The following is a 224,909-nucleotide window of genomic DNA, read 5'->3' as shown; positions in this document are numbered from 1 at the left end:
ATTTTTATACCTGTAATTGTTGCTTTGTTTCTCTTTTTTTTGCAACCTGGCAGCTAATAGTTTGGATCCCTTATGCCCATATTAAGAATATTTTTGTTTTAAATATAGTAATTGCTCCATCGTTTCCTCTATTTATATTCATCATTTTATCTATTTCTATTGCTTCTAGTTCTTTTTGCTTAATTTGCAGCTGTTTGCAAATTTGTTTTGAACTTCTTGGTGTGTACTCTTATTTATTTATTTTTAATACATATGCGTCTAAACACTGCCTTGTTTCCCACAGCAATCCTGAATTTATTCCTTCTACGGTTGTAGCTCGGGTTACATACGCTTCAGGTTAGAGACTCCACTAACCCAGAAATATTACCTCGGGTTAAGAACTTTGCTTCAGGATGAGAACAGAAATCACGCAGCAGCGGTGCGGCGGCAGCAGGAGGCCCCATTAGCTAAAGTGGTACTTCAGGTTAAGAACAGTTTCAGGTTAAGAACAGACCTCCAGAAGGAATTAAGTATTTAACCCGAGATACCACTGTATATTGGGACGCGGGTGGTGCTGTGGGTTAAACCACAGAGCCTAGGACTTGCTGATCAGAAGGTTGGCAGTTCGAATTCCCGTGATGGGGTGTGCTCCCATTGCTCGGTCCCAGCTCCTGCCAACCTAGCAGTTTGAAAGCATGTCAAAGTGCAAGTACATAAATAGGTACCACCCTGGCGGGAAGGTAAATGGTGTTTCCATGCGCTGCTCTGGTTCGTCAGAAGCGGCTTAGTCATGCTGGCCACATGACCCAGAAGCTGTCTGCGGACAAACACCGGCTCCCTCGACCTATAGAGCGAGATGAGCGTTGCAACCCCAGAGTCAGTCACGACTGGACCTAATGGTCAGGGGTCCCTTTACCTTTACCTTTGTATATTATTTTTCTTTATTTCCCCCCACCCATGATGTCTTAAATTTTTCATTTACCATTTGATTGATTACAAGGACAGGACTGAAATACCAAATATGGTTCCAACTAATTTTTCTGACATTGGATTCACTCCATGTTTCTGTTATCCTTTCTTTAATGAGAATACATTGAGCACTGCATAGTATCTATTTCCGCTGTACCTTCTGCAGTCTTAATTGGACTAGATGCCATCTTATCTCTGTGCTGGCTCATTGCCCTGGCTTCTCCCCAATGTTGCGGCGGCTTGAGAAAGTTTGTTATACTACCTTGTTTTGATCTCAGCATATCTGCTGACATTCCCCTTCCGAGTGGGGGTAAAAGCTTTCAAATATTCCCAGTTAATGAGTTGTTTTGAAGAGAAATTATGTACCGGTACCTGAGCGCAGGAGCTCTGAGTTGTACAGCCTTCTTGATTGTGAGGTGACCATATTCCCCTCCAGGCACCTTGTTCCAATAGCTTAGCACTATCAAAACAGATTCATTGTTTTATGTTTGAGGGTTGTTTTTTTGTTTTTGTTATGTTGTTTTTTTAAAAATAAAATGGAAAAACAGTATCAAAAGACTTCCATGGAAGGATTTTTTGTTGGATTATTCAAACATTCAGTAATTTTCTGAGGTGTGATGTCCAGTACATATCTTGATCAGAATGGGTCAGTTTTGATTTTAGTTGGTTTGGATTCAACTATCCAGACCCACTAGCAGAAGCCAGTGCAAGGAACACCCCATTTTCTCTCCTCTGGGATCCCCAATCTGCTCTGGAGGTTAAGAAGAACCGCCAAAACAGTGCAGGTGGGGGGGAGTTAACATGTTCTCCTCATTTTAAAAGTGCGTTTACTCAGCTTTATAGACAAAATTGGCTCCCCATTTCCTTCAAACCTCCCTGTGATGATTGGTCTTCTATATTTATATTTTCCTCCCACTGTAAACTGTTTTCATCTTGCACAACATTTCAAAAACATATCACAAGCCACCCACGTTGTATATTTAGTTTCTTACAGTGATCTCTGAAGATTTCGAAGACAAGCTCTACAAAAAGCATGTGAAAGATTTTAAACACAAATATTCCCATGCATTCCCCATTTTCACATGTTTATGTGACATAACCAAATGAACTGAAGTTCAAACTATTTCACGTACAAAGATCATCAAAATGTTTCCCTGAAACATTAGAAAAAGCACCAACAGGGGATTTTAACTATGCTAAACCAAGCATTTGCAGGTAAGTGTGCTGTAGATCCTTTATTTTTTGTCTCCAATTGATCTTATAGCTGTGATTTAAATGTGTATTTGGAAGAAATCCCTACAAAATTCAACAAAATATAAGAGCTGCCATTCTATAACAGGAAAATGTTGTGGGTCAAAATGTATTTTGAAATGCTATTTGCAATAATTACTGACCTATTTAGAAAAAATATATATCAAAGCTTTTCTCAAGAAACAGGCTGCAATGGCTAGATAGGAAGATTTGGATCACAGAAACCCAGGTTCTCCTCTTCACCTAGCCATAAAAGTCTGCTGAGTGGCCTTGGGCCAGTAAACTTTGAGCCTAAGGTACCTTACAGGGTTAACGTGAGGATAAAATAGCAGGGGGGTGGCAGGAAAAACATACATATAAGGCTACCTGAAGTCCCTTAGATGGCAGGGGAAGGAAAAATCTGCTTGTACAACATTGGGCATTATCTAACAGTTTAATACAAATACAAAAGCCCAAGCATTTTTATTCATGGCAATATCCACTCTGTATAAAATGGAATACAGTGGTACCTCTGGTTACAGATGCTTCAGGTTACAGACTCCGCTAACCCAGAAATAGTACCTCAGGTTAAGAACAGTTTCAGACTAAGAACGGACCTCCAGAACGAATTAAGTTCTTAACCCGAGGTACCACTGTACTTTAAGGATGGAAGTCTCAGAAATATTAAAATTCGTGTGTGTGTGTACTGCAGTGCAGTTGAATTGGGTTTGGGTTTTTTGGTTTGCTTGATTTTTGCATCAGTGGGCAAACATAGTTGGAGAATTTAACAATTTTCAAAGTACCTTTGCTATTTCATTATTTCTTGGTACTTATTTTTGGATGAAACCAGTCCAGCCTATTCCAGTGTCCGGAGGTTCCTCAGGATTTTCCTTTCCTTTTGTTCTAGTTGGAGGATCGTTGGGATTAGATATACTACCGCTAGAGGAATGCTATATTAATACAAAGGGCTTAAAGTTATTCATGCATTCTCCATAATCCCTTGCACAATGACTGTTACTATGCTACTATTCCTGTAGCATAGTATTCTAGATGGGCATGTGAGATAGGAAGGCTCCTGCTGTATCAGTAATTCAGCATCCTGCTTCTCATAGTGGCCAAACAGATTCTTCCAGAAAGTCCACAAGTAGAGCATAAAAGGAAAGGCGCCAGGCAAGCATCCCGGGGGAGAGCACTCGGCAAATGTGGAGTCACCACAGAAAAGGCCTGCCTCTGAACTGCTTGTGGAGGAGCCACACAAAGAAGGGCCTCAGGTGATGACTCCAGTGTCCAGGTCAGTTCATATGGAGAGAGGCGGACCTTGAGATATTGCAGTCCTGAGCAATTTAAGGCTTTATAGGTCAAAACTTTGAAATGAGCTGACACCTTACCAGACCATACATGACAGACGCTACACTATCCCTGTCCAGATAGGGGCACAGCTGGGCCACAAACCAAAGCTGATGGAAGATATGTACTCCAAAACTCTAGATAACCCCATTCAGTGGTTTCATGTAAATGTTAAAAAGCATGGAGGATAAAGTCAGACCCTGAAAAACCCTCCATTGAAGGCTCCATGGATCCCAAAGAGCACTCCTCAAGCATCACATCCTGGAAACAACCATCCAAATAGGACCAGAACTATTGCAAAGAAGTGCCACACACTGCTAACTCAGACAGCTGCTCCAGAAGGCTACCATGGTCCAGTGGCGTAGCGTGGGGGGTGCAGGGGGGGCTGGCCGCACCGGGCGCAACATCTGGGGTTAGGGTTAGGGGGCGCAAATCCACGGGTTAGGGGGCGCAAATCCACGGGTTAGGGGGCGCAAATCCATGGGTTAGGGGGCGCAAATCCACGGGTTAGGGGGCGCAAATTACTTGCCTTGCACCGGGTGCTGACAACCCACGCTACGCCACTGCCATGGTCAATAGTATCGAAAGCTGCTGAGAGGTTGAGGAGAATTAACAGGGACACACTTCTCCCAACAGGGCAACCAAAGCAGTTTCTGTGCCAAAATTGGGCCTAAATCCCAACTGAAATGGATCTAGATAGAAAGTCAAGTTTCCAAGAACACCTGGATCTGGTCCACAACCACCTGCTCAAGAACCTTGTCCAAGAAGGGGAGACTGGCAACTGACTGGTAATTACTTAGATTTTCTGAATCCAGGGAGGGTTTTTTAAAGGAGTGGTTTTACCACTGTCTCCTCTCATAAGGAGGCATTAATCACCTCCAGGGACAATGATTCACTGTAAGAAAAGTTATATTTGTATTTCTTACTGCTGAGGAATATTATCCTTCATATGGGAAGCTGGGGCTTGGGCATGTCTTAGAAAAACTCTGCGCAACTGTTCCCTAAAGAAGCAGGAAAAGCACTTTTGTGGGCATCCCTGATTATTTAAAGGGGAGCAGGTTGAAGAAGAGTTTGGATTTGATATTCCGTTTTATCACTACCCAAAGGAGTCTCAAAGCGGCTAACATTCTCCTTTCCCTTCCTCCCCCACAACAAACACTCTGTGAGGTGAGTGGGGTTGAGAGACTTCAAAGAAGTGTGACTAGCCCAAGGTCACCCAGCAGCTGCATGTGGAGGAGCGGGGACGCAAACCTGGTTCACCAGATTACGAGTCTACCGCTCTTAACCACTACACCACACTGGCTAACGTTTAACCAAGCTCAGGCTGTACTGAGCTAGTGGAATGGAAGTAGAACACAAGCGAGGTAGAGGATAAGGACACTGCCTTGGTTTTGTAGTCAAACCCTTTCCCCTCTGAACCATTTCAAATTTAGAGAACGACACTCATCTTTAGAAATGGAATCGTTTCTTTAGACAACTTCTGAGGTTTCCACACTTGCAAAGGCAGACACAGTAGTACTACAACAGTTACTAACCACACACAAACATACACACAAGTTATAAAAACAATACAACAATACTGAAAGAGAGCATTTATAAGACCAACTACGTGCTGATTTATTGCATTTTATTTGTGGATTTTTTTCCTTTTCTTACAAAAAAGACAGGCACAATTTATTTCTTTAAAATACCTCAAGTACATTGCAAAAAATTGATCACTATTCAAATTGCCCCTTTACACATAAATTAAAAGGATGTGTATATAAGATTTCAATGAGGCAGTAGTGCATTTTAGTAGGAATGAATTGCAAAATATATATTTTATACAGTAAATGTTAAATTTATAATTACCTATAAAAACTTTGAATTGCACAATAATTCACTTTACAATTGACAGATCTCTGGAAAAGAGCCATAGGCTTTAAAGAAACATTTGCCAAAAGTATTCTGTAGAGACACAAATTAGCATTTATTTCCCCTATGAATAATTGTCTAAAATAGAATTGTATTTGGTAATTGGGGTATATAATTTTTAGTGGGAAAGTAATTCTATATATGCTGTCCAAATATATGTCCTGCATATTTAAAGAGATCAGAGACACAGTGTTTCAATGCCACTAAATCATATCCATTTTAATTGAGTACCTACACCACAGAAATCTGGAAGTGTTTCAGTTGATTCATATTTTTGTATGCTACTACTGTTTTATCAAAGGATGAAAAAGGCACATAAGTACATTCTTCTGGACTTTCTTGAAGAAACACCTGCTGTATAATAGCAAATAGTTAAAACACAAAGACCCATAACTGCAGATTATTTGAAGCAGAGTCCAATAAGATTAGGCTTCATTTTCCATAGAATTTCTTGTTCAGCAGGAATATGAGGAGGTTTACATTTACTTTAGCTTTATCGAACATTTTCATTACAGAGACACCTTCATACTGCATTTGAAGCAAATCCTGCAATAAATAAAAACTGATTTTAAAACCATAAATTTTATTTAAATGTTGCATTCAAATGCATATCACATACTAAAAATAAAAATAAAAATGCACAGACAAAATCTCTAGCAACCCTCTTCTCAAGCATAGCTCATAATTTGCCATCTAGCGAACAAAAAAGCCTCAATACCATAAATTGTTGTACAGCAAGAACAGACAGACAAGTGCTTAATTAAGGAATGCATAGGACAAGCATTTTTTCAGCCCTCTGTCTGGTAAGGCCAGTGATACAATGATGGAGCTAACTCCACCAGTTTGTGTCTGATAATGATACAGACTTTTGCATATATATTTATTTTTGGGGGGGAGTTGGACACTTTCAGGTTTGTCTCAAAAGTAAAACAAACAGTTTGAAACAGGCACAATCCACTAAAATGACTGGAAATTAGGCAAGAAATGATGCAGTATAGCAGTGAGAGTGTGAGCTGAAGTCCCCTCACATCAACCACAAACTCAAGGCCATTCGATCTTGTGCATGTACAGTGATCCCCTCCTTACGTGGGGGTTATGTTCCAGGCCCCCATGCGCATAACTGCAATCATGTAAAGTGGGGAGCATGCCACTTTAAAATAGGGAGAGCAAGTGAGAGAGAAAGAGAGAGAGAGAGAGAGAGAGAGAGAGAGAGAGAGAGAGAGAGATGCACGTGCATTCAGATAATTAAAAGCAAGATTTACCTGAAAATGGAGCTGTACCTTTTCCATCTCCACACCCAAGAATTTAGCTTTGATATCAAAGTCACCCACTTCTTCACCAGGTGTAATTTCAAACATCACATTCTTAAACCTTAGAAGAGAAAAAAATAATTCAAAAATGTAAATAAAGTTATAAGATAGTCAATTAAATGTGTAATAGTCAAAGAGCAGAGCAGATGTTCTGAAAATACTGGGCGCAAAACCTACTGGTTAGGCTGAAGTTCATCAATGCCTAGTATAACCCCCTTTTCATGCAGGCGAGCTGCTGTATACTTCAGGGAAATGTTCTTGAGTTTGTTTCCTTTCTCCTCTTGTTTCCCATTCAATTTGATTGATCTACGCGAATTTCTGTAAAGTGTGAAAGATGTAAGCAGGTGTTAGTCCCCATACAACATTACCCCGTTCCCTAATAAAGGCAGCTGTTTTTAGAACAATTAATCAAGTTAATATTCTTCCTACCTGCTATCTGTTTTTAGAACAAAGGCAACCATAACTTGCCACATGATAAGGGTTTGTTGGAACATGTTTTGGAACATTATCTTCATGAGTAAAAGCAGTAATATTTTAGGACTGGGCAATCAATTGTTTCCACCCCATTACTTTTCATCACTCACCTCTGCTGCTGGGAAGAGTCAGGTGATACTGAATGTCCAGTTGCCACCACTTAGGTAAGAGGTAGGGAATGTGGCCCTCCATACCTCTCTAATTGGCTCTCAGAACATGCATACATTGTCCCACCCTCTTTTGCCTCTGTTCCCACTCACCACTGGCACCTCAGAACATAACTCAGGAGGGATCAAGTAACCATGGCTGTACCACTATGCAGATAAGTTAGCACTGCCAAACCTTAATTCTGTTTTGGGTGGTGGGATGGATGGAAGAGCCAATATGATGAGTAGGTGAGGGACTTTATCAATTATATTTTATCCCTCCACAGACACACATGTGTGAGTTAAAAAAAAAAAAAAGAACAGTATGTCCGGGCAAACTTTTTTATAACAAGAATACAAAGCTGAAAATGAATGAACTGCAGCTAAAATATTATGTTCATTTTTTCACATGGTCTAGTCCTTCCCCTGCCCATCCTCCTAATATTCTTAAGTCTTCTTGAGTCTTCAGAGAGTAGCTGGAAGTGGAGATGCAAAAAAAGGGTCCTCCTTTCCTTCCACTCTGCAGTTTTAAACAGAACTCTTAGGCGCAATACTGCACCCAGAGCTCACAAATAGCTCACCCTAATGAAATTTCCTGTCACAAAATGCATCTAGAACAATGGCAGTTTCGAACACTGACATAAAGTCTTACATTAAAGCATGGGTCAGTGTTTGTTTTAGTAAATTTCAAGGGATTTCTAGTGATTCAACTACCCAGGCCCGTCAGCAGAAGCCAGAGCTAGGACTCCTGCTAGCACACACCCCCCCAACCTGCGACCCTCCAGATGCTTTGGCCTACAACTCCCATGATCCCTAGCTAATAGGACCAGTGGTCAGGGATGATGGGAATTGTAGTCCAAAACATCTGGAGGGCCGAAGGTTGGGGATGCCTGTGCTAGCATAACAAGGCTTCCACCACCCTCTCCTCCCTCCCCTGATCTGTTCTGGAGGGTTGGGTGAACTCCCAAAACGGATGCAGGGAGAACAGAATAAAGATCATTACGTGGAGCAAGCAGAAATGCTTCTGTTGATGGAACAACATTTTTAGTGCTACATTTAATTCCATCCTGTAACATGGTAATATTGAAGCTTTCTACCTATGATGCTAAAGTGCTGAATTTTCTTTAAAAAAAGTATTTCACTTACTTTCTTGTCAAGTTATCTAAACAGGTTTTGATATAAGTGTTGTAATAATTTATTTGATCTTCATAAAAAGCTTTCTTGGAATTGAGTGCATTTAGTGTCTGCTGGAGTTTCACCAGTTCTGCTTTTCGATGCTGTCTGTATCTTCGTTGATTTCTGATATCCTAAAGAAAGTTTTCACATATTAGTTGATTTATTTTACATGGCAAACATGCATTATTTTTTTTACTTCTACAGAGGTGTCAGGCTTCTCATTTAGTTGATGAGGAATGCTTTTATAAGCAAACTACCTGTTCTTGAGTACTTCCATTGAGTAATGAATGATTCCAGCTAAACTGTTATGGAAAAGCTGATGGATATAGGAGTCATACAGATATGTATCCAATGTTGTGAAAGTGGAAAGCAGCTTGTGAAACCATGTCTACTCTTCTCTTCCTCCCCCTCCCCAAGAACCCTTTACAGACAGTGAGAGTGGCTACTAAACATTACAGGCTGCAGTGAAAGGATGGAATTGCCCAAAATTTAGTGGAGGAGAACTAGCACCATGCTTACAAGGAAACTGTGTGTGTGTGTGTGTGTGTGTGTGTGTGTGTGTGTGTGTGTTGCAGTACGGTTTTTAGTATCAATGGGCAAACATAGTTGGAGAAATTTAACAATATTCAAAGTACCTTTGCTATTTCATTGATTATTTCCTGGTACTTATTTTCAGATGAAACCAGTCCAGCCTGTTCCAGTGTCCGGAGGTTCCTCTGGATTTTCCTTTTCTTTTGCTCTAGTGGTAGCTGCCCTTCTTCAAGAATAGACTGACTGTGTTTCATTTTTTCTGGAGTTTTAGAATCCAAGATTGCACGTTTTTCAATTATTTTCAAGTGCTCAGCTTCCTAAGAGAAAGAGCAGTTTACACCTTTATACAAACAATGAAGCCTATTAACTATGCATGCATTAACTTCATGGCTGTTAATAACTTTCCCACATGGATTAGTTAGCTTTTGGATTACTCCAGCTTTCCAGACAGAATTGGACCCCCAGCTCCTTCAACCTTTCCTGTAATGGCTACTCTTCTAGATGTATTTTCCTATCCCTAATAATTCTTTCCAGCTTGTATGACATCTCAAAAATATATCACAATTAGACAAACTGTATATTTAGTTTCTTACAGTGATATCTGAAGATTCTGAAGAAGAACTTTACATAAAGTGTGTAGAGGTTTTAAACACCAGTGTTCCCAAGAAATTTCCTAGCTTCCCCATAAAGTTTATGTTCATGTGGCAAGCCAAATAAACTCACGTTCAAACTACTTCATTTCATATACAAAGCCCATATTTTTCTTCTTCCTGGAAAACTAGTGAAGCATCAACAGAACATTTTAAGCAAGTTAAAACAAACACCTGCAGGTAACTGTGCTGTAGATCCCATAAAGTCTGATGCTAAGTTTGAGCTGTAAAATCAAATGTGCATTTGGAAGGAATTCCTACAGAAATCACCATAATACAAGAGTATTCTACAATGAGAAAATGCTGGGATACCAATGTATTTTAAAATGCTATATGCAATTATTACTGACCTATACCTATTTAGAAGTAATGTATCAAAGCTTTAATCAAGAGCCAGCATGCAATGGCTAGATCTGGTTCACAAAAACCCAGGTCCACCTCTTCACCTAGGCATAAGTTATCTTAGTGCAGGGGTAGGCAACCTAAGGCCTGTGGGGTGGATGCGGCCCAATCACCTTCTCAATCTGGCCCGCAGATGGTCCGGGAATCAGCGTGTTTTTACATGAGTAGAATGTGTCCTTTTATTTAAAATGCATCTCTGGGTTATTTGTGGGGCCTGCCTGGTGTTTTGACATGAGCAGAATGTGTACTTTTATTTAAAATGCATCTTTGGGTTATGTGTGGGGCATAGAAATTCGTTCATATTTTTTTTCAAAATATAGTCTGGCCCACCACATGGTCTGAGGGATGGTGGACCAGCCCACGGCTGGAAAATGTTGCTGACTGCTGCCTTATTGGGTTGTTGAGAGGATAAAACAGCAGGGGAGTGGAGGATAAAGGACATATACACTGCCAAAAGTCTCTTAGAGATGGGACAGGGGGGAAATATTATTTGTTTGGTTGTTTAATTTCTATACCACCCTTCATCCAAAGATCCCAGAAAAATACAAAATGAGAATACAAAATAGATAATGAAACAAAAACAAACGCATAACCTCCCTTCCACAAACACATTTGAAAAGCAATAGAACCAAACGCCTACTTGAGAAAACATTTTCCCCTGGTGCCTAAAAATATGTAATGAAGACACCAGGCAAGCCTCCCTGGGGAGAGCATTCCACAAATGGGGAACCACCACAGAAAAGGCCCATTCTCATGTTGTCACCTTCTGGACCTCTCATGGAGGCGGCACACAAATGAGGGCCTTGAATGATAATTACACGTTGAAGGCTGATTCATACCGGGAGAGGTGGTCCTTGAGATATTGAGGTCCTGAGCCTTTTAAGACTTTATAGGGCAAAACCAGCACTTTGAATTGGGTCTGGAAACTAATGGGCAGCCAGTTCAGTCAGGCCAGGATGGGTGTAGTATGCTCAAACCGTCTTTTTCTGGTGAGCAACCTGGCTGCTGAATTCTGCACCGGCTGAAGTTTCTCAACTGTTTTCAGAGGCAGCCCTCAATATAACACATTGCAGTAATATGACAGAGGTTACCTGAGCATAAACAACAGAAGTTAGGCAATCCCTGTCCAGATAGGGGCACTAGCCGAAGCTGATGGAAAGCACTACACCACTGAGGCCACATGAGCCTCATGTGATCTAGAAGTACTCCAGAGCTCCCAAGTGTAATCCCATCCCAAGTGTAATCCCATCAAAAGCAGGAAACCTTCCATCCATCTGGTCTAGGGAACCGCCCACTAACAGTGCCTTAGTCATATCTGATGAAATAATCTCTTCTCTTCTTTCCACCATATGCTGTTTTGGGGTTTCTCCAGACCTCCCACAGTCAATTGGGGAGAGGCTGTTCAGGGAGAGAAGAGGGAGCAGGGAGCCCTGTTACACTAGTCGAATCTACCCTACATTGTCTTCAGATTCGAAACATTTTGCAAAGATGCCAAAACAGAAGAGTACATTTTGTTTTAAGGCCTGGTTACCAACAGTACAACCAAAGTTATTCTACTCAGACAGAAGGAGGATTAGATTCAGGTAGGTAGGCATGTTGGTCTGATGCAGTCGAAAACAAGAAGGGGAAAAAAAGAAGGATTAGTTACCTGAATTTCAGTTGCTGGTGTTTCCAGGATTTTTACAAGTGTCTCTCCTGGCTGAGTTCGTATCACATCAATAATAAGCCTTTTTGTCCTTAATGAGGGGAAAAGTTGGAAAATTCTGAATAATTACGATTTTTACAGAAAGGCATTTCGGTATCAAACAACATCATCCAATGGTGTCCACCCAACTGCACAATTGATTTCCACTTGCAAGCAGAGTCTTTTTCTCACCCTCTACCTTCCTGCTTCGCCACAAATCCCAAGGTTCCCTCAACCCCTCAGAGACGATGGCAGGGGAAGGAAAAGTCTGCTTGTACAACACTGGACATTATCTAACAGTTTAATACAAATACCAGAACTTACAACATTCTTCTTCTTGGCAATAGTCACCGTAAATGGAATATTTTAAGGCTGGAAGTGTCGGAAATATTAAAATTCTAAAACCAGGCAAGAATATTTTTATTCACTCAGACATTCAATCACACAGCATGAACTGGTTTTAACTGTGGTTTTACTCACTTGGCTGTATTTTTGGACTGGATGTATGTTTTTTATCAATTTGTTTAATTCTGATTTTATATCAATATTTTTGCTGAATGTCACAGGAAAATGCGTGCATAAATAGTTAAAAATATAAACCCGGTGGGGTGGGGAGGAGGGAAGGATTCTAGATGTCTGAAAGTGGGGAAAAGTTGTGCCATTTTACTCTCTCTGCATCAGCATTAGCAGGTTTCCTGCTTGGCAGGGGGTTGGACTCGATGGCCCTTGTGGTCTCTTCCAACTCTTTGATTCTATGATTCTAGGTAAAATGGCAGGCAGCAGAGGGTAAAAGTACAAGTTAATTTTGACCACATTTGTACTCAGCATATATGTGCCTTTTTTATTTAAAGAAGTTCTTCCAGTGTATCTTTCCTTCTAACAGTGACAAATTCAAGACAGCTGTTTCCTATGGTTCTCTGTGAAGTCTTATCTGTATCCTGTTCTTCAAACATCCTCTTTTTCACAAAACCTTATTAGGGAACAGTTCCTGTGTCTTCTTTCTATAGGCTTTCCAAGAGTATCCCATTGTAAAGTTGCCTCCAAATACCAACATACAAACCGAACATTTACATTTTGAGGTGTCCATATACAGCATAATTCTGTTTGATTAAAAGGAGCAGACTTTGCTTCAGAATATGTAACAGGGCTTGGGACAACGCTCAATTATTTGCTTATTCGTTTGCCATCTATCTAGTGAATCCCTTTTGCTGAGCACACTTTCATGGGAGCACTGCTGATTTCGTTGTGTGCCGCTGTGATTAGGTCTTGAACCAAGGATTTAAAAATAATTTAAAGAATGACACTTTATCATACAACTGCTTGCATGGCTTCAAATACTAAATCTTCCTTAGCATAAATTTTATATATTGTCCTTAAATGTCTGCTCGTCTATTTAAGGCTCACATAGAATGGAAGGTTTTCTTTGGCACAAGGCAATAAATTGTACAATTAGTAGCAAATTACAGTAGTAAAATTCAGCAAAAGCATTATTTAAAAAACATACTTCATCATCAGGCCCTTAAGATCTTGTTCTTCACCTTCCCGTAAGTCATACTTCCTGGTCAGTGAAAGAGAGATTTCTGTCTTCACAAGCTGACCTAAAGTGTTTTCCTTGTTTGGGTCATTGGGATCTACAGCACCTTCCCCTATAGAGGGGAGGGAAAAAGTGTAATTTAGGATTGTAAAGAGAGATTAAAGTTGGAACAAACTAAAAACAGAGTAAGATATTATATAGCCATGGGTTTGTGTACCCTACACATAATAATAATAATAATAATAATAATAATAATAATAATAATAATTCTACACCAAAGCAAGCAATATTTAGAATCTTTTATGTACAGTTCAGAATATGTATTCAAAGTTGACAGATCCTTCCATCCCTTATTGGGAAGAGCAAGGCTGTCTGATACTTCCCACATAGATATGCTATTATAATAGCACTACATTATTTATCAGCATGTAAAAGCTATAAATAAAAAATTGATTACCCTTATAGTTATTTGATAGCTAATTTCTAGAAATAGAACAGGTATTTCTAGAAGATGTGCAAAAACCAAACCATCATCTAGTTCAAGGCCTACTTTTATTTTACATCCGTATACAAGTTAGGTATCTTTCCAGTATATATTTGTTTTGTTGGCTTACCAAGGAATGTCTCCACATCAGGAACTTCCCCCAGCCCTTCCAGAAGCTCATTTAAGACATCGTTTTTGTCAGGAGCAATGGCATCCTGATGCTCTAGTAAAAGCTGTAAAGAAAATTGCCCTTGTTGAAACTTTTGCAAAAGAACAACAACAACAATAACAATAATTTTTTTATACCCCGCCCTTCCTGGTTCAGAAAACCGGGCTCAGGGCGGCTAACAACAAATTTAAAACAAAAAACAGCATAAAACGTGAATAACAATAAATTCAGAATTAAAAAATCAAAAATCAGTTTAGGGGGAAAATCCATCCAATAAACATTAGATCATCACCAGGGCTAGCTTAGTCCTATTTCGGCCAGCGAGGAGACCCAGGGAAGAATTAGCTGTGGGATCCCAGAGTGGGTAATCTTCATAAAAAGGGGGAGGGGAGGAAGGAAGGGGAATAAAATATCAGTCTAAGTTCAAATTGAAAGCCAGGCAGAATAGCTCTGTCTTACAGGCCCTGCGGAAAGAAGTTAAATCCTGACATGTTACTGTATGCTATTATTAACTCATATATCTATTTTGACAGAAGTCCATTTTTTTGGTTGGGCTATTCAGTACTCCTAAATACAGGTAGCAGATTAGAAGCTACAAATTTAATAGGTAATAATAATAACAAAACTTCACCAACACTAACACATATTTATGCAAATCCCATAAGTTTTAGGAGGTGTTTACTTCCACTTACATGTGCTATTATCAATCTGTTTGCAAAACTATACTCAAATTATCTCATTTTGCAAATTTTATTCCCATATTCCAGAAACTCCATAACCCAAATTTAATAGGTACTATTTCAGTGCTTTCTAATTCTCCTTGGCACACACTTACTGAATGTGTGTTGATAATTTCTTCAATAGAAATGTAAATAACTGGCTTGCTTAGTGTCACCATATCAGAGTATTCATCAATATTGAATTTTTCTTCAGGTTCAGGAACGCCACATGCAGCTTGGAAAAAATTCCTAAGGAGGAAAGGAAATTGTAATTTCACTAAAAAAGATTGGAGTTAAGTCTTTCCACACACAAATATACTCTTGCCCCTGGTCCCAAGCTTTATTCATTTTAACAGTAGAATTTAGGGCAGGAAAAATTGTTGTTGTTGTCATTGTTAAACAATTCGCAGCCGGAAACCCTTGCGGATCTACTTCAAGTCACTCACAGATAAATCAGTTCATTCTGCCTAGCCCTGATCGATACTAAAACCACCTTGAGGCCATACAGCCAAAAGACAGAATTTGTTTTAAATTTTAACAAAACCCCTCACCACTTAAGGCAGGCTTCCTCAAAGTCAGCCCTCCAGATGTTTTGAGACTACAATTCCCATCATCCCTGACCACTGAGTCGTGCTAGCTAGGGATCATGGGAGTTGTAGGCCAAAAAACATCTGGAGGGCCGAATTTGAGGAAGCTTGACTTAAGGTTTCAAGCAAGATTGCCACATGCACTGAAATAACAACCAAAGAAAAAGCCTATTGGATCAGGCCAATGTCCCATCTAGGACCAGCATCCTGCTCCCACAGTGGCCAACCAGATGCCTGTGGCAAGCCTGCAAGCTGGACATGGGCACAAAACCACTCTGTCCACTTGTGATTCCCAGCATCTGGTACTCACGAGGCACAATGCCTCTGACATTGGAGGTAGAACACAATCCAAGCACTATTTCCTACCATTGTCTTGCAAAATAACAAACACACTGCTCTTCTTGGCTGGAAAATTATTTCCCTTAATAATAATATGGTGTGGTCATTATGGCCAAGTAAAGTATAACTTGTGCAATGTAATGACAATTACCAATTAGACTGGAAAGTTTGCATTAAAACGTCAGTGTGCATGAACTCGCATGACAAGCTGATATAGTAAGAAATCTATTTTCAAAACACCAAGAAAAGTATTTAGGTTATCTACAGAATACCAAAGTGAGTACCAAAGTCTATGAGAAGCCTAAAACAACTGGCTACTGACATCTAAAAGAGGTAAATCTCACAACAAAGTTTACTGTTCACACCCCTACTTTGCACAGACCTGAATTTCTCATATGTCTGAGAGAGGTAACTGTTCATCGATGAGAGATGTGCATTTTCCCCTTCAAAGAGGTTGTTTGAGGCAGCATGTTGAAGGACTTTGGCCACACAACCCAAATTTCTCCTCTGATCAGAATGGATCTGGCCTCCAGCTGTCATGTCTATGATGTCAAACCCATCAGGTGCAACAATGGCTGGATTCATAAATCGATAGTACAGGAGATTTCCAATGATCTATGGGAGGGAAACATTTTCAGATAGACTTCTCCTTAACATGTTTATACAGTCCTTAATATGTTTATTTCTTAAAACAGAATTTATTAAAAATACTTTTTATTTGTTATGAACACAAGTCAAAGATTTGGGTGGGTTGGTGGGGTTGGGGAAAATGTTTGACACAGTAAAAACCCTACTGGGTCTTTTTGCTTCATATCTTGTTTGAGAGCAGTATTTATACTTTAGGGTCTTATTCACCCATATGAACTTGCCCACATTTTCAGATCAGCTTCTGAGCTCCTACTCATGTGGCCACATTTAAGATCTGTTAGGCTGGAGGATACTTCCCAGTGGTGGTTCCTTCCCTCTGGAATTCCATTCCAAAAGTTATACAGCTGGCTCCAGCAGTTCAGGTTTCGAAATATGTTTTCCCTGGCTGCTGATGGGAGCTTTTAAACACCATCTCAAAACTTCTTTACTGGCATTGCTGGCACCATCATTACCTATCCTTAGGCACCAGGCAAAAACATTCCCTTTTCACCAGGCTTTTGTGCTTTTAATTATCTACGACCTTGTTGTGTGGGGTGGAATGTTTTGAAAAGTAGAATTTTCTTTTAGAATTTTTAAAAATGCTGGTTTTAGTGTATGTATGGGTTTGGTTTTTTGCTTTAAGAACTGCAAGTTGCTTTGAGTTGCTGTGGCAAAAATATGACTAAATAATAATAATAATAATAATAATAATAATAATAATAATACTCTGCACACAGGCTGGTTTACAGACTGTTGCTCAAAGACCTTTTAGCCTCTCTCTTAGCCACTGCTAGAATGACAGTGGTTAGTAGTCATAAAACTTCATCGTACTTTTCTCTTGCTTCCTGGTACAATTGGATCTGGCAGATTGCCCTTCCTGAAAGGTTAACTCATAATACCAGGGTTTTGAAAGATCAAGCCAAGACAGGTTAAGAGGTTGGAGTAACTTGGTTTCCTTTCATATCCTTCATCAGTCATTCTGGAGGGACATCTTTAGTGATATTGAGGAATGCTAAACTCTCCCCCAGCTCCTTCCATTCATTCAGAAAATGTAATGGTATAGTGAACAATCTGTACAATTAACTTTGTTCTTCTTCTGGTTCATTGTTGCAAATGATGTTTGTTTTATCCTACACTTTGTAACATTGTTTGAGGGACTCTCCAGACTGTTCCTTTCACTGTGGTTGTATTTTGCAACATGTATATGACACAATAATACTGCACGCATGAGAGGTGGATTTTATTCTGCTTTAGTTTGATCCGAGACGCTTGCCCAATGTTACATTAAAGGTAAAGGGACCCCTGACCATTAGGTCCAGTCGTGACCGACTCTGGGGTTGCGGCACTCATCTTGCTTTATTGGCCGAGGGAGCTGGCATACAGCTTCTGGGTCATGTGGCCAGCATGACTAAGCCGCTTCTTGCAAACCAGAGCAGTGCACGGAAACGCTGTTTACCTTCCTGCCGGAGCGGTACGTATTTATCTACTTGCACTTCGTGCTTTCAAACTGCTAGGTTGGCAGGAGCAGGGACCGAGCAACGGGAGCTCACCCCGTCACGGGGATTCAAACCGCCGACCTTCTGATCGCAAGTCCTAGGCTCTGTGGTTTAACCCACAGCGCCACCCGCATCCCGGCTGTCCAAATGGGCAATAGCATAACAAAAGTGGGGCAAAAGTAAACTGGAACATTTGAGGTATAAAAAGTTATAGTAATTCAGCATATAAAAAGTTACAGGAATTGTCTGCCCTACCAGGAGTCACCAAGCATTGAGCCTGTCCCCTTCTGTATGCTAGGTAACTGATCTACTACTGAGCTATGGTCTTCCCCCCACTGCAAGCTGGCAAGTAAGGGCTGTCATCCTAAGAGGCAAAGTTCAATTTATGATATGATTATGGGGGGAAATATGATACACTATGATGAAGTACTATAACAAAAGCCTTTTGGGGGGGGTAAGTATACCCAAGATAATGGATGTTTTGCTTACTGCAATTTATGGAAACAGTTTCACCTACCTTCAACTAGTGCAATCTCTCCCCCAAATCCTGAAAAGAGGATCTATTTAGACCTCCCCTTAACAGTCTAGATCTTCCTATCAGTCACAGAAATGGCTGCTGCACAGTGTAGATTTCAGCACTCTGGGGGTGCAAGCTTCAAGCTTTTCTGCACCAGCACACTAAGCAAGATGCTTGGCTGTGAAGCAGCTCATCACCTACTTTGAGGAAGGGGAACAAGGTGTTCCTGTCTACTTCACTCCCCTCCAAACTGAATTATGAGTCAAGTCAATACTTCTAGCCATTTGTTGGATGTGACAAGGATATTCCTACTATAATTGTAGAGACGTTTCTGGATTGGATTGAGGCCACTGTTGTCTTGAAGTTTTAGAAAATAGGTCTTAATTAATACTTTAAAAAATTATATTCACTGCATTAAAAAGATCAATACGGGCCATCTTTACCCTAATGCAATTATTTTTGAGTTAAGGCAGGTTTAACCATCCTTGGATCATTCAATCTTTGTGACTACACCTAAAGAAGAGCAGCTATGCCCAGTTTATGGAAGTACACTTTCTGCCAGGTCTCCTAAGAGTATTGTATGCCAGTCAAAAGCTTCAGCTTGGATAAATGCCACATTCCAACATGTTCTACAAACTTCTTCAGAACAAGAACAGTGGAAAATTATTACTATGTATTACCTTTACTCTAAGGTCACAGGAAAATTTATTTGTCCTAATGTTATGATAACTGAAGTCACAACTGAAGTTTTTTCTTCTTTTTTTGTAAGTATTATTTTAGGGGAAATAGGCTCACCCCAAAGCACTTATGAATAATCAAGATCTAAAAGCTGCTATGCAATGACAGCAGCTTATAGAATTAAGCATTAGTGTGCTAGAATAACAATAATTAATCACCATATTTTTCGCTCTATAAGACGCACCAGACCACAAGACACACCTAGTTTTTGGAGGAGGAAAACAAGAAAAAAAATATTCTGAATCTCAGAAGCCAGAACAGCAAGAGGGATCGCTGCGCAGTGAAAGCAGCAATCTCTCTTGCTGTTCTGGCTTCTGAGATAGCTGTGCAGCCTGCATTCACTCCATAAGACGCACACACATTTCCCCTTACTTTTTAGGAGGGAAAAAGTGAGTCTTATAGAGCAAAAATACCGTAATTATGAATTGCTTCCCAAGAGGCATCCTGAAACTATTTAGCATAATGAAAACAGATACAAAAACGGATACATATATAAAAACAGTTAAAACAATTGCTTATCAATGCCACTGCTGCTTTCCACACACTACCACTAGGTATGAAAACAGCTGTTAATGATCCCATACAACCTGCTACTCTGGAGCCATTTGATATTGAGCAGGGCAGAGATGTGCCTCCTTGGAGATATGGGAGATGGGTGCACAAAAGCAAAAATGTGAAAAGCTAGGAAGTGACAACTTAATTAAAATAGAAAACCTTGCAGCCTTAGAGATTCAACAGCTTGTGTAGAACCATCTCTGAGAAAGAGTCTATATAAGCAGTAAAGTCTAACAGCAATGATGAGAATCTTTTAGACTCCTTTTCCCTACCCCTCTGAGTTATGCTGCTTCCCCAGGTGGAAAGAAATTTGCCTGTTGGCATAATCAGAAAGCACAAAGATGCTGACAAACCACCCTCACAAATCTACCTTCAATAGCTCATCTTCTGTGGCCTCTGGAAATTTCTCATGGAGCGAGTTCTTCAGAACTTTGGCTATATATCTCATTCCATAACTACATGCAAAGAAACAGATGAAAAAGGAAAATAATGGAAAGATACTTAGGATGAAAAATAACTAATTCAAGTTAACAAAAAACAAAACAAAACAATACATTTTGCTTTAGAACCAACTAAACAAGGTGACACAAAAGAAAATTTACATCATGAGTGCTTATTAGATATAAAGTATGCCAGTTTGATGATGGAGAGAGAATACTCCCCTCTGCTGGTGAAGTGTCCTTATGAATCAAAGCATATATTTAAACTAGTATTTTGCAAAAATGAGAGATGGCTTTTAAAAACAACTTGCTTATGGCTTTTCACTTACGGCATTAAGTTCAGAGAGGAGAATATGGAAGCAAGGACGTTATCAGTTACTGCTCTGAGGCTCTGAATTGAGGACTCCAGTCGATTCACTACTTCCGGATGCGCCAATGCTTGTTCTGTTGTTACATCATAAGGTAATTTGCTGGGGAAACAGAGAGGAGATGCTATACACAGCAAGAGAATCGTGTTTTGAATAGTACACCCCCCGAAAAAGTTACAATAAAATAATTTTATATGTCTAATTATTGAATTTGTTCAAATAGTTTTAATTACTTGCTCAGTTGAGAACTTTGGTCAAGCAGTGAATTATAAACCCGTAACAAATAATTCAAGGTGGGAAGGAAATCATATTATTAGGGCCTTCTTGGTAGTGGCGCCTGCCCTGTGGAGCGCCCTCCCGTAAAGGAAATAAACAACTACCTGACTTTTAGAAGGCATCTGAAGGCAGCCCTGTTTAGGGAAGTTTTTAATGTTTGATGTTTTATTCTGTTTTTAATGCTCTGTTGAAAACTACCCAGAGTGGCTGGGGAAGCCCAGCCAGATGGGCGGGGTAGAAACAATAAATTTATTATTATTATTATTATTATTATTATTATTATTATTAGCCCCACTCATGTTCCCCCCTCTCTCTCTGTCTCTCACACATAGGGAGAACAGGGAACTATCTTCCATGTGATCAAGGTAATTTCTGAATTAGGCTCCAAAGTGAAAAAAATCCCCTAGAGCAACATTAACACAGCACAAATAGCTAAGACTGGGAAACAGTAAATTAATATGTTACATGATTGCTATTGAATAAGTATTTGAGTTACTTATACAACTTTACTTACATCTTTCATTTGAAGATCATACAATTTGTTTTAACACTTCATATTCATTTTAATGTCTACTGATTAATCATTTCATTGTCCTAAAGGAGTTCTATGGTTAAAAAGCATTGGATGTTCTTCATAAATAAATACAGTTTATTCATGTTGCACACTTACCTGGCCTCTCCAGTTTGCATTTCTAATTGGTTCACCCATGCCTTGTAGACCTCCACGGGACTTGTGTTGATGACTAGAGATTTATCATCCATGATGTCCTTCACCACTGGTGCCAACAACTGACGTAGAGTATTCTGCCCTCGAGCGCCTCGATTAAAGCTAACAACCATTTTGATGACTGTAGGATTTCCCGTGACGATGTCTTGAATCTGGTCGACTTTGGAACTGCAGTAAAAATAACCAGCACTTACATTACACTTTAAGATTTAAAACCTATGTCTGTGATTTTTGAATGGGCACAGTGAAGCACAATGGCTCATTCCATTTTGTCCATTCACTAATAACTGTTCAAGAACAAACATGCTCACAGAATTTGGCAACAAACAATTCTGTTCAATGTAAAGATAAGTAAAATGAAGGATGGTTCTGATACAGAAGTACAGAATATGGCTTGCATATAAACCATTACTGATATGATTTATGGTTTGATCCCTTAAATTCTGCTTCAGTTAATATGATGCAAACACCCTACGTTTGGCAAATCTGCCTGCGATGAAAAACCCACTATATGCACAAGAGACAACAGAAGGGAATTTAACAGTTTAAACAGGCAAGACATAGATGTCTTATGATTCAAAAATGGAGATAAAATGTAGGGCCACTGTGTCCTTTAATATACGCACTTTATTTCTTCTTCTAGAGCAGTTTTAAACAACTTCAGAAGCAAGTATTCTTCTCGCTGATTAGAAGCATAGTTGTACAAAGTAAAGATAACTGTATCCATAAACTTGGTGGATTTATTCTGGGGCATCTGGAAGATCAGCTTTGCCAGGTAAGTTGGATTAGTCTATGGAAGAAATATTAGAATGACTGAAAAAACATATTAATCAAAATGGTGAAGTTTTCCACTGCCTGCTTTATTAGCACTGAGTCCTCAGTGCACTTTCATTTGTATCAACACTAATCCAAGCTTGCCAATGACTGAAAGCACCATGGTAGAAAATGGTAAGTACTACACCACTTCCTAGTATCAAGTTTATTACTCTTGAAAACTATGGCACAGCTCAATCCCTCTGGTTATCTACACAGGCCAGCCATCTGACAGCCTTTTTAAAAGATATCATGACTATAAATAAAGTTTCTCATTGCGGTTTCAACAATGGCTGCGAAGTGAATGAGTGAATAACCTTCAGGACAGCAGGAAGGAAGAGATAAGGTTGTTGACGCAGGCCTCTGTATAAAGTGAAACACTTTATTAAAGCTAAGCAATATAACTGTATGGATAAACTTATTTAGAAATCCTATTTGCCACCCTACTTTTGTGTTTTTATTGAAGAGGCAATAACCAACAGCTTCTAAATAATCTACATTGCAACAATATATGTTGCAAGTGAACAGGAATGCAGGAAATTTGTTCAATCTCTCCTGCTTTCTGATTTGTCTGATCTCTCCTCCCTTATCCTCTCCATGGTCTCTGCCCTAAAATGGCTGCTGCTGACCATCAAAGCACAAACAAGCAAGAAAGTAAAGAAGTGGGCAAACTCTGGATGTATGGATATCAGAATCTGTGGTGTGCATAGAAAGGTTTGGATAAATTAATTTTTGCATAATGAGTGGGTAGATAGTGGGACCTATGTGTATATGCTTGAAGTCAGAATGTGATATTTACCAAAGGTTCTCCCCACCCCCCATGATGAAAGTGGGAATTAATTATTCAAGCAGACATGTATTATGAAACTACTTAACATGAATCCTCAACCACCACACAGCTCACCTGTAGAAGGTAAAACAAGTGTTGATAGGCCTCCAGCTTTTTCCGCCTTTCTTTGCTCAAGCCTTTGATGCCCTGCTTATCTCCAGACACCATCTCTTCTGCCTGATTTTTGCTTTTTTTGTTCAGCTTCTTGCTGTGCGATACAACATCCTGGAAAAACAAACAAATGCAGAACTCAATTGTTAAGGCGAAGTAAAGCTGCAGTTCTGTAAGTAACCTAGAAAGAATACCAACATTAGAAGTAGAACGTGGGCAACTGCAGTCTGTTACAACCAAATAAAACAGATATAAGAAGGCTAAATATTAAGTCAGCAAGAAAAAAGGTGCATACCATATTTCTGAATGTCAAAAAATGACATCTAAGCAACAGGCAGAGGGTCAATGGATGAAGCCCAGCTAGACAGTTGTCAACAGATTCAACCACTTATTAGTTCCATGTAGCAGGAGACAACACTGCTTGACTAGGGGCAATAATCCCTTAGGATATTGTAATTGTAATGGAAGGTACTTTAAGGAACTAGATTAAAAAGTTTGGCTTGATTTAGAAGATAAAAACTTTAGGCCATGTAAACCTTACTGGCTTAAAATGCATCTAGGGTCATTCTTTTTCTCAGTTCAGATTGAAGCTGGTTCAAGGGGAAATGCAATATTTCATCAGAAATGACAGGGTAGATATGGACTGTGACTAATGTTGTGTGAACATTGCCTCCCAACAAGTGTGTGTGTGTGTGTATAGGAAAGCTGCAATTATTCATTTAAGAAAACACAAAGATCTTAGATAAATTTATTTTGGTACTCTTTCAGTTATCAAGCAGCTGAGCTACCAAAGTAAGGAAATGGGATAGGACTCTCCAAAAGACCCCTTGGCTGGGATCTCACAACCACTGTCACCCGTTTAACCAACCTGCAGAGTTATTCTGTTTTTAACCAGCAATCCTATCTTGATATCCATCAGGTTCAGATCTTTCTCCAGCTGTTGACTAGATCGGATATTTGTGACCACCTCCTCTCTTAACCTTGTTACTTCTAGTTCTTCTTGGAAGTCTAAATCACTCTGATCCATGAGATAAGCAAATTTGCGAAGGACATTCAAAGGAGGATTTTCAGAACCAGCTGCAAGTTAAGTAAACAAATCATAATTTAAGCTCATTCTAATCAAAATTCCTCAAACCAGTTGCAACATGTGTGCTGGTGTTTGTTAGGCATTTATCTGCCCACTTAATTTATGGCCAAAAAATATTATCCAGCACTTACTCAGTGTCCTGTAGTCTTCCCTAGCTTTATTTGCTTTAAGGAAGGCTTGGATTTTCACAATTTCTTCATTCTGAAAGAGACACAGATTATGCATTTATGGACATCATCACACAGGAAACAGTCAGGCTGTAATAATTATCTACCTGGATATAATGCACACTCAAGCATGCCTTTTATCTCTTTTCCTCTGGCACCGAAGCCATGCCATCCCATGGTAGGGGGCAAATGTCTGATCTATTATAAATTTGTTTTTGTCCAGTCAAATTGAAGGCAGCAGGACCCAGAAGATCTACCCAGTACAGAATAGGAGGGAAGGTGGGGAACCTTACATGATCTTTGAAATATTGCATCCGTTTCCTGTATGTTCTTCTTGCTAACCACATTTTGACCCACGATTGAATCTGAAAGTCAAAGAAGAATGAACCAATTGGTAAAATATTTATTTAGTTTTTATTTATTCAATTCATATTCCACCCTTCCTCCTGAAGGAGCACATGGCAGCAAACACAGCAATAATAAAACTGATTTTAAGAAAAACATTAAAAAAGCAGTAACCATTAAAAACATTTTTTTTTTAAATCAATTGCAGCTGCAATAAAACAATGAACAACTTTTTAAAAATTCTGTTTTTGAAAACTTCTATGTTTAAAAACAATTTATTCACAAACTACACGATGGCATTCTGGTCTTTTGTATAATGCATATAGATTGGAGCACATACAGTACATATCACACCTGAAGTTAAAAAACTAAACATAACACTTATCCACTGAAAGTTCTCCATATTAAGATGGAGCAAATTCCTCTGTTTCAGTTCATCAGCCTACAATCCCAGAGTGACATGGACAGACACTGCTTCTTTCAAGTGATAATTTCAGGGTTCTTCTTGACTATACAATTATGCACATTCCTAAATATCTCTACAACAAGAAGCAATCAGATAACTGCTATTACTTAGCTCTCAAGAACTAGGTCTGCAGACACCATAAATCATGGATTTTTCTGTTACACCTAACCTTTGCCATTTCACCGAGCTACTCAAGGTTCACGTGCATGATTAAGGTGCACATGCTGAGCACCAGCTTTCAGAAACAGACATAGTTTGCATATAACACTAATCTAAACTATGGCTTAGTGTGAACGAGCAAATGTGTACGAACATTATACTGATAATGCAGCTCCCCTGGTTCTGCCTGGGGCTAAGATGTGGTTTGACTTTCTGTCAAAACCCAGGTTTGTGGTTTGTCTCCCCCAGATCAATCAAGAACAAACCTTGACAACTCCTGATTGTTTATCTGGAGCAGGACAAACCACAAACCTCGATCTGGATGTAATGTAAAGTATTAACTATAGTTTTGTGCTGTGTAACAAGACTGGGGAAGGAGTGCTCAATTTTTGCTCTAGGAATCCACACATATATTTGTTCATGCTAAGCCATGGTTTAGCTTATCCTTATGTGGGAATCAGGTCAATGACCAAACACCATAAAATAGCTACTGGTCCACAATAGCAGCCCCTTTCAGAGAAGAATCATTGTGTCTAAACCAGGAAGATAATAACAATCAAGACACATAGTATATGAAGTTAGCACTGGTGGTCTCCAAATAGAGGAATACAATTTTTTGGGGAATAATTTTTATTAGTTTTCCAATTTTACGCAATAACAACCCAATTATAACAATATCAATTAATATAGGAATACTTACCTTGATAACAGAAGTAACATTTCTTTGCAACATTTGAAGTCTTTCAGAGTAGGTTTTCCTTTGCTTATAACCTTTCCAGGATGCCTATTTATTCGGATTAAAAACAACAACAAAGGAACAGATTATTAGGACTAAGAACAATTCTAGATATTATTTTATCTTACCCTTTGGAGCATTTTCTAGAAGAAAAGAACGATGACATTTTTAAAGAGAAACCACCATTTTCTTTAGCTCATTCCTCTTGGATTGGTCAACAAACTTCTCAATACACATCTCAGCCCTCGTTTAAGGCTTCCTATTCTGTGGCTCATGCTCAAATTCAGAATAGACAGAAACTATTCTACTGTAACTTCAAGGTTTTGAAATGAAAACATAGAAGAGATGAGTGGAAATTGCCTTTTTCAACAAACAGTGATCTGTTTATGCAAACTGCGGCTATGACATAACTAATTTTACTTGTGGTTCTCAATCCCATCATTTGAAAGTGGTCTGTTGAAAATGTTTGCAAAAGACAGCACTATATATCATCTGTAACCATTATTAATCTGTTGCACAAGACTCAGGATAAAAAATGTCACGTTGGAACACAGAGGTCTATCTGGGTCCAGGCAGATGACTGTTAGGCTGACTGAGATAGGGGCACTACAGCCAGCAGCTAGCCAGCCATAAACAGAGAACTATATTATCATCCTAGGCTATACTAGTGCAACATTTGTCTAATCTCACTATTGGGTTGTTCAGTTAACAGCCAGAAGCAGCCATGGAGCTGTACTGGGTGATCATACCTGTAACTTTATCACTGATGGCTCCTGCTTTTGGAGATACGCTTTTCGTTCTTTATATTTTTTCCTGACAAGGAATCCCCTTGCTTTAGCTTGTAGCTGAATGATCAAGTCCTCCTTTGCAAACCACAGCTGTTCTCTGTTGTAATCTGATGTAATTTGGGCAACAATATTCTAAGGAAAGAAAAACATGATGCTGGATATCAGGCATAACTTAAGTAGCCAAGCAAAAGCCAAAAAGTTTGTGCAGCTAACTGCATTCTAATTTCCATTTGAGCCCCTTACACTGTTTTCCTCCCATTTAGTTTTAATATTTGTTCTATAATTCATGTTGCTACACTGTGAACTGGTACAAGGTCTTCATAAAAACTGCATCCATCAAGTGAATTCCACAAGGGTTATTATACTAGGATGTTCTTATCTTTAAAATGCTGCCAGATTGATTAGCAGTTCACTGTGCAACTCCCTGCATCTCCAGTGTGCAAAATGTCTCTTTCATAATTTTCTTCTTTGTAGTTCAGAACATTTAAAAAAATGCCTAGCTGAGACCAGAGTCTATGGTTCTCAGGGCAATCTTTGCTTAGTTCAGAAGATAGTAATCCTTTCGGGGCATAATGAAACATACCATAATAATATATTTTGCAGAAAAAAGCCCATATGTGACATCAGGTGTGTGGTAGATAAAGTCATAGCTAGGGCAAAAAGGGGGTCAGTTGATTGATGGCCCCTTAAAAAGCTTTTGCAAGGTGCTTTGAAGCCCTGTCCAACAGCTGGTTGTTGGGGCTTTAAAGTGCAGTGCAGAATTTTCTGCAAGCAGCAAGGATCAGCTTGTTTGTTTGTGCTGAAAGAGAGTCTTGCAAAGCTGAAGCCCAGACAATCCGCTGGCATCAGCATTCTACTGAAATCAATTATGCTTCCGGAACTTCCTAATGCTGCCATGGGCTGCTGCAAGAAGTGGCTCATATCTGAGCACTTTAAGAACAAACAGCTTTCTAAGGAAAGAGAAAAGTGCTCATTTTCAAACACAGCGTCTTTTATATCTTTTCTTTCAAAAGGAAGCAATTTTCATTCAAAGCACCAGAGGAAGCACTAAGAATATAAACTGCTTCCTCTGCAGAAAAAAGAATGCTTCATTTTTAGATGAATCTTTCCCCCTGTAGAGACTTCAAAGAAGCTTTCTGTAACCAATCAGCTGTTTTCAAATGACTTTGACAGGTGTCAACCACCTGACATCATTCTGACATCATGCAATTTACAGGTGGGTGGTTCTGCCCACCTGCTAAATTTGGGCTGTTGGGGGCAGGCGGAGAAGAGATAAGCCCTAAACGATGAGCCTTGGAAATATCTGATGCATCGGTTTTGTGATCTGAACCACGACAAAATGAATTTATAGTGCATCTTTGAACTCCCCATCTGTAATAGGTTTTAAAATAAATATTTAAGAAAATTAAACGTGGAATGCTAAATATGCAGAAGACATTACTACCTTGAAAAATATTTGCAACTCTTAACATGCATAATTAAGGCTAAATATAAAGAAACAGATATTCCAGAGTGGTTCAGGTCTGAGAAATAGCACTGCAACCTTTCCATTTAAAATGAAAGGCTGTCTTCTTTGCCACTGAGTTTCATGCCTTGCTCCATTGCCATCTTAACTATATTCTTGATGCCCAGCAGCATCTTCCTCATCATTCATCATCATTTTATGTGCACGCTGCCTATTGATAGTTAAAGCCATGCTCAAAGCAGCTTCATTTTACACTCTCCTCAAAAAAATCCAAAATTAACACAGAAACGAATCACAGCAATTATTTTGTTCTACCTGAATCTCTTCACCAGTCAGCCAAGATGTTTTGGGTATAATTCCTTCAGGTGGTACACAAGTTCCCTTTCCAGTTTCCACATTATAGTAATAATCATAGATGCCTTGCATTAAGAATTTGATCCATGGGCCTTCATCAGGATCTGAAAGAATTTAAAGGCAATAATTTTATTGTTTAGACATTGCCAAAATAACATAAATGTGCTTCCACCCTCCCATTTCTAATCCTTCAGCGCCAATACAGACTTGTGGTTGCAAGGAGAAAAAGGACATGGTGCTGAGACAAGGATTCAACCTTCATGTAACCTTCACTCTACTCCGGGGGTTTTAGAACACCACAACTTCACTTCAGTTATAAATATTTGCATGATCTAGAGCAGTGCTTCCTAGTCTCCACACCCCAGGGGGTCCACTGGACCATTCACATAACAAAAACTACCACAGAGATACCAAAATTTTCAAAAGTGGGGGGGGGGGTCCATGGTTTTGCTTTTGAAAAACAGGGGGCCTGCAGTACTTAGCTAATTGGGAATCACTGGTCTAGGGAAACTGACATCCTCAGAAGGTGGTGGACTCTCTTTCATTTGAGGTTTTTAAGCAGAGTTTGGATGGTCATCTGTCATGGATGCCTTAGTTGAGATTGCTGCATTGCAGGGGGTTCAACTTGATGACTAGTTCCTTCCCTGGCACCTCCTCCCTAGACCTTAATTAGGTCAGCTTACTCTACAACAGTTTAGGGTTAAATTGCACATGAACAAACACAATTTGAAGGCTGCTTAAAACCATCGCTACTGCAGCCTCCACAATGCAAGCTCTGCAACTACATTGATCGGCCAAGTAGAAGAGACTTCTGCCTCTGCAGCTACCATAAATCTACATTGCATTCACAAAGGCTCCAAAGCCACTTAGGGCATTGAACCCAAAACGACTCATGCCCCAAATACCTGAAAGACCACCTCCTTCACTACAGACCCTCTCAGGTGCTAAGATCCGGCCTGGGTGCGGGTGGCCTAGGAGAGGTCATTCTTTATGGCAGCAACTCCCTCTACGCAGAGATACATCTGGCAACTTCATTACTGTATACAGTATTTTCTGTGAATGCCAAAGATTCACCTCTTTAGCCTGGCCTTTGATAATGGAGATGTATTTCTTCAGGACCAACCCTACTTTTTGTTATTACATTTTTTAAATTTTAAGTTTTTGAACTGTTTTAAACTGTATTTTAAAGTGTTGAACCTGCCCTGGGACTTTAGGGTGAAAGGCAGGTGACAAATTAAGGTTTCTACTACTACTACTACTACTACTACTACTACTACTACTACTACTACAACAAACAACAATATATCATGTTGAGGACTCTCAGTAGCTTCCCACCCGGATTACTGAACAGACCCATACCAGCTCAGCTTCAGCAATGCTGCAGCGACAAATGTTTGAGACTATACATTCACTAGGGAAGTAGTAGACTTAACAGAGGCAACAGAGCCACTCCAAGAGTTCTGAAGCTTTGATTCACAACCTCCTAAGTCTGCTTTAAACAGAGAACTGTCCAGAATCTTGTGAGGTGCATCATTAGAAGAGGTAGCTAGCAGAACCATATTTACCCATAGTACCATCAGAGGCCCACAAAACATTTTCTTTGTGGTTGGGGGTGGGGAGAGGGATAATAACACTGCAATATGCAGGATTCTTTTTTTTAATAAGCTTTAATCATTCAGTACCAGAAGGGAATAGGCATGAAGTAGCCAACACTATGTGATTTGAATAATGAGGAAAGAAGAGGCAGGTCTCTCTACCCTGGTGCAAAACAAAATGAAACTTTTGTCTCACGGCTGCTGCTTACATCTTTATTGGATGTCACACCTCATGCACACTTTGAGAGAAACAGATTGGAAGTAAAGGCTGGTAGAAAACAGAAGTTAATTAGTGGCAGGAGCCTTGTACCAGATGTTTGTCACAGGAAGCAAACTAGCTAGTCATTGAGAGAAACAGGATGCTGCAGTGAGTGAGTCATTGGTTTGATCCAATAATATAGTTCCTATGCTTTTAAACAATCAGATCTATGCCTCTGCTGTGGAGGGTCATCATGTTTTTATAGTCTTCATATGGTGCACATGCACAAAGCCACAGTCATAAGCAATGCTATACGGTTGAATCTGGGCAGGAACACACAGTTATAGAACTACAAAATGCAGGAATTCTGGAATGCCAAGCCTTCTCCAGAGGCAGCTTGTCAGAAGAAACTCAGCAGCAACTTCTGAGGCAGCAGGAAGTTCTGTGGAGGACTGCTCTCGTTTGCAACAGAGATCAGAATTGTGAAAGCACAACTGCTTCAAGCTCAGCTCCTTCTGTGTTTAATTAGCAATTGACATTCCCCTAACTAAAACATCTAAGAAGACCTTTGTCAGAGTATTTCAAGTATTGCTAATCAAAACATTTCTTTCAAGGGCAAGCAAGAACAAGACACATCTAAAATGGTTCTTAACTGGCATATGTTAAGAATAGCAATGCTTTTAACAATAGGAGTAGACAAACAGCTTGTGAAACATGCAAAACATTTATAAAAACTTCGTATTTAACTAGGTCCAATTTGTTGTGCTGGATGTGACGGGTTAGGGTATTACCTTTGGTTTTTAGATTCTTGGCTTCCAACAGACTGTTGTAGTATGTTTCTGCACACTCTGGGACAGCTCTTAAATTGAAGTTAGGAGGCTGCAGGATGGTGACTATCTGTGCAGAATCACCATTTTCTAAACACTGGTTTATCATTGTTGTCCCAATGGCCACTAAAGGACAGAATAAAGTGAAAGGTTATCAATTATGCATTTCCAGCAATCCATACATTATGGGCCCTTAAGCAGGTTTGTGGCACAGGGTGAAACCACCGTTTTCTAGTCCAGTTCATGGTAACTGACAAAGGGAACTCATGGATTGGGGATTCATCTCATGCACAGGACATATGCTTTACATCAGATTATCGTGGGGAAAATAATCTGAACAATCCAACAATAATCTGAATGTGGGAGATATTGATGACTCTGGCTTTATTAAACATTTGCACAGCCATTCAAGAGTTAATTAAACATTGCTGAAATTTAATGCAATACGAATGCTGAGAGAGGAAGTTGTGTGCTACAATGAAATGTCCTTAAAAGAGATCTGATTTTGACATATTTCAGAGTGGCTGGGTAATCCAAAGAATGCAATTGGTTATGCTAGTCATGTATTGCTTAATTTTTGAGAGAGTAATTAGGAATGATTTTTTTGTTAAGTGGGAGATGGGCTTGTGTGTTACACTGCCACCGGGGGAGGAAAGCCTTCAAGAAACTAAGCAGAGTTAAGCTACCATGTTCCGAGAAGTGGCTTATTTGAACTCCATCAGCGTATAGATATAGAAACAGATATAGATATCAGTGGTAAACTTGCTTTGGGTTCAGAGGCTTCACTGAGTTTGGAGACTTATCCCCCAGAAGCTGTGCTTGGTGTCAGGTCTAAGCTTCGGAATATGTTACAAATAACTAAGTATCTGAAAACATCCAGAGTGCTTTTTCCCATAACCAGCCTTTGAATGTCATCAGAGCAGGGACACAACATCACACAAGCCTTAAGATATATATTTAATGTTCTTATAAATGAATAACACTTCTGAATCATATCATATGTATCATATGTATGCTTTCTATTCTTTTAATCCCCCCCAACTGCCCCTCCTCTTCCATACTGCCTTTAACAGTTAAGCTTGAACTTCAGAGTCTCTTAATTCACAGAAGAACTTCGTTCCAGTGCAGATGCAGAACTGCTCAAGACTGGGCACGGCAAGTTTTAAGCAAAAGTGGCATAGCAGCTAGAGTTCCAGACTAGGACTGGGAAGACATGGGAACAAATCCTCACTCAGCTGGAGAAATAAAGACCCACATATGCCATCTTGAGCTCAGAGAAGGAAAGCCCTTTTAAGTAGTGATCTTTCCAAGTCTGCATCTGCATTGGTATTATTTTCAGATGTTTTAAGTGTTTTATTTTTTGTGCATTTGCTGCCCTGGGTTTAGTTGGGAGGAAGGGTGGGATATAAATTTTAAAATAAAACAACAACAGAAAGAAAGAAAGAAAGAAAGAAAGAAAGAAAGAAAGAAAGAATTGAACACTGCTTCCCACAATGCTCTCACTTTTTTTTTGTTACATTCTTCCCCTCTGGTCAAATAGGTTTAGCAAATTTTAGTAAAGATATTAACCCTATAAAACTTGCTTATGAGGTTCAGAGCACATAAACGGCATGAAAACATTCATATTGTAAACAAGGAAATAAGGAGTAGTTTTTAATGAATTTTATGTGGGTTTTAGATTGTATTAGCCGCCTTGAGTATGGGAGGAAGCGATGTAAAAAGTAAAGGGACCCCTGACTGTTAGGTCCAGTTGCGGATGACTCTGTGGTTGCGGTGTTCATCTCGCTTTACTGGCCGAGGGAGCCGGCATACAACTTCTGGGTCATGTGGCCAGCATGACTAAGCCGCTTCTGGCAAACCAGAGCAGTGCACAGAAACACCGTTTACCTTCCCGCCGGAGCGGTACCTATTTATCTACTTGCACTGTGTGCTTTCGAACTGCTTGGTTGGCAGGAGTAGGGACTGAGCAACGGGAGCTCACCCCATCACAGGGATTCATTCATATTGTAAACAAGCAAATAAGGAGTAGTTTTTAATGAATTTTATGTGGGTTTTAGATTGTATTAGCCACCTTGAGTGTGGGATGAAGTGATGTACCGATGTTTAAAATGAAGAAAAACCCAAACAAGTTTGCAGCTCATTTTGGGTCACATCTTCTCTCCAATACTTGTCTGCTTTACAAATAACTTTATCACTCAGGTGGAAAATGGCATAATTACTCTTTCTCCTCTGGCATTAAAATGGGGGGAGGGTTCTAATATGTAAGTCTAGCTAGCCAGGGAGGAGGGTTCTACTTTAGGCCAACTTTCTCCGATATTTGCTGGTTTTCTAAGCAAAGGAATGCAGGTTTATTCCTAATTTGGGTAGCAAACATATAATACCCACTTTCAGGCTGAAATGGTACAGTCGCTAGAAGGATTATATCACACACTACAAAGCAGAGAAGGCAAACCAATGAATCTAGTAAATCAGCAACAATATCCAAAATTCAACAGCTTGTCATTTTTAGTGTTTACTAAATCTTTGGTCTTTTTTGAGGGAGGGGGAGTTTCATCCTTGGACAATCAGCAAACAATTCAAGCAAAAGCAAACTTAAGTTAAATGATGTCATTTTCTTTACATAAAATAGTTGACAGTCAAAGTAAACAGACTTGGGTCCATATAGATTGTATATTTCAGACTGTGACTTGCTAGGTGTATATTTGACTTGTGGAGGGGGACAAAGTTCCAGGTAAACAGGTGTCAATACTTGGTTTCAAAGTTCATGTCTACCTTTTCAGGAAGGGAACAGCAAGTACTTTTGACAACAAAAGTAGCGTTCAACATACTGAAGTACTAAGCTTTAACAACCTCTACCATCCACAAGTCAACATGGCTTTATTCTAGTTGGTTATTCCATACCAACAGCAGCTTGGCTCTTTTAACTTGTCAAGTACTTTATAAGGTTTACTGCATTCACCTTCACAACAATCATATGTGATTTAATGGATGGGAAATTGAGGGTCTAGGAGTAAAGTTATGACAGAGGTAGAAAAAATAGGAAATTGCCTTATAATGAGTCAGACCATTGGTCCATCTGTCCCATTGTTGTTTACAATGACTGACAGCAGCTCTTTAGGATTTCAGACAGGAGTCTCTACTAGACTACTTGGCAATGCCAAGGTTTGAACCTGGGAACTTCTACATGCAAAGCAGATACTCTACCACTGAACAAAGGCCTATCCATAGATGAGATAGTGAGATTTATAATGCTATATCACCAAGGTAGGAAATGAGTCAATATCTTGGTCACTTAGTTGAAATTCACAAGATTATTCAAGGGAAGTTGTGATTTTTTTTGGTAAGCTTACATCTCCCGCTATCAGTTGCATCTCTATACTAACGAAGTTCTATCCTTGAAAGCCATTGCACACAATCATGCAAGTATGAATTCCCAAGGTAAATTGGTCGTGTGAAATGGAATTTAAATGGCCTTGTTGAAATAGAGAGTGAGCCTTTTACTGCTATTGCAAAATAACGATTAACAGTTCATAGAATGGATTCAGGTGGGTACTTACATTTTGATGCATCTTCTATGTTCGTGTTGGCATCATCAATTCCTTTCTGTATCTCATCCAACCAAAGGACTGAAGAATCATCATGAGATTCCTGGAGAAGGGAGAAAAGGGCACTAAAATTAATACAGTTTCTTGGATCTTACCGGTAATTTGTCCAATGAAAAACCATGTTTACTCATCCTTTCTGAAATATTGCGACAAGGTATGAGTTTGCGAGTTCTGAAAGCTATGATGCCAGATGGGATGAAATGCCATGAAAAATGAAATGTTTTGTTTTGTTTTCCTGGGTGTACACACACTTAATATATCTTATTTTGAACATCATTATCCCATTTACTCTGCAGAGACAGCAGCACAGTATGTGTGCTCTTTGCTTGTGATGCATTGTAGTCAGGATAATATCAGGTGGTATAGGGGAGTTTGCAGTGTTAAATACTTGGTTCTTGAAACTGGGAAACAGCTTCACATTTTCTAATTCTATTGCTAGACTGGAAACTTCACAAACTCTGGGTTGTTTGGTATGTTAATAATGTTCATTAACAGAGATGTGGGTTTAAAGTTTATTCCCAGAGAAAAACATTGAATGTATTAGACTTGCACAGGAAGATGACTCATTGCCCATGAAAGAAAGCTGGGTTGCAATCTCAAGATCTTTGCAATATGAAGGATGTGTGCGTGCAAACAAGTAAAAAGCCACATCATCCAACTATACCACTATGAACTTTAACACACACACACACCACACACAAAATTTCAGCTTAGGGTTTAAAATACAATTAGATTCCTATTGCATTTGGAAAATGAGGTTAACACATTTTTTAAAACTAGATAACTTTTTGCATTTACATAAAACAAAGTTCATTTCACCAAAATTCGGCTTCAGGAATTTGGTAAAAACAACTGATATACAGGTCTGTCACCATCAAGTCTAGTTGGGTCTTCAGAGGCTTATGCACAACTGAACTGGTAGTACTCATGGTGATTTTAATTATTATTATGATGGCTTAATCTGAAATGTAAACCAGGCCATAGTTTATCAATAAACCAAATTATTTGTTTCAGCTAAAGTCTTGATTCTGTGGTCTTTTATCACTGGTTATGCTTTATTCCCAGGCCTACTGGGTTGCTAAAATGCAAATTCAAGCCCAGATTAGGCTAGCAAGTTAACACCAAGTTTTCCTCCTCTTAAATCATTGTTTTGGAAGTCCTAGAGACTGAACACCCCATTCTTCTCTCTACTTATGGTAGTTCAAGAGTTAACTTCACTCTTGTTAAATGAAGCTAATCTCTGTGTCAGCTCAAAGCTTAAGCAGCTTCGCCTGTTTCCACATTCTGGTGTGTCACACCCTTCTCCAAAGAACGAAACAGCGTTTCCTCAAAATTGCTAGTACATACAGGATGAGTTCAGTTCACAGATCTGACACTCTAAGCATTTCTTTCCCTATAAGGAGGATTAAGCAACAACGGAGAAGCTAAAATGCATATTTTTAAAAACTGAGTTTTGATTACTGCTACAATGACATCTATACTCTTATTAATAAGTGGACTGCTCTTCATATCCTCCTGCTTATCCCAGAAAGGTAAGAAGTTCACATTTGTGTTGTGTCTTAGTTCTTTTGACAGAAATTGACCAAGTCAAAGCCATATCTGTATCTATCTTTTAATGGAGTATTACAATCTCAAATGAGGCAGATTTCTATTTCAGTGATGGTATCTTCATGGGTAAAAAGAAGTATTTAATGCTCAAGTATCTTGATGGGAGAAAACAACATATTTAATGCTTAATTTTCATTAGTAGTACTTGGTTGTAATGTGTCACTGCCTTTGGTAATATTCCCTATTATACATAGGCAATGGCAATCCATTGTGGAAACTTAACTTTTCATTATATGTTCTTTGGTTATTTGAAAATATATTAATGCATTTTCAAATACACAAACAAATACCCCTTTTGAGGACTTTACAAAATACTAAATCTAATAGCATTCCTAAAACACATTGCTAATAAAAATAACATCATCCCAAAGTTGTCTGAGTATTAACATAACTTCTATAAACAATGAAGTTCTATATATATACAGTGGAAAACAAGTTTAGCATAACATAACGGGGATTAAGAACAAACAAAATACTTGATTACTACTTTATTTTGTCTGTTTCAAGTCTCTTCGTAGTCCTGTCTTCATATCTGAATAATTTCTCTATTGATAGGATGATAAATGAAGGCTGCCTGCACAGTAAATGTTTTATTGGGAACTAGAATCATTTGTTTACTCAGTTATGAGAATCCAGAAAACAGCCCTGCAGTATTTCCTGTGTTGTCTAAGTCTTTAAAGACCTGCTTTATTGTAATTTCCCCAACTTTAAACATACACTGCAGTGTTGGGCTTTTCCAGCCTTGACAGGCAAAGTTCTTCTCACCTAACACAAAGGTTCCTACTCACCTAATACAAAGAAAGATGTGACGTGGTTTCAAAGTTACTGCAGGAAAGATAGTGAAACTTGCCGGCCTCACATTAATTGGCACTCAGGCAGTTTAAGGTTGCAATCCCAAATTTTATTTACCAGGGGGGAATAACTTACCTCTGGGATAGTAATTTAACTGTGGGATACAAAGCTCACCCCCAAGCACAGAAGTTAAAGTAAGAAGCAGACTATGAAAGTTAATTTTGCAGGTGAAGTTTGTGTGTGTGTGTGTGTGTGTGTGTGTGTGTGTGTGTGTGAGATACCAATCCTTAGATGGCAAAGAAAAAGTTTTTTGCTTCCCTAGCTGATTTCTGAGAGCCCTTCCCCCCCCCCCAAAAAATCAGCAACATATTTGTATCATGTATTGCATTTATATACCACCTTTTTCTCCAGGGAGCTTAAGATGATGCAAATGGTTCCCCCCTTCATTTAATCCCCACAACAACCCTGTGAGGTAGGTTAGGGCTGAGAGGCAATGACTGACCCAAGGACATACTTGTTGGCTAACTGGCAATTTGAGCCCTGGACTCCCAGGTCCTAGTCTGACACCCATTGTATACCGTATTTTTTGCTCTACAAGACTCACTTTTTCCCTCCTAAAAAGTAAGGGGAAATGTGTGTGCGTCTTATGGAGCGAATGCAGGCTGCACAGCTATCCCAGAAGCCAGAACAGCAAGAGGGATTGCTGCTTTCACTGCGCAGTGATCCCTCTTGCTCTTCTGGCTTCTGAGATTCGGAATATTTTTTTCTCTTGTTTTCCTCCTCCAAAAACTAGGTGTGTCTTGTGGTCTGGTGCGTCTTATAGAGCGAAAAATACAGTATATCATATTCAGGGAAACATTGTTCATTCCACACACACACACAATTTGAGTATAAATTACTGCAACTACCCATTTTTCTTTTTAACTTTTAGACAGAGAATGTAACAACAGCAGCCTGGAATGTCAAGGTAACATGACATTCCCCATCAGGACTTTCCATGGGGCTCCACAAGGTGCTTATGAAAAGATACCTCATTCTGCCATGGAAGGCGCAACAAGGACCAATCACAACAAAGAAAACAACTGTTCTGTGAAGAGGTCCCACGTTTCAGTACTGAAAGTACGCAACACCACGTTGGAGTACCTTACCAGCCCTCTGAGTGTAAAGCTGATTCCAGCACTATACATAGCTGTTGTTTTAATAGGAGTGCCCGCAAATGCCTTTGTACTATGGACACTGTTTTTCAGAATCAGGTCGGCCCGGATTGCTATATTCTACACTAACTTAGCCATTTCGGATTTTCTCTTCTGTATCATGCTGCCGTTCAAAATTTCCTATCACCTCAGAGGCAACAACTGGATATTTGGAGAACCAATGTGTCGAATCATGACTGCCATCTTCTATGGCAATATGTATTGTTCCACACTCCTCCTCACCTGCATCAGTATCAGCCGTTATGTGGCCATTGTTTATCCATTTACTTACAGGAGTCTGCCCAAGCAGCCCTTAGCAACAGTGGCATGTGGAGCAGTATGGACAGTTGTTTTCTTATACATGCTGCCTCTGATCATAGCGAAGCAAAGCTATAATCTGGATCAACTGAATATCTTTACCTGCCATGATGTCAGCAATACCTGCGAAACTCCATCATCCTTCCAATACTATTACTTCATCTCGCTGGCAGTATTTGGATTTGTGATTCCGTTCTGTATTGTTATTTTTTGTTATGTTTCAATTATCCGAACACTCAAATCTTATGATCAGAAGTGGCTGTGGTACATCAAAATCAGTCTTCTCATCCTCAGCATTTTCGCTGTCTGCTACACACCCAGCAATGTCATACTGATCGTTCATCATGTGAATTACCATCGCAATTCTACAGACAATTTGTATTTCTTTTACCTTATTGCTCTATGTCTAAGCAGCCTGAACAGTTGCCTCGATCCGTTCCTTTACTTCATGATGTCCAAAACCAAAGATAACACCAGCGTTTCTCTCACCATGGTTAAAATACCCCGGGATGAAAAGACGTGACACACTTCTGCTGTGATACTTGATGAAGTTGTATATACATCATTTGTTCATAAATTTACTATTTAAGATATCTATTTTTATAATGGCAAAACTGAATAAATTCAAACTATTTTAGGGTTGCAAGGTTTAACTGATATTGCTGAGGACAAAATTTAACTGTTGGGGATATACATTAAAGTCACACATCTGTTTACTTTTTAAACCTATTTTGGTTTTATTACATTAACATAATTGGGAATGAAAAAGATATCTATGGGCTTTTCCTCTAGCAATGAGCACTAATTTAAATGTAGATTACTTTATAGTTCATTCACCATCTCAAAGAGACACCTATATGGAGGTTCTGGTATTATGTCATCTTATTCCAATTTAGCTAATTAAACATTAATCTGCTGGTGCACAGATTAATCAAACAAAATTATCCAACTTGTTGATCATCCCAATGTTTCTCTTTCTAAAACTGAAAAGGCTAGCAATGGAACACAAACACATTACTTTTCCTTAATCTCAAAATATGCCTTAATTTACATGCTACATTTTAGTTGTGTCGTTGCTACTCCCCTGTGGTCATTTCCTGCACTGCATTGCTAAACCTGAACATTAAATTTATTGCCTAGAATACTATGTTTATATAAAGCAAGTCCCACTGTACTCGGTACAACTTAAATTTTGAATAAATGTTTAGTTTTTATTCATTGGCATTTGATATTGGTTCCGTTAGTTTTTTAAGGCTTACAACTCACAAATGCATCTTTTTTTTGTAATACCGATATTATTATTTTTAAAGCAACTTTAAAAAGCTTGTAAACATGACAACAGATAACAGAGCTGCCCTCTTTTTCCTACATTGGAAAGTGGCTTCAGAACATTATGCAACTAGCAACACTGTTTCTTGCTCAACACTGCAGAGACAGTTTCTTCAGGAAATTCATCTTCTGGCTAAATAATAACCTTCGTACACAGAACAAAACTATGTTTATATTAAGTCTACACATACTTAATATCATTCTAGGTATTCTGCTACATGGCTACAAAAGACATTTTGTGTGTGTGTGTGTGTAAGAGAGTGTTATACAATTCTGAAAAAACTATACACAGTTATCCTGTACTTCAGTCTTACAATGAAGGGTGAATAGTGTTAGATTAGTCTAGTTTGCTGTGAAATATGGAGATGACTTGTGCTTGTGACACAATCACTTCCAAAGGCCCTCTCCCTATGACTGACTGGTGAGCTATGGACAATGAAGCAAGAAGGGCGGTGGCCAGTATGCAAGTAGCAGGAAACTCACTGTCAGCCAGACAGAACATGAATAAGAGCATGTTATTAAACCTAATCTCTGCAAGTGAAGATCATGAAGAATGAACTATTTTCCACCTTCATTGCATCTCGCAGTAGTGCCTGGCAAGTTGTTTAGAGCCTGCCTGTCACAAGCTAGCCCGCCTGGGGATGTGAAGGGAGATCTGAAGGCACACAAAAGCGTCTAAAATTCACTGTTATGGTTGCAACAATTGGATGGCAGTTTATGAAGGTGGCCCACAGACCCAACTGATTCAGCATTGATGGATGAGTTTCAGTTACTGAGGCCCAAAACTTAATTTCTCTTTTCAGCTTATTCAGGTAATGCAAAATAAGTGGATGAAGACCAACAAACTGAGGCTCAATCCAAAATGGAGGTGTCATTAGTTGGTGCCTTATTCTGAACAGGGTTCCACACCCTCTGAATGAACACATTGACAGTTTGGGTACTCCTTGAGCTCTCTCTGCCAGGAATTACAGGAAGCTTTGACATTTGCAAAATATGAAAGACTTTGGAGTAAAAACTACCTGGCATTTGAGGGTTTTTGCATCCTTCAGAACATCCTGGTAATGCTGTGCATTTGCTTCTTTCACACCATGAAGTTTTGCTGTAGGGAGTAGCAGTGCTTCTACTGTTTTTGTAGGATCTCCCTGATCAATGGCTTCATTAATGTGTCCAATTGCTACAATCCCTACACAAGAACAAATGAAAAGTGTACAGAATGTGCAACAACTAAGATCATACAAAAGGATTTGGCTTTTAACATGATTTTCTGAAAACCCTTATGTTTCAGAACAACCTATTGAAAAAAGCAACTGGCAACTAGCTGAGCATGCTGAAGCAGCTTTTCCTATGCTACTGAGCAGTAATATAGGAGTAGAGGTAGGTAGCCTACATTGAGGAAGGCCAGTTAGAGCCCCCTGCTTCTCCATATGTTCACAGAGCATTCTATTAACTGTCTGACTTCTGCAACTTGGTAATGGCCTTGGTAACAGACAAGGCACACTGAGGCTGCACAGAGGCGTTGGATACTACTGTAGTTCATATAGCCACTGGTCAGCATAGATGTTCAAGGCCTTTGTAAAGGCTTAGTATAGGCTGTTGTTGATTAAGAGAAAGAGACCTATTATATCCCACTGGAAGTGCTCCTAGTCTGGTACAATTTCTTTTTGGGTATATGGAAGTCATGCTTGCTCTCTAATCTCATGCAATCTGTCTGTTCCTTTCAGAATGCAGTTATCCAAAGAGGCTTGGGAGGAGGGATGAAGATGGATGTTTCTGATTTCAGTGGTTAATGTGGCTTACTCCAAAAGCCTTAAACTGAAAAATCTCTAATGGGCAACTCTTTGTTGATCAACCGTGCTGAAAGTTAGGCATCTCTCAGCAACCCAGAATTGTTTTGAAATGGTGGAATGAATGAATGAATGCCATTCAAGAAAGATTATTTATAGATAACTAGTACTAAACTGCACTGGATTAAATTTGTAGGCCAAACCTAGAGGGAACAAAACACTTACTGTCATTTTCTTCTTGAATTTGTGAATTAACCATATCAATAGCATTCTGAATATCATTCCAGCTTAAATATTCTTGTCCTTGAGATGACGCTTCTACTTTAATAGACATCAAGGTATCAGCATAACTGTAGGAAGAAAATTAGAATCTTATGCAATTAAAATCTTATGCATTGTAAGAGTTGTTCTGGGCCTAATGCTATATACAGTGGTACCTCGGGTTAAGTACTTAATTCGTTCCGGAGGTCCGTACTTAACCTGAAACCGGAAACCTGAAGGCACCACTTTAGCTAATGGGGCCTCCTGCTGCTGCCGCGCCGCCGGAGCACAATTTCTGTTCTCATCCTGAAGAAAAGTTCTTAACCTGAAGCACTATTTCTGGGTTAGCGGAGTCTGTAACCTGAAGCGTATGTAACCTGAAGCGTATGTAACCCGAGGTACCACTGTATATACTTTACTATAGTTAAAAGACTACTCTAGCTGACTACATAGTTTTACATACCTATCAACAGGTGGAAGCACACAGAACATGCACCTCTCCTCACACATACATGCAGCAGTTTGCAATCAGCTAGCATTCTTGTAATTTCCTACCCAGTAAGCATTCAGTAATATGAAAGCAGTCCTATCTAGAATGGAAGCTTTTACCGCTGCAAGTTCTCTTCTTCCAGGTTATTAAAGCCAACACATGGGTTGCTGAGATGAGTCTTTGCTGCCACTACGTCCTTGCTTTCCAAAGCCTGGTTTAGCAGCACCACCGCTGATAGCATTTCAACAGCAATAGATAGTTCATCATGAGCCAAGTATTTCTGAAAAGAATATATTCTGATCAGCAAAGAAATAAAGCAGCTAGCAACAAGTTTAAAAGGACCTATAGCTTAAATTCAGTTTTTTAAGATTTTCAAAATGTTAGAAAAGTCTACTCTTAAGTAACTGTTGAAGGAAGGATTATTAACTAGCACATGACCTCATTGCAACTCAGTCACATTAAGTCATGGGAGAATTTTATTGATCTACATCAATAAGACACTAAGGAAAACCAATGCTTTGCCAGCCATATTCCACGCACTACTGCTTTCTTTTTCTTCTTTGCTTTTGTCATTTTCTCCTTCAGTTCTTCCCCCTCTTCTACTTCCCTTTTCCTATTAAGATATTAAAGTACGCAGTCAACTGATTCCGTCTTACCGCAGCATTCTGTTGCTGAAGATTGAAGAGTTCAGTCTGATAGACATTAGCAGCAGATGGGTAAACATCGCACAACTGAGCCTCGGGTTTCATTAGAGCAGCAATTGTCTTACTGGGGTCACAGTTACGAATTGCAGCGTTGATACTGTCAACTGCTATAAGTTCTAGGGGCAAGAGGAAAAAACGACATCAGAAGTCCCCACACATCTGCTTTGTTTAATACTGTGTACCTTATATTCCTAGTGATACCACTGCCCAAGAAACCCTGCTCAGACCAGTTTTGCAACTCAAGGAGAACTTCACTCCAGACCACGAGTAGAAATGTCAAGTTACTGAGGAGAAAAAACCTGCAAAGAAAGTGTGCTCAGAATAGTGCAAATGTTTAATTTATGCTTGATATTTAATTTACATGCCTTGTTTGAATTACTTTTTTTGGGGGGGGGGCTTTTAATTTAAAAAAGATTACAGTGACTGGTAAAAGCACAGCACTTTGAGTGAATGGGTAGATATGATTACAAAGCAAGGGGAGAAATGCCCACACTGAACCGAGACATATTTCTTTCCACCTTTCTTTCAAATGAAAGAAAAGAAAATCTTATTATGATTTTGCCAGGTATTAAGGCCAGACTAGAAATCCCTGATACTACAAAACTGTTCAGATGCACCTATGTACACATGCCTGTTGTTGAAAGAAAATGGAAAGCAATTTAGAGGCTGAGGTTCTACCTGTGTACAGGCTTTCCCATGCGCACAAGGATAGGCTGGAACAGGGCTCCTGCCCTTAAGTCTAATGGACAGCAGTAAGTCTAATACTGCAATGAAGTACATGACATATGCATAACTTTTCAGGGCCTTTTCAGTGGTGCGTTCCCAACTCTTCAATATTTTCCCAAGAAGGTACAATTGATGCCAACAGGACATGTTTTCAGCACCAGGCTCCAGCATTTTTATTTTCCCCGGCATTTTTCAAGGGTTGTGTAAAAGGTTTTGAATTATTTGGGGCAAGAATTATCTATCGGCAAGATATCTGGGTTCGGTGTTAACTTCGCCAAATCCGAGCTGTTGTCTATGTATGCCTTGCCAAACCTGCAGCTACAATGGCACATAATGACTGGTCTGGAACTCTGTAATGCCTGTTGTAAATACCTGGAAGTGAATATACCCAAGAATCTATCTAAACTAGAATAATTGAACTTTACTACCTTGATAAAAGATTTAACAACTAAGCTCAAGAAATAGTCAAAACTAACATTCTTAAAGTTGGGCAGAGTTTCTAAAACAAGTATGGTAATATTACTGTGCCTTCTTTACTTATTCAGAGTTTTACTTATTCAAAGCATACCCATCTCTTTCATGTTAATAATCTACTAAACTGTATTCATGCAAACAAGAGGCATTGGCTACCTCAAGAAAGAAGGGGGTATAGTGATAACTAACCTAAAATGGTATAAAGACTCTGCTCACTTACACAACATATTTTTGATTTTACAAGGCTTAGACCAGGTCCCATAGTTAACATTGGAAGATGATAGAGGTCAAGACTTTATGAGTTCACTCCCTTATCAAAATGGACAACAAGGCATTAGAAGACATCATGTGCCCAGCTAGATTATATTGAATTACCCCCTATATTCAATTAATAGAATAATTACCTTTTGAATGAACACTTTATGAAGAATGGAAGTACTCCACATAGTGAAGCAATACACTTAAAAAAATTGCCCAAGTTGGAAGAAACCCCAAACAGAGATCCCTATACATATCCCAACTGAAATAAAAAATGCACTGTCCCATTTTCTGTGAATGCATAGCAAGCAAAGGACGATTAGTCTGTTGAATTAAAATGAAATGATACAGAGCAAAAAGAAGACTTAAGCCACAGAAAGCATGAGATGAAAGTGAATTTCAAGCTTAATACTCCCAAAGATGAAGGAGAATTCTAAAACTTCAGGAATACAAGAAAAGCAACAGATAGAAATGCACCTGCAAATTTAGAACCCCCTTAACTTAAGAACCAATTGTGAGTGTGTGAGGTTTAAAAATTCTTGTTCGTGCATACAAAATATGTGAGCCGGGCATAAGCAACCTCCATTCGAAAGACCAGACAGTGTACTTAATACATTGACTGAATAACTGTGAAAAGAGTAAGAATGCCATCTTAGAAGAGAATATTAATGACTCAGTAATGCTGACACCTCCAAACAAGTGACAAAATAAACCTTGAAGAAACCATGATTCTAGTAATTGCTGCAGTTGTCCAGCCTTAAGGTTAACCATGTGATGAAGATACAAGAGAAAATTAATAACAATTTACTCACTAAATTTATGAAAGTCTGCTTCCTCATTGGCAACACTAACTTCGTTCTGTATCTCACTTTTGTCGAACATAATTGGAACCCCCGCTATCTAACGTATTAGGGGAAAAAAGATTTTCATTATATATTTCTAAATCAAAAGAAAAATGAGTAATCTGTACAATGACTCATTTTGAACTGGTGTGTTAGTTTTCTATGGAATGGGAAGTTTTACCTCCTCCAAGTGCTTTCATTAAGCAACAGTTCACAAGTATTTATTAGAAAAGTCAGCTCTGTGGGCTTCCAAAGACTTGTTGTTTTTTCAAATTAAGATTGACTTCCCCCCCTGTTATAGCTGAAAAAGCACATGGTGCGTTGCCATTGTGTGTTTGTGTGAGTGTGTGTGTATTTGAAAGCTTCTCTCTGCTATTCATAAGAGAGCCACAGGTAATGTTGAAATTGTATTTTAAAATTAAAGAGGTTAAGGCAAACTCAGGTGTCACACTTAGGTGTTACATTCAGTTACCTGCATCCTCTGCTCTTTAGAGTCAATTAACTGTGCTAGATACCATGAGGAATTTTGCGGCAGAACTTCAAGCAGGCTCAGTGCAGAGTTCGTCAAGCCTGCCATCAGTGCCCCTTCATCTTGCCTGTCAATAGCCTTGTTCACTTGGGTTAAAGCCACGTGAACTGAAAGGAAAACAATGCTTACAGACAGCAGAATATTTTGAACGAGTTTCATTCTCAAAGCCCTCTCTCACATCATTTCCCAATGAAACACACATCAAAGTGTGCCGGATGCTTCAGAACTAAAACTTTCTTAATTCTAAGGACCAGGGGCTAAAATGCAGCTTGTAAGAGGGGGTCAAAATTTACAGTATTTTGCAGCTAGCAGAATAGAGAGGAAAGCAGATAAAAGTAGTTATGCATCAATTATCAAGTCTGCTGTTATTAAGAATGCAAAGGCCAAGGAAGAGTATCCTCACTCAAGTTTGTAATACAATAGCAAGCCGTGTTCCAGAGAATTGCATATTACTGCAGATGCACTAATATATGTAAGGTTTAAAAATGAAAGGAACTGTGAAATAAAATTAAATATTCTGATATTTCCCACTGGAATAAAAGCCAAATACACAACTCTTAAAGTTTTGGGACTCTGGGAAGATTACTCACTGTTGACCTTATTGATGTTTCCCTGTATCTCAGCTTGTGTTAGCAACTCTTCATACACATCTCTTTCCTCCTCCAAAATTGAGCCATTCTGAAAGCAACAATACCGTTACTGAACAAAGGACAATGTCCACTCCTGATTTCACAGTGGGTGGTGTTTGTGTAAACACACAGAAATTTCACTATGGAAAGTAAATTTCAGTGTGGGTTGGGGGACTTGTAAGGGCCATTACTGATACAAAATGAAACTGTGCAAAGGCAGCTAAATTAGAAATCCCTCTTTAAAATATAGCAATATCACCAACATGAGAAAAATGAGTATGCCTTTACTTTCTAACAATTTACAAGCTTTAGTATGCTTACCCACCAATTGTTTATAAACAGTAGTCACTCAGAATGCAAGTAGGAATTGTATGTGGGTTGAACAAAGACCTAAGGAGGAAGAATACATCACCCCAAACCTGGTACAACTGTTTCTTTTTTAAATTCCAGGCTCTAGATGCTTAAATAAACTGAAGGAGAAGGAGAAACATGAGTCACAGTCCAGCTCCCTTGCCAGAACTAGGAATTCTATTCCAAAGTCATCCATGTCTAATTACTTCCTAATGACCTGGATATGACCTCAAAAGGTCACTCAACCATTCCCCCTCTTGCATTCTCAATGTTTATTAACCTTCATTTGTTAGGAATTTCAATGGCATTATTGTCACAAGATGACATGAATTGAAGAGGAGCACTGCATGAACAAATGCTTTGCTAGTAACAAGCCAATTTGTCACTGCAAGGTTTTACAAGCCTGGAGTTTTAGTACTGTCATATAAATGCATAAGGGTCCTTTAACTGTTCCGTAGTAACTCACATTCCATTGAAACAAGTATAATAAAACTCTGCATTCTAAGTGGCTTATATATTGGTTTTTAGAACCAGAACATTTTGACACATATTCTGAAATGATGTTCTGTCAATCACGGAGGGTCCAAATAAATATTGTATTTCCTAGATTGTCATGAGCAGATGGAACATACACAACTCATTACGGTGGTATCTTGGGTTACATACGCTTCAGGTTACATACGCTTCAGGTTACAGACTCTGCTAACCCAGAAATACTACCTCAGGTTAAGTACTTTGCTTCAGGATGAGAACAGAAATCGTGCTCCAGTGGTGCGGCAGCAGCAGGAGGCTCCATTAGCTAAAGTGGTGTTTCAGGTTAAGAACAGTTTCAGGTTAAGAATGGACCTCCGGAACGAATTAAGTACTTAACCCAGGTACCGCTGTATTACATGGCCATGAGTAACTTCAAGGTATCTGCCATTGTGTGCTATTTGGTTTGATTTATGGAGTATTGGCGCTTAATCATGCACCATGCTATTTTATGTAAATAAAACTAACTGAAATTGAATTCATATCCAGTTTTAAAAGAGTATTAGAATATTCCATTAGAGTACCTTCAGTCTTGCATTCTCTTCTTTTCTCTTTTTAGCTTCTGATAGTTCCTTCTGATACGCATGGGCAAGATTATCGTCCACGTTAACTAACATAGCATTGGGATTTTTCAGTGTTTTGATAGTTTGATCTGCTACTCCTTTCTCAATAGCTTCATTAATTGCAATTACTGCAGCATGCACTGAAAAGAATAAGAGTCCAGCACTTAAAAATAGGAAATGATTGCCAGAGTTAAAATTAAATCTGAGTTTGCCTAATCTTCAGGAATCCCCAATGCTTTTAAGCCAAGGGCACATCTGGAAATCTAAGAAATTGACATGGCATCACAAAATATCCATTTCATCAGAGGAAAACTGGTGATACTAAGAAGACCCCTTGCAGGCAAAACACCTATAGGTACAGCAGCACCCCAAAGAGCTAGCAAACCAGATAGCTTCTGCCAAATAACCTCACTTACAAACAAACAAACAAACATTATTGGGGCATGGAGCCATAGAGCACTGTAGCATCCAAGGGAGTCACACTGGTGACCCCAGGCAATTAGAATGAATCATCATTAAATGTTTTTTTTTAAAGCATTGTCATTATCACTTTTTTTTACACACCTACGTACAACTGCAAATATACATGGTACAGCTGTCTACAAGAGAGCCACTGAGCAGAAAGTAAAGCACTGTAAAAACCAGTGCTCTATTATTGGCAACATCCTTAATTTCAATTTAGCATACCTTCAGCTAAGGCTAGGTACACATTAGTGGCTTAAAACACAGTGAAGTTGTGAACTTGCATTTGCATGTTGCTGCTCACACTAGAAAGAGCGCAGGGGGATCTTTTCACCCCTGCACATTACCTGTTTGGTTTCCCCATACCTGAAACCACCTCCCCAACTCCTATTCATGAAGCTGTCATCTGCAAATGCACACACAAAGGCTGTCACAATGTACACACCTCACTTTAAATGTGAAGTTTTCAAAACAGCTGGAAGCTGGTTTGAGGGAAAACCAATAAAACAGCAGTATTTCTCAAGATACTCCAGGACAGATATGGGTTATGGCTAACGTCATCTGCACACAGCTTCAAAACCGCACTGAATGATAACATGTACACATAGCTTAAGTCTACTTTGGATTCTGGCCAAAATACAATCCTACACTTATCTACTCAGGAGCATATCTAATTATATATAGGACTGCTGTCTCAGTGTACAAGAATCTACTAAATAGTCAAAGCAAAGGCACAGTTCTCCAGATGTTGTTTTTCAGCTTCCATAAGGTTTAGGCAGCATAGGCAACTGGTCAGGGATGATGAGAGTTGCATCCCAGCAACATCTGTAGCCACAGTTAGCCACCTGGCTGCAGCTGAAGATCTAAAGATTATGTTAGCGGAAATACACACCAATCCAACACCAAAACAGATTCATACATGTCTGTCTAGTGCAGGGATGGAAACTTGTAGCCCTTCAGATGAAGTTGACCTACAACTGCCATGACCTTTGGTCACTGGGCCATGCTGGTTTGGGCTGATGGAAGGTAGGTCCAACATCTAGTGGGCTACTGGTTCCCCACCCCACACTTAGAGACTAACATAATTTTAAAAATAAAATATAAGGACAACAAACTTGTAAAATAAAAACGTAGTGCTAACTTATTTTAGAGGACATAAAAGTTATTTTCAGCATTATGAAGTCAAATTGGCCATTTGAAGCTGTAGTAGGCCAATCACCAATTCAGACGAGCTGTCCATAAATGCCTCGTGTTTACGAATATTGATTCCTAGAAGGGTTTTTAGCTGGCCCTTGGACTTGCAGAAGGGGCTGTATGTATTTGCTATGTATCTAAACTCTTACATGGATAGTTTGTTTTTAATCACAAACTGACAGTGTGGGGCCCAGTGAATTGGATTATGCTCCTAACCTCTCTCTCTCTCTCTCTCTCTCTCTCTCTCTCTCTCTCTCTCTCTGTGTGTGTGTTAACCCTTTGCCTCCAGCAATTCTCTTGATCCAAATCAGAGAGCCTTGATCCAAATCAGAGAACCATTCACCACCCCACCTTGATTTGGATCAGGACAGCGGAGGTCAAGGTTAAAAACCTTTCCATCCCCTGCTAACAACAGGGACAAACTAGGCAACGCCTTCACTACATGAAAGATGTCTGTGTACTCGATACTGTATTTTTTTCTTTAAAGTACAAGGCAAGAGGAATTGATTTTAAAATACCTTACACCATAGAATTTGTTTTAAAAAAGATTTCTTTACTAATTAGTTTCCAAATGATATCTGAAGTTAAAGCAACTTTAAAACATGTTACCATATCTGAGATTATATGTCAGCATGTTCTTACATAACACTTTGATTAGGGCTCACTTACACGCAGCTTCATCCACTGAAAGCTCACTGGCCAGGATGCCTCCAATTTTACTAAATGACGGCATCTGTATACCATATTTCTCCAATTCCTTCCGCATGTTATTGATTTCTTCCTCTAATTACGAAGGGAGAAAAATGGGAGAAGGCATCAACAAACTTAATTAGGCTTTCTTAGATGATAAAACTTACACAATAATAATGCTTGGGGTAGGGTGGGCTGTGGCTTTTAACATCATTATGCTTCCAATTCTGCTTAGCCTTTTCCTCCTGCCTGAGAAAAATCACAGGCTGGGAGAAAATAAATACAAGGATTTTGTTAACCAGCATCTTTTAACAAAGTAGAAGCACATTTTTCACATAGCTACTCTACACCCACTTCAGCATAAAAACATGGAGAATGCTGGGGGAGTAGAGCATGGGGTTTGAATACAATAAAATATTTTCAAAGATTAAAGTACCTGTAAAGTCTACTTTCCCCAGCAAATCTTGGATCTGTGGAGCAACTCCTAGTTTAAACAGGTAAAGGCTGCAAAAGAAAAAGGGAAATTATGTGTTATATCACAAGACTTTTTTTTATTTATTTAGGGTTGACACATGTCTGGAATTTCCTGGACATGTCTGGGATTCAAATGGCTAAATTAGCATCCGGGACAGAATTTTGAAAAAAAATGGCAAAATGTCCAGGTTTTTGACAACAGAACCAGAAAGTGTGTGTTTGAGTATTACAACTTTGAGGTTGATATCCCCCCCAAAAAACTCAACAACAAAGCTCTGGATTTTTACTTCTTGAAATATGGCAACCCTAATTTATTTCATAAAATTTATATACTGATTGGTTGTAAGAACTCAAAGCGGTTCAATTTTATTATGAGCATTATTATTACTATTAGGATCTGATGAAGTACATTCAGCCTACAAAAGTTCATGCCATAGGACTCTCTGTTGCTTCTGTTACGACAGGCATGACTATTCTCCTTTGTAGTAAATGTAACCTGTTTTCCTCTGAAAACAGTATTTTAATTAACACTTTTGCCAACTTTGGGATTCCCATCCTCAAGCAAATACTGAATAAAACACCAGGTTAGTAATCAAAGAAACACATTTTGGTTTTCCCCAAGAACTTAAATATATGTTTTGTTTTTTAACAAGAAAGGGTCCTTACATATTTCCACCTTTAAAATCAACTTACCTATCATTAAATACTCAAATGTTCTTAAGTATCTGAAAGGAAGTAAAAAAAATACACAAAGACAATCCTAGAACCCCTATTTTTGTTTCAGCGTTGTTTGAAATGTCTGTATTAATACCATTCCAAAATGTGTATAGTGAAACCATCTGGACAACAGCTGAACAAATTCACATCTTTATTCATGTCTTCCTGCCATGTGAAATTAACAACTGTTAAGGATTTGGGGAATTTATTAAGATTACACAAGGGACTAATCAAAGTTGTTATTAGAAGTCATAGTCAAAGCAGCTCAAACCTATTTAGACAGAATAATCAGTGGTCTGGGCACTTTTTAGATCTAAAAAGAATGGTGAGATCCCACTTGGGGAAGCTTAACATTTCAAAACTTGGGCTAGCATGATTCAGCAAAGAAAAGGCAAGAATTAAAAGACTGTGAGCTAATACAGTCTCACACACTGAACTTGATTTAGACTTTAGGTGCTAGATGTCAGAAAGGCAACAGGGGAAAATGCTAGAAGTTTGTAAAAGTTGACATTTTAACAAATGGCTTGAAAATATGTTATAATAAAAAAGTTTATTCCAAGGGTGAGAGTTCCCAGAACTGATATCAGACCAGCAGAATTACAAGCTAGTGGTACAGTGGTACCTTGGGTTACAGAGGCTTCAGGTTACAGATGTTTCAGGTTACAGACTCCGCTATCCCAGAAAAGTACCTCGGGTTAAGAACTTTGCTTCAGGATGAGAACAAAAATCGCACGGTGGTGGCGCGGCAGCAGCAGGAGGCCCCATTAGCTAAAGTGGTACCTCAGGTTAAGAACAGTTTCAGGTTAAGAACAGACCTCCAGAACGAATTAAGTTCTTAACCAGAGGTACCACTGTATAGGCAAGTTTCCTAAGTTTTACTGCCTTCTTCTGACAACAAATCCGCACCTTACCCTACTTGGTTTAGATTTTTTTAAAAGCAGCATTAGACCTTCAATAACTATTTCCCTTTATTAGATGTTGTTCCAAGATTTCTGTAAAAACTCCATTTAAACTTCGTAGGATTAAGAAGAAGCCTGCAAACTGTTTTCAAGTTGGCACTAATGCAATGTTTCATTGGCACAACTGGTCACTAATACACCAATGATACCTTGACATGACAACTACAATTTCCCTGGAGTGGCATATTCCCCACTGCCCAGAGATCATTTGTGAGAATACTGTTTACCACTAGATGGCAATAGAATTTTGTTTTTAAGTTTACAAGGAACATGTTCATCTTAATATTACTACAAATGCTTTGAGGTTATAATGACTACACCAAGAAACTGAATTTAACACGCTCCTTTCCTCAGTGTTTAATATGAGGAGTTATTAACATGGATTGCTGTATTTGATGTTGTGCTAACAAGCATATTTTAAACACCTGTACCTAAGCTGAGAATTTTAAGAACACACCCAAAATTGATATGGGCAAAATCAAACTGCTTAAAAAACAAATATTAACTGTGAAGCCATAGAAATAAGAATTAAATTAAATCTAATTACAAGTCAAGAACATGGAACAAAGAACTATTAGAAGGCATTTGGATTTTAAGGGAAAATATATTTCAGTGTACAGTGCACAGGGTATACATGTGAAAGGAAGACTAAAATATCATATTTATTTGAGTCTAATGTGTCATCAAATGTAATGCACACCTATTTTTTTGCAGCATAATTTGGCAAAAAAGGTGCATATTAGACTCTAGTAAATACGGTATGCTTTCGGCAAACAACTCAATTCTGATTATGAAAGGTGTTCTACATTATATATGACGACGACAAAGAAGTACTTAAAATCCACAGACAGACAAGCTATCAACTGAAGCCAGAAAAGTTAAATACAACATCTTCTTCTAAAGATTTTCATTGACCAGCAAGAGGCAGATTTAGAGAAGTGCAACCAGTTTGCCTGGACTACTGAGCTAAGAGGTAGCCACAGGGGCCACTGCAACAATGCCAAACAACTGAAGGTGAGAGGTGGAGGGACAAATCTTGGTGTCGCACAAAACACAGCTGAAATTTTAAAGCCCCAAATCAGACTCTGAGACCAGAACATTGTGGCAGTCAAGATAGGAGCTTCCTGTTAAGTTCCACATTATATGACATTATAATTAAATAGTAGCATCAGACGTTCAAATCTGAATGCAAGTCACTCTCTTATTCACAGTAGCATAATGCTACAGGAATTCACATATGAAGCGATGAGCTACTGTTCTAACCCTGCGGAAAGCCATCTAATTAGACTTTAATTTGATTTTGACCTGTTTTTAGGAGGTAATCTAATTATTGTTTGATTTTGTACTAATGTTTACATATCTGATGTTAGCCGCCCTGAGCCCAACTTCAGCCGGGGAGGGCGGGATATAAACAAAAGTTTATTATTATTATTAGCAATAATACAATGGGGAATATCCAGTGCTGTGTGTCTGTGAGTGGGATGGACTTCTCACAAGTGGAATGGGCCTGCAGTTCACCATATACCCTCCCCATCTGCTCCAGAGGTTGGGGGAGGGGAATGCAGACAACTGCAGTGAGAAGTCCTGTTGTACAAGTGGAAGTCTGCTTGAATAGCATTAAGATATTGCCCAGTATTTCTGCTGTTGGCAAGGAAACCAGATCTGGAAGAAACTGGGGCCTTGCGTATTTATCTCCTTGTAAGTGTAACAGCAAATGACCCCTCACATGTGCAACAAGCAACAACAGACAACACTGCAGAGTTTTCACATGATTTCAAAATGCAACCATCTTCCTGAGGAGAAAGTCCATTCATTCAACTGACATTCAGCTACCTACACAACTGCATAAACTGCACGTTAAACAAACTGAACCTAAGCACATGTACCTGGGACTGGGTGCCTTTGATATTTAAACTTCTTTCTTTCAAGTATTAGGGTAGTATCATAAAGCTAAATCACATTTTCTGCTGCACTTGATGGCTCAGATTGCATCCTAAATAAGGCACAGCTAATTAGGCAAGGTAAAAACCCCAAAGGCCATAATACTGCACAACAGAGTTAATATATATATAATATATGGGTATGCACTGCTGAATGTGAAAGACTCTGTGCAGATGTTTATTATAGCAGTCAAACCATTGATTAAGCCATCTTCAGTACTCCAGCAGATATAAACATCTGAAAGCTTTGCTCTGTTCAGTATTCAGCAGAACATCTGAACAATTGTGACATCATTGGAATGGAACTCAGCAAACCATTCCTTCATAAGCTACTTAACATTAAGAGTCCCATGTGTGACCACTTCAGGAAACAGTTTCAAACTCGAATCTAAACACACTAACAACATCACTTTAAAATAGTATCACCCTCACAGCTTGTATATATATATAATACTCGTTTGGCATTGTAAAAAGGTCCTTCATTTAAGAAACATTTAAAAATACTTCTTATTTGTTTATTGTGTGGAGCACCATGGCTTACATGAGTAAGCAAGACAATGAACAAAAACTAGAAAACATTTAGAGTTCATCCAAAATTGAATTTCCAGTGCTTTTCAAGAAAACAGGTTCACTATTTACTTTTCTCTTTTAAATCAGGCCATTAAAATAATGTACCCCCAAGCCACCTTTATAATTCTGAAATTGTAAAAAAAATGGGGAGGCTTCCATAATAGCGAGCCAAGAGTGAAAATATGAAGATTAACATTCTGCTTGAGAATGGGATGCTAGAGGCATTACTGGAGAAAATTAGAAAAAGTTACAATTAGGTTTTTGAGTTTCTAAAGGCTGGACACCACTTGCTTTCCAATATTTGTGGCCTGTAAATAATTATCACACAGAGATACTTCCTAACACATGAACATAAGAGCACTGAAGGACCAGGCCAAGGGCCCATCTAGTCAAGCATTCTGTTCTCATAGTGCCTTCCCAGTGGCCTGTGGGAAAGCTGAAAGCAGGACAAGAGTACACTCGTCCCTCTTGCAGCTTCCAGCAACTGGTATTCAGAAGCATTACTGCCTCTGACCATGGAGACAGACCATAGTCGTCATGGCTCATAGCCATTAATAGCCTTATAAAAGCAGCAAAGTGATTTTCTGTTGAGACACCCTGACTGAACAACTGTATTCTGCGGAATGTTAACTGCACAGATTAGGTATTATGCCTAAAGACAATACAGCCTCTCAGATCAGGGATGGAGAAGTGGATCCGGTTAGCAGGCCAGAATCTTAACTCCTCCGTCCCCCCATAGGCAGGTAGGTAGGTGGGGCTCCTCACCTGTCACCCGACATGACAATGACGTCAGGTGACTAATTTGCCTTTGAAATCAAACCACATGGGCAAAGACACAGTGCTTTGGAAGCACAGATAATCAGATGAGCTTGCAGAGGCATAAAGCTTTTTAGCTCTGCTGTGTCTTTACCTTTCCTACACTTGACATCCTATGAGATAGGTGGGAGTGACTTGGCCAAGACAGCCTTGCAGGCCAAATGGGGGCGGCTAGTTAGGTCTGTGCACAGGAGTTTCCCCACGGATGCCTTACAGGATCCATTGCTCTGCCATGCATACAAGGAAATCTGCACAGGATGCTGTTGTGCGCAGGTAAGAAAAGGAATGATGCATGCATTAGCAGAACAGACCTACCAATCTATTTCCACATTCAGAAAACACAATGTGATGTAGAACAGTTCAATAAGTTTGTCACCCTGAGCTTGTTACTCAAACATTAATGCTGCAGTGAACATGTCCCCCAACCTAAATAGAACTACTGCACATGGTACTTGCAAAGCTCTCTTCTATAGAAACAGGAATGAGGCATTTTTCTGCTTCTGCATCCTGAATGTCTAAGGTAACAAGTTGTATGTGGACTTTAGAGCCATATTGAAATGACAGTAAACATTAAAACAGGACAATGAAGAATAAGTAGAAAAGACCACAAACAGTGTCCAAGGTAAAGAGTCTCTCTTATTTGTTTTTTTTTTTAATAGAAAAAGGTTAGACATAGCTCAGAGTGGTGATCCTTTTATCTTTTCAAATGCTATTTCTATTTTTCTAATTCAAAATTGTTTTTCACACATTCTTTAAAGAAAGTGTATTCACAGAAGGTTGTGTACATACATTTCAGAGATTCTTACAAGTTTTACTTCTCTTATGGAATATGCCATCACTTTTCCATATCTATGTTGCCTTCAAAACCTGTAAAACTCTCAACATTGTAAACCCAGTAAGGTTTCACTGCAAACTTCTAAAAAGATAGCAAGCATTTTAAAAATGTAGAACTTAAGACAAATTGTTAGCATAAATCTGGCTTACCTTAGTGCATGGATGCAATATATCATTCGAGGTATGTTCTTCCTATCATAGACATCTGTGGTTTCTGGATAGAAGATCTAAAGAGAAAAAAAGACCCACCCACCCCAAAACATTAAGAGTTATTTCAATGACAACATATTTTACACCCAGCCAGTCCCTGACACAGATGAATGATGAGGGAAGCACTAGCTGGGGAACCCCCATAGGAAATCCCAGAGGTTGAAGGCTCCGAGTCTGGGGATTGGTGGTAGGACACTGAGGAGAGGTCAGAGGGGGAAGATTGGGAGGAGGTGCTGAATACTGAAGGGACAACAGGGTTTAGTGAGCAGGAGGAACCTATGACAGGGAGCTGTTCAGACTCTGAGGCTGAAGCAGAGCAGGGAGGTCCAAGAAGCTGCTGAAGAATCCAGGGAATCTCCCTCTCCTGCTGTGACAAGTTCCCCTTCCCCCGGTCTCTAAGAACGCACAGGGTAAACGAGGACAGCAGAACAGAGATGGGCAGACACTTGAACTGGGAAGTGCTGTTAATTCCCTCTTTAGAGACTCTGGCTTTATCCATTGTTCCCATCCCTAATGCCAGGTCTCCTAAACTCATATGAGCTGTTTGACCCAACAGCACCTACTGAATCCAGCTGGAATGTAAGCAAGCCTGTTCATGCTCTGCATGATACCAGCTGCCTTGGCAAAGGAGGGGGAGCACATGAATTCCACCTCCTTCACTTAGATGTCCCCCCCACCCCAGTTTTTTAATAAGTTAATAATTCCCAAAGTGCCAGCTTTAGTTTCACTCTGCTTTAATTGATATGCTCCTGGAATATGTCTTTACTTTAGCAAACACTTTAAAATTTGGACATAACATACAGTCAAGGTTCAAATGCTTACTTTAGGCAGGCCGATGGACTCCATTGCCCTTAACCATTGCACAGTATTATCTGTGTGTCGGAAATGAAGACCTGATTTCTAATGAAAAGAGAAAGAGAAGAGAAAGGATTAATCTGTTATTTCTATTACATGACATCTAGTCCAAGTCTTCCCTGCACATGAAATTTGAAACACTGTCAAAATCAGTGAAAAGACAATCTATAGACAGTTGTTATAGGACAGCGTGAGCTACAAATATTTAATCTACTTACTCTAGAGTAATGCTGCTGAACATAAAGTCAAGAGCATTGTTCAAAATTGTTTGAGGGTTGTAGCGTTAATCAAACAGAATTTCTGACTCTATATTATTTGTTGAAAGAGAATGGAAAGCTTATTTCTGGCTGGCATGCCCCTATTTTTCTCTTTTTCAATATTTGAACACAAGGTAAAAGCCTAACATTCTACAAATATATTTAATAGTTCAGAATGCTGGGTTGTTGTTTCAAGACATAGATTTGCCTAGATCAATTTAGGGTCAGTGGTGGTGCTCAGGTCAGTGTAGTGAAGAAAAGTTGCTGCAGCCTTGCCTGGTACTTCTGCCACTATTTCTGCAGAAAGCCTGGGGAAAATCAGGGCCCACAGGCATTCTGGGAAAATGAAGATGGCAGCTGCTCACCCCCTCCATGTGGTAAGCTCACCCCCTCTACATCAGGGGTGGGGGGAGGAACCAGTGTGTTGGTGGAGGGCACCTTCCTTAGGGCTCCCTCAGATCTGATGCTGTTCTGAGGGGTCATGCTCTTATACAGTGGTACCTCGGGTTACAAATGCTTCGGGTTACAAATGCTTCAGGTTACAGACTCCGCTAACCCGGAAGTAGTACCTCGGGTTAAGAACTTTGCTTCAGGACGAGAACAGAAATCATGCCATGGCGGCACGGCAACAGCAGCGGGAGGGCCCATTAGCTACAGTGGTGCTTTAGGTTAAGAACAATTTCAGGTTAAGAACGGACCTCCGGAACGAATTAAGTTCTTAACCAGAGGTACCACTGTACTATAATTCTGAGGAAACAGTGACAGATAAAGCAGCTGCTGAACTACTACAAGAAGGAAGCATATCGTAAGTATGCCCTTTACCTTATAACGTGCTTGTTCCACATCATAGATCTTCTTGTCAGAAACTAGCTTAGGTGCAAAAAACTTTGCCAATTTGGCAAGGTAAACACCATTCCTTAATCCTTCTTCCAGTTCAGTAGTTGGTGGCAGCTCTTCATTAAGACAGACTTCCATCCACCTGCAAATGTGCAATATAAAACATTCCAGTTTTAACCAGTAGCTTTAATATGGTAAATATGTTATATTCATGATGCAACTCAGCACAACACTAAACCACAAGTATCGTATTTATTTTATTTTAATCCTTTGTAAGCAGCATCTTTTTAGTTACAGTTCGTTCCTTACAAGGGGGAAATAAATGTTTATCATATCAGCATCTCATGAATACCAAGTATACTTATTCTATTAAAAAAACTCCCACTAGCGTAGTCATGTAGGTCTATAAGAAAAAACTCCAAATTCCACAGCTGGTCAATAAGGAACCATCCAAAAGGTTGCAACATTTGGCAAACTTTCAAGTTCTTCTGAACTCCTCCAATAAAGTTCTATGCAAAGCACGATATGGTGGAGCAGGGAAACATTTAAACTTACTCCTGGATACTGCATAGTACATGAAAATTGTTTCATGGAGGCACATACTCTCTAGAAAACTCCTCAGGAAGCTACAAAACAATTAATCATCTTAGACAATTTCCGCCAGAAACAGCGCTGGATGAGATGTATCAACACCTACAAATATAAAAGTCTATTATGCTAGCACAAAAGCTATTGCAATGGTTACTCTTTGCCAGTTCAGCCCACAATGTTTATGCTTAATGAATGGATATATTCCAGAGTGTTTAAGTCATAACATTTCATTAATATGGAAAAATACACACACAATAGACATGACAATTTATCTTGCAGAAGAGGAACAGGGAGGGATTAAATATGTCCCGACACCTGTGAAAATGAAATTTTCTTTCTGCGGAACAGTTTTACTTTTTTTATACACAGCTGTAAAGAAGGCAGATGGAGCAGGACTTTGTGTGCTGCAAACTTAATCATAGCCATTCAAACATGACTGTCACCAGCTCTTAGAATTCTATCTACTATAAATATCAGCAAAACAGTTCTTCATTTATGACATCATACCCATAATTTGGCAGAACTTATAATGGAGGATGCTGCTTGACCACCCTTCCAATAAACACTCTAAACACTGTATCTTTTAATTATTCTGACATTTCAGCATCTCTTAATTCAACTTTTAGCCTTGTGCCAGAGTATTAGGAAGGACTGGGGGGGGGGGGAGTCAGACCATTTTGGAAGATAGAATTGTTTTCACTGCTTGCCTGCAAAAAAAGAGATGGGTTCCTCTATCAGAACAAATGGTTGCTTTAGAAACATCAGTTTTACCTATAAGGTTCACACTGCTGTAGGGTGGACTGCAGGTGATGCAAAACTGTCCAGCACTTCTGTTTCACATCTATTGCATGGCTCAAGTATATTAAATGCTTTTAGTCCCTATCAAAAGCCAAACACACATCTAGGCCAAATAAAATGGGATGCAATTCTTTATGTGCACACAGGCAAACAAGGACAAGCAGAAACTGAACACTACTTTTTCAATTTTAGTAGGGGAAACTAGTGCCTGTCACTCCACCACCACATTCTAGACTAACATCTTAGCTGGCATCAAGCTACTTAGCCCTCTTCAGTAATAGTAAAGAAGTAATGATAAACAGATGCAAAATTCAAAAATGACAAGTCTAGCAAACCACTGTAAAATTGTGGTTCCCTGAAAGTCTGTCCCCAATGCTTGAACCCATCCCATGTTAAAGATTGGAGCGTCTCACACAACCTTGTTAAGGGGTTGTGCAAATTTCTTCACTAGTTTTTATTAAGTTCAATTGGTTGCAGCACTCTCGACAAGAGCTAAATGCAGTTATTAAAGTGAAGGTGTGCATCAGTTGTATTCAGAAAGCATCTACTATCATGTGAATAGATTGCTCTAATAGTCAGCATTGTCAGAATTTTTTCAGCTGGCACTATGGCTCATTTGTTTAAAATGGATGCACTGCACATTTATTACCAAGTGATAGAAATACACTCGACAGATGCCTGGTTCTATATTTTGCCTCTAAGTCAAGCCACAAACCCCAACATTTCTACAACTACTGCATCTGCAACATGAGCATATGCATAATATCTGCAGAATGCTAAACAGATCCCTTATCTCTATTTGTCTGTAATAGCTTTGCAGCTAATCCCATTACAAAAGTAGGTTCAGATGACAAGTGTTGTTTTCCTGTACTTCACATGACCTGTTTCCAAGTGGCTGCTTGATCAACTTTGGAGTCCTCAAATTCCTAATAAGCATTATCTTCATGTACACAGAGACCACAATCTACCTTAAATATGTATAATAAATAAATTCATTTAGATGAAGTTGGGAGCCCCAGTTCCTACTTGAAAACAAGCAAGTAAGCCATTATTCCCAGCAAAATGTTTGCACAGACACCTTTACTTTAGAGAACATGAGACATAATTGTAGCCATGATAACTGATATATGAGATTTTCATATTCTTGAGACATTTTTTTCAACATGTTAGAACATAAATTTATTTTTCCAGAGTCTCAGCCACATTTGTTGGTTTTGCTGCAACCGACTAAAAATCCTGTGGTATCCTAAAGATTAATAAATTGATTATGGCGTGACCTTTCATGGAATACTGTACTACACGGGGCCTTATGCCATAATAAATTTGTTAGTCTTTAAAGTACTGCATGACTCTCTGTTATAATTATCTAGATCACGAAATGGGAGGTATAAGACCACATTTCACACCCTTGTCCCAAACTAAACTCTGCATCCATCAAGGCTGTACACACCTTTTCAGAAGGAAAGCTAATGTGATTAAGCATTTAACTGAAGCTTGCAAGCTACTCAGGGTCACTTCACCCACAATACTCTGTGCTTCAGATCCTAAAGGGGAAGTAAGAGAAGTCCTTTTAAAAACGTCAGCCCCAAATTCTCTGGCTCATTCAAATTCTCCAGTGACCACACCAATGCAAAACAAGAAAGTTACGTAGTCTGAGTGCCAAAGGAAATGCAACAGTCATGAAGCAGGAAATCTGAAACCACCGATATCTAACTAAACCCCAAAACAAGAAATCGGCTTTGGAAGAGATTTAGCAGTTAGCCACATGAGAATCCAAGATGAACCAATTATCTCTAGAGCTGTCTAAAGCCTCAAAGTAGAAGGTGGCGCTCTGGAACCAGGAAGCCAAAATTAATCCCCAAGAGCAATTACAATTGGCATAAATTGCAGTATAAACTGTCAATTACAGCCTAATTTACGGTACTGCAGGGAGCAGACAGGAGGGGGGAAATAGTGAGATAAAAATTAGAAAATGTTTGCCCATTTCAATTTTCTGTTACGAAGAAGTGGTTGCAGGGGAAACATTATACCACCCCCCCCAAAAAAAAACCCCGTCTGCTGCCATTGTTTTGTAGAGTGATTTCAAGCCAGCTATAGGATTTTCCAGGCAGCAATTTAGCTCGATTCGGCTATACCAGGCAAGGGCAAACTCGGTCCTCCAGATGTTTTGGGACTACAACTCCCATCATCCCTAGCTAACAGGACCAGTGGTCAGGGATGATGGGAGTTGTAGTCCCAAAACATCTGGCGGACCGAGTTTGCCTATGCCTGGGCTATACTTAGGGCAAATGAAGCCTAATCAGAGTGAGGGCAATGTATTTTGAATTGGCACACACTTTAATGCTATTCCACATATGCAAATTGTATTCATGATAACCAACATACTCCCTTTCAGCTCAGTCTTAATAATCAGAGATCACCTTTACACTCTTTCTTCCAATATTGGTCCCCAGGAGCAGGGGCTCACTGCACAACTGCCAAGAAAACCCCACCCCCTTCTCCAAGGCTGCAATTAGTCAGGCACGCCAAATAGTATCTGTGTGTTCGCTACTTCGAGCAAAAATGGGGAAACCTAGCCCTGAATACCATTGAAGCGCAACCACATAGTTCTCATAATGTGAATATTATGATCCCCTGTCATATAGTTCACACTATCCAATTTACAGTGCAATCAGAACCATGTCTGCTCACAAGTACGTACTATTTAATTCAATGGAGCCAACTCTCAGATAAGTGGGGTTAGGATTGCAGCCTTAGGCTTTAGTTTAGTAACGAAACTAACTAAAATTGGAGCCAGATTCTCTAAAAAATTGTCACCTCTCACATGATTGAACCTGGTCACTCAGGTCCTCAATGGAGGGCATGTTCTATGTTCCAGCACCATAAGTAGTAGCAGGTGGGCATATAAGAGATAGGTTCTTATCTGTGGTGGTGCCACAGAGGTTGTTAAATCCCCTCTTACCTGGTATTCAAATGCAAACTGGAAAACATTGACATTTCTGCCTGGAATACTCTTTCCTTGCTAGGCTCTGCCTCCTGCTGTTTCATCTGCTGTTCTGCATTTGTTCTTTAATTTATTGACATGTTCTTAATTAACTAAATATTAGCTGTTGTGGTGGGGGCCAGGTCTCTAAGTATGAAAGAAAGGCAGGGTATGGATATTTTTAACTTAAATACTGCTTTCTTCAATTGTACTTTGCAAATAGAGTTCTGCCTGGGACACAATTTCACCATTTCAAGCAAGTCCAATTGTCTGTTTTAGCAGATGCTTTGTTTATGAACATTCATTGTGGGGGAAAATATATACAAGCAAAAATATCCACAGAATGTGTTTAGTTTTAGAAAACAAAATAAAAATGATTAAATCATCACCCCTAGAATATGTGTATTAAAAACCCCCACCAGTGCCTTTATATACAATATTTGCAATTATTTATTAACAACTAGCAACTAAACATCTAGATACATTAAGAGAACTTTCACCAAGAGAGGAACTGGACTGCTGCCAAACTCCAAGGTAAAGTTCAGACCAGCTCTTCCAAAACAGGATGCTGAACTCTGTAAGGAAGCATATGGAGGCATGTTGGAGAAATTGCTGCCACCATTATTCTCCTAGACAGTTAGAAAGTTTACTGAAACTATATAAGCAGACAGTTATAGCTTTAGAGAGGGAAGGCTTAGAACCTGCTGAAGGTACCCCAGCTACAAAGAATGGGGGTGGGGTTTTGCAAAGTGGAGCAACAAGTATTCCATAAGAAGAGTGGAATGTAGCATAACTGATAACTGTTCCCACAGACGGGACTGTTGGTGCTCTCCACATTAGTTCACTAGGGAATTTTCATTCAGAAAATAATTCATGCAGAAAGTGCCCCACCTGTACCCTAAAGTGTGCTATTGAAAGGGGAGCCCTGCACCTGAATCCCCCTTTACAACTGTTCTAAATAGCCTATGGAGAAGCCAAAACCAGATATTCATGTGCATATCCAATACTCTGCAGACACAGGATATTTGCCAAACCTAATCAAATGAGCCTTCACCTAGCATATTTAACCCCTCTGCCTGCTAAAAACGTGTTCTGTGAGCTATCAACACAATTACTTCAAGCCAGAAATGTTATTCAGAGTTTTAGCAAATCACTTGCGTTGTTCAAATATTTACCTTACTCCAAAAGGTTAAAAATGACAGTACACTTTTGAAGCAGCACAATTGCCTATTTCTTCTTTGTCATGCAGCCAAATCCACCATCTCTTACTAAAAGACTTTCATGAGCAGGATGTAACAGACAATCAAAATGGGTTGCTTCCTTATTCTGTAACAGCTCTGTTTAGATCATGCTTTTTAGGTTCTCACTGAGAAGTAAGAAAGTACTTTATTCTCGGATTAAATACTAAGAACTAAAGAATCACCAAAGTATTTTACATTTACTTTAAATCAAGTTTAAATAGAGAAGCAATGAAGAAATATTAACATTTGCACTTGTAGGCTGTGGTTAGCGAGTTAACCATGATCACTTTACTATTGCTCCAATCCCCAAGTCCAAAACTACTAGTCTGAAGAATCACTTAAAAAAAAATCAACATTATACACCCTTATTTTGACCTATAATACTCTAGGAGGGGGCTCTTCTCCCAATTATTATTATTTTTAATCTTTTCGCAAAGCTGTCTTATACCATGTTGGACATAGGAGAACAGAAAGATGATGAGATGCCTCTTCTAATGTTCTGCCAGGCATTTTCCAAACATCTTCCTATTTTTTTTCCATCCTTTCCAGGCTGCTTCCCCTGATCTATCCCTGAGAGCATGCTGCTCTTTACCTCTGCTGGAACTAGAGCTCCCCTTTGACATCAGTAAGGCAAAAGCTACGGAGATTTTTGTGGCCGCAGGCCTTTCTTGAAGGTAAAGGTAAAGGGACCCCTGACCATTAGGTCCAGTCGTGACCAACTCTGGGGTTGTGGTGCTCATCTTGCTTTATTGGCTGAGGGAGCCGGCGTAAAGCTTCCGGGTCATGTGGCCAGCATGACTAAGCCGCTTCTGGCGAACCAGAGCAGCGCACAGAAACACCGTTTACCTTCCCGCCGGAGCGGTACCTATTTATCTACTTGCACTTTGCTGTGCTTTTGAACTGCTAGGTTGGCAGGAGCATGGACCGAGCAACGGGAGCTCACCCCATCACGGGGATTCGAACCGCCAGCCTTCTGATTGGCAAGTCCTAGGCTCTGTGGTTTAACCCACAGCGCCACCCACATCCTCTTCGTGAAGAGGGACACCCAAATATGGCCACTGGCATGCTCTCCCTAGTCCCACAGCAATAAAGCCTCACAAGTTAAAATAATTTTAAAGAGCAATCAAATTTTCACCACACTGCAGATTACAAACAACATTTAATACACAACTTCACAAATCTTTTCTCCTTTCCATGTAACACGATAACGAACTTCACTGAAATCAGTGTTAGAAACTAGGATAGAAAAACTAGGAGCCGGGTGGCTTCTGGGACCTGGGTTGTGGACACCAAAACAGAATGCCTAGTCACCATTTGGGGGGGGGGAGGGGTCGCTAACACTTTCTATTTATTATTTTGATAAGCATGAACTAATACACAATTCACATAAGTGATATATTGTTAATATCACATTTTTAGCTGAAATTGTTAATGCATGTTTAATTTGGTGTTTACAATAAAAAACATTGGTACCATACTTCAGTTTTCAAAGCACTCTACTCTTTATTGTTAAACTCCTTAACATATTGTGTATCCTTAACATATACTTTGAGGCTTCAAAGCACATACATTTCAGTAATCCTTGAGTGTCATCCAGGTGCAAAAAAATGGTACCCAGACTTTTTAAGGTGCTTGCAAATAGAGAATCTTTAGGCACAAAATGCGTCTGGCAGCCTGCTAATTTTGAACCCTTTCTGAAATATCAAGTTTTTTGAAAGAATGAAGTTTATTATTATTATTATTATTATTATTATTATTATTATTATTATACCCTGCCCATCTGGCTGGGTTTCCCCAGCCACTCTGGGTGGCTTCCGACAAAGTATTAAAAATCCAATAAAACATCAAACATTAAAAACTTCCCTAAACAGATGTCTTCTAAAAGTCAGACAGTTGTTTATTTCCTTGACATCTGATGAGAGGGTGTTCCACAGGGTGGGCGCCACCACTGAGAAGGCCCTCTGCCTGGTTCCCTGTAACCTCACTTCTTGCAGTGAGCCAGAAGGCCATATTCCGCAGAGAGGGCACGTTCTGAAATGCAGACTCTCCTTTAAGAGTCAAGGAGAGAACTATGATGACCAATTATTTCACACATAGAAAGTGATACCCATCTACTTATTTCAGGGGCTCTCAGACAATGGCCTGGTTTGCACATAATACTAAGCTCGACCATAGCCTAGTTTCCAGAGTGAAGATCGTGGTTACCTTACTCCTCTCCTGGAATACTAAGCCAAGCCATGACTTGGTCTGCATAACGTAGAAACAGAAGAACTGGGAGAGCAGTGCTACAGTTGTAGTCTTCTCTCTGGGAAGCAGTGTGTTTGGCTTAGTATTAGGTACGAACCAGGACCACGTACAAGCACATGTCACATTGGACAAAGTAGCATTTATTTTTTGAAAGCCTATTGTTATATGCTCCTCATTTCCAGGGCAGCCTTCCCCAAGCTCGTGTCCAGATGTTTTGGGCTACAATTTCCATCAGCCCCATCCAGTCCATCAGCCCTATCCAAGTATGTTGGCAAAGGCTGTTCTAAAAAGGTAGTGCTGCAGGACTGAGTTTTCTTTGGATGGTAGTGCACACTGAAGACTCATGTTTGCACTATGTGACCTATTTACAAATACAGAAGCATAGTCCGGTGGAAACAAAAGACATTCTTACAGCAGTTAGCACAACCTCTGATTGCGAATCAAAATCCCTGACAGTCACAGTGGCAGCTGTTGCTTGTTTGCTCCAAGTTTCAGCTAACTCCTGTTTCAACTGTTTACTTTCTGCCTTAGTAAGTCCAAATTGAAAGTTGGAACATCAGGAGCTGCTTTAGACAAGTGGCCAGGTTTGCATGCCACGGTAAGCCAACTAAGAGCTGTACAAACTTTCTGGCTTCCCAAGAGAAGCTCACAGTTGCTTTGCCCCTCCTCAGTCCTTTTAGCAGGTCTCTCCTCCTGAATCATAGTCTCCAGATCATTTGGCTCCAGATCATAGTTAAGAAGACCTTAACCGTGAACCTCAGTCCAGACAACATGATAATCCAATCCTTGGCATAGGTGCTAAGGTGAAATAATCACAGAGGTGCAAAGCCTGTGCAAGATCCTCTCCAGGGCCTAGAATGTCTGCTTAGTCTCAGCAAGCCATAGTTCTGTGAAACTGGCCAGTATATCCTGCTCATGTTGTTTATACTGACTGGCTGCAGCTGCCCAGGGTTCCAGACAGGATTCTTCCCCTTAAACATAAGAAGGGCCTTCTGGATCAAGCCTATCTAGTCCAGGACCCTGTTCTCATAGAGGCCCACCCAGATGCCTGTGGGAAATCTATAAGCAGGACCCAGGTATAACAGCGCTCCCCACTCCCCTCCAGCAACTGCTATACTGTACTGCCTCTGACTGTGGTATACTGCTGCCATGTTCCATCTCATGATCAGCCAGGCTACAAGGTACCCAACTTTGACTCCTATTTATTGGAGCTGGAGGAACTGACATTTTTATGTACTGAAGTTCTCACCCTGGGCCAGCAGGGGGATACTGTAGATAGTTATGCAAATGAAGGATCAAAAGTGACGTTCAGTGATTGGATAGTTTGTATGCAAATGAAGGATCGAAAGTGACATTCAGTGATTGGATAGTTTTAGAAAGTTGTTACAGTAACAAGGTACTGGAGCTCTATATAAGCAGGCTGACTGAGCCCTTCAGTTCAGTTCTGGTCCAGCTTACAAATAAAGAGCTGCTTTGGAGAAATCGCTGTGTCGTCTGCTATGTCTACCCACAACTTAACAGACATATTTTTTAATCTTATTTTATTTATTAAATTTGTACACCGCCCCTTATCTGAAGATCACAGTGTGGTTCACAACATAAAATACAAAACGAGAACACAAAATACATAATCAGAAATCAGAAACAAATCAATAACCTCTCACTCTGCAATTTTGACATCTGTTGGGACAAAAGAATAGTCTGCTTTGAGGTTTGGCTCTACAACCAAGAGGTATATAAATCTTACAAAATAAATAAAGAACAGTCTGCAACCTTTTATGAGCAAAACATGTGTTCTGTCACTGAGCAAAAAGACTTCCTTTCGGCTTCCCAAGTAAGTTAAAGATTATTGCCTTCTGAAAGCTGGAGTCACACCCCAGGATATCACAAAATTATAACCCAACCCTGACCCCTAATCAGGCAAAACTTTAGGAAAAACTAATGATAGACCCATTCATGGTAATCAAAGGAATCCAAACTCATGACACAACAGCAAAACAAGCCTGTAGCTCCTTGGTATTTTAATTCTAAAGCCATTTACTTATTTTAGTTTAGTCTAAACTTAACTGGATGTTTGCCCTAAATTTGATGGGGAATGCGAATTGCCAGTTTATCCAAGCTACAATTAATCCAAGATGTAAGAGACAAATGCAGACCACACCTATTCTCCAATGTCTATTTCTCAAGGAAAAAATGCACACTCTCCAATGGGATAGTCAGAGCCAGCTTTCACTTTAGTTCCTCTGTGACCCAGTAAATGCGTGTCTGAGGCTCCCATTTCATAGTCAGAAGTGCTTTTGTTTTGTTTTCATCCATGTTTCTAAGTTTTTGCTGTAGTTTGATATGCATGAACTTGTCTATCTCGAGCAAGGCAGATGTTGGTGTTTAATGGCATTTCGGTCTGCTAAGCTTTTATTCTCCATTCACATATCTTCAACAAGCTTCAGCCTATTTCTTTCAGCACTATCGAAAAGGAGAGAAACCACGGCTTATTTGCACAAATGACAACTTTACACAGGTATGCTCTCTCAAGGGAACAATAGAGCTGAAATTATCCATTTCTAGGTCTGTCCCCCCCAAATGCAACTGTGGCGCAGCAGTGCTTTCACACAGTTTAAGGTGGCAAGCCAGCAACAACAGTTAGTTCCTGGAGAAGATGGACCTGGCTGAGGTCACACATGCCTTGGTTACATCATGGTTGGCCTATTAGAGATTGATTTCCTGGGGCTGCCTTTGAAAAATGTTTGGAAATTTCAGTTAGAGCAACGTAAGTCGTAAGTTTCAACCTTTTTTTATAGCAACATTTAAAAAACATCACCAGCTTCACTGTCTTCAGTTGAAAGTGCTGATTATTACCTTTAAAGTCCTAAATGGTTTAGCACAAACTCTGTATGCAGAAGGTCCCAAATTCAATTCACAGCATCTCCCAAGTAGAGCTGAGAAAGACACAAGCCCCAAAATCCAGACTGCCACTGCCTGTCAGTGCAGGACAATGCTGAGCTAGATAAACCAATGGTCTGACTCTGTATAAGGCAGCTTCCTGTGGTTACAAAGGTTGTGCACCACCCCAATTGCTTGCTACTCCTTCCCAGAAAAACCCTTGCCAAGCAACTCCTCCCCTCAACCCCTTTAATAGGTGAAAAATTCCTGTGTGACACCATGCCCACGTTGCCCTGGCAACCTACTGTGGGGTATTTTGCCTTGTAGATGGCTTAATAGCAGGGCCATCATCTCCCCCTGTCCCTCTGTTTGGCAGAAAAACAATCTCAGCCTGTCAGCTCTGATTAAATCGCAGCAACCAAGAATCCAGAGGGGGAAACCTGGCACCCAGGGATCTGGGGGATCCCTGTCCCCCCACAAACTCATAACACTATATTCCCCAGATATGGGGGTTGTGAGGGAGTACAGTGGCGTAGCGTGGGGGTGCAGGGGGGGGCGGCCGCACCGGGCGCAACATCTGGGGGGCGCGCGCTCGCACTCGCAGCTCTCTGCCCCCTGCTAAAATCCACGGGTTAGGGGGCGCAAATTACTTGCCTTGCCCCGGGTGCTGACAACCCACGCTACGCCACTGAGGGAGTATGATACTTTCTGGGCAGTATCTTCCCATGTGAATCTACCCATTCACTTAAATTGTCAGAAAAATATTGGCTTCATGCCTCATCACCATAGAGGTATGGCTGGTGGCAGTGGAGGCTGGTCTTCTGGAGCGAATGGGAGACTGCCCCACCAATCTCAGTCTGCCCTCTGCCAGCCCTTTACCTGCCTGCATTCTTACAACCATTCTTCCTGTCATTCACTCTGGATCCACCAACTGTTGAGTTTCCCTCTCTTCTGCCCTAACCATGCCAACTGGCACCAGCCACCACTGGCTGGTGGGAACATGGAAGACATACTGTCATAGTGCCCAGGCTTTGGAACATCTCTGTCCTGGAGATTTTCTGGTCCCATCCTTTACATCTAAATGCATTAAGGATAACTGAAAAAGTATTAGTTCCAGCAGGCTTGTGAGTTGTATTCATTTTTTTAAAAGGTTTTTTTTTTAATGTTTTGTTTAGCTGTTTTAATATTAGACTCTCCCCCCTAAAAAAAGAATTGTGATATTAGCTGCCTTAGATGTTTCCCCCTCCCTCCCCACCCCTAAAAGAAGATATAGAAAAGCAGGACATTTTAAAATACATAAATAAATATCCTCAATTTTGCTGTGAGCTTTTAAATATCACAGTGGTGCAAGCTACATAGCGTTCTGGCAACCAGCAATGGCCGTCATTTCCCAAAACCAAGGAGAAAATCATGCTGAGGAATGTGTGATTCAAAGATTTTTATTGTTCCAAGAGAAAGTGTGCCATTTTAGCTCAAGTTTTATGCTCTCTGTACAGAAGACCACAAGTTATAAAGGTGCTAATGGTTCAGTCACAGAAAGACCATCCCTGTCCACAGCAAGCTAAAAGCCTAATGGTTCAGAATATTTGGGATGGGGGAAGAGAGAACAGGTACAGAGGCTGTTTCAGCCAGATGCTGCTTGATTTACCACCCATCCTGTAAAAGCAGAGATGGGGAAGCTGTGGTCCTCCAGATGTTACTGGACTACAACTCCCATCATCCTTAGCCACTGGCCATACTGGCTGGAAATGAAGGTAGCTGGAGTCCAACAACATTTGGAGGACCACAGGTTTCCTACTCCCTCCCATTCTCCCTATGCTGAACCAAGAGATAATGTGTAAGAGCTGGATGAGTGTAAGGAGACAATGATGTGGGAGCAACAAGCTGAAGTTGAATCCCAGTAAGACAGAGGTCCTATGGATGGGTGGTTCCCAGGTCCGAAAATTAGGTAGACAGCCTTTTTTGGATGGGGTGGCATTCTCCCTGAAAAGGTTATGGAGTTATGGAGTCCTCCTAGATTCAAAGCTGTCACTCAAGGTCTCAGTGATAAGATCTCAGTGGCAAGTGGTCTCAGCTGCGAGGAGTGACTATAGCCAGCTATGGCTATTTCGGGACAGGGATAATAACTAGCTACAGTGAGCCAGGCTCCCATAACCTCCTGGATCTGCCAACTGTGATGCACTCTACATGGGGCTTCTCTTGAAGGTTGTCTGATGCAGCATGCTGCAACTCAGCTGTTATCTGGGGAAGCAAGGTTGGACCCTGAGAGCACTGAAGTGGCCTCTGGTGAGCTACTAGGCTTAACTCAAGGTGTTAGTATTAACAAGCAAAATTCTGAACTGCTCAGGATCCAAGTATTTAAAGGAGCTTCTCCATATATCAGGCTGAGTTATGAGATCAGCCAGCCCACGTTTTGAGATCAGTATGGGAGATTCTTTATGGGGCTGCTAAATATGGCACCGCTTCCTCAATGACAGCAACTCAGTTGTGGAACGCCTTTCCTATGGTGATTCAGTTATCCGTCTACTATAGTTGTTCAGGTGACAACTGAAAACTTTGGCATACAGTCAAGGAAATCTGTTAATATTCTATCCAATGCTGTATTTTTACAATCACAGTCTTGCAAAGTTATGTTGCATAAAAGTTGTATTTCAAATCCATTCTATTTCAACATTTATCACCATCATTAATTTATCATAAACACCAGCATTACCATAATCTATTACAACTCTGCCACAATTTCTAGTTCTGCCATTATTTACTGCAACAAGTAAAAATCTCCAAGTTCTGTATAGACAACAACAGCAACAAACCTCACAATCAGGTTAAGCGATAAGCGTTAATGCAGCATAGAATGTTTTCATGTGGTAAGTTTGTCCCATGGCAGGAACAAAGTCTGCATAATAATCTTCCTCCAACAGCTACTGAGAAGTTGGGTGACATGAAAACACCCCCTTGCCTGAAAGACTCTGTGCTTCACAGAAAAGCAAATCACTGCAGAAAGAAGAGCATTACCCACTTCTTGATAAAACCAAGCCGGCTTCTGATCTGTTAGCATAAGTGCTACCCAGCTTCCCACTGAAGACATGTCATCACCACCAATGCTCCAATGTGTTATCAAAGCAGTAGAACCAGTTCTTCTTCAATATTCCCCATACCTGCCCAAATACCGTGTAATTCTTTCCAAATTAAGCTTTGGCAATTTCATCACAAATAAATCCAAGTTTCGAACACAACTAGTTTATTTAAGAGATGTTGCATATTAAGGATTTTCAATGATTTCATATGTTATGTTGCTTACATGCCACTATATCTTTCTGTCATTTGGCAGAAACAAGGCAAAAGTGCTCTCCTCTGGCCTTTCAATTTCAGGACACTGCACAGCATGTTAAAGTGCTTTGGCCTCCTGCCACACAACATCTGGACTCCTTCCAAAGAGAAAGTCTCCCAAGCACACATGGTATCAGGTTAGAATTAATCTGTCCTAAAATGCAGGGGCCAGATTCCCCAAACCAATTGAATTTCACTGAAAGCAGGACTGGAAAGGAACAAAGCAGGCTTTAAAGCTCCTTTCCAACTTGACAACTGTCCAGTCCACCTCAGACTTAATTCAGAACAGCCAAAAGGGCACTTGCAATCTGGAGGGCTAACCACTGCTGGGAAATAATCACACCAGAGCACAGCAACAACAACAGAAGCAGCAACTGCTCCTGGGTTTGGAGATTTACAGCTCTCAGGTATGCATTTTACAAGAAGGGAGATTCTTCTATGCCCAGATTCATTGCACTATTGACAGCTCTCATGCAGGGGAATTAACTTACATTAACTACACTGCTCTTCTCCGATGTGCTTATAGAGTATTCCTTCTGACAGGACAGTGGCAGCCTTTTGCTAAAGACAGCATTATTAAAAAATTACTTAAGACTGAACACCTCTCAGGGTGAAGAAAAGTATTTTCATACCAGTCTGCCTTGTGTAAAAAATAAAATAAAATACCATGCACATCAAAGATGTGAGATTTGCATGTGCGATGAAGCATGATGAAAAATCAAGCTTTTCTTTTTAGATATATTAGGGATGTGAATATTGAATTTACACTAGTAGCAGCAGCAGATTGTTATTTACACTCCTATTTCCTTTTAGCCTCAGTGAGACTTGCATGTGGTTCCCAGACAGTCTTTCATCAAAGCAGTGTTCAGTGCCAGATTTGCTTAGCTTCAGCAACAGAACAGTACCACATGTCTTCAGACCATTCCGTGACCTAAAGCATAGCTAACAATTGTCCTCTGATTTGTGCATGTGGGGCAATTGCTATATCCTACTCTGGGGACACCACAAATTAATACAAGATTTACTCATCCCAAAGAGCATAGCCTCAGAACAAGAAAGGTTCACATATTAGACTCAATTTTATAACACATTTCACAAGCCAAATAAAAGGCTTATTTTGGGTTGAGAGTAAGTTACGGTACAGTGATCAAAGCAGAATAGTTCAAAGGTGAGTGATCTGTTTTAGTACTTCACCTTCTTCAAGCAGTAAGCATATGTAAAAATTACAGAACTATTTACCTACATGGAATTACTGCTAGGAGGAACATTCTTAACTGCTGCTACACATATGTCATACATTGTCTTCACTACTATAGCAGTCACTCCTGAAACTCTGCCTTTCAATGACCATTAAATGATCTACCATCCTTAAATCTAAAATTACTGCTGGGCAAGGGAAACTGCAAGGAAGTGTTCAAGTAGTGTAATGGACAGGCAGTTGGACATGGACCAGAAAAACCTGAACTCAAATCCCTTCTCAGCAATGAAGTTAACCATTACTTTAGGCAAGTCACTTTTTCCACCCACCTTACCTCACAGGTATGCTGTCCTGAAATCCTTGGAGAAAGGCCAGATTACCAATGGGGGGGGGAGAAGAGATGTGTTGCACAGATGTGTGACACTTTCTAGGCTGGGAGATCAGATGCACAGATGAACTACGCTGAACCAACACTTGCTTTCAAAGCCATTAATGAACAACTCTGAAGTAATAAAGGTACAGGAGGAAAGCACAAAAGGAATGTAACCACGGCATGTCTCCTCACACACACCCCCCCATGCATCTACCATAACAATTAAAACCTGAAAAGAAGTATACCTCCCACACAGTGGTGGCCAACATGCTTCATGGGGTCAGTCAAACTCAGAAACTGCATATCATTTCATCATAAAGTATAATAATTTTTGTTCATTTTTTTATTTTTTCTCTTGACAGCAATGCATGAGGTCTGAAGCTTGCCCACTGCTACCGGAGTGGCCTGTTGTGGGAATTTACCAAGACCCTACCTTCCTGTGCCCTGTCTTGCCTAAATGGTGCAAGCTCTAGTTATCTCCCACTTGGACCACAGTAATGTGCTTTACATGGGGATACCTTTGAAGAAGACTCAGAAACTACAACTAATCCAGAAAGTGGCTGCCAGACTGGTGACTGGGAGCAGCCGCCATCACCATATAACACTGGTCCTAAAAGATCTGCTTTGGTTCCCAGTACATTTCCAAGCACAATTCAAAGTTTAATCATTAAAGCCCTAAACAGCCTTGGCCCTGTCTACCTGAAGGAGCATCTCCACCCCCATCATTCATCCCAGACACTGAGATCAAGCTCCGTGGGCCTTCTAGTGGTTCCCTGATTGAGAGTAGTGAGATTACAGGGAACCAGGCAGAAGGCCTTCTCGGTAGTTGTGACCACCCTGTAGAAAACCCTCCCGTTAGATGTCGAGGAAATAAACAAGGATTTGACTTTTTAGAAGGCATCTGAAGGCAGCCCCATATAGGGAAGTTTTCAATGTTTAATGTTCTACTGTGGTTTTATAATTTGTTGGAAGCCGCCCAGAGTGGCTGGGGCAACCCAGTCAGATGGGTGGCATATAAATAATAAATTACAATATTGTTGTTACTAGCTGAGCTAATGCACTGACATAGTGATATCAGTGTGCACAACTTATGCCATCCAACTTTCTGCTAATATATTCTAATTTGCCATGTTAACAAGTTATATAAACTCTGAATATATGTACTTCATATTTAATGAATCTGCTTCTTGTAATATTTTTTCATCTCTGAAGGAATGTAATTAAAAGCTGATGTATAATAAAAACTAGCTAAGAGGGGCTCCCAAAATGTACTTCACGCAAGAGCCCACAACAGCATATGGCCACCACTGACCTCCCAATTCCATAAGGACACACAAAGTCAGGATACTTGACAATGGACTAGACACTAAAGAGCAGAACGACAGCAGGTTCATTTCGACAGGACGTGGAGTCTAGTAATTTGGCAAGATCGACCAGAGGGTGAAGATCCTCTTGTAGCCCTGAGAAATATTTATGACTAACATGTTGACAATTAGTCACAAGATAAGTTCCTCCACAAGATGGCTCTTATAATCGGGGTTTTATTTCCATGTTACTACTCCAAGGTACTTCTCTGTACTTTTCCAAGACTAAGGCTATGTGCTGAACAAATTCTGAGGCCTGAGCAAGGAAAACAGTTTGGCATAGCAGAAAGATCAAACCATTGTACAAGTCCTGGAAAGTTTTCTCCTATGAGTTTGTGCATGAATCTCATGAACACATTATAAAGGCATTTCACATCTTCCACTGAAGGCGTTTACCACTATTTACTGTTCCAACACCAGCTGTCCTTACAACTTTTACTCTGGTTCTTTAGCTGAATGAATCTGTGCTCTTACTGCTTACATGTTGCTACACTTCCATTTCACCTGTTTAAAAGTGAGGTAGTGCTGGGAAGGAGTGCAATGCCTGTACTAAACATTAGTTTAGAAATTCTTCTTAATTCACATACACTTCCAAACTGAACTATTATCTGATTTACTGCCAGCACAAGATCTGTGGTAACTGTGTTAAACACTCTGTGGTAAAGATGGTTATAGGAATAAAGACATCAGTTTCTAAGAGTATCAAGGCAGTAACAGTGACAAAAACCTATAGATTTAACTACAGAGGTTGTCAGTGTGGCACCCATGGGTGCTCCTGAAGTTTTCCCTTGGTGCCCATGAAGACTCTGAGCCCCACCCCCTTACTGCCCTCTTGGTTATGAGGTGCTGAGGGTGGTTACTTTTCCCCTCCCTTGGAAAGCACCATCAAGCTGAAGGAGAAAGTTAGAAGAGGGACACCATTTCCCACTTTGTCTTTCAGCTCTATGTGTTTTTCAAGGCTCAGATCAATTCTACTCTCTCCAGCTTTTACCCAGAACCCTTAGAAAAGTGAAGTATGTGTGCATGTGCTTTTTCTGTGCCTTGGGTGGGTGGGTGATCCAAGGATTGGGTGAGATAAGTGGCCAGAAGGTCTGGTACCCACTTCACTCACTCTAAAATCCACATGTGGATTGGCAATCCTGACTTAATTTTAGCGTATTTCCCTAGGTCTTGTTGCTGAACTACAACTCCCATTTGCCCCAGAAAGCCTGGCTAGTGCCAGGGATTATAGAAGTTGTAGCTCAGAAACAGCTGCAGGGTCAAAGGTTCCCCACATCTGCAATAAATTACTAACAGAAGGGCTTTTTTTAAAAAAAATCAACAAGTGTTTCACAGTGAGAGAATTATAAACATAGTTCCTGGACAGGGTGTAATCATGGACACATATTCATTAATACTGGAGATACTATATAGCCAGTGCTGCTATTTTCTTACCACCAATTAATATGTGAGGTGAAATGCAATTCCCTTATCTCCGGCAATATAATAGCAACTTTAGTCAAGGAAACACGATCACATGGTGGCATGACTAATGACATAATATTTTAAGGTTTCAGGATGCACTTTAAAATGTCTGAAACATTAAAACATAAAAACACACTTATTTTAATACAGAAAATTTGGCTGCATTAGTCACTGCTCTTGCTTCAACTGCAAAGCAGGAATGCCAAGCAGATTGCAACAGCATCCAAATTTGTGAATAAAAAAAGACACTCATTGTTTCAAGGCTTGGAAAATGTTGTTCATCATTAATGATCATCCCACATTTGGCTGCTACCAAGTTACCATGTAAGAAATCACAGCTAAGCATTAAAATAAGCACTGATCTCAGTATGCCTCATTTCTCCAGTAATCTGAAGTCCACTCTCAGCAATTCATATTTCATAAAGGTAACAATCACTGATGTTGATCTTGAAATACTAGCCCATTATGAATAATGTTGGCTTTAAACCTTTAACTATTGAGAAGAATCTGGTAAAGAGAAAGTGGGGGGAAATGCCTATGGCTCAGACATTCCAAGGTCATTTCTTGGAGAAGGACCAGCCATTTGAGGTCAGCTCTTTCACACATTCCAGAAAACCAAGATGTGAAATACACTGTATTGGGGGGAGGGGGGGGAGTCAAGTTTTTCTGCAAGCAGCTCCGGTATAGGTGGGACTTTTAGACAAAAGGAGGGGGGCTAGTGACTATTCACTCCACTATCCCTAAAGTGCCAGCCATGTGGGTCAGTGACTATTTTGTTCCAGCACACTCAGGGGAACCCCTTATAAAATCCTCTCATTTTGACACATTTTGCGATTAGGAACTGCCAGGTTGTTAAACTCTCATCCTATTAAGAGATTGAAAACATGAGAAGGGAGGGACACAAGGGTTTATATCCAGCACTGCCATTGCATTCCTTCAACCGATTTCTGCTTGTTCAACAAAACCTCCCTTTTCATTCCCCTGCACACCCTCAAAATCTGCTCCAGAGGGTTGGAACAAATTTTTGGAGCCCATGGGGTCAGGAGGGGGAGGGGAAGTTCTGTGCTATAAACAGAACTCTGTTCGCACAAGGTAGATTCAGATTTGCATCCTATTGTGTGTCATGAACAAGTGAAAATATTCCCTTCCTATTAAAAGCTGCTGTTATATTACACACAGACACATGCACGCACACTTCACTTTTTTATTGAAAAGCTTGTTGACCAACAAAAATAAATGTAGCCAAAGACCCCCCAGCCATTTCAGAGATGTTGTGCTAGATCAGCCACATCTCTACCTGGCTGCACATATGACATCAGGTGTGGGGCAGGTGGCTACAGAAAACAACCTCATGGGCTAAACTGGGACCCACACAGTGCCAAATTTGGTGGGCAGGCTGAAGGTTCCCTGTCCCTGAGCTAAAGTAAGATGTGCCAACAACACACATTTAGGGCTTGTGTGCCATATAGTAAGAACATATCTGTCTACTGCAAAGAAAATCTGCAGGCATTGTAGCTGTTTATTTCAATATTTTCTTGCTTGTAGCAACTCAGTGCCATAGCAACATGCTCCACACAATTCTAGCAACAGCTGTAAAAAAGCAAAATTGTCCCCTTCATTTCAAGAGCTAACATTCTCAATCTGATTTGGTACTGTAGTTGTGATGTAGTGCTGACCATGCCGACCAATTAATTTTGCAAGATATGGTAATTCAAAAGTTTTGGGTTGGGGTAAGATGGTTCTCCTTCTTGTGAGCATAAGAGACCATACTTCTGAAAAAGGGGGAAATGTTTACAGTAATTTCCATACTTGTGAAACACCAAATTACAGCACACATTGAGATTTTGATTAAAAGCGCCAACATTAATGTTCATTCACTATTTTAATGGAACACATCTACAAATGATGTGGAGGTTAACTATTAGGGATCAGGCAAGTTAGAAATCAAGTGAGATACAAATGATGGATTTTAGGTCTTTCTGCCCAGTATTGGAAATATCACTGCTCTGGCAAAGTAGTCACAGTATATTCAATTGCATATGAAATTGCATATAGACCCCAAATTTGGCTGAACAAAACCAGTCCATTTTGACTTTCACCTCTGGAGTGCACAAGCAATCGTTCTCTGGTGTCATTATGGAAATAAAACTGCTATCAAGGATTATTGGTCTCATCACATGTAATCAAAATGTATGACTAAAACAATGCAGAGGTATTTGGTAAGAGACTGTTCTGTTCAGGAAGGAGCCACAGCTTTGCTAGCAAGTGCTGCTATTTAGTAGGAAACGCAGGTATAGAAGAAACCCACTGCTTTTGTACTCTCACACTGGTGACACAGCCCAGTAAAATACATGATATGACCTGGATTTACTCTGCCTTACAGATGTTTGCCTCTTCCTGGTGTGCTGCCTCCTCCTGATGTGCTTCTAAGACGACAAAGACAGGTTTAAAAAAAGAAAAACCCAATCCAATCACCTCTCTCTCATATCTCTTTCCTCCTCCCCTCTGCGGCAGTCTTCAATTATTCACCTTGACCTTTATGTTGCTTTATGTAATCTGTAACTCGCTCTGCTACCTAGATCAAAGTTTCTTACATTGCCCATGGTGTGCTACTGAATATCATAGGATGTATTGGCTAACAGGCAAGTTCTACCACACTGCCAGAAGCTTGCTCTAACAACAGGAACAGAAACGTGCTGCTGCCAAAGCCTCCCTGATATGCGCTGGGGGGCAACAGCTGCAAAGCAACAGCAACAATAAAGGTTTCCAGTAAGATCACACTAGAAGCCAGCACCACTGCCAGCATCGCTTTTCCGTCAGCAGCAGAGGCAGCAGGGCAGATGGGACACTGCCACTTCAGTTTCCACTGCCCAAGGTGGCTGCTTCGTCCCACCACATGGGTGGGACAGCTGGAAAGATTCTCCCAAAACTAGTCATAATGCCACAAAGGGTTTTCTTCTCAGAATATGGAAAAGCAGGTTTCAAACATGATAACCCTACATTCTAAGTGTGACAGCCAATCAGGACTGCAATACCTCAAGCACTACCTCTCTCCAAATGAACATACCCATAACCCTGAGATCATCATCTGAGGCCCTTCTTCATTGGTTTCCTCCATCAACATCATCATAATTTATTATTTATACCCCACCCATCTGGCTGGGCCTTTTCGCCCATTTGTGGAATGCTCTCCCCAGGGAGATTTGGCTAGCGCCTTCATTATACACCTTTAGGTACCAGACATTCCTCTTCAACCAGGCCTTTGGCTGATGCCCTTTTAAATGTGTTGTAGGAGGGGGGATTATTGGTTACTTTTGTTCTTCTTTTTTATGTACTTTGTGTTTTTTATATTGCAATTTTATGTTGCGAACCACCCTGAGATCTCTAGATGAAGAGCAGAATAGAAATTTAATAAATAATACAGTAATCATCCTAGTCTCTATTTAGTCCCAAATTGATGGTGTTCAACAGAGACTTGCAGGTATAACAGGGCACAAATGTGGGTCCCTAACTGAAGGAACTCACATCTGTAGCTTGCATTCCACATTTGCAAGTTGTTGCTTTTGCCAATTTCAGTCCCCAGGTGGGCTGATCAGCAGAAGGATTTGCGTCATTTACAAAGGCTCCTCTTAAAGAACAAAACATGGAATGATCTACATCCCCCATTGCTTTCCAATAAGGAAAAAAAAAGTGATACAAGCATCTATGGAATGGTCTTTTGAAGTGATCAGAACAAGTAATCCCTTTATACTCTGAAGTAAGTATCCATTGCTTACTTTACTTAGCAAAAAAGATCACAAAGTACAATGCCCACTATCTAAGCTCAGAGATGCATGGTGTTTCAAAGACACTGTGATGGAAGCTTGGGGAAATGGGATAAATGTTGGTTTAGAAAATAGTAAACATTTGCATTTACTGACAATAGCAATTGTATCCATCTAAATATTGTGCCTGCCTAATGGTGTGCTGTGTCTCATAACAAATCCAGAAACACAGGTTTCCTACAATTGTTTTTTCAAGGGTACACAATGAGGCAAAGGAGAATAAAGCCGGTGGGTGGAGGGTTACTTTCCATAGGGAGCAGAAGTTCTTGAGTCCCTTTCTACCGTTTAACCACTTTTTAAAATATAGCATTCTTGCGCCCAAGTGATGTCACTAAACACACTGAACTCAGACACTTTTCTCACCATACATTTTTCAAAACAAGAAAACACCTTTTCCTCATGTGTTTCTGCACTGGACAACTAGAAAAACCGGATCCCAATATTGGGATAAATGTAGGCTGAGTCTCTTTCAAAAGTCACCCCTCCCTTCCATTCTAGACAGGGCGAGGACAGGAGAGAAAAATGGACAACACTATGAAAAGACTGAGTGGTGGCTGCATCTGCAGGTACATTGCTCAGACTTTTTCTTGTTCTCATGGTGTGTGTCAGGACGGGCCTGTGTGTTTAGGGGGAGCTCTGGGCCACAGAAACCACTTTTTCAATTTCCCTCTTTTAATCCATTTTCTTTCTGTGGAACTGGGGGAGGCACCCTAGGGATTTTTCCTATTGCTTATGACAAACAAACATGTCATGGACCAAAGTTCAAAACCCAATGTGGGCAATTCAAGATTCCACTCTCACCTTCTACCATTGCCTCAACACTTCTGACTTGATCTTCTGAAAGCAAAAAGCTGTAGTTGAACATCCAGTGTAATTTCCCCTCTAACACGAACAAGGCTAATGAAAAGGGAAACCAGTATCTCAAGATGGTGGTAAGCAGCAATGCATTCTTAAGCTACTGCCTGTTAAAATAAGTTTGTATATTCAAATACAAAGGATAAAATGGCTGGGGGTGGGTGAAATTAAAAGATGTTCCCTTAGGAGAAAATCAAAGAAAGCTGTGTCCATTTCACAATCACAGTCTATATAGCATGCACAATCAAATTAACTGAACCTTTAAAATGTCCTCAGTACTTTGCTGACACTCTGAAACCTCTTCTGATTAGCTTTCTATACTAGCCACTTAATAAATCTCAGTTCTCAACTTCCAACTCCTACATTTTTCTGTAAGCGTAGGAGCAATTTACAGGCCTGAATGTTTACATTAGTAGGTGTTAGGACACACATTCTTCAGGAACTGTAGCAAGTGATAAATGTTTCAATTGCTGTCTTACTATGAAATTAAAGCAAACAGAGTATTATGAACCCTATATTTGAACACTTGATTTCCCCATCAATTCTGCAAGCTTATAATTAGGTATTTCTCTTCCAGTTGCCAGGCAAACATTCAACCTGTGTTCAGGAAGCCAAAATAGATGTTTTCTTTTTCAATATTTCAAAGACTAATGGGAGGTTTTGTAGATTAAAATAGACTCTGGAGAGAGAATGACAGACTAGACAAACTTCTATGTGTGTTTTATAGGCACATATTACTATGATACATTTTGCAGGAAGAAAATAAATAACAAATTTCTAATGGTGGCTCCACTGTAAACATGTAAGTTGTACATGTAATTCTGATTCCAGAAGTGATAATGAATTCCTCTTAAGTATCACGTGAACCACGCTAAATTGTCTTGGGTTTAGTTAACAAAACAAAACTATACCAAGTTAGATTATTCAACAATATTATTTCATGCAACTCCACAAGCCAGTTCTTTATATTTGCTTCTCTTACATAACTTCCAATTTCACTAGGAAAGAGAGTAGAGTATGGCACTTCTCAGTTAACTATACCTAATAAGCTTCTACTCCAAGCACAGACAGTACCATTGAATGAAGGAGAGATGGAATTTACAATCAAAGTGGGAACAGGAAGAGACAGACAACACTGTCCTCCAGCAAATCCATTGACATCTTCTAGAAACTGTATTTAGGTATTCTGGCAAAACTTATACCTTGTCTGGTTCTTCTACATTAAATTTTCTCTTACCTAATCAACAAATACACTGTCAGAAGATTTATGACCATTTTGCTCACCACCACATTCACAAAGCCATTAAAGTCCTGCCTGGACATTTAGAAGCAGCAGCAAATGAGGAAGCAAAAGTGCCAGGTGTGCTCTCACTCTTTCTAGTCATACTTGAGGGTGCAGTAGAAGGAAAGACATCCCCTGGGAAGATATAACATTCTTTTCTCTGAAGCACATCCACTTCCCATCTCCGTACACGACTCAGAGTCAAGGAGAAGGGGACAGCATGAACCTTCCGTGCTTCCTCCAGTTTTACTTTTCTTCAGGAGACACTCTAGTCACCTATATAAATATAGTTAACCTACAAAGTAATCAACACATGATATTTGTATATACAGAACCAAATGCAGTCCTCCAGTCAAGAGGGCCTTTCTATTTGGCCCTTGGGACATTCCCTCCTGCCCAGCCACAACCCTCACCAGCTCCGCTTTGCACCCTCCTTGAGTGGGTTTGGCTTGGCTAGAATGTCTCCTTGACCCACCTTGTCCCTTATGTACCCAGTAGGTCACTGCCTAGAGCTTATCCTTAAAGTTCCAAAGATATAAAAAGCCAGTTCCACAGTCATTTGGAGCAGGGCTTTCAGTTGCCCCAGTTCTGTGGAACAACATTCCCCTTGAGATTTAGAAGGTGCCCACTATCTGAACTTTCCAGAACCAAATGAAGATATTTTTGTTCCTGTTGTATGAATAGGTCTCTGCCATTGGTGTCTATTTTGTTTGTTTTTTTAAAAACTTGTAATTTTTGTGTTGTGTTTTAACTGTTTTATTTGCTTTTACAGTGGAACCTCGGGTTGCGGATGTAATCCATGACGGAGGCATGCCCGCAACCCTCAGTGTTCGCATCCTGAAGTGCCTCTTCTGCGCAGGCGCCTGTGTGGTTTGGCGCTTCTGCGCATGCACAAGCGGCGGAACCCAGAAGTAACCTGTTTCAGTACTTCTGGATTTCCCGTGGTCCGCAACCCAAAAACACGTAACCTGAAGCGTCCATAACATGAGGTATGACTATTATATTTTGTACATCGCCTTGAGATATAACTATAGAAGGAGATTAACAACAACTAATGATTCTTGCTTGCTTGGATAGCAATGGATGTGAGAGTGTGCATTGAAATAAGCATACCTTCCAAGAGGTAAAATTAAATTTGTTTCTTTCTCTACTTTTCCTTCTGGCCTCACCCGCCACTGGCTTAGAAGAGAATGCAGCCCTGGGTCAAAAGTGATTCCCCACCCTTGATCTACAGAAACATCATGAGTTTAGATTAATATGTAATACTTCTTAGCATATATGTAATGCATTCTGAGCGTTCAACAACAGGTCTTCACAAATATCCCTTATCCCAATTATTTCCATATTGCTTATGAAGAAGTATGACAACTTTGACTGGCATAAAGCAGCCAAGTAAGTTCATGGCCAATGTGAAATTTGCTCCAGGAACTTCCCTATCTCATAAAATGTCACTGCGCTAAACAAGCTTAATTAGGCCTACTTCTCACTGAGGTAGTAAAGCCATAGGTTGATTGCTCCTCCGTGCATAAAAACATTTCCACAGAAAATAAACTTGTCAGGAAGAAAACTAGACCCCCTTCTGACCAACACACTGGTTTCTAGATGAAGCTTATTATTATTTGTACAGAGGAGCATTTAGTCATCTGATTCCTTATCAACAGTATCAATGCTACATCATGCAGCAATCATGGCTAGTAGTGTTTTGTAATTTTATCTTCCAACCTACCACAAATTTGTCTAACATCGTTTTAAAACCATCCAAGATGGTGGCCATTACAACATCTTGTGGAAGCAAATTCCAGACGTGCCTCCTTTCATCTAATCTGCATATTCCAGCATCCAAGTTCTAGTATAATGAGAAAGTGAGAAAGGCTTCTGTGTCTGTCATCTGACTGGATATAGGTATTGACCAAGAACTACTGCAGATAAATACTTGCACAAATAAGGAATTCTGCAAGATTAGCTTTCCCAACAGGGAGCGGCCCTTGATGCATAGAGTAAATGAGCGTTCTGTATTGGTGTTGACATATGATACCATACCATAATCATTTCAAGTATGCTGAGCTTTGAACCTTTGAAGACAACCTAAAAGCAAAAAATCACTGGGTTCAAACTCAAGCCATGTGCTGTTTCTGCTGCATGAGACCTATGAAGATTTATTCCACATTCACTGCCACTGAGAACCAAGGGGCTAAACTTTTGTCAATAGTCTGGCAAGACACAGAAAATATGGTTTAGGCAGATAACTACATCAGGGCTGCACTAGACTACGCAGTCAGGTAACACATCAGTGATACTACCAACAGGACTTCAAGCCCTGCCAATTACAAGGTCTGAAATAGTTTATTTGGTGTAGGCAATCCTCTAAGTACTTCGATCCAAGTTATTCTGGGCTTCGCACACCAGCACTATTTTCTTGCATTAGGCCAGGTAGCTCACTGAGAGCCAGTGCAGCACACTCAGTACTGGTGAAACATAGTCCCCATTGGAATGCTCATTTACCAACCGAGCAGCTGTGTTCTGCACTAACTGCAGCTTCCAAAAACCAGCTTCAAGTGTAGCCCCACAAAGAGTACTGTAGTAGTCCAGATGGAAGGGAACAAGAGAATTACCGACTAAGGCCAACCTAGAAACAACTGCAACTGGTGGACCAGCCTAATCTGCATATAGGCAACTCTGACCACAGAGGCCACTTCTACCTCACAAGGATTCACCTCAGTTTTGGCCACCCATCCAGCCCATCTCTGCCACTAGGCATCAGAGCAACCCCTTTACTGTGTATCCCAATTCAGATGGAATGGAGAGAGAGAATGGTGATAAAACTATTCTCCAAATCCCCAGATGACAGCTCCAAATGGTTTCATGTGGATACAGAATAGCATAGGAGACAGAATATACATCTGCAGAATCCCACAGCCCCAAAACCATGGGGTTGGAGCAATAGTCTCTTAATGCTAATTTTTCGTAGCAACCTTGCAAGACAGGAGCAAATCTACTGTAATACAGTGCCTCCAACTCCCAACCTTGATTCTCTCCATGACATCATGGTCAACAGTGTCGAAAAGTGCCGAGAGATCAAGAGGAACCATCTTGCCCAGGAATGAAATATTGAGAGTGGGTGGCAGTTATCTAAAAAGCTCTAGATTCAGGGAGGTCCACTTCCTGAGGGGGCTCTCCACCACCCCTTTCAAGGCAGTGAGCACAATCCTCTCAAAAATGTTTGAACCATGTCAGGGACCCACCCAGTCAATCCTCTCCTACTAGATTTCCCGAACATTGATGGACAGAATGAGCAGACATGTGGTTGGCCTCACTGCTCCAAGTGTCCTGTCCATCTCTTCAGGCCACAACAACTGAAAAACATGTTAGGGAAAATTCAATACATGGAACTGGAAGTGCACCATAGTCAAATCCAGGACTGGACCATTTATGATTCCAGGCTAACTCCAGGAATCATAGCTTTATAACTGGGGAAAGCTTGCCAAGTTCTTCAATTGTCATGATATTCACAGGAATATGCTTCGCTTCATTAGAGGCATGTACTTTGAACTCTGCCTACTCTTTATCATAGTTTCTTCATGACATCTAGTAGAGATCAAGAAAGAAAAAGCGTTCCTCTGGTAACCAACTCACAGAGAAACTGTCCAAAAACTGTGCAAGATTTATTATATTAGCAGTGAGTTTAATTTTCTTGCATGGTCTGAAAGTGGCAGAACAAGGGCAGGCAGCTTGGCGAGTACTGATGCCCACACTGGTAATTTCATGACCTAGTTTGCTTCTTTTAGCCGCCGGCAATTAACATACTTTGGACAATTATAAACTGCATAAATCAACAGGCTTCCCATATCATTTCAAGAACACTACGGATGCCAGGCTCAAGTTGGTGGACATGCTGTAATTACTCCACAATATACTTATTCTTAAATTGTTAACCTTAGATGAAAAAAACAAGACAAAACCTTGAATCAGCCCTTGTTAAGTCTTGTGTCGACTTGGAGACAACAGTTCAAGAACAATGAATTTCTGGATCATTTGCACTAGCCTCCCATTTCCAGACTTTTAGCATTTTTTGCCATTAAATTTCAGCTCTCCCAGAGGGCCAGGCTCCTACGTTAACAATGCTGGGATTCTCTGAATTCTTAAGACTACACATCTGTGCATTGCTCATGTGGTGTGGGGGTGGCAGTGAATAGGTAGAGAGAAAATTAAAGGTGTTTGGGTTGAGAGAAAGAAGGAAATGGCTCTTTGAAAGAAGAAAGAACAGGGCACTGTAGTAGTAGGTGAGAACTTCAAAACTGATGCCACTCTGATTAGGACAGTATGTTTCTAACTAAGTTAGGGATGGGGAACTTGTGGGCTTCGAATCTTGTTCAAGAACATCTCTGGAGTACCACCAACTCCCCACACCTAGTGCTTCAAGTTCTGCCTGGATGTGAATTCTGGGTCATAACAATCAACTCACAAGGCAGAAGCAATTTTCTCCCCCAGAAGCTTACAAATTTTGCAAGAATGTCAGCAAATGCACAGACCCAAGATTCTTGTTTAAAATACAAATATTTGTTGATTCACAGCACATCCAACAACAAGCCAAGAACTGTGGAAAACATGGCAGGACAATTTGCAAGGAGATTAAAATGTTCAAAAGGCTCACAAGTGAGCTACTCAATGAATCGAAAGATGTTCATACAATTGAGTAAATTGCTCCCTGCTGACCACTAGAAGTTAATCCACATTCTGAATTCAAATCCAAAAAACTACATGGCAATATTTCCAACGTACAATTTTGAAAGCATTTTGAAATTAAGTCATGTTCATCTGTTTATTTGTATTCAAAGTAAAACGATTACAGTATTCAACTTTACACAGTAAGCTTCCTGTGGTTTCTTCCCTCCATTTGTACCTCTTACCCACTGAATTCCTTTGGTAACTAATAAATCATGTGATGGCACTTTGACCTTGAGGAACCAGGAGTAAATGTTGAAATTAGGACTCTGTCACCAAAAGATCACACACAGAAATGTATTTATTTAGCGGCAGCAGATCAAAGTCTGCTGCCTAAGGACACAGAGCAGAATGGGGTGGAGGAAGTAGAGGGAAGAAGTGCTAAAAATGAAGCAGCTTATTCTGTACAGCCAAGACTCTTTACAGACACATAAAATAAAAAGAGTTTTCCCTCCCCCACAGCTCAACATAGACCATAGTTCAATGTTGAGCCAGCAGCAACATAGCACGTTTCTCGCACAGTGGAAGGGAAGGAAGAGCAGCAGTGCTCAGGCTCACCTTTTTGTTCCAGTAATAGCTCTAGGTTGGTCTTGACCATAAGAACCACCAAAGAGCACAACACACCTTAGAATTTTAGAAATTCTCCCTTTACAAAGCTATGAGGGCTATCAGCAGCACCTTGTGAAGGCTCAAAGTCACTTCTCCAAGATTGTTTTATCCGCTTGTAGAAATCTATATACTTTAGAACTCTTGCAAACATGAATCTAGAACCCTGTTCCAGGGAGAGATTGGGAGTAGTGGAAAATACAACTGGTGGAAAAACACCTGCTCTTACCATTCCCATATCCCCAAGTACCCTATTGCTCCTCTGCACAGCCTCCGGATGTTACTTTTCATTTCAAAAACTACTCATAGAGTCACAGAATTGGAAGGGATCCCAAGAGTCATCTAGTCCAATCCCTAGTCAATCTAGTCAAAGCTGTGATTTCCCCCTCATGTTGCTTCAAATATAAAAAAGGTAATGGTAAGTCCAGTCAAAGGCGACTATGGGGTTGCGGCTTTCATCTTGCTTTTCAGGCCTAGGGAGATGGCATTTGTCCACAAACAGCATTCCAGGTTGTTCTGGCACAATGGAACACCGTGATGGAAACCAGAGTTCACGGAAATGCCCTTTACCTTCCTGCTGAAGTGGTACCTATTTATCTACTTGCACTGGCATGCTTTTGAACTGCTAGGTTGGCAGGAGCTGGGACAGAGCAACGGGAGCTCACTCCATCGTGGGGATTCAAACCGCCGATCTTCCGATCAGCAAGCCCAAGAGGCTCAGTGGTTTAGACCACAGCGCCACTCGCCTCCCCAAATATACAGTCATGTAACACAGTGTGCTTTAGAGGACTGCTGCCTCTCATGCATGCAAAATTGGCACTGTGATTAGCCCAGGCACTTGCATACAGGAAGCGACCATTAGAGATGTGTCCGGTATGTGCGTAGCCACGCATTGCGAGGAACGCAGACCCAACAACATCATAAAAAGGGTCAGAACAGGGTGTTCACAGGCTTTTTCAACAGGTGTTCCAATTATATGTGATTTTACGCAAGCGCGCAATGACCAGGAGTTGCCTGTATTTCAGGCTTGCAGGATCTCATTTGCTACTACTGTCTTTACTAGAACCTTAGTAATCGAGAGCCAGGTGCAAAATAATGGCAGGGCTGGGATTACGGAATTCTATGGCTAGCTCAAAATTTTGTTTTCAGTTTCAGAACGGATCTCACAGTTATGTCTGCTAGGTTGGCAGGATCTGGCCAACGTAATTTGGAAGGCCCCTTTCTGACATTATTGCTAAACAATTGGTAGTCAGAATTCTTGCTGCTGTACTGTAAATCACCTCTGCACATCCCTAAGCTCGCCTAGTCTTCTCCTCACTACTCTATAATTTTTGTCTGGGCAGCAAATTTTCCTCCTGGGGAAGTATCCAACCATGCAATTTCACCACCTGCAGTCTGAAAGTATTAAGACCAAGGAACCGTTATGCAACCTCATCTGCTGTTTGTGCGAACTAGTAGGCCTAAGAAGCCTCAAAATAGCCTCACTCTACAGCAACCAGAGCAACCTTCCCTGTCCGTACAATTTGCAGTCCCATTATTTCACACGGTTGTCATGAGGATAAAATGAAGAGAGGGAGAAGTTTGCACTCCACCTTGAGCCCTTTGGAGAAAAGCCGGGATATAAATGTACTTTATATGCCACACTTGGCTCTGTATGACGAATAGATCAATCAATGGTTATTTTTCATGGTGGTTCTGGGGACACTCCCATGTTCAGAAATCAGAAATGCTACAGAAACCCAACAGCTAGAGGGGAGCAGCAGTGGAAGAAGATACAGTACTGTAGTTGCTTTCAAGCTCCGCTTGTGGGCTTCCTGGAAGCATCTGGTGGGCACTGTGAGAAACAGGATGCTAGAGTAGATGAACCTTTGGTCTGATTCAACAGAGTTCCTCTTATGTTTTCAATTGTTTGCATTTGCAATGCTAGGACTGCAATAAAACTTGAGATGTTGAACTGCACGGCTACATTACAATTACCTTATCAGCACTCCTAGTTTCAACTAGTTTTAAGTGGGCACAGTCAAATCTTACTCCTGATAAGATTGTACTTAAGAATGTTTCACATGTTTTAATGATTGGTGAGGAGAGAGAAAAATCAGTTGTAACACTTGCTGTTGCAAGTTGTTCAATAATAACCACTCAACAATGAGTTTTGAAGAGGTTTTTTACACACATACACACACACACACACACACACACACACACACACACACACAGTGAAGAGCACTGTAGAAAGACAAACATCACACATTTATTTACATTGCAAATGCTCTCATCATCCAAACAGTGCCGTCGCAATGGGGGGGCGGGGGGGCGGTCCCAGTTCCATGTCTACGGGGGTGACAAGAAGGCGCCCCGCCATGGCGGCGCGAGCAGCCATCATGCCGCAGGAGCCGCATGTGGAGGATCCCAGCGCTGGTGGCAAACCACTATGTAGAGCACATGTGAGGCGTCACACTCATGCACTGTATATAATGACGCTGCACATGCGCTGTACATAGCAGTTTGCCGTACAGACGGCGGTGGGATCCCTCTATCGCCGCTGCAGCCGCATGTAGAGGATCCTTCGTTCGCAGCTGCAGCCACGAGCAGAGGATCCCAGCACCGTCCGTATGGCGCTGGAGCTGCGCTGGCAGCAAACCGCTATGTACAGCGCATGTGCAGTGGCGCTATGTACGGCGCATGCATCATATGTAGCGACATCACACATGCGCACTATGTAACGACGCCCCGCCCTGGGTGTCACAAAGCCTTCGTTTGCCCCTGCATCCAAATACAGCTAACAGCATGCATTCTGTTTAGAAGCACTGTCTTTCAAATCCTTAGTAGGAACACAGGAAGCTGCCTTATACTGAGTCAGACCCTGAGTCCATCTAGTTCAGTATTGTCTACACTGCCTGGGAGTGGCACTACAGAATTACAGGCAAGGAGTCTCTCCCAGTCCTTGCTAGAGATGTAGGGGATTGAATCTGAGATGTTCAGCATGCAAAGCAGAAGCTGTACCACTGAGCTACAGCCCCAGGAGGAACAAAATCGAATGTTTCATGCAGATGGAACTCAACTCTGAACAAACACCCAAACAGACGAAAAGACAAAGGCCACACTTATTCCACAAATATTATTTCTGCTAAGATCTGCACAGGATGTTACTTAATATCTGTACCCTATTCTTCTTCTCACAGAGCAGACATAGCAACTTACAGAAAGCACATACACTATAATAAAAAGCTATGAAACAAACTATTAATAAATGTAAAGCAGTTCATTAAAAGCAACAAACAGAAAAACTAAAGTATTAAAAGCCGTTGAAATAATAAAAAAAAATTCAGGTCTGACAACAAAGGGGGCACCAAGTCCATGAGATTTCATTGGCACTACAACCAAGACCACTCAACTCTTTGGTTATCAGGCAAGTGAGCACAAGACATTGGCTTAGCTAGTTCACACATGACTTTAAACCATAGTTAAAGCCAGTGCTTTTTTCTTAAAAAAATGTTTAGGGGTACTCTCATTTTCCTGCTCATATTGAAATACTGCCCCTCAATGAGGCCAAATTGAGATTCATAAAATGTTTAGGGGTATGCGTCCCCCATGCCCTCCCCCCGAAAAAAGCACTGCTTAAGCTAAACTAAACCATGGTTTTGTTTAGCGTTATGTCCAAATCCGGCCTCACATTTTATTTCTCTCCATCAAACCTTGAACTGCAACCAAGCTTTCTTCTTGGCCTATTGCTCAAAGTTTGGAGGAAATAAGACATAACACTAAACTAGGCCCTGACTTAGCTCCCAGCAGCGTGGCAGGAACAGAAGTGGAGGCGGAGCAAAGTGCCCTCAATTTCAGCAGCATACATCAGCCTGCTGTGTTTTCAACTTTCCTATGGTTTAAACCTGTGACATGCAAACAAGGTCAATGGTACAGATAGGAAGACCTTCAGGCAGAAAGATTTTAATACGGGAGCAGATGGTTGTTGATTTAAATACAGTGCGGTTATGCCAACCCATAATAAACAGCATTCAGGGAAGCAGTTGGGGGGGGGGAATTTGCTGTAGCATTGATCCTTAGAATAAGAACATTTAAAACTTAAAACACTATATCTCGAAGCTATACCCTTCTATTCCATACTTCTATTAATAAAAAGAGTGAGAGGAAAGAAGCAAAACTACCCTGGCAACTTTAAAAACTGCTTGCTAAAAAGCCACTTGATAAACAAGAAAAGACAAGGAAACTCTAGGTGCTTGAAATAAGATAAGGCTACTTATGTCTCAACAGTGGCACATGCACATGGATAGGATGGTTACTAAAAATATGCCCCTGAGGATGGATCTGTTCTGAAACACTTTGGGCATAGAATAAATCACATTTCAAGCACCTGGACTTTTACTTTATTTCATTATTATTTTTTGCCTGCCAATAGTACTTTTGCAGTTTTGTGGTTGGTTTTTCTGACATTTTATAAAACACCTGAGAATATTACTTTCTGCCCTGCAATTTTAAAGGTTTCTTTACATTATTCAAGTGACCTTTTTGAGAACTGACTTTAAAACCAGTAAATTATGAGGAAACAGTATAGCACCGAGCCATTTCTGATTTGAATTACACCTTCAGCAGATGTTTCGCTCCAACCTCTATGAAATGGAATAAATTGTGTTTTAAGATCAAATTTTATCCCCACAAGGTTACAGTCGGCTTGCTATGTTTAAAGACTGCTTTCCTATTCTTTAGTAAATGTAAAAATGTAACAGACAGCACTGTTTACAGGAGCACCATCATTAACACCACAGTTCCTCTTTCAAATTCAGCCCAGAAAAATTCTCTCATTAAACCCACTATACAAGAAGAATGTTAACAGGAATTTACAAAGCAGCTGAAAGTACAAACACACACCCACGTTGGCTTATTAATTAACTGAGGCTCTTTGAAATGCACAGTCAAGTTTCTGGATGCAAGCATGGTGATCAATAGCAGTACTTCCCTGCTGAAAAGGTAGAATACTGCATTCAGTTTAGCAGCCACAATTCAAGGAGGATGTCAAAACACTGGAAAGAACTGATAGGAGACCTAGAAGAATTGTCTGTCACAGAAGGTGGAAATAGGAAGAATTTTCCCCAATTTAAAAACAGCTCAGTGCTAGAATGAACCATCTAGTGATGTTTTGGAATATTCTTAGGAGACGCTTTTATGAAGCAATCTTTTAGGTACAGAATATCTTGTCTTAGGACAAAGGTCTGGACACCCACTGCCAATTAAGATTCTATTACAGGGTGAGCTCCTGTTGCTTTGTCCCAGCTTCTGCCAACCTAGCAGTTCAAAAGCATACCACTGCAGCAGGAAAGTCAGTGGCATTTCCGTGCGCACTGGCACTCGTCACAGTCTTCTGTGCTCAAGTAGCAGTTTAGTCTTGCTGGTCACATGACCCAGAAAGCTGTCTGTGGACAAACGCTGACTGAAACGCAGCCTGAAAAGCGAGATGAGCTCCGCACCCCATAGTCGCCTTTGGCTGGACTTAATTATCCAGGGGTCCTTTACCTTTTACCTTGTTTATAAGAGAACAGTCCTGGATTCAAAGTCCCACTCAACTCCCATCATCCCTGTTGAGAATTACATTCCTCCCAAGCTGCAGATGTGTGGGATTGTTACATGTCACATGTCTGTTTACATTCCAGCACTGGAGTCTTGTGAGAGGAAACTGAGATACGCTGTTTCCGCTCTGTATAGCTTTTGCTTTTGTAGTTCTCTCTCCGAGGAAGAAAGACAGAGAGAGAAGCCATGTTTTCTTTGTTCTGTTACGTTTGATTTATTTTGCAATAAATTAGGCTTAGATGTTACTCCTCAAGGCTGAGCTTCTGTTTTGAACTCTGCTAATCGTGTGGTCATGTCCCTGGATATGGGCCACATCAGCATGACAGGAGACCAGAGTGATGAATCCCGGGCGATGCTGCGTTGGCGGGGGAGGCACCAGGCCTTGGCGTTATCACTCAGCAATCCCTAGCTAACAGGACCAGTGGTCAAGGACAATAAGAACTGTAGTCCAAAAACAGCTGGAGACCCAAATTTGGGAAGCTCTGCTTTAGCCTATTGAGATTGCAGCTGCAAGAGTTTCGTGGACATTCACTGGATAGTGTCCACAATAACACTCTCCTAATTACTCCATGCTGTGGTCCTAATACTAGAACTGAGTTTTTGAAGAAATGCAGCTTATTGAGTCCGTACTAGGAATAGGAAGCAGACCAAAATAGTAAGAGGAGCTTCAAATATAATGTAAGTCTTTATTACATCTTAAGGCAATGTAATTGGCAGCTATAGGGCTACTGCGGACAGTAACTGTCAGTCTTGTTTAACAATTCTTCCCAAGCATGCAAATAGCAGTTTATGACATTTCAGGAGCAAAGGAATCTCAATGTTTACACTGTCTCAATGTTTAGAAGGATTTTTTTTCTGAACAATGAACTTAACACGTTCATAAGTTTTATTGAACAGAAGTGGTCTAAGAGCTAGATAAACTTATACAAATGTATACAAAGTTCCTTTATTCATATTCAAAAGAAAGCACTGCAGTCATCAGCTGTATCCAGGCAGAAATGGGTAAAATGTTCGGGAAAATCCATACATATGGCAGCCCATGTCGGCAGTAGCTCAATAACTCCCCCCCCCAAAAAAAAGCTCAACAACTCTGCCAAAAAAAGGCTCTGTCCAGAATTTCACTCTTTAAAATTTGGCAACCCTACTTAAAGTGGGTAGAGAAAGAGGTTCTCTTCAACTTAAAAACAGAATGGAAAGTAAATAAATTAAATTTTGAGTAGGGAACTATGCACACTGAAGCAAACATAATACAGTACTAACTTTACACACATGTTGATGTCTAAGTGGGCCATTACCACAAACATTTTGCAGTTGTAGTGGAAAGAAATGTCGGTTTCTGCATACGGCTACCATGAAAACCCCAATAAAATATTAGCATGGGAAAATGCACTGTAAGTATGGCAGAGTTATAATGCCAATAATAAAAAATGATACAGCCATATTAAGTTCCAACCATCCCAACTAGTGTTATCATGTAGATGTTTCAGCTACTAATAATGCAATGGAAATGGATCAGCCCCATACAAGAAGGAAATAGGAAATGAGGACTGTCTTAGGGACTCATTTGGAGACTCTGGGTGGAATTCAACATGGCACTACATTGAACATTCCTTCTGTGCAAGCAGATACGCTTGCCAGATGGAATGATCCCCCACCTGCCCACTGCATGCTGTTCTGTGGGTTCTCTCAACCCCCACATGGCCAATTTCAGGGGCAATGAGAGAGGAGAAGCAGGAAACCTTTGCACAGGACTTCCACTGACAGGGTGGATTCCTTAGATGAATCACACCCATTATATAGAGGTTTATAAAACTCAGGTTGTATCATGTGGGCAGAGGAGCAGGAAGGCAGAGCACGTGAGCCTAATGCTATGCATGGCAGTGCTGGCAGGGACTGAAGGGGCTTGCTGCCCAAAACCACATCTGGGGCTTGGGACCAGGACAGTAAAATGCTGGCTTAGTGCTATAAGTAAACCACACCAACATGTCATTCATGCTATATTTTTGAGACAGAAGCCTCAACAGGTTGATTTTAATATACTTAAGGAATGTCATTATTACCTTTTTGCTTCCTCTAGGTGGCATAAGTACTCATAAGCGATATTCTGACGGCGCCTTTCATCCATTTCCTCCGCTGAAAGCCGTGCATCATCCACAATAGCTGTAGATACAAAATCATGTCTAATTACACATAATGAAGAGTAACAATTACAGCTTGGGGGAGGGAATGATTTGTTAAATATGTGCAATTGCTTTTTATAAATTGGATATTATTAGCCTTAGCTTAATGCATACATTTAATTACCGTTTGTTAAACAAATGCATATTTTAACATATACATTTTTAAAAAAGAAATATAGTATGAAAAGAAGGAAGAGAGGATCCTGAAAATGTGAATACTTTGCACCCAAAATTAACAGTTGCTTCAAAACAAGCTTACAAACTTGCAAAGTGTACTTTCAACATTCTACAGATAGTTGATACATACTTAATCATTTCAAGAATGCTCATCCCATGAAAAGATATTGTTTATTCACTTTTTAAAAGCAGTAATCTTGAGTAAGAACAACTGTGAGATATTATTTCCCCACCAGCATTTCAAAAGTAGAATGGTAACCAAAGGCTAACAATTAAGAGGACATTATGAACTTCAGTTACAAAACAGTAGAATATAAAATATTTAAGGGCAATGGTATTTAAGGGCAGCATGAAATGATAGATTTGGAGATTCAAATTGTAGTAAAATAATGCAACTTTCAGTCATATTCCAATTTGCTTCTTTTAGGAGAAAAATAGAAGGATCTTATCAAAACCTAATGATCATCCACATAACAGGAGTATAAAGCATTGCCTTCTGTAGCCTTCTGACTTTCAGCTGCATAATGCGGTTCTGCTAATTTCCTGGACCCATCCGAAGCTACTAACTTTGGAAGCATTTTTACCAATGAATTTAGTTTTGGGCCACATTGCTAAATGGAACATCCACATCCAGAAGCAATCACTTCTGCCCTAAGAATTTTTTTTTAAAGCCCTGCTGGATCAGACCAAAGGCCACCTAACCCAGAATCCTTTTCCCACAGTGGCTAACCAGATGCTTCTGGAAATCCCAAAGCAGGGCATGAGTGCAACTTAACTCTCTTGCTTGCGTTCCCCAGGATGGTATTCAGAGGCATACTGGAAATCATAGATAGCCCAATCATCTATCATCCAACTATCTTTAGTCATAATATACCTATACACACGGAATGTATCTAAAACAGGTTTCAAACTATTTTAATCCCTTTTTTCTATTCAGAAATTGGGAAGTAAAATTATATACTCACTTTTGTGGGACTTGATAAAATCTTTCACAAATACACACAACAATATGGCTTTCTAATTTATGATTGCAGAGGAGAGGAAGCTACATGAATGTTTTGAGCAGTTATCCATTCGTCTCTGCCTGAAATAACATCTTTGTGACTCCACACTGTCAGATTATAGATTATACATAGACAAAGAGGCTTCATGAGCTTTGCCTCTATAATTTAAAAGCACTTTTAATACTACTGTAGGGTTGCCTCAATATGAAAGTTAGATTGAATTGGAGGAGTGTAAACAATGGGTCTTCTATTTATAACATACAAACAAAATGTCCATTAAGTTTGATGGGCAGGGTAGGGAATGAAAGTTTCAGCCCCAACCCTACTTTCCTGCTATTCTTTCCTCCCATCCACAATCAAGGCCAAGGTTAAGGCAGCATGTCATAGGAGCCTGGGTCCCACTTTCAGTGTTAGCAGTTCCCAACCCCAAATTCCACAGGCATATTCTAGGGTACAACACCTTTGAAATGTTATAAAATGAAATCACAATCAGATCAGCTTACAATTAAAACAAAAGCATCATCATAATCAATAACTGGCAAGACCATATTCCCAAACCATCTCCTCCTCCTTAAAACACAATAAACCCTCAAACATTACAATATGACCTCCAGGTAAAGAACACTGCCCCCCAAACCAGGAGCAGTGTTTGGTATACGGTGATCAAAACAGCAACACTGTGCAATGTATACATCCCTCCTCACAAAGTGGGCTCCTGGTTTTGAAGAGGAGAATGAGAGGAAGAAGGAACCACCCATTTGTTGACTTCTGCAGCCATCAGTAGCCACCAGCAAGTTGTGCACCACCTCAACCTTGCCCCAGTTTCTCTGAAATTGTTCAGCAAATTTCATTCTGGTGGCCCACGGCCTGTCAATGAAGAATAGGCACAGACCAACCATGAATGGCGGCGGCGGCTGCTCAGAGATGGACCAGAAGTGATGGGAGGGAGGAAGTGACTAGAAAGGGGTAGAGAGAGGATTAGGAGTCAGAAAGACACAGAATTCTATTGTATAAAGATCTGAATTCTTGGAATTTACATTTTAATGCAAAAATAATGCAACAATACGATTGCTACAACAGGCAGAAAAATTATTAAGGGGTCCACCAAGATCCTAAGCATGTTGCAGTAATCTAACCTAGAGTTTACCAGAGCAAAGATAACAGAAGTTAGGTTATCCCTGTCCAGATAGGGATGCAGTTGGGCCACCTGCCAAAGTGGATAGAAGGCACTCTGCACCACCAAGGCCACCTGTTATGCCATGAAGCTCAATGTTTAGATATGATGAAACCCTCTATTCAACCCTAAATATGTCAGCATTGTTGCTGAGATAACCATAAGCCACTGAGAAGCGCTATGGAAGGTAGGAATGTGTTCAGACTGGCAGTTTCACAGGAACTGCTGCAGAAGAGAAGACCTAAGTAATACTGTTCCAGATGCTGACATATACATAACAGCTTTTAGGCTTTGCAGATACAGATACTGATATATACAAGTAGAAAGCATTTCTGTTGCTCTAGCAATTCTAAGATGTAACACAGACTCTGACTCATGGACAGACTCACTGATTGACATGCCTTAATCATTTATATAGATGGCACTGGGCTGTTGCCATAGCAACTGGTTTGGCTGATGTTGCACCTGTTGGCTTATCTCATACATGGGATGATTTGCGCTCAGGAAAGAAATTAATCTGTTCCTCCATGTCCAGTTCCTCCAACGAAAGCTTTTCCTTCCACTGGTTTCTTGTGACTATAAACACCAAGCTGCTTCTTAACCCCATAGCTGGGGTGCTTCCGTGATCTTATATTTTTTGTACTACCTTGCCCCTCCTATAAGGGCAATGAAATGTTGGCTTAAGAAGCTAAGATATCAATGAGTATTTTGTCTATGCATGCAAACCCTTATCTTATCTCTTCATAGCGTAACCAGGAAGTATTCAATTAACCAGTTTCCTGTTTTGTCTCAACCAGGAAACTTGGTTACCAGATTCACAACAAGCCCAGGGTATTAAACCAAGTTCAAATTGTGGTTTCAATATCCTGGCTTTTTCTGAAGCTGAAAACCATACTTATTTACATATTTATTTTAAAATCATATAACCAGTCTACTTTTTGAGGACTCAAGGTGGCTAACAAGTCAAAATACAAAAACAATATTTCAAAGTATAAAATAATCCCCAAATTTGAATGGAAAGGGAAGATTATGGTTAATTAGAGGCTTCCAGGTTAAAATTGCAGTTTACTCAAAACTGTGTGAAATACTTAATTTAATAAGCCTAGACAAGAACACTATATAATTGGCTGAACCAGCTCACTGTATCAAGTTTGTGTGTATAGGTAGAACTACACAAACCCTCAAATTTAAGAAAGTCAATTAAAAAACAAAGCTGGCACTTCTGGCATCAAGTGCAAATAGAAATGTGTGTGCACAAAAAGTCATCAGATAATAATGGCAAAAATGACAGAACTGCTGTTGATCTATTTGCCAGTTTATTTATTGGAATACTGCCCTTAAGTACCCATGGCACTTAGCAAAAATTATAAACAAAACAATGCAAAATCAGAACAAAAAATAAAAATAAGCAATCTAAAGCTTATTAGTTCCATATGGAGAATTTGGGTTCACTGTTCACACAGTTTGTGATATTTTGGCACCTGAATTAACAACCTCTGGTAAAAACAAAACACTTTGGCTGCAATCAGCTTATAATTTAAGTCAACAGGGAATAACTCAAGTTAATAAAAGTAGAGTTTATTCCACTGTAGTAAATTATTAGTTGCTAGAGAATTTGCTTCTTTTATCTGGGCTTCATTCCTCATCTCTTTGTTAGTGGTGCACAACCAAAACAGCTTTCAAAATAGATTAGTTTGTGCTATCTTATACTGTATGCAAGATTCTTTCTCTGTACTGATTAGTAGTGGGTTAGGCAAGGTAACTTTCATTTCTTAACTAGCGTTTCAATTATATAATCATGAAAGCTGTATGCAGTATAAGGAGTCAAGAAGAAGGGAAGGACAAATCCTGTTGTCAGGCAAGATAAGATAAACAAGACTAGAGATGATAGTCATATAATACTCTCCATTGTGATGTTTAGACAAAGGGCTCTGCATCTAGAAATCTACAAGTAACAGGAATGAGGGCAAGCAGCAGCCATTGGAAAGAGAGAGAAAAACAACAATGCTTAAATATAATCCACAAAAACAATTTACCCAAATAGTACAGTTCCTCCCAGGATCCAAATATATGATGATCTGCATCCAAAGAACAGTGCAACTAGCTCTGCATATTCAGGGAGGTCTGAGGATTCAATATTCCTAGCAAAAGCCACTCTTGCATTACGCCAAATTACTTTTGAAATTGCAATCTTGGTGCTCCTCCAAGTCACTCTATCCTGTACACTACTTTGTCTCTGCAAAATAGCATTTGGGTTTGCCATTCGGAAGAACCCCACTGGGCATATATCCAAACCGTCTGAGCACACCTAAAGTGGCCCTTTGAGCTCTGGTCCATGTTAATAAATCTCAAAGTCACTGTTAACCCAACTGAAATGTAGAAAGCTGCCTTATACCAAAGTCAGGCCATTGGCCCTCCCAGTTCAGTACTGCCTCTACACTACACTAACTAGCAGCAGCTCTCTGGGGTTTGAGACAAAGTCCCCAAGCTTTATCTGGAGAGGATGGGGAATGAACCTGGGACCTTCTGCATGCTCTGCCCTGAGCTACAGCCCTTCCCTGCACATATAAAACTGCTTTATAGCCAGGCTACTAGTCCATCCAGTTCAATCTTGTCTACTGTTAAATGGTAACAGTTTTCCAAAGTCGTAGGCAAATGCTTTGCTGCCTCAAGAGCTTTTAAATGGAGATGCCAAGGATTGAATTGCTACCTTCTCCTGCATACAAACCAATGTGTTTGATTTGTTGGAAGCCTCCCAGACTGGCTAGAGCAACCCAGTCAGATGAGTGGCATCAGGTCCAGCCCAGGTGTGGCTTCCCTCCCCACGGTTTCGTCCTCAACAAGGGAGCCTGTCATGGGGGCACCTGGCTATGCCCTCTCAAAAAAAAAAAAAGCACCCAGGGAGAGGGGCCTCCAGCCCAGCACATGCTAGGCCTCTGTACTACTTCAAGATTACAACTTTGCCACCATGCCATAAGGTTGCCGTTGACATTCAGTCTTCATCAACTACTCTATATATAACTCTTGTGCCAGATATTTTGAAAAGATAACATTAGTCTACCGTCCAGTTGAAGAAATTTCCTTTTTAAGTGCAACAATAGAACAATTAAGCAGCAATCCTAAATTGTTGACTGAAACAGGCTGAAACACTGAAACAGTGTGTGCAGGATTTGCACACACACACACACACACACACACACACGAAACATTTCAATATGTTTCACTGGAGGAGAAATGTTTTGTATTACTGTTTTAAAGCTACTTTAGAATTTGAGAAAAGCTCGGCCTCTTTGAGGAAACAGATTACACGGAAAACTAGAGCTTTTCCACTTTGCTATGGCAACCAGGGAGCACGGCAGGCATGTAGACTGAACACAGAAGTTGAGCTTTGTGAGCAATGGATGTTTTTTTAAATAAATAAATAAATAAATATCAATGTGGCAAAGTCATAATTTGCCCACCCCCAGTATCTAGGCATCATATGAGGGAGGGATAAGGGAAGAATGGAAGAGAGGAAGTAAGAAAGCAAAAAATCAGTTTCATGAAACAGGCAGCATGCCAAAAATGTGATACATTCTACTCTGCTAAATTTAACCTATGCAAAATAGATATATCTTTATATTACATAAGACTGAAGGCATTAATGAATTATTGATGGATGTTGGACTGATAAATGTTGATATGCAATCAGAATCTGCGGAGGGGGGGAGTGAGGAAGAAGCATACAATCCTGATAGCTTTGTTTAGAAGAATCTCTACATAACCATCTGAAGCAAAAGATAAGCCTACAAACACATCTCTGCATTGAACTAGATGCATGTTAGTTTAGGCACCATTCAGCACATCATCTGAAGACATGGTACAGACTAACACATATCCTATTAAGCCACAATGTGTGCCGCCCTCCAGTTTCTTATCCAAGCAAACAAGCACAGAGGCTGCCTTCACAGGGCACAGTAAACCTTAGTTAGCATCTCACCTTGCATGCGTAGATCACATTTGCTTTGCTCCTCCCCTCGCACTAGCAACTTATGATGCCTGACTAGTTATGCCAAACCAAGGTATGTGATTAGCTTTGCTTAAACAAATCATGGTCAAGAAGCCAGGGAGTAAAACAAAGAATGACGCCTCATTCTGGATGCAGCACTAAGTCAGTGGTTTGTTGCTTCCACTCACACCAGGGAGAATGAATTAAAAGTCACCCGCACATTCATGATAAGCCACAAGTGCAATACCAAAACCATATTGTTGCAATACTGCTGGCAAATTGTCACACTGTAGCAGTTTTAAACTGCATTTAATGTTGCCTTTTAAATTGTTATGACCCACCCTGGGAGCTTATGTGAAGGGTGGGCAATAAAGCAAGCAAGCAAGCAAACAAACAAACAAACAAACAAATAAACAAATGCCTTACACACTATTTCCAATTTTCAGCACAGAGATCTTAGTGCAACTGGTAAATCTAAGCCATAAATCTGTATCTGTGCTGTACCACTTCTGAAAGCAAAGAAATTCAGTGAACATAAAAAACTAGCATGTTGTTGAAAGGAGTAGTGGCAACTTGGCTGGGCAAAGCTATAACCCATGACACTGCCATATTAATTTTCTGCATCTAGGGAATCTCTTCGTACAAAGAAGCATTTTCACCTGGACCCCCCACCTGCTCTCTGAAATAGAATAAGACACAGGTTGCTTTACTTTGATGATCAAGAATCTGGAAACCAAGCCTTATGAGGAACGGTTGAGGGAGTTGGCATATTTAGCCCGGTAAAGAGGAGACTGAGAAGAGATATGGCAGCCATTTCCAATATCTGAAGGGCTGTCGTATGGGAGGGAACAAGCTTGTTTTCTCCTGCTCTGGAGGGTAGGACCCATACCGATGGGTTCAAGTTACAAGAAAGGAGATTCTGACTTAACATCAGGAAGAACTTTCTGACACGAATAGCTGTTAGACAGTGGAACAGACTCTCTTGGGAGGTGGCAGGCTCTCCTTCCCTGAAGGTTTTTAAGCGGTGGTTGGATGACCATCTGTCATGGATGCTTTAGTTGAGATTCCTGGATTGCAGGGGTTGGACTAGATGACCCTAGAGGTCCCTTCCAACTCTACAATTCTATGATTCAATACTACCTCAGTGAGAACTAGGCCTTAAAATTTAAAACTTTCAGAGTACTTAAGCAAACACCCAGAGATTTCACGCTGATGCTTTTGAAGTGCAATAAGCAATACCATATGCTCTCTCTTAGCACTGGGAAAATGTAAATTCACCAGGTATTGCAAATGTGTTTGGTAGATTTAAGAGGAAGTAGGAAGTGTAAGTGTAGGTGGCTTCCCACATTTATTTGAACAAAACAACTATCCAGTTTGTAGCTGAGGAACATATACACACTCTGAAACCAATTTGCTGTGTACTGTTGCTTTCTTCTGTGTTAGAATCATAGAATTGTAGTGTTGGAAGGCATCATGACTGTCATCTAGACCAATCCCCTGTGATGCAGGAATCTTTTGTCCAACGTGGGGCTCAAACCCACGATCCTGAGGTTAAGAGTCGCATGCTCTACTGATTGAGCTATCCTAACAGAGTTAAAGTAGCTGTTGTTCAATGTGGTTCTGCACACAAAAGCCATACCAGCATGTTACTGGTAAAATAAGCCAATGAACTTTCACCTCTTGCCTTGAGCCAATTTGTATTTAGCTGGTGATCACATGAATTAAGAGCCTATGCAGTTCCAAGGTAATTCGCTACTGGACAGAAGCCAGTCAGCTATTAAAAACCAAATAGTAGTTTTATAAAACAGTTGGCTGATGCTGAAATGTCGAGAGACAAGGCTAAGTAGACAGGTTAAAATGCGTCTCAATTTTATAGGGACAGTTTACAAAACTTTGCAGCTCAAGATTTTTGTCATCACTAGCAGAAAAGCAACATGATAAAAATTATCCTAAACTTGATTCACAGAACAGAATGGCATTGCTGGAACAATTTTAAAGAAAGTTATTTCTCCCTGCTTATGAATCAAGAACTTTTGAAAGACAATCTGGTCACGTGAGACAAGAGGCAAGCAGAGGAACACAGGTCTGGTGCAGCAACAGGGAAGCTATGATAGGCCCCAGTATTATGCCCTCATAACCCAAAATATCCCCCATTGTTAAATATCTATTATAGAATTAGAAGTATTGACCCAGATTAAAGTTTAGAACAATGGATTGGAGAATGTCAGTTAATGCAAAAATGAATCAATGAATATTCTATTATCTATTCCCATTAGCCACTATAATTATACATTTCAGTGGTGCAAAAGTGCAACTCCATGCCATCATATACTTATGCACGTGTCTTGCATATATTTATTAAAACAGGGGGAAACAGACTATAGTTTGGAAACCAGAAGATATTTGTACCACCACACAGTTTGGACAAATATCATCATTTAGCAGAATAGCCACAGAACACAACATCCTTGACATGTTAGAGGAGGAAAAGTTCCTTGCTTATGGTGTTGAAGGGAAGTCACAGACAACTGACATGTTTTCTATACAACTAAGCCTTGGAAAGAAAGAAAGAAAGAAAGAAAGAAAGAAAGAAAGAAAGAGAAAGAAAGAAAGAAAGAAAGGAAGGAAGGAAGGAAGGAAGGAAGGAAGGAAGGAAGGAAGGAAGGTAGATAGATTATGGCCACAGTTAGAGTTGCAAGACACTAACTTTGATCCAGAGAAATCTAGATCTAAATAGATATAACTGAACTTTGTGAAATATCTGAAAACCCTTCAGTTTTTGACAAGCAATGGCCAGTGATTTCAGCTCGAGTGATTTCACCCAGGTGGCAAAAGGCAGCAGCGATTGCAGTGTGGCGACAGCTGGGGCAAATGAAGAAACAAAGTGCCAAATCCAAGAGGAAAGCCAGCTCCAATGACGATCCCGACAATCCAGTGAGGGGAAACAGGTAAGGGCTCCAGGGTGCGGGCTGTTTAAATGGCCAGGGCACAGACCAGAAGGAAGCCTTCCTGCACCATCAACTCTGCCCCCTGGCCCAGCCCATATCCAAGCCTGCAGCCCCATTTGCCAATCCTGGGTGCAGGCTAGGATCCAGCTCCAGACAGGATGCCAGTCCTGAGTTCTCTCGTCGGAGTCTTAGAGGAGCCTACACTGTCCTGCAATGCCGCCACACCGAGAAGGTGAGTGAACTTTCGACAAGTTGCATGTGAAACTCAAAAATTTCATAAGCGATTAACAATGCAATGCAGGGAGCTACAATATACTAAGAAAAATAAAGGCTGTATAAATAATCACTTATTCTCCTAAGTAGTCTGGGTGTTTATTATTTACATTTTGCTCTTGTCATTAAAAGTTTAACACCCCAAAACTTTGTTCACTTCTTTCTACCACGGCTTTGAGAACTCTGACTTCTTCGTATTGTTTCATCTTGACTGTGGTACTGCTTTACTTTTTAGCACACCAATCCCTCATCATTCCCCACTTTTTATTTTGTATTCTGCCGCTCCTTTTTCCTGATCCTTTCTTCACTCATCTCTCCACTACTGTCAGCTAGGTTTTCCTTTCCATGCCATATCCATTTAAAGTTTCCTCTCTTTGTTGATGAATGTTTGTATTTCTTCACTCTGCAGATATTCTCAGCTTCAAAAGTCAAAGGTTATAAAATCTTAATGCAACAACTGAAGGCTGATCTCAGGCATCTGTCCCTCAGATTTGCCTTTTCAACTTCTCTATTACTTCCTTATTCTTTGTACCAGAGGTAGCCTCCAGATGTTTTCAAATACAACATTCAACATCCCTGACAATGGTGGCCAGGGCTGATGGGAGTTGTAGCTGACAATCTAGAGCAGGGGTCGGCAAGGTTTACCTCACCTGGGCTGGTTCACTCCTGCGGAGATCCTCTGTGGGCTGGATTGTGAGTGTGCATGAGCATGTGCACCTGCGATTACTGGCGTCTGCGTAGACACGATTTCCAGCGCCGTAGGAGCAAGTCCCCGCGCCGCGCTGTGCCGGTTTAGTGCAGCACGGGGGGGGGCTCACCAAGCGGGCAGCTCGGTTTGGGGGCGGCTCGTGGGCCAGTTAAACGACCCCATGGGCTGCTTGTGGCCCAAGGGCCTTAAGTTGCCGACCCCTGATCTAGAGGGCACAATATTGGTTATCCATTGTTTATACACTCATCTCTAAATTATGCCTTGCTTAACTTCTGTCTAAAAGTGCCAGTGGAGTATAATAGCAGCAATAGTCATATTCACCCTTTCACATGTCCCTAAAGGTATTCCAGGGATCAGTCAATATCCTTGGAGGGATGTTGTGGTGTTGTTGTTTTACTTATACCCCGTCCATCTGGCTGGGTTTCCCCAGCCATGCTGGGCACACAAGGCCAATTCTCCCTATAATACCCTGTACTAACATTCAACTGCTTTTTCCTACAGATATAGAATACTTACAGGTCACTCATATTAGGGTAGCTATGCAAAACAATCACTTCCATTGACTAAATTTGCAGTGCACTATCTGAAATGTTGGAAGCCACCCAGAGTGGCTGGGGCTACCCAGTCACATGGGTGGGGTATAAATAATAAAGTGATTATTCAAATGATTTCCATTTTTGCCAATAAGTACTCTCACATTTTCTATACTTTGCCTCAGACAGTATCACGCCAGATTAGTGATAAAGACAGAGCTGAAAAGCTGCTGGTATTTATATTTTGAATGGGGAAACAATCATGCTTCTCTGTTCCTAGTCTTTACTGCAAACTCAGATTTTTAAAATTATTTCCTCCGGCCTCCTACCAAGTTGTGCCTAATCAAGTTGTGCAAACTCCCCCATTCCATTTTAAGAATATTACAAAATGCAGATTCAGGCTTTTCCCATCTTGCCCAACAACATTTCCTTCTCCAATTCCCTCCAACCTGCTTTTTTGTTTTCTTTTGTTTTTTGCTTAGCATCCAGCCTAATTAATGGTTTTGATAGAACATGAAAACCCCTCTTGTTTGGGACTTCAGTTTATCTTAATAAGGGGTGGTGGTGGAAAGAAGATCAACAAGGAAAAAAATAAAACCACTCTACTATTACTTTGGGTTCCCACCCCAGTTAAATTATCAACACAGCTACATGCAATCTGTGTCCAGAATAACTTCAACTTGTTTTTTTTAACAAGTATTTCCCCAAAACTTTAAACATTATTCTAGTCTTGTGACATGGGTAAAACTGATCTCATCTGAATAGAACTCAGTATTTGTTCGGCTATTATATTTATGTGCAATCATTAAATGAACATCATTACTGTATCCAGGAACTATACTATTGTAAACCATATACTGTATAAAAATATGCAAAACAAAATCAGCTCCAAATTCACTCTGCAAGCACAGCTGCCTATGTTCTTATATATGGGTCTGAAACAAATATACTTTCCCTTCCTTTGTCATGATGGCTATTCCAGGTTTCTTCTGCTTGGATTACTGCACATAGACCTTTTGAAGTGACATGTTTGGATTGTTTTCTTATACTTTATCCTGGGAATAAAAGTTAAAGGGACCCCTGACCATTAGGTCCAGTTGTGGCTGACTCTGGGGTTGCGGCGCTCATCTCGCTTTATTGGCTGAGGGAGCTGGCGTACAGCTTCCGGCTCATGTGGCCAGCATGACTAAGCTGCAGAGCAGCGCATGGAAACACCGTTTACCTTCCCGCCGGAGCAGTACCTATTTATCTACTTGCACCTTGATGTGCTTTCAAACTGCTAGGTTGGCAGGAGCAGGGACCGAGCAACGCGAGCTCACCCCGTCACAGGGATTTGAACCGCCAACCTTCTGATCAGCAAGTCCTAGGCTCTGTGGTTTAACCCACAGCGCCACCCGCGTCCCTATCCTGGGAATACTGTTATATAAATAGGAACCTAAGCAGCTGCATTAAACAGAGTCAGACTATTGGTCCATCTTACTTAGCATTGTCTAAACTGACTGACAGTGGCTCTTCAGGGTTTCAGATAGAGGTCTTTTCCAGCCGTACCTGGGAAAACTGGGAACTGTACCTGGGATCTCTTGCACTGCAAAGCATGTGCTCTACCACAGAGTCACAACCCTTCATCATTGAGAAGACCCTCATTCCAAAAACATGCCAGGGAAAGTTCAGTAGTGTGGTTCTCTGCACCATTCTCCAGACACAATACATCTGAATTACTTCAAATTGCTGAGTTTCAGAGTTAGGTTAATTGGTGGGAAAGCTTTAGATTTTCCAGCTCACACAGCTGGAACAAATCCTTTTAAAGCACAAGAGGTCACTTGCTGCCCATCTAGAATATTGGTTTTTAGTCTTCCCAATTCAATATAAGCATTTAATTCACCTTGGAAATTCCTAACAGCTTTCTCCATGATTACTTTTGATCTGATTTTAAGTTTAGGGGGAATACTTTGGCTTCCAAAGCCTGCACTTTTGAACTACTTATATTAAAAGTAAAACCAGTTTAAATTGCATTTCTTTTTCTATACAAATAAATTGTTACAATAATGTCCAACAAAGTATCCATTGATATAAAAACTCATTTCCCCCACAAACAAGAATATCAGAATTAGAAACTTAAATCATTTTGAGATTCTAAGGCTCCCAATGAATTCGTACAGTTGACTGAAGGCCAATTTAGGTATTACCCAAGCTCTGCAGCTGCCACCTATGAATGGTTCTGTCTCACATCTCTCACCATTAACACTTGAAGTGGGGAACCATATAGAATAAACTTCTTCAGAATTATCCACACCAATCCTGAAGCTGTTTAGAGGCTAACAGCACTGATCCAGAAATTTTCTGAATGACTCACCTGAATGACTGTCATTCCCCAAACCCAACTACATGCATTTTTCTATAAGGCATGGGGCCAGACCACATGGAACAATGAACCACACTGAACAAAAACATATCACTCAGGTTTTTTAATTGGTCCAACAAATAATCAGAAGCAACATTCTGGCTTTAACTTAGAACGCCTAATTCCAAGACTCTTAATATTCTGGCTCAAAGTTCTCAAATAGTAACTGGGAAAATTCTCCCAATACAAGGTAACAAGAAGGCCAGTAAAAGGGCATCAAAATAGGTTAGGCAGGACCAACTCCCAAGGAAACTCCCAAAGTTTTCCACCAAGAAATTGACAGCAATTTCTTGCCATCTATCCCCAGCACACATCTCTCACAACAGCCCAATACCAGTTATACCATACTCTGTCCTGCATCTTGGCAGCAGATACAGGCAATTTTGACATTCCGCACTGGTTTGCTCCAATTTATTTATTTATCTATCATTTAATTACATTTGTATACTGTCTTTCATCCAAAGACCAAAGGGTGGTTCACAACATAAACTGCTACTCTCTTATAGTTCCATGCTTCCCTGACACTTATTGTTTCTAATTTAAAGTCTATTAACATGAACCCAGGTATAAAGACACTAATGTCTTTAACACTCTGTAATCCTTTGCAAGCTACCAATTCCTGCAAAAAGACTTTCAGGCCTAATGAAGGTTAAAGGAACAGCCCTCCTGTTCATGCCCACTTTCTGAATGCTGCTGCTAGAAAGCTAAGCTTTGGGGAATGTGGATAGGAGCAGCTTGGAATGCGTACCCCAAATTTATTTGCAAGGCAAGCCTAAAACCAAAGTTCAAATGGATTTTAAGCTAAGATAGCAAGAACACGCCTTATTTCCAACCTGAATCCCATCCCAAAATTCAGCAACATCACTACATGTGGATCACTAACCATCTCAGATTAAAGCAGTCATGAGAAAGGAATGGCTCGATGCCAGCTGTCAATTTGTAGTGAGGTTGTCATCTAAATTGGTTTTGCAAAGGACTCCCCACTCCAAAATCTGGGAAATCCCAAAAAAAATCCACATAAGTCTCCTGTTGCCAAGCTTTCCCTTTCACACAACAGCAGATTTTTTCACTCCTTTTTTACCCAGACAGCTCTATTTACAGTGCCAGCTGCAGTTTTTGATCCAGGCACATAAAATCCAAGAATGGCTGTGCATTGGTTAAGACAATATTTTCCCCTACCCACAAAACCTGCCCTTGTGTCATTGGACTCACTTCTGATGGACCTCATAGTCATAACATTAGATTTCGCTCAAAAAGCCAGGGCAAGTGCTTTCCTCTCTTTCCACCTACACACACACACACACACACACACACACACACACACACACAAGCACCTCATACAGTCAATGTCTTGCTGTAAGCCCAAATATTCCTTTGCGCCACCATCTTGAAATGACGCCAGCGGTGCAAAGGATCTTCCTCTCAAGGCAGGGATCAAGTCACACCTACAAAGAAACCATTTTACTGATACCAGGCCAGGTGACTGACATGTGGGACAACCTTGCCCATTTGTCAAAATGGCACATTGGTCAGCTTCTGTTCCCCACTCTCTGCTCCCCATGTCTCTAGTCAGAAAGTGAAAGAGGAATCAGCACAGGATAAGTATTCAGAGTGAATGAAACTAAACTGTAATGCCTTGATCGCACAGTACCAGCCACTCCTAAGGGGCAATTTTCCACAATGGCCAATATTTGAACAAATGCATGTTGATGTAGTAAAGACACCAGTTCAAATTAACAAGTTTGACATGTTTCTTGCTCCAATTTCAATTCAATTACTATATAAACCACAAAATTAAAGACACTTGGCAGCGTAACAAACCAAAATGTAAATTCATTATGTTTTGCAGAATACCATGTGAGGTGGTTGGGCAAACTGGCTACTAATTCTGTAATTAAAAATGATGAGTGGATTAAATAAATGGAAACCTGATCTAAGTTTTCCCTTCCCCATCTAGAAGGAAAGACACAATGACCACACATGAAAGGCCAGGAAGTTAGAAGAGAGGGAATAGCTAAAGGCAGATCACACAACCCACAGCTATAATAAATAAATAATAATTAAAAAAAAATTTATACCCTGCCCATCTGGCTGGGTTTCCCCAGCTACTCTGGGCGGCTTCCAACAAAAGATTAAAATACAATAATTCATCAAATATTAAAAACTTCCCTAAACAGGGCTGCCTTCAGATGTCTTCTAAATGTCAGATAGTTGTTTATTTCCTTGACATCTGATGGGAGAGTGTTCCACAGTGAGGGTGCCACTACCGAGAAGGCCCTGTACCTGGTTCCCTGTAACCTCACTTCTCTCAGTGAGGGAACCGCCAGAAGGCCCTCGGCGCTGGACCTCAGTGTCCGGGCTGAACGATGGGGGTGGAGACGCTCCTTCAAGTATACTGGGCCAAGGCCGTTTAGGGCTTTAAAGGTCAGCACCACATTTGTGGCTCACATTTAAACAATTCCTCTCTGTGAGAAAGAAGGTGGCAGACCTGGATCATAGCCATATGATACCTTGGAACCAAAAAGGTGGCAGCCCTATGGCGACTCCTTCACAAGCACATCTCACCTCATGAAAATGACATGGTAAAAGTTATCACCCAGGGAAGAACGTCAAAAAAATAATGCAAGTGCCTAGTCAATATAGGACAGAAGCATTAAAAGCAGAGTTGACGTATTATCATATATGGATATCAGAACTATGCAATGTTATCAGGTCTTTGTTCTTATCTTCTGGTTCCCACATGTGCAAGTGCTAATTATGAAGCAATCACAGTTCATATCAGGAAGCAACAACAATACTCCCTTCATAGCCTGTTCTACTCCAGTGGTTTGGAACTACCACCAACCAACCTCTTGAAAACTGCTGAGGGCCTTGGAAGACCACTTCATGCCCTTTCTGCCTATTGTAGCAATTGTAATGTGCTGTGCTGGACGAGGTATGGTTTTTAATTGTATTTTTATGCCTTTTAATTTCTTATAATTGATTTTATTGTATTCCAAGTGCTTCCTTCCCCCCTCCCCTCCAAAAAAGAAAGAACATCACTTCAAGTCTGTCTGGTTTACCTTATGGGCAGACTGGACCACTGGGTTCACAAACACTGCTCCCACTGTTCTTCAAAGATGTGCCACAGACCACCATCAGAATAAAGCTTGCAGTTCTTATATTAGCAAAGATGGAAATTAATTTTAGGTGGTGCACTATGCAAAAGAGACAACAGAAGCCAAACAGTAGCATTGCCTAGTTGCTGAAGGGCATGCAGCTCTCGAAAAGTAAACTTCCGTCTTCACCGGGTAGTCCATTTCTTCCAGTTTTAGGATTCTATTGCTTGGCAGATATATTTAATATCCACCACAACACAAAAATAGTAAAGGTCATTTTGGCCTGCAAGAAAAATCCCAAAATCTTAAGTAAGCTTTTGAATACTCCAGAACTTGCATTAGGATGATGAATTGTACCATCCAGGCCAGGCATAGGCAAACTTGGCCCTCCAGATGTTTTGGGATTACAACTCCCATCATCCCTGACCACTGGTCCAGCTAGAGATGATGGGAGTTGTAGTCCCAAAACATCTGGAGGGCCAAGTTTGCCTATGCCTGATCCAGGCCATTGAAGAGCTCTGCAGCTTCCTTGTGATTCTGTAATGTTATGGTTGGCCTAACAAAGGTATTAATTACTAACTGTGGATTTTTCTGATGAACCAGCACAACTTCCTTTACTTTTTGTGTGATTTTGAGACCATACAATTTAGCCATTCGGAACAGGGATCCTAAAACTGGAGCATGATACTAGTTGTGAATGCTTTTAAAGTATTTTCCTTCAGTAAAATTCAGACATTATGTGGCCATCCTCGTTTAGCAGTTACTCATTAACTATGAATAAAAAAAGGTGAAGATAAACATGTCTGGCTGCCAAATTACAGTCATCAATACTTGTACCTAGCTGAGAACTGTTTGAAGAAACCCGCAGTAACTGGAAAACACTGGGTACACCTAGAAAGTACACATACAGCTCACTCTTTTATTTTAAAGAAGAAAAGCTATTCCATTCAGGTTTCTCCTGGCCTGATAAATCCATTACTATATGAAAGTTACCCGCTTATCCACTTTGGGAACCATGTATTTAAATAGTGATACATTTTCAAGCAGTGGACACAACTAAAACACAAGTTCCATTTTTTCTCAAAGGGAAAGCCAAGCATGTGCTTAAATTAGCCCAGTGTGAAATCAAAGGAACTTTCATTTAGTGCTTCACTTGGCTGAACAATGCTTGAAATAAAGTGTTATAGTTAATGGATGTAGCTCCTTAAGAGCAAGTGATACATCTTTGGATTGTTGAGAATTCAAATCTACTCCAAAATGTGCAGCCGCTGATTTTTTTTTTAAGAGTTGTGGATCAAGAACTTCAGCCTATCCGGTTCTTAGCATGAAGTGAATCATGAGTACTATTTTAAAAGAAAGGTGGTCACAGATGATGTAGTTGCATTGCTACTGAAATTGTGGCCATCATCTTGCATTTCACTTCATTCACCACCTAACACTGATCTCAGGTGGTCAAGCACCTATGAGTTTGGAGGTGAAACTGGGCTGCCTCAAAACAAGGTTGTGCTTTCTACATATTATGGCGGTTCCCTAATATACTTCTACACATAAAAGTGTGTGAAGTTCTTTAGAAGAACAAAACAAGAATGTTGTTATCCGTTCGGCAGACCTATGGATGCAGAGGGAAAAGAAATGAGAAAATACTAGAGTATTTTAGACTATGGCATTAGATACTGCATCTGAAACTGTAGCAACTGCAGGGTCAAGGTCACTCTGAAGTACTGCAGTAAGTATATAAGAGGAGCCCTGCTGGATCAGGCCCATCTAGTCCAACATCTTGTTCTCATGGTGGCCAAAAAGATGCCCGTGGAAAGCCTGCAAGCAGGACATGAGCGCAACAGCATTCTGCCTACCTGCGATTCTCAGCACCTGGTCTTCAGAGGTGTACTGCCTCTGACAGTGTAACACAGCCATTGTGGCCAATTGCAATTGACAGCATTGTCCTCCGTGAAGTCAGGCAAATTGTGTAGCCTGTTGGTCACACTGAATCCTCAAATCCTCCAGCGATTCCTCCCCCACAGTGGGAGTCAGTAACCACTGGACTGTACAAATTAACTCTCCTAGCTGGCTACCAAAGGATGCCATGCAAGCTGTGAAGTGAGTTTTCTTTGCAGTCCGCGCTGTCACATGGTAGGCACAATTATGTGCATTAGCCAGAGTTCAGTCAGCTTTGGAGTGAGATTTGCACCACGTGTGCAAGCCTTCGTCTGGCTTGCTTCATACCCCAGAACTCCCCAGAATACCAAGGAACTGCTCAGTCTCTATAACACTGAGGAGGTTGCCCGGGAGCTGCCCATTTCATCTTGTGCATAAGGATTGTTGTCTTTCTCCTCTGAAAGATACCCCAGAGCATTCAAGAACCCTTCAGGTTCCATCAGTCTCCAAAGGTGGGCCATCTGAACAGGGAGTGCAGCCATTACAAGGAGTGCATTTCACCACCATCTTTGGTCCATCCCTCATATCACTCACAGTAAAGACCAAGACAAGGGCATGCCCTGCCCAATGTGTTGCATTAATGACTATTTTGATGCAGCCCCATAGCTGTCATGAAGTCTTGAGCCTCCATGTGGATATGAAGTCACCTAGGACTAAGTCCCACAACACCACACCTGAGACTACCTCATCTCACTTAGTCAGGATGTCACTGGGTTTTCAATAGGATCCCCTGGCCATTTTTCTGGCCCAACACTAGGAGCAGACCCTCTAAGGTCATCCCATGATCAACAGGTTTTCTGGTAAAGGAGATGGTGCTTCTATTAACAGCAACAGCAACAACAACAACAACAACAACAACAACAACACCACACACACACACACACACACACACACACACACACACACAGTCTGGTCTGGAGCTGTATCAAGTACCCAGATGCACAAAGCTGAGTTAGGTAGTACTGGTAGTACACACCAGGTCAGTCCTTTCATCCAAAATCAAGTCATAGATGAGCATGTTTTAATGAATTGACCTGGCATTCACTAGCAACACCAACAAGCCAGAAGGCTCAATGGATAAGCTACCAGAGGTTCTACAGGAGTGGGAGGACTTGGGCAGCAGACAGGGACCGACCAAACATCTAGGGTTCCCTGCCCCTGATGGTGATCAGCTATTACATTCCAACTATATCTTCCCCAGCCCACTACCACTGACATTAGGACAGCTTCTTGCAAGATCAGGAAGAAGGATGAGTCTGGGCCTCACCAACCACTGGAGGCAAGAGGTGAGGGGATGAGGGCACTTACCATAGCATTAGCAAATGAATTTGCTAGCACTGTTGCACACTAGTGTCAATGCAGTGTTGTCAAGCTCCCCATGCTTACAATATTTGCACAGTCACTTGCTATAGCAAGTGTCCTCTCCTTGCCATAATCAGTGAATTTGCAAACATGTTAAGCATGGAAAACCAGACAACACTGCAACAACATTAGCCTGAAAAAGCAACCTTTTCCCATTCATTTTTCTAGCTAGTCACAAGAGACAAACAAAACACAGGGACATCTTCCTCCCTGACTTAACTTGCTAGCTACAGTTCATCTGCGGGTTCTTTCTGACACACACACTTCCTCTTCAGAACACTATTCTCAGTCTAGCCTCAGCAAGCAGTGATAGGAGTCTTGACAGACCCTTGAAAAGAATCTTCCAGAAATTATTGATCACTGAGAAATTATCAGTTGCTTCCATACTAGCTGTTGTGCCTCGAATCATCAGTCACTCAACTGATCTCAAGCAATCAAGTATATTACAATGGCTGCTTAACATATTGTAATGCTTGAGAAACTAATTTATGGCATACGTTCACATAGAAAAAATGCACTTCAAAAGTAAAGAGCATGTGATAAAACAGGCTCTTATGAAAGATCAGACAATATGGCAGACAATTATTAACTAAAGTGCAGTAACACAAAAAGGACACATTCTACCCCAGCCAACTTAAAGATGAACACCAAATTAAGCAAAAAGATCAGAGGGAAATAAAACATGCCTGTAAACCTGCAACTGAGGAAGACGCTTCATGTATCTGATGAAGTTTTTCCCAATCCACAAAAGTTTATAATAAAATGTTTTAACCTTCAAGGTACTTACAAGATTCCTTGTTGCCACAACTCCTCTTAAAATATCAGTATGTTCATATTAAAAACATAGTAAACTACAACACACAAGTCCATGCGGAATTTTAATTTATCTACATTATAATCACAGCAGCGTTTTTAAAAATAAAATATCACATGAAGTAAAGAAGACTCGGGAGTGGGTGGGGGAGAACCTAAAAGCCCTACAGCCTTTCTTATTTTCTTTGCAAAACACTGATCTCCAAATATAGAACAAGTTAGCTAGACTGACTCAAGTTTGATTGGCAGCTGACAGCAAAAACGTATTAGCAAATAATGTAAAGCATGTGTCAGAAACAGAACTGAATGTCAGAAATAACTGTATTGGTATTATTCCAGTGATAAAGTGTAGGTTTAAGAGCTCAGCAGACTTGGGCTTAAATCTCAGATCATTTCAGTAAGCAACTATGGGCACGTCAGAAGGCTACTTCCTGCATTGTTTTTAACATGTACACGTAAGAAGATGTGCATGCAACATTAGGCAGATACACTTGTTAGTGAGTTGGCATTGGCCACAGCTGCTCACTGTGCTTGGCTCCATGTTAAAACCAGAAGTTGCCTCCCGCCTCAGTTCCCTATCTGATGAGTATCCTCTACTTTTATATTACTTACTTTATATTTATTTATTTATATTTATTTATTTATTTATTATTTATATTACTCTACTTTTATATTATTTCTTATTTATTTCTTACATTTGTATCTCATCTATTCCTCCAAGGTCACTTAGTGAGCTTCACAACTGAGTGGGGATTCGAACCCATATGTCCCAGGTCCTAGTCCAACACTCTAACCATTGCACCACACTGGCTCTTACCATCAAGGTACCTTGTCAATGAAAAGCAAAACTGCTTACGTTCATAAAGTACAACTAGCTTGCTTCAGAAGAGTTGTGGTATAACTTTTCAGGTATACCCCTCTTGACTGTGAATAAAATACCCATCAGGTTATTTATCACAATAAGATGTGGTTTTGGTAACTGGAAGAGTTAACAGCCATGCAACACAACATAACATTTGAGTAAGTATGAATAACTTTTTTAAAAAAACCCATTATGGGAACACCCAAGCATTACAAACTGTCAGGACCAGTTTATTTGCTCTGCCCTGTATGTCAGCACATATTTCCCACCACCATTAGAGAAGGGAAAATCAGGTTACAGGAAAATGAGGTGCAAGTCCAGAAGACTTGGCCATGGCAAGATGGCACTTTGAGCTTAGCTTCTTTCAAGATCACCTTTTTTGTAAGCTACTTATTAGTTACTCTATGACTCTGAGATTCTGGTTTTGCATGTCACTTTACTACCATGAGTAATACAATGCATAGTATTCAATACACCTGAAACTAGAAGGCTTAAAACTGTTCTTGGAATCTGTTCCCCCTAGCTCAGTTCTGCCAAAGAAGAACAACTGTTTCCTCTGTTTGCAGCTTTATGTTGCTATCACTCTCAGAAAGGTACATCTTTTCTCAAACCACTTCCTGGCTCAGTCTGAAGGAGAACTCTGAACTTCTGCCATGGAGCCTCGTGGTGTGCTTTGTAGGCAATTATTGCCAGAGAAAAGAGCACGCACTTCAGCCAAAATCATGGCCTCTTGAGGATCTCAGCAGCAGCAGGTGGTATTAACGCAGGTTGGGACAGGGCAGCAGGAGGAAGAAGAACAATATATCATTATGTGCTTTTCCTACATGTTACCCAAGCGAGTTAGTGTCAGCAGTCATCAAGGTCATAGAAGCCTTATGAATTAGGATAGCTAGCTTGCCACAACCAGGGAACAAAATATATAGCTTACCAGTTCAAAAGCTTTAAGGGAAGCTGACTTTTCAGGACTGTGAGCTCATCAACACAACACCAGTAAGCAAAGGTCCTCTAAAGTAAGATGTCTTTATTATGAAACTGCACAGTGCTGTTCTGAAACCTTTAAGGTTTCATCAGAGTGGGGCACCTGGAGGCAAGGCTATGGGCATTCTATATGCTTTATCATTTGAGACTGACACCCAGGGGCCGTGCAGGGCTTGTAGCTAAAATTTTGATACAGGCTTCTTAGAATTTTAAGAGCCCTTTCAAACTCTGCCAGGCAAATGTGGGACATTTCAAGGAATGGGAACAGTCAGAGAACACGGCAGTTGCCTGTTGCAATATTGCAAGTTTAATAGCACATTCAGCTGGGGGTGGGGGTGGTAAACAGTTGCAACAACAGGCACACCTTTGCTGCCCAGCCAGAGCAGCAGTTAACTGTCATGACTCCTCCCTGCCAAGGTGCAGTGGAAATTATAGCTGGGAGACAATGTCAAGGCACTCTGTGTTCTCAGCACCCTCCCAACATAAACTCTTCAGGCATAAAACACGATACAAGCACATTCTACTCTAATTTAACTTTGCATCCCCTTCAGATGTAATAGCAAAGATCTTTTGATTAATGGTGCAGACTTCCAGCTCCTAAAGATAAAACAAATCCAGAAATTCCTTCACTTCTAGGAGGAATTAGGGAAGCGGGCACATGCAAATTAGAACTGCTTTGTACATACTTTTTAACCACATATCTATTTTCTTAATGCTAAAGAAGGGGGTGCATCTTTTGCAAATGCATGTGCAAAATGAGATGTTGAACAGAAGCCTCTGTTGGGGGAATCAATTGGTCATTACTCCCTGCATGGCATATCTACCGTGGTACCTCTGGTTACATACTTAATTCGTTCCGGAGGTCTGTTCTTAACCTGAAACTGTTCTTAACCTGAAGCACCACTTTAGCCTAATGGGGCCTCCTGCAGCCACCGTGCCGCCGGAGCACAATTTCTGATCTCACCCTGAAGCAAAGTTCCTAACCCGAGGTACTATTTCTGGGTTAGCGAAGTCTGTAACCTGAAGCGTATGTAACCCGAGGTACCACTGTATAGGGATTGCAGTCTGAGATCACAACCATATATTCACATTCCTAAAAGTAAGTCCCATTTATCTAAATGGAGCTTATTAGCTCTGAGTGGACATGTATAGGATTACAGTGTTAAGCACCTCTATGCACGCTTGCTTGGGAGTAAGTCCTAGAGATCTCAAGGAGCTTATTTCCAAGCAAATACAGTATGTGATTCACTTGTGTTTGGAAACCTTGCCTTAACACATTGCATGTACACTCTATAGCAGAACTATTATTCCCCAGTAAAACTCCCACAACTTAAAAGAGCATTTAACATCAGATTCCTTTCTAAGAACTCCGCCAGCAGAAGAGTCTTCAAAAAGCAAGCAAGCAAGTTCTCTCTCAGCCTGCTTGCTTGTCGAGAGATTACAGGAGCCACACGGACACCGCGCCATCAGCTTGTGACACCTTGACCTATGAAATCCTTCCTGCTGGAGCCGCGCAGGGAGGGAGAGAAACCATCCTGCAAAGCGCTCAGGTAACCAGCCAGCGACAGGTGTTTCCCGTCGCCTCCACCGCAAACAGCGCCCCCAAGGACACCTCTCCTTCCCGCACACGTGTCCCTCTGTAGGGCAAGGGCGGCCTCGACACCTGAGCGCTTCGGGAGTCTCTCCCCAGAACCCCGCGAAACAGAAAAGGTGGGGGGGGAGGGAGAGAGAGAGACACGTCTGTACGCGCGTGTGTCCGTGTGCAACGCCGCCGTCCCGGCTCGGTGCTCCATTTTGGCGCAAACCCAAATGTAATCAATAAAGTGAGTTGGCAGCGAGCGAGGCGAGTCAGCGCCGGGGTACTTACAGCCATAGCGCGGTCTCTGCAAGGCCGGCGAAGAGGGCTCCTCATAATGCATTCTCCCGGCTCACAAACTTCTCGAAGCCAGGAATAATCCGCTCTTTCACCGTCCTGCAGCCGCCGCTGCTCCACAAACACACACGCACAGTAGGGGGAGCCGCCTGTTCCTGCCGCGCACTCCTCGCCTCTTCCGCAACAGCCCTCCGGGCAGTCTCGGTCGTCCTCGCAGCCGCTGCCTGAAGCTTCAGAAGCCGACGACCGGGTCCCAGTCTCTGGCAGTCGGCGGACACCAAACCTGAGGCGAGCGGGCGGGCGGGAAGGCGCGCCTTCCGTCTCCTCCTCCTCCTGCAGCCGCCGCCGCCGCCGCCGCGCGCGAATGAAGTTGGGCGCAGGCTGAAGGGCGGCTCTCGCCTCCTGCTTTCCCTCCCCCTCTCTGATTCGCTCCTTCGCGACCAGGACTCGTCCCTTTTACCTGGCTCGCCTCTTTGAGCGCTCGGCGCCCTCTCGGGCCAGGCAGCGGCGGCGGCGGCGGGAGATTAGCTCGTTGTTCCTTGGCGCGCTCAGCTCTTCCCTGAGGGAAGCCGCCAAAGTGAACTCCTTTCTCCACCCCCAGCGCGCTTCCTCTCTTCCTCGCTTCTCCCCGGCCCCGTTATTTAGGGGGGGGGGGGGAGAGGAACAGAGCCTGCTCCACAGCGACCCCTCCCGCCTCCTGCCAGCGTCCGTCGACGCAGCCGGGTGGGCCGAGCCCCCTCCTCTCCTCAGCTCGCAGCCTGCGCCGAGGGGAGGCCAGGCGAGATGTCTCCGGCCGGGGGGGGAGCTCTCCGCTTTCCACTTCACTGGCCTCACCCGTCTTGCCCCGGTGTGTGGCTTGTGCGCTTTGCACCACAGAAGTTTAAAATAAAAACTGAAAACGCACGCACGTCAGGAGACAAAAGAACTCGCCTGTTTTCATCCTATTTCTGTCCCAGGCAGTTGCTGGGTTACAGAGAAACGCTCTTGCCCCCCCCAAAGATACTGGACCAATAAGCACCTCCTTCCAGAAATAGAAAGTCTTGCCTGCGTTGTGAGGAGCACCTTGTTCGCGGCGCTTAGGCTTCACCGTGACAGGCTGGAGTTTCGCACCTTTCAGTGCTCAGGTTTGGAACATATTTTATTATTCTTTACTCATGACATTTATATGCCACCTTTGTCCCCCAAGTCGACCCAGGTTCAAGAGTACATGGTTCTCCCTTCCCCACTTCATCCTCACAACAACCCTGTGAAGTAGGTTAGGTTGAGGGACACCAGGTGAGCTTCATGGAGAGGAGATCAAAACCTGGTCACAGTCCCAGCTCTCTAAGCATTGCACTACTCTGGCTCCCCTAGGTAGTGAAATTAAAGTGTTCTTGAATAAGCATGGTAAGGGTTTCTTTCCATACTCAAGGACTAGGGTAAATCCTCGGGCATCAGAGACTCAGTGGCGTAGCGTGGGTTGTCAGCACCCGGGGCAAGGCAAGTAATTTGTGCCCCCTAACCCGTGGATTTGCGCCCCCTAACCCATGGATTTGCACCCCCTAACCCCCAGATGTTGCGCCCGGTGCGGCCGGCCCCCCTGCACCCCCCACGCTACACCACTGCAGAGACTGACAGTGCAATCTTAACGGTGAGAGGTTGTGGTTTCTCAACCCACCCCAGCTGGTGTTAAACCAGAGTAACTAAACGATGGTGGCTGAGGGGAAGTGCTGGTTTAAGATAAGCTGAAAGAAGTTATGCATGGGGAATCGGGTCAGCAGAGAGAAGGATAAGCAAAGGTATACTGCATCCCAATGCCCACCCATAGAATTCAACATACAGTGGTACCTCGGGTTAAGAATTTAATTCGTTCTGGAGGTCCGTTCTTAACCTGAGGTACCACTTTAGCTAATGGGGCCTCCCGCTGCTGCCACCGCCGGAGCACAATTTCTGTTCTCATCCTGAAGCAAAGTTCTTAACCTGAGGTACTATTTCTGGGTTAGTGGAGTCTGTAACCTGAAGCACCTATAACCTAAAGCGTCTGTAACCTGAGGTACCACTGTATTACATCTCTCCAAATGTAGATGTAACTAAATTCACCCCATAAGACACAATGTAAGGGCAGAAAATGAACCTGCCCAAGCCCCGTTACAAAGAATAGTTGGACTGCAGTTTTGCTAAATCTGTGATCTTAGACCCACTTACCTGGGAGTAAGCCCCACTGAACTCTGAGTAGACATGCTTAGGTTTGCAACCTTACACAGGGTGCTTACCTGCCAGATTACAGTTGCTCTGCTGCAAATAGGCCAAACACATTTAAAGGGAGATTTCTTCTTGTATAGGCATGACATAGGATTCTATTGTAACTAAGACTGGCTCCAGTAGGAAACAGAGTAACTTTCCAAAAAATAATAATCTTAACATATTAACTGATATGTCAGATTGTGAACTGTTCAAGAAATCAGGAATGATGATTTCCATATAACCCCCATGAGTCTCTTTTTAGGATTGAAGCCATGACCTGGGTGCAATACCACCTGCTTCAACCTTTTAGAAAATATGAATTCACACAGTTGTGTGTCTGAAGCCGCTGCTCAGTGCATGTAGCCATTCGCTGTTTAGAATGGTCATATTAACAGCTTCTAAAATATCCACCTTTTCAGCATAACCTGTGAGCATGAAGCTGCAGAGCTACAAAGAATACAAAAGTGTCTCCCTATTATCTATGTCTTGCTTGTGGTTGGGTTCCATGACTCACTGAGTCAATGTTTCAAAAAGTAATAGGAAAAAGAAAGGCTTTCGTATTTATCTCCAGGCTTTGACCCTTCTAAACAAACAACCACAAAAAAGCTTCACTCTGTTAGAGTTGAAAATGAAAATAAACAAGCTACTGTTCACTTCAGAGAACTACAGCTTAAGTAACTACTGAATTAGAGCCTAGTTAAAGAAAACATAAAAGGAAGCAAAAAAGAGATGGTCTTAAAGTAATCAACACACCTTTTAATTACCGGGGGGAGTTCAAGCTAGTGCCGCCCCCCCATAGGAACACAAATGATAGATTCATCAGTATATAAACTTTGTTGATAGGGCTCTTGGCTCCTGGCAATGTATCTTGGATGCAGAACAGGAAAGACTCCTTCCACACTTGCATTTTCATCTAGAATTGTCATCTTTTTGCTCATTCACTATGTATAGACTAGAGCGTCCGCACAATCTCATTGCTAGCCTGATGCATTTCAATGTGTGGTAAAATACAGTTGCAGCACCACACCATCCTGCCTAGCAGGGACAGAAGAAGAAGAAGAGGAGTTTGGATTTGATATCCCACCTTTCACTCCCTTTAAGGAGTCTCAAAGCGGCTAACATTCTCCTTTCCCTTCCTCCCCCACAACAAACACTCTGTGAGGTGAGTGGGGCTGAGAGACTTCAGAGAAGTGTGACTGGCCCAAGGTCACCCAGCAGCTGCATGTGGAGGAGCGGGGAAGCGAACCCAGTTCCCCAGATTACGAGACTACCGCTCTTAACCACTACACCATACTGGCTCTCGCCACACTGGCCACAGGCAAATTAAAACTACTTCCAGCATGGTAAGTGTACACCTAAAGTTGATCCCAGGCAGGAAACAAAACTGTTAGGTATGTCCCAAGCAAAGACTACACTACAGCTGTGTACGCACCATAAATTTAAAGCACCCTTCCCCCCAAAATCCTGAGAAATGTAATTTACCCCTCACAGAGCTACAATTCCCGGTATCCTTAACAAACCACACATAGGTTGTTGTGTTTCTATCACAGCAGCAGCCCCAGTACACATTACCCAGTGTTCAGTGATGCAGTTAAGGGGTGAATGTGGAGAAAAGCAGCTTTGAGACTCTTTTCATAGCAGAAGTGATGTCCTCTGTCCTAAGCACCAGGTGAATTAATGAACTCTCCTTGCTCTGGCAAGGGAATGAGAAGACAATGTGATGACAATCAAGCAGAGGCTGTACAATTATTTCCTTTTTATTTAATGAGGTTCCTTCTTCACACTGGCCGTGTAATGAGTGACAGTTTTCCACAAGTTTCTTTGCAATTCCAGTTGTAAGCTAATGGTTGCATTTCAGCTGGCTGCAGATCTTTTGTGAAACTTCAATGCATTCTATGTTGAAACTATGCAATCAGAAGTTAAGTGAAACTGTGTTAAGTGGGACCTATTCTCAGGTGACTATTCATAGCATTGCAGTCATGCTGATCTTAGCAAAGGTGTGTATGTGTCATTATGAGCTCCTGCACACATAATTTTACCATTACACCACTGCCTTCCTTTCTACTTTATCAAGCTACATGAGGAGCTTCAATCACATATGTAAAAGTATCCTGTGCTGACTCAGAAATTGGACTGAGCAAAAATGAAAATTGGAAAAAGAACCAACATATGGAATATTTTGTCAGAATTTATAAAAAAAATATATATGGACAAACGCCATTCCCTAAATGTGAGTTGTTTAATGACTTCTGCAAAATAATGCTTAAGAAGAGCTCAGTTGGGAAGAGCTGAATCATCAGTCCAGGAATAGAAGGACAGCAAAGATAAATCTGAAGAACAAGACAAATCTTGTGGTTTACAAAACAAAACAAATTGCACAATGTTGTGCAGGAGATGTCCCTCCTGTCCTGCCAGCACTCCACCCTAATTATATCCTTCCCAAATCTTTCAGCACAGAAACACTTTCCTATGAATGAAGCACACGTTTTGGGGAATAATATACTGCTATTCATTTGTTGCCACCTTGCAGTTGACACATTTCAGCAAAAGACCAAATTAGACCCTTTGCTACAAGAGCATAGAACACAATACAATTCCTGCTAAGGCCAATTCACACATACCTTCGGCAGTCAGGAATTGGTATTTGGCTTCTCCACCTGTACTGTGGATGACCATCTTTGATGAGCTCAGCAATGGACCATTTCAGCCCATGGTGAAAATCAGCAAAGGAGAAGGACTGTTGAATGTATCTGCTATCATCTGACATTACAGTGGTACCTCGGGTTACATATGCTTCAGGTAACATACACTTCAGGTTACAGACTCTGCTAACCCAGAAATAGTACCTCAGGTTAAGAATTTTGCTTCAGGACGAGAACAGAAATCATGCTCCGGTGGTGCGGCGGCAGCGGGAGGCCCCATTAGCTAAAGTGGTGCTTCAGGTTAAGAACAGTTTCAGGTTAAGAATGGACCTCCGGAACGAATTAAGTACTTAACCCGAGGTACCACTGTACTGGGTCCCCCCCCCCTCCTATTCCTCTTTGGCTCAGTTTTCACAAATACCTCTAAGTAGAAGTTCACATCAGTCCATGGAACATTCATGCCATACACTTAAAGTGGTATGATACCACTTTAAAGAGTCATGGCTGCCCAAAGTTTGTTAGGAGGCGCCTCACAGAGCTACGATATCAGAATGGCTTAATAATAAATCCCTCTTCTAGGAATTGTAGTTCTTAGGGGAATAGGGGTCACCAAATCACTATCAGCACCTTTAACAAACTACAGCTCCCACAATTCTTTGGGGAAATACATAACTGTTTAAAGTGGCATGAAGGTGCCTTAAATGTGGTCCAAGTCTGTTTGTCATTCCGATCTTGAGTCAATATCAATTTGGCAAACCTGAAACAATAGCCTGTGGATTTTATAGAATCGAGAGAGTTTCAATACAGACAGATATTACAATTAGCTTTTGCTTTGGGTATTGTTTTAATTGCAGAAGGCTGTCTTCCTACTGCAAAGCTCAGGCACGTACAAGGGATTCCAAACTCAAATGCATTTTAATTTATGTAAAAGTCTAGATGTGAGCAGTGGCTGCCCCTCCTGCCACCTGTAAGAAGTGAAAACCCTACAAACCGTTTGTGGGTGCTATTACTGAAGGGATGTTTCAAAATTAGAATTATCACGCTTCCTTTCATTTTCAGAAACATTATGAAATACAGAAAGAGGAACTGAATATACATATAAACAAGCCAAACCACACCACACTTAGACACAACTCTAAAATCCAAGCACTCTCCTTCACCTTATGTTTCTTCCCTGAAACACAAAGAGATTTTGCATGTAGATGGCTATTGCTGTTTAAAATTCTTGAGTAGCTTAAGCAGCGATGACGCAAATGCATGTAGCTGATTAGAACGGCTGGTCTTGTTGAAAACAACCGTGTTAATGTTACTTTTGCTCTCACAATACACTTATTTCATTGGTAAATCATATGCTAAAATTAGATGCTTTTTGACCCAAGGAAAAGAAAATCCCACTTGTCTTTTTAAAATTGTTGTGCTCAAATTGATGCAAATTGGAATGCTTTGCTTTAATTTCTGCAGGAAGGATACAGAAACTGATTCAATAACTGAAAGGACATTCATTTGCAACAGGGCCAGGCAGTTACTTTTTGGGTGTGGCTCTTTTCTTACTGTGTTGCTGTGAAAAGGGGATTAGCTTAATGAAGGCCTTTGGAAATCAGAAGAGAATTTTCAGCTTGTTTTCAGCAAACAGATAATTAAATCTGAGAGTCAGAAGGGTGGGATTGGCTTGTTTTTGCTACGCAAATATTTGTGTAGGCTAATTATTGTGTGTTTTCTAACAGAAAAACTTTGCCATTACTAAGAGTGCAGTCCTATGCGCACACACTAGATAGGAAACACCACTGCAGTGACTAGAATGTACTCCTGAGCACATGTGCTTACGATCACGTTGCACTCCTATAATAAAACAACAATAAAAAGCAAGGCAATGTAAAATTTTCTGTGGTAGTAGCTTTGACCCAGCAATCCTTCAAAAAGTGACTTACTAGCCTTGTTAGAGCTAAGTATTACTCACAGGAAGCAAAAGCAATTATGTTATGGATTCTCTGGTCAGCATCATAGTTACTTCATCCAGTGGAGGAGTACTCCGCACCAGTTAATATTTAATTTAATTATACTTTCCCTAATATTAGCTTTTTAATGGGCCTTAGTCATCTCCATTCTTTTCAATGAGTTTTCTCCGAGTATAACTTAGTTGACTACTACCTATTTTAATGAGAAGAGAAGACTCCCTGGAAAAGACCCTGATGTTGGGAAAGATGGAGGGCACAAGGAGAAGGGGATGACAGAGGATGAGATGGTTGGACAGTGTTCTTGAAGCTACAAACATGAGTTTGACCAAACTGCGCCAGGAGTGCCTGGTCCATGGGATCATGAAGAGTCGGACACGACTAAACAACAACAACAACCTATTTTAAAATTTGCACTCTAAGATCACCAGCTGCCCTCAGGAATCGTGGAAGACACGGTTCCATCACCAGAGGTGAAGATTCAGTCGCCAGCCTGGTCAGCTTCTGCATATGGAATGAGTGGTGGGCACTATCTTCTTATTCACACCAGGCAGCAAAATGTCTAGGACTGGCCCTGGGCCAGTGGCGTAGCGTGGGGGGTGCAGGGGGGGCCGGCCGCACCAGGTGCAACATCTGGGGGTTAGGGTTAGGGGGCGCAAATCCACGGGTTAGGGGGCGCAAATCCATGGGTTAGGGGGCGCAAATTACTTGCCTTGCCCCGGGTGCTGACAACACACGCTACGCCACTGCCCTGGGCACAAAAGTTAACATCTGAATCTTGGCAGCCTAGCCCATCCTTACTCTGCCATGGTGCTGTGCTTAGGTTCCTGATTATAGTTCTACCATCTTGGTGCCTGCTTTGGGTCTGGTTTTGATTTTGTCTGATTGCATATCATCTGCTCTAAGGTTCTTGTCCCAATCATGAGTCTGTTTGGTTGTTGTTTGCCTCTTATGAGCTCTGAATCACTAACCTGATGGCCGTGATCAAAGTCCTGCAGAGATCATTAGTCAGATTTTTATTTCTTTATTTCCTTCCTCCCTTCTACCATCTGTTCTGAGGATCATAATTCTGTTTATTTGCCCCTCCTCAGCGCTGATCCTTAACATCAGAATCAAAATCCTGCAGAGATTATTGGTCAGATTCTTTCTTCCTTTCTTCCCTGTCTAAGGTTGGCTTTGGAGTTGATTCCTGACAGTCAAAATTATAATTTCATTTTATTCCCTGAGCCCTCAAGAATAAGCCTAAACCCTCATTTAAAATCACAGCCAGCAGTGTTATAAATGATCTTTTTAGTAGCTTCTCTCAGTTGGGGAGATCAAGGTGCAGATTTTTGATGGTTCGCTCTTCAGTGTTGCCATTTATTTCCTTTATGCACCTTCAATAGAATAGCTGAAAAAAGTACAATGAAGTGGACAAGAGCATTAAAAAGGGGCACATTTTCCCTTCTATGACTCACCTTAACATTTTGCTCAGAAATAATTCACAATACTCTGTAGCTATTGCAGAGGTATAGAAACCTGCTTGTATCACACACAGATATCCAATACAAATATCTACTTTATTTACATTGCAATAGCCAACACTATATATTGATTAAAGGATTCCCTTATGTCTGAACCCTAAACTGTGCTGATTTGAAGCTATGGTTTATCGAAATAAGCTTTGATTTCTGATTTTTGTTAGCTGTGGTTTAGTGTTACATTCAAACCTGGACAAATCATGGATAGCTTTTGATCTTTTCACAGCCACCCTGGAGGAGTGTGTGAAATACAAGCCCACTTAGACTTGTTCACAAAATTACAAACCAATATATTATTGACAGGTTTCCAGGCATTGTATGATTCAAAAGCTGCTGTATATTGTGCCTTGTCTTCCATGCTACCTATGAACAAAGGAATCTTAGTGCAACCCAACATCGTAGGGATAAAATTACATATATTTCATATAACTTTTTTTCTAGGTTTGTATTCCCATAATAGCCTTCACTCAGTTGCTTGCTCATATTACATCAGGCCTATCTCTAGCCGATACATCCATTTGTATAATTCCTCTTTGATTAAACTGTCTCATCTTCTCCAAAACCAACAAAAGATTCCCTGACACCTTCTGTGCTCATCAGCATATCAATAAAGGCTGCAACACTATGCATGCTGCAGGATTGCACCACGATTCCTTCTGGGCAGCAGAAGTCCATATCGTTGCATCCAACTGACCTGAGAAACAGATCAAAGAAACAATATTACAAAGTCATAAGAGTAGCTCTATAGTTAAGGTGTCTGGCTTTTCTAACCTTATAACATTATGCAGTCTGAAAATCCTGCTCATTATAAAGATGCTTATATAGTCACTCATGCACACACACACACACACACACGAATTATTTCAATGTAAGTAACTTTTCCTTGATCTTTCAACCCCAATCCTTCACCTCTGCATCTTGGGGAAAATACAGAAGAAGAAGAAGAAGAAGAAGAAGAAGAAGAAGAAGAAGAGGAGGAGGAGTAGTAGTTTGGATTTGATATCCCGCTTTATCACTACCCTAAGGAGTCTCAAAGCGGCGAACAATCTCCTTTTCCCTTCCTCCCCCACAACAAACAAAGGAGGGTGACTTCAAAGAAGGGTGGCTAGCCCAAGGTCACCCAGCAGCTGCATGTGGAGGAGCGGAGATGCAAACCCAGTTCACCAGATTATGAGACTACTGCTCTTAACCACTATACCTCACTGGCTCACTGGTTTGTCAATCTTTTGAAATATATACTTTTGAATTCTATGGGTGGAATGCAGTGTAGCACCTAGTAGGGAAATGAGGGCCACTTAGTGGGTTTGGAGGTGCAGGGGAGGATGGGGAGGAGCAGAATTCATTCCATACATGTCACAACATAGCTGAATCCCACCCTTGGCTTTTTTATTCTGACAACCAACCTCCACATGTTGTAGAACAGGGGTGTGTGTTTGTCATTTTCAGGCCGGGGGACACCTTCTAGACAGCTTTCCAGGGCCTGTATGCCAGTAATGACTGGCCACTTCAGTCTTGCTCCCAAAGTATGTTTACCAGAATAGGACAGGACTGAAAGATCAAGGGGAAGTGTAGGTGCAAGTAGCCTAAGCTGCAAGCAAAGAACATAGGATGCAAGGCTGTTGAGTCATTACAAGACACAGACAGTGAAGCACCTTAAAGAGTCTCTGTGCTTTTGGATACATAAGTGAATTTTGATTATCTTAATACTTCTCTTGCCCCCCCCCTTTTTAAGTACTACAATTTAGACAGATTGGAGGAAGAATTTGCTAGCTAGCAGCAACCTGTCAGTAATATTCTACTTTTTAATAACTGTAATGTGTACTGCATTAGTTTCTCCTAAATAGCAATTGTCCCTTTAAGAAACAAGTTAAAATCTAGCTTTGGAAGCTAAGATCACTTAAGGAAGTTCACAGAGGGAAAGTTCTTGCTCCCCACCCCTGGCAGACATCTGCACCACCTAAAAAGCTGTTTTGGAAGGTTATCATTTTGTTTGCTTATGTTGTGAACTGCCCGTGATTTCCAGATGAAGGGCAGTATACAAATTTAATAAGAAACAAACAAAATATCCTTAGTGGTAGAAATTTGTTTGGGAAATTTAATCTGCAGAAATTCTTACCTGTTCCCATGCATGATAGCTTGTTGAAATAATAGTTTGATATCACACAGACTGCCTTCATGCAACAATTGGCAGACAATGAGTGGCAATGCGTACTAGTGGTCATCACAAACATCACTCTTTTAAGTGATTGTCTTCCCTTCAGCCTTGGCGGTTATTTCCTACAAAACCATCAGGTATGCCTTCTTTCCAGCTCCACCTGGTGATCAGACTGCAGACTGCACTCTGGAGCAGCTTCTTTCAAAATCAGGAATTATACGAAAGGAACTGCAGTTATAAAATGACCAGTGGCTTGTGCTTCCACAAAGTGAGAGCATTCCCACTCATCTCCCAAATAACTTTGCGCAGCCACGCCCCCTCCCAGGCCCCACATTCTCAAGCTCTGTCTGGTGGAGGCAGACACCCAAGGGGGTTACTGCTGTCGTTAAAAGGAAGAACCACAAGACTGTTTGTTGCTTTTGCTGCAGAAGACCACCCTCCAACTACCTTTCTGGAAGTTACTGCTAGCATGCATGGGGGAATGACCTACTTTCACAAGCGCCAAACTAGATTGCTTCCAAATCATTAAAAAAACCAAGAGGGATGTAGAATGGACTTTGCCAGAGGCAACTAGTTATTTCCTGTACATGCAGATTAGAAAGATATGGGGAAATAGTGACTAAACATTTCCAGGGGTTAAGCAACATTATCAGGATCTACTGCTGCTGAGAATCAGGAATCAGGAACTCCTGAGCACCTGTGCTCTTAAAGCAATTTAAGCCAGAGAGCTGTCCAATCAGTAAACCTGGTTTCGAGATCTCGCAAGATCTCAGGAAGCAGCCTCAGAACCTCCATCCGTGTGCAACTATCTTTTTAAGCAGGTACACTAAATTAGTTTCTGTTGGAGCCTATTCTGCCATGTACTAAATCCTGCACTGCCGGTGTACAGAAAATGGAAGTGGCTAGTTAGAAGAATTTATTTTTGTTTTAATTTAGACCATTTGTCTATGAAAAAAAGATACAGAAAGAAGTATACAACCACACATACACCTTTCTCTCCCTGGTTTCCAAAGTAAAGAGTGAGGGGAAACATTTTTGCACGTGCAGTAAGTACGTCAAAGTACCTGTGCAAATATATGTCACCATTTTCCCATTTGAATGATGGTACTTCAGTGACCCATGCACCTGGGGAAACAACACCAGATGCACAGCTAAGCCTCCTGGTTTTGCAACGAAGGGACTGCCCTGAAGTTCCTTGTGGCTGCAGTGATGATGATGATGATGATGATGATGATGAATTGGATTTCTTATCTGCCCTTCACTATAAAAGTCCTGCAGGGGCAGCGCGTTCCATTTCCTAGCTTGAAGTGAAACAGGAAGTGCCACCCCATACTGCCATTGCTGCTCCATCCCCCCTGCTGAAGCATCCCTGACTTGGCTTGGCTGCATCAGAGATCTCATGCACTGGGTGAGATCCGGTGTCAGTGCTGGTGCTGCTTCTCTGCCCGTGGCAAAGGCTGGGGGGGAAAGCTGAGGAAGCTGCTTCACCATGCCTAATGGGAGGGTCGGCTCTCAGGTCCCAATATGGATTCCAACAGTATAAAAATACAAGATTAGAGTCAGTTAAACCACCTGCAATCAGAACAGTAGGGTGGGTTTCAGGATAGGAACAGCTTTTAGTGTCATTGGCCCAGTTCTGTGGAACACCCTGCCAATAGAGATTCTGCAGGCGCCTTCTATGCCAACTTTTAAATGCCCACTGAAAACTTTTCTTTTCCGCCAGGCCTAACCAGGCAGTTGTCTACATCCTTCCACAATGGTTAATTGATGTCTGTTTTAAACCTTTAAAGTGTTTTTTTTTATTGTAAGGTTTTATGTTCTGCTGCAGTAAACAGCTTTTATATAGTTTTTTAAAAAAATGACACAGCAGAATACAACTTTATAAATATAAATAAATAACTTTAACATTTGTTCAGTAGCTTTTCAACAGTTGAACGCATACCCTTCCTAGATTGCTGGCTATCCTATTAACAGGAAAAATGAAAAGTGATTATGCAGCCCTACATAATAGATAGCTATTAGAGCCTGGCACTTCACAAGCCTGGAGTTTCTTGAGCAATTGTTTGCCCACACAGTTAATTAAAACTGAAAACTGCATTTGAATTAGTAACTTTTGGATCCTTTTGTAGATGAATGATGTGGCCTCTGCAAGTAAAATAAACAATGTTTGCTAAGAGGCTTTTCACAGGGGTCGTTTAGCATGCTAAAAATTATAGAAAGTGATTGCGCTGATAAATAAATACATATGTAAAGCAGTGACATCTGAAGTGTGCTCTGTTTATTCCAAGGGCAGCTTGAAGCAATTTACATTTTAGTATGTAATCCCTATGGTATAAATAAAAGGCACACCATAAACTTCCCACATTGTCTAGTTATGTCTCTTGTGGGGCATTTTGCAGATGGGATATATGAAAGAGATATGGGTTAAATGCATTTCAAAATAGTAGGGAGATATGCAGTTGAGGGAATTAATTTCAGAACCCAGGTATATTTTGGACCTCAGGATTCACAGCTCACATTGTCAGACCCTCCTGGAGACCAGAACCGGAAATATTAGTAGAGAAGATGGTCCAATCTTGATGCCTAAAAACAGCCACCCACAGAACTCACTTGGTTGATCTTCTTCCACCTCATCTCCATCTTCATCCAAGTTTGATTTTTCTTCACTGGGAGTGAGATTTGGCAATGTCAGCATCTGCTATGCTTCTTGCAAAAAACCTCAGAGTGATCTACTATCAACTGCTCCATGGGAAGGATTCCAGAAGAGAGAGAGAGAGAGGCAGGGAAGATCACCTCAGGGCATTAAAGTGATTTGTGTATGGGAGGTTAATTACTTTCAAAATGGCCGCAGTCCTGTAAAGTATTCCAACGAAGCTTTGTGTCCTCAATCAGGCATTTAAAATGTACTTTTGTAAATGTCCAAACAAAATGATATTTATTATCCTTTTTTTTGCAACAATGAAAAAGCAAACAATTAATAACACACCCAGTAGAATCTCATTTCAGAGAAAGCTTCTTTATTTGAATATAATGGAGCTCCTTTTTTCGATCTGATGTACGTTAAATATCTTTGCTTTTATTACATGACTAATAGATATCTGGCAGATAATAAATGTATACACACTTCCACATTTTATAGATTTACACTGTACATCATCATCCTACACAAAACATGCCCTTTCACAAGTATACAAACAGCTTTCCCCAGGGGACTTTATAAAAACACACTTGGCTTAACATTTTTTTTGGCAGTAGGCAATCTGACACAGAGGAGCATACCAGAAAGATGAGTTCACAATTGTACCAGCTGCATTTGGAATGAAAAATCCAGAAATCTGAAAGTGAGGTTTGATTAATGTACAGACATGTAAGCACACACACACACACACATATATATACACAAGTCATAAAACCAGAAATACAGGGAGGCGATCTTGCAAAGCAGAATTCTAAGGTGGAAGGAACTATTGCCAAGCTCCAATTCCACAGCACTTTGACCAGTGCTTATTCCTGTTTTTAGACGTACACACACAAATTAGTGGAGTGCTGCAGTGTGCTGTAGCAGTTGGACTAGGACCTGGGAGACAAGGGTTCAGATCCTCACTCATCCATGAAGCTCCCTGGGTGACCTTGGGTCAGTCAGCCTCCTCAGAGTAGCCTACTTCACAGAGTTGTTATGAGGATAAAACAGGGAGAGGGAGAACCATGTATACAACCTTTGCTATGTGCGTGGTGCTGTTCTGTCAGATACTTGCCTCCACCTATCCCTGTAGACAATTTAGAGTTATCAGTACCGTACAGGAAAGTAGCCTTGTAATTAACCCTAGAAAAGTATTTCAAAGCACCCATTTAACACTCCAGTGTTTATCTATAATCATGGCTTTGAAATAGCTTGATGTAGGGTGTACAAATTTAATAATCAACCTACTGCCTCTCCTAATTCCAAGCATTTGCAGATGTTGTAAGACTTGAGCTGCCAGTAAAGTTATATATAGGAATATGTACATATTAGCATGGCTTTTCCTTTTGGGGAGTGCAAATCTTTATGCACACAACAACCAGTGGCCATGTTTTGCTTTCATGCCTAGTTAGTTCCTGCACTTGCAGCGAAATCACTGGCCTTTTGTCCAAGGAAATAATACAGGCTCCATGGAAAATGTGAGAGGCATATCTGTTCACCACAGAGCAACTGACATCTTCCAACATGGAAAGAGGTAATGAAGACACGGGGTTAATACCATCATGGCTAGAACTGGTACTTGCAAGTCATGTAAACACAGTGCTGACATGAGCATTGGCACTTACAGCCATGGAATCTTTGCAGAATATGAATCAGTGAGGATCTGATCCTGTTATGGCACTACTAAAACTTGAGGCATCCTCCAGGAACCCATTCCTCTAGTGGGATATCACCAGTTGCAGGCACAGCTCAATTCTAGCTTGTGGTCCAATGCTAAAACCATACACGCACAAGACCCAGAAGTGTCAGACATCACCTTAAAGCTACACTTTTAACATTCATTGGTTCCTTGGGTAGACCTTTGGCTAGACCTGATATATGACCTAGATGCCTACAAGTCCATGGGAAGTAAATTTGCCAGGGCTGTGTGTCACTAGCTGCTTCTTTATTTGGCACTACTTCTGGGTGAGACAAAGCCTGCTAGTGCTGTTTCTTTAATGTGTTAATATGGGATAAAATTTGGAAGGGGGGGAGAGTATGCATCCAAGCCAATGTAGGTTTTACGTGGGCATTGGTATCAAATTTAAAACAAAGCACCCCTCAGATTGGTTCTTTATTGCAGGTGTATTCTGCAACTTGTCCTTGACACAGTAATAGTGGATTTGTTGTGGATTTGTTCTGCAGTTGAATGCTTTCCCAACACCACCACATGACTGCTGTCCAGAGGGACTATAGGGCAACAAAAGTGGGGCAGAAATAAACCAGAACATTTGTGCAATGGATTGCAAACTTTACAAGCATTTTTAAAACATTTCGTAGCACTGAACTTGGAGGTCTGAACCTGTTGTGAAATATCCGTTGCTGCGGTTAAAACCTTCCTCTTGTGTGAAAGCAGCATGTTTGCATTTGATAATCATATTCTATACCCACTGCATGAATGAGCCAGGGAGCTTCCTCTAAACTTCTTGTGCCACGTTAGCAGCTTTCCAGTTAGCAGGTGACTTTTCTGTCTCTGAGCCAATTCACATAACCACCAGCTGCTTGAACAGCAGCACTCTGAACCAAGATTTCTGCTAATGACCATGTTGCAAAATCATAAACAGGAGGCCTGCCAGGCAACTGAGGAACAGGGGTATCAGAACTTACTGGTCTGGATGGAAGGGTTCCAGTCCATAATTTGGGAAGGCCTGCTCTGGGTGCAAGTATCAGAGAAAACGCCTATCAATAAAAGTCTCTGCTTTCAAAGAACCAGTTTTTTGAACTATTTGCTATCAGCCCTGAAGTTGTTCAGGACACATCAAGATGCAACAAAACTCAGCTCTGGAGCGTAACCAATCACACAGCCTTGGTTCAAAGTGCTAAGTCCTTGGAAAATCATGTTCTACCCTTCATATTGCGTAGAGAATGCAGAAACTCCCCTCACCCACCAATCAGAATCACCCCCTACATGCATTATGCAAAAGGGTAGATTCTTCATTTGAACTTTAGTCCATAGGGCCTTGTTTATTCATGTGGGAGGAAGAAGAAAAAACTGCTGCTGACTCCCTTACTTCAGCAGTTAAGCACACCCACTCGGTCCTCGGTACACAGACAGCCTAAAGTCACTTGCATAAGGGAAAGGACGTGTGCAATGAATGTCAGAGTTTGAAATAATAAACTCACTTTAACCCCTGTTCTGTCTGGGTGTGTTTCCATTAAGCAACAGTAGGACTGCCAACATGCAACACTGATATACTGGACGGGGTTTTAGGAAAGGTAACAGTTAACTGAAAGGCAACTTGGCAATGGCTCTGTTCCTGTCTGGTCAAAGACCACTGAGAAAAGCACTAATAAGCAATTGCTAGCTGTAAGAACATTACCAGAACTACCTGGGAAGAAACAACTTAAATAAAGGACGTAAGAGACAGATATTTTCCCATATACTACACAGAAGCTACTTTCTGAGCTATACAAAGCATTAATTAGAATGTATATATTGCATCAAATAAGGGGGGGATATAACATTCTATGTCATATGTTTTTCTTACTTGGCTGGAACACAACTGATACTTTTTAATGGCCTGTTTCTTCATTGTTTACCAAAATGTATGGAGAATGATGTGTTCATGTCAAAAGATACTTCTTATCTATGAGGAGCTTTCTTTTTTGCAGCTAAAACAATAATGGCAAAATGCCACTAATGTCTTTGTTGCACCACCAGAGTTTCAAGGGCAAATTTGCATTCCAAGACTGCAAAAATTAAATGGTAATATGGATCAAACAATACCAAGAGCCAGCCAGCCAAAGTAAAAGCACTTGTAAGTTTCATTGATTCAAACATGTGGCTAACTGAAATCAATGGGACTTACAAGAGCTTATCTTTGGCCAGTTCATGCCCCTGATATATACACTGCCAAGGCAGGTGTCAGTCTATAAAATTATTTTGCTTGTCAAAGTCAGACATATGCACACAAACTTGAATGCATGTATGTACATATATAAAAAATATATAAAATCAACATACATATCTATACATCACATGTTCTTTACAATATACAATGTTTTATTATATGAGGGCTGTGACTAAATAATAGGAGGCTGGACAGGGGAGGAAAAATAAGTTCATGATAAAGAAGACTATTTCTCTTTTTTAAAAAGGTACTGTAGGAACACAGGAAGCTCCTTCCAACTAGATCAATCAGGGACGCGGACTTATAAAAAATATTGGGGGGGGGACCGGGAAAGCTCATGAATAATAAATAAGCTCATGAATATGCAAATAAAGTGGCGCCGCCTCCTCGTGAGCGAATAGGGGAGAGCGTGCTGCGCCTATTAATCAGCTCCAAAGGAAATTGGGTGGAGCTTTTGCTCGGGAGGGAGGGCAGGAGGCATGCAGCCCAACCCTGTGCATTTTGGGCTGGGGGAGGGGCGGCGGTGGCGCTCTGCTGGAGGGGCGCCGGAGATTATTGGGGGGGCGGAGCCCCCCCAAACGAATTTTTGAGGGGGCTCGGGCCCCCTCAAGCCCCATGGAGTCGGCGCCTATGAGATCAATCCATTTGTCCACCTATCTTAGCACTGCCTGCTGTGACTGACATAGCTCTCCAAGGTCTCAGGCAGAGGAATATCTCCAATCACCTATTCCTGGAGATTGAACAGAGTTGTAGGTACCACAGCAGGTAAAGGCTAGATTTTGGCAGAACACAGAAGCAGGAGCCCAGGCTGGGACACCTCAGGTGCAGGGCCGAATGTGGCCCTCCAAATGTCTATTTGGCCCTCAAGACTCTCCCCTGGCCATAGTTCCTTTTCCAAGGTCCCACCCCTCAGCAGCTCTGTGCTCTCCTTGAGTGCTTTTGCTTGGCTGGAGGATTAAGAGATGTGGATGGGTGGAGGTGTGTTGAAACACCAAACCTTTGCACGGCTTGAACGTACCCTATTGCACATACAAAGGCAAGAGGCACAGGTATTGTCCTGCCCACTTCCACCTGCCCCTGCAGACACTGGCATGCAACCCTCCCCAGAGATGATTGATGAGGGAGGTGTGGTTCTCAGTCTGGTGTAGGCTCTGAATTGACGTTCAGAATTGGTCTAATATAGAGGGAGCCATACCAGAGTGAGTCTCATGATGGATCTTGTTGGGATGGGGTGAAGGGGGAAGTTTCCTTCTGTTTCAGCACCAAATCTTGATTAAAATACAATTAATGGGCAACCATACTAATGCAAAGAGTTAGCTCAGCAAAAAACCCCACAAATGCTGTGCCAGGGATTATTAGGAAAGGGACAGGAAAATGCAAGATCAGACTATTGTAAGCAATTCTGGACACCCCAGTTTAGAAGAATTTCGAAGAGGGCTGAAAAACATACAAAGAAAAACTAAAACAAGGAGTGGATGAGATCTACTTCCTTAAGAAGGAAGTATTTCATTGCACAATTTGCAACCAACCTAATGAATTTAGCACCAAAGGGAGCTGTGATGGCTACTAATGTGTTTAAAAATGAATTAGATTGATGAATGTTGTGGGATCCAAGAGCAACTTAAGACACATCAAAAATCCGCACGTCAGCTTGTATGAATTTTGACTTTCCTCCCATTTGAATGACAGATCCCCCTCCATAGCACAACACAGAATGCTTTTGAAACTCAGTATGCCTTATACTTCATGCAAAGCTCTCACGATTGGTTCCTTGGATCCCAGACCTGGTGAATATATTTGTGGCTCCTATGTGTTGCAGAACCTAGTCTCAAAAGTTGAGACATCTGACTAATATAAGTGAAGAGATTGGTATCACCAAAGACCAAATTGGTGTACTAGGTTTAGTAATGTGTCACCCATTAACTAAATTAGTTGTGTTCATACTGTGTGCAAGAAAACAGAAATCACAGAACAGGGAGAAACGTTCAAGGAGAGCTGCTGGTAAATATATAGCTGCGTTTCCTGCTGTGTTTCCTGCCTGATAGGAACAGATGTTATTAATATGAAGCAAGGGCCTGTGCTTTGATAGTGGGGAAAGACAGGAAATTCAGGAGAAAAAGAATATGAGTGATTTGTTTGCTCCTAGACCGAAATGATTCTCTTTCACTCTACCTACACACACACATTTCATTTACAGCAGCTTCTTTGAAAAGTTGCATTCTTTGTATTCTTATTCTGGTGACTCCTTTTTTCATGCCAAGACCTCTTTCAAAAAAACATTACAAAGCAAAAGGACATGTGTGCATGTGCAGGGTTTATGTATGCACTAATTTGGGAGAGAGCACATGGGTTTCATAGAATCATAGAATCATAGAGTTGGAAGAGACCACAAGGGCCATCGAGTCCAACCCCCTGCCAAGCAGGAAACACCATCAGAGCACTCCTGACATATGGTTGTCAAGCCTCTGCTTAAAGACCTCCAAAGTAGGAGACTCCACCACACTCCTTGGCAGCAAATTCCACTGTCGAACAGCTCTTACTGTCAGGAAGTTCTTCCTAATGTTTAGGTGGAATCTTCTTTCTTGTAGTTTGGATCCATTGCTCCGTGTCCGCTTCTCTGGAGCAGCAGAAAACAACCTTTCTCCCTCCTCTATGTGACATCCTTTTATATATTTGAACATGGCTATCATATCACCCCTTAACCTCCTCTTCTCCAGGCTAAACATGCCCAGCTCCCTTAGCCGTTCCTCATAAGGCATCGTTTCCAGGCCTTTGACCATTTTGGTTGCCCTCCTCTGGACACGTTCCAGTTTGTCAGTGTCCTTCTTGAATTGTGGTGCCCAGAACTGGACACAGTACTCCAGGTGTGGTCTGACCAGAGCAGAATACAGTGGCACTATTACTTCCCTTGATCTAGATGCTATACTCCTATTGATGCAGCCCAGAATTGCATTGGCTTTTTTAGCTGCCGCGTCACACTGTTGGCTCATGTCAAGTTTGTGGTCAACCAAGACTCCTAGATCCTTTTCACATGTACTGCTCTCAAGCCAGGGTTTGTTTGCACACAAGTGACACAATGCAAGATGTAAATAATGACTGGTGGGAATTGGGAGTCTAACAACCTGTAAAGGCCACTAGTCCCTTCCTGCATTATTTAAAATATATAAACAACAAAGAATTTATGATAAGGCATTGGCAGAAAGGATCTCCAGCTTCATCCTTCTCACTGGAGAAGGAAATGGTTGTGGGCTGGAGTAATTGTGAGAAAGATTGCTGAGCCCAGTTGTACAGCAGTATGGGCCAGCATTCAGGCAGGAGCCCATTGTAGCTGTTGCTTGCCTGGACATGACTTGGCAGTGTGGTTGGGTCCACCAAGGTGCTCCACTGCTGCCATTCCATTGGTGCCACCATGCACCCAATCTTACTGGTGTGGCCTTGACAGTGGCCCTAAGTAGCAGTGTCAGGAGGGTGACTCCACCCCACAACACATGTAGCTACTACAGCTGCAGTAGGCAGAAAGGGACAGTGTCTTCTACAGCAGTATCTGGAAAGCATAACTACTGAAGAGTGGTAATGTGCACTCAATGCGGGGGGGGGGGGGGTTCCAAGTGATAATTAAAACAAAAATGCCTTATAATGTTGTAACACAGATTTCATACCAATTGGTTTCAGAATAAGCAGGCCATTAGAAAAGTGGTTCCTATGTTCTTATGTGGTTCTGCATCAAATAAGAGGACAATATTGAGATTCTTTGTAGTCTGCCTTCCATTCGAGTGTGGAGAAGAAACCAGGTGAATATAACAGACTAAGATTTGCTGGTACTTCTTCCTGGCATTAAACACAGCAATATTTCCCCAACAGAAAATATACCTATAATTACACATGGTGGAAATGGGGTGTTTTAGCTATATCTAGCACAAGACAGAGGGATGACCGATTAGGCAGCAGCACTTCAAAGGAGGACTGACAAGCTGTTCATGAAAAATTGAACATGTGTCTGGAAAGAGAGTGTTGCGATATAAAGAAAGGCAAACCTTTTAAGGCTCTATTTACAGAATTGCTTTTTCCTAAAAGAATTCTTGCATGCTGCAGTTTAGAGGAGCTGAAGCACAACTGACATGTGGTCCTTATTTTCTGACTTCTGGTTTAATGTGAAAAATAGCACATCACACATCTTCCTTGCAGTTGGATGCACCATCTATATAATCTGTAACTCACCCATCTCCCTACAGGAATGATTCAAGACTCATAGTCTTTTTGTATATTACACAGGAAAAGTAGAAAGACACAACAGCCATTTGTGCCAGTGGCGTAGCGTGGGTTGTCAGCGCCCGGGGCAAGGCAAGTAATTTGCGCCCCCTAACCCGTGGATTTGCGCCCCCTAACCCTAACCCCCAGATGTTGCGCCCGGTGCGGCCGGCCCCCCCTGCACCCCCCACGCTACGCCACTGATTTGTGCATCCTTGCTTCACACTTGTTTACACTTACACAACATACAGTATTTTTTGCTTTATAAGACTCAACTTTTCCCTCCTAAAAAGTGAGGGGAAATGTGTGTGCGTCTTATGGAGCGAATGCAGGCTGCGCAGCTATACCAGGAGCCAGAACTGCAAGAGGGATTGCTGCTTTCACTGCGCAGTGATCCCTCTTGCTGTTCTGGCTTCTGAGATTCAGAATATTTTTTTTCTTGTTTTCCTCCTCTAAAAACTAGGTGCGTCTTGTGGTCTGGTGCGTCTTACAGAGCGAAAAATACGGTAGTGCATGCGAGTTATGAACTGGCACGTGGCACCGAGATATAAACCATTCTGATTGCTCAGGGTTTTTATGAACTGAATGATAAGGACTATGTAAAAGTGGGAAGCACAGCTCAAGCAAATTTGGTTTTACTTATTCCATGTATAGCATCTGTACTGTTGAAGAGCTAATATTAGCAACTAAACATCTGCATCTAAGCCACAGCCTTGCATCCGGTTGGATTGTTTTCTCTTCTCCATTTTGTGTTTCAAATGTAATGTGCTGCAGTGGTGCACTATCCCCCTCCCAGCGTTTTCTAATTCTTCCTCTGCCGACTCAGATTATGTCCCTGACACTCGCTCTGCATTCTCTTTTACACTTTAGACATTTTCCCCTCAGGGTTGGCCCAAGATATGTTGCTGCCTGAGGGAAAGGATGAGATGGCACACGTATGTACCAAAACTGACCAGACTGGTTGCTGAATCTTCCTTCAACCCGGGGAACAGGACACCACTACACTGTAGGGTAGAAAAACAGGTTGGAAGGTGCAGTGGCACACACAGCTGCAACATGTCATTACATCTGCCTGATCTCTCCTCTCCCAATCATCTGCTGCCTGAGGTGGTTGTCTCACTTTGCCTAATGGTAGGGCCGAGTCCTGTATTACCCATTCATGTAGGGAAGTGGGGAAATAGGGATACAGAGATGAAACCAATCTGCCAGTATCATGCATCACACAATTCATACAAAATGAATACATATGCCTTTGGTCATTTCTGTTAATTTCCCTCTTCATATCTTAAAACTGTCTTTACTCTTACTGTCTACATTCTGTCAAAGCTACATCCTGAATAAGAATGTCATCTGTTTTCAAAATATTATTAGATTCTGAGAAAGTAACACAATGATAACAGCTTTGGAGCTGGTGCTTACTTCCCCCGCCCCCAAAGCTTTAGTTATGGCTCTAGATTTTTTTCGGTGATTACATTCATGAAGGCAGCAGACAAAATACCACATCAATTTAAGTGGGCAGTGCATGTCAAAAGCGTGATTTACAGCTGGCAGTTGATCATCACTCCCAATCTGTACAGAGGCTTCAGATTTCAATCTTAGAAGTCTTAATGAGGGTCCCTAATGACTAAGAGAGCATTGTTAAAAGGTTCCTCCCCTCCAAATGAAAAGAAAACTGTAAAAGATAAAAGGCTTTTTCTTAAAAAAAACTAAACTAAACTAACACGAAGAGCTGTGATAAGGTGGAAATAATCACAGAACTCAACATGAACTTTGATACACTTGAAAAACCTGATATACAGCTAAAGCAATAATTCTGTGCTTAAATTAATATTACAACATTAATACCTACTTAGAAGAAAATCATGGAAATGTAAACATGATGGGCCCAATCCAGAGTAAAACTATTGTAAATCCCACTAAACTCATTTGGAATGAAGCACATAGTTAAGGCGAGCATACATTTTTTTCTGGATTATGCCTTATGTGTTTCTTTGGAAATATGTGATTATGAGTTTAGAGATGGGTTGGCAGTTGGGCAAAGGGCATTCTGCAGTGGAGGGGGAAAGTAGAGTATTTTTTCAGTGTGGGACCTGCTCATTTTTGTCTCTTTTTCATTGGTTTAATCCATATCTTACAAGAGGACTATGGCTTTGGCTGTGTTTGCACATCACACTAAGCCAAACTATGGCTTACTGTGAACATGCTGGCTCCCAAGGAGGAGATTACAGTTGCTTTGTTCCTTCTTGCACTTTTTAGTTCAATGTGGTGCAGCAGTTTAACCAAGGTTTAAAGCTTCTCTTTAAGCACTATCTGTAGCTAAGGTTTATCCTACGTTTACTGTGGTTAACCGTGGCTAACCTTAACCATGGTTAAGGAAGAAGGACCATAACTATAATCCCAGGCTTCACCACCAGGCTGAGCTAACAAGTCCAGGGAAGAGCAGAGGGGATCTAAGGTCCTCTTCAGAGGCCAATACAGTCACAGTATGATGTACTCTGGCTTATAGTGACATATGAACAAGGTCACCATCAGGACACTGGTGCGACAGAGTCTTTTATTTTGTAGCTTCTGCCTAGCTCAGGTTGCAATCACTCCTGTGTTGTCCAAGCAGGGTGGAAGTATTACTGCAGCAAATCAACTGCAAGGTGATGGGACAGTTGAGAATGATGGCCTTTCCTTTCCCAAGAAATTTGTAAAGCCACCTGACCAAGAAAAAGAATGTAGTCACCCAATTTATATCCCACAAAATTGCAATTATTTGTTTGATTGCTTCCAACATGGGAAAGGGGGCAATGTTTCCATGTAGTGCAATTTTACAGAAACTCTTAACATCATTTGAGGAGCATGGCACATCCAGAAAACATTTCTGTTATTACACTTTTGCCTTACTTCCCTGTGAGGAGCTCAGCTGTGATAATGTAGTAAGTTATTAGATAGTTAACAGATTGAACAGCAACAGGCAGTTTGTGCCCAGCCTGAATTTGCATAAAAATGGTTTCTTATGAAAGTGGCAATGCCGTTTCCCCCACAACCCCTTATTCTAAGAAAGCAGGAAATATGTGTTGAAGTACAGTCATGCAGCCTGTTCCATTTTATGTTGTATCTCCTGATGCAAGTTAGATTAACGTTTACTACTAAGAAAGGCCTTGAAGTTTCTACTTATCATCAGCTTAATTAAAAATAGTAATATTCACTTGTGTGGCTTTTTGGCACAGAAAGCATTAGTGTTAAACTACAGGGATAGTTTCATGTTGCAGTTTTAAAAGCAATTTTAGATGTGACATTTTCCCTACATGAGCAAACAAAACATTCATTCCAAAACACTTCTTTTTTTCCTATTCAGAGATGACCTTGTTGTAGGAAAACTGTCACATATGAACTATTGATTTGTTTCAGCAAACTGTCCTCTTAAATCACTTAAAATAGATCGACTGGAAACAAGCAACTCTTAATGGGGCAATTCACATAATTCTTACCCTAGTGTTGTTCAACTGAGGTCAAGGCGACTAATTCTTCACTGAACTGCCCTTTTAGCCTGAAATACAAGGGGCCATGTAGAATTTATAAAGGTTGAACAATAGCCCTCTTCAAAAGCAGAGGAGAAAGCGGGGGCATGCCTGCTTGACCTGCCCCCAATGTCAATATGTGCATGCCAGCCACACCCTCCATACATTTAGCAATTGTATGAAGGGTGAGCCACTATGCACACAGTTAAAAGTACTGTATTTTTTGCTCTATAAGACTCACCTTTTCCCTCCTAAAAAGTAAGGGGAAATGTGTGTGCATCTCATGGAGTGAATGTAGGCTGCGCAACTATCCCAGAAGCCAGAACAGCAAAAGGGATCACTGCTTTCGCTGCGCAGCGATCCCTCTTGTTGTTCTGGCTTCTGAGATTCAGAATATTTTTTTTCTTGTTTTCCTCCTCCAAAAACTAGGTGCGTCTTATGGTCTGGTGCTTCTTATAGAGCGAAAAATATGGTACTTGGGAATCCTGTACAACTAGAGGGTGGTATTCAATCACACAGAGCAGACTACCGATGGGGGTTTCCTTGCTGAATGTGTGAGAGTCAGAGGGTGAAGTGGGTGGGGCAAGCAGGCAGGGTACTGTCCCCCTGTTTGAATGAATGAAGAAGCACCTTGGAAAAGGGCTTAAATCTGTTACAGTGATTTCATTATGTTAGTGGGAGTTCTGCTATACAGTCACCTTCCATGCACTGAGAATCTGAAGCCTTTGCCCATCCAGCCAGGAGATCTGATACTTGGAAAGAGAGGAAAACAAACTGGAAATGGCTTTTGATCCACAATCCTTCCCAAGTTACATCAGCACTTGGGTTCTGGTGTCTGGGAGCCGAAGTCCTACCAAGCCTCCGCATACTAGAACCGAGGAAGCCAAGAGAATAGGAATTGATTTGGTGAGGATAACGAAGGAACCAAAAATAAGGTTTCCAAGGACAGCTGCTGCTTTGCATAGTGCATTTAAAAAGCCAAAGCCTGTTGCCCTAAAAGGGAGAGAGAGAGAAAGAAAGAAAAGAAGTTAAAACCAGAGGAAAGAATAAAAGTTTTATCAGGGCAGAAAGCAGATGAGAGAAAAATGGTGCATTGGTTTACATACTATTCCTGAAAATGGCCAGAACTCAGAGGTCCAAGACTTTTTGCACTAAAATGACATGTGAAATATCCTTTGAACCTGAATATTTGCTTTGAGTTTTATAAAATAACAGAAGCCGGAGGGCGGTTTTCCTCAAAAAGGTTAGCTGAAGATGCAGCAACAACTAGAAAATTACTGAGCAGCCCCTAATGACTACAGATCTTATGATAAACAGGCACCATACCCTCCCACTGCAATTCAGTGACATCCTGGGATTGCAAAAGGACTATGGTATTCACTCACTTTCACGTCCCCTTAACATACCCTGTGTCAGCCGTGAGACTGATAAAGAGAACAGGGCCAATCCAGAAGCTCCTAGACCTCAAACTTGGAGGCTTCTTACTTCATGCCTTATAAATAAGTTGGGGCAGATGCTGAAAATTCACTTCCTCAGCAATTTATCTTGAAATAAGTTTATAAAGGTAAAGGTAATGGTACCCCTGCCCGTACGGGCCAGTCTTGACAGACTCTAGGGTTGTGCGCTCATCTCACTCTATAGGCCGGGAGCCAGCGCTGTCCGGAGACACTTCCGGGTCACGTGGCCAGCGTGACGAAGCTGCTCTGGCGAGCCAGCACCAGCGCAGCACACAGAACACCGTTTACCTTCCCGCTGGTAAGCGGTTCCTATTTCTCTACTTGCACCCGGGGGTGCTTTCGAACTGCTAGGTTGGCAGGCACTGGGACTGAGCGACGGGAGCACACCCCGCTGCGGGGAATCAAAATGCCGACCTTTCGATCGGCAAGTCCTAGGCGCTGAGGCTTTTACCCACAGCGCCACCCGCGTTTATATTGCCCTCCAACTGAGCTCCCAGGATTGTTCACAAAAACAAAATAATACATAAATAAAATAGGACAAACATATTAAAATAAAAAATAATTCATTAAAAAGCCTGGAAGAATCAAGATATACTACGTCCATAGCATCCCCCTGATCCTCCAAGCTTGTAACTATCAAAAAAAAGGAAATGAGTTTAGAGCATGTGCAGTTGCCACATACAATAATTTATATGCAGCTTTCATGCATTTTCTATATAAAAACCCATAACATAAGGATGGGGAACCTGTGGCTCTCCAGATGCTGCTGGACTCCAACTCCCATCAGCCCCTGCCATAAAGCAGCACTCAGAAGGTTGGAGAGAAAAGTCTTTTTAAAAAATGTTCAAAGTATTTAAGCTGCCATTTCTCCCTCAGCCTTTATTTAACTGACCTGTTAGTAAATTTTATTCTACATTGGAAGCAATTCAGCGCCTTCCAATACATAATAATCATATATATATGATATATCATATATATATATACACCCCCTCAACAGTATTTATAGGAACTCAAACACTGAGATCCTGCTCTGTTCCAGTAACAAGAAGCCGAAAGCACCAGCCTGAAGATGACGAGTGAGACCTCGTCGAAACGTCGCCTAGACACCCCAACTCTTACACGGGAAGACACCCGAAGACACCAAAACCTGCATATATATATATATATATATATATATATATATATATATATATATGGTGTCTTGTTCCTTTATTTCCAACTCAAATTATAGTTTTAAAAACCAGTCTTAAATCAGAACACACTGATGCCCTTCCATGCTGAAGCCTCTTTCACATCTGATTTTTTTATTTTTATTTTGCAAGACTGCCTGATAAAAGTAGCCTCTGGCAATTAGGTCAAAATCAGAGGGCCAAAGATCCAGTTTACAGAACAAGGAGATGGTAATCTTTCAAGAAACGGAAAATATTTATGTCTTCAGGGGTCCACCTACTTAAGGGACCTGTGGAAATCCTGATGAAACAACAGCCAGATAGTACATGAGCTTTATCTGTTCAAATGTACTCATATTAGGGGCTTGAAAAACCAGTACCAAGATGATGGAATATCCTGTACCCTTGTGAAATAACAAGGAATACGTGCTCTTTGGCAGTAAAAGCAGAATATTCTCTTCTAGACTCTTTCCTTTTTTTAAAAAAAAAAAGCATAGCTTTTTAAAGGACCTCCATGTGCTCACCTGCTCAACAGATGGCTGGAGACCCAAGAAGGTAGTATAAACTTAAAAGGAAGAGGTTCAAGTCTGCGAAACACTGCTTTAAAGGGGGGAGGGAGAGAATGAGGGTGACCTTATATTCATAAATACATGCAGATAAGAACAGGAAAGGGAAATATACTTCAGTAGAACTTGTTTACTTGAATCATTTGCACGCCTCTGAAAAAAGCTTCTCCCTGCTTGAATATGCAACACCTATGCTTTTATTCTCCAAGGAAGCATTGCCTCTGACTACTACTCTGTTTGGTCTCTATTGGCCAGTTGTGGATGATAGCATGGCAAGGTGCAAATGTGTCCACAGGAGTCTGCCCTATACCAGGTGAAAGTACGTTTCCGAACACAATTCAAAGTGTTGATGCTGACCTTTAAAGCCCTAAACGGCCTTGGCCCAGTATCCCTGAAGGAGCGTCTCCACCCCCATCGTTCAGCCTGGACACTGAGGTCCAGCTTCTGGCGGTTCCCTCACTGTGAGAAGTGAGGTTACAGGAAACCAGGCAGAAGGCCTTCTCGGTAGTGGCACCCGCCCTGTGGAACGCCCTCCCATCAGATGTCAAGGAAATAAACAGCTATCTGACATTTAGAAGACATTTCTAAGGCAGCCCTGTTTAGGGAAGCTTTTAATGACTGATGTTTTCATGTATTTTTAATCTTTTGTTGGAAGCTGCCCAGAGTGGCTGGGGAATGAATGAATGGATGAATGAATGATTTGCCTATTTAACCCAGTTTTATCTACTCTGACTGGCAGGAGCTCTCCAGGATCTCAAGGAGAGGCTCTTTTTTTAATCTCAGAATTTCTCAGATGCAGAGATTTGATAGTGTGCAGCACTTGATGTTTTTGGGATTGGCCAAGTTACTTAATATGAACTGTCGTGAGGATTTATCAAGATTTCCACCATCCAAATATGCAGTTAATTTAGCTTTAAGGAAGGCAAACTGCCTTGTAAGGCACCTAGTGAGTATTTATTTAGATCCCAAGGTTGGGGTTTGAGAGAAGTTTCTGGTTCCACATTCAGAAAACTGAACAAGTTAATAAAATGGGTTCCCCCTGTATTTTAAAGCCTTTAAAAGCTATACCTGCTGAGATTATCTGACACCAGCTACTGAGAGCGCAAGTTCAAGGAAGCAGATTGGGGGGAGAAAAATCAGGATTATATTACATATAAGTCTTCCCTGAGATCATATCTGAAGCAAAATACACTGCAGTAGCTTACAAATAAAGACAGCCAAGAAAGATTAGGAGAGCCGTGGACAGATAAGCAGGGTAAAATTCCACACTCTGTCTGACCAGAAAGAGAATATAATAAAATTTGAAAGAAAAAGAAAAAACCCCACAGTGAGGGTGTGATATGATTCTTTTGTACTTCTAGTCTGAAACCACAGATGTGGAACAGAAGAAAATATGGCAATGTGTCAGCCTAGAATTTCAAAAGACTTCCCAAGACTACAGGAGGTGAGATGTAGAGTAAATGGAGGAAATAAATATTTTTTTATTAGATAACTAGCAAGACTGACGACGTTTTATATGTGTTTGGTGAAAAACTACAGCCAGGCAGAGCTTCTGGAACGCATTATTACAGCTTGCTTCACAGAGAAACAGGATCTGAGCGTTGCCTAAGCCATAAAAAGAGGCTAAAGTAAGGTTACCAGATGTCCCCGTTTCCCGGGGACAGTCCCCGGATTTACAAATCAGTCCCCATACAAAATCCATTGAAGTTGAAAAGTGTCCCCAGATTCATTGGGGGGAAAATCTGGTAACCTTAGGCTGAAGAATACAGGAGTGTCATCAGTTTTGCCTTTGGATAACATTATATGCCAGGAGTGGATAATATGATTGGAAACGGAGTTGGACACTCTTGTATTCCATTTCCACAAGGTGGCAGTAAAAACTCACAGTTCAAAATTATGACATTATAGGTTTAAAGACAGGGTTTATCATAGCCCATAAATAAATTTACAACCAAGAAAGGAGAATCTTTGTGGTGGTTTTTTAAAAAGAAGGTATTAAGGTGGGAGTGGGGAAACCAGATGTTGGTCTACCGATCTCATCAGCCCCAAACCAGCAAAGCCAATGGTCTGAAAAGATGGGAATTCTAGTCCAGCAACATCTGGTGGGCCACAGTACTAAGAGAAGACTCCACTGAACAGCTAATACATTTGTTCCCTCCCTAAATCAAACAGAAAAAGGGTGGTCGTTGGGCCTACACCAACAATGAAAGTGTATCCCAGGGTTTCCAGCTGGTTTTAGACTACAATTTTCCAACCATCCCTAGGGACCCTAGCTACCAGGACCAATGGTTATGGATGATGGAAATTATAGTCTAAAACAGGTGGAGACCCAAGTTTGGGAAACCCTGGTGTATCCTAACACAAAATGAAGTGCAAAAACCCAATGCAAGTAGAGAAATGTGTTCAATTATTTAGCTTATTAAATGGTTGTAATAAAACACAAGCAATGTTGCACTATTTTAGTGTTGTTAGCCGCCCTGAGCCCAGCTTCGGCTGGGGAGGGCGGGATATAAATAAAATTTATTATTATTATTATTATTAAAATGCAGTATTTTTTTAAGTGCCAAGAGTCCATCAATTCATTCTCAAGACAGAATAAATGCCATGCGCCCATCAAATGGAGCTTGAGCTAGCCAGAAGAAACATGAAATAAATGCATCTGCTTGCTTCAATTCCCATTCTTGGACGGTTTGTGTTTATCATGTGAAAAACCATTTATGTATCATGGTTTATATCTGCAAGGGTCTACGACTTGCATCTGCAAGACAGCTCAAAATAGTTCAATTAAGGGCTGATCCAAACTTCCGCTTGTTCCACTGCTTTCCCCCATGAAAATCTGTTACCACTTAATCAGAGCAAACATCAATTGGGTTTGCTGCAGATTGACATTTGTTCCAAAGAAACTCTAAAGAGCGGGTTTTCCTGGGGAAAGTGGCAGGACCAGCAGAAAACCGCTTGGACCCATGCCTGGGAAGCATGAGACAAGTAGAAAACATCTCAGGCCAGTCCTTTCTAGGCATGGGACATGCAGAAACAGGGATAAGTCTCTATTCTGCTTGTTTCATGAGCATGGCAAGTGAGCCTTAGATGTGAATGGATTGCAAACAACTCACATTTGGAAATATAAGACAATGGGCCAAGAAATAGACCATGGTTTTTCAAAAAGGTTAAGAGTTGAATGAGATACCAGTTAAAAGTCGCATGGCATGCCTCTACAGTAGCCTACCAGACCTGCCTAGTAATAGCTTCCTTCCCCATGCCTTGCCAATGGTGAGTTGGGGGTCAGTGGATACTAGTCTGCAGGCAAACAGGTCACTGCCTCACCAACCTCAGTCTGCCTACCTTCTTACAACCAGTGCAGAACGTATCCATGGCTACCAGTGTCCTCCTCCTTAGCTACAACTCTGCCCTTGTAGAGCTCAGATGGGGAGAAACCTAGAATGAGTTGACTCTGACTGTCATTGGTTCTGGCTCCACATGCTGGTGGCCTGTCTTCCACCCTGCTAGTCCCAATGGGCACCAGCCAGCACCAATTGTGGTAAAACAACAAATGAGTGCTGAGAATAAAATGACTTCTCATGTTGAAAATTGGCATATATCATTGTCACTGATGAAGAGTAACTGCTTAAAACATATTAGGCGCCACATTTACCAAAGGGTTTGTTTGTTTTTCAAATGAATCAGCCTTCAGCACCTTGAGGTTTTCTTCTCCTATTTTGATGCTGAACTGTGTGAACATTTTTCTTAAATGAGAACTGCAAGGGCAATAGGGAGAGGAGAGGGTCTTAAGTGCTCCTAACTCTTTGATTGTGGCCATTATGTTCATAAATTCTAAAAAGGGAAAAGGCTCCCTTCTAAAGAGGGTTTATTTTAATACTACATTAAAGCTTGATAGTGGGACACTTTGAGGAAGTTTTATGATAACAAAGTGCTATAAAAGCAAAGTGCTTTTGATTTATAAATAACCACAGCACTACTAATCTGAAAGCAAAAGGTTGAAGTTTATCTGCTGCTGACTGTAACAATAGCTGCACTGGGGTTAATCCAAATTGTCTGTGCAGCTTAGTACATTGCCTGACAGTGGTCAATGTCAGAGGAAAGGCTTAGGAAATACTCTGTTCACTCTAAGTCCAGATAATTTATGAATACGTCGAATAGCCCTGGTCCCAAATGCACACCATCAGGGGACCCAAGTACTTACTTGCCTCCATTATGAAAACTACCTGTTTATTCCTACCTATTTGTCTCCTTTAAAGACAAGCAAACCATTAATAAGAGGTTCTGATCTTTTAATCTGTGCCTAACATGTTTCTGAATTATGATTCAGAATGCTTTAGAAAGCCAAGTATTTAAGAGTATACCTCCTGTCTGAAGGATAAAGCTCCACAGTGATAACATCAAGGGAGTTCCACGCCGAGATGGTGAGGCCATTGTACAGACACAGCATGCCTATCATCATGGATTCACTTGTACCAAACCACAGGAAGAAGCAGCTAATTCCAGAAAGAATCATAGAACCACCTGCATTCAAGGGGAAAGGAAAGAATCACTATTGATTTTGTCACGAGCCTTTCAAAGAAATGCCACATGGCTGGCATGACTCCAAATCACAAACAGTATCCTGGATATCAACGCAAAGTGTTGAGGCAGGCTGTGAGAGCCAGAAGCACCTGTAGAATTACTGGACCTAGGCAAATAGCCCACGACATCAAGTCTGAACCCAACAGGTAGGAAAAGGCAAAGACCCCTAAATACAGCAATCCCTGAGCCAGATTCCCAAGGGTCCTGCACTCTTGTCACCAAGGTTCTTGCAGCCCCCAAAACATTGCTCATCGGTGCACCCCTCCCTGGCAGAAACTAACAGAGAGGTTACAGAATGCTAGGCTCCAGGCCAGAGGGCTATCTTAACTGCCTTGGAGGGGCAGTTCGTTTAGGGAGGTTATAAGGGCCCAGTTGGACCTAGGAACCCCAAGGGAACAAGTTCTGCGCCTTGAGAATGCTCTGCCCAGTCTGGAATGCCAAAGATTTGAGTACTAGTGACAAAGAGTGATTAGTTCGCCTATAGAAGTGATTTTAGAACCAATCTTTATATTATATATTTGTACTGTAAACCACACTGAGATCTATGGGTATAGGGCAGTATAAGAATAAATAAATAAAATAATATATTACATGCCAGACACTTCTGTAATAATCTCCTGGCTATTTAAAAAGGAAAGGGAGGAGGAGCCTGTGAGTTTGATCAAAGGAAAAGCAAGAAGGTTGTTGAATCATTTCCTCTCACCATTTTCCCCAGTTAATTACCCTGAGCTGCTTTCCCACTCACAGGAAAATGAAATACAAATATCCAAATCTTTCAGCATGCAAGTGAAAAAGCAGCTTTTTTGGAATCGGCTAGTGTGGGCTGTGGGTTGCTATTGAATAGGAAAAAAGAAGAGAAAGACTATGTCTAGCTACCTGGAAATGAGTCCCACTGAACTCAATGGGATTTACTTCTGAATATACATATATAGGCTTGCACTGTCCATAGGACCATTCCCTGGCTCAGGCACACAACCTTCTGCAATTACAAACAAACAAAACCATTGGCTTGTCCAATTTTACCCTGGACTTGTAAAGATAATTAGCTAGACTTCTTTCTGTTTATCTGCAGAGTTCATCAGTAGAGGATAGGGAAGAGTCACTCCCAACACCTGCGCTATTGCTGCTTGATTGGACAGCGTCATGCATGTTCCAACTCTACAGGTCTCTGAGTCTGTGTGCCCCAGTGAGAGCGACAGACTGGTGGCAGTGCTTCTGTCAGTGCAAGGGCACAGCCCCAATCTTACCAACCACCCCAGTTCCCACCACACATGAGACTTCCAGAAGATTATGTTCAAATATTTTTGTAGGGTATTTCGAATATACCAATTAAGTATTTTTGAGGAAACAGTTATCCCTCCCCTCGCAGGAAATTCTTAAAAGTAGGGTTGTGAAGGATAATATTTTTTAAAATCCATTTTCATGCAAAGTTCATACCTAACATTGTTAAACGCCCAATTCTGTCCATCAGAAGAGCGGAGACAATATTCCCTGGTAGTACAGCTAAAGTCCCCAGGAAATTAACGAAGTAAATCCAATAGGCACTGTAATCATCGTCAAAGGATATTTGACATCCTGTCTTGTTGTGAATGAATGTGCAGTTTACAAATTGACTGCCAGGATATTTATATGGTTCAAGATCTATGGAAATGAAGAAAATGAACAATATCAGGAATTCACAATTTGTTCAAATTAGGAATTCATCTGTTTTAAAACATTTCAAAAACTGATAGAAAACAACAACAACAAACTTTTGTATGTGGGATAATGGACTTTTTTTCCAGATAACGAATTAGATGTAATTATCGATACTATATGCTTCCAGGACAGTCATATGCGGAACCTAGTGGCAGATTGGTGTGATCTGCATCTCAGGGAGTAAGTCCCATTAAACTCAATGGAACTTACTCCCTGAGTAGATCTATATAGGACTGCACTGTAACATTATTCACACCCATCATTCACAAGTCACACTCAATGCCTTTTTGGGGGAGGGTGTGCAATCTCCTTATCCAGTGTAGGACTGCACATTCCCCTAAATAAAAATAAATAAATCTGCTGTTTCTGCTTCCCTGCCATGCCCCACCCCATCCTGCTTTTGGCCAACTAGAAGCCAGATATGCAATGCCACAAATTCTTTACTGCCTCACTGACCAGTACTGAATCATGTTAACTCTTTAGTTCTCTGCAAAAGGTCTGGTAAACCAAGGTTTTAATATTTTCATGGTCCCAATGCTTTCTCAACCACCCACAGCTGCTATTTACATTAGAAGAAAGGTATGTGCTGATTGCATTGATGTCCAGTTTGGGTCTCAAAGTGTCCTGCCTTCAAGAGCTCAAATGGATGGGGATCCCAAAGAGGGCTTTTTCAGGTATAGGCCCCTGCTTACGTAATCCTCAGGCAGGCTGGGGAAGGCACCAATCCTGTTATGATTTAGATGACAGCTTAATACCTTTTTATCATCTAAGGTTTTGGATGAGTAACTGGTGGCTTGTCTTTCTGATTGTAGATACCTTTCTTGCTGCTGTTTATCTGTTTTTAAATTGTATTTTTGTTTTTTTAAGGAATCATTACTGTAAATTGCTTTGGAAAAGAAATGTGATATATAGACATTTTAAATCAAATCTTCTTGTGTATCAGAAGAAAACTGGGCTGGGAATTCCAGAAGTGGGGGGTTCTACCTCATAGAAGCCCCAAGTTCCTATTACTTTAAATGCACCCAAAGGCACAGATGTCAGAATGTGCAGAGTGGTTTACACATTACACAGATAAATGACCACATACATGGAAGATAGATAGCTACACATTGCCCATTTGAAATCATGAATGTTCCCTCCCACTGTTGACTCAAATACCTCAGTGATTTGTAGCCTAATATATCTCTGAGCCTGTCTGAATTTTTGCAAAGGGCTTTGACCAGAAGCATAGAAGTTTGACCTGACCTGACCCAACCTGACCTCAGCTGCAAAGGTTTTACCCTTTCCCCATGATTCAATAAGCAGAGAGCCTCAGAAACTGCTTCATGACAGAGGGGCTCAGGGTTAGTTGGCTGGGTTCTTTCCTTCATTTTATACACCAGGTGCAGCTAAATCTCCCTCATTAAAATGGACATGGAAGCTTGGCCATAACATAGATGACATGGTAGAGTTTACAAGCCCAGATATCAATTCAACATAAAACAGTTAGTAGGAACACAGAGAAAGTGTTTTTTTAAAACTTGTTTTGTATTTCATTGCAATCATCTATGACTGCTTTACTCCTGGAAAGAAATGCTTGAGAAAATGGAACCCCCATGAATTTGGACAGCAAACAATGAGTTTCCTTCCTGCAAAGCATACCTGTGTTGAAGAAAATGCTCCTCACAAAAGTGCAGTTCCTGAAATACGTATTCAGCGTAGTAACATCTTCAAAATAACAGGTGTTAAAGACAGTATCTTGAAATGTAACCGCTTTGAATTTCATCATTGTGAACCTGAGCAACAGAAGAGATTTTTACAGTCAGATTTTTACGGTCATCGTGAACAACAAGAGGCTATTCTCACCTGGTTTAGCTGGCCAGTCGAAGCCATTTCCTGGAATGGGGCCACTGTTGGATGCTGATAGCTTCTAGGAGCCACAGGTGAGAGCTCAGTGCAGGGTAGGGGCCAAAGGTGGACAAACTACCCCAGAAGGAGCACAATGTGTCCCTCACCAGAGGTATTACCCCTCCCCTAACACCTCATACACCCTTAAGGAATAAATACTACTCAAATATGGAGTGGGGTCCCTAAGACAGTTGGATGGCACCTTGCATGCCTCCTTCTAGTAACTCCTGCAGCCAAGCTGGTGCCTAATGTATTGCTCTGCTTTCCTTTGGACCACATCAGTGAGGCTGAGATGGAAGTCTTGTGGTCTGGGCAGCCCAGGACCTCCATACACACTGCCCAGATTCACACCCCAGGGTTTACTTCAGTGCTACTGATGCAGCAGTTTGGCTTCACCCCAGAGGTGTACTCCATTGTCTCTCAAGACAGATGGATGCCAATAATTCATCACTCAATTCAAATGTTGCATGCTAGTAATTCAAACTATGGAAGTAGTATCTTCAAAGACAGCATGGTCAAAGGAACCATAACAACTATTAAGGATGAAGACTGATTGTAGGAGGATGGAGAGGAGTCTGGATATTGATGCACACTACTATTTCTTTATTTCATAAAGTTAATTCTGATTTAATTTATTTAATTTATCTCAACCTGTCATTGACGAATGTTCCATTGTAGTGAATCTGATTTTCCAATGTAAAGTTGAAGTCAAAGTCTTTTATTATCTCATTTTCAAAACTCTTCCTTCTAGAAGCATACTCATCTGCTTGTAGATGCTTAATCACATCTGGAAACCAGACTGACAATCCATAGTATCTGTGAAAAGCAATAGATACAATTTCAATGAATCTAGTGTCAAAGCGGTACAGAAGAATTAGATTTCTTAAAACTTCGCTGAAACACACAATACACTTGTGTTTTGTTGCATATACACTGATAAACAAGTGATGTTTTAAAATTGGTTGCATTTGGAAAAAATAACAAACTGCCATTTAGTGCTGAGAAGCCAAACTATTGGCTTGCACGTTGCCCCCAACATGGTCACGAGGAAATCTGAAGCTCAATTTCTATAAGAAAAACATCCATTATTTGACTATTGATCCAAACTCCCAAAATGTATTTTATATAGTTAACTTTTTACCTTTATCCTCTTTACACTGCATTTTGTTTTAATACTATGGCTGGTGGCTGATGCAAATAAAGATTCATTAACCATAATTTAGCAGGTTGTCCAAACCTTAAACTGTGGTTAATCTTAACTCTGGTTAGTGAAAACAAACCAACTTCATCAAATATGTTTTGAAGTTGCCTTGTTTCTACTAACCAGAGGTAAGAATAACGGCAGTTTCTTCTGGTAGGGATGACACAACAAAATTCAGCTAAGCAAAAATAAAAGCAAATGCTTCTGTATTCTGTCTCACAGCTGTGCCCCCCCCCAAAGGAAGAACCATATGAGCCCAGTGCAGCCTAGGTATCATTCTTGTAACACTAAACCATGGTTTAATGCTACATCCAAAACAATCCATTTTGTGCTAATGTGTTTTTTACCTCATAGTTTTATATTGGAGGAAATGCTCTCTTTGATATCTGTAATTCTTCCTATGTTCTGGAGTTACTTTATACAACACCAAACTTAGTGTGTTTCAGAGAGAGGACTTGGTAGAAAGACTTCATATGTAAAAACATGTATGTTCCATACATGTATGTTCCAATAGAAGACATGATCTTCTATTGACAGCTGTGAAAATTTAATACTTGACAAAAATTGCTCTATTTTTTTCTTTTCTGTTTTGCTTAATCAGTATTACAACCACTTCATGTGTGTCTTGTTGCTCTTACCCAAAAGAAAGAGTAAACCATACTACTGCAAGTTTGGTTGTACTGTCCTTGACGGGATAAGTGAAACACCTCATAAAAGTTGACCAAATCTGTGAAAGATGAAGAAAATAAACATTTATTTTTAAATTTCAATTTAGAGTACTATGAAAAGGATAATCATCATCATCATCATCATCATCATATATGCTAAATTGAAATTATTGGGAAGAAACATTGGATAAAAGCAATGTATTAAATCAAAGTAGACACCATCATCTCGAACATCCCTGGTGAGCATGGCAGCAGAGAGCATTTATTCATTCTTTTTAAAAACTAAAGCACATCGTCTTCAAATAATTTTTCTGAGGTTAACAACAATCTTCAATGGTTACATTTCTATAGTTCTGCTTTCATATTCAGTGCAAATAATATTTTTCAAATTATTTACTTACACCATCCAGCTCTGTACGCACTCTGACATAGCACCGCTTGTACCAGGTTCCTGTATCACTTTCTATTTCTATAAACTCATCTATTTGCTTGGGAGTTTTTATCCTGTTAACCTATGTGAGGGGGGAAAAAAAGATTTTTATGTTCTTTCCCCTTAGCAAACATTATTTGATATTATGCAAATAAGGATAGGCAAACAACTTCCACCTGTGATAGATAGTCTTAATTGTCTTGTTTACCTTAAGAAAAAAGGGACACTTTCCATGCTTCCCAGTAACTATAACCATCTAAATTTTAAGTGATGTTGGGCTAATGAGGCATAATGGTGCAAATAACAACTTACTGTGAAAACTTTTTCAGGCTGACCACGAGCTCTCATGTTTGTATCATGAATTTGTTTGAGAATCATCCAAGCTTCATCATGTTTCCCAACCTACATATATGAAGACATTTGGTAAATGGACACATATATATTAAAATAGAAATTGAAGAGTAACATGTGGGAACTGAGATTGCTGAGAAGTTATAATAGCTAAGCAATTGACCTTTCCTGCCTCACTCACAATCATTATTCCCTTGGAAAAAACTGATAACCATACCTCCTATAGTCTCAGAATTCACCAGCTGCTCCCCTTTTTAGCTGATTTTAAACTGTGTGGTGTGGTATATTGAGTGCTTGTCACATGTGTGAAATGGCATATCAGCTGCCACTTCCAAAGTCCTACTGGTTTGACTTTGGGGGACTTTGATGGATCTTTTTAAAAATTCCTCCCATTGGTTCAAATGTGCGCAGGGGGGGGGGGGTTAGTTCCGACTTGCATAGGTGGTGGCCCCAATGCTGGGGTCTCTCTACCTTCTTCTGGCCAAACACAGGTGAGAGCACTGCTAGCAAAATATCTATGTCTTCAGAGCATACAGTATACAGGACTTCCTAAAAGGCAAAGAAGCACCTAACTCCCTCCAGCCAGCAGATCCAGGGGTTAGAACTTTTCTGGTGTACATAAAGTTATTTTACCTTTTCAGTTATTTTTATTCCATCTTTTAGAGCCACACCTTCAGAAGGCAGTTTACAAAACAAGATTTAGAACCAAGAAAATTACAGTTTTAAAAAATCCATAAAGTTTTGTGGAATCAGACCTTTAGAGCTCTTTTGAAAACCACCAAGGAGGAACCAAACGTTCTCCAGGGAGGGGGTTTCAAAGATGTGGGGCCACCACTGATGAAAAGACCCTGCCCCAGTCCCCATGAGTCTGATTTATCTTAATGGTCATCTAGACAGCAGAGTCTCCATGTCTGACCTGAAGCCCCAGATAAACTCAAGTTGTTTAATAATATAGGCATTTTACCTCAAGCAAGAACCTTGGACTTTCTGGCATGAAAGTAAGTGCCACCACAGCGGAAACACAGGGCAGAGCACACATAATAACAAACACTCTCCAGCTGTGAAACTGATAAGCAGATCCCATGCTGAAACTCCATCCTGGATAAGGGAGAAAGCACACGCACACATAAAAGGGCAATGCCTTAGAAACATGGCATATTTTGTATGGCTGACTTTGTTGATCATGAGAAGCTTCTCTTTCCAGTCTATTTCTGAAATTCCTTTTAAAACAGCTACTTTGAGATCTTGTATAGAATGTCCTGGGAGATTGAAGTGTTCTCCTACTGGTTTCTCTGTTCCAGTAGGAGAACACTTCAATCTCCCAGGACATTCTATACAAGATCTCAAAGTAGCTGTTTTACTACAAAGGAATTTCAGAAATAGACTGGAAAGAGAAGCTGCTGAATTGCAACTCATTACCAAACTTAAAACCATGGAGAGACCTGGTCTGAACAGAGACATTGGATTCTTATCTCATTATACATGACTAAGCCATTTCCCACCTTCTCACCCCTTGCCTTTTCCTGTAAGACCTATTACAGTTGTTAAGAGTCGTCAACAGGCTCATCTCAGCTATCTGCCAATCTCCCATTCCCACCACCCTTCTGAGTAATACCCCTCCCCACCTTCTCACTATATAGAAGGATCTGGCAACTTCTGTTTCAGTGTATCTGAAGAAGTGTGCATGCACACGAAAGCTCATACCAAGAACTAACTTAGTTGGTCTTTAAGGTGCTACTGGAAGGAATTTTTTTATTTTGACTATGGCAGACCAACACGGCTACCTATCTGCATAAGAAATATGGTTTATTTACACACATTTACACCTGAATTTAGGTGGAGGGAGTGCAAAACATTACACCACAACAGCATCTCTTGTTGTTCCCATCATAGTTTCAGCAGGAAAAAGGAAGGAAGAGTACTCTTCCAAGCACTAGCATATGTAATGTAACGCCTGCCTGCCTGCCTGCCATCATGGAACCCAAGGTCTTTCATCCAGGCACTGACCAAACCTGGACATGCTTAGATTCAGCAAATTGGATGTATAATGTGTTCTTAGACCACATTCCAGGCTTATAGTCTTTTACAAGATCATATTTGGTAATATATATGCTGTTTAGCTCATTCACAACTTCACATTCATTTTTTCTTGGCATCAGCATGTCATCACTCAACTAAAAGCAGCACGTTTCATGCTGCATATGGTTTTTCTCATAGAAAAGATTGATTTCACTTTTTTCCCCCTTTTGTCTTCTAAAAAATTACTTCCTGCAAATGGAGATTGAAAGCTGTCTGGGAGCTCTGCATGTTCTGGTTTTTTACCATCATCCTTTAAGAAATTCAAAGTCAGGCTAAAGATTAAATTGACATACAGTTGCTGGTTAGTTGTCTTTGAAAAGTGAATCAATTATTTCTCTGCACGTTTGCCATGCACACATTCTCACAGAAAGTCTGATCTAACAAGCTATCATCAAAAGTGATAATTAGCAAAGATATTGATTGCTCAATCAGATGTGCACAAGGAAATGAAGCTGTCTTTCTCATACCAAACATCATATTAAAAATAAAGGGAATCACACTGGTTTACACACTAGCCCTAATTATCAATAAAATTAATCTTCATAGAAATGAACATAAAGGTTAAGTAAATTCTGAATCTGCAATATCTCTTTCCTGTGCTCAGCTCTTTGTAATTATTTAATAAAGGATAAGAGCTAAATCCAGTCAATACTTTAGCTTTAACAAATCACGTTGCATGTACTTATGTATCACACAGCCAATATGTACAAGTTAGCAAGGCTGTTTGTCCTGCAAACAAAATCCTATGGGAAAACTCTAAAACTGCAACTGCTATATTTATAGCACTTATCTTGGTTGCACAGGGAAGATATAGTCAGTAAAACAAAAGACCTGCATAAAATGTCTATTTTAGGCCCATGGTTTTCAGACCCACAGAATCCACAAATTCACTGGCACTATCACAGGAATTAGCCACACTGAAGTAGGTAAATTAGGATTATATTTGAGTGATTTCCAGACCAATCTTCATTATCAGGAATTTGCTACCTTTGTTCATGCTAACTGCTTCCAGCGGGACGCATTATACCTGTCACAGACTTGCTGTGAGACATGGAATCTTTGTGGTAAGTTTTTGTTCTCTGTAGCATTTAAATATGTTCACTAAAAGTTGTAGTACCATCATTGTTTATGCCTCTTCTGCCACTGATAGAAAAACTCACAAAAGCATGAAGCCACATTACTGGGTTACATTATGGTCTGGTTTCTGTGACATGGTAAGCCAAACTATGACTTACTGGAATCATGCAAACTTGCTTGCACCCAAAGAGCCACTTGAACCCTGCTTTTTTCCTCCTTGGTCCTTTTAGCTCAGTGCAGTGTGGCAGCTAAACCATGGTTTGGCTTAGCATGTTGAGAGAACCTGGTCTCATGGTTAAGCTCCCTCTCAACCACAAGCTGTAGCCAAACCTTAGGAGTTCAAGCATTCACTCATCATCATGGTTTGGCTTATCATTACGTGTGAACACAGCCAGGGATTGTAAATAAACACTATGGGATAATTTCCATGGGGCTGCCACACTGGTAACATTCCTCTATCAAGCCTTATTTCTATTTCTACTTTTAAGAGTGACTGCAGGAAAGAATCCCCTGCTGCTTCAGTATAGCTGGTCATACATTCTGATGCAAACATCGCAATTCATTCTAAAGCTAACACAAAGTCACAAAATGCAGCTAACATTCCACCTGACGGCAGATACAGAGAACATGAAGCAGTTGCAGATTTTTACCACTTCCTCAAGAATACCTGCTATTCCAGAAAGGCTTCGCTGTTACTAGACAGTATGATTTAAGAGAAAGTAGCATGGTCGTGAATATGTGGAAGGGTGGGGCAGGATGCTGGACTACAAGGTAGAGTGTGGTTAATCTGCAAAAATGAGGTGTCATGTTTGTACTACGGAAGTTGGCAGCAACCTGGGATAAACCTGATTCCCAAAAGCAATTCCACTTTGCAAGCGGATTCTTTTATGTCAAGCAAGTTATACTGATATAAAAAGTGACTACAGATGAAAGTAAACAATATCCTCTGACTTCCTCTATAGCTCCACAATCCAAACAAATATAAAAACCAACCATTCAATACCTACAGACCTAGACACCTATAAATCCAAGGGCTTGATTCAGAGGATTCCTAATAATTGTGTCAGATGTTTCCTTCTGTCAGTTGTAATTAAGCTTTTGCTACACACCCAAGTCCGAAATGTTTCACTTGCAGTTTTGAAATAGTATAATTACCCAAAAAAATCCCAACAGGGAATAACATTTGCCACTTATTCAATCCTGACAAGTCTGCTCTCCTTCATGTTTCCATATTACGGTAGGGTAGCGAGCCAGTGTCTTTTTAAAAAACTGTTATTTTAAAAGTATTTTTAATACAAAGAACCAAACATACATTTACACAGGGTTGTGATTCTAGTCCATGAAGAGTAATAACAATAAATGTGTCACAATAAATGTGTAAGTCATTAAGGTGCCATAAGACTCTTTGTTAATTTTTGCAGCAACAGACTAACACGGCTGCCCTTCTTGAGACAGACATTTTAGAACTGATTCTAAAAATGTATGCCAAATGTATTTATTTGAAGATAAACTCTGGTGCCAAATGTAGATATGTTATTGGCTTCTGACCAGTTTGCATCCACCACCCTTTCACTATGACACAACAGGAAGATATATGTGTTCTTTGTCTGATTCATTTAGAAGGCAATGCAGCTCTGCAGACTTAAACTTCACCCTTGCTCTCTGCAAATGCTGAATTCCAAAGTCATTAATCTTGAAAACAGCAGCAAGTTCCAAGGGGCGACGGGTTGTTAAAACAATAGCCCAAGTGCATCCTGGGAACAGTTTTCTCAGGCTGTGCTGTAAAATAAAACCTACAGTAACTGCATTTTTCAGCCTCTGCAGCAGCTTCACATTGAATATCACCTTCTCACTCTACTGATTACAAGAAATGACCAAATGAATCACCTAACCTGCAGTGACAGATTACAGAATGGTATTAGCGTAGGACAGATCAATGGCAATGGGAAAATGTACGAAGATTCTAATTTACATAGAATCACTTACTTAAAACATTAAGCCAAAGGCTGTGAAAGTGGCTTTCTCTTTAATATGGTTTACCCCCCATTTTCAACATATTTGTTAAAACAGAGTAAGGGAAATTTCTGCAGAATGTACCAGTATTTTGCAACAAAGAAATGGCTTTTACATGATTTCCGCAGATGAATATATGTGAAATTGTCATGTCATAACAGATCCAATTTAAATGTTTGTGCAAACAAACCAAGATTTGGAAACCAATAACAAAACGTGGCAGCAAATTGTGGTTTGTTTGGAGTGATACCCAGTTCAGATATAATGCTAAACCATATACAGTGGTACCTCGGGTTAAGTACTTAATTCGTTCCGGCGGTCTGTACTTAACCTGAAACTGTTCTTAACCTGAAGCACCACTTTAGCTAATGGGGCTTCCCGCTGCCGCCATGCCGCCAGAGCACGATTTCTGTTCTCATCCTGAAGCAAAGTTCTTAACCTGAAGCACTATTTCTAGGTTAGCAGAGTCTGTAACCTGAAGCGTATGTAACCCGAGGTACCACTGTAATTGCGACATTTTCCTCCAGTACGCTAGCAAGAAGGAGCTACCTTCACAGTAAAAACAAAACAAAACATTAATTATGGTTTAACAAGACCAGCAAACAAAGCTATTGAATGATCTGTTAGGACTGTGCCAGAGGTTCTCCTGTGAACATTTTCGGGGTTGAGAAAGGACCTTTGTGGGCTCTCAAAACATTTTGTGAAAGAACAGAACACCAAAGGCATAGGAAAACTAATAACAGCAATACTTCTCTTGATTTGGGCAGGTTAGGCTTTTCTGCACCTTTTCACACTAGCTTCATAGATTTTACTCTACTTCAGATACAAGGCTAAATCCACCCTGTGTGCATAGGCTTGGAAAACTGGTCCACATCAACTGGTCGAAGCTGTTAGTACTGCTATTTTTACTGCTATGTACTTGCGCGGTTTAATTTGTTTATGAGTAGTTTCTTATTTATGATTTACAGTATGATTTATGAAGTAGAATTTGTAAGTTGTGTTGAAAGCTAAGGAGAGGAGATAAGAGGAGATAAAAAATATTTAATCAATAAATCTTAACAGAGCTGCATGTTTTAATTATTACTTCATCCACCCACTCTTCATTTAGGAAATCTGACCTGAAATATTTTTATTCATATTGTTATCACTATGAGGGACACAGATTGAAGAGAGTTATTAGAAAGAGCAGAATTACAGGATTAATGTGTGTGGTTTTAAAGAAAAAATATAGTCAGGGAAGTTTGCTGAACAGCCACTGGGTGGCACCATTAAAGCATTCAGATCAGTAAGGATTCTGACTCTTTAGTAAGGGCTGTGTACACACTCCAGTTCACTCTGCATCCAGTGTGCTTCCACCACTGGTTTGGGAAGCTGTGTCAACACAACCCAGTCACAATCCGTATCCTTCGTGTCATTTCTTATGAAATACAACGTTTTAAAGCATTTGCTGCCAAACAAACTCTAACTGAATTGAGAAAAAGAATGACCTAAGCTGCATTTTAAGCCATTAATATGTACACAGCTTTAGTGGGACGCGGGTGGCGCTGTGGGTTAAACCACAGCGCCTAGGCTTGCTGCTCAGAAGGTTGGCGGTTCGAATCCCCATGATGGGGTGAGCTCCCGTTGCTCGGTCCCTGCTCCTGCCAACCTAGCAGTTCAAAAGCACGTCAAAGTGCAAGTAGATAAATAGGTACCGCTCCGGCGGGAAGGTAAACGGCTTCCGTGTGCTGCTCTGGTTTGCCAGAAGCAGCTTAGTCATGCCGGCCACATGACCCGGAAACTGTTTGCCAGCTCCCTCGGCCAATAAAGCGAGATGAGCGCCGCAACCCTAGAGTAGGTCATGACTGGACCCCTTTACCTTTACTTTATGTACACAGCTTAAGATACGTTGTTGGGAAAACAACCAGTTTATTATAGTAAGTCAACCTACATTCTGAGTATACTACAGTAAATAACTAAACTTTTTTTGGTTTAGACTGAAATACTCTGGCACAGACAGAAGCTGAGAGACACTGCTGATGGACTTAGAGGTTTCGTTCAGTATCTTAAATAATACTGAATTACAACAAGTGTGTTGTCAACTGAATAAACAACTGGAACAATACTAATATTCTGACAGATCAGTTATAGTATAATTGAGGTTTGTTCCTTGGCTACAGAAAACTACCATAGCAGGAAGAAGGCAAGGCTGGAATCTATTTCTCTGACATAACTTTCTATATACGTACAGGCGTTATTGTATTGTGGATCATTCGTTCATTTGAGCACAACACACCTGCTGTCTGTAATGGCACAGTCAAGAAACAGGTTTACCTCCTCCTCAGATATTTGTGAAAACTAGGGCTGTGTCTGGCTCTCTTGTTACTATTAGTTTCTAATGTTAACAAGCAATGGCAATGCAATAAAAGAAGGCAGTAATGCTTTTAAACGTTTGCCCTCATCTGGGATTATTTATAAAAACATATTGAATTTCTACTTCAGGATCAGTTTGCTGACATTTAAAAGCAATTACGACTTTTGGAAACATTTCCCCAGAAATCTAAATTGGATGCCTCAGCTATTATTAAAAATTGAGTGCCAGAGCTATTGCTGATATACAGGAGAGAAGCTGGAGCCACTTAGATTTAAATCAGGTACTCATTTAGTACTCTGCATTCAGGACTATGAGAAACCCAGGAGGACTCCCATAGAGGCCATGCTGCTCTCAACGCAAAGGTAATGAGGGTAACTATGTGAATAACCCTTAAAAGTGTGTTTGATGTTATTTATCCCCACTGCGATGGTGTCCAATGCCTCAGAGTTCCACATTCTACACATGGAGAACTGGGGCCTAGAACAACAGGACTACAGTCGCCAGGAATACTTGAGCAAAACATGAACCCATGTCTCTCAATCCAACTCTAGTGCCCTATCTACAACACTGCTGCTGATCTGATGTATCTTTGCTTGAGTCAGGTGTGGATATAATGAGCCATGACTGAGTTCCTGGTTTGCTGAGCAGACATGCATATAAAGCACAACTGCGTGATTTCCATGCCAGGAAATCACTGCAGGCAAGCACTCCCACAGTAGAAAATGATTATATGGGAACAGAGGCAAAAGAACAGCAATTTACTAACCAGCTTGTGAAACTACTTGGCTTTGTCATTACGATTCTTCTTTTTTATCACCTTCAACATGCAAAATTCTGCACCATCTATTCCCTGCTGTGCTCACCTTTTCTTTAAATTGTATCTTTTGCTCTCTTAATTCTAAAAAGGCATACCCCAGTTCAACAACCCAGGGCTGTAGTTTTGGGGTTTATTTGTTATTGTTGTTAAATTCAACTCCAATTCAACTCATTGTAGTACATTAATCTTCAGCTGGTGGGTCACAGCCTGACCTAAGGCGGGTCATCGCAGGACTATACTGTACAAATTTATTGAACTTAATAAACATCTCACATTCATTAAGATGCCTACAAGAGGTTGCATTATATTTGAGATTTGCGCTCCATAACAAAATGGGTTATGACCATGCAATCTTACTGCTGTCACTGAGAAAGTGCATTGAACCCAAACTGCTTTATCTGCAGATGGGAAGATGCTCCACTTTTAGAAGTATTTCCTCCTCTGCAGATATCCTCATAAGGACAAATCAGCTGACTGGCAGATATAGAAAGCATTTTTGAAGGCATGCTGCCAGCTCCAATGAGCACAGAAAGCACATCTTTAAAGAAGGTGGCTGTAACCATTGACCAGCAGTTGCTGCAACCTCCTTTGAATGTTGACATGTGTTAGTCACCTGTCATCATTATCACATCAGGTGATTGACAGACAGATGTTCCTGCCCATCCATCAATGTTGACAGGGGTGGATATAAGGATCCACTGCCTGGATCCAATTCCCCATCCCTGCCTTACCTCTAAGCTATAGCCCTTCCCCTAAATAACCTAGACAACTAATAATGTGCAAATTAACACACCTAAGCACATGTAACTTGTCCGGAATTATCCCTCACTGCTTTTCTACTGGTCTTTGCATTTGTGCTCAAAAATGTGAAAGGAGCATGGAAGAAACAAATTAGTGCAAGTGGAGTCAATTCCACTACCAGGGCTCAATCCAGATATACTTTCAGTCCATTTCAGTAGCTTCACTTGATGATGGCATCTGTTCCTCCTCACAAAATTTAATTTAAAAGAAATTGCTCACTCAGTAGCTGCACATATGTAAAATGTATTTTATCCTACAACTTCAGCCGAGAAAGCAATGTCACAATGAGTTTTTCTCCCAACTTGCTTTAGGGCAGGGATAGGGTACCTGTGCCCTCCACAGATGTTGTCAAACACAACTTCCATCAGCCCCAACAAGTATAACAAATAGTCATGGGAATTGTGTTCGAACAACACCGGGAGGGCTAAAGGTTCCCCAACCCTGCTTATTGACTCATTCTCATTAAATGGAATCATCACCAGTAACCAAAATGGTATTGCACGCCACCCCAATCTCCAAGCGGTACAAGTTTCCAGGGTGTCTAGGTGCTTACCCAGGGTTCATTTTTCCTTTGGAGATATGAGATACTGCAGAGACTGTGGTGTCTTTGGGTATCTATGGTTTATTTACGCATATATATGCAACCTGGGGTTCACAGCATCAGCACCCCAAGAGGGTCTTGTTTCATTCACAGCCACAGCCTTGGATTCAAGCAGAAATCAATCTTCATGTTCTGCCTTCTCTGGCTTTCTAGCCTGCAGCTTTACTCCTCCGTCACATCACAGCCAACTCCTAAATTCTCGACTCTGGCTTTGTCCTTCTAACTATCTAAGAGCTGGAAGAGATGCCCCATATATTTGCCATCTGGCACAGAGCCCCGACTCTTCTGCTCTCTTAATAGCAGATCACTTTTCCTTTGTTTTCTTAATGGCCTTTCACCCAGGAAATTAGGTAACTGAACACAGTAAGCCAGCCTAGCTTACATTTTAACACTGGCTGGGTCCCTGGGTTAGAATGGGTCTGGCACCCACAAACTCATAACAATATATTTGGGGGGGTGTTTAAAAAATTGCCAAAACAACCTCCTTATGGGTTGCCATCCTGCTTTGGAATGTCATTTCCTGTGAAGTGTGATTGCCCTCTTCCCACGACCACCACTTTGCTGGCTTTTAGTAGGATTTTAAAGGCTTATTTATTCTACTCTACATTTGGTTAAACTTAGAGCAGCATGCTTTTGACTGAAGTTTTCATTGCTACTTTCTTGTTTGCTATTTTAATTATCCATGTGTTGGATGTACAACATACAACAAGTAAGTTGTAATCTGCTTTGTGAAGGCTTTTACCTTTAAAAGTTGGCTAGAAATCTAATTGATGGATTGAGTCATTTTCCTTTTTTTATATTTTAGCACCGGAGTTGGTTTTGGTGTAAACATGTTCATTTACTAGAGGGAAACTGATCCCTTAGAGAAAGCCAAGTGTACTACCTTTAAAAGTTGGCTAGCAATCTAATTGATGGATTGAGTCATTTTCCTTTTTTTATATTTTAGCACTGGAGTTGGTTTTGGTGTAAACATGTTCATTTACTAGAGGGAAACTGATCCCTTAGAGAAAGCCAAGTGTACTACAAGACCTCTGGAGAAAAAGGCTGCCATCTGTGCCACTCTGGCAGGTGTAAAAGGTGAAATGCTTGGTTCATCAGGAGGCTATTAATGACTAGAAAACACAAGGTCCTGCTTCCCTTACTAGAGGAAAATTAACACAGGGGCGCATGTAATTGGAGAGTTGAGCTACAACTCAGACACCACTCTAGTTTTCCACCTCTATAGCAAGTCTTTAACCAAAGCAATTCTTTCATATGCAGATTTTTCCAAAGACAATGCAAATAAGAGTTGCTCATGAAAACTAGTATGGAAGAATTAAGAGATTTCATATCACCCCCCTGTGGGGCTGCCTGTTTTCATTTAGCCTCAACAGTACAGAGAATGTGGTAAAAGCGTAATCAACACAAATAAATCCTAATGTATCAAAATCCATAATTGGACAATACTTTTTAGGAGGCTAACCAAAATGTTACACAATAATGAGCAAGGTTTGGAACTGTTACCTAGGTTTGATGTTAACCAAAATAATGGGTCAGGAAGGGGAAGGGCAGGGGAAATGGCAGTGTTAAAGTCACAAAGTCTGCGATGTCCCACTCTTGAGATGGGGTTTAGAAAGATGTAGCAGACTTAATAATTTAGGCTCTTCTACATGCTATAGATCATTGTCAAACAAATACATACACAAAATAAAACCAAAATAAATAAACCAGAAGTATGTGAATATATAGAAGGTAGCACCTGAAACTATTTACAGTGGTACCTCTGGTTACGTACTTAACTCGTCCTGGAGGTCCGTTCTTAACCTGAAACTGTTCTTAACCTGAGGTACCACTTTAGCTAATGGGGCCTCCTGCTGCCACCGCGCCATCGGAGCAAGATTTCTGTTCTCATCCTGAAGCAAAGTTCTTAACCCGAGGTAATATTTCTGGGTTAGCGGAGTCTGTAACCTGAAGCGTATGTAACCTGAAGCACATGTAACCCAAGGTACCACCAATAAAGCCAGACCACAAACTACATACATGCATATTTATATCTGTATGCCGCCTTTCCACAGTTCAAACCCTGCTCAAGGTGGCTTACAACATGGGAGCATGTGGCGCTGTGGTCTAAACCACTAAGCCTCTTGGGTTTGCCGATCGGAAGGTCAGCGGTTCGAATCTGTGTGATGGGGTGAGCTTCCATTGCTCTGTCCCAGCTTCTGCCAACCTAGCAGTTTGAAAGCATACCAGTGCAAATAGATAAATAGGTACCGCTGTGACGGGAAGGTAAACGGTGTTTCCGTGTGCTCTGGTTTCCATCATGGTGTTCCATTGCGCCAGAATGCTGGCCACATGACCCAGAAAGCTGGCTCTGGACAAAAGCTGGCTCTCTCGGCCTGAAAGCGAGATGAGCACCATAACCTCATAGTCGCCTTTGACTGGACTTAACCATCTAGAGGTCCTTTACCTTTACCCTTCATAAGATGAAGAATATCTACAACATAACAAAAGCAGTCATAAACAATAAATAAAATATTAAAGCATACACAACCAAACTGAACTATTTCCACATCAATCACAACAAAATCTAAAATAAAGTTTAAAAAGCAGCAACAGCAACAACTCCCTACCCAACCTCCCCCAAACAACAACACAACCCAAGTCTGTTCAGCAACCTCAGCTTTTTGTAGCTTCAGTCAGGGCTCTGCCCTCCCACACCAGGTGGAATAATGGCCTGCAAGACACGCGGTGGGTCTTCCAGGACTCAAAGCCAATATGGTTTCTAGAGCAAACAGGTTAGGTACCAAATCATTCTTTTTTCTCTGGCCACTGCTGAGTCTCAGCTTATTTGTTAGTTTTTCCAGCAGGGCAATATCCCACACTTTAGTTTACCAAGTAGTAAGATGTTCTTTTTATGATGCTAAGACTCTGAGGCTGCATATACACCATACTTTTAAAGCATGTGACTTGTCCCAGAGAATCCTGGGAATTGTAGTTTACTCCCACAGAGCTACCATTCCCAGCACCCTTAACAAAGAAAAGTTGCCAGCATTCTTTTGAGTAAGTCATAGAATGTATGGTTATATATGCAGCCTGAATCTCCAGTTCAGTATCCCTAGCAGAATCCTAAATTGATGTTCTCTGGGTAGAGCAATTCTGTTCCCTTGCAAGTCATCATATTATTATTTTCTTTCAAATAAATAACTGAGAAAGGGTAGCCTGCTATATACCAGGAAAGAAAGCTAAGAATATAAAGAACATGCAAAGACTAACTTCAAGCATGTTGTATTTTAGTTTTCTTACTCTCTTTCCTACATTATAGCAAGAACATTGACTTTTGAAAATTTTCTGCAGAATTAGAGAGAGAGAGATTAAATTACACCTACTCCCATACCAGGGTCCCATTGTGCTATTGGCCACAGTCCAACAGGGAGTTTAGCAACTCAAGTCAACTGAAATATGGCTATGACATACGTTAATAGGCACTAAGTATTCTGTTATTTATCTGCTGGTCTTAGTCAGAAAACAAGTTGTAAAGAAGGCATGATGATTAATTTTACAAGGGTTCATACCTGTTGATGATCACATGTAAGCTTTTAAACTGCACCAGAAGTTTAAGCAAAATATGTACAGCATACCTGCTCATTAAAAAACAACCAAACAAACAAACTTCATTGGCATACAAGGACAGGAACATATGAATCAAAACATATGCTTTGAGATCAAACTATACAGCTTTAATAAGGTTAAAAAGTACCACTCGGGTCTTATGATGACGTAGTTTCATGGCATTGCTCAGATATTTTGCTACTTTCTCCATGCTATCATGCCTTCAGCTATTCAATAAAACGTAAACCCTGTAGGAGTCATAACACCCTAACCACTCCTTCAACATGGGGCTCAAACATTTATCACAAATTACTGCATAAAATGGACAGTAAACAAGGCATGTGCAATGGTCTTGAACTGTCCTAGACCACAAGGACAATACCTCTCTGAACATGGAACCTTCAAGAACCAGAATGGCAGGTGGCATAACGCTAAATCTTGCAAGGGAAAAAGCTCCACATTGGTGAGGATTATATAGGTAGATATGGAGCGATCTTGTCAAACCAAGGTAGGATCCCTAACCCCAGTGGTGAACAAGATTTGTCTGGGTGTATCAGTGAAAATTCACTCACTATGCGTTAGGTATCAGTCTAGACACTGCACCACACAGGCTAGTTCTAAAAAAGCAACTGGGCTGTCATTATTAAATATTTACACTGAACCTTCGATAACAACAGTTCAAGGCAGATCAGAGACAACATGAACTTGGAAAGGTAATGCTCTAATTATACAACAAAAAGGCTGAACAGGCCACTGTGGGTTAATGCTAAGCTGATACCATTGAAAATCTCATTACAAGGATTGCAGCACGTAATTGAGCTGGTTCTATGGCTGAGTGAGTTAGCAGCCCCCGAGATTTATATACCCACAACATCTATGGAGAGTACGTGATTGGGTCTGGCTCAGTGCTGTTCTTCAGTCACAGCATTTTAAAATGCATAAAAATAGAGATGTAGGAATCAGCAGCAAATCGAAACTCTCTGACAGGGTCCGTCTCCTGCTCCTCTCACCCCACTACAAAACACAGGCTTTTGGGGAAACATGGTATACAACCAACAACAATCTGTAACAAGGAAACAGTGACTGGAATAGAAAACTGCACTTTGTTTTCAAAAGGTTACTTTCTAATTCCTTTGTTTGGCTATCCTTTTAGAGCGGTGTGGGGGGTGGGGTTAATGTAATTTATTTTTATAGGCATGCTCATTAAACATACCTTTCTCATCTGCACAATTACACGACATGATTGGTTTGTTGTCTTGCTTTGCTTTTACTCTTAAGCAAATACTTTGATCATTTCAAATGTAACAATTTTTTCCAGTAGTAACTTTGCCTTGATTTCACATGCTCCAACAAAGAGATTCATATGGTTAGGATAAAGCAAGTACAATCAAAAGGAAACCAATGCAATTTTCAAGTTGTCTGGCCCCATAATGGCATCTAGGCATTCCGTCTTGGTGACAGTAACCCTGGTTTAAGGAGCCATTTGGTGCCCAGCTTATATATCTGAGTTTCTAACACTGCCTGAAACTAAGGGTGAGAAAAGAATCACATGAACTGTCTTCCCTGAAACTTAGGTGAGCATGTGGAACTCACACCAGAGAACATCAGTATGGTGGAGGGACATCCGCTACTCATTCACCCACACAGTTTCAGCACTGTCCTCCAGCAGAATATACAAATTGTAGGGATGTTTAATAGCTCTGGAGAAGTGAAGAACTTTAAGAAGCTGAGAGAGCAGAACTGACACAAAAGGGAGGATTTTGCTTTGCACCTAGTTTCAAACATATCTGCAAAACAAAAGAGGCTGTGGAAAGACCTTAAATATCACTGATTTTGCAAAACAACAACAACCCAATAATAAGAAATGTGTCTCAGCCATACCTCAGATTCTTTCCTTATCACAGATACCTTTAAAACATTGTTAACATCTTTGATTAATCGCTTCTCTTTTCTTGATCTCAACATTTATGCCCTTCAAGACATCCTGTGTTTGGATGCCCATAAATCACTTACTTCCAAATCAAGAACGAAACACCCGTTTGGTTGACATATACATTTAAAACTCGATGAATAGTATTTGGAAGGGATACATATGTAGAATTTGTGGCATGACAAGCTAAGAACACTCCTGTCATACAAGCCTAGGCATCGTCAGGCAGCTGCCAAAGACCAGCTTTCCAAGAGGGGCCAAAACTTCCTGGTGCAACCTGGAGTTGAGAGGAAGAATCAGCTCAGAGCTGCAGCAACAACAGACTTCCACTGTTGTCACAACACACACATGCAAGCAAAAACACATACAAGTTGTTGTTTGGCCCACAGGCAAAGAACGCAAATACCATAAGGATAACATCCTCCAAAGAGAAAGCAGCAGGGGTTTTTTAGGGTGGGGGTGGGGAGATGTTTATATCAACAGCTCTTGTGTCTGATTTCTCCTTTTAAATGTGTGTGCGGGGGGGGGGTGAGAGAGAGAGGGGGGTAATCAATGATATTCCACTGTCCCATCTAGTTTGACTTTGGCACTGCCATATATACTTTGGCTTTTATTTTTAGAGGATTTCCACTCCTCGTTTACCATATCTGGGTAAGCAATTCCCCTCTTTTATTTCCTATCCAGCCTATAGAATCACAGGAAAGGGTAATTACTGCGCTTACAAATGAAATGTTTTCAGCATTCATTAAGCAGATGTGCTAAAATGCTACTTAAGCTACTAACCACAGAGAAGGCAAACATTTAAATGATTGGGGTGGGGGACACACAAAAAGAAACCCTTTGCATCATGGTGTAATCCTGCACTGAAAATCCACTGGATCAGGGGCTCTAAGGTTTGGCAGAAGCCGCCAATGGGCGTAGCCAGGGGGTACAGGGAGGTGCAACTCCTCCCCCAGATCAAGTAAAAATCCCCCAGAAGCCTCAAGTTGCCCACCCTTGCTCTACAGTGTGTGACAGAATATTTGGAATTGGCCACCAGGGGGAAAGAGAGGGTAGTAGTTACTCCTTCATTCTCTTCTAGACACTCACAAACTAGTGGTATTATTATTCTTTCCTTTATATCTTCCAATAAAGTACTCTCTTTTCCTGACTTCATTTTTTTTTAACCTATTGTGGCCTGAGCAATTCCGTGGGACACATTTTCTGCAATAATGTTTCAGAACTCTGTTGTCCATATCCCAGTCAGCATCTCTATTGGAACTCTTAAAAAAAACCAAAAAACCTACTTTTATATCGGCAATTGTTTTTTCATTGTATGTTTAATTATTGTAACCTGCTCTGGGATGTCACAGTAAAGGGCTGATGAGGTATCTAATAAAATAAAATAAAATATAAAATACAAACTGCCCACCCCACATTGGATATGCACTTGTCCATGTGTTTATGACACACAAAAGATGTCTGGTTTCAGCATGCTAAACACATGTCCAATGCCAGTAAGAACACAGACCTTCAGTATTAGACAAAATCAAGACTGTTTTTTTTTTCTATTCTTCATTTTACAGATATCCAATCTGGTGTTGGTGCAGCAGCAGCAACTTCAGTAAATAATTTTGGAACACTTCTCCAAGGTGTGAAGTAGTTTTGGCTTCTATCTCTCAAGAACAGTCTGCTGTTGTGACAGCAGGGTGTGAAATCATTTCCTATTCTTTTATTATGGACCATTGTAGGCACATCCCTGCCTTATGAACGACGAGATCTACCATATCAGAGAGATTCTAATCTCCCTCTAGGGACTGCAGCAGGAGAACAGAAAAAGTACAAATAATTTAACTTACAGTTTCCACCTAAAATCATGCAAATTTTTCACCTATCCTGGATAACGTCAGTTCTCTTCCACAGGCTGTGGTGGCTCACTCAGTTTGACTATTCCATCGTAATATTATCACAGCTAAAATCCCTACCACTTGCACCACATACAAGGATTGTAGTAGCTAATTCCATCCCCCTACTTTCCACCGCCACCATTAATTTTCCTTTATTCACATATTAACACACACACACAGGGTAGCTGGGGTTCAATATGGAATGAACAGATAAACAGACTAGGAGTGTTAAATTCTAAAATTCTAACAAATGTATTATTTATTTAAAACATAGCATAATGTACTATAAAACAATACCACAATACTGTATTTTGGAACCCCCTGCCTATTGAGATCAAGCCTATTGAGATCAAGCAGTACGGTACTCTTTTCAGTGCCAGTTAAAAACATTCCTGTTTAGAAAAGCCTACCCAAATGCTTAGAAAATTGCGGTAACTTTAATCTGTTTTAGTTTTTTAAGTTTTGTATGTTTTAAAATAAGGTTGCAATTTTTAAAATTGATTTTACTGCTTTATATTGTGTAAACCACTTTTGAGGTGTAAATTTTATGGCATAAATATACAACTGCCTAATGAAGTGGTACAGTAAGATACACTACACATTTCTTCTGTACTTAAAGATAAATCCTAAGGTGACTTGGGCCTCTAGCAACAGTGACAAACCCAGGAACACTCCAAGACTGTGCACATGTTCATTCAAAGATAGTGCAACCACATTCTGAACAGGTAAAGTGCCGAATTCCCACACTTGGGAGCCACCCACCCACAGGATTTCCATCTGACAAGGATTCAATTTCAGTTTACTAGCACCCATCCAGCCCAACACTGCATCCAGTGTGACTTGGTACTCGAATCTCTTTAGCTCAAAGAGCTACAAGGAATGATAACATACCTCCATTAAAAAATTCAAACTCCAGTATAAATAGGCTTCATCTCAATATGTACCTTAATTCATGCTAAGTGAGAGATAAGCATTTGTGTTATGTATTGCGTAATTATTTTCATTGGAATTTAGCTAGAACAAGGACCTTATAATTTGCTGATACAGTTAATGCTGAAAACAATGGAGTGCCTTATTTTTCCCAAGGGAACTTCCAGGTGGAATATTCCTCAAGAGGCAAGCACATGGATTCACTACACCTGATGCCATAAAGCCACATGAGAATTGTGCAGATTCCAGTGGTGTTTCTTGCTAGGCTGTGCAGCAGACCAGGCATTAGCATGAATGACACAGTCCAAGGGACGGAGGCATGTGATCTTGTGCAGCCGTGTTGCTCCCCCAACTCTTTTTGTGTGTGGAACATGATTTCCAATCAGGGCCATCCCCAGACATCTTGGCCCCTGGGGCGAACCCTAAAGTGGTGCCCCCTCCCATCAGGGAAGAAGCGATGAGTGAAAATCTACATCAGGAAGAAGTGGGGAATAAAGATCTACATCGGCAACAAGGAGGGAACAAAGTCTACACCTGGATCAAGGGGGATGGGTAAAGATCTACATCGGGAAATGAGAAAATCAAATCAATGTTATCAACTTCAGTTCCTTGAAGTGGGAATCAAAGGTAATCATGGATGGTAAAGGGGCCTGCTCTGAATCACACCAGGCAGGTGAAGAGTCCAGGAGACCCCAGAGGGCAACTCCTGCCATTTCATCCCTAGGGATGGGAGGAGACAGCATGGAGGCAGCTGATGAAGAGGCGACAGATCCAGCCTCCAAGGAACACACAGCAGTAGCGGCAGCAGGCAATGCATTCCTTGCCTCATGGATGGGTTGTCCTTTCCAATATATATGATTCTCCCCTAAACTGCAAAAGCAGTATTGCCTGTATCTCCTATCCGAACACAGCCCATCATTTACTGCATCACCAAGGTCTTTAAAGCTATGTCTGTGTCCAACAGCCAATGTCTATGTTATACCAGTTATGTTCACTCCTGAAGAGGGAGTCAGTTGAATGAATCATTATTGTGGCAAGTTTTCTGTATCCCAGCCTGCATTTTTTTATGATAAAGAAGCTACATCCTTTGTTATCCAGGATCTGGGGTGGCCAGTTTGACCAATGAATCTGCCACAACATTTGGAACTACCAAACAAAAAAACACAGATGGGCTCCTAGATATGAAACTGAAGATCAATGATGAAAGGTTAAATTAGGCTGACTTAGAGCTGTAGGATAAGCCTCAGATTCGTCCAACGAGAAAATTAGTTCAATGCATTGCAGAAAGGTATTTTAAATACTTCTAGGCTACAAAGTACTGACATTTAAAAGTTAGAGGACAACATTGCAATAAAAATGCTAAGTTATCTACACTAAAATAAAGCAAAGTAACCTTTGAAAGCAATTTATTGTAATCATGTATATAAATACCTTGCCTTAAGGTAAGTTTTAAAAATGCATATTTTGTAAAAGTTAACAACTGTTGTTCACTCTTGATAATTTAAAAATGACTTTTAATTTTACTTATATGCTCAGCTTTGCTAAAGAAAAGTATTATTGCAATTATAAAATATATAAAACTTGCCATCACACCTTAGACTACATGTATTATAAAATATCCTACACTAAAAAAAGTATAGTAAATTAAACTGTTATGAGTATGCATATTTATATGACCTCATGCATTTATAAACCCCTTTCTCTGTCAAATGACACTAGTAGAAACCAGATTTGAAAATATATATTTGCATGGTCCTCTATGCAAGTGAGATATACCTCTAAGCAATTGGGTACGACCAGGCCTTTTTTCCAGCTGGAACTGACTGAGCAATTATCAATATATAAGAGGCCAAAACAAAGGAACTCTTCAAAATAGCTCTCATAAACACACCCCAATGTCTGTTTAGAGATTAAGTTAATCATATGTTAGGAACATAAAATGTGTGGACAAGTCGAATCACAATAGTACCACTACCTGCTGTAAAGTGTTTGCCCCACATTCTGCTTCTTTAAAACAATCAATTCTAACACTGAAATGCCTTGTAATTGATTATGGCTTAGGATTTATGTACATTGATAGCAGTAGCTTTATGCAACAAAAAATATGCTTCTTACCATAGTGAGGGATGATTGCCCAGGCCATGGCGGATGCATAGATGCCCCCAATCATCCAAAACATGCAAAGCCAACTTAAGTGTTCTCCACGTTTTTCTCGAGCAAGAACTTCAGCAAAATAGGAGAATACAACTGGAACAGCTCCTCCAATCCTAATTGAAAACACAGAGTATAAATTGAATACAACCATAATAGAAACTATGAACAAGCACTGTCTTTATGTGTGTCTTTAATGGGTAGCATGCAAAACAACTATTTCACTACACCAGCCTAGTGTGTATGTAACACAAAGTGATGGTTTGCCTAGTCAAAGTGTGGTTTGCTTCAGTGTTCAAACTCAGCCCAGCACATTAACCATTGTTTATTTTCTAGCAACCAACCATAAGGTGAAATGTTTGTTTTGGCTTACAAACCATGGTTTGTTTTGTCTAGTTTGGCATTTTGACTGAATGCAATAATCTTGCTTGGCCATGGTTTATTTGACAATCCCACCCCAGACACTCACCAAGCTACAGTGACATGAGGTAAGAGCATTGTGGGGGGACCCAGCTTGCTGAAGAAATGAGACATTGTTTGTTTTTCCCTCTGTTTGAAGATTTGAGGCTTGTTGAAATTAACTTAGCAAAAAAGAGAAGCAAGAGAAACAGGCTTAAAACAAATCATGCCTTTGCAGCTTGGAAGAACACAGCCACTAAATCTTTTGCTGCAGTTATGACTCAGGATATAGGCAAACAAAATTCAAATAATGTCTGAGAATTATTGGACTAAACTCTGGTTAAGAAATAAACTATACAGTTTAGTTGTTATTGCATGGTCCTCTGTTGCATCAGGGTGTTCTTAGACCTCATATGTTGAATTTAAATGCAGAAGGCAATACAATCTCAACTGTTAAATCATTATCTCTTAATGAACTCTATCATTCAAAACTGTAGAAATGTTGAAAGGTTATAATATATTGTACTGTTTCTCACATCGTTTGGGTGAATTTTACTCAAGTTTATTTTTTTAAATTCCATGGGCAAGTGCAGTGCAGTTGGCACCTGAGCACTTTTATTCATTACTACTGTGTTACTTCTGAGTTTCTGTCATCACTATACAAGAACTGATAAGCAGCTCCCACTCTACATAAGCTGTTCTTCACATCTAAAATTAAGCCTTTGATTACCATAAGCTTCTGATTTCTGATGTCAGCAGTGACCATAATGCTTAAAAAGACATGTGGGACAACAGAATCAGGACTGGGACTGCATTAAACATTTACCGCTGTATATCTGAGGAGCTTTTGCTATTTTCTGTTTTAATATTTAGTATATTTCATGTACCATTCAGCTGATCAAATTATTACTCCAGAGCCACTTTAAAAACGATAATGCAGGGGTATCTGATGTAATGTGTTGGGTTACTATGTCTGGCCATCCGTGACATTGCTGCTTTTAGAGGTTTTCAATTGGTCACATCCATACCATACATTCAGAGCACATGTCTTCCCCTAAAGAAGCATGGGAACTGTATTTTACCTTTTACTGAGCCACAGATCTCAGCACACTTAACAAACTACAGTTCCCAGGATTCTTTGGGGGAAAGCTACATGCTTTAAATGTATGGTGTGGATGTGGCTGACATTTGTAAATTGCCTCAACACACACGTAGAAGGCAATTCATAAATAAATAATAAAAAATGGCAATGTTTGCTAGGGCTTAGGGGAGTTGGAGTCCAGTAACATCTGTTGAGTAGCATAGTATTAGGTAATGGAGTTTTCCCATGGTTTTCCTATTGAAAATCAACTCTCCAAGCAAGCATTTGCAGCACCTTTTGGGGGCAATTAGCAAGTTAAAGCAAGCAGCTTTCAGTAGACAGGGGGGGACTTTGGCAATATGGCGCCCTGAGAATGGACAAATTTTTACACCCCACCTAAGTATTTCTATTTTTCACAATGATTCCTTTTGGTACATTTGGTACTGATTACTGAATACTTCAAAATGTGTCTTGGCTCTCTGGGACTAACGTTGGGTCCCTGTATTGTGCAAAAGGGACAAGTTCCTTTGCACTGTTATCGAGACCCTGGCTGACCCAACGTTTGAGAAAGTACTCCTGCATTATTTTATACAAGATTGGTTCATGCACTTGGGAAAGTATGCATGGATGTCCCTTTTTGCAAGATTTTGTACTCTGCTGCAGCTCATAAACACAAAACACACACGCATACCACATCACTCTGTGGTTTTAAGCAAAAGCATTGAATAATCGAAGACCAAAACGATGTGTGTTCCTCCCAGAAATAAAGCACCCCATTCTTTCCAAACTCTGGAAATTGGCATTAGAGAAACAGAATGATTCCTGAAAAGAAAATGGCCAGAAAAAGAATGGATCCTGGTGTGTGTATGCTTGTAAAGACAGATCACAAGGGACAAAAAGGGACATTTCTCAATGCTCTTTGTGGGGTAGGCATCTTAAACAATCACTACTACAAAATAGGCATATACCCTTCTTTAAGTTGTAACCCATATCCCTGCTACTCACTCTCTGTAGTGAATGTTAGTATAATGAAAAGACTTTGGAAGCAACTTATATCAGCCATGTCAGGGGACTACCATCAGCTCAGAGCCGAGAGGTGGAAGGGCAGTTGTGTTACAGGGAACCTCCAAAAATCTTGCGAAGCAGTTCCTCCTCTGGCGAGGAGGAAACCCCCACCTCCAGTGGAGAGGAGGTGCGGAGACCAGGGGATGCTAGAGAGAGCTTCAACACCGAGCCTGAGCAAACAGGAGAGGAGGGAAGTACCCCTTTGCCAGCGCCCATTCTGCGCAGTAGGTTTCGGCACAGGGAGGGGCGGAGAAGGTTGAGGGTCACGTGACTGTTATGCTGGGGGAGGTACAAAAACCCACCACTTCCAGATTCTGCTAGTGATTCAGCCAGACATGAACTTATGACACACTTCATTGTAAATAGCTTGCACTAAGTTTTGCCTGTTTTCTCTCGAGCAACCACATCAGCATCTGACAAGCTATGATAATTAGATAGAACCCTGATGTTCATAAACAATGTATCTTTGCATACAAGACATTGGGGAGAATCAAATGGGAGAGAAAAGCTGCTCTTGTGCCTTACTTGTAAGCTTGTCAGATGGCATTTGACTGACAAGTGTGGTAACAGATTGTTGGACTGGATAAGGGAACTAGGGTCCCAAGAGGCTGTTGGACTCTAGCTCCCATGAGCCCCAGCTAGTATGGCCACGATCAGGACTGAAGTCTTCCCAGAGAGGGTTACAAGTTCCCCATCCCTGGACTAATGCTTTGATCTGATCCAATAAGGTTCTTCTCATTCATAACATTTCATGAAAAATTTCCCATCAGTGTGTTTGGCAATCCCTGCTAGAACCCCTATGATTTCGTGTGCCACAGAAGTTCTACCAAGAATTGGTGAACACAATGATGGTCACATTTTGCAAAATCTGATAACCTCCAAACTACCTCTCAGCAGTTCCCTCCAACCTAGTGCCAAAATTATCTTTTCTATTTCCCTCCTTCCTCCCTGGCTCAGCTTTGGTTTGTTATTCAGAAAACCCAATGCATATGTACACGATTTATCATTCATCCCCTTTCCATTTTCTGCAGGCATCAGCAATATGCAGCCAAAACAGCAGTTACAGATAACATTACTCAGTCAAATCCACACCAGACATTGAAAGCACCTTTATACAATTTTAACAGACATTGAGAATTTGGGAATTGTACGTCTGAGAGGTCAGCACCCTTAGCAAACTACAATTCCCAGGACCTTTTGGGGGAAGCCATGAAAGTTAAGGTGGTATAAGGGTGCCTTAAATGTATGGTGTTTCTGTTACCTTATTTAAGAAGACATTCTCCAATACTTTTTCATATTCCAGTCACCCCTGTTTATCTAACACAAAAGTATATCTTATTAATAGTTGAAACTGATTTGCTAAGCAGTCTAAACTTATAATAGTGGAATATTTTCTTCACATAAATTATATTTTCCCAATTCAAAATCCTGCTCCAAGGCACAGCTGTCTATTCTATTTGTACATTACTAGAGGCAAGCTATAATGTTTGAAATCAAATGTCCTCCCCTGCTGCAATTTTAACAACTACTTAAATCTCGCTGTTACCACCCTTGAGAAATTACTTTACAATGTTATAATATTTTCAGATATGTCAGTATTCCACACAAATCTTCAAGCAGTTGAACAAATCGAGGTATCACACTAGATGGAAAGAAAGCAGTAACTTCTAAATATTTTGGGACTCAAGTACTTAAAAGAGCACCTCCCCCAACATCAACCATCTTGGATCTTACACTCAGCAAGTGAGATTTCATTGGTGGTGCTGCCACTGGGGACATGCAGTTGATGATGATCTGTGACAGGGCCTTTTCAGTGGCGGTTCCCCATTTGTGGAATGCCCTCCCTGGTGAAGTGCACCTGTCTCCCTTATTATATATATTATTTGAGGACTGTAACTTACTACTTTTTGTTTTATTTATTTATATTGTGTCATTAAATATGTTAAATTTAGTGTAAAATATCAAAAGTATACTCAGCTCTGCATTTATGACCACTGATAATAATGCAAGGTGGTTAAATCCTAAGCTATGCAGTGTGTGAATTTTTCTTTCAGGCATACAGTGACAGATGTGCAAGTGTAATTTTCAGCCAAGCCATGCCACTTTAAGTATCCCAATGTGGATCAAAGGAAAACAGTATTCACTTTTTTTAACCACTGACCCCTTCTTTGCATGGACTTTATCCATACAGGGCACCCTCACAGTGCAACAGCCTAGAGTCTGGACAGCGAGGCACAAGAGCAAATGCAGATTGAGAAAGTCTAAGTAAACACAAAGCCCAACCACAATACAGTGGTACCTTGGTTCTTGAACTTAATCTGTTCTGGGAGCTTCCTGCAGTCGAGCAGAAGCCATGTTGGATGTTCTGAAAAATGTTCACAAACCAGAACACTTACTTCCGGGTTTGCAGCGTTTGGGAGCCAAAACATGTGAGTACCAAGGTGTTGACTGTACCCTCAGTCGTTCTTTGGGCTCTTGACAGCAGGATGGGAACAACAATGAACAAGCTTTCCCCCAAAACAGAGAAAGATAAAGTTAAATTAGAAAATGGAAGGAATAAAGGAAGGGCTTACCCAAATCCAGAAAGTAAACGACAGAAGAGAAAGAAGCCATAGCCCTGGACAAATGATGAAAGGAAGGCAAAGAATCCATTGACAGACATACATATGAGAAGAGACTGTCTCCTTCCCACCTTGTCTGCCAAGCCTCCCCAGAAGAATGCCCCCACCATCATCCCAAGGTATACTATGCTACCTGCAACACACAAAAGAGAATATGTTACATTAGGAAGGATTGCATAGTTCTCAATATCAACTCCTAATTCACTGTTCCTCCTCAGCTCCCACACACGGCACAATTTACTTGCAAAACAACTATGTACATTTATTGTAGGTGAGTAATTTGAGTACAGATTTGCAAAGGAAAAAAACACTCCTCTCATATGCATCCCTTGTTTCTGACTTACAGCAAATTTTGTACTTTTTTTAGTTATAGGCACACAGCAGCAAGAAAGTAAAAGAAAAGGCAAGCAAATTTGGGGGTTGAGAGGTTTACAGCCTACCTTTTCTTACAAGGAGCTCAATGTAGTGTGCATGGTCCGCCCCCTACCCATTTTGCCCTCAAAACAACCCTGTGAAGTTGACTGAAGGGCTGTGCCTGACTCACTGTCACTCAGTGAGCTTCATAGCTGAGCAGAGATGTGAACCCTGGTCTCCCGGATCCTAGTTCAACACTGGCCGCCTCACTGGCCCTCTCCATCTTTCCACTGCAACATCCATGCAAGGTAGAGACATTATTACAGTTCAGGGGGACATTAAGCTGGGGGGAGGGTAAGCTGGAGCAGAGCAGGTGAGGGATGTGAGCTGAAGAAAGTCCCAAGAGCCAGACAGAGTGGCCAGGGGGGCCATATTTGGTCCCAGAGCCTGACGTTCCCTATCCCTTCTACATAGCATCTCCTACCCAGAATTTTTCCATAAACAGCAGGCTAAAATTAGTTATGTGGATAAATCAATACCATGCAATTAACTAATGCAACTACGTTGCAGGAAAACTTTGTTATCAACAGGATTATTTTCCAAATCATGTGTGCGCTCTCAGAATGTGACCCTTTATAAATGGTTTCAGAAACTAGGATTATTTAAATTGCTTTAATAACAAAAGGGAGGAAATGAACAAGAGAGGATCAGGTTTCTGTATGCTGGGAAACTTGATAGGTCAGTGTACAAAACTCACTACAGATCATGCTTGCTTACAGCTGTTTTCTCTGATAACAGTGCACATTATAGTAATGACTCTGCAGCTTTATCGCTTGTGCTTCAAGAATATTTTAATTTCAATAAACATGCCTTTAAAGAGGGGGGTTCCAAAAGTCTAAGGATGCAGCCAAACATATAAAAGTATGTTTGTGTATATATAAATTTATTTTGTTTATTTATAAAAATATTTATAGACTGCCCCTTCATATAAATTATCAGGGTAGTATACAAGAAAATTGATGAGTACTATAAAACATTGAACAGGCTGCTGGCATAAAAAGATCTTCAAGAGGCATCTGAAACATTTAGTAGCAAAACTATTGCACAGCATGGAACTGGTAAAAGTACATGGCTGGCTTCTAGTTGAAGTTAGCTGGGCTTCTGAAACACAGAAGAATGGGAACTAACAGTGCTCATCCACATAATCTCAGAGACTGAATTGGGATAGAAAGGCTCAGGAGGTCACTAGGTATACAAACAACTATATATATATATATATATATATATATATATATATATATATATATATACACATACATACACACACACACACATATGCATATGTGTTTATGTGATAAATATGCATGTTCATAGCTGCGTGTGCACATACTCTTTATGGCATTTTAAAATAATTTTTACCTGCCTTGCAAGTTACCCACCATCTCCAGATTGCCTGATATTTGGAAACTGAAATGGTGGCACACAGAATACAATGCATACCAATATATCTAATTATTAGTAGGGGGTTGCCTTGATCCCTTCTATGCATTGTGTTCCACTCCAAAGTGACTTACAAATCAGAATCCAAAGCGGCCTTAAAATGAGGTGGGTGAGAGCTATTCTAATCCCACACTGTGAATAAGTTTGGCACAGATAAAGCCATATCTGAATGAACAGTTTATTGATTTAAACACACACAATGCCACACTTCAGTCTCTTCCCTACTGCTCAAGTAGCCAAATTAACAGGTAGTTAAGAGACTATAACATTTAATTGGATGGACACAAATATTGATTTATGTCCAACTTTTTACAATTAAGACAACTGCAGAACAGTAAAAATAGTATTTCTGTCTCTATTCTCACCCTGAGTGTAAAAGAAAAACCACCCCCTACTACGTACTATAAAAATAAGATACTATGATGCAGCAACTACAGAACAGGGTTATCGAAAACCTAGTTAATCCCAGGTAATGATATGAAGTCACTGATGGATTGCTTTAGTACTAGCGCTGAACGTATTATTTTGAAGGTATCTTCTCTTATCCGATAGTTCCCTCTGGCATTAGAGCGAAAATCCTAACTGACAAGCCTGAGATAAAGCCTACTTTGTTAAGTCTTTGTAATGCCTCTAATGCCTGGTTTCACTTTTCTCTGAAACTGAGGTGCCTCTGATACGTTTTCTCCCTCTCAGACTTTTGATGTGAAATGCAGCAACAGCATTCACGTAGTTCTCAATCGACCCTGTCATGGTAACAAATTGGTGTGACTCTGCAATTTGAAATGCACTTTTTATGGCAATACTCCAAGCTCAGAGTGATTATGAATGGTGCATGTGACTGAACAACACAATGTGTTTCCCATGCAGTGTTCTGGGATTAATTCTACTCACAAACAAAAACCCTACAGCCAGTAATTGGCCATAGGATCACTCTACAGTCATGTCTCTACGTCATATCAGAAGCCCCTGTTTGGCAAACAGGGAAAATTCTGGATGAAGGACCAGCATGTTCAGGGGTTGCATGAGGACAACTTTCTGCTGACAATTGTCTCTTCCTACAATGCTTCCTACATTGCTTTACAATGCAAAGATGCGGATGGCGCTGTGGGTTAAAGCACAGAGCCTAGGACTTGCCGATCAGAAGGTCGGCAGTTCGAATCCCTGCGTGACCTCCCGTTGCTCGGTCCCTGCTCCTGCCAACCTAGCAGTTCAAAAGCACGAAGTGCAAGTAGATAAATAGGTACCACTCCGGCGGGAAGGTAAACGGCGTTTCCATGCACTGCTCTGGTTCGCCAGAAGCAGCCTAGTCATGCTGGCCACATGACCCGGAAGCTGTACGCCGGCTCCCTCGGCCAATAAAGCGAGATGAGCGCCGCAACCCCAGAGTCAGTCACGACTGGACCTAATGGTCAGGGGTCCCTTTACCTTTACCTTACAATGCTTTCCCACCTGTGAGTTGCTGAAAAATAATAGTGGCTTGAATCCCAACAAAGGCAGCATACACACCATTAATTAAAAGCTCACTCCACTGCAAAAAATCCTGTGAAATGTAGTTTGTTAATGGTGCTGGGAGTTGTAGCTCTGTGAGGCATAAACTACAGTCCCCAAGATTTCGGGGGGGGGGGAGGTAGGTGTGTGCACTGCCAAAGTTGGCAATAGCATGATATTCAGTGCATTAAATGTGTCAAAAGTAATAGAAAACTTTTATTAGGTGACTAGCTGTGTGATATAAGGAAGAATTTTTGCACAGGCAGCCAACTTTTCTGTCTTTGATGCAAAAAAAATGAGCTTTTAAAAATGTTGCCTGATTTTGCAGGGGTGGGGGGGAGATCTTTGTGTTCTCTTATGCCAACAGAAGTTGGGTCTAGTAAACGCTGACACATTCATTTTTATCAAAGAAAAAAAATCATTCCAGCACAAGCAAACATGGGATTTCCTTAGCTATCAAAATATGCTCCTCTAGGAAAATAAAAAAATATTCACTGGAACTGAGGTCGTAATCCTTGGCCTCAGTAAGACAAGCAAGCAGTATAATCCAAAGAAGCACAATACACTGGGGATCATTCACATTTCAGGGTAGAGCACATAAAGCAGGAGAAATTAAATGTAGCACTGTGGCAATCATCCTGCCAATGCAAGCTTTTCAGCTTGCCAGATGGAATTATTCACCTCTCTGCCCCTGCTGCTTTGGGACTTCCTCTGACCCCACCCCAATTTTGGAAAGGTGTAGGAATAGGAGGGGAGGGGAAGTCTCGTTGTGCTACTGGGATACGTTAGTTGGATCCCAGTATGTTTCTTAGCATGTATATATTGAGGTAGCTCATCTAGATGAATATAATGCCACATTGTTGTCGTACATCTCATCCTTTTCTGGAAAAGAACACCTCATCCCTTGACAGAACTTTCTTTTTTTTTTAATCAATTCCTTTCAATTAAAATATCTGTTCTAGACCAAAAAGTGCCTACCTGAAGATTTCAAGCATGGCATTTTGAAGCACTGCCTATTTATACTGTGGAGCAGTGAGAAATGGAAGAGCCATAGATCAGTGGTAAGAACAGATGCTAGAGGTCCTGTATTCAAGTTACTGCCACTCTCATCAGGTAGCAGGCATGGGAAAGACCCTGACCTGGGATCCTAGAATACCACAGCCAGTCAGAGCAGATGAGTTAGATGGATAAACAGACTGACCTAGTATAAGGCACCTTCCAATGCTAAAAACATCATCCAGTCCTCAGTGGGCCTCTCAATTCCCCATGAAAAAGAGGGTTGAAGCCTCAAACACTTTAGTCTCTCCATTTTGAAATGGGAGTATATACACATTAATGGCTTAAGATGTGGCAATGTTGTTTCCCTCAGCAGCGTATGAAGTCACATTTGCAAGCTGCTGTAGACATCAGAGAGAGGGCTCGTGTCTCTTCACCAGATGCACATTAGGGCTGTGCAATAAATCGCCAAACCCTTGAGTATCGTTATTGAAATAACATTGTGGTAAGTGTTTCAACAAGGCAATATACTGGTGAACAAAAGTCTTCACCGGGTATCTTTCTACTTAAAGGTAAAAGTATCCCTGACTGTAAGGTTCAGTCGCAGACGACTCTGGGGTTGCAGCGCTCATCTCGCTCTACAGGCTGAGGGAGCCGGCATTTGTCCGCAGACAGCTTCCGTGTGCTGCTCTGGTGAACCAGAGCAGCACACGGAAACGCCGTTTACCTTCCCGCCGGAGCGGTACCTATTTATCTACTTGCACTTTGACATGCTTTCAAACTGCTAGGTTGGCAGGAGCTGGGACTGAGCAACAGGTGCTCACTCCGTCAAGCCCTACTGAATTCACTGAGGCTTATTCCCAGGAACGTAGAAGTTTAGTTGAACTCAGTGGGACTTATGCATGCACAGGTTGTACTTAGACCTCTGAGTGGGGAAGCAGATGCAACTTGACTAGTAAATTACTTAAACTACTCTTAAATTGGTTGGAAATATATTAAATATAATATATGGAAGTTTATTTAATATTTGTATTAAATCTACTACTTCTTTACCATTTTAGGCCCTCCTCCGCCGCAGGAAGCCTCGTTAAGGCCCTCGAATGCTGTGAGGAAGTGCAGCACACCCTCCGCCATTGTGGGCAGGTATGGCAAGACCCTCTGCCACTGCAGAGGTGGGGCAAGGCTCTCTGCTGCGGGGAAGCCCAGTGCACCCTCCACCACTTTGGGAAGGTATGGTGGGACCTCTGCTACCGACATAGATATATGCATATATCATGATATATCAAGATACCGTGATATTTAGCTGGTGATATATTGTGATGTTGAAAATCAGATATCTTCCACATTGCCTGATTTGTTTTCCTGCAACTGTAACTCCTGAACTGAAAGTTGTTATCTGCACATGCACAAAGGCTGTCTGAAATGTACACACCTCAGTTTATTCACAGCTTGCATTTTCAAATTAGATGGAAGCTCATTTGAGGAGAAACACATCAAAGGAGTATTTCTTGAAAAAATGCAAGACACAGGTAGATTGTGGGCAACTCAGAAAGCTGTGGGAGCGCACTGGAGCAAACGGCAATGTGCATATAGCATAAGAGTGAATTAATATGACAAAATGAATGGGATACATGTTAACAATTGCTATAGATGTTGTTGGACTCCAATTCCCATCAGCCACAGCAAGCATGGCCCACACTTAGGGGTGATGGGAATTGGAGTCCAACAATTTCTGGAGGGAACTATATTGGCTACCCCTAGTCTAGAAGCAACTAGAAGCTGAAGCAAAGTGGGCAGGGACCTGAAATATCTCTTTGATGGGAGGCAACTAGGTGTCCCGTAAGAGTACAGATAGTATGAACATTTGCCCTCTAGCTAGCATATTTTATTAATAAATGTTTTTATATGTGTGACACATTTTCTTCCAAAAGGGGCTTCGAGTCTCAGAATTTTGAATTCCCAGGAGCTGCGAAAATCAAATAAACAAGTTCAGCATCTTGATAGATGAGGTCTTGTAAACCATGATTTATCTATCGTGCAAGATTATCGAAACATGATGCCTGTGGAGAGCTCAATGATGTGTTAAAGATCTTCAGCTTTGTTTCAAAAGTAGATGTGACACCTAATGATTTAAACTGTGATGTATTTTCAGCCAAAGAAACCCAGACTGCTGAGGTGCCCACACACAAAAAAATGAAGACAGAGACCTAATTAAGTGTGTGCAAAGTCAACAAGGCTTTTTTCTATTTTCAACATATTTGCATTTCTATGAAACATGACCATTGGTTAATGGTATTATAATTAAAGTGGTACTCGAAGATGGAAGTTTAATACTGGCATAGAGCAAATGAAATTTTGAGCAAGTTACATATCACTGGAGTGGGAAAGCAAGTAGTTCGCTCTTACTCAATTGCAGAGTTGGGGTGTTTCCCCTGGTAACACCGTACTACACAGATTTGTATTTACTTATAATCCACCTGTCCAGTGCTTTTTTCTGGGGGGGGATGCAGGGGTACACATACCCCTAAACATTTTGTGAATCTAAGTTTGACCTCATTGAGGGGCAGTATTTCTATATGAGTAGGAAAATGAGAGTACCCCTATATTTTTTTTAAGAAAAAAAGCACTGCATTTGTCTCCCCAAGGGAAATGTCCAAGCTGCTCATGAAAAAGGCATATTGTCTTAAAACTGCAGTATAAAATCAGTATAATCAAATACCAGAGAAAAGGAGAATAATTCCATAAATACAGCTAAATGGGAATATAACCACATCCAATGAAAATGTTATACTCTGGTGAGAAAGAGACAGACTATCCTTTTTTCAGAAAAGCAAAGGCAGGGGTTTTTTGTGGGGGGGGGACTGCTTATGATGTGTATATGCACCTCTCTGTTATTTCACAGAGCTTGGTATTGATTTAAAACACTGACGGGAAACCTTGTCCTCCCATATGTTGTTGGACTACTTCTCCCATTATCCCTGAGCACTGGCCATGCTGACTAAGGCTGATGGGAGCTGGAGTCCAGCAATATTTTGAGGGCCACAGGTTTCCCACCCTTGATTTAAAGACATTTAGCAGTGGGGCCAAACTCACTATGAGAAACAAAGCATCTCTCAAGAAAAACCATCTCCAGCCTTAGTAGCTATGGCTTTGCTTTATGCACTGAGAAGCACAAACATGTGTTCCATTTCTCCAGCCCAGCTTCTGGACAGAATGGCTCAATGCAATACTGGACCTGCCCTAAAGATATTTGGTAGCAAAGTGCTTACTCAAATGCTCTCTGATTCAAACTCCATTGAAGTTTTGAAAACTGTGCAGAACAACTGTTTTGGCAAAATATACTGTCTACCATCAGGAATATCAGCAGCTTTTCATACAGCACCCAGGTGGCCAACAATTAAGACAAGAGCAAACTGAACTCAGTTAAAGTATATCTTTAAAAATTGCTGCTATGCCTATTGAGTGTTTTCCTGCTATATGAAATTGGGTGATAACCAGCTATGGACAGCAGCTTGCCAATTATGTTTTGGACTATTATTATTATTTTACAGAACCGTGCTCCGTTTGACCTTGAATAAGAGTCAACTAAGGAATAGCTCAGTTGGTAGAGTATAATTTCAGGGTCGTGGGTCTGAGTCCCACATTGGGCAAAAAAATTCCTGCATTGCAGGCGGTTGCCCTAGATAAGCTTGGTGGTCCCTTCCAACTCTACAATTCTAGGGATTGGCTCTTCTGCATAGAATTAGAAACACTCACTCACTAGTGAATCTCCCCCCTCACCATGTACAGTCATTTTGTAATTGCACACCATTTCAAGTACTTTTGTTACACATCTCTGAACTATTCCTGCACAAGTCCCATGGAAACAAACCGAGCTGAGATTTCTCAAAACAGATTTTTCTGAGAAAATTTATGGGATTTCCTTTTTCTTTTTCACACACCCCACCCCTTAAAAAACAGCAAATGATATTCTCCAATAATATTTTTTGTTATTGCCACCAACATTCTTCCAGAATGACACTAGGGCCAGGAGGGTGCAAAATGGCAGCCAGGGTGCCAACACACTTGGCTGCAGCTGCCACTTGTAGTGTCAGAGGGGGAGAGTGACAGAGTCGAGCTACTGCCACTACTAATGGAAAGCCCCACTCCCATAGAAAAGTGTTCAATAATTTATCCTCCTCCAGGTCCACCACCACCACCAATTTCTTTGCCTATAACTACAATAGATAATTTTGAGAGGCCACTTGCACCCAGTTCTATTCAAACGCTCCTAATGATGAGGCTCTTTTTTCCATCTCTTTGTTACACAGTATTGACATGTATTCTTGATACTAAGCTATGCAGCACGTTATCAACATATTATATTTATTCTGGATTCAGTTTTTTGTGGTTTTTGTCCTATGATTTAGGAACAGCTACTTATTTTTATTGGTCATGACGAAGGGCAGAGGAAAATCTTTTCTTTTTACACATACAACAAAACAAAAGAGAGCCATGGTGGTATCTTAAAATACATTTTGTGAACCTCACACACAGAGCTAACAAAGTAAAGATAGTTATTTGTTTTCATCAGAGGCAGCACTGTCAAATACATACTAGACAATATCTGTCTAATTTATGACACAAGCCAGGCAAGGATGTAAATAATACTCACCAAGCCATCCTGATCCAGAATTAGGAATACACATGTCTGTCTCAGCACTGGGCAATACAAATCCAACCACAAAAACTTCCACCCCATCAGCCATCAGCGCCATCCCAAGAACAAAGAAGAGGGCCCACTGAAAACGTCCATGCCCACATTCTTGAATGATGAGCTCATACTGCTGTGCCAATTCTTCTTCATCAGCTTTTCTCTCCGTTTCCAGTTCAAGACGATCTTTGTAGTCGTCTCGTACGGGCTGACCTAAGGCTCCGATATCATCCTTGTTCTGAGTCGCATTTGGGATTCCCTGATATTCCCCCTCATAAATCTCATCATCTTCATCATGCCCTTCAGTCGCGTCACTTGATCCTTCATCTTCATTCGCCTCCCCACCGTAATTTCCTTCTTGGGTATAGTATTCATCATCTTCTCTGCCTTGGAATCTATTGTAAGATCTTTCCGTATATTCGTCTTGAGCCTTCTCTACAACTGCATTCCCTTTCCTCCCTGTCTGTTTCTTGACTACCTTGGCAATGTCCTGAGCCCCTCTCACTAATGAAGTATTATCTTCCATCTTGTAAGCTCCATCCATCTTGTGTTAATCAATGTGTGACTGAACTGATTCCGTGTGCAAGGGAACTATTATGTGCTGGAGAGCAGCAGCAAGAGACTCTCAAGACACATTCGGTTCCAAAACAAGATCTAGGAGAAGAAAAATAAACACAAGAAAATATTTTAAGTTTTGTTTGTTCTGCATAGAATCACAAAACTAAAAAAGAACACAGGATCTACAGTCACCGTTGCTCAAGAGGCAAGACTATCTACCCACCAATTCCCCATGGATTAACCCACACTATTGCTAACCAAGAGTGCACCAAAAGCAGAGAACTGGTGCACTGCAGAAAGGCTCCTGCAGAGTAAATAGCTCCTGATGACACAAGGAAGGAACCCGAAAGGGGAAAGCAAAAAACGTTCAGGTATTTTTGCTGGCTTCTCTCACTTACATGCAGTAGCGTCACTTTCCAACACACAGCTTAAGACACATGGGTTTGTGTGTCACGAACATATTACAGATACAAATATGTATTATGAAAGGTAACTGAAGCATTTCCAAAAAGAAAACAGTAGCTTGATATATAGTACTATTTGCTGTTACTCATTCGTATCAGTCCTGCTGTTTATAATGAAGAGCGCTGCTGAATTTTGAAATTCGTCGTTTGGAAGACCTAATAACAGCAACTGGTAATGTTTACCTCAAAATACAAGGTGAGGATTACAGCCACATTTCATTCTAAGGTTTGGATTTCAGTCCAAATGGGAGAAGTCAGCTTCTTCTTCCTTCCCTTCCTGTCTTATTTCAAATACCCTCCCACTCTCTTGAGAGGGAAAAAGCTCTACGCCCCCCCCCCAGCTCCCTGATGTTTCTTTCCTTCCACCTACCCAGCATGTAGCTATGACTGCAAGGTAGCCACCAGGAGTGCTGGAAAATGTAGTTTCCCCTTTACTATTTCCCAGGGCTTCTGTTTTCCAAGTATTGGGGGAGTAGTCCATTTTCCAAAGTGTATTTAGGAATGTAAACATAATCACATGCTCAATGAATACATCAGAGGGATAGCAAAAGCATACACGCTGACTCTACTTCTCTTGACCAAGTGTTCATCCAAACATGTAGAGCACTTGTAGATACAAAATTGTGCACCTTTTGTGTCTTTTCAAGCTTTCAGATCCTTAATTTTAGGGTACAAGAAGATTGCATTCACTGAATGCCCTTCTGTGCATTCATTTAAAGCAATATTGTTGCATAAAACTGTTCATCCACCTCAAATAACATGGCACACTGTGGGGATTTAGTTTTCCCTCTGTGAAGGAAGAGTGGGGAACTGCAAGCTTGCATGTCGGATTCATTCCCTGGGGCTCTCCTGCTTACGCCTCCCCTGCTACAATCAGGCTTGCAAAAAAGCATTTATTCGCTCCTATCAAAGTCCTGTTTCAAACAGCAGAAGGGAATTAACAGAAAGGGGTATGCAGCTGGGAAGGGGAGGGTTTAAAGCATAACTGTTGCAGAGAGATGGGCCAATCTTCCCAAAGAGTCCATTTGGGGATGGCCAGGTGAGCCCTTCCCTCCACCCCTCAGGGACAATCTGCCAGAAGATCACTCCTATTCTGGCTGCTAGAAAAAAGTTGAAATGCTTTTTTCAAGCCGAATTTAATGCCTGTTTGTATGCAGTATTTGTGAGTGCGGCAGTATTCTTTCTTTCTCTCTCTCTCTCTCTCTCTGTGTGTGTGTGTGTGTGTGTGTGCGTGTGTGAGAGAGAGAGAGAGAGAGAGAGAGAGAGAGAGAGAGAGATATGCAGGAAAGTGTTCACACTCCATTTTGTCTTGGCTATGCACACTGTTGGCCTATGGCTCCCAAGCAGTTAGCCATGAGGGAATGCAGCACTCAGGTTGAAAAAACTACCCCACACCTGCTGTGAAGTCTTCACACTGTCTAAGGATTCCAACTTGTGTTCTTAAGTGTTTCATCTACAGTCGTACCTTGGATCCCAAATGCATTGTGAGTCAAATGTTTTGACTCCTGAACGCCTCAAACCCAGAAGTGAGTGTTCCGGTTTGCAAACGTTCTTTGGAACCCGAACATCTGACACAGCTTCTGATTGGCTGCAGGAGCTTCCTGCAGCCAATTGTAAGCCTCGCCTTGGTTTCCGAACATTTTGGAAGTCAAATAGACTTCCAGAATGGATTCCGTTCGACTTCTGAGGTACGACTGTATAAGAAATTAATGACACTTGAAGGCCAACACATAGTGAAGGCAATCCAATTAGAAAGAAAGCCACACATCTTTACAGGCACTGAGACCTTCCTCCCAAACACTCTTATCACAATGATTTAGAATTCTGCTAAGACAGGAAAAGGGAGGAATTGCAGCCACACAATAACATTTTCCAATGATTAAGTGATAGCGTATTATGTTCTGAGAGCAGCTCATGAGTGAAACATCTTTGATTTAAAATCTGCCTGACATTTCCCAAAACATCTCATGAAAACGACACTGTAAAGAAGGTGACCTCAGCATGCAGAGTTTGCGTTGTGCAATATATCATGTAAAGGTAATGTGATTTTGTGTAATTCGTAACTGAAAACTTAGCCTGACAAGAAAATGCTGGAAGTCAGGATAGGGAACAAGAGAACTGATTCTATCCAAAGCCTACATACAATACTGATTATTAATTTTGCCTCATATTCCCTCACATAGCTAAATCACTTTGTGATCCTTCAGCGTTTCATTACAAGCAGTTCTTTCTTCCCGTTCTTCTCTGTTGTTGGGGGAGTGAGGGCTGAAATTTTTCAGGAACTGGCAGGGACAGTGCCCCTCATTTCCCACACCTGAGGCAAAATGGGAAAGTGCCTTCTACCCTACCGAAGCTTCTTTTAGTTGGGTTGCATGGCAGTGCCTGCAAAGCAGCAGCAACGGATTCCAGCTAGTTCTCACGAAATCTCATGCACTGTGTGAAATTTCTCAAGTTCCCAGCAACATCTCGCAAGAAGCCACCACTGCTGCTGGTGCTGCTTCTCTGCACCCATGGGGGGGGGGTGCCTCTTGGATTTCTGTTGCCAAAGGCAGCTGCCTTAGCCCACCTTATGGGCAGCCAGGTCCTGGGAACAGAAGATGTTTGGGGAGGGGGAAATAGTGCTTAACAGAGAAGCAACAGAGGCAGCTTCCTGTCCTCCACCCCACACCCTTTTTGGACCTGTTTTTCTGGGTCTGTGAGTGGCAACAACCGCTAATCTACTCTACAGTGCCTCAAAAATGAGCTGTCATGTGCAGGCTGCCTTAATTTCTAAGGCTTTTTGAGGAAGGAGCAATGCAGTAGAGATGGACAGACCTCAACTCAGGGCCCTTCCAGACATCCTTTTTATTGCATATTCATAATTATCTGTGCTCATGATATTATCAGGGCATTCCACATGATCGCTCTTTCAATCTTGCTTGTGCCTGCAAAACTTGTCACACTACTTCATTTTCAACCAGTGCTCAACCCATAACTCCCAGACTCCACATTGCAGCTTTGGTTTACCAAGAACTTGAACTTATTTCTTAATACATTTTGTTTGGATAATCTTTGCAAAATTCAGGTGGTGAATACTTAATGGCTCCCTGAGGGGAAGGGTCACCTTTAGGCCCAAAGTGCCTCAGTACTCATGGATGCAAAGTTATAGGTTAGTCTTGCCTGCTTGTACCACACTTGATAATTTAGTATGACTTGGCCAGATATGTGAACTGCCTCCACTAAAAGTATAATATTGAATATTGATATTGAAAACCGTATATTGCACTGCCCTAGTATACAGTTCTTAGGATGAAAAGGTGCTTTTCATAAATTGTGTATGAATAAGGTGTTATGTTAGTATTAAGGGTGTGCTTTCAATATAGTTGGTTTTGAGTTCCCCAAGGTATCAAGCAACAGTATGCACACTCTATGTTAATTGTGTGTTCCTTCAGTTACAAAACAGACCCTTTGACGCTTTATCTTATAGTCTGATAAGAAGGATGGATAGGAAGGAATCCTCATAAGGATGGCACTTATATGTAACAAATGATAGAATATTAATACAATATTAATGTTCAGGTATATGCTGAATCTCTTACAGAATATATGTGATTTACTAAGATGTTTTTAAGTCACAGGAACAGTCTGAGAACCAGATGTAAAGATGATCTCATTTTATAATTGATGTTATATTTAGTATGTCTGCTGGTATGAATGGATATGAATGTCTGAAGTATGAATGAGAACCAGATGATTAGTGGGTCTGAAGAATAAATGAATAAATAAAGTTATTGAATCAAAGATAAAGAACTGCTTAAATTAATTTAAAGGACTATTGCATTGAAAGGGACGCAGGTGGCGCTGTGGGTTAAACCACAGAGCCTAGGACTTTCCGATCAGAAGGTCGGCGGTTCGAATCCCCGTGATGGGGTGAGCTCCCGTTGCTCGGTCCCTGCTCCTGCCAACCTAGCAGTTCGAAAACACATCAAAGTGCAAGTAGATTAATAGGTACTGCTCAGGCGGGAAGGTAAACGGCGTTTTCGTGTGCTGCTCTGGTTCGCCAGAAGCGGCTTAGTCACGCTGGCCACATGACCCGGAAGCTGTATGCCGACTCCCTTGGCCAATAAAGCGAGATGAGCGCCGCAACCCCAGAGTCGGCTATGACTGGACCTTGATATCCCGCTTTATCACTACCCGAAGGACTCGAGCCCGAAGTGGCTAACATTCTCCTTTCCCTGAGAGCCAGTGTGGTGTAGTGGTTAAGAGCAGTTGTCTCGTAATCTGGGGAACCGGGTTTGAGTCTCCGCTCCTCCACATGCAGCTGCTGGGTGACCTTGGGCCAGTCATACTTCTTTGAAGTCTCTCAGCCCCACTCACCTCACAGAGTGTTTGTTGTGGGGGAGGAAGGGAAAGGAGAATGTTAGCCGCTTTGAGACTCCTTAAAGGGAGTGAAAGGCGGGATATCAAATCCAAACTCCTCTTCTTCTTCTTCCTCCTCCTCCTCCTCCCCCACAACAAACACTCTGTGAGGTGAGTGGGGCTGAGAGACTTCAAAGAAGTGTGACTAGCCCAAGGTCACCCAGCAGCTGCATGTGGAGGAGCGGAGACGCGAACCTGGTTCACCTGATTATGAGTCTACCGCTCTTAACCACTACACCACACTGGCTGGACTGAGATAAAGAACCATTATCAAACTATTGAATATTGAGCCAGCTAAACAGGATGGATGAACAGTGAACCAGTTACTGGACTGTGCAAGACAGGATGAGCAGTATGACAACATGTCTGGGTGAATCAGGGGACAAAGTGAGAAGATGATTGAGATAAATGACTGTTCTTACAAGAGACATGTTGAAAGAAACATGCTATTCATAAAGACAGTATGACAACATAACAGAAAACAGACTGTTTTCAACTATAACTATTCTTATCTATTTGAGGAACCAGCATGATGACAGCTATCAACCCCCTTCAATACAAGACAATGTAACCATATGGGGACCTGAACCTTGGGAAGGCCTGGTGAACTTTGTGTGCTGTCCTACCTACAGGGGGATGCCGTCCATAGACTCTTAAAAGAGACTGGCCATGTCTTTTAGTGGGTCCAACCATCTGGTAGGTATGAAAGGAATGAATGAATGAGTGAATGAGTTCTTATTGCTTATTGCTTGTTAAATAATAAAGGGTTGTACTCTTATGTGATTTGTGTCATTTTGTCTTTCTTGAAAACACTCTGATAAAAAGGAACTTAACTCTGTTTTCATTACACAATGGTAAGCCAAACAGTGGCTTACTGAGAGGAGAAACATGTTTGCTTACAGAGAAGAGTTTGCAGCTACTTTGCTCCTCCCTGGTCTTTTTCACTGCTATAGCAGACTACACTGAGCCAAGGTTTGGCTTAGCAGGCTATCCAATCCAAGACTCATGGCTAAGCTCTCTCCGCACAAACTATGAGTGCTAGAAGGAAGAGCATTCCCTGCTGCAAGGCCCATTTCCACCTGGCCTAGGAGGTGGAGCCCACACTCACCCTAAACAGCTAAAAGGCTCCTGGGAGACCAGAGGGACATTGCTGGAATAACTCTTGGGTTGGGGCAACTGGCTGAAATGTTTTAAAATGTTTTAAAAGGTTCTAATTTTGGTTCCTCTGCTTCATTTTGTCGGGTTGGGGTTGGTTAAATTGTTTAGTTGGGGCTGGAGGTTACTTTAATTTGGGTATAATGGTAAACTGTTTATTATTGTTGTCATTGGTTTCTATTGATTTATTGGTTGGTTGGTTGGTTGGTTGGTTGGTTGTCTAGGGTATTTTGTTTTCTAATGTTTGTTGTGTTTTTATATATGTTGTAAGCTGCACAGAGTGGGGAAACCCAGCCAGATGCCAGATATATGTATGCGCCAAAGTTTGCTCTTGGCTTTCAAATTTGGATCACTGTGTCCTGTGAACCAGCCTAATTCCCCCTAATCACATTTAAAACATCATTTAAATCAAGAATGGGCAGTCTTTGGATTTGTGGGATCCACTTTGTTTTTGACTAGAATTCTGAGATCCACTAATCAGAGCCAGGTGCAAAACAAGTCAATCAGCATCTGCATAGATCAGATATTCTAACACAAAACTCTTGAAGTGGCTAGCATAGATGCACAAACACCTCATATTTTACAAGTGAGGAATACTGTCACTAAGAGGTAAGGACAAGGCCAGCCAACATGGGGACCTGGATCTTTTAACAAGTTATTTTTGCCTCAGACCCCAAATTTCCCCATCAAGTGGGTGCAGTAATAGGTGTGTCTTGGCATGGCAAAACAGACACAGCAGCAAATCTGCTTTTATGGAAATGTAACATCTGGCTTTGAACAGTGCAATAATTCAATTTAAGGTAAAGGTAAAGGGACCCCTAACCATTTCTAAGCTGAACAGAGCGAGCCTGGAAAACAGCAATGGGGCAAGTTCAATGCCTCAATGGCATGAAGAAGATGAAAAAATCTCAATCTCTTTGGTGTTATATTATTGTCTCTGCATCTCTGCTATGTTACCTGCCATGAATCTGTTTATCTGGGATAAGGTTTCTATCTTTTCAGAAATTACACTAAGCATTTCTGGCATGGATGCAGTATTTCCAAATATATATGTTATGTACTGAAGTTCTCACCCTGGGCCAGCAGGGGAATACTGTAGATAGTTATGCATATAAGGGATCGAAAGTGACGTTCAGTGATTGGATAGTTTTAGAAAACTGTTACAGTTACGTTGTACTGGAGCTCTATATAAGCAGGCTGACTGAACCCTTCAGTTCAGTTCTGTTCTGGCCTGTGAATAAACAAGAGCTGTTTGAATAATCGCTGTGTCATCTGATATGTTCACCCACAACTTAACAATATATGTATTTTCTTTCTGAACATTTCCCACATTTCATCTTCCCACTTTTAAACGCATTTCATAATTTATGTTGAAGAGGCAGTGAAGCAAAAGAGCAGCTGGTTTACACATCTGCCTATTCACACCAAGAAATGTGAGTTGTTAGAATACAGCAGTGCTCCCTAACGAATGTTCCTTCATTTGGATGAAAAACTCCTTATTTCAACTTCTTTAAAGCAATAAAGCAACTTCTAGCTCACACCTCAACTCAAACTCCAAACTCTTTGTCATTGTAACTGGCAGACAGTCGAGGGAGAGAGACCTGCCCATTTTGTTGTCTGGCACAGAGCCACTTCCTTTGCTACCTTAATGACCCATACTTAGAGGGCCATTACCTCACCAGGAAGCTCACCTGGCTATTCCAGGAATTGAATCCATGATGGATCCAAGAATTAGGAGGCATACAGCCTACCCACAGACACACAGCCCACAAACTCATAGCAGTATGTTTCCTCATCATAATTCTTTCCCCTACACCAGGGGTCAGTAAATTTTTTAAGCAGGGGGCCTGTCCACTGTCCCTCAGAACTTGTGGGGGGACCGGACTATATTTTGAAAAAAGAAAGAAAGAACGAGTTCCTATGCCCCACAAATAACCCAGAGATGCATTTTAAATTATAGGACACATTCTACTCATGTAAAAACACGCTGATTCCTGGACTGTCCGTGGGCTGGATTTAGAAGGCGATTGGATCGGATCCGGCCCCTGGGCCTTAGTTTGCCTACCCATGCCCTACACTTTTAAAACAAGCTTTAAAAAATTATTTCATCATTTAAAAAAAACAATTGCCAGATTTGTCTGGGGTCTGTCTGTTAAGTGACTTAGAAGTTTGAAGGAAGGAACAGACTGGCAAACACGTAATGCTCACTGGAAGGATCAAATGATGCTCATGGTCCTTCAATGGTGAACTAGGAAAGAAACAGCAAAGCAAGCACATCAGAGAATGGATCAGTGGGTCTGAGCATGGAAAGGAAGGCTACATTTGAAAAGAACAGAAGAGCTTCCTTTTGCTTGGAGGAAAGAATGGCATCAGTACTAACAATGAAGTTACATAACAAACGGGTAAACATAGAGCCAAGTAATGGGTAGCTTTAAAAAATAACAACCAATGCGACAAAGCTTCTTCCAACATTTTGCTGGCTGCGCATATAATGTGATTTATTCCGATTGTGTCAAAATTTATTTCTAATTGATTGTTGAGTAAGGAACAAACTAGAGAGCATTCTCCCCGAACAGCTTTGTAATTAATAGGTCTTCACTTTGAGGTCTATTCATGTTATCCATATCACCCGTGAAATATATATGCTCTGCATGTTGCTATAGCTGAAATTGGATTTCTTTCTTTCATTTTGCTATGACTATTAGGAATTGCAGATCAATCTTTGAGTTTTTGTGCCTCCCCATTCCGATCTGCATTATGCAGCATGTTATCACAAGGCAGCAAGAATCATGTCCAGCTATGTCTGCTGCTGTTAGATAACTGAGCTCATTTGTACAACCACCCTTCCTACATTCCTACTGTAACAGGGGTTTCCTTACAGTAACTGCATGCCTTCAGTGTGCAAAGAATGAGCATCATTTTTCTTTCTTTTTTGCTTAGTCATGGAGATGAATTGTAACTGCAATTTTAAAACAGTTGCTAAAGTAAATACGAGAAAAGAGGAAATGCTATTAGTGAGGACTTTCTCACAGATACCAACTGTTATTTTTAATTCTTAACCTATCTTTCCTGGTGTCTATGCACATATAAGTTGTGCTGTGTGTTAGGAAAAGAGCAACAAACAAGTTAAGAAATCACATCAAAAAGTATGCATAGGCTGAAACTGGAGTACTAAAATGGGAAATATTACATTACTAGTCACGACGTACATACCTTTATAAAATGGAAGCTGAAATACAGCAGATGTGTCAGATCTAAATGTTTTAGAAAAGTGATCCCACTGCTTTTGCTGAAATCAACCTGGCCACCTATATAATTACGTTTAAGCAGAGGTTGCACCATAAGGGGAGAGGCTTTGAAGTGCTGGGGACCTGAACCCCACCTGATACATTAATCCTTTACATCTAGAGATGCAAATTAAAACAGGTACACACAATTATGAGAAGATGACAGCTGAGTAGGAAAGAGCTATATGATTGCTACAACAGTCTTTCCATAGGGGAATACAACACATGGAAGTGGATTTCATGTCTTTGGGTGTACTACTACTACTACTACTACTAATAATAATAATAATAATAATAATTTATTTATACTCCGATCATCTGGCTGGGTTTCCCCAGCCACTCCGGGTGGCTTCCAATGAAATATTAAAATATAATAATTAATCAAATATTAAAAGCTTCCCTAAACATGTCAGGGTTAACCTAGGGTTGCCATATTTCAAGAAGTAAAAATTCGGACACCCCCAAAGTTGCTGAGCTTGGTTTCTTGGTTTACTTGCCAAAGATCCAGGACAAACCACTGCCTTCCGAAAATCCCCCCACCCCCGGTCATCACTTCGGCCTTTGAAATCCCAGACGTATTTGAAAACAAGTGAGAGGCTAATAAATTTACATGGCCCCAAAGAGCCTTGCAACCTGATCCTATAAACATCAGAAACTGATCCCATTGTGTTCAGTGGGGCTTAAAGGTAAAGGTAAAGGGACCCCTGACCATTAGGTCCAGTCGTGACCGACTCCGGGGTTGCAGCGCTCATCTCGCTTTATTAGCCGAGGGAGCCGGCGTACAGCTTCCGAGTCATGTGGCCAGCATGATTAAGCCGCTTCTAGTGAACCAGGGCAGCGCACGGAAACACCGTTTACCTTCCCGCAGGAGCAGTACCTATTTAACTACTTGCACTTTGTCATGCTTTCGAACTGCTAGGTTGGCAGGAGCATGGACCAAGCAACGGGAGCTCACCCCGTTTCGGGGATTCGAACCGCGACCTTCTGATCAGCAAGTCCTAGGCTCTGTGGTTTAACCCACAGCGCCACCCGCGTCCCTTCAGTGGGGCTTATTTCCATGTAATTTGCATAGGGTTGCAGCTGTACTTGTGCCCTGACTGGGATAAGGAGAAGCTGCTATTTAGGAGTTATGTCTACCTTCACAATAATGTTTGGGTTGATTTTTAATAGTAGCCACACTAGGAGCAACTGCTGCTGAAGCCAGAAAAAGTCTTCTTCACCAAGATCTTGGCAGGACACATACAGTAGAAGACAACAGAATCTTAACGTGGTACGGTAGACTGCACCACTTCAAACTCCAAGTGGGAGATATAAATAAACATGTCCGGAATGTTTGGGGGTGTTGGATGACCAGGACATCTCACTTGTCAATCATGTGATATCATAGCGACATCAGGTGATTGACAGCACTTCACATATGCCTGGCAGGCAGTGTGTTGCTTCCAAAGAGCCAAATGTAAGGCTGGCAAAGTTCTTTGCACAGTGTTTCCCCAAAACCAACCAACCAACTGGAAATTGCTGCACCTGCAAAACCCCTTTCAGTCAAGCCCCACCTGCCGCACACCTGACATAATATACATAGGGCAGTGGCCATGGCTCACCCACAACAAGCTTGCAGGTCAAATGGGGAGGCCTGGTGAGCCACCTTAGAAATACATCACATCTCATCATAGCTGGAAACAGCTGGCTTCTTTGCCTGCACATCCTCCGATTCTGAGCTTTTGATGGGCAGCTGAAAAATCACTGTTCTCTCTCCTTTATCTTTAAATGAGACTTGGACCAGATTGCAGAGGGCCTTCTCGGCAGTGACGCACTCCCTGTGGAACACCCTCCCATAATATGTCAAGGAGATAAAGAAATACACAATTTTTAGAAGATACCTGAAGGCAGCCTTGTATTGGGAAGTTTTTAAAGTTTGGCATTTTATTATGTTTTTATATTTTTCTGGAAACTGCCCAGAGTGGCTAGGGAAACCGAACCAGATGGGCAGGGAAGAAGAAGAAGAAGAAGAAGAAGAAGAAGAAGAAGAAGAAGAAGAAGAAGAAGAAGGTCATTCTAATAATATTGTCCTTCTAATAGAGGGCACCTTCTGACATCCTTTCAAAATAGAGGGATGTCCTCAATAAACAAGATCAAAAGGCCACTTTAATGAAAGCTGACTTAATAACTCATGGTTTGAAATGTGCTTGTTTCAAACAAACCATAGTTAAGTTTAACCCAAGTTTGCCAGGTTCAGACAACATGGCAGCATGTGATTAATCAAATGAACACTTCCAAACTTCTCAAGGCTGCGCTGGAGAAAAGCACTCGTCTGAATATGCCTGGGTTTGTTCCTGTCATGGTTCATCATGACATCTAAAGATAGTAACTGTGTTATCACAGTCTACCTGTGGACATATCATCATGGTAAGTTACCTATAGAACTGAAACCTTTCAAATGATATATCCATAATTCATTAGAAATGGTGTGGCAATAAAAACCTTGTTAATAACAGCAGATTCTTCCCTGTGGAATATGATTCTGGCAGAATAGGGAGATTTCACAGATAAGAACACGCTATGCCAAATATATAGCAAAAGGAGCAATCTTTCCAGTGGAATAGAAAATGAAAATAGCTTGATAAGGGAATAGATCAGAAACCTGGCAAACAAATATCTTACCTATTTTATTTAAAGTGCTTTCTGAAGGTTTAGACAGCATAAGGTTCAAAAGGCAGCTGCAATTCTAACTGAAATGGTACACCATTCAGCATTTCTCTACTGTACTTACAGATATTTATCCTGTAACTACAGCTACAGATGTCAATGGTGGTAAAAACAAACCACAGCTTAGTGTTATGTGTAAATGAACACAGCCTAGGCCCTAGATCTTTCTCATACACTTTTATTGATAGATATTTGCTCTTTTTTCAGATGCGTAGCATTTGGTTCAAAGAAGAGTACCTGATTTTATTAATACTAATGTTGCATACTAAGAATTCAATAGTGGAGACCACATACTCAAGCTGGCTGCAACACATATCCCATGTTTTACACCATAAGCTCATCCAATGAGATTATTTAGCTTGCTCGTTAAATAGCATATAATAGTTGCAGGGTTTATGGGAAAGTACTCAAGTGAGTTCATTTTATTTTAGTATCTAACAATATACGATATTCTCCTTCAGCATCTGTGTAACAAGTACAAACAAGATAGCCTTTTCCCTGTTGTGAACAAGCTAATTTGGCTTCTTAATCTTCTTGGCTTTCTTCTGCTATTCTTAATTGCTGAGCCCAGGGAGTTCAGCTTTCTAAATTATTCAGTGTGTGTAAATTTGGTTCAACTATAATTAAATGACCCATCTGTATACTAATACTTTCCAATTCAACTCTTACAGTGTAGGAGATTGAAATCATATTTTCAGTCAGCAACTCTGTAAAAGGGGCTCTCACTTCTATAACTTCCTATACATTTTTGGTCAAATGCTAACTAGGGCACAAAGACACCTCATCATCTTGGGGCAACACAAACCAGTCGGGTTCGCACTTAATGCTAAGCCAAACTATGGCTTAGTGTGAGTGAGCATGCTGGTGCAGACTTAGAAAATTCTGGCAGCTTCACTCCTCCCCACTCCTGACATACTACCCAGAGCTAAACCATGGTTTGGTTTAGCATTGTGTGCAAAGCTGGGCTCATTGATTGTCTTGCTCAAAACAAACAACAAGTTGCTGTTGCTAGTTTTTATTATTATTATTTTAATAAATATAGTTTAATTGATTTCCAATATATTAACAATTATTTTAAAAAATATATAAAAAGATACAAAAACAAAATCCCACCCCCTCCCCCATCCAGGGCATATCAATCTACATAGTTAGGTTTGCCAAATTCCAATACAGTGGTACCTCACGTTACATACGCTTCAGGTTACAGACACTTCAGGTTACAGACTCCGCTAACCCAGAAATAGTACCTTGGGTTAAGAACTTTGCTTCAGGATGAGAACAGAAATTGTGCTCCGACGGCACGGCAGCAGCAGGAGGCCCCATTAGCTAAAGTGGCACCTCAGGTTAAGAACAGTTTCAGGTTAAGAACAGACCTCCAGAATGAATTACCGTATTTTTCGCTCTATAAGACGCACCAGACCACAAGACGCACCTAGTTTTTGGAGGAGGAAAACAAGAAAAAAAATATTCTGAATCTCAGAACCAGAACAGCAAGAGGGATCGCTGCGCAGTGAAAGCAGCAATCCCTCTTGCTGTTCTGGCTTATGTGATAGCTGCGCAGCCTGCATTCACTCCATAAGACGCACACACATTTCCCCTTACTTTTTAGGAGGGAAAACGTGAGTCTTATAGAGCAAAAAATACGTTAAGTTCTTAACCCGAGGTACCACTGTATGTGATTTTGATGGTTGCCATTTTATATTTTACCATATTTCAACAAAATCGTCTACATCATCTATATTATTCAATGGATGCAATCTCTTTGCTAATTTTTTTGATACAGCAATAGACCCTACATTCTGTTTCCAATGAGAGATACACATATGTTCCAATGCTTTCTAATTCTGTGCCAGTAATAGGTGTACTGCTACTAAAATAAAAGTAATTTGTTCTTAATAACAGAGGTCAAATTGGCCTTCTTTAAAAATAGTTAACAATCCAAAACTTGAGGTACATTCCACATGTTGAATGGTAATATACCTTCTTTCTGTTAATACCTTCTGCCAGAAGGGCTTTATATGTTTACACACACATCCACCACATGTAAAATGTTGTAGCTATACAATTGCAGCCTCTCCAGCACAGGGGTGGGATGGACAAACCACAAGTTGTATTGTTTTTGACGTATCACTCATGTTTTTTTCTTGGGAAGACAAATCACAAGCCCAGGTTCTCATGCAATGCTTAGTCAAACCTAGGTTTAGCTACCAATAGCATGACAGCAGCACAAACAGGGGAGAAGCGAAGAAGCTGCAATTTTCTAACTGCACCAGTACACTTGCTTATGCATGTGTAACCTTGGTTTGGCTTAGTAGTCTTGTTCACATGTGGAAGCAAATGCCACCGATTCCTTCACCCAGAGTTATTTTAATGTATTATGTTCTTAGTGGCTTACATGTCAACCCCCTAATATTGGGGGGGATTAGTCTACAGTACTTTGCATCCTGTTAGCTCATTTAGATGTTATGAAAGCAAACATTTTTTGTGATCAACTGTTCTTCTAAGGGCAAGTAAGTCAAACAACTTATCTATGTTATCAAGAAACAAAAAATAACATGCATTTTATTCTTTTGGGCAAACATGAAGAAGTACTTTTCCATTAACTGGACCACTTCAGCCAGAAAGTGAGGGATCACATGTCCTCCCTTTAAAAACAAAATAAAAACAAAATCCACAACCTCCTACAATTAAAAAATCCTACTACTCACTTTTCTTTTGCATATTTTAACCTCTTATCTTCTTCTAGTACCTGCCCTATATTTGCTATAACCCTGATTCTCCCATACTGAAGAAATCTTCTCTTGGCCCATTGACTCTGTACAGTGCCTTTTTGTTTATTTCTTATTGTGTATTTGGGTTTGTTTTAATGAAACTTATTATATTAGGTTAATTATGTTGTATGCCTATTTGCATATTATATGAAAAGTGATTATATGAATCCTTTAATAAATCAATAATAAAATAATTTTTGTCCTATTTCTCTTGAATGCTGGGTTATTACTCAGTATTTCCTCTTTTGCTAATTCGTTGTTAGATACCCATCAACACAATTTCTGTTCCTCCCATTGCACTGAATCTGCTTTTCTTAGTGACTTCTGCCTTGCTAAATCACACAGGTCAGTTTTCTGTTTTGCTTTTTTTTTACTTCACAAGTAGCACCAATGGTAACTGATCCCCTTGAGCCATGCAATATCTACCTCTCAAGCTTTCTGTGAACATGATGGGTAGTTGGATGTCAGCAGGAATTAACATCCAGGAATTCAGAAGGTATAGTCAATACACAAGGTGTTTGTGATGGCTCCAGATATTTAGGTTGAAGCAAACAACAATCCAGAGGTGTGCAGCTGGAGTTCAACTCTGACATTTAAATTACGGTAAGTGATTCATCCTTGATGGTAAACTTGAGATGTGGTAAATTACTAGGATTAATCAAGGTTTAACACAAAAGGTCTGCCATGCTTAATCTGAATCTGTATTCACTAGATATCAGCCACAGAACTCTTATTTCTTCTACTTTGAAAATTAAGGAGTTACCTGACAGCATATGCTGTTTGACTGATAAAATTGGGAATTAAAATAGATAGCTTCGACCAAACATCAGATAAACTTATTCTCTCAGGGTTGTGGGGGGGAAGTGTATTATATAAACAAGCATATACATACATGCAAAAACAAAACAAAACGACAAAAAAAGAAACATGTCAAAAGGACATGAGGCTACTGGGCAACTATTCTATAACCGTACAGTAATTAATTACCTGTACAAAGCTCTCTACTATTAAACTCAAAGGGGCTGACACGTCTGCCAACAGCTGTCTCCAAGCTTTCATTTCAGCAATCAAAGCTGAAACCAACAGATAAGTACCAAGACAGATTTAATTACTTTCCCCTCTTACTTTCATTAATTTTATTAGATGGAACATTCAACGTCCCCTCAGAATGGGGTATGCTGCTATGCTGCATATGAAAACAAAAGAGAAATGTTGTGGTGCTCAGAGACATCTAAAGTGAAATCTGTCTGGATGTCTGTACCAGATATAATTTCATGGGTGAACTACGGTATTCTAATTCTGAATGCATAAATTGTTATTGCAATTTCCAGGGAAACGTAAGTTGCAATCTTAAACATACTTGCTTGGAAACAATTTCATGATTGTGCTACAATGAGGCTGTCTGGCTGTTTGAAACTTTTTTCTATTTTAGGAACAACCAATAATCTGTAGGCAACATACAACTCCCAAAGCAATTTTATCTGTCCCTGGAATCCCTACCAAATTTTAAACAATACAAAAAAATAATTAAAAATTGACCATTTATAATTGTAAATAAATGTTTTCAAGTTACAAGAAATAAGGATGTTCTAAGGATGACTGAAGTTATACACCTGTCCTTTGAATTTTATATTTAAGTGTGCATATTTGTATATAACATTTGTGCTTGAACACACATGGTCAATAACTGTGTAAAACCTAGAGATGAAACTATTAGGTGGTCACTTTGTACTTCAAAAACCTCTTCTAGCCTTTGACCAGTGTTTAGTGGAGAACAGCCACTCCAAAACAATAGAAAAGTCCACAAAGCTCTGCCTTTGAGTTTTCATTTCTTTGCTTTGGCAAATTGATATTTGAACAATGGCAAGTTATAGATATTGCTGTGGAATAAAACCAGTTCTGCTCCTTAGCAATCCCTTGGGGACACACACACACACACACACACAAATGGTGTGCAGTCATAATTCATGCTCACCTCAAGTGCAGCTTTAAAAAAAACCCAACTGCAGACAACATGATTATCTGTAAATCAAAGAAACACTTCCTCATCAATAATGTCCCCTGCATGCCATAGATAAGGTGCATTGTACTCTTATCAACACCTTAATTATACAACCTCAGAAAACACACAAATGTCTACTATTCACTAAGCTCTTGATACAATTTCTCATTTGTTGTCATTGCTGCCATATTACTTTGCCTATTAACTATCCCACACATGAAATTTTTGTTTATAGAAATCCAACTTCTTTGTGCATCCTTATATCAGACAAACTTCAGTACCAATTGCACTGGGGGATGAGCCAGAAGGAAGATATACAGTACTTCAATCTCAAGGCAACAGTGAAAATAAGCTATCTTTTACAGACCCGTATTGCTGACAAATGGAAGGAGAAGCTTGAAAGAAGGCTTTTTGTCTGTCACCTTACATTTCTTGAAAGCCTGGCAAATACCTTTGACCAACCAGAGAATTAAACTGACTATACTGATCACCCCTTTTGGGAGATTCAGTTTTTAACACTTCCCATTTGGAATCGCAAGTGCTCCTCTGAAATAAAAAGAACTCCTCAAACATGAAAGGAGTAATTGTATTAGTTGATGGTGTCCTAATACATGACACATGAATGGAAGCCCATGACAAAACACTGGTCATTGCCTTGAATTGGATCTTTTAATCCGGACTCAAACTAAACAAAGTGTATGTTATCAAAGTGAAATGGAATTCATGGGGCAAAGCCATGCTTTGAAAAGGTAAGTGCCATTAGATAGAATCCCAGAAACATTATATAGCTAAGATGCTCTTGGAGAATACTGAACTATTTATGTAAGTATTCACAAGACATCTCATAACCACTAAACCTGTTACTAAGGTCCAGGGAGGAATCAGGAAGCTTCCTTTATAAAGATAAAGAACATGATCTCCAATGTCCCGGTTTTGCATATTTGTGATGTCAACAAACCTACAATGGTTCATGAAGATGCAAGCAGCTAGTTGCACTAGTTGAAGTGCTACTACAGCTACTACAAATGCTCCCACAACATGTTTCAGAATGGATGCCAGCCACATTCTGTCCAATAACTCTTAATGAAGCAATGAAACAAAATCACACTGGTTTTTTTAAAAAAGATATTTTCCAAACCTTTTTCAGATAGTTATGTGGTCAACCTTTTTAAAGACTCCTCATAGACCCATAAATGCTTGGTAAAAGGGGGGGAAATGAATCAAGTACATTACTATACCAATGTCTTCTAATAAGACTGAGGAGATTCAACATGATAGGAAAATTTGTTTCATGGGACGGAAACTTAATAGCAGACACCTTGTCAAGAAACTGCACTAATGCATACAAGTTAGAGGAGTTTCAAAATTATGTTATCAGATCCAGAATTTAAGAAGTAATTAGAAATACACATTGAATGTAGCCCAGCAGATTTGCTAATGGAAAATCAGAACCCTCATTCCAGCTACAGAGAAGAATCTCATTCCAAAGTAGCCAGATCTGGAAAAAGTTCAGAATATAAAGCTAAGTGAAGCTATTAACATATCTATAACTGGCACAATTTGGCGTGGGAACTACTACATTTAGAGCCATGAGACTGAGCTTATAGTCAATAACAGAGAAAAGAAATGTCACACTCCAACACCATTTTCATATTCTCCTGAAAGACCACCAACTACTTAACAGAAACAGATTTTTTTCTATTCCTAAGAATGAACAAATGGACAAGTTCTTCTGGAAACTGAATCTACTAAGACTCTGCCTGTGCCATCTTCTGATAGCATTACTTAGTCTTGTTGAGTTGTTTTGACTAGGACCAGCAAAGCTAAAATTTGAAAATATTACACAGTGCACTTAGTTATTAAATCTAGTTTGTGCTTTTGTCTCATGTTCTGCAATTACACAGGAAAATATTGTTTCAATAACCATGCTTTTAAGAAATACTACCTCTATTAAAAGAAGCCTGCACTTACCAACATGCCCATTGCAAAGTAATATTTGCATTTGAATTACATCTTTGTTATTCCTTAAATCCCATTAGATTTCTTTTAGAGTAGGCACTTACATAAAAGTAAATGTAGAGATGAAAGGCATCTATCTTTTTGAAATTTTAACAATTTAGAATAGGGGTTCAATAAATAAAATAATTCCAGAATGAGTTAGAAATTGAGGTTTCTCATATTTCTACTTAAAACAAATGCAGGGACTATGAAGCAAAATAATATGTCACAGGTTATTTTAATAAAATAGGATATGGCTTTCAAATTACTGAAAAATGTATTACAGTAAAGCTACAGCACCGTAATACTCAATAATGTATCTAAACTCTGAGCATGAAGACATTTCTTCAGGCTCTTCAAAGTATTATAATTCTGGTCATATTTATATTATGGGCACAGCTGCGAGCTGATGCCTGTGACACAAGTGACTTCAAGGGAGTGCTGTGATAACCACCCTTTCCACTATGTAACAATGCATTGTATATGAATATATGCTTCATTTTATTAGGTAGTGAATGAGCCAGACTGGACAAACTGAATTTACTGCAGAAAGAGAAAATAAGTAGCATTAATCATTTTAGACAAAACTCTAATTCTGAACAATCTTCTTTGGAAGTCCTAACCATTAATACCAATGAGTTCAAGGGGACTTACTCTTGTGTAAACATGGTAACATTGCAGCCTGAGGCACAACTAATATTCTCTAGGTAGGCCTAATGTCATAAAATTGGGTTAAAAACATCCCTTGATGTTCCTAGTAACCTAATGATGTATTAATATATATATATTTTTAAGATGTATGAATATATTTTTTTAAAAGTAAAGGTAAAGGACCCCTGACTGATAAGTCCAGTCGCAGATGACTCTGGGGTTGCGGCGCTCATCTTGCTTTACTGGCCGAGGGAGCCAGCATTTGTCTGCAGACAGTTTTTCTGGGACATGTGGCCAGCATGACTAAGCCACTTCTGGCAAAACAAGAGCAGAGCACAGAAACGCCGTTTACGTACCTTCCTGCCGGAGCCGTACTTATCGATCAACTTGCACTTTGACATGCTTTTGAACTGCTAGGTTGGCAGGAGCTGGGACCAAGCAATGGGGAGCTCACCCCGTCACGGGGATTCGAACCGCTGACCTTCCGATCAGCAAGCCCTAGGCTCAGTAGTTTAGACCGTGCCACCCGGGTCCCTTATGAATATATTAATCATATATTATTACAGGCTGGATCTAGACACATCAAAGAAGTGTTTCCGTTTAAAGTGTTGTAAAATTAAATGGAAAACAGGTAGAGAAAAATGGGACTCCACGTCACCATCTGGTGGCACAATGTTATATTGCATATACAACACATATGAATCACATCTCTCTTTTTACCAGTTTAGCTGAGTCCACACTTTAAATACTTAAAAATACTGACTTGGAAATAAATCCCATTGATTTTTCTGTAGCATTTGCTTTTGCAATATATGTTTATGGTTGCAGCTTTAAACTACTCATCAGCAAAGCTGATTGCTTGGGCTTGAAAAATGTTTTAAAACTGTCTATGGCAGCAGGCTCAAAGTTCCAACAAAAAAGGAAGTAACATGTAAAAATCAGCTAGCTAGAAAAGAAGCAGATGGTGTTTTTAAAAACAAAAACAAAACATAAACCTGAAACGAATGTTAGTCAGGTTCACACTTCATATCAAACCATAGTTAATGTTCAACTATGGTTTCACGAGAAAGTCCCCAATTCACTCCTTTCCGGCCTAACTATACTGGAAGCAACAAACTACAAGTCTTGGCTTGTCATGTTATCTGAACTCAGGGTTGTGGTCTCTTTCTCTCTGGTTGTAGCCTTTCAGGACAATGAGACTAGGAGCCAGGGAGCAGTGAAGCAGAGCCGCAAAGCATGGATTTTAATGGTATTAAACAATTAACATGCTCTTATGCTAATTGAGAACACAGTGAATTGTTATTTAGGAGCACTTTCCAGAGGGGTAGCCATGTTAATCTGTTGCAGCAAAAATAACAAAAGAGTCCTGTGTCACTTTTTAGCACATTTACACCAATGTATTTATTAAGCCATAATAGTTATTATTAAGCCATAGAGGAAAGAATACTATTTTGGTTGTGAACACACAATACACTTTCCAAAATGGGAACACCTAGTAGCTTCCAGCTGCACAGCTGCCCTCCTGACACTAGGGTCACTGCAGCTTATCTGGACAGCGTGGGGGGAGTCAGGGAGGAGAGAAGTTGAGTCTGCATTGAATTACTGGCAGAGCCACTTGGGTACTTGCATACAGACCCCAATCTCACTGTTGGCCCCCTGCCTCACCCCTCGTCCATCCAGTAAAAGTGGCAGCAACACCAGTGTCGGAGCGGAAGTTCCGCAGCATTGCTGCTAACCTATATTAGTAATTTATAGTGTAAGTTCAAACAAGTGAGATGATAAGTTCTGCAAGGTAGTAACTTTCATGGACCTATTTGCAAGGTTTCCATGAACCATAACAAAGTGGCGTTTACAGCCAACAGGTCAATCATATTCCTCGAATTATAGCTGATTTCCTGACCTTACTTTGTAAGCAGTTTGAGTATCTAGATTAATCAATAGTTATTATTGTTTCTACTGAATAAATTAAAGCGTTTCATTTTCTTCCTGAAATAATTTCCTACACCAGTACATTGAATTATGAGCACAGGACTACCATAGCATTTTCATATGGTTTGCAGGAAATGTTGCCAAACCAATTGCAAGCTTTTTTTTTTAATGTTAAGATCAAAATATTTTATTGGTTCTCTTTTGTTGTACCTATTACATAAATGAACAGTATCTCGGTAAAAAGATGATGAAAGAGGGAGTTTTGTCGATAGAAATGACTCCTCCCTGCAAAAAAAACAACCCTCAGATTCAAGATTAGCAGTTCTCAAGTCCTTTAATTAACTGTTTTCCTATATTACAATAGGCCTTAAAAAGCAACACAATAGATTCAAGAAGTTCTTACACTTCATCTGTTATTTTTGTTGTTGTTGTTGTTTTCCACTAGCAAGAAATAATGCAATAATCTTATGGCTGCTTTCTCCCCATCTAACCACTTGCTGCAGATTCCCTACCTTCCCAGGTTGGGTGAATGGCAACTGATGATCAGTGACATGACTTTGTCAGTGGTGGCACCCAGGCTTTGAAACTGCTTCCTCAGAGCAAATTATTGACTTTACTGTCAATGCAACATTGAAACAATGTGTCTGTCACCTTTGGGGGTGGAAAATCAAAATGCCCTTTGATTACCATTTCCTTGCTGCTACTTAATTTTATTTGATATTTTAGTCTGGTTTATTGCATTTTATACTTTCACCCAGCCATCTTGGATACCCAATGTAAAAAGGTAGGAAAGAAAAAAATTAAACAAAATTTAAAAAATTGATACAAACAGTTTTAATACCATTTTTTTTTAAAATTTCTGTGGTCTCCACTTCAAAAATCAGAAAGGACCTTGCAAATCCATATGGCATTGCTTTTCGATAATTTCATTCCCCCTTCCCAAAAAGCCATTTATAAGTCATAAAAATCCAATATGCTATTGCTTTCTGTTTCTAAAGAACGTGTTTCTAGGCCCTATGAATGCAAACCTAAGGCTGGAATTGTATGATCACAATCTTAGACCTGCTGGAGATGCTTATTAGGATCTCAAGATGATGATGTTTTATCACAGAGTACACAATATACCTCCCTAATATTGAGTGTTCTGGCTTATGCTGCATATGAAATCATTCCTGTAGACTGACAAAAAAACCACCTCTGATGACCCCCCCACCTTTTCATATAATGTAGTTCTCTTACATATAGCATCACCTATACATTTGCAGCTATTCTTTGGTGAAGAACAAACTGGATGTATTCTTTAAGAGTTTACACTAATTTCAAATAGGCTGTCAAAATGTTAACTACCACAAGATTCTATGCATTTGATAGTTTGACATTTGAAAAAGCTAGATTGTACATAAAATTTAAAGTTATATGCAGAAATGGGCAAAACTTCATTTTAATGAATTATTTGCCATGCAGTTTTTATGAAATACCATTTGAAATCCTGCCTCCATATTCCAACTTTAGTCCTAAAGTAGGATTTTGTTTTCAGAAAAATGCATCTTTCATCTTAAAAGGAAAGCCTAGCACACAATTTTGCATTGTTCTTGGTGCCCTCCAGCACATAAGCTCAAAATATCCAATGCATTTTGACAATAAAAATGTATTTTGACCTAGTGCGTTACAGATAAACACTCAATAAAATTAAAATACAAACACAACTGCTGTGACATTTTAAACTTATTCTTGATCTGTTCTAGTACATTAAACACTTTGTGCTACATAACACCAAGAGAGCAGCTGGTACGAGCTCCCTTTCATGTTTGCAAATTAATTTAACCTAATGGATGTGTTTTCGATTAAGCACGCATTGATATTCGGTTTTTTATAGGCATGATCATAGAGTTCTCCTGCAAGATTTCGTCAGTGTAAGCGGCTTGCTGGGAAAGGAGCAATCCTAAGCATATTCAGTGAGGTTCTCCGTTAAAGTAAACAATGGTTAGGATCAGGCTGTTTTGCAAGGTTCTCACACTTCCTTGAAACTAAATTATATTGAATCAGTCAGGCTTTCTTCCAGTTAAGATTTGTTAAGGACTGAATTTAAAAAATTAACGCATCTTTTTATTTTGTTTTAAAGTGGTACAATTCTACTGATATTTATATTGGACAGAAGCTCCACCCTGCTTCTAGTAAGGTCAATTTTTCATGACTAGTAGACATTTCATGAGCAGGTTCCCTTATTACATTTTGAACGATAAGCTGGTTTTCAGCTCATATTTAAAAAAAAACATTTTAATATATCCTACATGCCTACGTTTTAAATATGACGCATTTATCAGCCTTCCGATCGCTCTTATCACATGCCATTTATTACATCTGCAATCAATGTCCGGTCCATAATGCAGCCAAAGGCTGCCCAAGATGCTTTTGTCCTTTCTTTCTCTTTCCTAATCTATTTGTTCAAAATCAAGGGGAATGCATCACGTGTTCGTTCTAGAATGCTGTCTTTTAAAATGGGTTTTGAAATATATAAAAAGAAAGCACTTTGTGTAAACCTAATTTAGAGCTACTCAACATGCTAGAGAATAGAATTGCTTTGTACATGCTTACTGATGCTATAGATTAGCTTTATTAAATTAATATACATGAAAAGTAACTGTAGGAGCGTCCAACCTTATGCTTCTTTTCCCACAAAATGTTATTTCAGACACACCAGTACTCATGAGAACTACTTGCAAAGTTATTTGACAAAATGTAACTTTATTATATTATCATACATAATAAAAATCACTTTAAATATTTAGAAAGGCTTCAGAATTTCATGGGCCAATATTTTGAGATAAGCAAGATTTTATGACATATTTAAATGAGAAGGAAAGCTTTTTTTTAAAAAAATGTCATAAATCTTATTTTCCAAGTTTACTTGCATTCTTATTTTCAGTGTTGCGTTTGCTATAGTAGAATCTGAGTGGTTCTTTTATGGAAGCAGTCGTTCATATCACCCAGCACAAAACAAATTAAAATCAAAACACACAAATAGTGACCTGTTATATGCATTATCTTTTTTTCTGGTAAATAGGGCTTCGCAACAAATACTCAAATAATTTTCAATAATTCTTGGAGGGTGGAAAAATACAGGCTTTCTTCAGCAGCTTCTTAAAAAAATAATAATGAAGCATGTTGATTCTTTTCTAAATTCCATTTACAGCCCTGTAGTGCTTCTAAATCACATCTGGGTACCATCTCTCTCTCTCTCTCTCAAAACACACACAGAGAGAGGATCATATGCACACATCTAGTTGTTGTCAGCTCCCTGCACTGCAGTACAATGCAGCCCAATACAGGTAGGGCACTAGGAGCTAGATGGAGACTTCTCTCCGCATTCTGCCCCTTCTAGGACCATCACTCATAGCTTATCTGGAAGGGGGGGAGCGAGGGCTTGCAGGCTGAGAAGGGGAATGCACCCCACAGCTCCATACAACTCTATAGAACATTGGATTCCACAGGAATATGAAGCCACAGGAAGCCATCATTATCGGCATCATACCCTGATGCGGGAAAGAGTCCTGGGTGCTAGTGCTCACCAAAGGCCAAAGTATCTCAACGTGGCTTGGCAGAAACAAGGCGGCGAGCTCTTTATTCTGCATGCCTTTCCCCCCCACACACACACCCGGTCCACCCCACACACCCCGTTTTCTGCTCACATGTCCAAGAGGCAACCCCCAGTAAGCCCACCCACCCCGACCACCGTCAGCATCCAGCCATTCGTTTCGCGCTCCCCAGGCGCGCGCGAGGGGGGGATTCCCAGCAGCGACTCCGGGGAGACGCACGCGCCGAGCTGGAGCACACACGCGCCTCCAGCCCCCTCGAAGTCCCCGGGTATGCTGAGTCAGCTTCGCCAGCCCCCACCCCAACAGCCCTCCCGACGACGGTCCCTCTTTGCCCCGGGGGCTGCAGACCCGCAGCGGAGAGCAAAGGGAGGGTGGATGGATGGGGGCGGGTAAGCCAAGAGATGGGAAAGAAAGAGGTTCCGGGACGGGATTCCCTCAACGGCCAGCTGCTCGTTCCATTTCGCCCAAGTATGCGGCGATTTAAGCAACAGCAATGCCCTTTCCTTAAAGTATTTTCGGATCCTGGCGCCTAACCAACCCCCCAAGAACTTTGCAAGCTTCGGAAGGAGGGGAGGGGGGAAAGAATCTTGCAGATTCATCCTACGGGAAGCAAGTGCCCAGGTTGTCGTTTCCCCCCTAATGCACTTTGCAACGCCTCGTGGCTTTTCCCGACGCATCGCACTGCAAGAAGTCTGGCTCGGGGTTGTTTTTTTTTTGCAGCCGGCATGCATACATGCACGCTGCACCTTTTGCATTTCCCCGCGTTCGAGGCTTCCCCGCCACTACCTCCCGCATCTGCCTTCTGCAAACACTCTCTCCCACCTCGGAGCCTCCCCTCCCCGCGAAGTTCTGGTGGGGTTTTTCTTTGAGGGCGGAATCCGTCAGGAAAGAAGGGGAAAGGGAGCCTGACTAGGGAGCCTGGAGAGACAACGACTGCAGGGTGGCAGGGAGGGTCCTGCACGATGATCATGGCAGGGTCGCGCGCCGAGCTGGGGGGCTTTCCCCCTCGGGGCCCCCGTGACGTGGTCCCCCCCAAGGGCTGCGATCCTACTGCGCACGCTTCCTTCCGAGTAAGCGCGCCTAAGCTGAGGCTGCGAAGCCGCCGCCCGCTCCTCCGAGGCAAAAAGGTCCCGCGGAACTCGGCAGAACTTCTGCTTCCCGGAGGGGTCGCCGCTTCCCGCCATCTTGTCCCGCCGCCAAAGCGGCCCCGTTCCCGCCAGAAGGGGAAAGTTCGACGCCTCAGAGGCGGCTCCTGCCCCAACCGTGAGGTGAAAAAAGTTCCTCGGGACTGCGAGCAGTTCCCGAAGAAGGGAAGCCTCGCTCACTTACCGGCTGGAACTGCAGCCCGCAGCCGCCTCCCTCCCTCGCCTCACGCCGCCGCTCCGAGCGCGGCGTGGTAAGCGCTGCTGCGGCTCCACGGAGGTGGCGGCGTATGGTGGTGTTTCCCCCCACTCAGTCCCGACGCACCGCGCCCGCCCTCTGCTCCTCTCTCCTGAGGCAGGAGCGCGAGGCGTGACAAGAGCCCGAGGAGGAGGAGGAGGAGGGAGGCGGGAAAGTGGCTGTGCGCGCGGGCTCCCCGGCGCAGCGCGCGCTGCCTCTTGCTGCAGTGGCGAAGAGCGCCTGGCGAGAGGGGAGAGTCACGGCGAGGGCGGGAGGCAGGCAGGCAGGCGACGCACCGTCAAGAATCGGAGGCGTGGGCGGGGTGCGACGGCTGGGCAAGCCCATTCTCCCTCGCCTGGAGAAAGCAGCGGGGAAGGAGGGGAGGGAGGGAGGGCGCCGGCGGAGAAGCCGTGCGAAACCAGCCTAGCGCGCGGCGGGCAAGAAGACCATTTCCCGAGAAAGGCGAGGGAATGCAGCCAGGCAAATGCAGTGTCCATTCTTCCCGCGCGCAAGCGGCGAAATAACTCGGACTGGCATAGTCAACAGCTATTGACAGATTTGAGTACTCCTTGCGGTCGAGCCAAGCGTTATACTATGTATGGCATCCACAGGGTGTGACTGTGACTTCTTTAATGGCAACACACGTGCTGCTTTGATGGTCAAGGCATGGAGTTGGGGAGCTAGCTGCCGGGGAGGGGCGCTAAACGGGGCTCTGCCCCCTCTCCGCCCTGTATCTCTTCCGAGCCTCGATCTGAAGCGCCGTGACACGGGATGCAACAGGTGAAGCTTGATGTATGATTTTCAGACGGAATAGCTGTCCTAGTCTGCTGCAGACAGAACAGCAGAGTCTTGTGGCACCTTGAAGACGAAATCTTATGCCACCGTACGTTTTAGAGAGTGATCAGGTGTTTATGCAAAAAATACTAGACTTGCAACTGATTTTAAAGGTGTTACAAGACACTTTTAATTCGCTTGTTGAAATTCATACAGTTTCTAAAGACACATAATAACTCAGAGAGCAGGAATACTGTGTACAAACTTGTAGCAACCTGGATTGTATCTTAAATGGGATATGTTTGGTGGAAACATGTAGCACGAGCACAAACTAGCTTTCAAGCCAGCTACAAAGTTAGCCAAATGTTACATCTCACACCAAGAATTGTAAATCTAATAAGATGCAAGATGCTCTTAAAGCAGATCAGAGAATACATCTGAACAGTCTTTTCTTTCTTTTCCACAGGAAAAGGCAGGTGTCCAGGGGTCATAGAAAGTTGCCTTCTACTGAGTCAGACCAATGGTCTGCCTACACTCACTTGTGGAGGATCTCCACGGTTTCAGACAAGGAGTCTTTCCAAGCCCTACTTGGGAATGCCCAGGAATTGAGCCTGGAGCTTTCTGCATGCAAAGCAAGTGCTCTGTCATGGAGCTGTGGAGCATCCTAGTGCCAGTAGACATCTCCACCAAGCCCATGACAGAGCCTAGATCAAATAAGGGGCCCAACCAGCTCCAGCACATAGCCATGTTTTTGCCAGGCCTGCTAGGCAGTCCAAGCCTCCGATGGCTCTCTGGCTATGCATGCAGATGTCAAAAGCAGTGTTGGAGCCTATTATGTTTTAGTTGCATCATACAGGCACAGCAGATTCTGACTACGTTGCCATTTTATGTAATTTACTTTCTCTAGTGAAGAAACTGTCAAGGCCCTATTTGCACCAAGGGTCAAACTAGAATTGACATCAGAAGCATGATCAGCCTTTCCTTATTTCTTCTTCTTCACTAAATAGCAGTTGTGGGCGTTGGAGGAGGGTTTTAATTATTTGCCCCCACAATGTCTATCTCCTGCAACTCCTACTTGTCCAAACGGGTTAATCCATCGATTTCAGGTTCTTTCCATTTCTCGTTTTTCCAGTTTTCAGTTCTCCATATTTCCACATCAGTTTGCAATTTTAAAAAAGGACATCTCATGAAAATCCATCACCATTTTAGTGTGAATCTTGCCTAAAGTACCCATTTTTTATGCACAATTTTGCCCAATATACACATTTTCGCAACGCAATTTTATCTAATATAATGCATTTTTGTATGTTAGTTCCAGTAATATATGCATTTTATGGATAATTAGCTTAGCTTAGCATGTGCCCTTTTTGTACACATTACTAGGCTGGAGAACTGCATTGCAAAACTTGGAGAAGTGTGAATTTTGGAAGATGGCTGTGTTTCAGCCCACATGCTGTTCAGAAAGTGCCAGTTAGGTAGGTTCATCAAATCCCCCCCCCCCCCATCCCTATAATGCAATCTCAGTCCAGACCCCCTGCCTCCAACACACAAACACACGGCTGCTATTTAGTAAATTAAAATAAAGCAAAGGGCAATCATGTTATTAATGTCACATCTGGTCCCGCCCTTGGAAGGCAGTATGAAAGATGGTGCAGACAGGGTATTTGAATTTGAAATAGATTCTCCCTTCCCCTTCTGCCAAATGAAAAACAACAACAATTTGTACCTTTAAGAACAGTCAGTGTAGCCCTTCTCAGAACCGTTTGTTTCTTCAGCTGTGACATGCTAGCTGGACTATGACATGTTGCAGTCCAAATAAAAATTGTGACAAGATAGGCCTGTCACTTTCCTGACAGCCAGGCCAAAGAGTCACACTGAGCACAAACTTGCCTCACATCTTTAAAAGGTTTCCACATGCCATTGGCATTCTCTCACATATGTAGAGTAACTTGGTGGTGAAAGGCTAAATTAATTGGGAATATTTATCAATCTACGATTAATGCAAATCAATTAACTTTTGAGGGAATGTTAAGGAAGGTAGGAGAGGGTATATTGTTTTGATATTATCCCTCCTCACTTACGCTAGTGAGTAAACACGAGAGCATATTCCCATTGCAACTTATTGGAAGCAAGTTGATGATTCGTTAGGATCCTTTAATTAAGCAATCCAGTCCATTCTTTAGCATCCTATCAGAGTTGCAAAAGTATCAATTTTGGGTCCTAGTGACCCTAGGAAATAGCAAATTATCTGCTCTTCAACCAAAGGATACTGTGTCAATTCAAGTTTCTGAATGATCGCTGTAAACTCATTCACATGTTTGAGAAAGTCTGTCTTTGAATCTAATTTTAATTTGAGGATGCTTCACATCAACTTTCTGTGAGACTTTTTGCTGGTACTTCCATATGCAATTTCCAGAACTTTAAGAATCTTGGCAGCAGCATCTAATGTATTAACCTGTGCCATTTGCACATCTGTAATTGCACTTAAAATGGTAGCTCTGTCTTTGTGGTTCTGATCTTCCCATAGATTAATTGCTGCAATGGAATCTTCCTCTTCACCAGTAGGCTTTTGATTAGTAATTGCATTTAAAACTTTCTTTGCCTAAAGAATTGCTATCGAACACTTTTTCCATGAAATAAAATTTTCCTTCTAATTTGGGCATTCCAAAGAAGATTCCATTTCCCATCTCAAAATCAAAGTTTGAAAAATATTCAAAAAATTAAAATTTGAGAAAATAGTCAAAATTCATAATCAAAATCTCAAAATTCAAAATAACTCTTCACTGCCTCAGCTGCTGTGAACTCTGAGGGAATGGGAAAGAAGCTTAATCTCCTCACACAATAGAACAATATATCCCACAATTTTCCATTCAGTTTGATCTGTGCTCTTCAGAAAAAAGGCTAAAAAATAATGTGGAAACACTAAAGAGCGGGGGCGGGGGGGGGGGAACGGACCCAAAACCCCACTGTCTGTTTTTCTATCTAAGGACTATTGTTTGGCACATTCAGGGTTAAGAAGGAAGGTTCTCCTTGATGCATGAGCTAAGAGCTGAGAATCCTGTGGGCCTCCAGATGTTACTAGATAAAAACACTCCTCATCTCCAGCCTTCAGCCAAGCCAGCTGCAGATGTCAAGCTCAGCAGTTGGTAGTTACCTAGATCTCTCCCTGCCCCCTTTTGAAGATGGGGACAATATTTGCCTGCCTCCATTCTGCTG

The 224,909-nt window shown here is 40.9% G+C and overlaps 3 protein-coding genes across 8 annotated transcripts; 1 reads left to right on the top strand and 2 right to left on the bottom strand.

Moving 5' to 3' along the window:
• Positions 1–5,135: 5,135 nt before the first annotated feature.
• Positions 5,136–121,773, bottom strand: IQGAP2 (IQ motif containing GTPase activating protein 2). 5 transcript variants are annotated; one of them, XM_083465159.1, is made up of 38 exons: positions 120,772–121,416; positions 96,530–96,629; positions 59,117–59,273; positions 58,005–58,082; positions 57,123–57,199; positions 51,099–51,166; positions 50,642–50,755; positions 48,278–48,456; positions 46,833–46,920; positions 46,186–46,349; positions 45,684–45,771; positions 43,366–43,529; positions 42,829–42,989; positions 42,184–42,308; positions 41,194–41,357; positions 34,887–34,977; positions 31,294–31,455; positions 28,670–28,812; positions 26,851–27,021; positions 26,066–26,149; positions 24,689–24,760; positions 24,360–24,429; positions 24,010–24,218; positions 23,106–23,255; positions 22,015–22,178; positions 21,332–21,556; positions 20,347–20,487; positions 19,948–20,032; positions 16,027–16,259; positions 14,835–14,967; positions 13,961–14,063; positions 13,317–13,458; positions 11,777–11,864; positions 9,181–9,393; positions 8,516–8,676; positions 6,927–7,067; positions 6,702–6,810; positions 5,136–5,985 (listed from the first exon to the last, which is right to left on the bottom strand). In XM_083465159.1, exons 1-38 carry the CDS (start codon positions 120,821–120,823, stop codon positions 5,872–5,874), a joined length of 4,983 nt encoding a protein of 1,660 aa, XP_083321285.1. In that variant the 5' UTR covers positions 120,824–121,416; the 3' UTR covers positions 5,136–5,871. The 5 variants fall into 5 exon arrangements, with proteins under 5 accessions (XP_083321285.1, XP_083321286.1, XP_083321287.1 ...); XM_083465160.1 differs by lacking the exons at positions 45,684–45,771; positions 46,186–46,349 and having other exon boundaries at positions 120,772–121,773; XM_083465161.1 differs by lacking the exons at positions 57,123–57,199; positions 58,005–58,082; positions 59,117–59,273; positions 96,530–96,629; positions 120,772–121,416 and adding an exon at positions 54,699–55,010.
• F2RL2 (coagulation factor II thrombin receptor like 2) lies at positions 34,975–40,074 on the top strand. Its single transcript, XM_083465490.1, has 2 exons — positions 34,975–36,466; positions 38,266–40,074. Exons 1-2 carry the CDS (start codon positions 36,403–36,405, stop codon positions 39,366–39,368), a joined length of 1,167 nt encoding a protein of 388 aa, XP_083321616.1. The 5' UTR covers positions 34,975–36,402; the 3' UTR covers positions 39,369–40,074.
• A 7,810-nt stretch (positions 121,774–129,583) lies between the features above and the next one.
• On the bottom strand, positions 129,584–221,488 carry SV2C (synaptic vesicle glycoprotein 2C). Of its 2 annotated transcripts, XR_014517068.1 has the most exons (14): positions 220,869–221,485; positions 193,986–194,678; positions 184,946–185,126; positions 179,792–179,943; positions 160,566–160,699; positions 159,563–159,652; positions 159,222–159,332; positions 158,791–158,879; positions 157,603–157,767; positions 156,706–156,839; positions 154,804–155,007; positions 153,147–153,306; positions 142,272–146,586; positions 140,896–142,046 (listed from the first exon to the last, which is right to left on the bottom strand). XR_014517068.1 is itself a non-coding variant. In XM_083465299.1 (13 exons), the coding sequence occupies exons 2-13, from the start codon at positions 194,566–194,568 to the stop codon at positions 129,652–129,654; spliced, it is 2,160 nt and encodes a 719-aa protein (XP_083321425.1). In that variant the 5' UTR covers positions 194,569–194,678; positions 220,869–221,488; the 3' UTR covers positions 129,584–129,651. The 2 variants fall into 2 exon arrangements, 1 of the variants encoding a protein (XP_083321425.1); XM_083465299.1 differs by lacking the exons at positions 140,896–142,046; positions 142,272–146,586 and adding an exon at positions 129,584–129,808 and having other exon boundaries at positions 220,869–221,488.
• Between the last annotated feature and the right edge of the window lie 3,421 nt (positions 221,489–224,909).

This window comes from Podarcis liolepis (assembly GCF_965112155.1).
Source record: "Podarcis liolepis genome assembly, chromosome: 11".
Lineage (NCBI taxonomy): Eukaryota > Metazoa > Chordata > Lepidosauria > Squamata > Lacertidae > Podarcis > Podarcis liolepis.
This window is presented reverse-complemented; position numbering and strand designations above follow the sequence as displayed.

Bases quoted from the DNA above. Each gene is read 5' to 3' on its own strand.
- IQGAP2 (XM_083465159.1), bottom strand. From the start codon at position 120,823: ATGCATTATGAGGAGCCCTCTTCGCCGGCCTTGCAGAGACCGCGCTAT. The intron at 23,256-24,009 runs GTTGGTTAAACG...TTGTTTTTCCAG, and splicing joins AAAACAGAATAACTCTGCAG to GATGTTGTATCGCACAGCAA. The intron at 21,557-22,014 runs GTGCGTATATTA...TTTTTACTGCAG, and splicing joins GCTCTAGAAGAAGAAATAAA to TTCCAAAGTCGACCAGATTC.
- SV2C (XM_083465299.1), bottom strand. From the start codon at position 194,568: ATGGATGGAGCTTACAAGATGGAAGATAATACTTCATTAGTGAGAGGG. The intron at 159,653-160,565 runs GTAAAATGCCTA...TCATATATGTAG, and splicing joins GTCCAAGGTTCTTGCTTGAG to GTTGGGAAACATGATGAAGC. The intron at 157,768-158,790 runs GTAAGAGCAACA...TGCTTTTCACAG, and splicing joins TGGTTTACTCTTTCTTTTGG to ATACTATGGATTGTCAGTCT.
- F2RL2 (XM_083465490.1), top strand. From the start codon at position 36,403: ATGACATCTATACTCTTATTAATAAGTGGACTGCTCTTCATATCCTCC. The intron at 36,467-38,265 runs GTAAGAAGTTCA...TTTAACTTTTAG, and splicing joins CTCCTGCTTATCCCAGAAAG to ACAGAGAATGTAACAACAGC.